This window comes from Calliphora vicina, chromosome 5 (genome assembly GCF_958450345.1).
Source record: "Calliphora vicina chromosome 5, idCalVici1.1, whole genome shotgun sequence".
NCBI lineage: Eukaryota > Metazoa > Arthropoda > Insecta > Diptera > Calliphoridae > Calliphora > Calliphora vicina.
The window spans coordinates 40,798,119-41,086,476 of NC_088784.1; the positions used below are offsets into that span (position 1 = coordinate 40,798,119).

The window sequence follows — 288,358 nt, forward strand, 5'->3', positions numbered from 1 at the left end:
ACGTTTGGACTGCTGCTACTCTTAAACCAAAGCTTTGAAAAAAAATGTTCTGAATAAACTATATGTAGAAAAGTGTCCACTTTCCAATGACATATCATTTGTTTTGTAAAACGCATTTTTCATTTTTCATTTATCGCCACAAGTCACCATATAGCTGCCCCTATGTGCACTGCAGTGACAAAAATATAAACATGAAATTAGAGTTATGGCCTAATAATTCCCAACATAAATTAACAAGAGGGCTATATTCGGCTGTACCAAATTATACTTTAAAATAAAATTTTTAAATATTTTTGGGTAAACAAAATTAAAATTTTTTTTAAATTTCGAAATTGTTTTTTAATTTATTTTAGAAAAGTTTTTTAAAATTTTTTTTTTTTAAATTTTAAAATTTTTTTTTTTAATTTTTAAATTATTTTGTCAAAATTTATAGAAAAACAAATTTATGACAAAATATGTAAAAAATTTTTTTTCCCGATTTTGAACCCATTGTAGAACCAGACATGGCATGGCTTGCCACTCATGGCGAAGGGTATAAAAAAACCAACTCAGCATTAATATATAAGTATTTGATTACATACACATGTCGTGTATGGAGTATATATTTTTGTTAAAAAACAAATAGCTAAAAATACAAAAAAATTATAGGAGAAGTTATAATAATATTAAATACTTTATGAATATTAAGTGAAAGGGTAATAAATTGTTATAAATGTGTAAAAACATATGCATGTTGTATGCGTGTTAAATATTTAAAACATTTTACATTGTATAATAAAATAAAAATTAAGAAAATCTTAATGTCATCATGTGCATTAGAAATTTGCACGACAAGCAGCAAATGGCATACAAAAATAAGGAAATCACATTTACTCTGGTGGTGATTTATGAATACCCCAGCCGTGGAAGCATTTTGTAAAACGTTTGGATTCTTTATTCTTAAGTGTTAAAAATAATTTGCGCGAACGTTCAGGTTGTTTGATGCGCATATGCTGAATGTATACCTGAATAAAAATTAATTTAGTAAGCAATTTACGTTTAATGTTGAAAAAGTTGAAATTAATTATTAAACTTACTTGTGCTGACTTGTAAGCCAATTTAATTTCCACCTCACTGCAACGCGATCCTAACCAAAGGAATACCTGTTCTCCATTGTCCAGTATCATTATGTCATCGTCTGCCAAATCATCTTGACAGAAATCTGTGCATTTTTCGGCAACAGTAAAATAGCCCTTTTCATTGGAGCATCTGAACAAGCGTGTAAAGTTCATGTACTCAGCATTGGTGTCATAAGGTTTACGTCCACCCAGAGCCACCCAGAAAAAGTTTTCCGGCTCTTCACCCTCATTTAGGATTTGTAAACTCACCCAGGGACTATTGAACATGTCTTCTGCAACTTCTTGTATTAATTTAGCCTCTTCTGGACAACTTTTCGAACCCAACCACACATAAACAATGCCCGATTGGGATTCATCTTCAGTTTCGAATGGCACATACAAAATATAACTGCAAAATAGAATGAATGTACATAAAATATAATTTATAATTTAGAATTAATTTTAAATTGTTTTTACCAAAATGCTGAATTAAGGAACGAAGCATCCGGTTGGATTTGTATAAGTCTTGTACACAAAGCACCACCATTTGAACGTAAATGGAAAAACTCTACAGCAGCTTTGCCATCAGGAGTCTTTGACTTGTCCTTGCGCTTGCCAGTGTGTATGATAAATTTGCGCTTAAAGTGGGCTAAAAATTTTAAATTCTCTTGTTGTTGATGGATGCGAACAACTTCCAGTTCTTCGCCAAACATAGTTTTGAATTTCTTTTGTAGAGTAAAAGTGAATGTTAACCAACCCATATTGCCAGCATTGCGACCTTGCCAAAAGTACACAATGCATTGTATTTCATCGTCAGGTGGTGGTTTACTGTCGTCTAATTCGGCACCATCTTCATCATCGTCGGCCGGTATGCAGTAACGACACAAGAACACATAACATTCTCCCGTATAAAAGTGGCCAACTTCCTCCTCCGGTAAACGCACAAACTTCTTACCCTCTAATACAAATGCTTCCATTGCCTCTAAATCGTAATTCCAGTCCTCCTCCAACTGTTCAGCTTCACTAAGTGGCATAGGATTTTGTCGTGGCATGAACAAAGCCGCCAAATCAGCACGAGTTTCCTGCTGTTTAGCCCATTTTGTTAAATCTGCTCCTGTCTTTGCTACAGAGTTGGCAGTACGTGTAAAATCGACTGCCATCACCTCGTCCCAACCAATAAATTTCGATTTGAAAATTTGCGTTTCGGTATCTTCTTGCAGACGTGTAACTAGTGCATACGAGGGTCGTGCTATCATATTAAATAGTTCCCGGGAAAGTTTGATGGCAGCCGCTCTCACTAAACGAGTCGATTTTTTACCAAACCACACAAACAAATCGGTAAAGCAGTCCAGTATATAAACATTTTTACTGACTAGCAAAGTATTGACCAGTTTTTGTTCGGGTACTTCAACCTGAGGCAACTCCAAATAACCCATCCCTAATTGCACTTGGTATAATCTGGGTACAGGTGGCACAAAATTCTCCTGCACATGCTGTATAATCTTTTGTTTGGGTGCTTCTTCCGGATCACAGCCCAAACGTTGCCAAAACTCTTCACTCTCATCACCTTAAGAAAAACGAAAATGATATTTAACAGATAGTTTTATTTAAAATCTGCAAGTCTAAAAATCTATAAACTTTTTTTTTGTAGTTTGGATCTAAGAATGTATTTCGCCAGCGAAAAAACCTATACGATTTATATATATGCACTTATTTGAATAAAGAACTGTTTATTTATAAAAAAAAAAAACATATACACATGACATGATAATGTAAAAATCAAGTATGATTCACCTAAAATCATCATCATCAGCTGGATGATATTAGAGTCCGACCGAAACCGGGATTTTCAGGCCAAATCCGAATCTAATGATCGTACAATAAATCAGTATTCGACCGAATCCGAAACAAACGGAAACTTTTCAAATGTGATGATTCACACTTGAGCAATTCTTGAGTTTGTAAGAGACAGAAAAGAGGAGTTTACAACGATATTCCTACTTTTCTTCCTGTTGATTTGTGTGAATCAGCACAAAATTTCCTTTAAAAAAATATTTATATTTGATTCATCTAATTTGTATGTGCACTGCAGCACCACTTGTGCATGCTTAAATACTTTGCAATAAAATATAATTTTTGGCATTCTTTTAATACTATTTAAAACTTGTTTCTTCATTCAAAGGTTTTTATTTAAATTATCATTTACAAAATTAATGTTTTACAAATCAGAGTGTCTCGTCTCTATGACTGAGTGTATCATTCTCTATGGCAGGAGTGTTGGACAAAGTTTTCAAACCTTATTTTAAAATACTTCTTATATTCTATATACACCAAAGCAAAAGTAGTAGTTTTTGAAATTTCTTCAGTTTTTCCATAGAAATCCAAAATTACTTTCAACTGGTTTTTGATGAAAACCAAATAAAAACTAATTAAAATAGTTAGGTTCCATGGGCAGCCGCTCCTCAAAGCAACTCACTTGGGTCCATTCAAATCTGATCCCATTGTGATAATTAAAATAGTAAATACAACACAGAATTTCCAAAAAGAAATAAAAATGTAAATCTTTCAAATTTATTTTAAAACCAATTTAACCACTTCGGTATTCAGCCAAATTTTGACCAAATACCGAGTACTGGTATTAAGCTAATTTTTGGCCTAATCCGTGACCTAATATTCAGTCGGACTCCACTATTTATTAATGGAATTACAATCCTAGAGAACGTTATTTCTGGTATAGGGAATATTACAATTAAACCGGAAGTTTAAACAGTAAATTCGAAGAATTCGGATGGAATTGCAGGAAAATAGAACGCAATATGTTCTACATATTTTTAAATCAACATCGATATCAATAAAATTATATAGTCACACCTGATATATTTTATAATTTTTAATATTAGAACATGCTCAAATTTGGATTACCCTAAAATCTTCGATCAAATTATATTATAAAGATGGTACATACCTTGACTTTCCACAATAATTTCGCATTTATTCTTTCGTTCGGTTTTATTAATCTTCTCCGTCATTAGACGTGTTTTCGAATTTAAAGTATTCTTCGAACATCTTCCCATCCAGATGAACATTTTGATCCCGCAGTCAAGCACAAATGAATAGCGTGGATCTAATGATTCAAAGCCAACGGATACAGGTTCCATGTGTACCGAAGCACCAGCCGCATGCACACGATATAACCGAATGGTGTACAACATATCTTCGACTGTATAGAAACCAGTTGCAGTACGGCCACCTTCAATGTATGTCACTTCAGTATCAAAAAGATTTAAAAATTCTTCAGATTCGTCATCTAAATAAAAAATAATACACATTAAATTTTTATTACATTTCTTATTCCCTTATTTGCAAGTCTCTTAAATCTTCCTTTTTATATTTTCCTACAAAAATATTTTTTTATCATGTTTTTTACTTTCGGATTTTTTGCAAATAAAACAAAATAATCGACGGCAAAATTCGTAGCTTAAACTTATCCAATCTTCAAGTCAAAAATCCGCCATTAGATCGTTTTTGAGAATCATAAATTTTCCATAATAATTTAACCCCACTGTTCAGGTTTAGTTGAAATTTGGCAGAAATATTTCTTATGAAGCCATTTATTAGTTCTATTTTTTAAATTTTGAAAAATCTAAAATTTCGATGAAATTTGCCTTCGGTTTTAATATATGTAATGATTATATTCTTAATAAAAAAATGTATTCCTCATAAAATTGCATTCCTTTGACGATAATTGGAACAATATTTGAAGACTAATAACATTGAAGGAAGTATTACTCGAAACAGTATTTTTTGAGTTGTGGTGATAAACGATATGTTCATATTTAATAGATATTATGTATATAGAATAATAAATACTTACTCTGTTCCTCACGAATTGTTCGACAACGAGCACCCAAAAAGTTTCGTAAATTTACTGCATGAATTGCAGCACAAGCTCTTTTGTCCAATGTTGACTGACTACCAATCCAAAAATATATTTCCCAATTGAGTTGATCCATATCGTCAAAACTCGTCTTGAGCACAATATAACAGTCGCCTTCGTAGAATTTTCCATGTGCAACTTCTTCTATTTTGTTCGGAAGAAAATTCTCAATTTCCCATATTGTAATACCAGGCAAATGGCCGTCTTCTTTCTCAAAGAATTTCGAATAGTCCAATTGAGGTTTCTCCAAAGACTCATCCCAACGCTTAGGCTTAAGGGACTCAGGTCGTACTTCATCAGAATCGTTGCACCAAGAACGATTGGCCTCAGCATCGTCTTTATCCTTGGCTACATCTTTCATACCCTTAAGTATTTTTGCCGAGTCTTGAGCAGAGTCATTCCGAGGACCACGTCGTAGACGAATTTTGCGGGCAGTAGAATCTTTGGGCGTGGATGTGACAGGTACAGACGGTGGTACCGCTGCACCAGCCAGGCGAAGTTGTGTTTGTAAGGAGAAATCTATATTATAGAATTCAATACCTGAACCCTTGGTGGCCTCAGTTGGTTTCGGAGGCATAATCAAATCGGGATTGTTGCGCAAATCCAACTGGTCTAAACCATCCAAGAGATGTATAGCATCTGGCAATGTAATCAAGCGGTTCGAAGATAGATTAAGTCTTTTCAATGCACCACAACGGCAGAGACCCTCAGGGATCATTTCCAGCAAATTATTGGATGCTGAAAATACCTCCAAACAACACAACTTGCCAATCCCTGATGGAATGCCCTCAAAATCCAATCGATTGTCATTCAAGTAAAGTCTTCTTAATTGCGCTAGTTTGCACAAAGCAGCTGGCAACACGGTCAATTCGTTGCGTGATAGATTGAGAACCTCTAAACGTTGCCAAAACTCTACACTGGAACTTAGTTCAGTTATGGCATTGTCGCTGAGATTCAATCTTTTTAAATTTGGCAAATTGTATACACAATCAGGAACTTTGGGAAGATTATTTTGCGATAAATCCAGTTCGGCCAAATTGGACAAACTGTCAAGAGTAGTAGGGAAATTCAAAAGTGTGCGCTGAGTATTGCGCATATTCAAAACTTCAAGATTTTGTAACGAAGGCAATTGGCGCAACTGAAATAACTCCAACGGGTTGTCAGCCAATATCAACGTCTGTAAATTAGCCAATCGTCTAGTCTGTGGTGGCAATGTTTCCAATTTATTGTGGGATAAATCCAAAAACAATAAATCCGTTAGATGTATAAACAAGGCCGTTGGAATCGCCTCAATATTGTTGTGACTTAAATTCAATACCAACAAACTTTTCGCTTTCTCCAAACCTTCGGGAACCTCTTTCAACTTGTTGTGTGATAAATCCAAGGTAGTCAATTCATCCAAACGAAATAATTCGGGTGGTACGCCACTACTTTTAATTTGATTTTTTCTCAAATTCAATGAACGTAAACATGTCAGCTCGGTTAATTCACCAAATAGTTTTTCCAATTGGTTGTGTTTCAAACTCAAATGCTCGAGTTTGAGTAGATTTCCCATTTCTTCGGGTATTTCCTTCAAATTTGTTTTATCCAAATTCAGCCATTGGACGCGGGTCATTAATTTTACCGCTGAGGGAAAATTTGTATTCTAAAATAAAACAAATAATAGAATTATAAAAACAAAATTAAAAAACTGTATAAAAACATGAAAAACAATAACAAGTTTTGTTTGTAAACAAAACAAGGAATATCGCAGTTGCAGAGCAGCCTTCGATTTACTTTGACAGCTGGGACAAATTCTAATTTGACACAATTTTTTTTCCATTCACTAACACCAACACAATTTTATCTGTTTTTTCAACTATGATTTGTGCAGCCATTTTCACACTTTTAAGTTGAATTTTATCTTTCCAGCATTCTTTGAACTTTAATTATTAACGTTTTATGTTTTTATTAATTAAATTACTTACACTAAAGTCATTTTTTGTAAAATCTATACCCCGTACAAATGGTAATACACCCGTATTGGCCATTTTTTTCACTGTGACTAATACTTAGTTGTAAATTTAAGTACTTATATTGATACTCAGAGTTGCAAAAAAATGTATTAAAGGTTTACTTTTTCTGAAACAAATACAGGGACAGAAAAGAATATTATATTTACAGATTTTTGTAATTATTCGAACTTTTTATTTTATATAATTTGAAAGTAATTTTTTTTTAATTAGGCTTAAGTTCATTTTATTATAATTTATTTGTATTAAGAAGACTTTGCAGTATTTTTTTTAAGAAACTATTAGTTTTTGTATTCACCACGACACATCGAATATTGATTGTAGACCCCACAAATATGAATCAGCTGGTTTCAATAGAAAAATAACAAAAGAAAACGCCAAATTGGTTGTGGTTTGAAAAGAGGGAAAAATATATTTCACACTCGTTGCCTATTGAAAATTTTATTTTTTCTCTCGCTTTACAAATCCCAACCATTGAAAACTTTTTTGACAACTGTCATTTGTTTCATATCTGTAATAATCTGTGGTAGAACCCATAACTAATATATATGTTGGCTCCTTCTTAGGGTTGCCATTTGAAGTATTCGATTAACCGAAAAAAAATAATTTTTTGAATCAATATTTGTCGAAGTATCGAATACTGAAATAAATTTAATTTCAAGTTAAAATTGAAATAAAAAATGTTTATATAAGTATAATTTTGAAGAACAATATATCAAAGAGCAAGACCAACATTTGTTAATGTCATTTCAAGTTGGTTACAAATGAGATTTGATTAGAAACGAAATACGTCTTTGGATTTACAAAGATCACAACATAGTGAAATATAAATGAAATACGAAATATATAACAAAATATAGAATTAAGTTAAATTATCTTCAATCGATTTAGAATGATTTTCCAATTATTAATAAAAAATATAGACAGTTTTGAATCAAACGCCTTAAAAATTGATTGAAAACCTTATACAGGTTTGAAAATACTTTCGAATCGGAAATTATTTTATTAAATTATTAGAGTAATATTCGATCGAATAATCAAGAAAATTTTAAAAATGAATCGGTGAATCTAATAATAAAATAAATGTAGCTATGTCCGTCGGTTTGACTGTCTGTTGAATGTAAATAAATTGTTTGTCTTGCAAAATATTATTATTTATTTTTTGTAATCTTATAAAATATTATTTGTCATTTTATATAAAAAATAAAGATAATTTAATTGTAAAAAATAAAAAACATTGTTATGTTCTAATTTAAACTTGTACTGGTCATAGCCTTAACCCCCATTAACACGAAGTCTGGTTATGCCTTAACCATAGAGAATAGACATAGAGCGGAAACTCTCCTGTCAAAGACCTAACTCAGTTGTCAAAAACTTAAGTGGTGAGAATGTATTAGTAGAAAAAACTATGTGAAAACAAAAACAATACTCGTATGTGTGATTATTTTGAGTAATTTTTTTGTTTGAATTTTTTCCAAGTTTCCGCTCTATGTTCTCTATGGCCTTAACTAATAGTTATACTGCAGGTTAAAATTATTTTTGTATGAAAAATGTCAGTATAACTATTAGTTAACACCTAACCAGACTTCGTGTTAATGGGGGTAAGTCATATAATAATGACATCGAGTATCGAGTAAATCCAATATATATCTTGATAACAAACTTCATTACGTGTTGTGTATAGACAAAGAATTACACATAACAAAATTAATCTTCTATCCGTCCTCTTACTATGGCGTCTCCACGCGGAATAAACTTGGAAATAATTATCAACTGCCAAATTCAATTGCCAACACCTGTGGACGAAACCCTTATTTGCAAATGTTTTGCGAAATAATTGTTCAAACTCCTCTTTTTGAAGAAATAATGTTCCATATAAACAGTCAAATTTGGATTTTTTTAAATAGTATTTTTAATATACAAAACCAAAACAGAGCAAAGTAATAATGTTAAAAAAGACAAATTAAGCATAAAAATCATGACATAAAATAATAGTAATAAAAATATGTAAGAAGCAAATTTCATGAATACGTGCTCTCTACCTCTTGAACATAAAGTTGGAAATAAGTTCCGTTCTTCTGCCGATATTATTTCTTACGTTAAGAATTGGATATTAAGCGTGGTGGACGGGGGAATGATACATTACGTTACAGGCTGTCAACCGTTTGCCGTTGATCTTCTAGTAGTTGTTAGAATTAAAAAAAATTATATAGAATAATGCAATGATAGCGTTCGAAGTTTATCAACTATACATATTTTTTAGATGCTTAAAATTTAAAACGTATTTGAAACCCAAAGACCGTTAAATAGCGGAACTTTTGTATACATACAACACTGCAAGTTGTTTTTAAAAAACAGCTGACATTACAAAACAATTTTTAAACGCCATTTTTTAATTTGTCATCAATATAAAGAACAAAATTTATTAAAATTAGCTTAAAAAATCGAAGAAATTAATTTAAAAATCGCAGAATTATTACAAGACTTCAAAAAATCGAAATAAATTGAAAGGGTATGTTGTCGATTATGATATGCTCCTTCTTATATCGGATTTAGAATTGCAATGTTGGCAACACATGTGCTTTTTGTTAAATCTATGCGCCCAGTAGGGAAAAATTTTATTGTTCTTCGTCCTGTTTGCTGTTTGTTGTTAAAAAGTTAATAAATAATGTTAATTACGGCAATTACAGTTAAAAATTTGTGCAGCTGGCCTGACTGACATTCGATGGAATGGAATCTGTTCGCTGTTATTTGTGCGACCATGAGTTCGTAGAAGGTGAAGAGCCATGGCTGATGTTTGAACAAAGACTACGTGAGGACGGACAAGTGGAATGTTCATTGGCTGATTTGTTGGGTAGAATTTTGGAAAAGGATTTGGAAGAGGCTATAGCACATTCTACAGTAAGAAAATATATTCGCTGACAAATGTAATTAATTCATAATTCTTTATTTTAGTTGCTGTGTGATTCCTGCAATGCAGATGTTTTGGAGTACGAAAGTCTTGAAAAACGATTTTCCCAGTTACGGGAAAGAATTTTGAGTTCATACAAAGAAAATTCTACTATACAGAATTTGTATAATTTGATACATGGAACAGTCATAAGCAATGAATCTCAACAACAGCAAGATGATGAAGATAATAAATTGCTAATTAACAATCCTGAAGTAATGGAAAATATATCAAATCCAGAATATATTGGTATTACGGAAATGGACTTAGTCGAGGAAGTCCAGGACGAAGATCTGGAGTACGAAGAGGATTTACATGTAAATGTGCTACGAAAGGAGCCTGTGTCGGATCATGGTGATGTTGGATTCGACGAACATGTTAATTCCGAGATCGTATCTGATCATTTCGATTTTGCCGCGTTCAATGAACATGTAGCCCAGAATTCCCTACCTTCTGGTGTATTGAATTTATCAGATGGCCTTGTCAATCTAGAAGTTTCGGAAAAGTCTATAGATGTTCAAGATATACCATTGGATGGCCAAGGTATGTGTTTATGGTGATTTATCTTTGATCTGCGTTACAATTTAACATTTTTTGCTGTTTGTTTTTTAAGATATAATTATATATGATGTTAACGCAGACCATATACAACAGAGCGACTTAATTATTCAACAAGATAACGACAGTTGTGATTTGAAAAATTATGATAGTACAGAAGGTATGTAGTTAGTCTTCTATTAAAATAATTTCCACAAAAGTTCATAATTCATTATCATACAATTTTATAAAATTTCAATTAGAAAACAGTAAAAGTATTATTAGTTGTTAATCCCCATTGTCACAAAGTCTATTTATGTTATAACTAGATGACCGCACCGCCCGGCTTCGCCTGGTAGCTATTTACTAATGTTTGTACTTCAAGTTTCTCCAAAAATGTCTCTTATTAAGGAAAGTGAAAAGCAGGCAATATATTAAAAATGTTCTTTTTTTTCCATACAAACCATCTGCTGAAAATTTCGAATCGAATAAAAACAAGTAAGAGTACTATATTCGGCCGTGCCGAATCTTAAATACCCTCAACCCTAATATGATGGTATAACAACTGAAATAATATAACAATTGTTAGTAAGACTAATTTTTCCTTTTTAACCTCAAGTGAATAAACAGAGTATAAAAAAAGAAAATCTTGTGTAGAACAACATTTTCTGTAGAAAATCTTGTGTAGTACAACATTTTCTGTAGAAAATCTTGTGAAGAACAACATTTTCTGTAGAAAATCGTGTGTAGAACAACATTTTCTGTAGAAAATCTTGTATAGAACAACATTTTCTGTAGAAAATCTTGTATAGAACAACATTTTCTGTAGAAAATCTTGTATAGAACAACATTTTCTGTAGAAAATCTTGTATAGAACAACATTTTCTGTAGAAAATCTTGTGTAGAACAACATTTGCTGTAGAAAATCTTGTGTAGAACAACATTTGCTGTAGAAAATCTTGTGTAGAACAACATTTGCTGTAGAAAATCTTGTGTAGAACAACATTTGCTGTAGAAAATCTTGTGTGGAACAACATTTGCTGTAGAAAATCTTGTGTAGAACAACATTTGCTGTAGAAAATCTTGTGTAGAACAACATTTGCTGTAGAAAATCTTGTGTGGAACAACATTTTCTATAGAAAATCTTGTGTAGAACAACATTTTCTATAGAAAATCTTGTGTAGAACAACATTTTCTATAGAAAATCTTGTGTAGAACAACATTTTCTATAGAAAATCTTGTGTAGAACAACATTTTCTATAGAAAATCTTGTGTAGAACAACATTTTCTATAGAAAATCTTGTGTAGAACAACATTTTCTATAGAAAATCTTGTGTAGAACAACATTTTCTATAGAAAATCTTGTGTAGAACAACATTTTCTATAGAAAATCTTGTGTAGAACAACATTTTCTATAGAAAACTTGTGTAGAACAACATTTTCTATAGAAAATGTTGTTCTACACAACATTTTCTATAGAAAATCTTGTGTAGAACAACATTTTCTATAGAAAATCTTGTGTAGAACAACATTTTCTATAGAAAATCTTGTGTAGAACAACATTTTCTATAGAAAATCTTGTGTAGAACAACATTTTCTATAGAAAATCTTGTGTAGAACAACATTTTCTATAGAAAATCTTGTGTAGAACAACATTTTCTATAGAAAACCTTATGTAGAACAACATTTTCTATAGAAAATCTTGTGTAGAACAACATTTTCTATAGAAAATCTTGTGTAGAACAACATTTTCTATAGAAAACCTTGTGTAGAACAACATTTTCTATAGAAAATCTTGTGTAGAACAACATTTTCTATAGAAAATCTTGTGTAGAACAACATTTTCTATAGAAAATCTTGTGTAGAACAACATTTTCTATAGAAAATCTTGTGTAGAACAACATTTTCTATAGAAAATCTTGTGTAGAACAACATTTTCTATAGAAAATCTTGTGTAGAACAACATTTTCTATAGAAAATCTTGTGTAGAACAACATTTTCTATAGAAAATCTTGTGTAGAACAACATTTTCTATAGAAAATCTTGTGTAGAACAACATTTTCTATAGAAAATCTTGTGTAGAACAACATTTTCTATAGAAAATCTTGTGTAGAACAACATTTTCTATAGAAAATCTTGTGTAGAACAACATTTTCTATAGAAAATCTTGTGTAGAACAACATTTTCTATAGAAAATCTTGTGTAGAACAATATTTTCTATAGAAAATCTTGTGTAGAACAACATTTTCTATAGAAAATCTTGTGTAGAACAACATTTTCTATAGAAAATCTTGTGTAGAACAACATTTTCTATAGAAAATCTTGTGTAGAACAACATTTTCTATAGAAAATCTTGTGTAGAACAACATTTTCTATAGAAAACCTTGTGTAGAACAACATTTTCTATAGAAAATCTTGTGTAGAACAACATTTTCTATAGAAAATCTTGTGTAGAACAACATTTTCTATAGAAAATATTGTTATAGACAAGATTTTCTATAGAAAATATTGTTATAGACAAGATTTTCTATAGAAAATATTGTTATAGACAAGATTTTCTATAGAAAATATATAAATCTTGTCTATAACAATATTTTCTATAGAAAATCTTGTCTATAACAATATTTTCTATAGAAAATCTTGTCTATAACAATATTTTCTATAGAAAATATTGTTCTACACAAGATTTTCTATAGAAAATATTGTTCTACACAAGATTCTCTATAAAAAATATTGTTCTACACAAGATTTTCTATAGAAAATATTGTTCTACACAAGATTTTCTATAGAAAATATTGTTCTACACAAGATTTTCTATAGAAAACATTGTTCTACACAAGATTTTCTATAGAAAATATTGTTCTACACAAGATTTTCTATAGAAAATGTTGTCCTACACTAGATTTTCTATAGAAAAAATCGTCATACACAAGATACTCAAGATTTTCTATAGAAAATATTGTTATAGACAAGATTTTCTATAGAAAATATTGTTATAGACAAGATTTTCTATAGAAAATATTGTTATAGACAAGATTTTCTATAGAAAATATTGTTATAGACAAGATTTTCTATAGAAAATATTGTTATAGACAAGATTTTCTATAGAAAATATTGTTATAGACAAGATTTTCTATAGAAAATGTTGTTCTACACAAGATTTTCTATAGAAAATGTTGTTCTACACAAGATTTTCTATAGAAAATATCGTCATACACAAGATTTTCTATAGAAAATATTGTTATAGACAAGATTTTCTATAGAAAATATTGTTATAGACAAGATTTTCTATAGAAAATATTGCTATAGACAAGATTTTCTATAGAAAATGTTGTTCTACACAAGATTTTCTATAGAAAATGTTGTTCTACACAAGATTTTCTATAGAAAATGTTGTTCTACACAAGATTTTCTATAGAAAATATCGTCATACACAAGATTTTCTATAGAAAATATTGTTATAGACAAGATTTTCTATAGAAAATATTGTTATAGACAAGATTTTCTATAGAAAATATTGTTATAGACAAGATTTTCTATAGAAAATATTGTTATAGACAAGATTTTCTATAGAAAATATTGTTATAGACAAGATTTTCTATAGAAAATATTGTTATAGACAAGATTTTCTATAGAAAATATTGTTATAGACAAGATTTTCTATAGAAAATATTGTTATAGACAAGATTTTCTATAGAAAATATTGTTATAGACAAGATTTTCTATAGAAAATATTGTTATAGACAAGATTTTCTATAGAAAATATTGTTATAGACAAGATTTTCTATAGAAAATATTGTTATAGACAAGATTTTCTATAGAAAATATTGTTATAGACAAGATTTTCTATAGAAAATATCGTCATACACAAGATTTTCTATAGAAAATATTGTTATAGACAAGATTTTCTATAGAAAATATTGTTATAGACAAGATTTTCTATAGAAAATATTGTTATAGACAAGATTTTCTATAGAAAATATTGTTATAGACAAGATTTTCTATAGAAAATATTGTTATAGACAAGATTTTCTATAGAAAATATTGTTATAGACAAGATTTTCTATAGAAAATATTGTTATAGACAAGATTTTCTATAGAAAATATTGTTATAGACAAGATTTTCTATAGAAAATATTGTTATAGACAAGATTTTCTATAGAAAATATTGTTATAGACAAGATTTTCTATAGAAAATATTGTTATAGACAAGATTTTCTATAGAAAATATTGTTATAGACAAGATTTTCTATAGAAAATATTGTTATAGACAAGATTTTCTATAGAAAATATTGTTATAGAAAAGATTTTCTATAGAAAATATTGTTATAGACAAGATTTTCTATAGAAAATATTGTTATAGACAAGATTTTCTATAGAAAATGTTGTTCTACACAAGATTTTCTATAGAAAATGTTGTTCTACACAAGATTTTCTATAGAAAATGTTGTTCTACACAAGATTTTCTATAGAAAATGTTGTTCTACACAAGATTTTCTATAGAAAATGTTGTTCTACACAAGATTTTCTATAGAAAATGTTGTTCTACACAAGATTTTCTATAGAAAATCTTGTCTATAACAATATTTTCTATAGAAAATCTTGTCTATAACAATATTTTCTATAGAAAATCTTGTCTATAACAATATTTTCTATAGAAAATCTTGTCTATAACAATATTTTCTATAGAAAATCTTGTCTATAACAATATTTTCTATAGAAAATCTTGTCTATAACAATATTTTCTATAGAAAATCTTGTCTATAGAAAATCTTGTCTATAACAATATTTTCTATAGAAAATCTTGTCTATAACAATATTTTCTATAGAAAATCTTGTCTATAACAATATTTTCTATAGAAAATCTTGTCTATAACAATATTTTCTATAGAAAATCTTGTCTATAACAATATTTTCTATAGAAAATCTTGTCTATAACAATATTTTCTATAGAAAATCTTGTCTATAACAATATTTTCTATAGAAAATCTTGTCTATAACAATATTTTCTATAGAAAATCTTGTCTATAACAATATTTTCTATAGAAAATCTTGTCTATAACAATATTTTCTATAGAAAATCTTGTCTATAACAATATTTTCTATAGAAAATCTTGTCTATAACAATATTTTCTATAGAAAATCTTGTGTATGACGATATTTTCTATAGAAAATCTTGTGTAGAACAACATTTTCTATAGAAAATCTTGTGTATAACAATATTTTCTGTAGAAAATCTTGTCTATAACAATATTTTCTATCGAAAATCTTGTGTAGAGCAATATTTTCTATAGAAAATATTTTGTGTAGAAAATCTTGAGTATAACAATATTTGCTATAGAAAATCTTGAGTATGACGATATTTTCTATAGAAAATCTTGTATAGAACAATATTTTCTATAGAAAATCTTGAGTATCTTGTGTATGACGATTTTTTCTATAGAAAATCTAGTGTAGGACAACATTTTCTATAGAAAATCTTGTGTAGAACAATATTTTCTATAGAAAATCTTGTGTAGAACAATGTTTTCTATAGAAAATCTTGTGTAGAACAATATTTTCTATAGAAAATCTTGTGTAGAACAATATTTTCTATAGAAAATCTTGTGTAGAACAATATTTTTTATAGAGAATCTTGTGTAGAACAATATTTTCTATAGAAAATCTTGTGTAGAACAACATTTTCTATAGAAAATCTTGTGTAGAACAACATTTTCTATAGAAAATCTTGTCTATAACAATATTTTCTATAGAAAATCTTGTCTATAACAATATTTTCTATAGAAAATCTTGTCTATAACAATATTTTCTATAGAAAATCTTGTCTATAACAATATTTTCTATAGAAAATCTTGTCTATAACAATATTTTCTATAGAAAATCTTGTCTATAACAATATTTTCTATAGAAAATCTTGTCTATAACAATATTTTCTATAGAAAATCTTGTCTATAACAATATTTTCTATAGAAAATCTTGTCTATAACAATATTTTCTATAGAAAATCTTGTCTATAACAATATTTTCTATAGAAAATCTTGTCTATAACAATATTTTCTATAGAAAATCTTGTCTATAACAATATTTTCTATAGAAAATCTTGTCTATAACAATATTTTCTATAGAAAATCTTGTCTATAACAATATTTTCTATAGAAAATCTTGTCTATAACAATATTTTCTATAGAAAATCTTGTCTATAACAATATTTTCTATAGAAAATCTTGTCTATAACAATATTTTCTATAGAAAATCTTGTCTATAACAATATTTTCTATAGAAAATCTTGTCTATAACAATATTTTCTATAGAAAATCTTGTCTATAACAATATTTTCTATAGAAAATCTTGTCTATAACAATATTTTCTATAGAAAATCTTGTCTATAACAATATTTTCTATAGAAAATCTTGTCTATAACAATATTTTCTATAGAAAATCTTGTCTATAACAATATTTTCTATAGAAAATCTTGTCTATAACAATATTTTCTATAGAAAATCTTGTCTATAACAATATTTTCTATAGAAAATCTTGTCTATAACAATATTTTCTATAGAAAATCTTGTCTATAACAATATTTTCTATAGAAAATCTTGTCTATAACAATATTTTCTATAGAAAATCTTGTCTATAACAATATTTTCTATAGAAAATCTTGTCTATAACAATATTTTCTATAGAAAATCTTGTCTATAACAATATTTTCTATAGAAAATCTTGTCTATAACAATATTTTCTATAGAAAATCTTGTCTATAACAATATTTTCTATAGAAAATCTTGTGTATGACGATATTTTCTATAGAAAATCTTGTGTAGAACAACATTTTCTATAGAAAATCTTGTGTATAACAATATTTTCTGTAGAAAATCTTGTCTATAACAATATTTTCTATCGAAAATCTTGTGTAGAGCAATATTTTCTATAGAAAATATTTTGTGTAGAAAATCTTGAGTATAACAATATTTGCTATAGAAAATCTTGAGTATGACGATATTTTCTATAGAAAATCTTGTATAGAACAATATTTTCTATAGAAAATCTTGAGTATCTTGTGTATGACGATTTTTTCTATAGAAAATCTAGTGTAGGACAACATTTTCTATAGAAAATCTTGTGTAGAACAATATTTTCTATAGAAAATCTTGTGTAGAACAATGTTTTCTATAGAAAATCTTGTGTAGAACAATATTTTCTATAGAAAATCTTGTGTAGAACAATATTTTCTATAGAAAATCTTGTGTAGAACAATATTTTTTATAGAGAATCTTGTGTAGAACAATATTTTCTATAGAAAATCTTGTGTAGAACAATATTTTCTATAGAAAATCTTGTGTAGAACAATATTTTCTATAGAAAATCTTGTGTAGAACAATATTTTCTATAGAAAATCTTGTGTAGAACAATATTTTCTATAGAAAATCTTGTGTAGAACAATATTTTCTATAGAAAATCTTGTGTATAACAATATTTTCTATAGAAAATCTTGTGTAGAACAATATTTTCTATAGAAAATCTTGTGTAGAACAATATTTTCTATAGAAAATCTTGTGTAGAACAATATTTTCTATAGCAAATCTTGCGTAGAACAATATTTTCTATAGCAAGTCTTGCGTAGACCAATATTTTCTATAAACAATCTTGTGTATAACAATATTTGCTGTAGAAAATCTTAAGTATAACGATATTTTCTGTTGAAAATCTTGAGTGTAACATTTTTCTATAGAAAATAAAATAATTTTCTATAGAAAATCTTGTGTATAACTATATTTTTTGGACATGTTGTGTATAACAGTATTTTCTATAGAAAATCGTATGAAAAACAGCATTTTCTTTAAAAATCTTGTCTATTATAACAGCATTTTCTATAGAAAATCTCGTATTCAACAGCACTTTCTATAGACAATTTTGTGATAACAGACGACTGTTTACAACATAAAGCTACAGTAATATTAAAATTTTAAGTACTCTGGTGATGAAGAAAGTAATTTTTTAATACTATTTTAATACGGAACAAAAATATAATTTTCCATCCCTGTATATAAGATTAAAAGTAAATCTTAAAATAGGAGAACACATATGGAACCGTAACAGCAAATCAAATATAGAATCGTTTACATAATCTGTTGAAATTTCATAAAATTTTATAGAAATTGCAAACGGAATGACAAATTTACATATACATATGTATATAGCCAAGGCGTATTAACAAGGTGAGTGCGTCCCGGCAACAAATACAACAATGCAAAAACAACAGGCAATTTGTTTTTGTTAAAATGTACGGTAAATGTCAAAATCAAGGCGAATTAAAATATTACTATGTTATTTACAATAACAAATGTAAACATAAACAAAGTTTGACATATAGTGTACATAAAACCACAGCGAATTAAGAAACAGCTGATTTTATGCACTCACCTTGTTAATACGCCTTGTATATAGCCATGCCACTTATGATGAAGGGTATTAAAAGAATTAAACACAACAATCGAACAAAAAGCTTTTTCTGAAATGTTTGTTATTTACTTTCATGTTTAAAAACGGCTAAAAAAATAGAATAACAATATGGGAGTCAAGGCGAATTGTTTAGACAAGTGAACTGTCAATTCACTTGTGATTGTTGTGGCGAAAAATACAACAAACCCAAAAGCAAAAACAACAACAGGCAACTTTGACAGTTCGACTATCTTTTAACAAAAACAAAGTACCTGTTGTTTTTGTACATGTTGTAGTTCTGTCGTCACCTTCTATAGATTCGCCTTGCTGGGAGTGGTTGCGTTGCTCAATTATTTGTTGACAATAGCAACAAACAACAACAAAAATGAAATAAGCGCAAAAGCAACGTGCTCAAACAACGTGGTTGTTGTTTTTGTACAATATGTGTTCTGTGCAGTGTTACCATATGTTAAGTTTTCCCTTTTTAGCAAGGTTTTTGAGACGCAAAAAGTTTTATTTTTAAAAAAATATTTTTTTTGGAATATTGATATCAATAAGTTGAACCGATGATTTCAAAATGATAGTCCCCAAATTCATTCACGAAATGGGGAGATTGATTTGAATATATTGAAAGTGTCTCCAGCACCAAATTCACATAAATTATCTCATATATGTACGAATTGGGTTTTGTAATTTTAGTATGTACTTAGAAATAAAAAGTTTTCTTCAAAAAACATATAGCAACACTGGTTCTGTGTACGCGTGAGAGAGTTGCTCTTTTGAGAACACATTATAAAAAGCTCTCTCTCAATGCGAATTTATATACTAGCTGGTGTTGATAGCACAGCTGATTAATGCTGTTTGAGCTGTCAATTATCCTGTGATTGTTGCGGCGAATGCTACAACAAACGTAAAAGTAACACAAACAACAGGCAAACTTTGACAGCTTAAACCACATAAACAAAAACAAATTGCAAGTGGTTTTTGTAAATGTTATACTTGTTGTAGAATCGACACCACCTGGTATATAAATTCGCATTGCTGAAGATTGACAAAAAAACACATACATACATACATACAAATAAAGATTTGTTTGTTATTATACATATATTTGCATGACGTCATGGAAAACAATAACAAATTACATTGTGTTTTGGTTTTTTTGGTTATATCTCAGCCCAGGTCCAACTTACTATGGACTTATATACGTCGATGCAAAGGTCTCTGAAATATCTATCATTAGATATCCATATTGTCTATATTAATGACTTAGTAATCCAGATATAGGTCAAAAATAGGTAAAAAATCGAGGTTGTCCTGGTTTTTTCCTTATATCTCAGCCATTTGTGGACCGATTTTCTCGATTTTAAATAGCAACCGAGCCGGAAGAATTCCGGAGATATTGATATATGAATCATGTATGTTATTTGGGGGCTTCGGAAAGTTGATTTCAACACACAGACGGACAGACGGACATGGCTATATCGATTCCGCTATCTATAACGATCCAGAATATATATACTTTATGGGGTCGCAAATGAAAAATGTGGAAATTACAAACGGAATGACAAACTTATATATACCCTTGCCACTCATGGTGAAGGGTATAAAAATCAGCCAAATCGCTCCAGCCGTTTCATTTTTATATATATTATTATACTTACTGTTTTCATAAAAAAATTATTTTAACCGACAGAATAACTAAGTTATCATATAAGCAAACATTTTTATAATAGGGATAAAATTCGGACAAAGGTGGTGTTGTGTTACATTTTAACTTGAGTAGTTTTTAATAAACTATACTACGGAAACCAAAATTAGTTATTTTCTTAATTTAGAATTGTTGGCCAGAAAAAACCCGTTCATTAGTTCCACCAATAAAAAGAAAACTTTTGACTATGCCAAACTTTAAAACTTAATCAACTTATCAATTATTAGTAGACTTTGGTAATGCTTCATATGTAGCACAATGCAAGAATTTCAATCTTAACAGTGACCATTGTTTTCAAAGATTAAACATTAAATATAAAATTATTTGCAAATTAAATGAAATATCGATATCGTATGTAGAGTTTTGCGACTAAGTGTATATTGTTTGAACATTTTTTCAAATGTATGATATAATCGCCCCATAAAGTAATATCGTTTTATCTGATTTATATTCATAAAGACTACAAAAAACCAAAATATTCCAATTTATTAAAAAAAATTAGAATATAATAACACAGTACAACATTTTTCAGTTCATTGCTTTGGGACTCAATTCTGACAATTGCACGTGAAAGTAGCCCCAAAAATAAGAACTTCTGCATCATTAGTTTTGTCAAGTTGGCTGCCGTATTAATTTAATGGCCATACGAATTTTTTTTCCTCAAGGTGGATTTTTATCACTTTATCTATATTTTAGCACGGTTATATCTCGTATACCTTACGGAATATCTCTTTTGTGGCTGAAGCAAAGTTGTAGATATTGAATAGTAGAAAAAAAGTACGGAACATACCTACCCGAAAAAGGTGCATCCAGTGCCTTAAAAATCGCAAAAATGCCCATTTTTTTAAAATTTTTTACCAATTTTTCACCTTTTTTGCTCAATATAGACACGCTTCCGAAAATCACTTTAAAGTGCATAAATCTGTAAAAAAATATGGTATACATACAAAATTCATGATAAATAACTTTTATATAGACACAAAACACACGACCTAATTTCATGGTGATCAGTCCATAATTGGATTTGTAATCCAGTTATTGAGCAAAAAAGGTGAAAAATTGGTTAAAAAATGGGCATTTTGGCGATTTTTAAGGCACTGGATGCATCTTTTTCGGGTAGGTATGTTCCGTACTTTTTTCTACTATTCAATATCTACAACTTTGCTTCAGCCACAAAAGAGATATTCCGTACGGTATACGAGATATAACCGTGCTAAAATATAGAAAATGTGATAAAAATCCACCTTGAGGAAAAAAAATTCGTATGGCCATTAAATTAATACGGCAGGGGCTACTTTCACGTGCAATTGTCAGAATTGAGTCCCAAAATCATGTGTTGTACTGTGTAATACAATAATACAATTTTCTTTGTATGGAGATCCGATTTCGCCCATTTTTAACCAAAATTCCTATTGTGGTAAGGAATACATCTGTATTAAGCAGAGACTGAAAATAACGGGTTCACTTTCATTTCAATGGTAAATTCTCATTCGCAGCCATTTAAAAATATTTTTTTGTGATATATCACTGAGAGAGTGATTTATTTGAGAACATTTTAGGTTTGGGGTTGAGTAAAACAGAAAAGAAACACAAATAATCTGGATGAGTGATTTATAATTTATTTTTTTCGTAAAGGTCAGCTTGTGACTTTTATTTGAGAACATGAAAAATAAATCGCAAAAATGCATTTGATGCAAATCAACGCTTAAATATATAAAATTTATCAAAAGATTAATAACAATTTAAAAAAATTCTCATTTCTGTTACTCAGACTCCATTACTTCATACTTATCATTTTATTTCCATAATTTGTTAACAATTACTAATAATATGTTATTGTATGTAAATAAAAGAGAAAGTAACAGTTATTAAGAACAAGAACAAATGAATGGTTTGTCTCACACCAAACCATTAAAAAACAACAAAAACGAATAAATGTCATACCAAACCATTTAAATAGAAATCATTTTATAACTGTTATTTTCAATGATTTATTTTTATCACAAAAATATAAATCACAATTTGGGTTTTTTGGTATATGGACGAGTTATTTTCGATCTTTGGTTTAAAGACATTATTATTGAATAAATATTCAAAAATACACACATTTTCAGCCACCTACGTACCATGGTAACGAAATAAATCCTTCAATGTATTACGGATGTCTCTAATACAGTTCACCAGATATTTGATAATATCTATTTAATTTTCAGACAAATTTCATAAAATTACAAATAAAAACTTTCGGACAAAGTTTCAGCTAATTTCAGCCAAACTGCGCACAATGATACCGAAGAAAATCCCACGAAGTTTTGCGTCTTTCACAATTAAAGTTCACAGTATTGTTCGAAACTTAAGCAACTTTTCCTTATAAAATAATCAAAGTCTTATAAATTATTTTTAAATTGATTTTTTAATGAACTTGTGATTTTTTACAAAAAAAAAAAAAAAAATTATTGAAATAGTTCTTTAATTTTTGGTTGTTTCTGCACATTTGGTACCAATTATTTAGGGCGCGTACGCGTTTCGGAATGGCATTTAGGCTAACAATTATTGAACTTTTTAATAATGGCCAGTTTCAAATTTCTATAGCTAACAAATTGAGCATTAATAATTAATAATTTCGCGATTAATTAAAAAGTACAAGGCTACAGGAACAATAGTGGAACACAATACAGGCGGTCATCCTAAGAAAATATCACCTCGATCAGATCGAATCTTCCGTTTTAAAAAAAACCTTTATTTCTTCCAAAGATGTTATGAGTGGTCTTAATCTAAGAAACGCATACTGACAAAGAAATATTTAAAAAAAGTGATTTGCCTAAATTAGTTTGGATTTTTAGGATTGTGGAAAAATTTAAAACAGATTTATTTAGAGACGAATCTAAATTTAACTTGTTAAATTCAGATGGTGTAAGCCACGTTAGTATACCGAAGGGAAATCGATTACATCCACGTTATTGTAAAGTCACAATAATGCATGAAGAACTAAATGTAATGGTGTGCACATGCTTTTCAGCGTGTGGAGTTGGTCCTATTATTGAAATACAAACAAAAACATATCGTTTTTTCAGCCAATCACACGCTTCAATATGCCGAATATGAAATGCCACTTCGATCGGTTTTCAGCATAATAATGACCCCAAACACTCGTCGAAGTTGGTTAAAGATTGTTTATTAGCTATTTGACCAGCTCAATCTGCAGACTTGAATCACATAGAGAACTTTTTCGGCATTTTAAAGCACAGGATCGGAACTCGCCGTTTTAGAAATACGCAGCAGCTGATGAATTGCTTAAAATCAGAGTAGGAATCAATACCAACCACATTACTAACAAATCTTATAGAATCTTTGCCAAAACGATGTGCGGATGTCATAAGAAACGAATGGTATCATAGGAAGTACTGAAAGTTGCTTAAGTTTCGAACAGTAATATATTGAGTTAATTTTGTTTTGGTTTTATTATTGCTTTTCATGAAATGGAATTCAACTTTTGTTCTTATTATTAGAATGTAGGTACATTATACAATATAAATTAAATGTCTTATATTTAATAAAACAATTTAAAAATAATACATACGACTTTGATTGTTTTATATGGAAAAGTTGCTTAGGTTTCGAACAATACTGTAAATATAGATTCGGATAGCGGAGTCGATATAGCTATGACCGGCTGTCTGTTGAGATCAACTTTTCTAAGCCCCAAAATAACATAAATATATCGGGTGTAGTCCTGATTCGGCTGAGATATGAGCAAAACAAGCATTTTTTACCTGTTTATAGGCAGTACAGATATCAAATGAAACGTATTTCAAAGTCCTTTTTAAAGGCGTATAGAAAGTCGGACCGATAATGTCTAAAAACCGGAATAATTTTTTTTTCAACACACATTTTTTCACCAAAAGTTATTTTTAAACTTTATCTAAAAGTATACTTTGGTGCAAGGCGTATTAACAAGGTGAGTGCGTCCCGGCAACAAATACAACAATGCAAAAACAACAGGCAATTTGTTTTTGTTAAAATGTACGGTAAATGTCAAAATCAAGGCGAATTAAAATATTACTATGTTATTTACAATAACAAATGTAAACATAAACAAAGTTTGACATATAGTGTACATAAAACCACAGCGAATTAAGAAACAGCTGATTTTATGCACTCACCTTGTTAATACGCCTTGCTTTGGTGAAGTCTATATACGATTCATCACCTCACTCTTACTTGTTATATTTATTTAAATATACATAATCAGTTGCAGTTTTGTTCTTTATATAACTACATACTTATTTAAATTAAATTTTCATAAAGACTGAAAAAATGCAAAATATTTCAATTTAATAAAATAATTACTCCGAAATGTTATGTAATTTAATTTAATAATTTTGAATCAATTTTGAATTATTTGATATGTTTTTTGCATTCGTTTAATATTATTCCTAGTCATAGAGAACAGACATAGAGCGGAAACTCTACTGTCAAAGACCTAACTCAACTCAGTTGTCAGAAACCTAAGTGGTGAGAATGTATTTGTAGAAAAAACTACGTTAAAACAAAAACACCACTCGTATGTGTGATTATTTTGAGTAATTTTTTTGTTTGAGTTGTTTTCTAGTTTCCGCTCTATGTTCCTAGTTCTGAATTAAATTCTCACTCATTCATGTTGCTAGGTTTATTGTTATAGAACAGAATCGAAAGTTACCATTAGAAATAAGAAAAATTACCATTAAGTCCCCACTCATACATATGAATATTGTTTAACAGATAATACAACCTAATTATTTTTACAGACGATGATCTTAATTTCATAATAAGCACAGACATTTTCACAAGTGAAGGCAACTGTGAAGACACCCAGCAATCCAATAACTCCGAAATAATAATACCAAATGATATTGAACAACAGAACACTGTGACTTCTGAGACATCAACGCCACCAACAGCACCTAACCCGGTTTGCAAGCAAGATGGCGAATACTTCATCTGTCTTCTTTGTGAGATATCGCCACAATATGAACGTCACATTCTGATAGAACATTTTCAAACGTTTCACAATTCTAAATTTCATATGTGTGAACAGTGTCATCAGGGATTTGGAAAGCGACAGGACCTGAAAACACATACAGAGATCGGTCATATAATAAAGTGTGAGTATTGTGAACGTACATTCACCAATACTCGTTTGTATCGCATACACAAACGTATGCATTACAATAATACCAAACCATTCGAATGTCCTGTGTGCCAGAAAATGTATGTGTCCAAAGCGATTCTGGAAGAACACATGAACACGCATACTGGCGTAAGACCATTTAAATGCAGCGAATGTCCTAAAGATTTTGCCTCAAAATATACGCTGCATACACATATGAAAATACACAAGGAACGGCCGCGGCCCTACCAGTGCGATCTGTGTGACAAACGGTTTTTGAATCAACAAAATCTGAATCAACATAAAAAATTGCATGTCTCAGTCAAAGCCTTCCAATGTGATGTGTGCAACAAGACATTCACCACTCAGCATAGTTTGCAAGTTCATAAAATAGTACATTCAGGCCAGAGGCCCTTTATTTGTCGCATTTGTGGAAAGTCATTTGCGCGAAGGCCGGAAATCAAAGACCATGAACGCATTCATACCGGTGAGAAGCCATTTAAATGTGAATACTGTCCAATGGCCTTTGCCCAACGCACCAATTTGGCCAGTCACAAGAAGTCAACACATTTGAATGAGAAATTACACAAATGCGACCTATGTTTGCGGTCTTTTAAGCGCAAACGTTTATTAGATTATCATATACAGGCCATACATACGGGAGAACGGCCGCATAAATGTGAAATATGTGGAGCAGGGTTTGTCTATCCAGAACATTACAAAAAACACATGCTCATACACAGTGGCAAGAAGCCGTATGCATGCGAAGTGTGTGGCAAACAGTTCAACAGTCGTGACAATCGTAATGCCCATCGTTTTGTGCACAGTGATAAGAAGCCTTACGAATGTATGGAGTGTGGAGCGGGATTTATGCGCAAACCCCTCCTTCTAACACATATGAAGCAAACAAAACACATAAACGATACAATCATTATAAATCAGCCACAATTTACTCAACAACAACCGATGGAAATTGGAAGCATCTCAACTAACTCTTCATCCGTAGATTACAATAATTTGCACGAGGACGAATCGGAAATCGATGTCGACAATGATCTAAGGTCACAAGAGGTCTCCGATGAAACCCTCGAAAAAATCATATTCAAAGCAGAAGACTTATTGGCGGAGAATGTTTCAGTTTCATCGATTACAGACAAAGATGACGATGATGATGATGAAAATGTGATAACGGCCGTAGGTGATCATTTAATGAAAGGTGGTCTGGACGATGTCAAATATTTGGAATTTGAAGATTTAGAACGTGATGGCCATCAAACCTTGACGTGGGTGAACATAGGAGGAGATGATAAAGTTTAGGTTGTTATAAGAATTTAATTTAATCTAATATTATTAAGTGATAACATTTTCCGAGAAAATAAATGCTATTTTTATTATGTTATGAGATACAACATAAATTTCTAGTTTTTTTTTAACTCTGAAGTGGAATTCCACAAATTATGCAGATATGAATATGCTAGTTTCAGTAATATAGCAATAGAAAACAAACAAAAGACATTTCATGTTTTCTCTGGCTCTGTGAACCATTAAAAGTAGTTGTATAACGTCAAATTAACCTTGCGGTTCGATATTACTTTTTCGACAACTGCCATTTATTCCATATCTGTATTAATCTGTATGGAATTCGTTGTATAGAATACGTACAATACTGTGCAGAATATTAGCAACAACGTTAGGATATATAAAAGATTTTTTTTTTTAGAATTCTTAAAAAGACGAAGAAGCATATAATCGTATGTCAAATTTTAACCAACTCTGAAATCTGTATTCAGAGATAGTTAAAAACAAATGCTACGACAAAAATAATGATGACATTTTAAATGAAATTAAAGAAATATTTGTTGATGCTGTCGATTCTTTGTAGAGATTTCAAAATAAGTACGACAAGCTACGAGTTTTGGGTATGATGCTTCAACATGCCATATAATTCAACTTGTTTACACAATGTTCATTTTATGAATTGGAATGCCCAAGGTATAACAACTGAGTCAGCAACTACCCAGCTAGAATACACATTGCATAAAAGGAAAATCGATATTATCCTTTTAAATGAGACTTTTTTAAAGTCTCATTCATAACTAGTACTGCTGAGAGCATTTCAATACAAGTTATGATTAATAGCAACCCTGTTATATTTACTTCAGCGTATTCCAGTTCACACTACCAATTTCAAGGCTGATTTGGAAAAACTAACTTATTTTTCTAACGACTATTTTATATTTGGTGGCCTGAATTCTCAACTTACACTTTGGAATTATATGTATAATTCTGCTGGCAAGGAGTTGTTCAGCAACTGCCAACAATACAGCTAATACATATTGTTACGAAATTGTATTTGAATTCAAATACAACGGTTTCTAACGGATGTTCTCAACTTGCATCATGTTTCTCAACATTTCTATTTCTGGAGACTTCTAATTGTGGACAATGTTGTTTATCTGTGGATATTATTAACATAGTTGTGGAACATTCAACATTGTATAAAAGCTTTGAGTTGATCATTGTAGAAATAGAACATTCTTGATGCTACTGGAAGGAAGATGGCGCTATGTATAAATAGTGGCAGCGGTTGCCATCGAGGTTAGTAGATCATAGTTGCTGTTAGAATTAACATCAATTGCATTGCTAGTGTATTATTGTACATTATAAACTGTGCAATATAAGTGTGTGTATTAAAACACAGAGTGACTATTTAAACTGTTGTTGTGTACAATTGAATAAACAGTTCAATCATGAATAAAAAATTCGCGGGAGTTTTTATTCATGATTGGGCTGAAAGATTTGTTACAATTTTAAAATACTAAACAGCTTTTATTTGCAATCAAAAGTATCCGGTTTATTTAAAGGAAATAAACCACCGTTTTTAAAATATATTACCCAACTGAATATATTCGCTTTGGATAAACATTGAGAAACTTCAAAATATTTTACAGTCATACCATGTACCAGTTTCTTGTGTTATTTCTGGACATGTTAAAAATATGACATATTCAGTTCCTCTGTGTTATCGTGAAGACGGGTCAGTAATAGGGTGAACCTCAACCACTCACTTTTAGAAAAAATCAATTTTAATTTCAAATTGGGTCAAATTTGACCCGAAGACCGTGTGAAGGGTTAAAGAAGTAATCAAAATTGGAAGTAAAAAGTATTTAAGCGTTTTAAAAAGGATTATTTTTGTTATTAGAACTGGTTTGGTTTTAATAACTATTATTTTAATAAATAATACTTTTTTTTTATTCTTATTTCTAGGTGTTTTAATATATTGCCAAAAAACAGGTTAACCGGTTATTATTAAAAACCCGAAACCGGTTTATATTAAATTGCAATTTTTCGAATAAACCGAAACCCGGTTTCTAAAAAATGCCGAAGAATCGATCACCCTAGTCAGTAATCAGGTGCTGGGTGGATAATGAAATTAGGTGTCAGAACATTGACCAACCTGTTATTAATGCAGGTAATCTTGACTTTTATTTTAATAAATTAATATCTATAGATTAATCGAGCAAATCGGTTAATCGAGCAAATAATTAATCGGGGTTTAGATTTAATCGGTTAATAATCGGTTAATTTTAAATTATTCGATTAACCGAATAATTTATATTTAAGTTACAAACTGAAAATAAAACCACGAATTTTGTGTATTTATTTAAGTATTTTATTAATAAAAAGAACAAAAACATAAAAATAAACAAAACATAACAATTCAGCCAAAAACTAAATAATTTTACTGAGTTTTAATAAAACTCGACTTGGAAAAAACTCTCTCGCTGATTGTAGATGTTGGAAAAATAGAAAATAATAGGGTTTTTACACTTACGTACATTTTGGCGAAACGTATGGAAGATGTTGAAAACTTGAAAGATTTGTTCACACTTGCAACATCCACCATCAGTAAAATTGCAAAAATATTAAAAATCATATTGTTTTCATGAAATCAAAATGAATTGAGACTGGTTTTATTTGAAAATCGGCAATTTTGAATTATTCGAACAGTTAATCGATTGAATATCCTACTAGATACCATATTAATACTTATAACAAATCCAGATATTCCTTTATATATTTGGATTCTTTTGTGTTTCTGACATGTTTGTACATCATAAAACCTCTAAACTTCCATAGATTTTTTGGAAATGACCTAGAGCTAGTTTTTTACTTGTTAGTTAAACATAGTTTAACATGCGGTTAAGTTAAATATGAAACACTTATAGCCGGCCTTTAGCTAAATATTGTGTTTGTCACTAATAGATTACAAGCATTAATTAAAATCATCATAAGAATTCGTTGTTTTCTTAATATTTTGTTGCATATCAATTATTTCTAATAACAGCATCAAATCTTTTCGGGATTGAATTTAACAAACTTTCGCATGTAGATCGGGAAATTGCATACCATACTTCCTGAATTTTCTGCCAAAGTTCTTCCTTGTTTTTCAATTTTTCAGGTCCAAGTTTGTCTTTTACTATTTTCCATAGGATTTAAGTCTGGTTATTCACCCCTATCGCGAATCAACATTTCACATGAAATATTTTCCCTTTTCCTTTTTTCGTTCATCATGAAAAAAATTCCCCTTGTTGTGAAATTTTTAGATGGAATTTTGTAAACAATAAACAGCTGTTACGAACAAAATCAACTATTGTGAATGTAAAGTTCATCATGATATTCCCGATAGCAATTTACCCTTCGAGGGAAATGAATATTTCATGGGAACAAAATTTCACATGTTATTGCCGATTAGGGTGATTGAGACGGCCATTCCATAACATGAATTTTGTTATATAAAAACCATTTTTTGGCAAGACCTGATGTGTGCTTTGGGTCATTATCTTGCTGGAAGATTCATTTTAAGGGCATATTCCATTCTGCATGTGGCTTTATAACATTCTCCAAAATATTTACATACAAGTGCTTATCCATATTTTCTTTAATCCAATAAATTGGACCAACGCAATACCATGAAAAGCATCCCCATATAATAATATTTCCCCAACCATGTTTAAACGTTTTTGGTTTTTGCCATTTTTTGGACGTATAACCCATGTCTTATCATCACTACCAATTAAATTAATGGTCGTTTCGTCCGTCCACAACACATTTTGCCACTTCTTTATATTTTCTGGCCCACACCAATCCTTTTCCATATTATATAAAAAAAACCTTTTTAATAAATTTTTTAAACTTTTTCTTACAGTTGGGCTTTTTTTTTAAAGAAAACTGGGTTTTTTTATTTTTGAGCAAATGTCAAATTTCACCAGCGTTGCCAGAAAAATGTTGAAAAACAGAGTTGCATTCGCCAAAACTGGTTGTTTGTAACTAGTTTATGTCAAAAGCTAGTTACAAAACCTGTTTTTGATTTGTATGGATAAACAAGTTTCTCAAACTAGTTTATCACCATAAACAACTTATAACATGTTTATGGCGTAGGTGTAAATGCACTATTAATAATGCAAATCAGAATGAAGCTGGTGTGCAGAATTGTTTATTTTATTTTTTTAGCTATTTGTGTTAGAACAAATAATGTAGATTTTCTAATCCCAAAAACTAGCTGCTAGCCATTTAGCTGAAAACCATTTCGATACCAATATAACACTTTGATTTTGCTTAAAAATCAGTTTGGAACTTAAAGGTTTTGCACATGTCATCAAATATGATATATGATATATTTATGTGAAAACAGCAAATAAAGAGTGAGTCAGAAAAAACTTATACACACTATTCTAGCCAAAACTTATCCTTGGTCCAAAAAATTATTATTATTTTAATCACGTTAGCTTTTAAAAATATGTCAGATATTCAGCCTTATCATGTAAGGCGTAGGCGTTTTACGACAACGAAAGTTTCGTACTGAATTAATGATACAGGTTGAATAATTTCTTTAATCTAGTACGAAACTATAGTTGTCGTAAAACGACTACGCCTTACATGATTCATTTTATTTCGGTCAAAATACTCACCGAAAAAATGTATGTGAAAAAATAATTAAAACTTTTCATAAAAATCCAATATGGACTTTCAAAAAAATAGCAAAAGATTTGAAGGATCATCGTCACACTGTTTCAAAAGCCATTAAACAGTATAAGGAAGACTTGAACATTGAAAGAAAACCTGTTTCTATCAGATATTGGTAAGGCAAAAGAAGACGAAAAACTCTTTCGAAGACCACCGAACACCTATATCAGAAAAGCATACGATGCATATTTGTAGGATCCATTTGATTCCGCGGTAGCAGGATACCGTATGAATGTCGTACTTGGAGGTCGCCCACCACCGATAGCAGATGCCAAGAAGATTCTGTAGCGTAAAACAAGAGTCGTTCTGGCACAACTAACAACAGGCTTAATGCTTTTTGACCCGCATAGACCGTGCCGTCCTTAACTTATGTGGTCACCCTGATACCATCCTCATTTTCAATTGTCCAGCCAGCCCTACTTCACTACGTCCGGTGGATTTATGGACCCACATAGCAGAAGTAGCACAATTTCTTGGATTTGATCTTGCAGAACTCCCAGATTAAATATTGTAAAACTGTTCTCGTTGCTACAACAGAAAAGCAGCTCGTAAAGTTAAATGCTCTGATTATTTTGTAAGTTCAGAAAGTTCCATATCGCAATGCGGTAAAGAACATAGAAGCAAAAGAACGAGTGAACAAATTTATGTACAATTTTATACAAAAATACACCTGTTGTGTGATGCATGATGAAACTGGCAGACTTTTCAAGATTTTGTGCTGATGGACGAGGTAATGTGCAAGAATAATACTGGACAAAAAAAAAGAAGAAAATTCCCCAAGCTGTTTCTTGTTGCAGAAGAACCCAATCATTTGTAACATCAGGCACGATTAACGCAGAAATATATATTACGGCATGTCTACAAAAAACGGCCCCGATTTGGCATCATGCCACTATGGAAAAAAGGCCCTTGAGTGGTATACAAACAAAAATGTTCGACAGATCTCAGACCTTAAAGTCGATAAAAACAAAGTATTTATTTATATATACATATTTTTTCATAAAATCATTAAAATTTATTTAATAAATCGTACAAGTTCATTTAAATACGAATACAAATAAATAGTATTTATTATATATAGTTATTTTTGATTTCTATTTTCAGTTTGTTGTCTAGATAATTTAGTTTTTGTTTAAAGGCTGTTACAATTTTACGCTATTAACAAAATGTTTACAGTAACGGTAATAAAATATAATTAATTAATTAATTCATTAAGTAAGTGTGTACTTTAATTTGTGTGTTTCTTTGTTTTCGTTTCAAATTGACTAGTTGTTAGAATAAATTCCTCGGTTGATTTAACAATTGATTGTTTTAAAATGTTATTAATATTATTAAATAAATAAATATATATAGTAAATATACAGATGTACTATATGTAAGTATATTAGGTAGGTAGTATATAAAAACAGTAGTGAAAAAAAATTTGTCTAAAAAAATCATTTGTATAGTTAAATGGTCCGTCGACATTCTATTTAATGGCTGTAGAGGCAGAATATTAAAAAAATAACTTAACCGCCGCCACCACCTCCAGATAATTCGTCTTCGTATTGTTTGCGGAAGCAATCACCGACTGGGAAGAAGTCCCAGCTACGCTGTTGGTACATATTCCAAACGTATGTCTCTTGACCTGTGTATTCCGTATCCGGTTTGTTGATCAAATGCATAAGGAAGAACATGTAGTTGGCCAAATTGTGTTCTTTCTGGACATGAGTATCGAAACCGTGCGGTACTATGTCAAAGAAGTCCTTACCCATGCCACATATGAAGCAATTCGATTCCATATTCTCTTTAACCGACTCTAATTGATCACGAAGCTCACCAAAGGCATCAATGATCAAACCTTGAATGATGGCCAAGAGAATAACAATGACGAAGAAGAAGAAAGTTATGTCGAAGATAATACGATAGACTTCGTAATCGTCGCCATCTGGATCGCCGATTTCGTCACCAATACCACCACCTGCTCTAACGCCCTTGTACAGATGGAATACGAAACATGTTAACATGTCGTGGCATTTTTTGTCCACTTCTTCGTCTTCCTCCTGGATGTAGAATTTGCGGAAGAAGTTGAAAGCGATGACTGTGTAAATGTATACGATAATGGTCAAAAGCATTACTGTGAGTACGAGTTGTTTGCCGTTATGTGTTACAGATTGCAAAATGGTGCGTAGAGTCTTGAAGCCGACAGCGACATCAAGCAAATGGGCAGCAAAGAAGAAGTTGTTAAAGTTACCCATCACTGAGAAAGAAAAGTACCAAAGTGAGTATAGGAAAGCGTTATCGGTAAATGTTACTCCCGCCTTCCAAACTTGATAGCGCCAATCGATATTCATAATGTATTTAACCAAGCCACCTTCCTCACTCTCTTGAGCCATAAATGAGCTCTTCTCCATACCCAAAAGATTTGAAATCGAATCGAAATCATAAGTTTCACTATACTTTTGACGTACTTTTTTCTTTACGAATTTATCCCAGTAATTAACCGGAAATGATTTAGCCGATATTACCAGTTTATCCCAATGTGACTTGAAGTCATCGTCTTCGGGCTGTTCTGCAATGAAGAGGCCGTCAAATTCCAGACGTCTTGCAATTTCCTTTTCACGTTTGAAAATAGCCAACGGAACTTTGAGATGATAGTAGGCAATCAACATAGCTAACGAAACCAAACTGTGCAATAAAGCTGCTATACGTATAACGTGTTCCATATAGAAGAAATCTTCATCGACGTGCACTATTTCCGGTATTTCATCTTCGTCCCCTCCGTCATCACCAGAACCTTCTCCTGAGCCAAGACCAGAACCAGTCATACCTGCACCTGAACCAGATCCCAATATCAATACATCGTCACCGGAAGCTTCTTCGTCTTCTGCGAATGATGTTACTTTGTAGAAGAGTAACATAAAGTTGATGCTAAAAGCTAAAACTAAAGCCACGTATTTCAGGTTGTAGAAGTTACGAGCCAAAAAGCTAACGGCACGATGAGCATAAGCTGAAAAGTCAATTTGGTTGACGGCTGGAGTTTCTTGAGGAGCTGCTGATGACTTCTTAGCTTCTGCTTCGATCGAAGCCATTGCGGCTTCTTGGGCCTTTTGAGCCTCTTGGCGTTCTTGTGCGGCCTTCTTGGCTGCCTCTCCGCCTAACAAGTCAACAATTGATATGGGCTCAGTATAATGGCTTTCTGCCTCCGCAGATGCTTCCCCGGTTGGTCCGCCATCTTCGGGGCTCGACTCACCAGTTTCTTCCACGGATGTCGAAGGACTGCCACCAGATGACTCATGTACCGTAACCTTATATTGTCCGTTTTCTTCCTTGTTTATGTCCAAACCAAATGCTTGTACTGTACTTGGTGGTTCCTCTATAGGCAGAGGTGGTAAGGCCCTGCCAAATGCTTCTTCCTCCACTGGTGGTTCTTCTACTTCCTCGGGAGCGGGTCCACGCATCAAATTCATTAAAATTCCAAATATATATCGTACAACTGCAAAGTGAGCATAACCAGTGTAGTAGAACATGTAGAAAATAATTTTGAAGAAACCAACAATCAATTCCGGTACCGATTTCGTTTGCATCACACCAATTTGATGCTTAATATTTGCTGGACTTAACATAACAGCAGCAAATTTAAGACCATCTTTTACAGCATTTATGGTTCGAGTTACAGGGTGTCTTGCGGCTCGTTCTTCATCTTCCTCACTCATATAAGAACTGTAAGATGTATCACGTTTCACATTACTGCCACCCTCATCTGTAGCCATCAAACCGGAAGCATGAGTCATTTCAAAAATGGCATCTTCACAGAAGTTTACAAAAGCCTCCAGTTTTTCCTTATCGCCGCCCTCAGTTACAATTGAGTAGAAGAAAGCTCGTTTTGATTCCTTAATTTGCGGTTTCTCCCATTGCTCGATATTTGAGTCCTTAATTTCGAAGTAAACACGTTCGATTCTCTTCGAACTACCCAAGATTTCAATACGTCCTAAGAATGGTTCAAAGTAGTTCAATACAGATCCAGCAGTTTCAAGGAATCGAGCCAAACGTGGTTCATTGGGCATGTGTTCGCTTAAGTTGGTCAACAGAACAGCCAAATTAAAACCGATTTCTGTCGAGGGTTCATGGAAACGATCAACAAAAGCCGCATAATCAATTTTACCCTCATGATTACGTTCACAACAAGCCAGCAAAAAGTCCATTTCCTCACTATAATGCAAATGAACGGTATTATTATATTAAATGTATAGTATGTACATATATAGAAAATTAATTCTTACGGTGTATAGTTCTTCGATTGTTCCATTTTATCTCTGAAATCTTTTGGTGTAACCCATCCTTCGTTTTTAATATCGATTTCTTGGAAACTAGGAGATTCAATTAGATCCTTCAGTTTCAGGAACATGTCAAAGTATTTCAAAATCAATTCCACATTGCCGGCTGATTCTACCAGTGTGTCAACCATCTGTTTACCAATTGTACCTAGAGAATAATGTGTTTTTCTATATATAAGTATCTGAATGCAAATAAATAAAATTCCAATTACCGTTTACGACATTGCCTTCCAACATAGATAACATCATGGTGATCATGTCCTTTTGCAAATTCAATAGTTCTTTCAACAGATCGACCTGACTGGAGTGCTTGGACAGTTTTTCCTGCATGTGAGAGAAAAGGAAGAGGAAACCTCCGACTGCATCCCACAATCTGGAATGGGCCAATGCTTGCTGATTAAGAGTACATGGACCCTGAATGACTTCAGTAAGGGTGTTGAATACTTGACTGGCCACACCGATAGCCTTAAAGAAATTGGCCTTTCCGGCGGGGTCTATGATTTCCTTGCTAGAATAATGCCAATAGAAGTCCATAATTGATTCCTGCAGACGCAACAAATAATCGACTGTGCAAATGACAACGTTCACTGTTGTTGTGTTGCCAGCCTGAGTTCTCAAATAATTCTGCCATTCTGTAAAGAATTACAAATCTTATAGTTTTTGAAAGAGTTCTCTGCAATTTGTTATGTTACTCACCCAAGTTGTGGCCTTCACAGGTCAGTTGAATGAAACGGAACAGCGCACAAGTAAATTCGGCATCATGCATATTCTTCTCGCCAGCAGCTCCCTCCGAACCGACGCCAAGACCTGCACCCGCACTTGGAATGTATTCTTTGTTTGCAAAGTTTACAATATTGTGTGGGGGATAACCAGGGTAATTCATGCGGATTGGTTTTGTGATGGTGGTAGTGGTGATGGACGTAATGGAGTTGGGGTTCAGTGCAAATTTACAACAAAAAAATCGAAAAGTAGGAATTTTGAAAAACAAAAGCGTGCAAGGATAATGATGAAATTTTAAAAATTAAAATACAATAGAAATCCAAATAAAACTCAAGGAAGAAAATGAATAACAAACGAAAAGAACAAATTAAAATTTTCAAAAAACATACAGGATATATGAAAGTGGATGGTTGTTGGTAAGGATGGAGTGGAACGGGATGGGACATGTGTGTATTTTCTTAATTACTAAGTTACATTACCTTCAGCTTTCGTGTTTCTTTCAAAAGCATCCAAATCCAAGACACTGCAAGAATTCATCAGGCCAGCAATAGAGGTAAAGAATCCAACATCCTTTTTCTCCTTGAGATGATTTAGCATTCCCAACTGAATATCAATGTTGCCGCCACGCAAAATCGCAATGCCCAAATTTAAAGTTGTCATCACCATTTCGGAGGGTATGCCCTTGGAGGCAGATATGTGCAGCAACACCATTTCGGCAACACCGCGATTAGATAAACGCGCTTGATGGAAAAGTAATTTTTGTTTTTCCATTTCTTGTTCCTGAATTGCCAAATTAAGTTAGAATTCAATAATAAATATTTGTTTCACACCAAATGTAATAACATTAGTATACATGGTTGTATGTATGTTGTATATTAAGCACCATTTTCCCATTGTTCGGTTTGTCTTTTATGGTAACCGACCATTGAGAAAATATGCATAGCTAAATTTGATTTTTGATTTATGAAATTACCATTAAGTGGGCCATTGTATTCTATAGGTTAGGTTAGCGTTAAAGTGTTAAAAATTAGTTTTGATAAATGACTCCTAAAGCTTTTTAATGTTAATCATTGTTAACTTACATGGATGCTAGTTCCTTCTCCTTCGGCTGCTTCTTCTCCGCCCTCTCCTCCTTCTTCTTCGCCTCCTCCTTCTTCCTCTTCTTCTCCACAGGATTTGGCAGCTATTTGTGCATATGACATATAAAGTACATCTTCTTGGAGGGCTCCACTTCTTTCGGTCATTGCACCACGACAGAAGGTAGTAACCAGCTGTGTCAATGGATCAGGTTTGCTTTCAGATTCGTCTTCTTCCTTTTTGGATTTTTCGAATTCTTCAAATGTTTGAGTTAGATCTTCGATCATAACCTCTTGGCCCACATTTTCTTCTTGCAGCCATTGTTCGTGATATGTGCGGGCAAAAATGTTGCAAGCTCTATGTCTATTTTCAGAAATGAACACAAAACAATGTTAATATTTGATAGCACCAATTGTGGCCAGATTCAATAACACATACGAGCAATTCAACTTGAAACTGTAAATAAAAATCATTCGAATTTAAATTGCTTTAAATACATTTTCCTTGTGTGAATTTTCGTTTATGTTGTTGTATCAGGTCCATTAACTAAAATCAAAATATTCTGATTTGTTAGCATTATTTGATTTCTTTTTTGGTTTTTAAATGTAAATAAACATGCGCAAATTTCTTCAGGATTAATTTTGTAACAGAAAACATACACATACAACAGAATAAGAATGCGCATTAGGGTCCCTTTACTGATAATTTTCTCATTCTAATCAAGAAACATATGGGCAATTCCACGATAATCGCTACCACGACTGAAAACACAAAAACCGTTTAAAATTTTTTTTCAATATGATTTGAATAGGAGAAAACACTAAAATATTACTATGTGGTATTATTTAGAGCTTATTACAACATTTTATTGGCTAAAATAATAGTTTAAACTGACTATATTTAATTGGCATGATTTATGCAAAAATTGCAGTTAAGACTAAGTTCCGAATTAGCATATAGTATGAAATGAATTTGACTCTGATTGTTTATTTACTATTATAAAATTGTTTATTGAAACCGAATGTATACATATTTTCTATTAATTTTTTCAGTTTTTGTATACATACATATATTTACAGAATATATATTGTTTTATTAGCTCTGTTCAATAACTAACAATTGTTACTGGAAAAGCGTTCATTGACTCAAAAAACTTGCACGTAGAGAAAAAATCAAGAGCGTATAAATTTTAGAGAGTGTTCTCTCGTTGCAAACTATTACAAGTTCTATTTTGACCTCGTAATAGTTAGCAGCTTACATTTCATATATTTTGTGTTATTGTTTATTTATTTACAATTTTATTTTTGTGGTGAAAAAATTCAAAAAAAAAGAATTTTCAATAAAATTGAAGAAAATTTGAGTATTTATACATTTAAAAATGAATAAAATAAGAAACTTGTGTGTATAAACAATTGTTTCTTGAAAAGCGTTCATTTACTTTTTACTATTTTGGAGAATGTAAGAGAATAATTTTGTAAATTTTGATTTTATTCTCTCGTTGCAAGTATTTACTGGGAAAGTAAAGGAAAGTAACGTAAGGTATGTCACGTACGATATAAATTTTATTTATTATAAAATAATCCAAAGTTGTTTTTAATTAAATATGACGGATTGTAAAGGAAAAATATTTCGTTTAGTGTAAGAAATTAAAAGAAAACATAACGCCTCTCACGATTCGAATATTTTTACATATTTCTACATGTACCTCAAAATGGACCCTTTCAGGTCCAAGAATAAAAATTGATCATCATCCCATTGCACTATATGTATGTAATTGCACCCATTTTTGTGACCAAAACTATAAGGAATCTCCGAACAAGGATGAAAATCGGTATACGTGGGTTTTTAAGGTTGCTGATTTCGAATCTGAGGCAAAAATTTTCAGATTCAAAATGGCGTATCCAATATGGCGGCGTAAATTTTAAAATGTCTTCTGATATACATGAAAATCGATATAGGAGGGTATTCAAGATGGCTAATTTCGAATCTGAGGTAAAATTTTTCCGATTCAAAATGACGGATCCAATATGTGGGAACTCTCTCATGTAACTGAGATATTCTTACAAAAAATTCGGATTTTTTCCTTAACATAATCCGATTCCTAATTTAAAACATTGCCGCATTCTTCTTTACCAACATTAAAATTGTAAACAGCAGCATTCTTCCACAAGTTCGATATTTTGCAAGCGGAGGCTGCCACGAAAAATTTTATTTCTCAAAAACTGCAAAAAGTTCAACATGAATTGACAAAAAAACTCAAAATTCTTTATTTAACACGTTTCTCATTGTTTAAACCCGTCCAAAATTCAAGCTTATCCAGAATTAATTTTTCAGAAAAAATTATAAAATTAAAGGTTATGTCAGAAGTATGAGTTTTTATTCGCCAAAAACTATTTTCTTTACAAAATAAAACTATTAGGCACTTACTATTACTTTTGTTTTCCATATTTAATTTAAATTTATATTTGTTTTTAACTATTTAAATAAAGTTAAAAATTCGACCAAATTGCACTGTATATACTGCTTTAAACACGCTCACAAACAAATTTTTGACTCAAAAATGGGTGAATTGGTTAAATGACTATGTAAATAAGCTGAATTACTTCATTTGTAGCGATGATAATCATATTGTCATTTAGTAGGCTTTATAAGCCGTTAAAATCATTATCACAATGTTACAATCAACGGTTTGCAATACCGAGATATGATATCTACGTCCACATGCCTGAATTAATATTAAGATGTTAATATAATAAAATTATCTTTTAAAATTTAAATAATGCCAATTCCATAAATATTAATAACATTTGTATGTGTTTTGTTTTAATTTAAAGTTTTTTGCCTCTGTAAAAAACACCAGTTACAACTGATTAAGACCTCTAAATCTGATGAGACTGAAACATAATTGTGTACATATTATATTTCGATGTACCGTGTGAATACTCCCTAACACTTTCTGTGTTGAAAGATCTTCAAACTGATTTAATAAACATTGAATGTATTAAAACCCTAATGCGCATATAAAACAATGATTTTGATTTTAAACCATTTCTTGGAGCGCGATCATAGAAGCTAACAAACCAAACATGCCCCACCTGCTAACGCGATAGAGATGAATGGAACGTAAGCTGGACATGACCGCATGCCGGCGGGCCAATGTTATTTTAGATGACCGACTTTTTGATTTTGGCTTAGAGCGCGATGCCTAAAGGAACAGGAAGGACACAAAAAACATACAAATCAGCACATCCATAAGCTTTATAATTAGTAACAAGCTGTTATATTAGTTTATTTATTTAGTAAGAATGGTTGGATTTTGATTAAGGAGGAAGAAGGTGTAGGAAAAGTAGGAATTAAAAAATAAAATGAAGTAGCAAAGGACCAAAGGACGGTGTGTTCATAAAACAGAGTTATGGTGATGAATGATAGTATTTACAAGAGCCGAAAACGATTGCATTTGCGCGCATTACTGAAATTAATTTAGAACAAGAACTTGAAAAACAAACACAGGTGGACATTCCAATTGAACAAAATAAAATATATCATAAAAACGAATAAAACAATAATTATAAAATTATAATAATAATAAAACACTTAAACACAAAAATGCATTCCTTTACAGCTCTGTTATTCAGAGTGTGACTGCGAGAGTAAGACAGACAGATATAGTAGTGGTGTTATGTGTTAGTCAATTAAATATTTTAGTTTCTTTTTTTTTTGCAGAAGATCTGAGAATTGTTTTTAAAAACCTTGGTAAAGAATGTAAAGATGTCTGACGGAAGCACGCAATAACAGCACGCTTCCTTTGTATGGAAACAACACTCCTGTAGACATTTTTGCTTTGCTGTTGGGGATGATCGATCTGTCATTGTTGGTGTGACGCAGTGTAAAAAATGTTAAAAATCAGGTAAAATTAAAGAAAAAATAATTAATTGAATGTGATAACTTAAGTTCAAAATTAAGAATAGTGTAATAGAAATTAAAGTTTAAGTTTTAAAAGGAATTAGGTCAAGGAAGTTCTTGGGACATGAATTTTGAGATATGCAGCCGTAAAGGATTTCTTTTTACCTTAGATGGTAAATATCCAAACTGGCTAAAGTGGCAAGCGAAGGAAACGTAATACGAAATTTTATTAATCATGGAATCCACATAAAGTTATTTGAATTTTATACCATCGATTAATAAAAACTGTTATATTACTTTGCCTCAATGCCATTGCTTCAGTTTCGTATTATGGATCTGATAACTTACCATGTGCAAGCCAAATAATACTTTGGCCATCGCTACAATGCGATCTACAGTTTCTTGTGTCTTATCTTTGCCTTTTTCGTTTTGATTGGATGCTTTCTCCATCGCCTGGTCTTCGGAAATTTCTTCCTTTTTACCCAATTTGGAATACAAGTAATGCTGCCATGACATTTCGTCCGAAGGATCCAACTTGTCGGGCAATGTCAACTGATTGTGAGCAAATTCTATAACATCGTACTCAGGCATCTTCTTCAGGTAGCGATCTTTGCAGTGTTGAACCAATTCCTGTTCACGACCAGCAAATAGATTGAGACCGACGGGAAGTAGACGTTTGAGACAGGCAACCATTAAACTAGCTTGGATCTCTTTGTCTTTGTCACGCTTCTTATCACGATTCTTCTTCTTTTTCTTAGCCTTGCCTCCTGTAACGGGAGCACCTTCTGTAATGGCAGACCTTCTTGTTGCCGTCGGCATTATCAAAGCCATATTATCGATTTCATTTGCTGATATAAAGTTTTGTTCTTCCTTGAGGAAGTACTGGCTCTTTGACCAAATATTGAATATTTCTGCCACATGGTTGTACAGCTCCTCGGCTTCGGGAATATTGTCCTTAAGCCAATGATTACGTTGAAGATCAACATACTTGATTAACAGGGGATAGAAGGAGTATATATCCCGTACCAGCAAGTTCCAGTCCTCTTGTAGTTGTGTTTCCACTTGTGATGTGTCATCCGTTGCAGATTTAATAAAGCCACGCATGCTCTCTTCCTTGTGGAACATGTTCTCCGTTCGCTTTTTAACTCTTTCGGCTAGGGGCAAGAACGGATCCTTCAACAGCTCTTCAGATGTATTAATAATAATCTGTTGAGTATAGGCCGCAATTCTTGTCATCCAAGGAGCATTATCATTACCGATGTTTTTCTTTATCATTTTGAGAACATTGCGCAACAAGGCATTCATGTGATCGGCAGTAACCATGGTTACGTGATTGCCGCTTGTAGGGCTAACATTGTCGGGACCTTGTGACCACCAGAATGGCAGGTAGGAACATAATAATGGCAAAATTACATCAATGATGTGAGGTGCATCATTGTATGTATTATCCGATTCAACAAATTGGTCCACTTCTCCTAGAATAGTTTCCAAATTTGGCATACAACTCTCCATTTTCACCATAATATCTTGGGCCTCCAGAGAGTGGTCGGCTATACGATTAAGCAAAGAAAACTGGTTATGTTTGTTGAGATGGGGTTCTAGATAAGCTACAGGGAAACAAGAACTAAATGCTCCCAAGCACGAACCCAGAGCTGGGCGATGTCTTTCGATTTCCGTTTTCATGTATTTGCGATCGTGTGTTAATGTACCATCTGTTCCCAAATGATACAATGCCGCTAATATTTTATAAGATGCCACTTGAATTTCGTCCAATAACAAGTCACTACCATAGTCACATGCTGCCAAATGATCAAACATGGCTGTTAAGACGGGCATAACTACTTGATTAATATAACCTAGAGAAGTTGATGTTTTCAGATGAGTTCCTCTCAGATGGCTATATTTGCCATCTTGTAAATTCAAAATTGTGTTTCCTAAATCGTCAGCGGTTTGATTGAAGAACGTCAACATGGACGTTCTTATGAATTCGGGACAATTTTTAACCAATGTCCGGGCATCAATGCCCTTCACTAGAACTTGAAGACAGCGAACAGTAATGCGCACGTCTGGACCAAATGCACTCAACCGATTGCGTAGAAGAGACGCCAATTTGCAGAAGATCGAGGCTACCATTTCCTTTTCCTTCAATGATGCAGCTCCCACATTGTTAGTAGCCGTGGCAACAGCAATGAAATAGTTGCGATGAGTGGAGAAATATTTTTCCATTAAAGGCAAGACGACTTTCGAAAAGAACTTAATATCGCGAGACGCAGTCTTAAACGAGGTGCGTCTACTAAACGTAGTCGAAGGTTTCAATAACTTCATGTTAATGGTAGCTCGGTCCAAATATTGAATCAACTTCTCCAATAATGAATAAGAGAATCTTAATTCTACAGCTGTAATAGCAGCGCCCCCTTCACCTTCACCAACTCCACCCTTAGATGGTCTGCAAAAATGATCGATTTATTTATTTTTTTGTTACCAATTTAATTATTTAATGACTTACTTGTGCAGTTTGTAGCCTTGATATTGCATGTACTTTAAGAATTCTTGCGATCTCTCGCGATCTTTGCGTTTTTCTTTGTCCGTTAACAAATCATAAGGCACAAGTTGGGCATGAATAATGCCACCGCAGGAATCTAGTTCCTCCTTCTTCTTTAAGGCCCAAATATCGTGTGAGTTTTCTGCTAAACGCTCCGCCATATTTTGCATTTCTCTGCTTAGTGTAAGATTTGTCATATCGACAGGATGTGGATTATAATTGAATGCACTTCCTTCATTCTGTAAATCGTGCTATTGTTAGGAAATATTTACACAAATAATGGCGTGGACAAAGGGGATTAAAGACGATATACATTTGGGATCAGACATGCAATTGTAAGAAAAAATTTAAAAATTTTGTGTTATTTTAATAAAGCCAATTTAAAGGGGTTTTCTCTAAAGCTCTACACATACAATTTGAGGTTTTGATTGGCGCCTAGTCGAACCACGATGATTTTGAGGTACTTCAATTTCCGAGTGTTCAATGGTCCAACCAAGAGCTAGGAGAGCCTTCAAACACTCTCTTACAGGATCTCTATATCGTTCACGTTCCTTTCATTAAAATAATAAATATAATGGGTTAATTTTAATATGTACCTGAAAACTTAAATACAATTTTCAAAACATACTCAAACTAGTGAAAATAACTTCCAGTTTTTAAATCCCAAGCAAATACATTGAGTGAAAATTTAACATGTGTTTTGTATTTGCACAAAAACAAAATACATTTAACAGTTTTCCTAAGTATTTGCTTGTGATATAGAACCTGTTAGTAAGCTTTTTACTGAGTTTGAGTTTGAAATTTGACATACATATTCGGTCAACATATTATAGGGTTTAAGTCTGGGATGTTTGCGATCACTATCAGAGCGTATTTCACCATAAGTCCATCCACTTTCCAAACGACGACTGGCCCAAGCATCATGATAATGTTCGCTAAACTTCTCCACCAAGGAATTATAATCGTTGGTTAAGTTAACGGTGAGTGTATCGATTGGATTGGGGTCGTATTGTGGCTGATCGGGGGCGCCAGATTGACGGCCATAGTAATCTTCGTCGGTGTTTTTGGATAAACTGTAGTCCGGTGGCAAAGCACATCCAATTGCAATCAAACATGGCAGCGCTTTACCAAACAATTCGGGATCGTAATCCATGTTGCTGAGTGAGTCAAATATGTTAGAGAACAGGAGCATAGTAAGACGTTTCTCTTCATCAGATGATGCTCCATATGAGCCTTGACCTTGACTGGAGCCATAGTATTTGGCGCAACGATCGAAGTGTAACGTAAGGAGCTAAATTAATGAAAATAAAAATATCGAATATTAGTTATTAACTATGAATATATTTACGTAAGTGTCTACACAGAATGTTTAAACAAATTGTTTAATTTTGTTTGTGTATGTATGTTAGTTTAAAAAATACATACCCTCAAAGCCACAGTCGTGTATTCGGATAATTTTGAGACATCAACTGTCAACTTGCGTAAAAGTTTCAATAACATTGCAGGTTGCATTTGTGATGTCAAAGCCACCAAAAAGTCAGAGACAGCTTCTCTTTGGCCCTTAGTAAGCATACGGTTCTTAGACAATCTATAGACCGTGTGCAGTGTTGCATCCAATAAGCTGGCATAATTTTCAGCCTCATTGTAGAATTTTGAGTGTTTGATTAGCAGAGGCAATATCGAGTTGCCAATGTAGCGATTCATAGAAAGAGCCATATCACTTTCTGAGCCATCACTTTTATCTAAAATAGTGGCAGTTCTCAAATCAGGCAGGAACGCATCCTCGAGTAGTCGATAGAAGAGCTCCTGAGTTTCAATGCCATAGACGCGTTCCAAGAAAAGAACAACGCTTTGCTTGTTATTGGGCAATAGACCCGAGGGCATGTCAGACTTTGGCCTCTCCTCTCCGGGTGCAGTTTGAGTTAGTGTGAATTTCAAGCTGAGGACACCCTGAAGATCCTCCAGTGGCACAAGAGATCTCAAAATAGCTCTAGCTCTTAATGATTCGTTTTTACCTTGTTCTATAACCGAGACGTCGGGTGCACATCTACCGAGAAGATCCACTAAGGTGCAATAGAAGTTCAAGATAGCAGCACCAGTATCAATGTAGTCTTCGTCCTCATCACCCTCAGGTAGAGGATGAGAGAAGTTAAGGCCAGCAATAGTGCCTTCAGCTTCGTCTTGCATTTTGCAGCGATCAGTGATGCGTTCAGACATACGATTGGCCTCAACTATAGCACGGAATAGACCTTCCCCTTCTCCTCTTAGAGCCGGCCCTAAACATTCTGGACGTCGGATAAGAAGACGAATGACAAGGTTGGCATTTTCTTCAACACTTTCACCATTTACCCAAACACAGTAGCGTAAAAAGTCCAAATAACGTTCGCCTTCTACCGGATCCCAACCCAAGTCAGGGTAACCCTTTTCAACGAGTTCAGAGTTACTTTGTAAACCGCAGCGCGATAGATAAACGGCAATTTTCTCTAAATAGTGTTCGCGCAAGGCCAGAGCTAATTCTGTGTTCTCCATTAAACTTGAGTATGCCACATCTAGAGGAGTAGAACCGCGTAAGCTGGGTCTAGCGAGTAAAATGTTCGCGTTGTCTAGCAAAAAGTCAAAGTGGTCGAACATTGCTTTTTGATTTTGTCTTCCAGTCCTACAGAAATAACAGAGGAAACGACAGCAAGCTACCACCATTTCATGAGAGGTGTCCTTCTCTTTAGCTGGTGCTCCTTCCGCTCCCTCTGATTGAGCTGGGGCATCACTTTGGGCTTGAGCTCGTCTGCCTAGAGTATTCATCATGACAGCCATTACGTTCTCATGAACCCTGAGAATGCGTATCAAATCTGGATGTTGGAAGAATGTAGCATTGTTAACTAATTTCCACAATCGCTTCCTCATTAATTCCTCTTCTTCTTGACTCATTTGTACAGGAAGCAAAGCGCGGATCTGGCTTAAACCAACCCACATTTCGGCCACATCTTCTCGGGCTTTGTTGTTGATGACATACGTTTTCTCAAGAGCTCTCACCAATTCACCCACCGTGTCGTACTGCCTTACAAGAAGGCTGAACATTTCACGCACCAACTTGGGGGTTTCAATCTGTGATTCCTCAGCCCAACTAACAATCGTCTTGATTAAGACTTTACGGAACACTTCTTCGGGAGTTTTCTTCTCAGGTTCCTCAACTTCCTTGGGACCTTCTTCAAGTTCCTTCACAGCATTAATAAAATTGTAAATCTTCGTAATTGGACCCGTTTTGACTTCTTCGATCGCATTGCTTTCTGGTTCTTCCGGCTCCTGCAAAGCATTTAGTGACACCTTTTTCATTAGACAATCATGGAAATCGTATAAACGTCCACGCAAATCCAAGCCACAGGTACAATTTTCATGATCATCCGGTTCCAGATTCTTAAAGCACAGAATCTGGTTCATCTGTTCTCTTGGTGGACAGCGGAATTCTTTTGTTTTTTTGGCCGCGACAGCACTTGGAAGATCGGATTGTTTGATTTCAATATAGCGACGCAATTGATCTGCCTGGAGATCACCAACAAAGTCATGTGAGAATGCAATAATGCTTTCCACTCGATGTCTTAGCTGTATGTCATATAGATGATGTAGCAAATAGCACATTTGGAGTTTGGCACCTTCCGCCATCTTCATGGTTAAAAGACCTTTACGATGTTCATCCTTTCCATCTTAAATTAAATGAAATAAAACCGTTACTTTCACATCATTAATCGTAGATGAATGCTTCTAATACTGACCTTTTTCAAAGGTAGGATCCCAAGTTTCTGGATCGATCATAACTAACATCTTTTGAACATCATCATCGGTCATGACACCCACTAACAACAAACGATCGGTAAGCTTCAAAATGGGCCTAAAAGAACATGCAAATACTTATATCGTCTTACCTTTTATTGCATATAGAACAATGTTTGGTGATAAACTTACAAGAAAAGATTTTCGTTTGTCCAACCAATTGGATCTCTATTGTGCACCTGATTGATCTCAACGGCCTCCTGTAATGCTTCCATAACAAATTCACGCACTACTTCTAAGGGGAACTTGGGCGAATACAGATGATCGATGTCTGGTATTGGTTCACTGGAAACATTTTGTATGCTAGTGGTATGGGTACTCATAGGTATGCTACGACAATAATGTGCACGAAAAATGTAATGTTGTAATGGGCGATTTGTATGTGCATTTGTGCGTATTGTCCGGCCATTTAATTTAGAGTGAATAGTAGTGCAATGAGTGGCGTGTTTGCGTGAGAGATAGCATGCAGAAATGAGAAAGAATATAAAGAAGAAAATTTGGACATTGTTGATAAAAGTGAAAGTGATAGATGTCGTCCTATTCTAGTATTCATATGTGCATGTCTGGAGAACTACAATTGTCTATTGTGTTGTGGACATATATGTAGATCAAGCCGGGACGTGACATGAACACATAACACTAACCATATAGTGGAGCACACAATCTACTTTCAATTTTGTTCTCTGTTACAATACAAGCAAACACAAAGTCAAGCATATCTAAAACAGTATTACACGTTCCAATTAAGTGTTCAGTTGTTTTTTTTTGCGTTATTTTGATGTTAAACACCTTATAATTTTGACGATTTCCGGGAAAGTCATTATAGTGCTCCACTGCGTTCAATAAAAAATATGAAAAGAAAATCAAAAAGCCTGCAATACTTACGTAATTTCTGTCATGCGCAAATGAGGCTGAACTGATTCGGTAATCAATGACCTCAAAGAATGACACATTTCCTCATCTTCGTAGAGGAACTTAAGTTCTGCGCCTAAAGGAATGATATATTCCATCTTACAAACCTCCATAGTGGTGGCATGCGATTCCAAATGCAATGCAATTAAAAGGTCATAAAAGCCTTGGCGTAGCGGTCCACTCATATATTCGGAACGTATAGCATACAACAGTTGCTTCTGATCAACATGTTGGCATAGAGCATGAGCTGCTCTATAATTGGACTGATAGCAAAGAGCAGCATATAAGGTAAGTGTATGGGCATGGAAGGATAGTAGTTTATCCATTTCTATCAGTTCTAAAATGTCGATGCAACGATCTTCTTCGGGGATGTGAAGGGCCAACATAGAGACTGGATCTTCACAAAGCATTGACCAGCCTCGTATGTCGGATAATTTGAGGGCATGCACTTGCAGTGATGTATTAGGAACACGTGCCCATTGATGAGGACGAAGACATTGGACCTTTAAACGAGGTGGGGACTGTGGATTGATATGTTTGTCACTCGTTGGCAAAACAGCAGCTGAAAGAGGCAGTGTTGTTGCTGTACGTCCCAATTCAATTTGCAAAATTTCTTTGCTAGTGGCTTCAACGAAAATGGCTGGGAAAAGTTTTGTTCCTGCTTCCATCTTCCAACGATGAGAGGTCTGCTTTCCTTCACACGTGAAACTTATCATGCCCGTAGCGGTGTCGACGAAGCATCCAACGAACATGCCCTGTGACGCTCCCTTACCCGAAGCATCCTGAGTTACTTCATTAAAGAGTTCATCGGCACGTACGACATAACAACTTTGGCGATTAATGCGCTCGATGGGCATTTCATAGTCGTCTTCAATAACAACGGATCCTCTTCGAACCTTATCCTTATTAAATTCCTTACTGTGCAAATGATATTGTGTGGTAACCCAGCCTACGTAAACATGGGTGGGATCTTGACCGGGGAATATACGAACGCCATAAAAATATTCGTTGATAAGTTTTAAACATTCGCCATCAAACATTTCATTGCCTGAAGATTCGACCGTAGGCTGTCCTAGAGCACCACCACTAAGAGCTTTTGGTCCTTGCGGTACAGGAGTCTGAGGTATCTCAGCCTGAAATGGTTGGGGAATGAGAGTGTGATTTATAAATGGGCTTTGCAGCACTTCCTAATGATAAACACTTACATTGTTTAAGCGCAAACTTGGAGCCTTTGTTGTCATTTGAGCGTTAACCACATTACGACCATGGGCAACGGTGTTACGTCTTTCCAGGCTTACTTCAGGAGCTCGGCCAGACATTTTCTCTTTACTTTGATCACGTGATTTCTTTGAGAAGAACTTGAACGGACTACGACCGCGCTTCTTCTTATCGTCCATCATGCTCTCATCCAGTCCATTCATGTCAAGCGCAGACGTGGAGCGTTGTAGTTCCTCTGGTGATCCCAAATCCGATTCAAAGGTAATATTACGCGTAACTGAGCTTCTACGTGGTGGCCGCGAAGGACCATGCATCTCATCGGCCTCGGCCGTATCGTCAAAGTTACGATTGAGGCCCTTAATGTCATTCATTGTAAAGCCACTTTTCAACATATGATCCATATGAGCTGAAGTCTGTTGCTGCTGTTGTTCTTGAGCATCGCGCATCAGCCGATATTGCCGAATTTTGATTTCCTCCCAACGTCTGGCCTTCTCCGTTTCAGTAATAAATTCACTCATACAAGTGACTGGCAGGGAAAGACGTAAGAACTCCCAGTTGGCTTTTTCCATGGTCTCAAAAGTATTGTGGGAAATCTTCAAATGCGGTGGTGTATCAGCTCCACCCGGAATACGTGTTACATCAATACGACAATCTGGCATTTCTTCTGTATTTTCGAATATTGGTTGATCCTTGGTATACCAATGTGTAACGGGGCGTCGCATGTTACTGTAAATACATAAATTGATGGCATCATCAAGACCATTAATAACAGCATGACCACAAGAAACTTACACACAAAATGGCTCATAACCTTCCTGAAGGCCACAAGTAGTGAAAAACTTGAGAGAGTCCACATCTTGGCCATAAATTAAACGAGCCTTCTGACCCACACCCAATGTGCAGGCTGGTACAAAACCAACTCCTTCGGCGGTAACTTCGGCAAAAGTTGTCTCACCGCCCAACGCATCCATTAAGAGTTCACCGTTTAGCGAAAAACCTGCACAGAAAAGTAATTAGTCCGTTCTTCGTTTGAAATGATCTAAATACACGAATGTGAGTACAATAAACGAAGCAGTGGATGCCATTTTAGTTTTTATTTTGGAAACATGCTCATGTTAGATGGCCGTTTTCAATTGTTTAAAGTATTTAATACATACTATGTATTTATTTATGTATGTACGAGTATGAATGGCATATATGTAAGTACATTTTTTCTAATTGCAATTTGTGTTTTAGTAAGTCTATAAAGCAATCAATTAATTTAACTCATGCGCTAAAAACTGAAAAAAAGATCAAACAAGACTGGCTTTATAATGCGATAAACATGTTGTTAGAGTGTTAGTAAGTATTTTCTTTTAACATTTTATTGAAGGAATTTGTAATAGTTTTCATTCCAAGCATTTACATTTTTCAGTTTAGTATTTGTGTAAAATACATTATTTTTCAATGCATTTCTTCGGGAATAGCTTGAGTTTTTCTAAAATAGCTTTTAAACATGATGAAACGTAAAGGAAATCTCATGAGATTTTTTTACTAAGCGCCCTCCTTTGGTGGTATAACATTGAAACGCCACCGAAGTAAAATAAATATATAATGGTTATTGACTAATGCGCCTTCTCACCACCTGAGGCGCTTGAAACTGTACTAAAAACAAACCTAACGCGCAATTACAGAGTTGTCAAATACAAGCTTTTCACCTCCTTTCACCACCTTTCCTTCTACAATCTCTCTTCTTTCCAAAGAAAGTAACACAATTAATATATAGACATTAATTGCGTGAGTGTTACTTCTCTTTTTAAAGAAACTTATTTGTAAAACTTTTACCTAGATATAAAAATAATAGAAATATCCAAGTTAAAACTTATATAACAGATAATAAATAAGTCATTATACGACTACATCTAAGTAATGCAGGCGGTATGTAGTAGCATTTGAAAAGTAAGTTATTGAGTAATTGTATGTCATTACCAATTTTTGAAGATTACCAAAAATGGGCCAAAAATAGTGAACAAACTATAAAACATAAAATTGTTCCGATATTTCAGGAATTTTTAAGGCTTTTTTCTCTTAGTCTATAGCTACAATTGTGCCGAAAACAGGAGAACAAAATTCCAATTGGTTTCCGAAATATAAACGTGAGAAAATTTCATGTTCTTCGGAAAAATCAAGTTTTAGGCAAAATATATTTGAGGCCATAAAATCCGAACAGCAGCTAAACTAGTTTCGATAAATTCTTCGTTTAATATCAGCAGGACTTGTTTATAAAAATTTAGTACTAAAATGTCGAAGGCCTTAAGGTCCATTGATCTTTGGTTAAAAATGAGGGCTAGTTCTGGCACAAACTCGGTTTCGGTGATGCTCTGGCACCAAGTAATGAAATTAATTGTAAATTATCGATAACTGGAAAATCACAGTTCTTATTATCATCGATTTTATTGCTCGAATGTGTTGTGTATGTATAATGATAAAAGGTTAGTAATCCATAAAGCCTTAAACATTGGGATCCAAAAAACCCTTAATTCAATTAACCAGCTGAGGATTGAAGTGTGGTAAAAATTGTGAAGGGATAAATTAAGAATAATTTTTAACGATGTTGTAAAAACGGGTAGATAAAACTAAGCAGATCATTGTAGTTCATTTAAAAAATGTTCTGGGGAAATTTGAATTAAGTATTAAAAAATATCAAAAGCAGGAGGGAGAGTGAGATATAAAAAAAGAGTATATATGCACGATTATATTTATATTACGTATGTATATAGAGTAGAATATTATTAAGGTATTGTTTACGAATATCTACACTTTGAAGGCATACAATAGAAAAGTTTCTTACTGATTGTATGATCGGCGAGATCTAAGAAAACTCCAACTATATCGCCTGGACCACATTGTTTACCGAAAGATTCACTTACGCCACCAAATACTTTTTCTTCCTACATTGTTTTAATAGATTGTTTGTTGTTGTTGTCATTTTATATACATGATGATTATTAACAGATTATAAATTATTTAAAAAAATATATATTAAAAAAAATTAAATAATTATAAATGAATAAATAAATAAAGTCATTAAATATATATGTAAATGCTTAAAATAAAGAAGCTCTCTAAGAATAATGGCTTAAAATGCTTAAAAACTGTGTTGCGCGCAAAAAGAGCACAGTTCAAAATTCGTTTCAAAATACAAAAAAAAAATAATTAGTCAAACGCAGTTTGTATCGTAACTAGAAAAATTATATATATATATTTTTTAATAAAAATTAAGAAATGCTCGCAGCTTTAACAGTAGTTTTATTGTTTGATTCTTGTGATTCTTACTGATGGTTTGTTCCTTGACATCGATAAAACAACCGATAACATCGCCAGCTTCATAGCGAACACCAAAATGTTCAACACTTCCAGCATGTAATTTGGTAACCTATATTCATTTTATGAGCATAAATTGTGATTTTGATCCTCATTAAGTTTTACAAACAAAAATAATACTACATAATATCGTTTTTTCAGCAAATGAAGGGATAATTTTATTAAAAAAAAAAAAACAATTTTCTAAAGAAATATTCCGTATACGTATTTACGGTATTCGAGTTGGGCAAAGTTTCGCAGTGGGACCAATTTAATGGAGTTTGTTGCTTATAACTTCGTATAAAATCTTAGCAACTGTATACAAGTTCATTCAAAAAATTACTATTTATATTAAATTAATGTTTGTCTGCGGAGCAGTATAGCTGGTCAATTTGAAGAAGATGTCAATGGCCATAACACGGTCAGTAATAAATCGGTAATAAATGCTATAGGTGAGTCTTTACTAGATTTAATTTTTGTAACCCTTAGGAACCAGATATCAAGGTTAATCATACGAAATAGCGGAGACTTGAAAAGTGCCGCTAAATTTTCAACGCAAGTAAGAAAAAAACTTAACACCCCAAATGTCCTCGTGTTCTTGAACCTGTTCCAGTTTAAGAACACGATAAGTATAGCGCGCTTATCTTGGTGACATAGAGTGATCTTCTGGGACAAGCCGTCTGAACAAAGTCCTTACAATTATTATACAAGACCCTAGAGGTGTTAATAGGCTCCCATTTTACGGACTGATCTGCACTCACAACTACTTTATGGAATGTCTGATGTCATTGCTTCCATTTGTGGGGAGAGGCTGTCTGGAATGGTCTTATATTATTTAATCATGAACAAGGTGCAATGTGGTCTTCATTACCAAAGGTGGAAAGACATCTCTTATGAAAACAATGTATTCTCCTTCGATTTGAAAATTCTGTTAAGTTGATTTTCATCTGTGATGTCTGCGTAGAGTACTTGGACTGGGATTAGTAGAAGTCGGTTAGTGGTACTAACCTTATCCGATAAGCAAATTATCTGAATGTTATTCTGGATCCGAACCAATTATGGAATCATAACATTCACGCGAGAGTGATTAAAGCCGCTGCACAGTGGTCGAAATCACCAATCTAGCAGCATTTAATGTATAAATCTGTAGTAACAAAGCCCAATGCTTATTTTGGACTATGAAATGCGTAAAAAATTAAAAAAAATATTTATTTCAGTTCTTTAAATACACTCAGAAAAAAGTTGGATAGTTATATTAAATGGCTTAATGCAAATATATATGTTTCTAATCAGAATCATATGTATGTATTTGAACCAACAGCGTCTTGTTGTATAATTGGCTCTTAAAGTAAATTTAGGTCGTATTTTATATAATTTCGGGAGTAGCTAGAAGGTCATTTGGAGAGTGAGGATATGAGAGGATCAGAAGAGAAAAGAAGTGAATTGGGAATAGATATTATATATTATGTCAACATCGTGAATTAATATTTTGTGCACGGAAGATGACTCCGATCTGATATCACTTCTTTTTTCCTAATAACAGTGCATCATATTTTGGATATATGATTTTTTTTATATTTTTGCAACAGATTGCATTAATTTGTACGAGTGCTTTGTAAAATCTCCGTCCAAAGCATTAGTTTTTTAATCTTTATTGCTACCTCTGGATCAGAATGTATCATGGATTCAACTTCTGAAGCGTTTCTTTTTTCTGTATTGTGCAAACTAAAGCACGCCGCAGCTATATGTTCATTGCAAGAAGTTTTATTTACAAGCTGCGTAACTTTGTTGATCTGGGTTTTAGAGGAGCTTTTTTGAGATTATTACTAATTGTCGTTTCATCAAGTAAAATCAATTCACTGTCCAACCAATCCTTATTAGGGTTCTTCAAAATGAAAAAAACTTATTGTTGCAGTTTCGACCACTGTGCGCTGCCGCCATATATTCATGTTCTTTTTCATGCAAAAATGACTTCCAGTTAACCATATAACTAAAAGTCTGTGCAACAGTGACTATTGCACATCTAAGGGTACAATTTCTCCAAGGAAATCCACATGGGTTCCTCCGATGGTTCGAAGGTGGGTGTGGGAAGAGACTTCTATATTTCACGAACTGTTTTTATACTCATACCAATGCAGTGTTCTTCTCTGCCGTGTAATGTGTTTACAATGATAGTCAGACCGCCCTGAAATGTTTTATGGATGCCTAAACCACATCTTATCCCTGTAACTCTGAGGCTTCTACAGTTAGACATATTTTACAATTCGCCAATAATTCTACAAACCATTATTGATAATGATCATGAGAATATATAAAAAAACATAATTATCTTTTGATTACATTAATATATTTTTAATTTTCTGAATGAATTTATCTACAGTTGCAAATAAGTCATGTGAAAAATTAGTTTTATGCGTGATGGTATCTATATTTTATACAAATTTAAGCCCATTGGTTCTTGAAGCTTACATTTTTGAGGAAACATTTTTGGTAAGTACTTTATTTTCAATAGTAAAATGTTTTTTTTGTGATAAAACTACTTATTTATCAAAAAATTTACTTTTTTTATTCCATAAATATTTATTTTCAGTCGTGCCCACTGTGAATACTTTAAATTAAATCTCAATAATGGTAATAATGATTGAAAACATGACAATAATCAAAATACGTTCTTCAATCAAAAAACAATATTTGTTATGGAGATTCAAAAAGGGGGATAGGATAAAGAAGTAGTACATAATGAAGACAGATTAATAGAAGACTATGATGAAATAAGTTAATGATAAAACGTCCAAGTAACCGCTTCTTTGTAGTATTTCACCTTCCAAAACCAAATGATTTTTAAACTTTTTTTTAATATTTCATCTTTAGATTATCCCTTCATAACGTTTAATAAAACAAATTAAAGTTTGTTTCAGTAGAAACAAATATTGCATAAATTAAATCAAAAATTATATTTTCCAATTAAATCATAAACCGTTATAAAACACAGAAGGTTCTACTTACATTGTGTCCATCAAAAGCCCAACTGGTGTCTTCACTACCCAACATTGTGCCTGGATTGCAATCGGCTCTCGCCCAACCTACGCGCATTGGTCCCGAGGTAAGAACCTCAAATTCGAAATACCATTTACCCGAGGTAACTGCATAATTGCGTTCCACACGATAGGTGCGGAAGGCGGCAAATTTAAGCCGCAATGCCTCTGCCAATAAGGCTTCGTTACCCTCGCCTGTTGGCGGATCCAAAACGTAACCGTAAACAAGTAATGTGCGCACCGTTTCGGAAGCAGTATCGCGATTTGCTTTCTTAATGGCTTCATCGACCTTGGAGTATGGTACCAAATGAGGACTACGTAGATTTTCGGAATCTTCATTGAGCCCATATGTCCAACCCTGCTGAATGCGTTCTCTGGCCCAAAGATTATGTGTATTTTCGGCCAATTGGTCAACTAGTTCCTCTAGTTTTGGAGTTAGAGTAACCGCACTTAAATCCAAAGGTGCTGGCTTGTAACCATTAGCTTGCATGAAAATCTCGTTGGGCAGACGTATGGGACGTATACGTGCTGGAGGTTTATCCATGGTTATGTAATAACCCAATGCAATAATGGTTCTGCAAAATATTTGATAATATATTCAATGTAATCGAGCTAAGAAATCATTAGTTTCACTTACTTTAAAGTTTGTACAGCCAATTGGTTGTCGTAGCGTTTTTCAGCGGCAGGTAATTTTTCAAATTGCGTTAAACATGGATGTATACGATGGTAATCATCGCGATGTTCACCCCAAGACCAACCGGCCTCGATTTTATTTAAGGCCCACATCTCATGAATATTCTCTGCTAATTTCTCCTTAATTTGATCAACCGAAGAGGGCAATGAAACTCCCGATGTATCAACAGGTTTTGGCACAAATGCATTGTCGTCCTCTATCATCCAGGGACCGGCTAAAACGTTTTTACTTAAGTTACCAAAATAAAAGCAAGGGTCCAAACTCAATATTTGGTGAGGCATTAAACACTGCACCAAGGGTGAAAATCCAGGTGGAGGATTGAATTTTAAACGGCCATGATCACCACCAAACAAAAATCGACAACTAAAATAAACCAAATAAATATCCCAACACAATTCCGGAAATTTTCAAAGTCTACCTTAATTTGGAGGAACAACTCATAACTGGGAAGAACATGCCATCTAAATTAAAGTCACGGAAGCAGCCCTTAATTTTAAGTCCATTAAATGTGAATGTAATGACTGGCACAGACAAGTCGATGGTAACACCAATGACATCACCCTTGCGAATAAAAGGTTCTTCGGGGACATTGTCCAGAACCATGGTTTTATGGCCGCCTGTCCACAAATAAGCACCATCGAAACCAAAGGAATACAAATCATCACCAACACCATTACCACCCCATTTCTTGCCACCACCCGGATAAGGTACATAGCTAAATATACAAACAGATAATATAAGCAGATATTAAAGGTTTACAATAAGTTTATTATAATAAATTACCCGGAAGTATTGGCCCAACCAATGCGCAAGTGAGGCATCATATGAGTGGTTTGTTCAATATGGTCCATAGTTACTTCAAAATACCATCTTTGGTACATGGAGGAGCCCTCTACGCGACCCACAAAAATATTGGGTCTTATACTGGCTACATGATCAACCAGTTGTGTCTGCAGTAGCAGATTCTTGCCGGGCAAAAGGAAGTCACAAATGTTGTTTTGGGAAGAACGCACAGCGACACCGTTACCCACACACAGTGAGCATAAAACATCCAAGACCTTGGGATCTCTGCCGTGTTTTTCCAGCAGCGAAATAATCACTTTAATGTGTTCATCACGCATCATATTCAACGCTTCAGGAGAATCAATCAACACACAATGAAGTACATCCAACATGCCAGATCCCTCACTGGAAGCCTGAGAACCCAGGCGAGAAAACAACCAATTCAAGCGATTACTATTGGCAAATTGGGCACAATTAGTGTGGTTGCCTTGGATAATAGCGGCCAATAGTTGATATAGATAGGTGGAAATCAAGTCCCAACTTTGACCAGTTTCATCGCCAGCCAAAAAGCTGGCTAAAAAGCCTTGTGATGTTATAATATTAATTTTGTCAATGGCCTCCAAGATTAAATTCAAAACACCCTCTTCCTGAAACAGATCCTGACGATTGCGCAAGGCACGAAAACGATTTTGTTTTTCTTCGTGTTCTGTTAACAAATAGTGTAAATAAAATGAAGATAAGGATTAGGAAAAGATTTCAAATATAATACAAACCCATGTCATCTGGTGGCTGTGAGAAATAATTTATCAAATCTTCCAGGCACATTACCATTTCATTGAGATTGACTTTTTGGAAGAATACCGAATGACGACGATTCGATTGTAGAGTTTCCAATGCACTAAAATTTAAAACAATTGAATGAGCTACATACTAAAGGATTAAATAAAACTCCACACTATTATTGCAATAATATGTAAGTTAGAATCATTTATATGTGTACATATCTATGTATATTCACAATTTAAGGCAAAATTTACATAAGTACAATAAGTATGTTACTGAATTTAAGACTCTATTACGCCAAATCATTGATAGAAAGTAGCTTAAAAGTTTTAACTGCAGGGAAGGAGCAAATATAAATATTTTAGTTTTTAAATTCATCATTTACGTCGGTTTAATTGCTTACGGTGACCACTATATTTCATATTTGAGTTTAAACTTTTTCTCATCTGATTTGGCGCAATATTGCCTTCATCTACATTTAAATCGACATACTTAATAAATTGTGTGAAAAGACTGCTACATTTACGAATAACGCGAGCAGTTTTCGATTCTTCCTCCTGTGACCGGGAGAAATCAAGACAATCGTCCATTTTGCCTTCTTCGTGCAGAATGGCTTGTTTCTCTTCAACTTTGCCGACACCCTTCTTTTTCGTTTCGTAACTCTTGTAACTGAGCCAAAGGCCGCTTTCACAATGCTGGACAATGACGGTGGTGTCACCATACTTGATGATGGGTGAACCAATAATTTCCAAATCTTTATCTTCGAGTACTTTTTTCTCGTCGTCCTTTTCCACCCGAAGGCAGAAAGTCGTTGTAGCAATTGTTGCTTCTTCCTTTTTAACCTGTAAATTAAAGAATATTTAAAAATTAATGTTTGGGAAATATGTGTTATATGCGAGAAAAGCTTACCAAATACAATTCGTTATTATCGTTGACGCCCAAATAGCGCCCAGTTGTGATATGACGGATTCGCATAGGATGGAACCAATTTATAAAACCGCCAGTCCATTTGGTACGCGCCAATTCAAGACGCCACAAGGAACGAGCCTGCGACATCACGGAACCACCTTCATACACAACAATACTGGAAGTAAAGAAATTAAATAAAAAAACAATTGTTAAAGTCAAGAAGTTTATTAAAGGAAACAGTAATCACCATAATCCCATTATTTTCTAAAAAAATATGGCGGGCCTGGTCTTTTAACTCATTGTATCATTGTCGCAATGGTTTGCTCTTTTATCTGTTCTGGGTATATTACAATGAACTTCCCAGCCGCTGCATATCAACAATATCAGTTTATAATAATTATTAGTTTACTAATAACTAATATTTATCACAGCGCCCTACTTCGGTGGTATAAAACTAAAACGGCACCGAAGTAAATTAATTAAATAAAGGTTATTGGCTTGACTAATGCGTTATCTCACCACCAGAGACGCTGCAATCTGCACTAATAACAAATATAACGCGAAATTGCAGAGTTGTCAATAAAAGCTTTTCTCCTCCTTTCACCACATTTCCTTCTACAATCTATACCCTTTACAAAGAAAGTAACACAACTAATATATAGGCATATTAATTGTCTGAGTGTTACTTCTCTTTTTAAAGAAAAAATAACTTGGTCTAGATACCTGCATGTTTTGAAAGTACTATTCATTTAAGAATGGATAAAAGGCAGCATCATATTTGGATTTATCGTTTCCGATTTTAATAAAATTTAGAGATATACCCCTATATTCATACAGAATTATACAGTCATGTCACGTTCGGAATGGTTTCAATTCCGTAGTTACCATTTCCATCGATTTTGTTTTAGAAACACTATCCCCTTTCCAATAAGGTCAAATCTCAGCCATTTGTGGACCGATTTAGCTGATTTTAAATTTGAAACTTCTCGAAAGCATGTCTGACAGAATTATTGAAGATTTGGATCCCGAAGATATCTGGGGTCTTCAGAAAATTGATTTCAATCTATTAAGATCCAGAATATATGAGGAGCCGCAGAACAAAAGGTACTTTTTCGATTTTTTTTACAAATTGAATTTTTGGTATTTTTATAATATTTAATATTTTTTTTTTTAAATATTCTAGAAAAAATCAATTTGCCAAAATTTTTAAATTTTCAAAAAAGTACATTTTGTTCTGCGGCTCCTCATATATACTTTATAGGGTCTGAAAATTGTATTGTGGATATTACAAACGGAATGACATACTTATATATACCCTTCTCACGAAGGTGAAGTGTATGAAAATATCGCACTTGATCAACAAGAGGGTATTAACTCAAAATTTTTAAAATTTCACTTTTTGCAAGAAATCAACTAACAACATCAATATCTATCTACTGTAAAAATTTCGACGTATTCCGATTACTCTTTCATCTCGAAAACCACATATGAGACCATTTTCGTGATAATGTAGTGACTACTTTCATATCAACAAAAAGGTATTATTTTGAGTTAATAAAAAAGTTGAAATAGAAATGCATTGTATATTTTCATAAAAAAGATATTATTTTGATTTGAGACTTTATTCAAGTTAAAAATAATCAAATTGTTTTATTTAAATTTGGTTGTATTTTGAGTTGATACTGTTTTGTTGATAAAATTTGTTTTTCTTTATGATTTTAATTCGAAATGTGACTTTTTTTAGAAAAAAAATGTTAAAATTTTTTCAGAAAAATAGTATTAACTCAAAAAATTGATTTTTTTGCAATAACTGAAAAAAATTTAAGAGAAAAACAATGTTAATATATTTTCAAATAAAATTTGCTTACTATGATGTATTCGGATTTTTAAATTCTCTTCAAATATAACCACAAACAGTTTTTAACCTCTACTGAAAATTTTAAAATTTTGAGTTAATACCCTCTTGTTGATCAAGTGCGATATTTAAATTAAGGAGGTTATTTGAAAATCACTTCTCCTCATTTTTCTTATAAATTATTTTTGTTTTACAAAAATTTATATCGAATGTTTTTTAATTGAGGTGAAATATTTTACAAAATGAGGGTTTAAGTGTTAGCTTACTTTCACCATAAATTTTGTACTTACTTCTGTCCGGTTTCACGACCCCAGGTGCTCGGTATAGTTAGACATTCATCACCACCATGGAAAAAGCGTAAAACATCGCCACCAAATACATAACCCACATACTTCATACGAGAAATACCGGTACCATATGGTTGCACCGACCAGTGGGTGACATGGAAACTGGCATTGACAATTGACTGTTCGTTTTCTTTGGTTGTGTGCTGCACCCCAAATAAGAAATTACAATGTTAGAAATGGAATTATGTTAATTAATTTAAATGTTACAATTTATAACTCACCAAATAACGTTCTGTTGCAACTGAAACTAAAATTAAATCATCACCTACACGGACTTTTTCACCCTCCGAACGTTGTTTACTGGCTGGATGTACAGTCCACCAGCAAGCCTCGCCCTGGCTGTGTTCTTGCAGACCCACGTCAAATGACAATTTATCGTTGGAAGACGAAGTGGAAAGGCAAGCCAAATACTATTTTAACATTGGTTTTTGTAGCAACAATTGAAATGAGAGACATTAAGTGAAGCAAGAAGGAAAAAATAAACGACCAAAAAAAGAAGAGATAAGGATATCAATTCAATTGTCAAGGATTAGTTACTAAATACATAAATAAGTTACGTTTCATAGATATGTATGTAAACTAAATATAAATACATTTTTATAATGCTGTGTGTATGATCTTACCATGTCACTGTTGTTATGGCGCAATAATATGGCATTACCATAGAGTAAAGTTCTGTGACCGGATCCAGTACCTTTGCCCTGTGCAAATAAATTTCAAATGTAAAGATGATAAAAAAAAGAAAGAAAAGAACGTAAAAGTTTCAATATTATAACATTTGTCTCAATATTAGCAATATCAGAGCATTAAATGAATTCAATTCTTAGTTGGAATCAATTTTGGTAATTCAATTTTTAGATATACTTATTATACCAGTGCCAACAAATTTAAGGAGTTCTCAAATAGATGGAAAAACGGTAAGTTTTGGATTGTTCGCTGATTAAATATTGGTTTATTTCAAATAACGTATGGGCAACAAATGTGGAAAAACATTTTTGATCTATTTTTATTATTATTACACTCTAAAAAATGCATGTAAATCTACTACTATAAAGTAAGTAAGTTTTCATGTAAACTTACACAATATGCGTAAATTTAAGCACAATATGTTTATCAAAATCAATTACATACTTTTTTCAGCAAAAATACAAACAAAATGTTTTATTTTAAATTTTAATAATATAATAAGCATTTTATATTTAAAATTACATATATTGTGCATAAATTGAAGTTTTACACATAAAGTGTGTAAAGTAATTCAAACGTTTAATATACAAATTGTCAAAATTTTATTTCTAAAAAAAAACAAAAATCATTTATTATAAAAAAAAATATTTGAATTTACACACAACATGAATTTTTACCCTAATTATAGAAGGAGAAAAGTTTCCTACTATTAATGTAGGAAATTTACATGAAAATTTATTAGAGTGTACAATATATACTAAATTAACAAAAAGTATTTACTCCATATAAATCAGCTTTTTGATATTATTCCGTAATTCAGCGAATAATTTCCGAATTCCCTTCGACGGTTTTTATTATTTTTAATTGATAAATCTAAAATTTTCCAACGGTATCTAAGTATAAACCCTACAAAATATATTTGACTAAAAAGTTTTTCTGGATCTAAGTTCAGGAACCTTGAATGCAATTCAAAATATTTAATTGTTACTTTGATGTAGTAGGTCGTCGTTAAAACTGGCCAAAAGATTATTTTAAAATGTATATGATATTTTTTGATGAACTTTTTGTTCATCAATAATCCACCATTAGAAAAAATACAGTTCACTGATCTCGAAATCACTGATCGTCAACCACAATGAAACCTATCGAGAAAACATAGTTATACTTATATTCTAGCATGTATTTGGTGTTTCATATTTAGACGACACTAAGTACAGTGAAATTTCGATATATCAAATCTGATGGGTATCGAAATATACTTCGTTACAGTGGAAACTTGGTATAACCAAATTTAATGAAATTCAAACAAAAAATCGTTTTAACTATAGTTTTTCTCATATTCACTTAAGAGTTTTGGTATTGCAAATAATCTTCAGATATTTTTTAAATTGTAGAAAGAGTACTAGTCGGTATATTAAAGTGTTTATAAATTTTTCCCTTTAATGTACTTATTTTGACAAGAATCTTCATAAAATTTGCAAATCAGTTTGATGATCTAAATTGTTAGATACGATTTTTAATACTATTTGATTAAAGAGACATGATAATACTTTTTAATAAACAATCTGATAATATCATTAAATTTTCTTTAAAAAAGTTTTGTTGTAATTAGGAATGTTCGATTAATCGATTAATCTAACATTATGATTATGAATGAATTAATCTAACATTCTGATTAATCAATTATTCGATTAATCAAACATTTTGATTATTCATATTCAAAATTAATTGAATAATTTTGATTATTCAAAGCACAGATTATTACAGATATGAAACAAATGATAGTTCTCAAAAAAGTAATATCGAACCGTATGGTTATTTTGACCTTCATCACCACTTTTCAATGGTTATGGTTTGCAGAGCGAGAGAAAAAATACAATTATCAATGAGCAACGAGTGTGATATATATTTGTCCCTCTTTCCAAACCACAACCATTTTGACATTTTCTTTTGTTTGTTTTCTATTGTCATATTACAAGAACCAGCTGATTCATATCTGTGTAATCTGTAATTCTAAGCAAAGAATAATTGATTAGTTGAAATTTGAATAACTTCAAAAATATTATTTGAATTTTTTTCCTTTTTTTATTTGTTTATTTTGTGTGTTTTTTCTTTTTAATTTTTCTAAACAAAAATATTCAAATTTCAAAAATCGAAATCCAATTTAGATTGATTAATCAGTTAATTGATTAATCAGAATGTTTGATCCATAGGGTAACATAGAGACGAGACATAATTGTCAAAAACCTAAGTCTGTTGTCAAAAACCTAACTCTTGCAACAGCAAAATACATTCTATTCAATGTATTTTGTTGTTGTATCAGACATATGATTTGTTGTATTTTCTCTGTCTCTGTGTATATTTCTCTATGGTTTGATCATTCTTTTAATCGCATATATAATTGTTGTAATTATTTTTTTTAATATTGCGTTTACAGTTTTCCACATTTGTTTGCCCAAACGTTATGTAGTAGTGTAGATTTACATAAATTGGCAGGACAAGTTTAAATATTTAAGAATATAATAACACTTATTTAAATTTTTAACAAAAAGTTTAAATAAAATATAAAATTTAAGAAAAATATTTTTACTGCAACCCAAAGAAAATGTTAATATCCCCCATATATGTGGATTTCAGGTCAAGTGAACTTTTGTAATCGATGTCTTCCATCTTCCTATTGGATACTAATTCAAATTTTCAACAAGATCGATCAAGAACTCTCTGAGTTAGAGGGGGAAATAGCTATCTAAAGTATTCGGGACACTTTTTGCTAACAACTTCATGGATGAGAAAAAACTTCTGTTTGGTTCAAATGTCAAATTTTTACCCTATCTTACTCAGAAAGTTCTTGACCGATGTTGTTGAAAAATTGTGATTTAAATCGGATACTCCCTTTTTTAGTGTCAAATCCTGGGAAATTATCTTCTGAGACATCTTTAGAATTTTGCATTTTATGACTTAACATTAAATTTTTAAATAAAAATTGACATTGGCCAATAGATTTGAGAAAAATTGTATTGAAAGAAATTCGAATTTCACAGTTTTTGTGCATTTGTTTATAGTGAATAATTTAAGTCACTTTATAATTGAAAGTGTATTTTTATATTTTCCATGAAGAATTAATTCAGTTAAGCTCTGATAATCGAAGTATTAGCATTTTTTTTGTTGCTTGCTAGTGTTTGTATATGTGTGTAACTTATCTAAAAACAAAAAAATAAATATAAAAAAACAATTCTACAAGACAACTGACTGAGTATGTGTGTATTGAATATGTATTGTATGTATGTGTGCGTGAGTGAGTGAGAATGTCAGTGTGTGTGTTAATGGAGTTGGGTGCTGTAAACAGTTTTCTTAGTTTATTTACACTGATGTTAGATGGTTAGTTTTTATGTAATTGGGGTTAGGAGACTGGTTCACATTGTTTTTATTTTTCTGATTTCATCTTAAACAAAATGTTTAAAGTTCAAGCCAATTTTAAATGTTAAACATTTGGGTTAATCAAACACATAGAATAAACATAGACGTTAACAATTTAAATGTACATACACACATACATACTATGTATGTAACTAGAACGATTTGTTCAAAAAAACAAATAAGAGAGCTATATTCGGCTGTGCCGAATCTTATATACCGTCACCAAATTATACTTAAAAATATTTTTTTTTTTAATATTTTTATTTAATCAAATTTATTTTTTTTTAAATTGTTTTTAAATTGTTTTTAAAATTTTTTTTTAATTTTTTTTTTTAAATTTTTAAAATTTACAACTTACTATAGCGTTATATACATCGTTGCAATGAACTTTGAAATATCTATCATTAGATATCTATATTGTCTATATTAATCACTTAGTAATCTAGATATACAGTGAGCCTCAGAAGTGAGTATACACCAAAAATTATTTGATTTTTTTTAAGATAATGAAAATCCTAAAATTTATTCATCGATTAAAATTTTAATGTTTAGGTTTGTTGGAGATTAAGTTGAATAATAGATTCGGTTGTGAAAAAAAAGATTTAAGTCGGACTATAATGATTTTCAAGATCCTAAAAAAATCAAAAAATTCGCGGGTGTTTACACACTTTTGATGCTCACTGTAGATCAGAAATAGGGCAAAAATCGAGGTTGTCCCGGTTTTTTCCTTATATCTCAGCCATTTGTGGGTCGATTTTGTCGATTTTAAATAGCAACTGAGCCGGAAGAATTTTTGATGTATGAATCATGTATGCTAGTTATTTGGGGGCTACGGAAAGTTGATTTCAACATACAGCCACTCATGGCGAACTACCATTTATTTATTGATCAGAATAACTTTCTGAGTTGATGTAATGATGCACCTCTGTCCAGTTTAACCTTATGCTTAAATTTAATATCGTAATTCTAAGAAAATTTTAACATTTTTTGATTTTATGATTTTTAATAAAATACATTTTACTCTTAGCTGCACCCTATAATGTTGAGCATCGCGGAAAATTTTGTTAAACATTTTCATTATTTCGGATCGGATTACTTTGAAACTTAAGCATATGTTTGTGACAACCATTTTTATGACAAAGGACTTACCATATTATGTTGCTTTCGGCATGTGAATCGTAAATTAACCATATTATGGTTACCACAATCATGTAAATAGTTACCGTGACTATAATATTGTTAAAAAACTTGTTACAATATTGAAATAGTTACAGAAAACATGCACAACTATATTTTTTCTCTGGGTGTACCCATTATCGCAGCCCGAATCACCGATAGATCAGGTAAAGGACAGAGAAGGTGTTTAACAGATTCCTCATTGTCTTCATCATGAAAACTTCTACAAAATCATTAGATGGAATATTTAAGTTCCTTGCATGCGCACCTATTAAAAAGTGTCCTTTAAACGCGGTTATCAGAATCCGTGATAATCCCATCAATGACGTCGACTTATGACGGCCCAAGTAAGCTTCCATATTCACCAAGTGGTCTGTGATTACCCATAAAGTTCGCTTTGTATAAGTGTCAGAAAATGGTATAACAACCAAATGATTGATCTAGTCGTCTAGCAAGTGAGAGTCTGCTTTGGCCATACCATCATCGATAATATTGCCAGGTACATCAGAATGACAAGGCATGACAATAACTACTGGTAATAATGTCCCGATATTGCATTACCATTGTGAGTCTCATTAAATGGAGGTGATCCGTCCACGATCGATACAGAAAAGCATCTGTCAAATAAGGATATGGGTGTGCAGTAGCCAATATTTACAGGGACAGAATCCAGATATTGATGCCCCACAGTACTGAGCTTGACAACTAAATTTAGGGCCAACAGGAAATCTTTGGTCATGAAAACAAAGTTTTTCATATATTTTGATCCAAAACTTTTTTCCGGTACTAACAAATTTGTTAATTTTTGGACATTTAAGTTTGCTACTAGGAATTACTAGTAGTCACAAATTCAGGTTTTCTAGGTTTAGGCCTTATCGTGTTTTAATTGTTTTTAGATGTCGGGCGGACATTTTGTTTGGGATGAACCGATTTTGCCCATTTTTAATACCAAACAGAGAGTATTCGGAGATAATTTCATCCCCCTTTCCTCCCTAACGTGCCTTCAATACACAGACAGATAAACGTCTTATAATTTATTAAGGACCCAGAATATATATTATTTGGGGGTCTATGACCAATATTTCGATGTGTGACAAACGGAATGAAAAAATCAATATGGTGGTGTGTATAAAAATATCAGCAATTTTTTTCAAAAATTTTTTGAAAAAACAAATTATTTAGCATTATGTAAAGGCTTATATTTGAATATATTAACGAGAATTTAGTTATCTTTATTGTTTAATACGATCTTGAAACTAGGATAATAATGATACCAAAGCCAGTTAATTACTTGATCGTACTATTCCCCTATATACATTTTAGCTGACATCCTTGTCTTTCGATGATATTTTGTTGCTATCATTTTTAAATGAGAAAAATACCCTCTCCATCAATTTGGTTTTCATAAACCGAAACTATTAACCAAGGTAATCGTCTAACTTGAGAGATTAGAAAATCATTGGAATTAAAGAAATATTATTCGCGTATCATTTTAATCTCTTGACGAAGTAAAAATATCAAATGTATACTGTTGCCATGTACTCAAAAATTATAAATTGTTTCTATAGCGCCGTTTATTCAGAGTTAAATTCAACGGTTATAGACAGGGACCGTAACGGTTATAAGTGATATCAAAAAAGTTATTTTATAGCAGTTATTTTGTGACTTTAAAAATAAAAATCCATCTAAAACAGTTATTATTCAACGTAAAAATAAAATTTCGCATGAAACTATTAAAAAAAGAGTTTTAAATAGCCGTCATAAAAAAACTTATTTAAGGAGTTTTATTTTTCCCGTCATAAAATAAAAGTCATATGATGAGTTATTTTACCCATGAGAAAAAATAAAACTCCTCAAATGAGTTTTTTTTTTACGTTGAAAAATAACTGTCAACTGTGGAGTTGAGGTCATTTTGTTAATATCACCACAGATTCTGAAAGAGTCTCCGCTGACTCTAACATAGTGATTTTTTGATTGAAAATTTTCTCGATAACAATTATTTATGGTCCCTGGATATAGAATTACTTGTATGAAGCTGTTGTAAAACTAATTTTGACATATGAATTTTAATTGTGGGGAACGGAAGGAGAATTCTTAGGACGATATTTGAAAGTACATACCATTGGTAAAATACAAAGTAATACGAACCCGCTTGTAATGCTTTTTGTACAGACCTGATCTATCACACGTTAGGATGAGTCCCATTTGTCCTTAGAGTTCTCGTTAGAGTACACAATTCCTAACATATTTCTTATTAGCGTTGACAAATAAAAATAAATTTTTCATATTGAATAAAAACTTAATATTAACCGGGTTTTTTAAAAGACAAAAATCAAAACCGGTTTTTTTAAAAGCACACTTTTTCGGTTAAACCAGAAACCGGTTTTTTAAATTTGCCGGTTTTTTGGACACTCTACTTCTGAAGCTATCGCCTATTCATTTGAGTACGGTACTACACCCGACATAAGTTTTTTTTTAAAAAATACGGAATCAGTTATTTTTGGAATTTACTTTTCTAAAGTACGATGACGTTTAGAAACCAAATTCACCTGAGCAAATAATAAATATACGGCGAATAAAATACACGAAACAGTATTTATTCCCCATCTTAAAAACATTGTAAGAAAAATAGTTTGTGATTCAAATAATTTTTATATAAACAGTGTGATTGGGGTATTAAAAAGATTATAAAGCAAGATTTGATATACATAAAGGTTAATACATAATATTGATTAGAAATAGTTACATATAAATAATATACAGAAAGTTATAGAGAAAACGACACAGTTACAATTACAGTTTTTTTTATTTTAGATATTTGTTTAATTTCGATTTTGGTTTTATTTTAAAAATTTGTTTAAAATGTATGAAATTATTATTATAGTCATGAGACAGACAATATTAAAGCAAAATTAGAAGAAATTGTAGTATTTGTTTTAAAAGTTAAAAATAATAACAGATGATATAAAGATATAAAGAGAGAGAGAGAATAAAACTATTTATAAATATATAGACTAGACAGTTAAATATGTAGTTAACAAAGTTGTTAGCCAAAAAAAAAAAGAAAAACACAATTGAAGCGGTAATTGCAGTGCGATCGATTCTTCAGAACCTTTCTGTATACTTACAAATTGGGAGTCCTGTTTATGATGAGACAACACATTCGATGCGCATATGTGTGTTTGTTTTATATTTTTGGTTGGTGGATTTGGTAAAAATGGCATTTGATATTTCAGGTTATAAAGTTTTTAGATACATTATTGTATTTTTTGTTTTGATTTGGATTGTTTAAAATAGTTTTTGTTTTATATAGTTTTTCAATATTTGGTAATATTTCAAACAAAGAAGAGAAATGAAAAAATACGCCAGAGTTGAGAAAACAAAAGTATATAATTTCATTTTTAAAAGCAGAAGGAAAAAATTTATATAAATATTTTAAAGATAAAAAGGCAGGCGGCGGCAGCATAAGGATCGCATGTAATGATGAAAGGATTATTTAAATAAATTTTAATTCAGTTTATACAATATACATTTTTGTTGATTGTTTTATTTTTACATTGTTTCATTTTATACCATGTCGTTGTTGTTTTTTTTTTGCATTTTAAATTTTATTTGTTAAGTTTTATGTGTGTTTTTTTTTATATAAATTTCCACCAATTTAAATCCAAAATATGTAATTGTAGATGAATATTTTATAGTAGATATACGAGTACATATGCAGGGATGTGATATCATTTGTTTTTAAGGGGAGTCGAGTCGAGTTTTATTTTTGTTTATTTTGGGTTTTTTTTATTATTTAAAGCGCCATAGGATATGCAAGGATATACAACATGTATGGAAGAGAAAGAAGAGAAAGAGAAAAAAATATAACATGTTAAACTGAGTATAAGTATAGGAAAAATTACAACAACTACGAAAAAAATAAAATAAATTAAAACACCAAGAAGAAAAAACTGTTAAAATGGATTAAATTTAATTGTGTGGCATAAAAGGATTGTTTTTCGTATTTTCGTTATTTTATTTTTTTTTTATTTCTTTCGCATATTTTTTGTTTTGTTAATTTTCCATTATAGCTCTGCTGAAGAAATTCCAAGTCCATGTGGTAGGATAGTGTCGACTAGCATGGTAAAATAAAGTATGTATTCTGCTGGTTGTTGGCTTAATATTTTAATATGATTTAAAATGAAAACAGGGAAATTACACACATTGTTCATACTTTCGAAAAGTGTTGCCTGCTAGAAGATTTAATTCTAAAAATGCTTAACTTACCAAATAAAGTGTCTAAATATTGTAGTTTAATAGCTGTTTCTATTTATATAAAGTTTTTTTAATTTAAAACTTTTCCAAAATTGAGTCTTTGAACCATCGAAATGGCAACACTATGTATCACTCACTTACTAGAACGTCACAACTTCAAAAAATACAGTTTCGAAACAAATGATTTTGTATTTGTAATGTATATTTGGTATGTCTTGGTCAAATGTTTATTATGTATTTGTTTTCAAAGTTTCTTATCTTCTTTCCATTTTGTCATTCTCTTAATACTTTTGAATCATATTCAAACTCTCTCACTCCAAAAATAATTGATTGAGTTGAATTTTAATTTTGGAGTTGTGGCGATCTGGCTCTAAATGAGTTTATGCGTAAATGGGAAAAGGAACATGCCAAATACTAGAATTTACGAACAGAATATAAACTGTCAATAGGTTGTCCCTTAAATAGTCATTACGTTATTAAGATTTATAAGATTTTCAATCATAAATCAATATCAATAAATAAACGTATAAATAAAATGTTTGCAATCTGTGTGAATTTTAATGAGTATTCGGTAACAGTGTTATTAAAATTAATTACAGATACTAAAAACTATGAATAATTGTATAAGCTAAGAACGTATAACTTCCTAATAGCGGTTAACTAAGTAAATAGCAACCGATCAAAATTGGAGACATCCTGTATAAAAACGGTTTAAAACCAATTTTGAAAATTGACATGCAATTGTGGAAAACGGTTTTTTATATTATTCAGAACTTACGTTTTCTCCTCAGCTTCCGAAGCAGACGCATTGATCTCTTCGGATTACAGTTTTCATGCCAACTAGAAATTTAATTTTCCATCCATGGATGCAATCCGATATCATGAATTCTTCGGCTCTTAATCTTATCGGATTGCATCCATGGATGGAAAATTAAATTTCTAGTTGGCATCATAATATTTAAATAGTACTTTTTTAATTAAATATTATATTACTAGCTGACCCGGTGCGCTTCGCCACCCCAATTAGAAGAAAGAAATAGTACTATCAAGTCTCACTTTGTGAAACTAATTGTAAATGTCTAATTTCATATTTCTGGGTCAATTATTATAGAAAATGCAAAATGTGTTCCTAATTTTAAATTTTTATGTTTATTATTATAAAATATTCAAAAAGTACCATTGCAATAAGGAAATAGTACCATTGATTATCACTTTTAAATTCGCATTCACTAAACCATAACCCGTCAAGCTTGAATTTTAGATTTGTATATCATTTCCTATATTATCAACTAATTTTGTTAATATAATACTTAAGATTTAATAAATTATCACAAAACCGAAACCGATCGGTTTTTAATTTTTTAAAACCGAAACCGAGGTTTTGAAATTCTTCGATTTTTTGGAAAGTCTAGGTCCATTATTATAGGAAATTCAAAAAAGTACCATTAGAATATATAAAAAGTACCAAAAATCCCCCACTTGTGGTTTCCCACTCACTCGGGTCCATATAAGCTTAATTTCATGGCTTTAGGTTCATTGGTGTAGAAATTACAAAAAGTACCATTCCAATAAAGAAAAAGTACCAAAAAGTCTCCCCTAGAATTCTAACTCACTTAGGACCATGTATGCTTAATTTCATGTTTTTAAGTCCATTGCTATAGAAAATTAAAAAAAAGTACTATTAGAATAAACAAAAGGTACCATGAGGTATCCGCTTGAATTTTCAATCACTTAGGACCATATACGCTTAATTTCATATTTCTAGGTCCATTATGTATAGAAAATTCAAAAAGTACCAGTAGAATATAGAAAAAGTACCAAAAAGCACCCACTTGAGTACTAAAAAGTATACACTTGTGGTTTTCCAGTCACTCGGGTTCATATAAGCTTTATTTCATGATTCTAGGTTCATTGGTGAAGAAATTACAAAAAGTACCATTCGAATAAAGAAAAAGTACCAAAAAGTCTCCCCTTAGAATTCTCACTCACTTAGGACCATATATGTTTAATTTCATGTTTATAAGTCCATTGTTATAGAAAATTAAAAAAAGTACCATTAGAATATAGAAAAAGTACCAAAAAGCAGCCACTTGCGGATTCCCACTCACTCTGGTCCATATAACCTTTATTTTATATTTCAAGGTTCATTGGTGAAGAAATTACAAAAAGTACCATTCGAATAAAGAAAAAGTACCAAAAAGTCTCCCCTAGAATTCTAACTCACTTAGGACCATGTATGCTTAATTTCATGTTTTTAAGTCCATTGTTATAGAAAATTAAAAAAAGTACCATTAGAATAAACAAAAGGTACCATGAGGTATCCGCTTGAATTTTCAATCACTTAGGACCATATACGCTTAGTTTCATATTTAGGTCCATTATATTATAGAAAATTCAAAAAGTACCATTAGAATATAGAAAAAGTACCAAAAAGCACCCACTTGTAGTTTCCCACTCACTCAGTTCCATATAAGCTTTATTTCATGCTTCTAGGTTCATTGGTGAAGAAATTACAAAAAGTACCAATCGAATAAAGAAAAAGTACCACAAAGTCTCCCCATAGAATTCTCACTTACTTAGGACCATATATGCTTAATTTCATGTTTCTAAGTTCATTGTTATAGAAAATTCAAAAAAGTACTATTAGAATAAACAAAAAGTACCAAAAAGTCTCCCCCTAGAATTCTCACTCACTTAGGACCATATATGCTTAACTTCATATTTCTATGTCCATTATTACAGAAAATTCAAAAAGTACCATTCGAATATAGAAAAAGTACCAAAAAGCAGTCACTTGTAGATTCCCACTCACTCCGGTCTTAATTTCATGTTTTTATGTTCATTGGTGAAGAAATTACAAAAAGTACCATTCGAATAAAGAAAAAGTACCAAAAAGTCTCCCCCTAGAATTCTCACTCACTTAGGACCATATATGCTTAATTTCATGTCTCTAAGTCCATTGTTATAGAAAATTCAAAAAAGTACCATTAGAATATAGAATAAAAAGGACCAAAAAGCCCACACTTGTGGTTTCCCACTCACTCGGTTCCATATAAGCTTTATTTAATGTTTCTAGGTTCATTGGTGAAGAAATTACAAAAAGTACCAATCGAATAAAGAAAAAGTACCAAAAAGTCTCTCCCTAGAATTCTCACTCACTTAGGACCATATATGCTTAATTTCATGTTTCTAAGTCCATAGTTATAGAAAATTCAAAAAAGTACCATTAGAATATAGAAAAAGTACCAAAAAACCCACACTTGTGGTTTTCCACTCACTCGGTTTATATATAAGCTTTATTTCATGTTTCTAGGTTCATTGGTGAAGAAATTACAAAAAGTACCATTCCAATAAAGAAAAAGTACCAAAAAGTCCCCCGCTAGAATTCTCACTCACTTAGGACCATATATGTTTAATTTCATGTTTCTAAGTCCATTATTATAGAAATTTCAAAAAAGTACCATTAGATGAACAAAAAAGTACCTATAGTTCAGTTCACACATTTTGGTACCTAAATATTATCCCTTTTCTTACTTGAACACCCCTCAAGTTTGAAATTTAAAAATATTCCATTTTGCCAAAATTGTTTATGCTATAGGCATGTATCAAAATATTAAAATCTGTTTTAATGTGCCCAAGAATAAATATGTTTTAAAAAAAGTACCAAACTGTTTACCCGGATTTGGCCCAATATACACCTTGGTACTCGAGTTGCAAATAACTCGAGGAGCTCATAATAAAATATTCGTATGTCTATGTCAAATTATAGAAAAACATATTTTATGAAAAAGTACCAAAAATTAACACAATTTTTATCCCTTAAAGGTTCGAATTTCCAAAAAGTACCAAACTTATATTTTTTATTTTTTGATAATTAAAGAATACGATTTAAAATTTGTTTCTATGTTTATTGGTTTAAAAGATACATAGGGTGCAAAAAAAGTACCAAAATACAGTTTTTACCCGTTTTCTCCCCTAAAAGTTTCGAATTTCCAAAAAGTACGAAACACCTGTCAGCTTATTTTTTAAATGGAGTAACATGCTATTTTAAGTTTTTTTGTATCTTTATTAGTTTTGAAGATATAAGGTTACCGAATTTACCCGTTTTTACCCTTTTTTACCCCCTAAACGTTCGAATTTCCAAAAATCCCTTCTTATCGGATCGTTTTGGAGAGGGAGGAACCCACAGTTAAAATTTCGTGATTCTAGCTTCAGCCGTTTGGGCTGTGCGATGATGAATCAGTCAGTCAGTCAGTCAGTCAGTCAGTAACGTTACTCTTTTATATATATAGATTAGAGTATAGATTTCTATTAACAAATTATAAATGCTTGAAAGTATCAAATGAGTTGCAGGAATATTACGGTTGGTTGGTTGGCTGGCTGGTTAACGTGGTAGTTCATTGCGCGAACAACCAAGTAGAGTCGAAAGGAACCGTTTTGTCATGACCATACCACTAGTCATGTGTAGTTTCATTTACATCGTAATATAGTATATTAGAGTGTCGAAGTTGTTTGACCCAACCAGTAGCCGTGAGATATATCAGAAGGTCATTAAGTTTAGACCCGGACAATATTTAGTTGCCCAGGAATTTATGCATTTTGACATACTGGGCTGGGCAATGGCAGAGAATGTGGAAAATCCTTTCCTCTCTTTCCCTTTCCCTACAGCTACGACAATGGTGATATATCCCTTCTATTTCGGGTTGCTCTATCGAATTGCTCCCCAGCGGAATTGCTACTGAAACCGCATTGAAGATATCTAAAGTAGATCCAATTCTGGCTAATTCGTCTGACTGTTCATTGCCTTAGTAGTCTCCGTGCACAGGTACCCATACTGAAGTAATATCAGATTGGCCACCTAGCCTTTAGAGGACATTCTTACATTGTCTGACTAATTAAGATGAAGTTGTATAGGCCTTCAGTGAGAGAAGTGTCTCCTGACTGTCGACAAAAATACTTATATTTCAGCGAGTATTATGATTATGTAGTGTATTATAGGCTATCATAATCGCAAAATTTTCAGCCTAAAAAAAAACTACATTCATTCGGAATGACTAACCCAAGTTCGTCACAGAAAACACCAGAACCAACACCTCAGTGAATATATCCTGGTGTCATATTCGTACACGAGATTATCCCTAAACCACCCACTCCCGGAGGGAAATAACACCTTGACCACCATATCAAAATCTGTATATGGAATAATATAGTCCGAAGGTTGGTATACGATCGAAGGCAGTAAGCCCCAAATCCCCGCCTGGCCGTATGTTCTCAATCCTCAACATCCAGATGCGTGAAGCCTCGCTGCACTGTAGGCAGAGGAACTTTGAAGGACTTTTGGAACAAGATGCAGTATAGTGAAACTTGTCTTGGTATTTGTCGTGAAAAGTACGAGTTCTGTTTTGCTTGGATTTACCCCAATACCATGGCCCAGAGAAACCCTAAAGCAGTGGACATAATATCACTAATCACATCCGGAAACAATTCTTTTTTGTCTAGATCAATGAGAATCGAATTAATAACGATAAGTCATAGTAGTGGAGAGATCACACTGCCCTGAGGTGTGCCACGTCCTATTACCAATAATGCTGTAACTATTCTTGATTTCAAGCTGGAAAGATGAAAGAATAAATGGACGAAAGTCCTTCACATTCTCATTGGCAACAAGTGCTCTCAAGGGTTAATTTCCATTTTTGTACAGTTATTATAAATACTAGACTTCATTTTAAATTTTTCTTAAGTTTCATCAAAATCGGTCCAAAAATATATAACATTTCGCTATCTTTCCATCAGAAATTCCAAATATTGAAAAATTTTACCTTTGACCTTCCCGATTTAAGGGTTAACGTTTTCCGATTTTAGGAAAACTTTCACACTATATTTACTTGGACTTTAATATTCTGAACAGATTTTACTTAAAATTATTAACAGTAAGGAAATTGGGCTCATTTGCCAAAATATGGCCAAAAAATTTGTTTTTCTCGAAATTCGCAATATTTATATCGAAGGTACGGAAAAACTATAGGAGGTATTGACGTACTTTTTTCACATTTTTGTTTCCTATTGTGTTGTCAATAAATCTCAATTTCCTGGAGTTTGAAACTGCTGTTAAAAAAATTAAATTTGTTTGGTTATACCTGCGAATAGGTTAACGGTATCCTACGAAGACAAAAACTCATATACAAGTAAATGTGGATATATTTTAAGTAAAAATTAGCTTTTATTTTAATATTTCTCAAAATATGTTAATTTTGTTCCTACATTTCTTGTTCTAGTGGCCTGAGACACATTAATGGTCTGGCGAATTTTTAATAACTTTAACATTTTTTAACCAATTTTTGTCTTTTATATCTTATTAGAAAGACAATTACGCACACGATTTTTTTAAAATTAAATTACAAAAAGTAATTATTTAATTGCAAAAATTTAAAAAAACTGAAAAAATGCATTTTTTCCCTTGTAAATGCACCTAAAAACTAAATCGAAAGTCGGCACGGCACGGGTTGCCCTTCTTAGAACAAGCTAAAAATTTTGTTGGTGGTCAATAAGAAAGTTTTCAGCGGGTACCGTTTCAACATTTCAAAAAATTTAATTCTAAGAAACCACAGACTTATCAGAAAACGTGCTGATGTCAATTATGATCCGTTCCGCCATTTTGAATGTGTTAAAACGTCCATAGATATCTGGCATTGATTAGTTGATACGATCGTAGTTTTTGTTATACTGTTTCATGTTGAAAAGTACCGTGATCTTCCCGTGACCAATTTGATATTTTCCAGCAATTTTCAGTATTTTACGTACATAAATATAACTGGTATAAATATAACTGTTTTTATACCCTACACCACCATAGTGGTGCGCAGAGTACAGGTCGCAATTTTGAAGATATATCATATTACATATTATTTTTTCGGCTCAAGAACCAAGCCTATTGAAACTGGCTGAAATCGGTCCACTATTTCACCTAGCCCCCATACAAATGTCCTCCCGAAATTGGACTTTATCGGTCATAAATGTTTAATTTATATATGTATCTCCACAAATTCCGCTCCAAATAAGTTTTATATACACAAAATTCATGTCACCAAATTTTGTTACGATCGGTCCATAATTAGTCATAGCTCCCATATAGACCCGCTTCCGAAAATCACTTTAACGTGCATAAATCGCTTAAAAATTTTGGTAAACACACAAAATTCAACATAGTTAACTTTAATATAGACATAAATCACACGACCTAATTTTATGGTGATCGGTCCATAATTGGTCATAGCCCCCATTTAACCCCACTTCCGAAAATCACTCAAAAATATAAATTATTGAAAGTTTAAAAGAAAATTTTTTTTGCTCTTTTACTTAGTGTAGGTTATTATATGGTCGGGCTTGACCATACTTTCTTACTTGTTTTTTATATAAAATTTGTTATACAGTGGTGGCCAGGAATTTAAGACAAAAATTGTTTGCTAAATTCCACATGATTGTCAATTATTTTTTCAAATATTTCCACAAATATGTATGCATGAGGACTGTTTTAACACACAAGTGTGTTTTATTCGACTGTGTCAATTCATACATATTTACCACGAACACATAAAATTTTTCTACAACTTGACCAAAAATTTTTTTTTTTAAATAAACATATTTTCTCACATTTATATCATTATATTTTTATTATTATAAAATATTCGGACCAAATTTCGTATTTTTAGTTCCATTAGTTTCGGTCATATCATGTTATTAACAGCGGATGTTCGCTGAGGTGTGTCAACGTATTTCCACATATCTTTGTCCATATATGTTTTACCGATTTTTCCAAATATTTTTCAGAAACTAGAAACATTAATAATAAATTTCATACCCTTAGAGGTCCTTTTATTTTGACTCTATCGCACTTAAAATTCAGTTGATGAAAATAATTCAAGTATTTGTCTTAAATAGGTGGCCACCACTGTATATCAGTTTTATCTATAGAAAATATTGTATATAACAAATTTTGTATATACCAGTTTTATCTATAGTAAATGTACTACCATTTATTCTATAGGAAATTTTGTGCATATCTCTGTGAATAATATTTTGATATCGCACAAAATGTAGTATTCCAATTTTCCATCCTTAATTATGGACCGATCCCGATTTGACTTTGCACTTAAATTACTAATATAATATTGCCTTTATGAAATTTTACTATTAATTACCAGGAATAATATGAGAAAACTTTAAGGACACCCTAAATGAAATTGCATGGTTTACATCGTGTAAATTTATGTGGAGTTTTTGTGTAACTGTGTGGCAGATATGTTTATGCATGAACCGCCACATCACGCCACTTGCTCAAGCCATTAAACAACACCCAAGAAAGTTGGATTATTGTGGCGTGCGGCTACATTTTACATAATTCGGGAAAGAGGAGCCGCGTGAAAAAGTAAGAGGATAGAGAGAAGTATGTGCATGTGTATTTATTTTTTCCGTATAGAAATAATTGCAGGAATTCACTTAATTTTAAATAGCTTAATTAACATCTTACATTACAATGTAAGTATGTATGGATGTAGGTATGTATGCATTTATTTATTTTTGTAAATGATAAGAGGAAGATCTTAAAATGTAGTTGTGTAAAAATCACAGTAGGAGTGCATATATATTTATTTATTTATATAATACCAGTATTACAGTGGAATTTGGATAAAATGAATTATGTTTGTTTTAAATTTGGGAAATTAAAAAAATATGTAAATTTTGTGTACAAGGTTCTCCATATACGTGTAGAATTGTTTGAACATTAGTTCAAGGGACCTGAAAGGAAAATAGGTCGTAACAACTGTAATTATATGTATGAAAGTTTACAGAAAATTCATTGGGCCGGAGAACCATTCGTTACATGCGGTGTATGTTTTAAGCGAACTCCACTGTATTATGATTTATATGCAACAGTAATTCTTAATAGTTAATTTGAAGTCTCAATTAAGTTTTCATTTTCAATGGTTGATATACATATTCACACTATAAGTACATTGATTTAAATATTTTGCGAAACTCATATCAGAATTAATTAGACCCAATTTTTTTTGTAGAATAATTTTACTAATTTCTTTTCATTAGGTTTTTATGATTGCACAGGTCAACAGCAAAAAAATCTTAAATAACCACTATATAGATTTGATGCATCACTTAAGTACAAATATGGTCCAAATTTTAAATTCTGTGGAGAGGTTTTTTGTAAAATTTTCAAGTAAAATTTTTTCACATAATTAATAACTCAAAAACGGTTAGAAAACGGCAAAAGCACATACAATTTTGTGAAAATGAGCGAATTTTATGATCTATATCTTATTTTGTTCCTATTACATGTGGCTTTGCGATAAAGCAATAAATCTGAACAATTTCTGCCGTTTTCGATTTTTTATGAGTTTTATAAAACAAAACAAGTAAGAGAGTATGGTCGGTCAAGCCCGACCATATAATACCCTACACCAAGTAAATGAGTAAAAATATTTTTCTTTTAAAATATCAATAATTTATATTCATGATTTTCGGAAGTGGGCCTTATATGGGAGCTATGACCAATTATGGACCGATCACCTTGAAATTAGGTCGTGTGACTTATGTCTATATTAAATTTAACTATGTTGAATTTTGTGTGTATACCAACATTTTTAAGCGATTTATGCACGTTAAAGTGATTTTCGGAAGCGGGTCTATATGGGAGCTATGACTAATTATGGACCGATTGTAACAAAATTTGGTGACATGAATTTTGTATATATAAAACTTATTTGGAGCGAAATTTGTGTAGATACATAGAAAAATTAAACATTTATGACCGATAAAGTCCAATTTCGAGGGGACTTTGTATGGGGGCTAGGTGAAATAATGGACCGATATCAGCCAGTTTCAATAGGCTTGGTCCTTGGGCCGAAAAAGTAATATGTACCAAATTTGATCGAAATATTTTCAAAATTGCGACCTGTACTCTGCGCACAAGGTTTACATGGACAGCCAGCCAGCCAGCCAACCAGACGGACGGACGGACGGACGGACGGACATCGTTTAATCGACTCAGAAAGTGATTCTAAGTCGATCGGTATACTTTAAGGTGGGTGTTATACTAACATCCACCATAAATCTGCACAAACGCATAATACCCTCCCCACTATGGTGGTGTAGGGTATAAAAATTAGATATTTTCACTTAAAAAATATATTTTTTGCTTCAAATTAATGAGCCGATTGAAACGCAATATATACATGAAAATTTTTATTTAGCATGGAAAAAATGTTTTCAAATTTTAAACAATCGAAAGAAGAACACAAACAACTCAATTTTATGTATGTATATCAAACAAAAATTAAAATTTTGTGAAAATGAGCTTAATTGTGAATAAATTCGAAAAGAATCCATTATTTCTTATGACCGATATCTCATTTTGTTCCTATTACATGTGGCTTTGCGATAAAGCAATAAATCTGAACAATTTCTGCCGTTTTCGATTTTTCATGATTTTTTTTAAAACAAAAAAAAAATTAAATTTTCACGTAAAAAATATATTTTTTGTTTCAATTTGTTATTATAACTCCGAAACTACAAAGTCGATTAAAACGCAATATAAAAGCGGATTAAATGTTCCAGTTTTGTAAGTTTATTTTATTAATATCAGACTAACCGTTTTTGAGTTATCATTAATTAAGTGGACAAAAGTCTAAAAAAATCACAATTTTACTTAAATTTTTTTTAAAAAACCTCTCCATAGAATTTAAAATTTGGACTATATTTGCACTACTGGAACCACAATACATCAAAATTGTGTAGTAGTTTAAAAACTCTCAACAATTTGTTTCGATTTTGTTGCCCTGTGTTACCTAAGATTTTTTTTAATGAATTTTTCAAAGTTTTGGATAAAAAAAATTCTATGTTTTTCAACACTATGCGTTGGTGTTAATAATAAGCTAAATCTGAAGTTTAAATTTAAAAATATACGTCAAGACCAATAGAAAATAATACTAGAATCTCGAGATAATTCACTGATCTAATTGGTCGGCCAAGCCCTACCATAGAATCTTATATGATTTTCATAAGCATAAATCTTCTAAAAATGTTAAAGTTGACTATTTATGACTGTATATAAATCAAGCATTTATGACCGATAAGTCCTAATTTGGGAGGACATTTGTGAGGTGAAATAATTAAACTATTTTTCAGTCATCCTTGGGCCGCAAATAAAGAATGTGTCAAATTTTATCGATATATCTTCTAAATTGCGACATGTAATTTCGCACAATTGATTCTGAGTCATTCGCTATACATACTTAAAGGTGGGTGTTAGACTAATATTTTTGGGTGTTACAAAACATCAACACTGCGCTGGTGAAGGATATAAAAATTTATTATGAATATTGGGGTTTGTTTTTAATACATAATTATATATACTGTTTCTTATAAGTGTTTAAACATAACAAAGGAATGCACTTTTTATCGAATACTCATTAAAATGAAGAAAATAGACCTAGAATCTTATATTCTTTTCTTTAATTTAAGATCAACTTCCAAAATACACAATCCTATTTTGTCACCAAACTCTTATATGGTGGCCAAGAATTTATAGCGGGATAATTAAGGATAAAAATGAGCATGAAATTTGGGTTCTCTTTCACTATTATTATGCGTGTAGATAAATGCTGAAGCCTCAATTGACTCGAATGAGTTGAGAAATGTACAATACTTACAGTCTCTGAACCAGCAGCAGTGACCAATTCCTGCAATGCACGAACTGATAATGCCTGCTCGATGACAAATACACATTGCGATAGATCGGGCGGTACGTTCTTGTCGGCAATATTTTCTAGGAAGCAGTGACGATTGCCAAAACCTTCAGCGGCAAGACAGACACGCTCTCCCGTTGCTGTGCACGAGAGGCAGACCATGTCTTCCTGTAAAAAGAAAAGAAAGAAACAAATTTTTATTAAAATTATATTTAAAGCTATTTTACATCATTTAAATATTACAATAGGTAATTGAATCAACACTAATTACTCATACTTGTTTTTTTGATGCTGTTTCATCATTTCCTGTTGCTGCAACTTATTGATTGATATTGCTACATTGGCTTATGTACTCGTATGTATTTATCCTTGTACTCTACATATTGATATATAAATATGTATTTAGGATGCAGCGCAATTGTATGCTCGAACAATGGCAACTAACATTTGTGGTATTGGTTTGATTGATCGATTGATTCAACGGTTTCGCTATTTTGGCAATCCACCTTTCTGTGCGTCTAATGTTGTACTTTTTTGTTGTTGTTTGTTTTACACGCTTTACCAATACATGCTAAAAGGTATTGGGTGTGATGATGTGGTTTCTGGTCATTTGTATTTCCTAACTACACATGAATGTACAGCCATACATACATATGTATGTATGTCAAATTGTTATTGTAAATCAGTGGCATTGCGTATGAGAAATGTTTTTGAAAGCACCATCATTGGAATTCAATATTGAAGGCTAAATGTACCTCTGTTTTATGCACTTAAAAACTAAGTAAAATTATACAAATATTTAAGATTTTAGATGTAGGTGAAAAAGTTTTTTTTATTTATGGATCGATTTAGTCGATTCGGTCTCTCCAGAATTTATTTTTTTTAACCTGATTTTTCGGATTTTCAGTAGTAAACTAAATGGGACCATACTCGATTTATTGATGTTTCATTTACGATCGTATGTTAAGTGGGGGTTTCGGAAAGATTCTGCGCTTTCAACAGACAGACGGACACCGCTATATCGACTCCGCTATCTATAGGGGACCCGAATATGTATACATTATAGGGTTTAAAAAGAGAAATTAATAAAAACGGAATGACAAAATTATCTATACCCTTACCAATCTTTGTGAAGGGTATATAGGGTATATTATTTGATTATACTTATATGTGACTTTTGATCTTTTTTAGAAGTTTTGAATAATGCAAACTTCAAAGCTTATAACTTTATTAACATCCGCAAAAAGTGTATGCACCCGCGAAAAAATTAATATGCCAGTGTACGATTTCACACCATTCAGTGTCAATAGTGTATCTAATCCGTATGTGGAAATCATAAGAAATCCAAGTTTTCACTTTAAATTTACCTTAATTTTGAAAATAACCACTTTTTTATCATTGTTTCCAATTATAATAAAGTATAACAAGTAAAGCACGATGGCCACGTATCAAACTGATTTGACAAACTCAGTTTTTTTTTGATTGTGTTAGTGAAAAAAATGATGTGAGTTTGACGAAAATCAAAACAATTTAGATTTTCACTGCTGCCGCTAATATGATTTGAAGCGAATTTGATGTGTTGCTGCGAAAAACGTCAAATGGAATTTTTATTCAGTTTTCGCAGCGACAACATCATAGGGTGAATTAATAAAAAAAATTCTTAACTTTAAAAAACAGCTTTGAAATGAAATTTGATGGTTTGAGTTTGATACGTTGCTGTGTTAAGCAAAACTAAATATTACCAATACATACATATTATTTGTCAAATCAGTTTGATACGTGGCCATCGTGCTTAAGAGAGCTATATTCGACTGTGCAGAATCTTATATCTATACCCTTCACCAAATTATACTTCAAAATATAACTTTTAAATATTTTTAGGTACACAAAATTTATTTTTTTTTCCAAAGTTGTTATTTTCAGTTTTTGTAAAAAAAAATTTCGAACTGTTAATTTTTAACGTTTTTTTTTCGAAAAATAAGAGAGAAAGAGCGAAATAGAACAAAAAACAATCAAATTTTGAACCTAAAACAAGAAAAAAGTCCTTGTTTTAGAATAAAAGGAAAAAATACTTTTTGAAAAAACTGGGTAACTCCATTTTATCGTAAAAAAAAACGGATAAATTAAAGTACTGAGTCAAATAGTCAATGTTTCACCACAAATGATTACTATAGTTGCTTTAATTTCGTAAAATAAAAAATTAATTAAAAAAATAGTTTTTTTTTGAACCCGGTCCGCATTGCTGGCCTTTAGAAAACATCTGTTTTATATTGTATCTCGATCTCGATTTTAATATACAGTGTCGGAAAAAGTCGGTAATCCAACCTTCAATGTTAATACATTTCGACTGGTTCCAATGAATACAAAAATTCTGTGGGACAATTGACAACTTGTTCTTCGTTCATTACTGTGTCAATCGATTTTTATTGTTTCGCCAGACACTTTCAATTGTGTTTGGTCATCGAGCTTGTTAACATCATAATTTTTTGATTAAAAGTAGATTTCATATGGAAATTTCTTATTCATGCACATAATATGCAAGAGTAAAAAAAATTGTTTATCACAGACCGAAAATCAAAAATCTGACTATACACTCTTACCCAAAAGGCTTTTCTGAAGATTTCGTGAAATTATAATGTAAAATTTTGATTTTGACACACCCCTCCGCCCACAGACCGAAAATAAAAAATCTGACTTTAGAGTGTTACCTGCTAGGCTATTCTGATGATGCCCTGAAAATTTCATTAAAATCGGTCCAGCCGTTTTTGAGTTCATTCGGAACATACATCCCTTTTTATATACATATATAGATGAAAAATATTTGTATGAGAAAATTCGAAAATCTTCTTTACGAAATCACCGAATGGACCTAATGTAGTATTTTAGGTGTCTAAAACCATATTCAGAAAATTTCCTTACCAATGATACCAGTTTGGAGCTAATCGGTTGGATGGCCTCAGAGTCTATAACGGACATAGGTAGAAACATTTTTTGTATTTTATATATATAGATATATAGATAGATTATGTTTTGTTTAATGCGCATGCATAATAACTAGGGGGCGGATTTATATGCAAATGCATGTTTTTTCTTGAACGACCAAATACAATGTAGACTAATTATCTATCCGAATCGCACATTTTGCTGCAAAATGGCATCGATTTGTTAGTTCATATTTTTGCATATTTTATTCATAATGCATATTTTGTTATATTTTACTTCAAAATGCATATTTATATGCATATCATGCCAATTTTTAATAAAAATATTATTTTTTGTCGTTAATAAGCAATACATTGTTTCGAGAAAATTTTTTTTGTCGAATTTGTTATAGAAATAGCAGTCAATTTTATCGACTAACTTCTTTCGACATCGAGAAACTGGCATTAAGTTCTTCATTTCTCTATCAGTAATTGAAAATTATTATTTCAAAACATTTTTCTTCAGAAAAGTTTAGTTTTTTTAAGTATCAAAAAATCATTAAATGTGTCGAAAACATTCATATTTGTTTTCATTGTACATTCGATTTATAAGAGATTTCGTTATCGAAAGATTTTGTAACTTCACCTACACAATAAACGCTCCTGACAGTCATTTCCAAGCAGTTCTACGAGACTGTCGTAAACTAGTGATTTTGGATAACTTAGAGACAAATGCAATACACAATTAACGTTTAATGTCCCTACACTATAGATTACATAGAGACACTTAAGTGACAATTGGCTTTATGTTAGATTACATGGGATGTATAACCAATTGACTTCTCTCTGCATTACAAATAGCACGTCAAATTACCCAAAATATATAAATTGGAGTCAGCCAATTGATCAGACATTATTGATGATTTTAAAAGGAAAGTCACAATATAGAAGCTCTATGGCTTTAAACAAGTATTCATACCAAGATATTACAATTAATATAAATATCCATCGTTTTTTTCGGAAGAAAAGTTATTTTAAAAATAGTTTTATAACTTTAATTGTTTAATTCCTGATATAATTTAAAAAGTTCTAACTGCTGGCAAAAGTGTTGTGTATTTTTTTGACATTTCGAAATCCATACTTAATTATTTTATGTTTCTGCACAAAAATATAAGTGCATATTTTTTAAATTTTTAGGTCATATTTTGATTTTTTTGAAGCATATTTTAGGCGCATATTTTCCAATAATAAATGCATGAAAATCCGCCCCCTAAAAACACATTTAAAGTTTAAAACTTTAAATGTGTTTTTCTCGCGTTTTCCAAAAATGGAGTTACCTAGTTTATCCAAATCACCAGAGACTTTATAGGGTCGGAAAATTATATTGTGGAAATTACAAACGGAATGACAAACTTATATACCCTTCTCACGATGGTGAAGGGTATAAAAGTGTGGTAGTGAACAGAACATATGGAAGGTGTCATGTCTACATTTTTTCAAATAGCATATCGATGGAATACAAAGTTAATCACACAAAGTTTTAAGATCCTCTCTACTATATTTTATATGATAATATATATTAACTTTGAAGTTACATACCAAACCATTCAAACGGTGAAAACCTAATGGATATGCTATGAGCCTGAAAAGCTAGTAAACACCAGTAAATTATTTGATTTTTTTAAAATAATGAAAATCTATCCATGGATAGATTTTTTAAAGTTTCGGTTTGTTAAAAAAAGTTTTTTTCGGCCTTTAATGTTTTTCATTATCTTAAAAAATAATAGAGTTCACTCACTTTTGACGCCCATAGTATATACATTAGGTTGGTCCGGTTTATATGAATCTGAAAAACATAGTCGTTGTTCTCAACTAAAAAACTAAAGTTTATATTATTTTGAAATCATCTTAAAATGTTTATGCTGTTCCTTTATTCCTGTGAAAAATTCCCCATGTTTTGAAATTTTTAGATTGATTTTTGTAAACAAATGAACAGCTGTTAGGAAAAAAATCAACTATTGTGAATGAAAAGTTCATGGGAATATCACGATAGCAATTTTCCCTTCGAGCGAAATGGATATTTCTTTCAAAGGAATAATTTTTGAAACTTTTGTATATGTAGGCGTATAGTTATTAAATAAAATTTACAAAACATAATCCATATATTATTGTATTGGCTCAATTTTTCGAAATTCATCTTATTTCGAAACCCAATTAAATTTTAGATTTTGAAAACAATTAGAAACAATTGTGTATTTTTGTCAATCAATCGTTCATATGATATGAAAGGACTCATAGACTCACAAACAATTTTGAAATTTCCGTTTTAGTTGGGAACATTGATTACATTGATTTTTTGGGGCCACCTTAATAAACATACATGTATGCAAGTGCAATTTAACTTACTGTCAATATAACTATGGATGACTAAATGCATTCGCAAATTGCAGTTCGACTACAAGAGCTGCAATGTTCGTACCAACTGCAGTTGCAACAAACAGCAATTGCTGAGAGTACACAACAGTAGTATTCATGTTGTCATACCACCATGTTGTGGTATTTTCGGCTGTGATTGTAAATGAAAACATTGGCGGTGGTGGTGGTGGCATTGACGCAGCAATTGCAGTTGTGGTCACTAACACACAAGCGATTCGGTCAGTCGTTTGCTACTTATTTTTTTAATATTTCATTTTTCCATACTGTTCCAATTGGTATTTTATTTGTAAATGTTTTTAAACTGCGTATATAATTTTCTGATTTATACCTATTACAATGGAAAAGTTGCAATAGTTTCACTTAAATGAATTTCATTACATTTTGGGCAATTCGTGAGACAACCGCAATTATTTGGTGAGAATACCCAGCAGTTTTACAAGTAGGAAATGTATCCATTTTCACTAATATCTGATCACATGTCAGTCACAAAATTAAATATATTTTTGGTCATTTGAAGCGTATGTGGTTTTTGTTACATTATATATCAAAGGTATCTAGGGGGAAGTTAATTGTCACTTAATGTATCTAAGTAAACTAGAGTGTAGTCACTTTAAACGATTATTTTGTATTCCAGTTTAGAAAGTTGTTATTTTACCCACCGCCTATTTGCTGCAACAACGTCATAACTCAAAATCCGTGTTTTTTGAACTGAGTAATACAAAATATGCGCCGTTGTATAATCTTTCATATAGTTTTATCAGTTTTCAAAAAAGTCAATTATTTTTTGTGTGAGAGTGTTTTTTGTTGTAAACATCAAAATTTAAATTCATGTTTTCTCGTATATTTGATAAGTAAAAATATGGGTTAAATACAGATTAGACAGATTTGTTGAAAATTTATTTAAGAAATAGCTAAATGTCATAAAACATTCCAAGACGTTTTTCTCGAAACATAGCTGCATATGAGCGATGTGTGAGTTTTTTAGGGTTTTAGTGAGATCTTCTGAAATAATCTTTTATAGGAATACTATAATTTAAACGATTTTTTTCTTTAGATTTAATAAAACTTTTCTTGGAAAAAAGTTTCTCGCTGATTGTATATGTTGGAGAAATCAAAAGCATGATAAAGAATTGTTTCTTTTAGATTTTGATTAATTTAATAGTTTCGTTTAGTCATGATAAAAGACTCATTTCAAAAATAAGTTTCGTCTATACAAACAAACAAAGTTGCAAAGACATATAAATTAAATATGTCAGTTGTTATTAGGGTGATCGATTCTTCGACATTTTTTAGAAACCGGTTTTCGGTTTCTTCGAAAAATTACAATTTAATATAAACCGGTTTTGGTTTTTTCATAATAACCGGTTAACCGGCTTTTTGGAAAAATATCAAAACGATTAGAAATAAGAAGAAAAAAAGTTTTATTTATTAAAATAATAGTGATTAAAACAATTTTGATTACTTCTTTTATCCATCACAAGGTCTTCGCTTCAAATTTGACCCATTTTGAAATTAATATTTAATTTTTTCTAAAAGTGAATGGTTGATATTTTTGATATTTTATGAATATTATTTCATTTCAAATGTCAACAACTATGTTTTTTTTTAGAAAAACAAATTGGCAAAAAAAAATATATATAAACTTGTTTGGACTTAAGCTCTTTTGTTATGTACAATTAAGTTACATTTTTTCAGTGCTTTGGTAGCACTACAATATATCTAATATATATATATCTTTCTCTTTTCATCATACTTGCTGAACTACTGTTTTTATACCCTTCAGCTTCGTGAGAAGGGTATATATAAGTTTGTCATTCCGTTTGTAATTTCTACATTTTTCATTTCCGACCCTATAAAGTATATATATTCTGGATCCTTATAGATAGCGGAGTCGATTAAGCCATGTCCGTCTGTCTGTCTGTCTGTCTGTCTGTCTGTCTGTCTGTCTGTCTGTCTGTCTGTCTGTCTGTCTGTCTGTCTGTCTGTCTGTCTGTCTGTCTGTCTGTCTGTCTGTCTGTCTGTCTGTCTGTCTGTCTGTCTGTCTGTCTGTCTGTCTGTCTGTCTGTCTGTCTGTCTGTCTGTCTGTCTGTCTGTCTGTCTGTCTGTCTGTCTGTCTGTCTGTCTGTCTGTCTGTCTGTCTGTCTGTCTGTCTGTCTGTCTGTCTGTCTGTCTGTCTGTCTGTCTGTCTGTCTGTCTGTCTGTCTGTCTGTCTGTCTGTCTGTCTGTCTGTCTGTCTGTCTGTCTGTCTGTCTGTCTGTCTGTCTGTCTGTCTGTCTGTCTGTCTGTCTGTCTGTCTGTCTGTCTGTCTGTCTGTCTGTATGTCTGTCTGTCTGTCTGTCTGTCTGTCTGTCTGTCTGTCTGTCTGTCTGTCTGTCTGTCTGTCTGTCTGTCTGTCTGTCTGTCTGTCTGTCTGTCTGTCTGTCTGTCTGTCTGTCTGTCTGTCTGTCTGTCTGTCTGTCTGTCTGTCTGTCTGTCTGTCTGTCTGTCTGTCTGTCTGTCTGTTGAAATCAGTTTTCTGAAGACCCCAGATATCTTCGGGATCCAAATCTTCAATAATTCTGTCAGACATGCTTTCGAGAATTTTGCTATTTAAAATCAGCAAAATCGGTCCACAAATGGCTGAGATATGAGTAAAAAACCAAGACAACCTCGATTTTTTACCTATTTTTTTACCTATATCTGGATTACTAATACATTAATATAGACAATATGGATATCTAATAATAGATATTTCAAAGACATTTGCAACGACGTATATAAGACCATAGTAAGTTGGACCCACAATGGGTCAAAATCGGGAAAAAATTTTTAACCCGAATTTTTTTTAAAAAAAAAAAAAATTTTAAAATTTAAAAAAAAAAAAAATTTTAAATTTAAAAAAAAAAAAATTTTAAAATTTAAAAAAAAAAATTTTAAATTTAAAAAAAAAAAATTAAAATAACAATCGAAATTTTTTTTTCCAAAAAATTAAAAAACTAAAAAAAAAACTAAATTTTGTTTACCTAAAAATATTTAAAATTTTGAAGTATAATTTGGTGAAGGGTATATAAGATTCGGCACAGCCGAATATAGCACTCTTACTTGTTCTATTAAAAATAGAGAAAGTCGGTCCACAAATGGCTGATATACCTATATCTGGATTACTAAGTCATTAATATAGACAATATGGATATCTAATGTTAGATATTTCAATGACCTTTGCAACGACGTACATATATAAGACCATAATAAGTTGGACCTACAATGGGTCAAAATCGGGAAAAAAGTTTTTTAACCCGAATTTTTTTTCGGTAAATATTAAAAAAAAATTTAAAAAACAAAACAAAAATTTCAAATTTAAAAAAAAAACAATTGGAAAAATTTTTTTTCCAAAAAAACAATATTTGAAAAAAAAAAAAAATGTTTAACCTAAAAATATTTAAAATTTTTATTTTGAAGTGTAATTTGGTGAAGGGTATAAAGATTCGGCACATATATATAGCTCTCTTACTTCTTAACTCTCTATTTGCTGTCAATTAACTTCCGCTTAGCACCCTTAGTTATGCAGCTAGTCTAGTAACTAGTTACGTAGCTAGTAAGGAAACTGATTCTATTTAACCGGTTTGTGAATCCCATTCTTTGACTACTTTGTACCAGCTATCAAAAAGTCTCTCTATAAACTATGTTAAAATAACGAGTCACGTATCAATGAGCAGTCACCCAGAACTGCAGGATATTTACTATATATGTCAATGGCTGTGTAGTGGAGCGTAGTAGTTTTTATAAAAATGTACTTAAATCTGAATACAATTTGTATACAGAAATCTGTATTGTTGAATTAATATTCCCTTAATAAAATTTTGTTTATTTGGTAGATATGAATTAGGTGTGTACATTATAACTGCCCCTTAAATATAGGTTTGCTTTGTATGGATATTATGTTGATCTTTAGCAGCTGAAACTAACTGATGCAAAATTTGAGGGCAATCGGATAAAGAGAACACGCATCCAATGTCTATTAAATGTTATAAAATTGGGTAAATAATTGTAACTTTTTGTTTTCTTCAAAAAAGATTACTGTTTCAAAATAATTGGTTTATATGTTGAAATAAAACTTATCTTTTACAGCCTGATTTGTCAACAGACGAATTTGTTTTTTTTTATAAATCATAAATTTTTTTAGGGATATTGAGCAACTTATAGTAAAATTTTCTATTTTCATTTCTCTACGCAGATAATAAAGATGGTTGTTTGAGTATCTCGTTGACCACAAACATTTTAACCCTCTAACTGGCAAGACATGTCTTTAGGCGGGGTATGTTAAATGTATGTAATGCTTCTTTATTTGCTTATATTTTCCGTTATAACAGTAAATATGTGTAAAGAGACAAACAATTTACTTATTGTGATAAACACGAACGTGCACTTGTCTTTTGTTTTTCTTATAATCCAACGAATTTTTTATTTTTTCAAAAAATAACCTGGTATATTTTATTCGCTCAAAATAAAATTGGCCGGTTAGAGGGTTAATTTAACATTCTACTTCATTGTCGTTACTAAAAAGTGCAAAAATTTTTAATAAATTTCCAATTTTTTAGTTGTCTAAACTCCTGTTCTAACAGTCGACTACATAATAAATATGTATGTATAATATACAAGTATAGTTTTATTAAATAGTCCTGTGCTTTTACTGTAACTTTAAGTTCATATCCATGTACATTGTACAATGTATACAGTGTTTGTAACAAGAGTATGATAAATTGCCATACTTTGTTCCAATCATTACACTTTTATGTTGTCAAAACATGTTTAGGCCGAGGGTTACAAGTAATTTGACAAATTTTTTCTTTTTCCCCCTTATACTGACAGTATGATTAAAATCGAAATAGTGTAAAAAATTCATATACAATAATTATGAGCTGACCATGAATACTGCTGCTGCTGCTGGCTTCTAAAACTGCCTTTATTCACACTTTCGATTTGGCAATTTTGATGGGTAATAAATTTAAACCACGGAATTGGATTTATGGACCATAATTCATAATACATACGAACATTTGCCCTTTTTGTCCATTAAATGCTACAATAAATTGATGATAGAGAAGGTGTGAGATTACTGCCTGCAACATTGTTTAGATGTTGTCAGGTAATATATATACATGCATATACTCGTATGTATATAGAAGAATATGAGAGTTGTCTAGAAATTGGGGATAAGAATATAATTGGAGAAGGAATACAATAAGAAGAAAATACAGCCGGATATTTCACGTACATGTCTGGTATTTTATAGCTATTTTACAAAAATACTGATGACATTCTCAGATTTTTTTTGTATTATAATTTATTTCACATTATTTAGGTTATACTAATTTTTGCATTATTACTTTGCTATACTGTATATCGTAGTTGCGCTAACAAAAATTCCCATTAGCCCACTTGCTTAACTAATCATAAATATGGCCATTGGTTCAAAAGTAATCAAAGAGATTTATATGACTTTCATGTATCCTTATAAAAAGGAAAGTTGAAATCAAATTTTCAAAGGCCCCAGATACATATCGTATGAAACTATATCTGGCATATTATATTGCTATTCAAAATCAGCAAAATCGGTACACAAGATATATATTTTTTTAACAATACTGAAGGTTATATAGAATCCGTACTGTTTTTAAAGTAAATAACTTCAAAATTTCTGAGTCATCCCTCGTAAATAGTGTGAACATATGATGTATTTGTATGAGGTAAGACTTTGACTTTTACAGTTTGTTCCTTCGTCTATATCTATATATATATACATATATACATTAGGAAGACCCCGTTTGTGTGGAGCAAAAATATTTCCAACTAAAATGAAAGTTTAGTTTGTTTGAGGAAACCATTTCTCAAGATAACAGAAGTACGCTGAGAAAATAAATCGGAGACAAATTCAAACTAGATTGAATTTCGAAAAAACGGAAAAATCCGTTTTGGTGAAATTAAATAAGGTTTAAATGTTTTAACTTTAATTAATTACTTTTAATAATATTTTCTAAAAATGTTAGCAACTTAAAATTTTTGCAAACAAATAAGAAAAGGAAATTTTGGATATGTCATTAAAACCGCCTTTCAAATATGAAAAAAATCATAAAATCCTTAAATAAGTACTTTTTTATCATTTGATCCAGCTCACTAAACTAGAATGAATTAAACATCTACAAGAATTTTTGAGGCCAACCTAATAAATGTATAAATAAAGAGTTGCTACTCTACCAGGAAGCTATTGCACAGTGTATCGTTGTTCACTTTTATAATGACAATTTTTTAAATGAAATTTAAAAAAATAAGCAAGAGAGCTATATTCGGATGGCCCGAATCTTATATACCCTTCACCAAATTATCCCTGATGTTAGGTTAGAAAAAACTTACGAATGTTAGGTTAATGGACCATTTGGTCCATATAAACTGCTAATGTAAAAAACAAGTGTAGGATTACAATTTTTAATTCTTTTTAATCAACATAGATTAAATACACATGTAAAAGATAATTGTGGCATTCCCCTTTTTTGATTTTTGTTGAAGCACAAATATTTGCAAATGCTTGATTTTGTGTGCAGTTTTTTTTTAATAAAACAGACGCGTTTTACTTACGACATGGCAAACTTGAAAAAAGATGAAGTACAAGAACTGCTCAATGCTGAAGGTGACTCCGATAGTTCAGATTCGGAAGTTAATTATATTTCAGAAAACATATAAAACAAACTAAAAAATACTTATTTTTTTAAAATAAATGTAAAAAAATCAAAGAAAACCGAGGAAAATATACCATGGACCAAATCAGGAGCGGATCCAAAACCGAAAAGTTAACATATAAAAAAAGGAATAAAAAGAAAAATGTAGAACATATTTTAATAAACCCCCCCCCCAAATGGTCCCTTAACCTAAGATTCGTAATTTTTTATTTTTCTCATTCCTGTTTTAAGTCAGATCCTTGATTTTTTGTATATAGCATTGATTTAGTATAGGTATATCACCGTTCAAAATTTACAAAGGAAACAATTCAAAAATTGGACCAAATTGGCTTAACCTAACAGGCAATTCAAATAATTTTAAATTTTATTCCTTTTTCCAAAGTTGTTTTTTAATTTTTTGAAAAAAACATTTTCGAATTGTTTTTTGAAATAATTTTTTTAATTTTTTAATTTTATAATTTGTTTTTTCAAATTTGTTTTTAATATTTAGTGAAAAAAATCGGGTTAAAAAATATTTTTTCCGATTTTGACCCATTGTAGGTCCGACTTACTATGGTCTAGTATACGTCATTGCAAAGGTCATTGAAATATTTATCAACATATATCCATATTGTCTATAATAATGACTTAGTAATCCAGATATAGGTCAAAAATCGAGGTTGTCTTGGGTTTTTCCTTATATGTATCTCAGCCATTTGTGAACCACTATCTATAAGGATCCATAATATATATTCTTTATAGGGTCGGAAGTGAAAAATGTAGAAATTACAAACGGAATGACAAACTTATATACTCTTCTCACGAAGGTTAAGAGTATAATTAAAGACCTAGTTTTCGAATCTAATAAATGTTAAATGAGGATTAAAAATTAAAATTTTAACTGTTGTAACTGTTATGAGTTAGCTTGGGAACCGCCTAAAGTACATGCATGTATATTTCTACAACATATCAAATAATCACAATCATTTGTGTTTTCATAGTTTTGTCACGGTAAAAGTGTAAAAAGGCACACTGTGCGATGTTTGGGTGTGTGTATGTATGTAGATCCGTATAAGTGTTGTGCCTTCACAGCTAAAGTTATGGAAGTGGATGTTGATGACATTAATAATAAATACTGGTTTGCCTTTCGATAACCGAACTTCTCTACTTACAATGTAAACTTAATAGGAATGTAATTGTAATTGTTAGTGTGTGTGTGTGTGTTTGAGTGTATTTGTATTCACGTTGAGTTTGTATTTGAAGAAGAACGTCCCCTAAGGAAGTTTTTGTTCTTTCGTTTTATTGTTTTTGATGTTGTAGATGTAGTTGTTGCTGCTGTTGTTTTATTTGTCTTTGACAACTTTCATGCTGTTCCATACCATACCGTACGTACGGTCGGTCATCTTACTCATATTAGTTGTTGTTGTAGCTGTCGTCCTTGTTATTGTTTTATTATTGTTCTACAACAAACCCTGACTGATGTCGATAATGTCGCTGTGGTCCTTTTTTTGTGGGTGAGGGTGTGTGTGCTGATTGTTGCTGCTGTTGTTACAATTACTCCTGCTTGTGTTGTTGCTGCCATTGGACAGCAAGCAGTATGTAAGTAACAGCCATGCCTAAATAAGAGCGTTGAATGTTGTTTATTTGTCAAAAATCGTCATGGCCATATAATTTGTATGAAGCATACCCAAATAACTTTATTGAATGGTCCAGTTTAGACAGCAGGTTATAAGTCATTGTTGATAAAACGTTCATAGTCTTGTTTAGGTATGCAACTTTAGAGTTAACACTTAGAGTTAGATAACACAACGCTCGACGCTTTTATTTAGGTAAGGACGTAAGTCTGTAAGACGACTTACTTACAAGTGATTCTTCCACTGTTGCTGCTGCTGTTACACAAATTGTTTTTGTCGACAAGAGTTTCAATAAAGTTGTTATAAAATAATTGGCACGTTAAGCAGTTAATGGTCGGTGGTTGTACATATCTTTTTCTGTTAGTTTCTGTGTGTCTGTGAACAAAATGTTCTTGATGTCCTTTGTCTATTTATATATGTATAAAAAAAGGTATTTTTATTTGTCTTTACCTTGAAAACCTGAACGAAACTTAATAATTCCAATAGCAGCAAGCGAACAACAACAAAAATAATTATTCTTAACAGGACAAAAATAAATTTTACAATAAAAGTAAAAAAATAAGAAATAGGTAGATTTTAAATGAATTATGTGCAGCTGATATTTGATAGCTGATATTTAAGGCGAAGACTACGATGATGTTGACCGTAGTGTGGCTTTAATAAAATCTCACTCACAGTATAATAATAAAATATTGTTAATATTAAACAAATAACATTAGATGTTCTTGGAAATCATGTCAATAGATAAGTGTACAATTTTAATAAATTGCCCAATTTAAATCAATATAAACGAAAATAAATCAATACATTTAAATTGCAGCACATGATTTATTAGTACAATATTTATGTATGTTAAAAAAAAGTTTTAGTAGAGTGTAGGATGTAATTCTGACTGAGTACTTAATAATAAGCGAATAATTCATAGCAAAAACAGTAATGAGTTTAATTTCTAATGTTCTACGAAAAATTTGCAAAATAGGCACTAATTTTTGAGTCAGAAAAAATATGTCTTACATTTTATAAAAATAAGTCTAATTTTGTTAGAAATGTAAACATATTATACACTTTTTTTAAAATGTCTCTTATAACTGAAATAGAATGTTGTTTATTAAAATTTTTAATTTTAAATGCAAATTTAATTTGACCCAGTAACGATTTTTAAATAATTACACTATACAACAAAATCTAATTTTTTCCGAAATTACAAGATCAGACCAAAAAATTTTGATATAGGAGACTAAAAAAAAGACACGTGTAAGACACGTTTAAGAGCATATTTTAAAGTTTTTACTGCATATTTAAAGCGCCTAAAACGCTTTTTTTAGAACATATTTCCGGTTTCCCTGGTGATAACTTAAACTGTTTAAAATTTCCACCACCTGTTGCATGACTTTCGGCCTTGTGAGCCAGTTTTTTTTTTAATTTAAATTTGAAGTCCGGAATGGTGGTCCAATACAATTTAAGTCATCTGCGATTTCATTCCACTCTTTTTTATGTTTATTTTATTTAAACCTCTATTAAAGTCTCTAGCCAAATGCGTTTTATTTTCCATTATTTTAACCAACTTAAAATATTGAGCTTGCGTCGTAATTTTTAATCTAAAATGTTTGAACATCATAAAAAAAAAATTGTATGTAAAATTTATTACTTGTTTTCACTTTTTCTACTCATGTTGTGAGCAAATTTTCTAACGACATTTTTTTTTCTGTTTTGACAGGCAAATACGCCAAATACGATACCGTTTTAACGGGTAGTTTGTAATATACTTGTATACAGAGTCGTATTTATTGGCGTTTTCGCCAACCACCATTTTATAAAAACGATCAATAAACGACACAAAAACGCCAACTACGATAAGGCTGATTAACCATCTAAATCCTCAAGGCATGGGTCTTTTTTGTCCTTCTTTTAAAAAAGAGCAAAAAACACCATTAAAACAGGGATTTAAGGTGCAAAAATTTTATCCGTGAAATTTTACTATGAGTCCCTGAATACACCAAAACGGAAAATTCAACCAGAAAGTCAGAAATAAGACATAACAAAAGAGTCCTTAGGGTTAATTTCGCATTTATTAAGAATTTTATTTTAAAGTACCCCAAAAATTTTAGCATAAAAAAACAGTTTAAATTTAACTAAAAATCACTAATATCTCTATTATTTTACCTTCGATATCAAATTTGGAAAGGAATTAAATTTTTTTAGCTCTAGGCAATTCCACTACATTATCATACAATGTCCAGTTAGTAATATCTATAAAAATTGTTAATCTAACATTTTCCCCAGAAATGTTTGTATTTGAATATCATGGTAACACTTTATTGTTATTAATAAAAATAAAAATAATAAAATTTGGTTTCAAGACGCAAATGATTTATTTATCAAATTAGCTGTAATTTTCTTATATTTGTGGCTAACATTTACAAAATGAACTTTTACTTGCATGTGTAAACGCTCAAGCAACTTGTAGACATTTTGATGTATTTTCGATATTTTCGTTAATAATACGTATTATCAACTTTAATCAATCTACTTGCATGAACGCAGCGTTAACTAGAAATAAAACTTAAGTAACTGAACCCTTTTAGTGGAATTTATTAGAGGAAGGCTTGCAAAATTATAAATCTGATATTGGACATATGTATACAGGAACTTTTTCTCTTTTTCGATTTCTAAATACGAATAAATAATGGGCTGCCGCGATAATTTGCAGTGGTATTTTGGCTACAGTTGCTACTCATTCTTATACTACTTAATTGTGTAATTCGATTCATAAAGAAAATCATTCGAATTTGTATACATAGAAATTTTTAAAATGTTTTCTTTCGAATAGAATTACACAATTACCCAGCCAGATTTCGAAGAATGCACCAATTATTTTGGACTTTTATGAACATCGCAAATATAAAATTACGGTGTTACAAAAACCGTATGAAGTTTTGAGGTTTATAAACTCATAACAAGTTGTTTGCTGTAGCATCATACTGTCAAAACAAGGAGCCAATCAAATGTTTTACAAATGAGCGATTATTTTTGTGGTAAACAAATTAAAAATACATATTTATTTTATAATTATAGAAAAAAGATAATAGGAATATTTTGTTTTTGACATGCACAGTGATGTAGAATTATTTACCAATGCCGAATTAAAGAATTTTATAAACAATAATAAATGTCATGACATCCAAAATAACCATATGTTTCGAGATTACTGGTTTGACATATGTCATTAGTTGCATATCTATACTAATCTGTGCATAATTATTTGTGAGCAATTTCGTACATCACTGTATGTAAATGCTTGAAATATTGTTTTACTTGTTTTGATGTGTTTCTCATACAAACGTCAATCTAAATGGAATAGCAAAGTGTTCGTGTCACATGTACGTCAATGTGGCAGGTACAATTTCTTGAACTTTGCTATTGTAACAATTTTCCCACAATTTTTCGGCGGTCGTCATGGTGCTGGACATTGACGTTGTAACAATCTGCAGTATGTATGTACTTTATAATAGAACAAATATAAAGTGATAATAAACTTTTGGACAAGGCGAAGGACATTTTATAATTGAATTTATTTATGAAAGGAATCATATGCCAAGAAGGTCATGCTCACGATGTAAACAATTAAAAGCCAGACTAATCCCTTGCTATTTCCAATGCATATATTGTTTGTATTATTATTATTTACATTGCGGCTTGTCATCTTCATCAATTATGATAAATATGTACAATATTTCGTCTGGCATTTGTTTTTGTAATTATTAAAAGTTTTATATTATTAAAGATGAAAATGATAACTAGAAGATATTATGAGCAACCAAATTAGAATTTTAGTTGTTTTAAAATTTCGAGAATCGGACGAAAGCAGTTAAATGCAATTGATTTGAAAACTTTATTAAAATTTAAATTTGTTTGTGTCTACAGCTGGTGTTTATAAAAAACCGACTTTTTTAAAAACGAAAAAGTAGACTTCGCAGCTGTGCATATCATTCGTTTTTAGTCAGGTATGATTAAACATGTTTAATAAATTCAAATACTATTCCTTTTTGCAAATGATTAATAATCTATGTAAAATTTAAATAATAAAACACACAAATCAAGACAATATTATAGAAATTCAAATTTTCTAAAAAATCATCAGTTCATTTTAAATGTAACAGTTCAGTTCAAAATTTAGCCTAAAATTCTTGAATTATACTGAGTTTCAATTCATCAGAGCCCGAATCGTTTCTAATAGTTTAATTACGTGTAATTGATTCTGGAAAGTTTATAAGCAAATTCATCGTCATCTATTATTTAGAATTATTGTGATGGTTGGAAATTTATATCGAAACAGCGCACAGTGGTATAGAAAAAACAGAGATAATATCTGTATTCCGATTTGAATGAACGAGATTATATAGGATCGTTTTAAATTTTAATATACCCGAGGTGTCCTAGTTTGGGGACCCCAAGCCGCGCCCCCATTGTGGTCCACTCTTTAGAACTTGAAGATTTATTTCCCTCTTTTTTTTCTATTTTACTAAGTAGCGTTTTATATCTGCAGTTTATATGTTAAGTCAGACCAAATGTTTGATATAGTGTGTATGTATAACAATAAAAATACGAAGTAAATCGGAGTTTTCGCTTAACTGGGTTTTAATAACTATCACCTAATTGGGCTGCTATACTTCTTCCTTGTCACCTATTGTTGGTGATTTCGATTAAACCCATAGTCAAATATATTTGCGTCTGTGATAGGATATCTGTAAGAGGGTTGAAACATGAACTATATTTATGGGAATGTAAGTGATGAATCCAAATCATACATGAATCTAGCCCCCTGAATAAATGAATGTATTTGATCAAATGTGAAGCTTCATAGAGGGCAAGGGGATTTAGGCAGGTAAATACTACTTTTTTAGGCTCCACAATTATAAAAACCAAGAGCATCTGGGATGATATATTGTATATATACTGAACAATGAAGGAAAAATGAAATGTTCGTTAAAAGATTAGCTCTCTCATTCATACGTTTTGAAAATAAATTCATAATAAACATAAAGAAGACTTAATTTCTTCTATGGTCTTTAACACGTTCTCAAATGTTCAAATAATGTTCCCATTTAATTAGATTTGTATAGAGCTCCTAATGAGTGGGCAGATTGTGTGTGGCGTGCATAGTAAATTATTGACCACTGAACTAAGTCACATGACGGTTTTGTTACTGTCAAAAAGCATTAAGGACATTTCAAATTTGTAGTAAAGTGTCCACCAGCGTTACGATTTCCATACATGCACTTGCAAACACACAAGCTCAAGCACATGCAAACAGCTCCACGTTTAGGCAACATTTGTGCACCTACAAGCATTTGTGTATCCTTGTACGAATAGACTATTAATGTTTGCAATTGTGTAATTTCTTTGTTTCGTCTACAACAGCCACACATACGCATTGAATTTGATTTACTAAACAGTATAAACTGGACCCTCAAGTTTTTAAAAGTGTCAGTAAATCCCACTCACTTCCATTTATATATTTTTAGTTAAATGCTTTAATGATTATAGTAGGTTTATTCAGTTGAATTGTTTGACTATAAATGGCCTTTCAGGCTCGGTAATAATGCTGTATAAAATAAATAAAATAATTATTGTAATGCCAAGAAAAGTCAAAAGATTAGATTACTCATTCCAAATAATCTACAGGCAATTGTCATTTAAGTATGCCTAGATAATGTATAACGTAGTCTGTTTAGTTCTTTTTGTACTTTTACCTTATTTTTTTAATCACCAGAAGTAATCTATTGGAGAGTCAATTGCCACAAAATGTTCATTTTTGATGCATATATTCAAATAACCCTCAATGTACAGAGGAGAAATATTGAAAATATGCTTTCTGTTCTAAAGTGAACGTCCAGAAAGAGCGTTCTGCATCGATCGAAGCAAATAGTAGTCGGACGGAACAAGGTCTGATCTATAAGGCGGATGAGGCAAAACTTTCTTAACACTTCTTTCTAAATTCTATTTAACAGATATTGCAAAATATGGCCGAAAATTCGACTGTTCAAAGTTCTCTGCACTGGCAGATAAAATCTCTATTTCGAGGACAGCCACCAGAACTACTGGGTATGTACGAGTATGCATACATAATTGTATGAATGTATTTGGGAGAGAGAGTGTCCTTTTGGTATGTGACATCTGGCGTAATTGTGTATGTGAGTGTGTGAATTGTTAATGCAATTGGAGGTATGAAGGTAAAAGCTGTGTATTTCCGAAGGGCGTTTACATCAAATTCTATACAATATTGTTGTTGTGAACTAAACTATTTGAAAAGGCTTTTTGTGTGTTACAAAATTGAATTTAGCTGGCATTGTCTTTTATCTAGAGCCTTTCGGAATTTTGATAAGCTTTAAATCTAAACATATTTACATTTGTTTTGTGAACATGCATTCGTAAAAGCCACATACTACGTTTACGTGGGCAACTTAAGGAGTTCTTTCGAAGTATATGGATGATATACAGTGTCATATTTCTGCAATTTAGAACGACAAATTGGTATATCTAGTTTTAAAACATATTAAAAAAAGCTTCATAGAAAAGGAGGCGGTTAAGTCTTGGTTCACTCTCACTTCAAGTGATAATGCTAATTTTTATAAAAATTAGCACAATTGTGTGACACTATTTCATCACACAGAAGCATTGACAATAGAACAGCTTTCTTATTTATTTGGAATCTTAAACAAAATTTTACGAAGTTTGTGAAACCCAAAATACAAATAGTATTGATTGTACTATTGGCTAAAATACTTGTTGCTCAGACGTCGTTGTTCAGATAAGAAATCTTTGGTTTCATTTGATTACTGCTAGTTCTGTTTATAAACCAAAATATGCATTTTAAAGTGCGTCAAAATGAAAAGGTCAGTAGTAGGGTATTCAAACTATTCGATAAAACTAATAATTCGAATAAGAGATTTTAACTTGTTCGAATAATTCGATCACACGTTTAAAATTAATCAAATTATTCGAATAATTTAATTTTTTTAAAAAAAGTAAATAATAAAGTTTTGATGTAGAATTTTTAATATTTTATTGTTAAAGAAAAACAAAAAATAACGTTAAAGTTAACAATTCAAGTATTGATAATGTTAAAAAACATTCGAAAACAAAGTCCATCATTAAATTTTCATTAGAAATATTCTGATCAGATTCCCTCCCGAACAATCTTAAAAACAATTGAATAGCAAACGCTTTAGTTTCCGTTTTAGAGCTATACTTTAAAAAATTTAAGCTAAGTAGTTGGACTTGATCCTGAATTCAAGTACAATATAAACGTATTAAGAACTTTTTTATGTTGTTCATTTATTAGGGTTTTAAAAAGAGTAACTAATTCTTTAGTAAATGAATTATTCACTTTTTATAAATTATTTATAACAAATTGTAATATACCCTCAAGCTCTATCAACGTTTTCGAATCTTTGCTTAATCAAGTTATCTTAGGGAATTACACAAATCTGTCCAAAGTGTGATATCATTGTCAGTGAACGTGGCTAATTTGAAGTCAGACGGTGCATGATTGACGCATTTATATATTTATATAAATACGCAAAAAGTTTATTACCATGTTAGGCAAAGATGTACTACGATGTTTAACATCATGTATAAGACGAACTCCATGTTTTTCTTGCAACAAAATCTAAGTTTGCAATATTTGGTGTTTATCATTAGATTTATTAAATATTTTGCAACACTTACATCACTTATATATATTAAGATCATAACCTTTATATATTCTATTTCAACGTAATCATTATAAATGCCAACCTCAATATCACTTTCGATGACCGTTTCAAAATCACATTCGTCATCACTTTCAACATCACTTTAATCTAAGTTAATATTTTGATTATTAATTGATATTGTGCTAGTATTTCTCCAGCATATGTTCACACCATGGGGCGTCATGTTTATACCCCAAATTTTCTGTTTCATAATCAATTCTATAATTATTGATCCTTTTTTTACTAAATAACAAATATTTATTCCGTACCTTTTATTTTTATTGGCTCAAGTCCTAAATTAAACATTACTCGAATGAAAAGCCTAGTCAGTAGGCCAATAGTACCAGTCTATACTATTTTTTTATAAACAGAGTAAAAATTAAGTGACTTTATAATTTTGACACACACACCTTAGTAGTCTCACAATAATGTATTTTTCTATTGCTTTTAAAGAATTTTACAGCATGTCCTCGTACAATATCAGAGTATGTTTTGATATTCCTACGTATCCATAAACTCACATGGCTTCATTTATTAGAGTTTTTAGTATACTTTTCGTTTATTGTTTCCGTGCTTAAAATTTTAAAATAGTTCCATGATGTTTGTTGTGGTTGTCATCGTCCTTTAGTGGTCATTTTAAAAATAAATTGTTTTGTTTTTGGTGTATGTTTGTGTGTATGTTAATAAATACTCACATACTTATATATGTACGTTCATTAGAGTGGTACAACTAAAATTTATATTTAATTAATTCTAACCACTTTTCAAGCAACTTTCGCATGATACAAAAATAGTACAATATATATTTCCTTTAAGAGAAATGTAAAAATATTATAAAACCATCAAATACTGATGCCAGGATGAACATTTTGAGAAATGGTCTCCTCCAATAAACTAAACTGTAATTTTAGTTGGAAACATTGATATCATATTATTCCTCCATACAAACGGGGACACACTAATGTCCATAATAGTAAGCGTGAGTAGGTGGTACCGGATATTACGTGTGCATAAAGAGATAATTAAAAGCTTTTGAATCTAATCTTTGAGAATACAAAATAAAAATATGTATTTCCAGCCAGCAACCAACCAACCATTGGCCAGTAGTGATCTCCTATTTTTATATGGTGTCTGCTACGTAAAACACATTTTTATGGAAAACTTAATTTTTGGAATTGTTTGTTTATGAATTTTTAAGATTTTCTGATAAAACAGTAATTACTGATGTGGTGGCCAGAAAATGAGTGTGCTCAATAGGGTGGCCCTAATTTTGCACTTTTTGGTCTAAAATTGTTCTTAGTCATCTTAAAACTAAATGCTGAACTTAAATGTTAAAATATAAAAATTTTCTGAGATCGATAACCCATTATAACTTGTTACCAAAAAAAATCATAAAATTTCATGTAAATCTCAAATCCTATTTACATTTCCAAAATTTTGTTTAATGATATTTCAAAAACTTAAGGAAATTGTTGATGATTGTAATAAATAAGGATTAAAAATGCAAATTTTAACGTTTGTATCAGTGTTGCCAGGAGCTGGCGAAAAAAGAAGCTATATTGGCTTCAAAAAAAGGCCAGAAAAAGCTAAACCTCTTTAGAAAAAAAGCCAAAAAAAGCTAAAATATTATAAATTAAGAATTTTGGTTTATATTTATTTTTAAATAAAAAATTAGAAAATATGTTCATAAAATTCATCTGCTTTACTTAAAGGAAGTACTAAATACTAGATTAACCATGTCAGAAAATGGACATTGTTGGTTCTATATTTGTCCATTTGTAGTTTAATATATTCTGCCCCTGAGCCTTAGGCTTCGTAATTTTATTAGCACTTTAATTTTTCACTATCTGTATGACATAATATATTTTTTTTGGTTTTACTACTTTATTATCAACGGGAAAAAAATTGATTTTGCGTAGAGTTTTCATATGGTAATCTTTGTCGCAATTGCTCAATTAGTTTAATTTGTCGTATTATTTTTGTCATAATCTTCACTAATTAAAACGTTCTTTATTTTATCTCTCATTCATCAAACTAGTATGAAAAATGTGTCAAAAACATTAAACAATTTTCAATTGGCGACGATAATGGATCAAATTCCTTGAATTTTAAATCAGAAAACAGCAAATGATTTATTTACTTTTTGTACTTTGTGCAATACTGGTTTTAAAAAAAGATGGTACGTCAAATTATAATCAGTGTATTAATTACTTAAAAGTTTGGCTTTTTAGAATTGCTGGTTTGACGAAATTAAAACAAAATGGGTTTTAACTCGAAGCATAGATCCACAAGACGTTTAACGGCTATTGATCGCGATCGAGTATCACAAGCCTTCAAGAGTTTGTGGGGCTCTTGTCCATTATATAATGATGAATATAATGTGTAATAACAATTTTGTCTTGAAAGAGAATTTGCTAGACATTTAAGCTTTCAGATATAAAATACTCTATTTCATTTTGAACCACTTGATATTGGCAATTGTTATTTGTTCTTTTAATACTGCACAATTCTTGAGTATGTTGAAAAGCTAAATGAAAATCAGTAATGAATTAAAATGAAAATGGTTCACAAATATAAATTTAGCCTTTTTATTTACTCTTTAGTCTCGAAATTTTTAGCCTTTTTTAATTTCAAAAAAGGCTATTTTGAAATTAAGAAAAGGCTAGAAAAAAGCCACGAAGCTAAAACCAAAATTTCGAGGCTAAAGAGTAAATAAAAAGGCTAAATTTAGCCTCAAAAAGGATAAACTGGCAACACTGGTTTGTATATATTATGGGTCATCGTGAGTGAAATTCCTACTTGAAATTGGTTAATTCTGAAATTTAGGATTTGGTCAGAAATTTGTTAAATTATTTCTAAAAAACATTACGTGAACTATTTTCTAATATTTTAAAATTTGGGGGATTCAAACTGTCTCATATTATGTCATATTGTCCTAATTAAAGTTCACGGGACAGCAAATACCGGGAATTCCGCAAAATGTTCAATCTCGAAAAATTGTGTGAGAATTCCCGGGAATTATTTTCCTTAGTTTTGTGTGATGTGTTTTGAACTTGGCTTTCTCTAAAAGATGCTTAAAGCTCCAAAACAAATGCAGACATTTCATACAACAAAAAATATTTAACCCATATAGACCAATAACAAATTCATTATTCAAATTATTCCAAAAACTCCTGAATGTTCAGGGCTGTCACAAAATTCTATTCCTATCGTAAGTGGAATTATTTTAGTATTAAGATTTTTGGAATAAAACCACCTTCCTTTTAATTGAATTTTATTTAATATTATTGGGGTTTCTTCAAGTTTTAATTAACATCTATACTTAAGTTTTGATTTAATAAGCAAAACAATGCTTTTTGCGAATTAACAGAATTAATTGGAATCTAACGAATGTAAATAGAACAAAATCGAATGGAAACTGAAGCCATTCCGATACAAATTACAAATAGTAGAAGGTTTTTATATAACCAAAATTAAAAATCGAGTCAGTTTATGTCTTTATATTACATTTTTATTGGATTTTTATTTGTTGTTTTTGTTTTTACATAGTTTTTTCTACTAATACATTCTCACCACTTAGGTTTCTGACAACTAAGTTAGGTCTTTGACAGCAGAGTTTCCGCTCTATGTCTTTTCTCTATGGTTGAAACATATTGTTGTTGTGCTTCAAATGTGTCAAATTGTATGACAAAACAATAAACATTATTCAAAAAGTCGTATTAGTTTGAAACACAACAAAATTTTTTTTTAAACTATCATAATATAATAGGATATTATGACAATTAAGGTGGACCTTATTTTTTTATTTTCGATTTTTCAAAAACGAAGGACAGTTTTGCGTGAGGTTAGGATAAAAACAAATTGACAAAAAATTGAGCTCGATCGGTTAAAAACAGGCTCGTAACTACTCAGGAGTCACTCGTAGGGAGGTAAAATTAATGAGTAGCCCTCATTATTTTTGTACCCCCAATATTTCTCTAAAATAAACTTACCCTCTATCTTTAACCCTACAGGGGGTCCCCATACAAAAAAAATAATTTTCACGAAAATTTTTATCTGTGCCGAATCTTGTATATTAACCATCAAAAGTTGGTCGAAAGATTTAGGTTCATATTAAACTTGATTATTGTAAATCAAATAATTTTCATGTCATTTTCTGAGAGGGAGACACATGCTGCCAGATTTTCGCCAAACTTTACAGTATAATTTCAGAGTACTTGGAACTAACTTGTGCAAAATTTTATCAGGATATTTGTAAGGGGTCTAGGTGAAAACATGGGCCGATATTGTTAATTTCCAATGCCAAACAATCAGACAGACGGACATATATAGCTAGACCATCTTAGAATCTTATGAAGACACAGAATACATATACTAATGTGGGTCTGCGACAAATATGAATGACAAAATAATCTTTTTTTGATGGTGGTTATAAAAATTGAGTTTTCGCTTCTTTTCGGCAAAAAAACATTCGGCGCAAAATGCAATTTCTAAAACCTTGCAGATATTTAAACAATTTTTTTTATTTTTATTATTTAAAGTATTTCAGTTTTTATGTGGTATGATTAGTGATTTATTTGATTATTGTATGATATAAAATTCAGATTTTTGCAGATATGATAAATGTCCTGAACTACTATTATGTCACGTTCTGCGAAAATGCTATAGCACAATGAATTAGAAAACACTCGTTAGCTTTTTTAAATTGCGACAAAGATTAATTTAATAATTCAAAATTGTTATCGCGGAAACAATGGTGCGAATACTATACTTCGTACCTTCTTCCATTTCTATATTTTCCAATAAATCTGCCAATTATAATTTTTTGCTTAAAGATTTAGTAAAATTTACATAACGAATCTTCTATATTTGATATGACTATTTTCTAAATTAGTAAAATTTTTGCACCAGAGTTTTCAATTTTTATGCTCAGCTTTATTACTTTTTTTGTCTGACATTATAATGAATTTGTGTGATACAAATAAATATTGAAAAAAACAATAAACCTTTATTGAAAGAGTTATTGTAACCAGCAAAAAATTTATTTGCTTCTAAGTTAAGAGTATTGTTTAAAAATTCAGAGAAATATCTAACTTAACCTAACATTTTTTTAAGGTTTTTCAGATAATTATGATCAGAACAAAGTACATTTTTGGTTACATGGTTATATCGGATATGAAAATCTACAAAATCTGTCCATACATGTTTTATATAAATTTATTTTCATCTGTCTCATAAGGTTCTTGATTCAAACTGCTTAATTTATATCTGCATATTGTCTAATGAATGTAGTTATTGAAATTGAAAGTGTGCGGAAATGAGTCAACGTTGAATTGATCAGAATAATGAAGTGGTCATTCCGGAGCATGAAAATGGACTTGGAGTAATTTAAATATTTTCCCATCGATATTTGTTTTTTATATCTTGTTAGAATGATGTTGTCCATGTTTCTCTATTAAATTCGTCACAGCCAAATTAATATATCACTTTTACTTCATTTTTATCACACTTTAAAATAAATATTCTCCGAATTTACATGTAATAAAAATTCAATTCATCAATAAATTCGTATATACATAAACATAAATATTTACATCCTATAGATTTTATTAGCAAAAACAAAAAAGGAAATGTCGTATTTCAATATAATCAAAATTCCATTAAATATAAAATGATGAAATTAGGATTCAATGCAGGACTTATCGTGTGCTCTTTTCTATACATTTATGTTGTTTATTAAAATCTAACCTAAGGCCATTTCATATAAAAATGACCCAGCAACATGTCTGAATGAAAAAAAAATAACAAGAATTCTCTCAATCAATTTATATTTCACACATACTAATATAATTCCATGTATTAATACAAGGATGATATATAAGATACGTATTTGGAAAAGTGATGGCATAGGAGAGACAAATAGACACGCACATCAATAACACATATTTACATATGGAATCACTCAAGGCGTACTGGCAAATCATCAACAACTTTGGGATATGTTTATTTATGAATTAGAGTGCCCCAAAATTGTGGGGACAAATAAAACCAATTCCCTCCAAAATTCTGTGGAATCGGGTCACTTTGAAAAAAGTTTCTATGTTTTGGTAATTGTTCTAATGTAGGACTAGTTTTACATTTAACGCCCTCATAATTGGGCAGAAGGTCCAAATCTGTGGACTTCGCGGAACATGGAATTCTTGACAATAATTTCTATAATAAACCAATATTGTTTACTCTTGTTCCACTTAAATGAAACAATTACAATATCACCAAATGAAACAATTACAAAAATCGTACAAATCCATAAGTCATATTCTTGAACTTGTATGATCTTTTCTGAGAAGGCTACAAATATTGTGTATGTATTTCTTGGTTGATTTGGTTACTATCCCTTTTATACCATAGCAATGGTTACGTTATAACTCATGCCAAGTTTAAAGGCCTAAACTGTTATAGTTCTCCATATGTTTAATAATATCTATTTACTTTATATGGTAGAGATAATACCTACTAATTATATACCTCCCGTATCTGCCAAACTACGTATAATTCCTATTATTCATTCAGTGATTCAGACAAAATTTCGAAATTGTACACAGAGAAAACCGATTCGTGATAGCAACCGAATTTGTTGTCAATCGAATGATTCTATCTTTGTGACCGAATTTTACAGTTGTCACTACAATATTTTGTAAGGGGTAACTAAAGTTTGGTTGCCTCAACTGAAATTCTTCTTTATCAACTGACTTTCTGTTGTTAGAACTGAAAAATTCTATATGTGCAACCGAGTCATTCGATTGGCAACAAATTCGGTTGCTATCACCAATCTGTTTTCTCTGTGTAGTTCTCTAGATATTCGAAAATTAGTATTTACTTTGCATTTTGGAGAGGCTGACAACGTTGTTCCGATCCCGCCGATTTTTAACCAACTTCGTGCAGTGATGGGAAATTGATTTTAAGTTTTAAGACTTTCGCAGTTATAGTTCTCCCGATATTCGAAAATAACTATTTACTCTGCATGAAAGGTGTCACACCCACTCATCCAATAGCGCTATTTTTAACGTACAATGGTAACTAAATAAATTGTGCAATATTAAACTGTCACTATTACAGTTAGAGTTTTTCTTTTCCAGCACTTTTTCATTTCCCGGGAAATCGGGATTAATTTTGAAATTTCTCGGGATTCCGGGAATTGCCGCCTAGAACAAATTATTAAATTTGAAGAATGTAGACTTCGTTAAAAATCTTAAAAGTCTTTGGTTTTAAAATGTAATAGGATACAAAAAAAATCCAATAAAAATTTAATATAAGAGATAAACTGACTCGATTTCTAATTTTGGTTATATACAAACCAGTCACCATTAGATTTTGTTCTACATGCGTTATATTCTAATTAATTCAGTTAACTCGCAAAAAATAAAATTAAGTAATGTGTTAATTAAAACTTGAAGAAAACCCAATTACTCTTTGTGAAAAAGTAAAATACTAAAATAATTCCACTTTCGATCGGAATAGAGCTCTGTGACAACCCTGAACATTCACGAGTTTTTGGATTAATTTGTATAATGAACTTGTTATTGGTATATTTTGTTAAATCTTTTTTGTTGTATGAATCTTTTACATTTGTTTTGGAGCTTTAAGCATCTTTTGAGAAAGTCAAGTTAAAAAACATCACATAAAACTTAAGAAAATAATTCCCGGGAATTCTGGCACTACAGTTCGCTAAGTATTCCATAATAACTATATATTGTTTATGGGAGGTGCAACGGCCAATTTGCGCTTCCCATATTTCAAGAAAATCTGTTCCATTCGGGCCAGTCTAGAAGGTACAGATCGACTGTATTAGATCGACTATGTAACAGAGAGCAACAATTCCAACTTACATAAGTTTGTATATTGTTACGTTTTTACCTTTTAAAAACGTTGGTTTATTTCCTTTAAATAAACCGGATACTTATGATTAACAACTCTTTATTTATTCAAATGTACAACAACAACAATTTAAATATGTAGTCATACACGTTTTTGTTTAAATCACAGAGGTACACACTAGGGTTCCTACGCAGGAAAAATTTCCCGGGAATTCCCGGGAATATTTATTTGTTTGAATTTTCGGGAATTTCTTCATAAATTTTCTTCTAAAAGTTACAATTTTCAGATTAGTTTCGATGGCCAAATTTGTTGCTAATTGAATCATTCTATTATATCCATAGATTTTTCGGTTCTAGCAACAGATCGTCAGTTGGCAAAGAAGAATTACGGTTGAAATAACCGAATTTTTTTCACTAAACTCAAGCCACAGCATAAAAATTTGGTTATTAAGAATGAATCTAATTTAATGTATATGCTGTTAAAGAAATTATTAGGATGCCTAACGGTACATTTTCTAGGAATATTCAATGAATATTATTCATATTTAGATAAAATATCAATATAGTGGTTCAAATTTGTTTTTCTACAAACGAATGTTTTATACCGTTAAAATGCCACTATTAAATTAGAAACCCTTATAAAGACTGGACCAACATTGTACAACCAAATATAGTTATTTTATACTTCTTTTAAAACCCTGGCACAATTATAAGTCAATTTATTCGAAAAAATTTTCTGGTTTTTGGTTTAATTTAGTATTAAAAAATTCCCGCGAATGAAACCATTTATTAATTTCCTCCCGGGAAAGAAAGAAGTCCGGAAAATTAGGAACCCTAGTACACACACTTAAATTACACACTTTATAATGTACAGAATATATAGCACACTTAAAGGTAGTTAATTTGTGTTTACTTCACGATGCTTAAAATTAGACTGATAGTTTGATGTTCTCACGGCTAATTTATATACACTGCATTGCCATCTAGATGGTTCTTGAAAGCTCTATTTCTACAATGATCAAACTCTAAAGCTTTCTATGGTAATGTTAGCAGCTTAATCATTTAGTGCTGCCATACTCAACTCAATGCTTTTACTCAATGTTCCACAGCTAAGATAAAAAACATTATGCAACTTTAAACCAGCCGTTATATTTGAAATACTTATATAAAAATGTAGTTTGTTATTTGAAAAATTTTAAAATAAATAAATCCATAAAATTAAAAGTTTCATATTAATTGGCATTATAATAGTTTTGAATAAAAAATTATTGTTTTCAATAAAATTTCAAACAAATAATCCTAACTACTTAACCACGTATGTATAATAGAAATACACAAACTAAAACTGACTCGTATACACACTATAGACCCAAGGACATAAATATATGTATGTGACTTCGATGACTTCGAGATTAAACCAACAGCAACAGGATGGTCGCAATATGATACTTATTTATGTTTTTTTTTTACTTTTTTCTTTTTTCCAATACATATTTATGTCTGTAAGTATTGTAGTTACCATCTCCATTACAAGTATGAAGTTCGCTTTTGGTTTTTCTATATTTTTGTTGTTTTGAACTTCTATTGCAAGGATTCTTTGAATAAAAAAAAGACACACACATATGTTAGTAAATATACATATGTGTGTACATATGTGTGTGCCAGCAAAGAAAGAGACAACAAAATCAAGGCCATAATAGCCTCTGGACAATAAATAAATGAATAAATGTTAACTGAATATGTATGTATAACTTCTGTACACAAATACACAACACTACCCATATGCATATACACTAGGATGATATCGTTTGCTGGGAGCCAAGACTCGTCATATTCCCAACTATGCAAAAAAACCGGTCCATAAATGGCAATATGTTTGGTATAGGAAAGATATATTTTAAAGAAAGCAGTGGATGGGACAATGGGTCAATTTCGAGAAAAATATTTTGAATCCAGATGCCATAAGGCGATGGACAATATTTATTTTATAAGAAAATTTTCTATAAAGCCAGTCTAATATGGCTTTATTGAATCATATATTGCCAATAAAGAAAAATTCACTGCATTATGAGAATTTTGAGGAAGAAACTAATTAAATACATTTTTGGGCCATCCTAATGCACATATGCTGCATCGACGATTTCGTCTTTGGACTGAAAACATATTTTCGCTTGTGGTAAGAGTGGAGCATGAGCGAGTGTGGAAGGATGTCAAGATTCGATACAATATCGGTTGCAAAATCTGTTCGACATAAATTCAATTCATGAAGAACAACAAATAAACAATATGTTGTTTTGGAATTTATGTACATACGTGTGTATGCGTAAGATGTTTTACAAAAAACAAAAAGAATCTTAAAATACATGTATAAAATAGTATATCATGGGTAATTAAACGATATGTTTTTTTAATTGGCCATGTTCCAAAATTGATTATTATTGAAAGTTATTTTTTTGAAATAAATCAAAATAAAATTTTATAAAAACAAAACCGGAATATTGTAGATGGGTGTATGAAGACTTACATATCGCTGGCTTAATATAAAAAGGCCCTAACTCGTGTTTTTTTTGTAAGTCCAGATTTTCGTTTGTTTCGATAAATGGTACGATCATATATCATAATTAGTCAAAAACAAGTAAGAGAGCTATATTCGGCTGTGCCGAATCTTATATTACCCTTCACCAAATTATACTTAAAAATATTTTTTTTTAAATATTTTTATTTAAACAAAATTTGTTTTTAATGTTTTAAAATTTTTTTTCCAAATTGTTTTTTAATTTTTTTTAAAAAAAGTTTTTTCAAAAATTTTTTTTTTAAATTTCTTTAATTATTTTTTTTGGAAAAAGAATTTATGACAAAAAAAATTTTTTGATGAACAAAAATTCGGGTTAAAAAATATTTTTTTCCGATTTTGACCCATTGTATGTCCAACTTACTATGGTCTTATATACGTCGTTGCAAAGGTCTTTGAAATATCTATCATTAGATATCCATATTGTCTATATTAATGACTTAGTAATCCAGATATAGGGCAAAAATCGAGGTTGTCCTAGTTTTTTCCTTATATCTCAGCCATTTGTGGACCGATTTTCTCGATTTTATTTATAGCGACCGAGCTCGAAGAATATCGGAGATATTGATGTATGAATCGTGTATGTAAGTTATTTGGGGGCTTCGGAAAGTTGATCTCAACACACACACAGACGGACAGACGGACATGGCTATATCGATTCCACTATCTACAACGATCCAGAATACATATGGGGGATTTCATGTCAAGTGAACCAACTTTTGAAATCGATGTCTTCCGATCGGGATGAAATTTGCACCAAGGTTAGCTCTATTGGATAGTAACTCAGACACAATTTTTCAACAACATCGGTCGAGAACTCTCTGAGTTATAGGGGGTAAAATTTTGACAATTTGGTCAAACAGGGGTTTTTTCTTATCCATGTAACTTATTACCTATTGTTCTTAGCAAAATGTGTTCCAAATAGTATAGATAGCTATTTCTTCGATCTTTCGAAAAAAAATATTTAAAAAAAAAAATAAAAAATTTTTAATATTTTTTTTCCGAAATCAAAAACTTTTTTGACTTTTTTTTAAAATACGCTATTTTTTTTTATTTTTTTTTTTTTCTTAAAATAAAGTTTAGATATTTTCCTTGAACACCTACTTGGTCGCTTAGTGGGATGCGAGTGGGATATCTATCAAAATAAATATTTTGTAACTCAAAACATAAAATTTTTGACTTTTTTTGCAAAATCAAAAACTTTGTTGACTTTTTTTTTTCAAAATGGACCCTTTTTTAATCTTTTTTTTTAGGTCAAACAAAAGCTTAGATATTATCCTTGAAGACCCTTTTGGTCGCTTAGTGGGATGCGAGTGGGATATCTATCAAAATAAATATTTTTTAACTCAAGACTTACAATTTTTGACTTTTTTTTTGCAAATACGATTTTTTTTCCAAATGGGCCCTTTTTTAAAATTTTTTTTGTAGTCAAAAGAAAGCTTAGGTCCATTCCTTTAAGATATTTTTAGTCCCTTAGTGGGATGCGAGTAGGATATCTATCAAAATAAATATTTTGTAACGCAAGACATACAATTTTTTAATTTTTTTTTGCAAAATCAAAATTTTTTTCCAATATGGGCCCATTTTTAATTTTTTTTTTTTGATCAAAAGAAAGCCTAGGTCCATTCCTTTAAGATATTTTTAGTCCCTTAGTGGGATGCGAGTGGGATATCTATCAAAATAAATATTTTGTAACGCAAGACATACAATTTTTTAATTTTTTTTTGCGAGTGGGATATATATCAAAATAAATGTTTTGTAACTCAAGACATACAATTTTTGTGTTAAAACATTTATTTTGATAGATATCCCACTCGCATCCCACTAAGGGACTAAAAATATCTTAAAGGAATGGACCTAGGCTTTCTTTTGAGCAAAAAAAAAAAATTAAAAAAGGGCCCATATTGGAAAAAAATTTTGATTTTGCAAAAAAAAATTAAAAAATTGTATGTCTTGCGTTACAAAATATTTATTTTGATAGATATCCTACTCGCATCCCACTAAGCGACCAAAAGGGTCTTCAAGGATAATATCTAAGCTTTTGTTTGACCTAAAAAAAAAGATTAAAAAAGGGTCCATTTTGAAAAAAAAAAGTCAACAAAGTTTTTGATTTTGCAAAAAAAGTCAAAAATTTTATGTTTTGAGTTACAAAATATTTATTTTGATAGATATCCCACTCGCATCCCACTAAGCGACCAAGTAGGTGTTCAAGGAAAATATCTAAACTTTATTTTAAGAAAAAAAAAAAATAAAAAAATAGCGTATTTTAAAAAAAAGTCAAAAAAGTTTTTGATTTCGGAAAAAAAATATTAAAAATTTTTTATTTTTTTTTTTAAATATTTTTTTTCGAAAGATCGAAGAAATAGCTATCTATACTATTTGGAACACATTTTGCTAAGAACAATAGGTAATAAGTTACATGGATAAGAAAAAACCCCTGTTTGACCAAATTGTCAAAATTTTACCCCCTATAACTCAGAGAGTTCTCGACCGATGTTGTTGAAAAATTGTGTCTGAGTTACTATCCAATAGAGCTAACCTTGGTGCAAATTTCATCCCGATCGGAAGACATCGATTTCAAAAGTTGGTTCACTTGACATGAAATCCCCCATATATATACTTTATGGGGTCGCAAATGAAAAATGTGGAAATTACAAACGGAATGACAAACTTATATATACCCTTGCCACTCATGGTGAAGGGTATAAAAATTACGACATAAAAAAACACGAGTTAGGGCCTTTTTATATTAAGCCATCGATATATAAAAAAAATAGTTTAATTAATAAAACTGAAGTGTTTGTTCATAATCGAACTATGTTGGTACGTAATCGAATTTTGAGGGATATGGAGATTACAATAGGCCATATTTTTCTTAAAAATGCCATGGCTTATTAGGACCTTTAGGAGTAACTCCGATATAATGGAGGGAGGTTACAGTGGTAACCTCCCAAAGCAAGAAAGATGAGTTTGTCATAGTTTTTACTGAAAAAACGGGAAAGACTGTTTGATGACCAAGTCAGCAATATGCTTTCCCCTAAGAATTTATGCAGGCCACAACACGCATATCTGAAATAAGGTTGGTGGAGATGGCCTTACTTAATGTTGGCGATACCATCGAGGGGACAGTTCACAAAATGGAGTATGTTATGACATCATTTTTTAATATGAGGATGCTTTTTTGGAAATAAATCTGTAACTTCTAAACGAATTGACCGATTTTAATAAAAATTCCAATGGTTATAGAGGAGATAAGTTGATAAGTTTAAGTTTTGAATTTGGGCTTATAACAACAAGGCGGCTCCGAGCTACAATGTCCCAAAATGGGGCTCCTCGGTATATAAAAAATTAAAAATGATGCCAACTTTTTGTTTGCAATCCGATTTAAAAGATTTATTATATCTTATAGTTTGCGAGTTATTCGCATTTGAAAAGCAAACTTTTATGTTTTTTACCTACCTTGGTCTGCTTTTTTGCTAATAACGGATCCAATTTTTTTCCGATTTCCTTGAATTATCTTTTTTTTAATAATCGTTAGAAAAAACAGTTTAAAAAACTTTACTGAGTCAAAAGTTATGTGTATTCGGTCTATTTGTTTAGAAGTTGCTGATTTTGTTATATAGTGTTATTTATGACCATAACTGCCGACCAGGTAACAATTATTTTATTTATTTTTTAGTTATTTCCACTACATGTGTAGTTTTGCTCTTTCAATTGCTGGTAACTAAATTACTTAGATGTTTCCCCGATATTTGTGTTAAAGGACCATGTGATTAGAATTCATTTAATTTGTTTGTACGTATATTATTAACTTGTTTATGCATAAAACTCTTAATGTAACTTATTTAGGATTATAATACATACGAGTTTTATACAGTTAATAAAATTTCAAAGTGGCAGGGACAATAAACAGGTGACATTTCAATAATGGTTTTATGTTAAGAGTACCTTACAACAAATTCAGAAATCAATTTAATCAAAATACTTTATATGTATGAGTGAATTAGTGTTTGGGGTAAAACTACACATGTTTACAGATACATACATTCAAAAAATCTTAAAAATACATATTTAAGTATCTACACACAAAGTGTATATATAAATAAATACATATTTAACTACATACAATTACACTTACAACCTGATCAAATAAAAGAAATGTAAATTTCAATTGTTCTCAAGTGACGTATGAATGAGCAGACAGTAAAATAAAAATCCTGAAAATCACAACACCAAAAATACTTTTGGGGAATATTTTGGACATTTTATTTCCTATAAAAGAAAATAAAGACATTTCCTGGATAAAACTTAAGAGTTGAACAAATCATTCATTCATTCAACCATCCATTCATCCATCCATCCGCCCATACGATTTGGTTGTTGTCATGATGTTTCTTTTATGAAATTGTTATTGTTGCTGTCTTGTGGTTGTGTCTGCTGTTGCTGTTGCTATTGTTGTGAATTTAATAACTTCAACTTATAGGTGACAGGCAGTTAGTCACTTACTCTAGCAGTCGCATATCCAGTTACTTGAGGTGGGAGTCGACACATTTGATTTCAAATTCAAAGTTTTGTCAATTGATTGAAATCTGTTGGAAATCTACAATTCGTATAGATACGAGTGCAAGGATGTGAAATAAATAATAAAAAAAAATACACCGGAAAATAAAGTAAAATCAAATCAAAAGTTGTGTGTGTTCTGTTTTGCCACAATTTCGATACAAATAAATCAATTTTTTATTCATTCCATTCAATTGAATTCTCCAGTACACTCAAGCCACAGTTAACGTGGAAATTTTGATATTTCTAAATATCGTAACACGTTAAGTATTTTCATTATAGCGTCGTCCTTCTGTCTGAAAGTTGGTGGAAATCAACTTTCTGAAATCTTCAAATATCTTACTGAGTCCGAATCCGAATTAATATTTGCTCGAATTGTATGTTTTTATTATGTTTTAATATTAAACAGAGCCGTACAAACAAATTAAAGATATTCAAAATGCTGTGCACAAACATAAATTTAATTTGCTTAAAATGGCATCGCAAAGTTGTGCCAAATTTAAAACTTGCTGTACAAAATTATTTAATGACTTTTATGTATATGGATCAAAAACGGTAGGGTCTACATAGTTAATAAAAATTTCAAAATAATAAAATATCTTTTTATTGGCAAAATTTGGAATTAAAGATTCCAAAAATTAACAGCCTAACTGTAAAAGAAATTTTAAAGTTAATTTTTGTTAAAGTCGACTTTATTTCGTACCATAAGAAACATTTTAACCCTCTAACCTGCAAGAGTACCTCAAGGCATGCATTACAAAACACCAATTATCAAAAAGTAATTATATATTTTTTTTTAATTTAACTGTGACTTTAGTTACACATTGGTAGCATTTCCCTCAAAGGTTGAAATGCATTCTGACTTTTAGATTTTGTTCTGTCAGCTGTTTTGTGAGTGATGTCATAATTTTAGCAGGTGAAATTTTGTGTAGAATTTTTTTTTTTTTAAATCAAAGTTTTACTAACTTATAGTCGCCCGATCTATTCGAAATATTTTTTATTAGTTCTTTTTAATTAGTTTTTCAATAAAATCATATCATAATTATTGTTTTTTACACCTAAACCGGCAACAATGCCCTGAGGAACTCTTGCACCTGGTTCCTAAACTTATTTTGCAAAAAACAACATTATTCGACAACGTTTTTTTAAGCTTTTTAAATTTTGCGGGTTAAAAAAGATTGGAAAACTTTTTCCACCTCATACATTCAAATAAATGGAAATATTTTCCAATGAATGTAAATAAAAAAAGAAATTTCAAAAAATTAAATAACATAAAAGTTCAAAAAGTTATTTTATAATAATAAAACAACATTTTAAAGTATATTTCAAATTTGTTTTATGGTACGGATTTTAAAATAATGGTCAACTCTATGGACTTAAAATCGACTTTAAGGCTTTTGTGGTTAGGCTGTAAATGTTTATCAAAAACTAGTTTATTATATTATATACTTAATCTTTTGATGGAATCGCATTAGGATTATTCTGTGGGATTTCCTACTAATAAATCAAATTAATTCTGTTCCAAAAATAAAATAAATAATTAAAGGGCCTTTTCATCATTTCATCCAAATAATGTCTTAGAACGATACAAACTTTGATTCCGTTCGACCACAATGGGGGTCCACCCTAATATACATAAAATCAAAATGTATATATGTTCAAATATGTGTATTCAATATGTTTTTTTACCATTTAATTTTGCTCAAGTCCATTGTAAGTTATTGCTATTATATAGAATGTATGGATGTATGGATATGTAGGTTTGAATGCAAACTAAATGTCAGTGAATAGAATATTTTTTGTTGCTCTTTTTCTTTTCGACCAACAAATCAAATCAAATTCATACGTTTTAATATGAAATGTGACCATGATTGTTGGAGGCAATCGGACGTAAATCAATATTTCCACATAAATAAACAATTCTCAGTTAAATACATACAAATACGTTCACACCCTCACACATAAATATCGGCTGGATGTGCATTAGGTTGGCACTTATTTTATACTTTTTGGATATTTGGATGGTTTGAAACTATTCTCAGTCATCTAAATAGCTACTGCTGAAAAAAAATTTTATGTATTCTACATTATAATTCATTTTGACTGTAGAAAAGAAGAATTTTGCTGTCTTGGAGAATTTTAACCAAAATATTGCTTCTTTGAAAACTCGAAATTTCAAATAAAATGCACAACCTCTAAACTCTGGGAGAATCGAAAATCAAAAGACTGCTAAATAAGGTCCAATCTAATGTACATGAGTTTAATTATAATATATATATATATTTTATGTATCGTACTTTGTATTACAAATTTAAATAAACTGAAATTAGTTTTTACTTAAAAAGGGAAGCAATTTAATATTGAATTGACTTATAACTTAAAATTAATATGATGTTTTTATAAAATTACAGCCTGTTTTTAAAAGTGGATAAATTTCTAAACGAACAATTCGAAAACAAACGAATTCATTACAAATTTGCTGTTTTAATCTCAAGTATTTATACCTTACACCACCATAGTGGGAAGGGTATTATGCGTTTGTGCAAATGTTTGTAACGCGCAAAAATATGAGTCTAACCCACCTTACGAACGATGTCCGTCCATCCGTCTTGTTGGCTGGCGGGCTGTAGGGTGATCGGCCCGGTTTTTAATAACCGGTTATAATCGGTTTTTTTTGGTAAGGTCGGTCGGTTTTTTTGAAAAGCTCACATTTCGAATATCGAAGAAACCGCGTTTTTCTCCTCGAATAGCCGGTTTTTTCTAAAAGTGTGTTTTTATGAGTTTTAGTGTATTAATAAAAACTTTAAAAAGTATTCAAAATCCAAAAAAAATTAAAACAAATACTTCAACTATTTTAGAAGACTTTTTATATTTAGAAAATGTTTTCTAAAATATAAGCCTGAAAACTTACTCAATACTTTGTCCTACAAATACGTCGAGTAAAAGATGATTTTAAATGTCTAGTTTTATAAAAAAAAATCGATATACTCCAAAGCATTTAAACTGTGTTTTACTTATTTCTAAGAGATTATTTTACCTTCATAAGGTCTTCAAATTTACTGACGTTAACGATCTTCGGGTCAAATTTGACCCAAATAGAAAATAGATTTTTTTTAAAAAAAACTAACGTAGTTATTGGCATTTGAAATTAAATTAAAGTCATAAAATATCAAAAATATCAACCACTCATTTTTACAAAAAATGCAATTTTAATATTAAAATGGGTAAAATTTTACCGATGACCTTATGAAGGATAAGAAAAACAGTAGTTCGAGTATAATGTTCAGCAAGTATGATAAAAAGAGACAGATATATATTAGTGCTACCAAAGCTCTAAAAAAATGTAACTTAATTGTGCGTAACAAAAGACCTTAAGTCCAAACAAGTTTATAGATATTATTTGCCAATTTGTTTTTCTAAAAACCTAACGTAGTTGTTGACATTTGAAATTAAATAAAATTCATAAAATATCAACCACTCACTTTTAGAAAATATTAAATATTAATATTATTAATTATTATTTAGGCTCAAGTTTATTAAATTGATTTCCTTAGAAATACAATTTATTCTATTAAATTTTCATAATTCTAAAGAATACTGAAAAAGTTATATTTAGACACACGGCAGAATGGAATGCATTTTCGGGGTTAGCCACCACCCCCTCATCAGCACTCTTTTGTGTCGATGTAAGTGTCGCTTGTAAATATCATCTATTTAACTCACCAGTTTTTACAGAATTAGAATAAAGGACTTATATCAAAGTTTTCTTTAATCTTATTTCTGTTTCTACTTTGTTTGAGTTATGCATTAAACACATTCAAGACAACAGGCTACACGACTACACGAACACAAATTCTGCTGGTTACAGTTGTAGTCGTGTGGCAGCTACTGAATTATTTTAAAGACGACAGCTACAAAGTAAACAGCTGATTAATAATTCAGTGGTGCCACTTTAATAAAAAATAACCGTACACAATTCCAAAGTAATTAAGACTGAAACAATTATTTTGAGTAGAAATATATATATGGTTATAATTAATTATGTACCTGTTATTAATTTATTTCAATATATTTTTTTAAGCACTAATTTGATTTACATTTTTTTTATTATATTAGCAACACTATTTCTGTTTTGTAGTTGACAAAAATAGAAATTAGCCTAATTCGGCTACATCGGCATGAGTAGTCGTGTGGCCGTGTAGCTGTGCTGTCGTTAAAATAATCGTCTCCATATAAACGTGTGCATTTTATTTTTGACGGATTGAAGTTGGTAGCCTGCTGTCTTGAATGTGTTTAATGCATTAGACGAAATTTGCGAGCTTTTTCAGTGTTGTATTATTTAGTATTATTACTTGTTTAATGATCTTCTGTCGAGTTGTGACTGATAAACAGAACCAACATAGAAGAAACAACAAAAACAAACATAAAAACAACAATTGCTTCATTGTTAGCTGACAGCTGACTAAAGCAAAACAAAACAAGTAATAATACTAAATAATACAACACTGAAAAATCTCGTAAATTTCGTCTAACTCAAACAAAGTAGAAACAGAAATAAGATTAAAGAAAGCTTTGATATAAGTCCTTTATTCTATTTCTGTAAAGACTGGTGAGTTAAATAGATGATATTTACAAGCGACGCTTACATCGACACAAAAGAGTGCTGATGAGGGGGTGGTGGCTATTTGTATACTATACAAAATTCATGTCACCAAATTTTGTTACGATCGGTCCATAATTAGTCATAGCTCCCATATAGACCCGCTTCCGAAAATCACTTTAACGTACAAAATTCAACATAGTAAACTTTCATATAGACATAAATCACACGACCTAATTTCATGGTGATCGGTCCATAATTGGTCATAGCCCCCATATAAGGCCCACTTCCGAAAATAACTCAAAAATATAAATTATTGAAATTTTATAAAAAAAAAATTGTTTTTGTTCTTTTACTTAGTGTAGGGTATTATATGGTCGAGCTTGACCGACCATACTTTCTTACTTGTTTTTTTTTTGTATTACATATATAGTTTTCATTCCAAAACAAAACTCGTACAGGGGTTTAGAAACTTTTTTTTTGGAAATAATTCGGTATCTCGGGAACTATTGGAGATATTGTTACGAAACTTCTACGAAATTTGTTGAAAATTTTTTTTTAAAAAATCGCCAAAAAACAAATTACCACAGAAATTCTACATTAGAGGCGAAGAATACGTGGGAACGTTTCATAGAATCGACGTCACAAACAGTTTCATGAAATGACAATATGAATGTAAATATAACATCAACAGTGGCCGAGTGTCAAAGGCCTGAGAATGCACCAAGCATTGAGCGATATAATAAAACAACAAGTAAGAGAGCTATATTCGGCTGTGCCGAATATTATTCACCTAATTATACTTCAATATACAAATTTTTAATATTTTAAGGTAAACAAAATTTATTTCATAGCTGTAACTTGTGAATAAAATTCAAAATATAAATATTTTTTATATTATTTTAGTTTTTGTTTCCAATTATAAATATTTATTTTCCAAATTATTTATTAGTTAAATAAAGTATCTGTCCAATTTAGAAAATTTTAAAATTTTATATATTCAAATAAAATAAAGTTGAATACAATTTAAATTTATTTCATTTAGATACAAACAAAATCAACTAATTTATTTAGAATATTTATTCAAACAAATTACAAAAAACTAAAATTATTCAAACAAAAAATTATTGAATAGAAATAATTCTAATAAAACTTTAGGAATATTGTTATTTCTCACAAATTTGAAACAAATAAATTTATTTTTCCAAAAATTACTGAATAGAAATAATTCTAATAAATATTACGGAATATTTTTATTTCATAATAATACTGATGTAAATTGTCTTCTGATTGCATTCTGAGTTGAAAAAGTTATTTTCGAAACGAATTAGAAATTTTTTCAGATTTAACTTGTTTTTTTCTTAGTTTGGGAATGGAAAAATTCCGGGAAATTCGAAACCCAAATTCTCTGACATCTATTATTCTATTTTTAGAAACTACTACTTAATCATTGATTATATTATCACTAGAATATGAAAACAGATTTATGGTTTCAATTGGATGTTTATTATTAATTTAAATTATGAAGAACAAAATACATGAACTAGTTGTTGTTAAAAATGATCCTCTGACATGTCATTCCTCCTAGGGCTATTTAATAACCCCGCAAATGAAAATAGACGTTCAAAATATGGTTGAATTATTTTTGAGCATTGTTTTTGTTTTTCCATAGCAAACTAAGGATCTTTTTCATAATCATCGGAAGAAAAATCTTCGTCCGATCTCATTTTCACACACAAAAATATTTTTCTATACAATTGTTGAAAAATTTGTTGTTAAATATTTGACTTTATTTTCACAAATAAAATTATTCAAAGAAAATTTCTATGAATAAAAGTATTCAAACATTTTTTGTTGAATATTTAAATATTTTTCTTTTTTTTGGAGAAATAAAATTATTCAAAGAATATTGCTTTGAATAAAATCTATCAACAAATTTTCGAATAAGTGAAATAATATTTTATTCATAACTAGTTGAATAAACTAAATTAATATTTAATTTTTACTATAAAAATAAAATTTGAAAATAATTACATTTTTTCATATTGATTAGAATATTTTAAAATCTATTCATTACATAATAAATAAAATAGAACTTATTGTTACTAAAATACAAATACTATTAGTATAATTTTATAAATGTTTAATCAAAACTTTTAAGTATAATTTATGTAATATCGTATTCTATTGAAATCGAATAATATTTAATGCTTTATATTCTAAATAGATATATGTTAATTAGTATCCTATTTTGAAAAATATAGAATGATAAATTTATTTTTTCAAATATAACTAAAATTCAAAAATAATTAAGTTTTTGGAAATATTTCGAATAAAAATATTCACAATTTACAGCTATGATTTATTTTTCTTCTTTTTTAATTTTTTGGAAAAAAAACTTTTTCGAATTATTTTAAATCTAAAATTTTTTTTTCTAAATTTAAAAAAAAAATTTTGTTTTTTATTTTTTGGTGAAAAAAAAAATCGGGTTAAAAAATATTTTTTCCAATTTTGACCCATTTTGATCCAACATACATCAACTTATATACGTCGTTGCAAGGGTCTTTGAAATATCTATCATTAGATATCCATATTGTCTATATTAATGACTTAGTAATGCAGATATATGTAGGTCAAAAATCAATTTGGATCCCGGAGATATATGAGGTCTTCAGAAAATTGATTTCAAGAGACAGACAGACAAACAGACAAAATAGTAAAAAATATGATATAAAGAGCAAAATATGTCAAGTGATTATGCTAGCATAAATTGTGTAGGGCATTTTTGATTGAGGCCAATCAATTTTAAAATGTCTATAACGTGTTTAGTTGTGTAATCGAGTTTAATATTGAATTTTACATACAAACGAGCACGACAAAATGTTCAAGTATATTTTTATTGAATTTTGTGTAAATTTACACTCACATACGAATACAAATACATACATATGAATATGGATTGGCACAGCATGAACTTTATATTCAGGTCCAGGTGGACTTGTGCAGTACTATAGTATATTTAAATTCACTTACATAAATATTTATGTTCATACGACTGTTTGTAAATAAATACAATACAATACTATACAATACGTATGTGTGTTTCTACATAGGTTATGTGTATTTTTAAAATCAACACTTGCGTACGTAGTTTTATATGCAATCATATGTTTTATTTGACTTTTTTTTGCATAAAAAATATGCAGATTTGTAGAAACATCCATTCATTCATACATATATGTTTATATTTATGATAGAGTGTACATTTTTAAGTCTTTGATTTTATAATGCTAATATGAACGCATTAAATGGGATTATGCAATTTACTTTAGATTTATTTTCATTTATAAATTTCACACAATTCATAAAGGATTTGTTATTGTATGTGTTTTAATTCTTTTATGTGTGTTTACGTCCGTTGTCTACACATACATATTAAGGTGTGTGCATGGGAATACAAATACAAACACAAATACATGTGCTTATTTGATATGTACATTAGGTGTGAGCAAATTTCTGAGGAGCAGAAATTAAACGTAGAACAAATGTCGAAAAAAACCTAAAAAATCTTATATTTTATGTAAACAAACGTAAAATAATCGCATATTGTTGGGTCAAAATAGCAATATTTTCCAAAAAAAAATTTAAAATGAAATGGCGAAAAAATATTCTTATTAAAAATAGTTTTTGTATTTAATTCACCCAAAGATGTTTAAATATAAACTACAAAAATTTTCTGACATCCTGTCGGCCCTTTTTTTCGATTAAATGCGGACACATTTAAAATATCATTTCTAGTTTTTTTTGTTTTTGAGATATAGAGCTACATGTTTTACCCGTTTTTGCCCAATTTATTCACCTTAATGACGAACTTTCCAAAAATCCCTTCTTAAAAGGAACACATTAACCGAATTTCCAATTTCTGGCTTTAGCAGTTTGGGCTGTGCGATGATGAATGAATCAGTCAGTCAGTATATGCATATAAATAGATTTGCTATCAAGTTATAATAGGTAACGATGCACAGAGGCGCCATTTGAGTTTTTTCGTTGCAAACTTCATAAATTTTGAACCAAATCAGAATTTCAAAAAATTTAAAAGGATATGATGATAACACAGATCAACAGCAAAAAAGGCTAAACTAACCACTATATACATTTGATGCATCATGGATATCTAAGTACAAAAATGGTAACATTTTTGAATTCTATGGATAGATTTTTTAAAAAAATTTTTTTTTCTAAAATTGTGAATTTTTTTAGATATTTCTCCACATAATTTATGATAACTCAAAAAGCGTAAGTCCGATCTTATTGACTTGGAAAAGCTCAAATTTGCATAACCTTTAATCTGTTTATATATTGCGTTTTAATAGGCTCAGTAGTTTTGGAGTTTTAATAACAAAGCGAAGCAAAAACAAGTAAGAAGGTATGGTCGGTCAAGCCCGACCATATAATACCCTACACTAAGTAAATGAGCAAAAACATTTTTCTATTAAAATTTCAATAATTTATATTTTTGAGTGATTTTCGGAAGTGGGCCTTATATGGGGGCTATGACCAATTATGGACTGATCACCATGAAATTAGGTCGTGTGATTTGTGTCTACATGAAAGTTTACTATGTTGAATTTTGTGTGTATACCAACATTTTAAGCGATTTATGCACGTTAAAGTGATTTTCGGAAGCGGGTCTATATGGGAGCTATGACTAATTATGGACCGATCGTAACAAAATTTGGTGACATGAATTTTGTATATATAAAACTTATTTGGAGCGCAATTTGTGGATATACATTTATAAATTAAACATTTATGACCGATAAAGTCCAATTTCGGAAGGACATTTGTATGGGGGCTAGGTGAAATAATGGACCGAATTCAGCCAGTTTCAATAGGCTTGGTCCTTGGGCCGAAAAAATAATATGTACCGAATTTGATCGAAATATCTTCAAAATTGCGACCTGTACTCTGCGCAAAAGGTTTACATGGACAGCCAGCCGACCAGACGGACGGACGGACATCGTTTAATCGACTCAGAAAGTGATTCTAAGTCGATCGGTATACTTTAAGGTGGGTGGTAGACTAATATTTTTGGGCTTTACAAATATCTACACAAACGCATTATACCCTCCCCACTATGGTGGTGTAGGGTATAAATATATATTTTACGTGAAAATAGAAAATTTTTGTGTTTAAAAAACTCATGAAAAATCGAAAACGGCAGAAATTATTCAGGTTTATTACTTTGTCGCAAAGCCGTATATAATAGCAAGAAAAATAGATATCGAACATAAAAATCATTTGATTGTCTTTCGAAGTTATTCACAATTCAGTGAATTAACTAATTTTCACAAAATTTTTCTTTTTTGTTTGATATACATATGTACATAAAATTGAGTAGTTAATGTTCTTCTTTTGATTGATTGAATTTTGAAAACATATTATTTTAATAATATCGGAGTAACCCTTTTTGAGTTATACTAAATTATGTGGAGACACGTCTAAAGAAATTCACAATTCTACAAACAAATGTTTTTAAAAAAAACTTCTCCATAGAATTTAAAATTTGGACCATATTTGTACTACTGGAAAGCCTATAAAATTTTATCGATTTTTTTGCCCTATGTAATTGATCATCCTATGAAATGAGTGTTTAAAAAGGGTTCTATGCCTTTCAGGTGTCTACTAGGGTTCCTAATTTCCCGGACTTTTTTTTCACGGGAGGAAATTAAAAAATCGTTTCATTCCCGGGAATTTTTTTAACACTAAATTAAACCAAAAACAGAAAATTGTTCGGATAAATTGACTTATAATTTTACCAGTGTTTTAAAGAAGTATAAAATAACTATATTTTGTTGTTGGTCCAGCCTTTATAAGGGTTTCTAATAGTGGCATTTGATTGGTATTGTCACAGTCGTAGTTTTAATCAATATAAAGTCAATAAATTCTTTGATTAGTTAAAAAAAGTTAAGAATTTCGACCGTGTTAAATCTATAAAATATGCGTAGTAAGAGAAATTTTTCAAATCTGATTGTAGATAAACAAATTTGAACCACTATTATTGTTATTATATTCTCTAAAATAATCATTGAATATCCCTAAAGTTTGTGGCTTGAGTTAAGTGAAAAAATTCGGTTATTTCAACAGTAATATTTCTTTGCCAACTGACTATCTTTTGCTAGAACCGAAAAAATCTACGGATTTAATAGGATAATTCAATTAGCAACAAATTTGGCCATCGAAACGTATCTGAATATTGTAACTTTTAGATGAAAACTTATGAAGAAATTCCCGACAAACATTTCCCGAAAATTAACAAAAATATATTCCCGGGAATTCCCGAGAAATTTTTCCGCGTAGAAACCCTAGTGCCTACTTATGGATTAGCAAAGTTCAGATTTATGAAAAAATCAATTTTATTGGAAGTAAAATAAAATATTTGTTTAAATTAAAAATTTTTTTTAAAGGTTTTTTGATTTAAAATTATTCCAGAAAATATTTAATTTTTTTCACAAGCCGTAAAATAATTTATATCTAATGGGTTTTCACGGTTATATGTCATAAATTGTACAAAAATTTACTTATTTGGAAAATATGGCAAATATAGAAATTTATAGTTTTTTTTTTATTTTCCATAAAATTTGAGAAATATTGAAAAAAGATAAATGGTAAATATCGATTTACCTGGACAATCACTATTGTTTTTTTTAATAAATAGATCTATCAATAGAATCCAAAAGAATGACGATCCGTTATCTAGTTTTCGAGATACAGTATCTGAAAACGGACAAATTACCTAAAAATTGTAGTTTGATCAAATTACCTAAACACTGAAAATCAGTCAACTTTGAAGGGCTATATCTTCTGAACCAAAAATGTGATTGTAATAATAATAGCATATTTGAAATCGTTGCAAACAGAGACCTAAAATAACGGGTTCACTTTCATTTCAATGGAAAATTCTCATTCGCAGCCATTTAAAAGTATTTTTTTGTGATATATCACTGAGAGAGTGATTTATTCGAGAACATTATAGGTTTGAGGTTGAGAGAAACAGAAAAGAAACAAACACAAATAATCTGGATGAGTGATTTATAATTTATTTTTTTCGTAAATGTCAGCTTGTGACTTTTCTTTGCGAACATGAAAAAAAATGGCAACAATGCAAAATGCAAATCAACGCTTAAATATATAAAATTTATCTAAAGCTTAATAACAAATTAAAAAAAATTCTCATTTCTGTTATTACTTCATATTTATCATATTATTTCCATAATTTTTTAAAAATTACTAACAATATGTTATTGTATGTAAATAAAAGAGAAAGTAACAGTTATTAAGAACAAGAATTTATCTCACATCAAACCATTAAAAAGCAACAAAAACAAATAAAAGACATACCAAACCATTTAAATAAAAATCATTTTATAACTGTTATTTTCAGTGATTTATTTTTATCACAAAAATATAAATCACAATTTGGGTTTTTTTTGGTATATGGACGAGTTATTTTCGATCTCTGGTTGAAAATAAATTTATTCAATAATTTTTAGTTGCTCATGAAGTTTTTATCCTATTTTTAATTGGATATTTTTTGAACATTTAATTTTTTTTTGAGAATATTGCTACTTCGAAACTTCAAATAAAATTTTTCTCAAATTTTTAGCATTTGGGTTTTAGATGACGTAGATCACCTCTAAATCCAACATGGGCCACCCTTGTACAACACATTCATTTTATGCGTCCATACATAAATATGTGTGCTTATGTTTCTTTGTAGATGTATGTATGTGGCATGTTTTTTATTGTTGCTGTGCTGTGTTATGAAAACATAATATGTCAATATTTATTAATAAAATATTATTCAATAAAAACTGTAATTAAATAATGAATATTGGATTTGAAAATATATTTTTCTATTTTTTGTGTGTGTGTGTGTGTGCATTTCTCTTAAAATGAAAGTTTAGTAATTATATTTAGTCTGGCTACTAAATTGCAACTGAAGCATTAAATACACATATGAGTATTATAGAAACCAGCCACAAAAAATTAATAATTAAATCGAACATATTTGTAATTTTGTTTTCCTTTTGTGTTAGTGTATTTGTGCGTAATGTATGTACAATACAATTTGATTTGTATATTTGGATATTTATATCAATTTGTTTGATACCTGACATCATAGAATAAATACATAGAAGGGAAGGAGTGAGGAATATCAACGAAAAAATAAAACAAAATTACTCTCTTTTCACACATACGGGTAATACATTAACAAAATACATGGCAATACATTCTCATGAATTAGGTTTTTGACAATAGAATTAGGTTTTTCGTTCTCAGTTGCCTATCTAGTTCTCATCTATGACTGGCATATACATTTTTAGTTTATTTTTACATAAACATTTAGTTTTAAATACAGATTGATTTAATTTCAAACACAGAATTTAGAAAATGAAATATGTACTTGGTTTTTTTTGGAATTACATGTATGTATTTGTATAAAGTAGTAGTTACAATGAAATTTAACTTTATATATGTAAGTATTTTGGTTAAATACCTGTATAGTTGACGTAGTATTAAAACAAAAACTTAAAAACTTAAATAAAATAACAATTGCTACTCAATAAGTATTCCATAAACAAAAGCTTGGTAATGACATGCATACTATTAGCATTTCTTAAAGATAGTCAAAGAATGACTTATTTATTATCACTTAACTAACTGCTTATTTTTTAGTCAATGTTAAACAAAATTTACCTACTTATTGGCATCAATAAGTTCTGAACCAAATAAACTATTACATATGCATGTTAGATGTGATTAGATTATAATTAATGTATTAAATATAAAATAAAATAGCCATGACCTTTTTTCCAATAACTATATATTCAAATCAATAAAATTTAACTATGTATAAACGAAATTAAAGGCAACAATAGAAACATAAAGAAAAACAACATCAACATAAAATTATAATATTTAGAAGAAAATAATACTTAGAATTTTTAATATTTGAGATATAAGGAAAAAAAATGGTTTGAAACCGATGGCTTCACACATAAAATTATGCAAGAACAAAAAGGACCCAATAATGACAATTCTACACATGTGTGAGCTAGTGTGCCTGTGTGTTTGTTACGGAGAGTTTGAGTGTTAATAATATTGAATAATAAAAAATTGAAAGGAAGGAATGATGGCATCATAAAAATTTAAGGATTCGTTTTTATTATTTGTTTGCAAAAATTGCCTAAGGATGCTTATGCCGTTTGAATAATGTATTGTTAAAAAAGAAATACAAACTGAAAAGATGAAGGCCAGAAAAAAAAGTACGGTAGAATGGGAATTGTATTTCGCAACAAAAATTCCAATTTTAATTACAATAAATAAATTAACCATTTTATGATATTTTCGGGTCGTTTGGGTCTCAAGGACATAAACTGATTTATTTCCAACTTTTCGCTAGAGAAATATTTTTCACCAACACAAATTCAGAATTATTGTATATTCACCAAATTGTTGCCCAATTTTTTTTTCCAAACCCTTAAAGTTCAAGTTGTACCTACATAATTATAAAGGTATTTATAGACGACAATACTGAGTATTAACACTTTTCAAATTTAATATATTATTGAAATCGTTCGGTATTTCAAAAAATAGTTTCAAAAAAACATTTATTGTTTACACGATAGCATTACAAATTGTTTATTTCTTTGTTGATTGATATTTTTCTGCAAACTTTATTTTTATTTTATATTTTCTTGAAGTTTTTGTTTGCCTTATTTGTATTTAAAAATACATACCCGATACATATGAAAATAAAACGTTTTTGAATTGCTTTAAACAAATTTTAAATACCGACCGTAAATCAAAAAAATCATTTGTATTTTTTGAAAATCTAATACAAATTTTGTTTAGACGATGAAATTGTATTATGATACTTGATTTTTTGACAAATATTAATACTTAGTATTGTCGTCTGTAAATACATTAAGAGGTATTCACCTAACTCTGAAAAGCAATTCTTAAACTTTTATATTTTTTTTTAAAAACTTTACATGTTTTTACATTTTAGTTTCTAAAGTTTATTTAATTTATCGTTTTTGTTTCCGTAGATAGAACTGAGTTAATGGTTTAGTCATAGGTACGTCAAACCAAAATATATCAAATTATATGTCTGATACAACAACAAAATACATTGACTAAATTTATTTTGTTGTTGTAAGAGTTAGGTTTTTAATTTTGCCTCCTCTCTATGTTACCCTATGGTTCTAGTCATAGATAAATTACATAGAGGCGAGACACTCCGTTTGTCAAACAAAAATAAAACAAATCATCATTATTATTAATTCCGTAATTTGCTTCTTCACAAAAAGTAAAACGAAAAATGAAGCCACTTTCAGTTTTGAAAGTGGAATTGATATTTGTTTGTATTTATTTGATTTTCTTAAAATTTTAATCAATTTCTGTACCAAAAACTTCACTTTTGTTTTAATATAAAAACACTTTCAAATTAAAATCAGAAATACAGAATAAATATTTTTGGAATTAATAAATTACACGGAATCTGAAGAAGCTAAAACGAAATCTATCGGAATATAAACTACGGAATTGAAACCATTCCGAACGAAATGTGTGACAGGTAGGGTTTTTAATTTCCCGACCGTTTTTGATTCCCGGGAATCGGAAAATTTTTTCTACATTCCCAGGTACCCGGATATTCCCGAAATATATAATGATACTGATATAGCCAAATTTCATATAAAAACTTAGTGTTATAATTATTAAAGCTTCGAATTAATTAATAAAATTTGAGATTAATACACTAAAATCTTAATCCATAATTAAAGAATGTCAGTCTTTCATTCCATAAATCCATTCCTAATATTTAATTTTTTAGATTCATTCCAAAGCTTTTTTTGAACTGAATTAATTTTAAAGTTAATTAATAACAGAATTTATTCAAACATTGAATGATTAAATTTTTGTTTAATCAAATCGTTTACAAAATTAATTGAAAAAATTTTCTTAAGCCTTTTTGTACTAGATTTGAATTGAAGAACAATTTAATCATTTAATAAATTTCTGAAGCTATTTTGTTAGGGATTTGAAGAAGAAATTTAAAGAAATTAGAATGATTCAATAAGAAATAAATTCTATAAATAATGAATAAATAAATTTTCATACGAAAAACCTCAAATAAATAATGATAAGCGGTCTATTATTGCCGAGATATAAGCAAAAAAGTGTAAAAAAACTATTCACTGTTTTTTGGTGAAAAAATAGAGTTCTAACTTATTTTCTATGTATTTTCGTCAGTTTTTAATTCCCGACTAAAATTCCCAGGAATCGGGTAGTGAAAAATTGTCAAAATTAACGGGAAATTTGTACCGGGAATTCCCGGGATAAAAACCCTAGTGACAGGCCTGCATATGTCTGAAACAAAATACATTGTCTTACACGTATTTTGTTGTTGCAAGAGTTAGGTTTCTGACAACAGATTTAGGGTTTTGACAACTACGTCTCGTCTCTATGTTACCCTATGGTTCTAGTTAGGAAAATTTTATTTCAGAGCTTTTTGTAATATTGGGAAAGTGAAAATTGCATTTCGTTATAAATTTTCCAAAAAATAGTTAGTTTTTTTCTAGAATTTTGCTTTAAATGTGTATAATGATTGGGGGAATTTTGAATAAGTTTTCGGAAAGATTATTCTGTATAGATTCATGATCTGTGACAGCCCAGATCATAAAAAATATCTCTACCAAGATGTAGTAGTCTACGCTCTTGTAAAGCTGGGCAGTCACATAGAAGGTCTTGTACTGATTCCTCATCCTCTTCATCTAAACAACTTCTTTCTATAACATGTGTTTGATCATACAGTGCCCAGTGATTATACCAGTAAGAAGCCTAATCGAATTCCTTCTAAGAGACAAAAGAGTCTTGGTCATATTCTTTGTCAGAGTGGGTCAGGGCATTTTGGATATTCTACAAGTGATGATATGTGGCCACCTTAGTTCCGTCTCACTCAAAAAATCCTTTTTAAATTGGAATATATCGTAAACTGTAAGATAGTGAATAGTTTCCCCCATATTCATAAACTGATTTATAATTTATCAAAGGTTTATAAAACTAATTTTGTATGGAAGCTTTTATAAATTTCAAAATTGTTTATGAATAAGGGCTTATATTTATATGTATGTGACGAGAAATATTTTAAAGACCTTAACTATTAGATATAATACAATCATTCAAATCAAAACTGAAAATTGGCCTAGTTTTAAATTTTGTAAATGACCTAGGAGTTTCAGTTTGGCGACCAATTAAAATTTAGCTCATTCTCTATTTAATTTATTGTCTTTAAAAGTTGCATACCAAGAGAATATATACAAAATCGCTCTGATTAATCCACAATGTAAAAATTATCTAAGTCATCTAAAATTCAATTATTGAATTTTGTTTTATGAATACATATTTATAAGCTAAATACAAATTTCCAAATGACGATACTTATATTTTAAAATATGCAATAAATTTAAATAATTAAACAAATGTTAGTTTTTTAGTTTAGATTTGCCTAACTAACTGAATTCCTATTACAATACATTAAACTAATTGCAGTTCAAAAAAAAAATTCCTAAAAAAAATTTAAACAAATACGAATAATGACAATGCATTCATTCAAGTTCAATTATGTTTGTTCTATTTATGAATAAAACAATTATTAATATTATTAATTTTATTTTTTTTAGTTTTACTAAATTCAAACACATTTTCTATATTAATATGTACATATCTTTTTTTATACAAATTAAAATGCAATACAATTAAAGAATTTACAGTTCACTAACAATCTCTCCAAAATATTAAATATACGAGTATAAATACTATTAACAGTTGCATACTTTTAGGTTTAAATACATAACTATTTTTTAAATACACGCACACATTTTATATACAAATGCCTATACTATGGCAATCCAGCAAACATATCAGTTTGTTTTCGATTGATAGTAAATGATTTGAAGAGTTACGGGTAAAAAATAGGTTTTCGTACCATTATGCAGTTCTAAGCCAGTAACCATAGATGACAACTAGATAAATAACAGAAAGCCAAAAACCTAAGTCTGTTGTCGAAAACCTAATTCATGAGAATTTATTTTGTTATTGTATCATACATATGTGTGAAAAGAAAGCAATTTTCATAGAGATTTATACATAGAGACGAGACACTTCGATTTGTCAAACAAAAGTACAATAAATTATATGTTTGATACAACAACAAAATACATTGACTACCATGTATTTTGTTGTTGCAAGAGTTAGGTTTTTGACAATTATGTCTCGTCTCTATGTTACCCTATGGCAATTTTGTTTAATTCTTTTCATTGACATTTCTCTCTCATTCTGTTCCATGTATTTATTTCTATGTATTAAGTTACTGACAACTTATAAGTTTATGTTGGCTTCACTCAATTTAAGATAGCAAAAAACTTCGCCGTTTCCATTAATTTTTGTTTTTAGATTGCAGAATAACATCCTCAGTTTAAAATTTTTCATCTGCCTCATCTACTTTGCGTTGATAGCGATTTGGTACACAACTATCCCATTCAAGAAGAATAGATATTTTGTGTAAATCAGCGATGGCTTTCTTTTCATGCGTGGCATAACTGACGAATCGGAGTACTTTTTCATCATTTCGTAAGTTTATTTTTGATATTACAATATTGTCAAAAAAAAAATTCAGAAAATGTCTAACAACCCTGTGAACTTACAATTTTTTTCTTGAAACGTTGTCAGAAAAAGCATTGTCAGTACATTGTAAGACAATAATATCGTATGAACAATCGTCAGACACTTTTTATTGTCAGATGTGCGAAGTTTATCCATATGACAATGGCACCATTGTCAGACCATTTAAAATAAACATACATATTTATAATATTAAAAAACAAAAGTGACACCTCAGCCAATTGACATGAATTTTCTTATCTTGTCGCCAAAAATTAAGGCTGAAACAAAAATCCTACCGCTAAAAGTGGAATCCAGGTTTGGCTGATTCCACCGCAAAACAAAAGGTACTTTTTCGAATTTTTTTACAAATTGATTTTTTGATATTTTTATAACATTTGGGTTGAAATCTTCTAGAAAAAATTAATTTCTCCAAATTTTTAAATTTTCAAAAAAGTACCTTTTGTTCTGCGGCTTCTCATTTTATGGCAAGAGATGCCATGCAGATAAGTTTGAACGATTGCAAAGGAAATGGGCAAATCGCCGTACCTTTCAATTGAAATTTGAGAAAATTCAGAAGAAGCAATTAAGAATATATATTGAGTAAATTGCTAAAATATTTTTCTTTTAAAAATTTCAATCATTTATTTTTGTGAATGATTTTTGGAGTTATGACCAATTATAACCCAATCGCCATGAGATTAGGCCTTGTGATTTATGTCTATATGAAACTCTATTTGGATATCAACATTTTTAAGAGATTTATGCTCGTTAAATTGATTTTCGGAAGTGGGAGCTATGACTAAATATGGATCGATCATCATAAAATTAGGTGACTGACTTCCGTCCGTATATATAAAACTTATTTAGAGCTAAATTTGGCTAGATACCTGTGTAAATTAAACATTTATGACCTATAAAGTCCTATTTTGGTAGGAAATTTGGGTGGGGGCTATGTGAAATAATGGACCGATTTCAGCAAGTTTAAATAGGTTTCGTCCCTGTACGTGCCAAATTTGATCTTCAAAAGAGAGATTCTGTGTCGATTATCTTGATAATTCGAGATTTTGGAGGTGTTTGGCAAATTTGTTATAATTGACACCTATCAGAAAAATAGTATCACTTCCAATGCATTTCTACTTTATTCTTTTTTGAACAATAAGTTCAGTTTTTTCTCTAAATTATTTCAAGATTTACTGTAAGATTATAGTTTTACAAGTCATAGCTTGTTGGGATATATTAAATTTGCACATATTTTAAACTAAATGGAAACAAATTAAAGTGCTGAAAGTATGTTAATGGATTTTTATTATTTTAGTTATAAATATTTTTATGAAACATTTTTATGGCAGCATAAACAATGAACTGTAAATTTCTAAAAGTAAATTATTTACGCCTTTTTATCTACATACATATATACATTAAATCATACATACTAAAAAGTACTTGTGCAAAAAATGTTTTCAAATTGTAAATGGTTTATAGTTAGAAGCGTTTTTTAAGCATTTTTTTTTTGTTAAAATTTGTGTAATTTTTTACAAGTTAAATAGTTTTTAAATTTATTACATGAACAAGTTGTTCTTATAAAAAAAAGAGAAAGTAGTTCTATGTATTTTATAAGTTGCATAACTTTTCAGCTCTGAGCAACAGTTACTGCTATCACAACAGAATCATTCCATAACATTTCTTCCAGTTTTGGATTTTAACCTTGTGAAAAATGTGGAAAAATTAAAAATTATCAAAGATTTGTATATATGTATATGGAATTGATAAACAAGATCCATATCGTATATGGTTCATATTTTATACCACCTAAATTTGTACATAACGGGTATTTGTGCGAAAAATATCTATGTTCAGGATCGTATAACATTAAAAAGCTCTCTAAATTATTTTTTATGACTGTTCAATTATAAGAGTTTTGCACAGGTAAATAAATGCGTATTATCTACATAATATAGAAAATATGTACATACGTCTTATAACTTCTAACAAATGTTTTCGGCAAGTAAATAATATTCAAGAAAACTTTTATAAATATTTCGAAATTATATAACTTTTTGGCAGCATCTTCTATTCATATCTTGCAAGTATTTTTAAGGTACAATAATTATGTCTTACAAATAAATATATTTTGGAAATAAAAACTAATTTTCTAATACTTTCACAGACATTTATTGCATTTCATATACATTTATATACAAACATTTTGTTGATACACTAGGGTGCTTCTTAAATTGAACGTTTAACATTTTTGGTCTACGTTTGTGTCTAAATCAGTGGTTGGCAAAAAGAGAACATGGAATATGGATTATAATATCATGTTAAGCACTTTCATTATCTGTTCTCATCTGATTGTGATTTTGATATCTATTTTGATAATTTTTATTCTTGATATTCGGCTCCTGGTGACTATAAGAGTCTGTCACTGTCTATTTGGATTCAGGTTTATTACTCTGTCCAGTTGTAGCTCCCAAAAGCTGCTATGACTGCTGGGCAAAATACAATAGCGTAGTGGATAAAAAGGACTTTAATAAACCCGATGGCTGTTGTGATCCCTCATCAAATACAACAAACACATCATTGTAATAAATTGTTTACAGAGATTTTTATAGAAAATTAAAAATATGCACTTTAAAGACAACCCTAATATAGACTTAAAAAATATTTAAGACCTAGTGCATAGTGAACTAGGAGTCAGTACTGAATTATGGAGTCAGAACTGAATTCACTGAGTGAGTGTAATGTTTCGCGTGGACTCAGTATGAACAATCTAAAAACGGAACTAGTACTTTTCACAAAACTGAGAGAAGCTAAAACTTTTACGGGACACTTTATTATTGGAACGCATGCTATGAGATTAGGTCTACTGTTCGATGATTACTGTATTAGCTCTCATAATGAGGAAGAGAAACGTCTCACTTATTCTAACAATGGCGTCCTCTTTATCTCGTGCTTGATGGAGCTATCGGTGATAAATCTTCTTTCATTAGAGAATCAGGTATATTCGAAATGAAAACAGCTCCAGTCGATTGAAAGACTTGTAATAATAGCATCTTTAAAAAGAACAATAAATATATTTTCAAACAATTAATGTATAAAACTAATTTTTGGTTTTAAAATTTCCACACAAAAATCTAAATACAGGTAAAGATCGGTTAACGAATGATATAATGTCAGGCCTTTTCGTTAAAATGAAAAATTCGTTATATCGAACAACATTTATTTATGTATTTTTATAAAATTTCAGAACGATTTCTGATTTTTTGTCCAAAGTTCCTCAAAATCACTTCTATTTCATACTTATACTTTATCGGTTAATCTTAAAAGAAACGGCAGGGAAGACGATGTATTTAAATGTTATATAAGGTGGCTAATACAATGGTGGGGATATTTAAATTGCGAAATATTAAATAAAGTAGGTATCGAACCTTAATATAGAAAGGCTCTAAGTCGTATTTTTATTGTAAGCTGAGATTTTTGTTTAGTTGGATAAATGGTCCGCTCATATATATTTAGCCAAAAAATCATGAGTTATGGCCTTTCTATATATTATGTTATAAATTATGTTATATTATACAAATATTTATATTAAATACGTCCCTTATAGAAATATGATTATTTTAATAAAATCAGTATAATTTTCAGCTATTTAAAAACCTTTTTCAGCGTGTATGTATTAGGGTTGTCCTTTGTTAAGGCAATTTTAAATATCTGAACATCTTATCAAAATTATCAAAATTGAATAACGTTTAGAGGTTGCACATTTTATTTGAAGTTTCGACTTTGGGACAAAGTACCAATATTTCAAATAATAATTAAAATGGAAATTTAAAAAACCCAATTTTTGTTTAAATTTACCTATAGATATTTAAATATATAATATACAAATTTTTTGATATCGATATCCCATTAAAATTGAATTTAATTCTACATTCACAAAATTTTCGTAAACGATATATCAAAATATTATTTTCGATACACAGAGAAAACTGATTCGTAGTTGAAACAGTAGAAAGTAGAAATATCTTTTCTCTGTTAAATAAGGATTAAACAGTTTTGATTTCAACGGTTCTACCTAATATGAGTTATCGTGTTGAACGATTTGAAAATGTTGGATTTTGAGGACAAATTTGTTAAAATTAATTCTTAAATAAAGTGTTTCGTAGCCTATTTGCCAATGTTGAATTTCAGATGTGTTTCTTGGTTGGATTATTTACCAAATAAATTTTTAAGAATTAATATTATCAAATTTGTGACCAAAAACTGAATATCTTCGAAATTCGCCAATTTTAAATCTGCTAACCCATAATATACATGGGGAATTTCATGGCAAGTGAACAAACTTTTGAAATCGATGTCTTCCGATCGGGATGAAATTTGCACCAAGGTTAGTTCTATTGGATAGTAGATTCAGACACAATTTTTCAACAAGATCGGTCAGGAACTCTCTGACATTTTGCCCAAACAGGTGTTTTTTTCTCATCCATGTAATTTATTACCTATTGTTCTTAGCAAAATGTGTCCCAAATAGTTTTGATAGCTCTTTCTTCAATCATTCGAAGAAAATAAAAAAATTTTAACATTTGTTTTCCGAAATCAAAAACTTTTATTTAAACATACTTGGGTAAATAAAATAAAATACAGAAATTATTTTTAATTGGATTTTTTTTTAAATTTAATATTTTTGCTACTTTGGACTAAAACTAGACACTTCAAATAAAATGTATCCTACACGTTATCCGATTTTGCTAAAATGTTTAGCATTTTGTTTTTAGATGACAGATAACAAGACATTGTAGACGTTGGGAGTATCGAACAAGTGTAAAACAAGTACCAACCTAATGTACGTATAAATAAGTACATGTGCGTATGCATATGAAGTATATTGTTTACATAAGGAAATTAAAGAGGAGAAAAGTTGGTAACAAACTTAATAAAAGTAAGAAGGAAAAAAGGATCAACATGATGTTGGCATTGACGACGATGTTGGTGATAACAATTGACAATCATAAATGTTGAGCACGCATACAATTAGCGACAGACAACAAACAAATGAATGAATGAATGGTTGGATGAATGACATTATGTATGCATAAATGATAACACAAATACACTCATACACACTCACTAATACAATCTCAGACTCACTTAAGCTGAAGAGAATTTCACACATACAATAAAACACAATAAAAGTTTATGTATACGTGGTGGTAGTGTTGAAGATTGTTTTGAGGAAGTCAAATTACCAATACATTTATACAATATAAAAAAAAGTTATTTCAAAGTATACAAAGACTTACACAAATATCTATGGATTTGAATATATTTCATGAGGATGTGTGTTGGGATAAAGTTATCGTAAGGTCGGTAAAATATCAAAGGAAGCTTAAGATATCGTCAATAAAAATAAAAATTAATGATCCAACAAATATCAGCATTAGTATTTCGAATTACAATCACAAACATGTGAAACTAGAAAACTGTTAAAACACAAGGACCTGAAGGACCTCAGCTAGAATTGCGCTCGTAGTTACAAGAGTCAAGAGATAAGGCGGTGTAGTAGATGGTGAAGAAAAACAATAATAACACGTTTAACATCAAATAACATTAGTATTCAATAAAAATACAAACAAATCCAACAGACTGTTGTTTTCTACGAATGTGAACATGCACATATGTATGTAAATATATCACCCCCCATTGCTCGCTCACTCACTCACTCATTGACTCACCCACACATTGGCTCAAACAGAATCACATACAAATTTGTCTATCCTTTGGCAATTATCCATTTTTCAAGGCAACATCTACATCTACAACAACAACAATAACATCAACACAAAACAATCATGCTTTAAAAATTCAAAACATGCCAAAATGCTTAAGCTTTTTCCAATTAATTGGCCAATAACAAACAGCCATATTGAGAAGGACAACAACAATAGCAACAACAACGACAACTATCCCTGCCAGTATGTAGTAATATCCAACAATCGCCAACAACGATAACAACAAAATTGGGCATCAAAGATGAAAATAGAACAAATATTTGTCCCTTTAAATGCTATTGTTTTATTTTGTGAGTGTGTGTGAAGTACGTAGGGTTGGACAATGTGCATTGAATGAGCAACCAACCTCTGGCCGAAATAACTGTATTAATTAAAATATTCAACATTTAGGGAATTTTCTTAGAATTTTATATGTTTGTCGTTAGCTTAGTGAGAAAACGTGCTAAGTTCACTACTTATGGAAATTGAGATTTTAATACAAGACGTTAGAATAAGTCAAAATACAATACATATTTGCTTAAAAATATTTAAATTTTTATTCCAAGTCCATTTTTTGGTATGAAAACGTGCAAAATTATTATCTCGGTCAATTGGAATTGAGCATAACTACGTTATTATGTATATAATGGCACAAAACTTGATTTAAGTAATAAAACTTCTTCTGTAAAATATATGGCGTTTGCACACTATTTATAATTTTTAATATTTATCTCTTAGAGGTTTAGGGGTCTCTTTACTAACCACCTTTTCTATAGTCTTTAAAACATAGTTTATTGGCAACTATTGGGGTTTTGCTAAACAAGTAAATTTTTGGAAGATATATTTTCAAAAAAATTAAAAATGTTTAATAATGAAAAGAAATCGAATTAAAAAAATATATTTATGTATACCAGAGAACTGCAAAATTCACTTTTTTCTTGATTTAATCATATAATAAATTTTTTAATCACATTTAGGGCCATTATTACAACTTGCCGTTATAGTTAAAGTTACCTTTAAGGGTACCTTTTACCATTGCTTAAAGTTACCTTTAACTATAAGGGCAAGTTGTAATAATGGCCCTTAATCATTGAACAAAACTCAATATTGAATAAAATCAAAATTGTTCTGGCAAACATTTCATTTCAATGATTGTGAATACTATGATCAAACATGTTTTATTCATATTTTTGAATAAAACTATTTTTTGTTTCGGAATAAAATCAAAGCATAATTTTATACTCAAACACATTGTCAGTAATTCAATAATATGAATAAAAAAACTGATATTGAATAAAATCAAAATATTCAGGAAACAATAGAATAGAAATAAAAAACTTTCACTTTTAAGAAATGCCAGAAGACCAAGCTTTTGTGCTAGATGAAATATCTAAAAATGTTTACACCTTGTCACCGCGTCGCAAAGGAAAAAGTTCAGTGTGGAACATATTATCCGAAATAATAAAAGAAGATGAATCTATATTAGAAGGATATTTATACTGCAGCACATGTTCCAAGATCTCAAGTATATACCAAGCCAAATGTCTAATTTAAGTCGCCACAAGTGCTCCAAATTCATTAAAGAGTCAACATCTTTAACAAGTGTTTCAGCAGAAGACATTCATACATGTGTTACATGGACGAAGATTGTCAACCCTTTTCAGCAATTAATGGTTCTGGGTTCATCAAGCTAGCCAGATGTGCTGATGTTTGTAATATGCAAAAATATTGCCCTAACACGGACCTTAAAGTATACCAATCTACTCAGGATCATTCTGAGTCGATTAAGCGATGTTCGTCCGTCTGTCCATGTAAACCTTGTAATCAAACTACAGGTCGACATTTTTTATAGCCTCCATACAACTGCTCTTATCTGAAAATGGTTAAGCTCTCATAAATACCTTAATTATAAACGTATCCAAACCAAATTTAGCACAAATAAGTTTTATACAAGCTGAACTCGTACTACCAAATTTAGTACCGATCGGCCCACAATATGCCATAGCTCCCATATAAGCACCATTCTCGAAAATTTCATTAATGTGCATAAATCTCTGAAATGTGTTAGTATCCAAATAAAATTCAACACAAATATATTTCACATATACGCAAATCATCATCCCAAATTATGTGACGATTGGTCCATAATTTTCATATAAGGCCCACTTCCGAAAATCTCTTTATCGAGCATAAATATCTTAAAAATGTTTGTATTCAAATAAGATTCAATACAAATAAGTTTCATATCAAAAGAAAACTGTTTATAATCATATACTCGGCGTAGGGTATCATATGGTAGGGCTTGCCCGACTATACTTTTTTAATAGTTTTTCTCTGGGTATATTTATTGGATGATTTTAATTGAGTTTTGTTAGATAACTTACGAAAAAAATAATGAAAAACTGATTTTCCAGTATCCCACTCAATGAAAACCAAAAATAGCATTTCTCTTTATTGACTTTATTGCTGAACATCACTTTGCGATATTCGGACATTTAGATGGCCAAAATATATGAAAAAGGCTCACTAACTTCAAATCGATATATTTCGATTCTTAGAACTGACCCAGTGAAACGCCGGGACTATATTGCTTTTTTTACCGATATAACATTTACCGGTGAGCAGAATCGCCGCCAATCACTGACCCCTACCATTTGTGGCATGATATTATCGATTGTAATAAACGATAATGAGGATAACAAATGTAATGAACGGATTTCTAGAAAATTAAGGTTTTGGTCACAAAATTTTAATTTCAGATTTTTTTCTTTGGTTTACTAATAACGTTCATGTAACTTGAAACTTCTATGTCATTGTTAACGATATTTAATCTGGGGTAAAAACTGAACAAGACAGCATAAAACATATTAAAAATATAGAATAGAATAAAAAGAATTGCCTTTTAAAATCGGCAATATTTTGATCGTGCTGAGTAAATGTACTGAGTAAATGTATACCTTATAGACAGTAAACGTATTTGATATTTGTAATGCAGAAAGAAGTCAATTGGTTACTTTAAAGACAATTGTAACTTAAGTGTATCTAAGTTATCTATAGTGTAGTCTCTTTAAATTGTGTGGTGCATTTGTCTCTAATTATTCCAAAAGGGTCAACTGACCCTCTGCTTAGGACTTGCACGTGTTAAAATAACTACTCATGTAGCTTTTTATGTAACTAGTTGTCATCCTAAATGATAGCTAAAATCAGGACAGTCTCCTAGACAATCTCCAGGAGCGGTAACTGTGTATCTGAAATTTCAAAATCTTTCGATAACGAAATCTCTTATAAATCGAAATTGAAATGAAAACAAATATGAATGTATTCGATACATTTAATGAATTTATGATACATAAAAAACTCTAAACTTTTTTGAAGCTAAATGTTTTGAAATGATAATTTTCAATTGCTGATGGAGAAATGAAGAAGACTTAATGTCAGTTTCTTGATGTCGAAAGATGTTAGTCGATAACATTTAATGCTATTTCTATAACCAATTCGACAAAAAAAAATTTTCCAGACAATATGTTGCCCATTGAGACAAAAAAAAAAATATTACAAATTTGGATAATATATATATCGATGCCATTTTACTGCAAAATGTGTGATTCGGATAGATAACACTAGTTTACAAGGTTTTTGCTCATGAATTGAAACATATGGGGATTTGTGTATTTAGGTCTTTTAACTTCGAAAAAAAATATTAAAAAAAATCCTGGACGTCAAACTTTTGAGATATTTATTAAAAACGAAACATATAAAAATGTACATTAAATTATAACAAACAAATTAAAAGTGAAGTATTTAGTCCTCTTTTTATAATTATTTTCATTTGTCTCCCTCACGACACTTCAACATTAGTCTGCTAGCATATTCTGATCCCAAAAATCTTGATAATTCCTCTCGCAAAACTTCAAATCTTGATGAAAACGCTCTCCATATTCGTCACTCATGTGTCCGAGGTTTTCCGAGAAAATATCCACATGAGAATGTAAATAGTGAATTTTAAGGGATATATTTACACCCATCAGTTCAAAATTATATAATAAATACGCAACAATATCTCTGTAATTTTGACTTTTCTTATTCCCCAAAAAATTCTTGAACAACAAGTTTATAATAATTCCATGCTGCATTTTCAACATCGGTTAATAGACACTCAAATTTGGTATCAACCAAAATTTTTCTTATTTGAGGACCCTCAAATATCCCTTCTTTTAGTTTAGCCTCAGAAAGACTCGAGAACACGCTGCATAAATATTGAAATGCTGGTTTTGTCTTATCTAAATCTTTTACGAAATTTTTTAATGTAAATAAGCATTTTGCAGTGTTTGTGTTATAGGAAAACCTCGATTTGACTGAATAATTTTCCGCAAATAAAACAAAAATGGTCTGGGTTTATTTTACGCTTTCTAGAAGACATTTTAAAATAGTTTTTACTTTAGAGTTTTATATATAATAGCGATTTATTAACGTTTATCTACAGGAAAAATGTACTTTTAAACAGTATTTATTTTGTCCAGTTAATTTTTTTTTTGGAATTTGTCAAAGAATACAACTCTGAAAGTATCTAGTAGCTTCGCCAGAGTGTTGAGTACCCAAAAACGATGTAAATACTTAATTCCTACAATTCGGTACACTACAGTATGCATTAATAATACTCAGGGCAGGTGAAAAATAAAAACCCATATATCTCAAAATTTTGACGTATAGGTGGGAAACAAAAAATGGTCAATTAACTAGCGTCCCTAGCTCTTCTCAAAAATATAAGTTTCATTCCATGAGCAAACAAAAATGTTTGATTTGTAAACTAGTGTAATTAGTCAACATTGTATTTGGACGTTCGAGAAAAAACGTGCACTTGCATATAAATCCGCCCCCTACTTATATGACATGTGCAAGTTATTTTTCGGGTTTCTTATATGGGAAATAGGTCTAATTGCGAAGGGTTATTTATGAGCGTTAAAGCTGGATCCAATTATTATGCATTGCGTAGTATTATTTTTGCGTCTTTAGAAAAGTTTTGTGTTGGATTTTACCACGACACATGTTTAGCTTATTTGTGAGCGCAATTGCGGAATGACATTTGTATGGGGGTAGGTGACATTAGTATTATAGCCTTCTTCTATGGATCGATGAAGGAATATGTAGCAAATAACAAAATTGCGATCTGTAATTTGATTACGAGACGTTCATTACAGAAGGAAGACATAATATCCTCCCGCTATTGGTGGTATATGCTAAAAAAATAATAATATTTACTTTATAACAATAGTTTAATAACAAATTAATTGACCTTTATGTTGGGTAACGCATTGGATGAACTAAAATTTTAAGTCGTAGTATTGTCTTTTGTTGTTATTCGTAAATAACTATTAATTCGTAGTTCGTCATTTCTGATAATATTGAACGGCTTATGTTGTTTCTGAAAGTGTTCTAATTAAGCAGACTTCGATTGAAACAAAAAGAAAACCGATATATAATTAGCCTATTATGAGTATTCCATAATAATGTAATAATTTGAACGTTTTATGATTCCAATTTAATGTGATGTTATGCATCCACATAATCTCCTTCCAGTATTCATTTATAGTGGCATCCATCTAACTCAATTATACGTACTATGTATATGAAAATTTAATGGCGATTCAATGGTTCACGTACGTAAATAGTTTACGCAGCAATATTGACCACCTGTATCATGTCATTCAAAGCATTTCCTATATGAAAAGTCTTTGCAAAAGCACTAAGTATGTAGGTATATGTTAATTCATTCTAAATATTTTATACACACACATACTTAAATATACATATGTATACATAGAAATATTTTAGGGTGGCTCTTATTTTGTATTGTTTGAATTTACGATGCTCCCAAGGTCCGTCATCTAATAAACATATGCTGAAAATTTGAGTAAAATCGGATAACGTTTAGAGGCAGTTGATAAAGAAGAATTTCGGTTGAAGCAATCAAACTTCGGTTGTACACATATAATTTTTGGGTTCCAACAACAGAAAGGCAGTTGATAAAGAAGAATTTCGGTTGAAGCAATCAAACTTTTGTTACCCCTTCTAAAATACTGTAGCCGCAACCGTAAAATTCGGTCACTAAGGTAGAATCATTCGATAGATGTAAATATACAATATAATGCCATCGCTAATCCACTATGACTTGATACTAAACAAATTTCATGCAAATCTCAAATCCAAAATTTTACAAATTTCATGAAATTAAAAGTTCCTATAAACGCTAAATGAGGATTAAAAATGCAAATTTTAACTGTTGTAGTGTGGGGATTTTGTTTTTGGTCATCAATTTATTGAAATTGTTCTTAAAAAACATTTCGTTGTATGTTTTCTAATATTGAATTTCTGATTGGTGTTTTTGTTTGCGATTACTTAATTTTGAATTTCTAGGAAATTATAAACTAAATTCTCTTTTCGGATCTTTCGGACCAAAATAAAAACTTTAGGGAAATTTTTGTGAAAAATTCGAGCAAAATAAAAAAAAATCTCTTGAACTCAATGAGATTTTTAGACCTTCTCAAGGAATATTTGATAATCCATTGTTCATAAAAATTGTGAACATGTAAAATCAAAAAACTTCATATTCAAGCTCAAATCGCCAAAAAAAAACTTTTAAAAATTCGATTTTTTTAAATTTTTTCCCTTGTTCATGTCCATAGATAGCAACCCGTTCAAAATTCAATGAAACAATCAACTACAAAAATGTACCTAAGATCTCAGTATACAACTTTCTAGAACATATGAACCTGTTTGGACCTTAAACTATTAAATTATTATAAACTAAAACATACTTTTTGGCATCATTAAAAAACATTAATTTCTAACAGGCCTACCTAAACAAAAGCGTTAGGCGGAACTTTTTTTTCCGCTTCACTTTAACGCTGAAATGTTCTACCTAAATAAAAGCGTCAAAGCCACGTCAAACAAAGTTATCAAAAAAATAAATATAACAACCCGGATTATTTAAACAATAATGTACATTACAACATAGGTGTTTCTGATTTTTGTTTTGCGATTTGTAAGCAAAAATTTTATAAAAAACTAAATATTGAAGTTTAAAAAATGAGTTTCTTGCTTATATGTTTTTCCTTTTGTATGTATGTGTTTACATTTATTATGTTTTGCAACTAACTTCACTATTAAACGCGCTGCCAAAAATTGGATTTTCCAATTGCAAAGCGTTGCCGCCACGTTATTTCAGTATGCTCCATACAAATTGTATGGGTATGAGAAATTTTTACAACTAGAAAACGCTTGCCGCTTTTGTTTAGGTATGCTTGTAAATTAAATTTATTTATGACAAGGGCTACAACTTTGCCTCAGAGCGTAAATCAAAATTCCGAACTGTTTGCAAGATATGAGCCTAAGAAAATATCTCTTTTTACAAAAATAACACCGAGGCCCCAAATCTTTGGGGACCCATAAAAAAGTGCATGACTTTGAGCAAAACTGGGAGTCACGGATCTTTTGTTTTAGGGTCCATCGTTTTTTGGTGTTCGTATATGGTTATTTTTTTTCGTGTTGCACTGTGTAATTAACACTTTGATGGAATAAAAATTTGAAATCAAATAAATACAAAAGAGAAATAAATATTATTTGCTGCGGAGTGGAGTACTCCATCATTGTGAACGTGGCTTTACTTTTTTGGTAGATATTTCTAATTTGAACCAAATAAAATAAACAAACTCTAAAGGTTATTTGATTTTGATAAAGCTTGAGAAATTCCAAAAAGTGCTAAATAAGGGCCACCTTAATGTACATATCGATTGTGTGCTCGTTTGGATGGGTGGGTGCGTGCTTTTAAGTTTTTCTTTTATACTCCATTATAATGAGAGTGAAGCATGTAGTAACTAGTTACTAGCATGTGTGTTTATGTACACAATATGTGTGTAGTAGAACTTGTAAATATTTGTGTGTTGCAAACCAATCGACCATTTTATTATGTTTTTGTTGAATTTTGTAGAAAAGTTTGATGCTTTTCGTGTGATTGTTGCTGTTGTTGTTATCGCACATGTGTGAGAGTTTGTAAGTTTTGTTTTTCTGTTTTTATTATCCCTATTAGGGACCTATTGGCCGAAAACTACATACGAAACCAAGTCATATATTCGTATTGATTAGTTTTTGCCAACCATTGACATGCTATTTGAATTCAGTCAATAACAACAAGGACTACAACAACAGCGTCATTCACATCATAAGTTTGAATTGTACCCAAATGTTGTGAGCTAAATTTAAGGATTTTTATTGAAATTTTTACGCATTGACAATAAAAAGATCATGGCGTATTTTAAGTATGCCAGGCTAATATCTATTTGCTATTAATGGTAGTGGTTAATGACAAATAAACATATACATATATACAAAATATATATCGTTAGCTTAGTGTGCAAACGTGCCAAGTCCCTTTTCACAAATTTTACATATGACACACAAAATGTTGGTAATGCACTTAACTATTGATATGTATTGATAAGTACCTTGACGAATTATAAATCTCTTTTGGGACTTATCTATCATTAGAGTTAACCTCAAGAGGCAATGGATATCAATAAATTTAAAAATTTTTAATGGACGTTTTGCATAAAAATGAACAAAAACGAAATCATCCTACACGTATTTTAAGAAAACTGTGTATTTTTATTTATTCTTATGTTTTTTCATTAAATCTTAGTTTTTATATAAAGTGGACTTGGCACGTTTACACACTAAGCTAACGATATGTATATTGTGAGTCCTATATTCAGTGCGATGCTAATTATGTGGATGATGATGACGTTTCTAATGTCGTTAATGATGACAATATATTATGGTGTGTAAGCTTTGGATTGTGGAATAGCGAAGATACCGCAACACATGGTTATGTTGTCTTAATCGATTATGTCAAACCGTCAATTTGTCCTGGTATGAAGACAATGTAATTTCCAAGGAAGTTGTATTTTAGTATTGGAATTTATTGAGAAAGTAACATTTTACTGTAGATTTTAATTATAAAATTCTATCAAGTTTGGTAACATTTGTGACAAAATACTTACAATCAAGTGGTATAAGTTTAAATTCCACCTATTACTTATAATGAGTGTCACAAAATTTACGATAGATTTAAATTTGTCGACAATAGTGAAGTTAAGCGTTGCTAACCAAAATGTTACAGCTTGATATCTGACAGTTTTGCGTTGTTAAAAGTTAAGCATTACACGAGGTGACAGCGATTTTATTGTTCATTTTGGACTTGAGACACTTCACAGTCCGGCCAAAAGTCGAAAAAACAAGTGTTTATTTGGGGGTTTTTTGTCATTGGGTTGGTTAAAGAAATGCTCTAGGAGATGAAAAATTGTCATAGTAAGGTCTTTTGCCTCAAATGCCCTTCATAATTTCAGTTTGAATGAGGCCTTAACATGAACGGCACACTACCGTAGGAAAATCGACTAGTAGGAGTTTCTGTTAAACACATGTCAAAGTTTTTGTAATCAAGCAAATCAAACGAAACAAAATAAGTACAATACGTAAAATCAAAATCTGAATGTAAATTTTTTAAATAGTAAATTGTTAGAAAGTGCCTTACATATACACTGAATCAATTAAGTCTCCGTACAGACATACTCATAATATAAACTAGCAATTTATGGTCACTTTTCAATACATATTTAAACCTTTTTTTAATTCATTTTATAAAAAATCGTATAAACCAGAAATCAACATAAAAGAAATACAAAAATTTTCCTTAAAATCATAAAAATTTACATAAATGCAATAATTGTACGAAAAGTATCACCAAAAAAGTCTCCGTACAGTTAACTATTTTAAGGCAAGGAATGCCAGTATTAAACTTAATTGCATTTAATATGTGGTAGGTCCTCCTTTCTGAGCAATTGCTTCATTTTAATGGCTGTGCATGGAATGGACCAGCTTTGTTGTTGTCAGGGAATCCAAAAATAAACAAATTTTAATGGTTCAAAAAAACCGGAACAATGGCAAATAAACAAAGAACTTACCATGCAAGAAAAATAGACCAGCACTTAGAGAGAAGAATTGTACGATTTGTAGAAGGTAATCCAAAAATTGACGCATGTGTAATTGCGGGAAACTTGAAAACTAGTGATGAATTAACGGTAAACCCCTAAACTGTAAGAAACGCTCTTAAACTAAATTGATACAATGGTCGAGTAAGCCGTAAGAAGCCCCTTGTTTGAAAAGTGAACATGAAAAAGAGATTGGATTACGCTATCGAGCATATTGATAAAAAACTTTTATTTTGGGATCGAGTTATTTTTAGCGATGAAAGTAAATTGAATGTCATTGGTTCTGATGGAAGAGAAATGTTATAGAGAAAGCGAAATATTGAAATGAATCCGAAGCATTTGTCGCTAACCGTAAAGCATGGAGGAGGTAACTTTATTGTTCGGGGTTGCATGGCTTCATCTGGGGTGGGAAATCTTATTTTTGTTGAAAACGCGATGGATAAATATGCATACCTTAATATATTAAAAGAAAAATTAGGCTTGGGACGTTTGTATTGCTTCCAACAATACAACTATCTCAAACACACCTCTAGATTAGTAAAGGAATGTCTTATTTATAATATTCCTAAGCACTTAAATCGCTCAGCTCAGTCACCTGATCTCAACCCGATTGAGCATCTATGGGATCACTTGGAAAGAAAGATTCGGCAGCACAATGTAACGAGTAAAGATCAGCTAAAAGCCGTTATAATGGAAGAGTGGTATAAAATAGATTCCCTGACAACAACAAAGCTGGTCCATTCCGTGCAAAGCCATTAAAATGCTGCAATTGCTCAGAAAGGAGGACCTACCACATATTAAATTCAATTAAGATTAATATTGGGATTCCTTGCCTTAAAACGGTTAACTGTATGGAGACTTTTTTGGCGATACTTTTCGTACAATTATTGAATTTATGTAAATTTTTATATTTTTAATGAAAATTTTGTAGTTTTTTATATTGATTTCTAGTTTATAAGATTTTTTATAAAATGAATTAAAAAATGGTTTAAATATGTATTGAAAAGTGACCATAAATTGCAAGTTTATATTATGAGTATGTCTGTACGGAGACTTAATTGATTCAGTGTATATCACTTTATTATTTAAACAAAAGTGATGTGATTGAGTGCAATTTTTTTTCTTGCTTATTCCTGCTCTCTAAGCTATTGGAGGTAATAAGTCAAAGTATTATTTAACAAATAAAATAAAATTCAACTGCAAGTATTTGCAAGTTGCCCTACGTTCGGCAAAAAAAATTTAATTTTTTTTGGTAACTGTCTTGCAAAAATACTTACTAGAGGGTTTATGGCGGATGTTTTTTTGTTTGTAAGGTGGTACGCTTTAATGTACATGAAATAACATAAAATACAACACCACATTTATATATAGAAATATATAGTAAACTCTCGAAAACGTGAACTAAGGTAGAGCTTCACAAATACGTATGCATTTTAGTATGTAACATTGCCATATTGCATTTCACCATTGTAAATTTGTAAATTTTGAATTATATACCCCAATAATATCAAAACAAAAACTTTTAATCAATTAGCAAATTCATTTAATTTTTTACACGTTTTTTTGTATGAAATGACGCCATATTAGGTCGGCCATTTTAAATTTGCTAATCCTGATAACGGATTCGTAATCAGCGACCCCAAAAACCCCCATATATTAATTTGTGGATCATTTTGTACATTTTTCGACTTTTTGCCGGACAAAGGTGCCTTTGGCCGCACTGTGCACTTATATGAAAGTAAGACTTTTTAAGCAATTACTTTTTCCCTTCCATTTCTGTGATCAAAATTGGTCTCTAGATCGTGTGATTTAACACCTTTGGATTTCATTTTATGGTTATATTTTAAGTCAAAAGTCTGAGGAAACAAGACCACAGCCACTCGTACATTGAAGGTGAAAGTTCAAAGATGCATAGTGGGACATAATCAAAATATTTTGGAAATAAATCTGTTATTTTTAACTGGATGATCCGATTAGTATACATTTTGAGTGATAAGAAGCAATGCCTTATCACTCAGGAGCGGAGCTGTGACATCTCCAAGTATTTCAACTTAGACATGCAAATTTTTTAAACGCTTGCAAATTTAGTATGATTTGTCTAAAACTTAAAAAGCCCTAGATAAAGCTTATAAAACATACTGTTCATTTTCTTTAGGGGGCAGATTTTCATGCATTTATTATTGGAAAATATGCGCCTAAAATATGATTAAAAAAATCAAAATATGACCTAAAAATTCACTTTATTTTTAAAATCATCAATATTTTGATCGTGCTGTAAAGTAGCATCCAACCTTTATTTTCATCTCATAACCTTTATTGGCTAACTCCAATTTATATATTTTGGGTCATTTGACACGTATGTGCTATTTTAATGCAGATAGAAGTCAATTGGTTACTTTATACATCCCATGTAAGTGTCTCTAAGTAAACTATAGTATAGCCACTTTAAACATTAATCGTATAGAGCATTTGTCTCTAAGTTATCCAAAATGATCAATTAACCCTCTGCTGGACATGAACGTGTTAAAATAACTAGTCACGTAGCTAGTTATGTAACTAGTTGTCACCATAAATGATAGGTAAAATCACTAGTTCTGGACAGAACTGCTGAGAAATGACTGCTTTAAAATAGAAAACACTTAAAATTTCCATATTAAAAATATGGATAATAAGTTGCAATTAGAATTTGTTGATAAATGTAATAAAATTTTAGTTATTCTTATTAAATGTTATTATCGTAGTCGTTTTCCAAGCAATATTTTTCTGTGTGTATTTAAGATATAATTTAATTTTTAATCCAAATAAAACCATTTTTCGACTCCTTTTCATTTAAATACAAATTTAATAAAAAATCTGTATCTAAATTATTTAGATTATTGTTTCAATTTAATTTAGTTTATAAAAAATAAAGGATAATATAAAATAAAATCCATACTAAATAAAGTAACGATTAGGTAAATAGTTGTATGTAAGCTTTCAAAGCGTAACAATATGCCTCTTATAACTTTCGATGATAAAATCAATTAAGTTTAACGCAAATAAAGATTTAATTATGCGTAGCAGGATTTAAACCAAATGTGTACAATGTTTCAAGGCCTATACAGAGCCCTTTTGTAACTCAGAATACAAACAGAAACAATGAATACGTGGTGTATGAATACAGTCATATAAAACACTTCATTAAACATACAATTATTAACGAGTTACATATAGGAAAGTATCGACAATAATCACAATAGCAACAACAACAATAATCACAAATACAACTGCAAAACAAAACAAAAGGCGCAATCTCTACAACTTTAGATATTCGAACGAATTATATTGGCTTTTGCTGTAATAGCCCCGCAGTTTTATAAGTAGTCAAAGATATCTGATCACTTGGCTGACTTCAATTTATATATTTTTGGTCATTTGACATGTTGTGAAAATTCAATTGGTATAAAATAACTAGACACGCAGCTAACTAGTTGTCACTCCAAATAACAGGTAAATAATCACCTAGAACTGCTGGGAGAGTTTGGTAGCAAAAGTTCGAGGGTGACTACATTGAGTATGTATATGTGCATGAATGTGAAGTAGTTTTAATAGTTGATTTCTATTATTGTTATTATTGGCCAAAATATAATAAAATTGGTCTATTTGAGTTCAATTTACCATGTAAATTAAATATGCTACATATAAGTACATATGGCTGTATGTAAATGTGTATTTTCAGTAGACCTGTACTTACAAAATTTATTTATATTGGTTGCCGTTTTGAGCATCTGCAATTTCTGAAGTGATATAAAGAACAAAAATATACTTATCCAAAACAAATATATTTTTGTGTAGCAGCCTAATACAAATACATATTACATAAATACGAGTCATGTAGTAATTCAAATTCAGGGCCTCTGCCTCCCCGAGATGAAACAAGTTCTTTTATACAGAATTTTAGAACAAACTTAAGTCCGCATGTACGATTCGTTCATACATTTTTTGTACAATCGGACCAATAATTTGGAATATGCAGATATACCCTACTGTGCGTCGATAAAATTAACCAATCATTTAGTGGTAATGATGGCATTTTGGATTCCAAATCTTCAGCCAGTATACATTTCTATGTATTTTAGGACATTTTTCTCTTATTGGAATAAAACGAATTATTCGAATAAAAGTTTTTAACTTTTTCGAATAATTCTATCACACGTTTAAAATTAATCAAATTATTCGAATAGTTTTTTAAAAAATTAAACAATGAAGTTTTGGTGTAGGTTTTTTAATATTCTATTGTTAAAGAAAAACAAAAAATAACGTTAAAGTTAACAATTCAACTGCTGATAATGTTAAAAAAAACATTCGAAAACAAAGTCCATCATTAAATTTTCATCAGAAATATTCTGATCAGATTCCCTCCCGAACAATAATTGACTAGCAAACCCTTTAGTTTCCGTTTTGGAGCTATGCTTTAAAAAATTTGAGCTAGTTGGACATTAAGGTATTAAGAACGTATTTTATATCGTTCAATAATTTGGGTTTTAAAATGAGTAACTAATTCTTTAGTAAATGAATTAGTCACTTTTTCTAAATTATATATAATACATTGTAGTATACCCTCAAGCTCTAATAACGTTGTCGAATCTTTGTGGGAATTACACAAATCTGTCCAAAGTTTGATATCATTTTCAGTAAACGTGGCTAATTTGAAGTTAGACAGCGCATGATTAACGCATTTATAAATACGCGAAAAGTTTATTATCATGTTAGACAAAGATGTCCAACGATGTTTAACATCATGTATAAGACGAACTCCATGTTATTCGTGCAACAAAACCTAAGTTTGCAATATTTTGTATTTATCATTAGATTTATTACGTACTTAAGCTTTTAATAACACCACTTATATATATATTTTAAGATCATGGCCTTCGTCTATTTAAACGTACGTAAGCTTTTAATAACACCACTTATATATATATTTTAAGATCATGGCCTTCGTCGATATGACGTCATATACATGTCATATCACTTTCGTCATATCACTTTCAACACAACTTTAATCTAAGTTAATATTTTGATTATTAATTGCGATTCTGCTAATATTGCTCCAGCATATATTCATATTTAGGCGCTAAAATTTCTGTTTCGAAATCAATTCTAAAATCTTTTGTTTTACTAAATAACAAATATTTTATTCCGTACCTTTTATTTTCATTGGATCAAGTCCTAAATTAAACATTTTGAAAGACTTGTTTTCAAATTGTAACTTCTTGCAGTAATATTTATATATCTATAGGAGGAGCTATCGGCCCACTCTTCTAGAGTGATCGAAAGACTCCCTTTATCTTTAGTTAATTGTCGAATTTCAGAAACAATACAATTTTTGTAATTCATTATTACTTATTTGGAATTATGAAAAAATTTTAAGCAATTTAATACATTTATCGACAATTCTACATAAAATTGTTCGAATTATTCATTATTCGAAAATGCTAATTTTTAAATTATTCGAATAATTATTCGTAAGAAATTATTCGTTTAGTCGAACTATCATTACTGGTATTAATACCCTAATAGACATTATCATTCCATGTAACTATGCATAATTATCAGACAGGACAAGAATGCTTTTTTTTGGAAAATATTAACAACATTCTTATTTTTTCTGTTTATTTAAGCAATATTTCTATTTTTTTACATCTACGTGCTAAAAAGTAAATATTTTTTTACATAAGAATTTTAAAGTAAAAAAATAAAAATTAAAAAATAATTAAAAATAATTTTTGTGCTTTTTTTTTGTTGCTACTTTTCATGAACATGGATTTTTGTGAATTTCTTTGTCTTTTCTTATCATTATACAATAAATAAAGCCAACAATTTGCATTGAATGTTGATTTATAGATATTTCTGCAAATTAGGATTGTGTGATTAGTCATTGGCCGCAACAAGTGGAGTGGTCGCTATTTTCTAATAGTATAACAGTTGATAACAATAATTGTCGGAATGAAATATATACATTCAAATTTTAATTTATTGCTAACACGTAAGCCATGGTAGTTATAATTATTTAGTTTATTTTATTATAACATCAATTTTGTAGCTGTATTACAAGAATAATAACTGACTTTTTTTTCAAATCAATTAATCAATCAAACCATATTTACCATACAGCCTACCTAACGTATGAGTAATATTTTTAAACCTCTTTAAATAAATAATTATTAAGTATACGCAAACGATACTGGTAATATATAATTATTAAGTATACGGAAAAATATATAAATAGACAACAAAAGACATATAAACACTTACCGTCCTCAAGAATGAAACATCATCCTGCTCAGAACCTCCTTCGGCTTCAGCCATTTTTGCTTATTATTCGTAAAAATGACCTCAGCTTTAAAGTTTATTGTTGAAAATCCAAAACTGTGAAGTTTGTCCGCACCTGTTGTTTCGCTTTTTTATTACGTTTGACAATTAATCGCTTTGCAATTTATTTTAATTATAAACAAAAATTAGGCAATTAAAATTTAAGAAATAAGAAAATAATGTTTATGAATTAAACATGCAACAAACTCTGCGTGTAAACGCACGCAGTCAGTTTGTTGACCTCGTTAGTTGGTCTTTTATTGGCAGCAAATTTCCGTTGTTGTCTACAAAATGGCTGTCACTGAAAAAAACTACAATAAGATAATAAAAATACACATTAGCACGACATTATTTAAAAAAAAAAAAAATAGAAAAGTGAAATTATAATTTAGATTTATTTTAATAACATAATTTCAAACGTGAAAAATCCACACGTGATGTTAGAAACAAGTAAACCGGATGTACGAGATGCTTCTTCATTTTCGATTGCATGTGGTCGATTGCGCATTTTAACATTATTTAATACAGAAAATACGCTCTAAATGTTTGTGTGTGAATAATAAAAAAAAAATATACAAATATTGGCAACAAATTGGCTGTGATGTGATTCATATGTGATTTTCATTTCTCAATTTTAAATGTATATTTGCATGTAAATGTTAGCGTCATATAAACAGCTTGCGGTACAATTTAAAAATCACTTTTAGCGTCCATAGTATCGATAGAGGCAGGGCAACGACCATAAATACAAATTTGCTAAAACATATGTGTGTTGGCTTTGTTAATGTTATTTTTATTGTTGTTATTGACGAAATGGCCCAGTATCAATTCTCCTGGCAAATGTAAACAACGCAATCAAGTGAATTTACAAAAAGCTTATTTCACAGACGGCTGTTAAAATTGCGCATGACATTTGGCAGCACATCTTGTTACTACTTCTTTGTGGTTGTTCCTCTTCAATTTTGTTTTGATTTTCACTTTCTTTTCCATACTCTTTGCATTTGTATTGGTATCATATGTTTTTCGTTTTTGTTGTGATTCTTTCTCTACCATGTGTGAGAATTGAAATAAAAGTTCTCTTGCAGAGAATTCTCTTTATTAGCTTACGCTCTTTATTTATTTGACTTTTATTATACATATATGAAAAATATATTGAATGAAAAGTTTCATAGACGGCCAGGAATTAAATTTAAATTTGACCAAATAAATTTTTTGGGCAAAATGCCAATTAAACGAATATTGTTACGACACTTAAATCAAACTGATTCATATTATTTAATATTTTGCTATTTTGTGTGCTAATGTAGGTACTATTCATGTGTATATGAATATATTTATGAGAGAATTTATACGTAGTTTGTACAGTATTTTGTTTAAAATGTTGACATGCATTTTAAATTGTCGGTTTCACTTCACTTCAATGAAAAGGTCAGTGTTCCAATTCTTAATTACTTTTGTTTGTGTTGTTTGTTTCTTTCTTTCATAGCCTCATAAGTTTGTAAACACTTGACATTTCTTTAAATTGTTATAAAGTTTGTCAACTGTTAGCGAAAAAGGTTAACAATGTATTTATAATTTATCGTAAATTAAGAGTTTTTATGATATCTAAAGATTAAGATGTCTGTAGACTGATTAAAATGTGACAAACTCCATGAAATAATTAAAATCTCAATGACAGATGCTTAAAACTTTTTGGACAAATAATATTCAACTTTTAATAATGAATAAGTAAAATTTTATGTCTGGTAAATAATTATGTACATATTACTTTTATAACAAATCAGGTCAGTTCTAATTACGAAACCTGAGATTGAAGGACACTTAACTGAAGATTGCCATAGAAATAAAAGGTCAAAAGTTACACCAAATCAACAGTCTGGTTTTAGAAATATTCTATGTCAAAAGTTACATAAACTAACTTGTCTGCTACTAGAGTCTTAACACAAATTGTGCATTACAAAATACATTTTACACTAAAATATATCAGAGACTAAATCTATGTCGAGTAAGGCACTATACAATTATTTTCATAATCGAGTATTTTATAGGTCATTCCCAGAATGGGTCAAAACACTCCGCACTTCGTTTCACGGACAGCTAAAAACATTCAAATTTTATCCACGAAAAGGCTCGTTCGTTTAAAGATTTTCTTCAGAATTTCAATTGGAAATTTAGTTTCCTGCACAGAAGCGTCAATGCCATGGCAAAAATTGTGCTGGTAGTGAAACCTTTCATTGCATTAAAGAAATCTTCGATTTGACCCAGACAAAAATTTTGGTTTAATCAGTCAAAATTGTGCCAAAGAACTAAGGCGTATACGAGCAATGACTTCGTGCAAAAGTAATATTTGTGAGTCGTTAAAAGTGTAAAAATAATGTTAGTTCATCAATTCCGACTCTTTTAAAGAATAATCAAACACTAATAGAGCCGGTTGATAAAACTAAACTTTTGGATGAGTTATTCGCAAATAAGTCTCATTTGCCGGAAAGTAGTCTACTACTAGCCGAGCTCGAAACAGTAATAGTTACTTGTGAAATATGTTCTTTCGAGCTCGTGCTGTTAAAAACATTTTATTATATCACCTTAATAATAAATAAGTCTCCTGGACCAGGTTCTATACCAGCAGTGGCTAAACTTTTCTACGGGAGACATGTTAGACTTTCTATCGGAAAAATTTACGGTTCTACCGAAAGTAAAGTGGTGGCTCTAAATATTTCCAATGCTACTGATGATTTAAATGATTGAGGTAACCACAATATGTTACAGTTACCATTCACACCTTCTTCAATCATTATATCTCTGTAGTATTTAAGTATATGTTTTACGCAAGCATATTCATGATGAATAACACAGTGCTACACGAAAAAAAATAACCATATACGGACATCACTACACGCAGAGAAAAAATATAATTGGGCATGGTTACTGTAACCATTTATATAGTGTTACAAGTTTTTTAACTATATTATAGTCACAGTAACCATTTACATGATTGTGGTAACCATAATATGGTTAACTTACGATTCACATGATTGTCTCAACCATATATATGGTTACAGTAAACATATATGTATATGTTTGTGGCAACCATATTTATGATGAATAATTTTATCATAATATGTTGTTCTCAGATTATGATAAGCCTTAAGCCGAGAGCACCATAATATGATAAGTCCTTCATCATATAAATGGTTGTCACAAACATATATATGTTTACTGTAACCATATATATGGTTGAGACAATCATGTGAATCGTAAGTTAACCATATTATGGTTACCACAATCATGTAAATGGTTACTGTGACTATAATATAGTTAAAAAACTTGTAACAATATTGAAATGGTTACAGTAACCATGCCCAACTATATTTTTTCTCTGCGTGTACGTGATAAAAGACAAAAAAAAAAGACCTGTATCTCCCAGTTTTGCCCAAAGCCATGCACTTTTTTACGGGACGCGAAAGATTCGGGGCCTTAGTGTCAAAAAAAGTGATAATTTTCTCAGGCTCATATTTGGCAAACAGTTCGGAATTTTGATTTACTGATTTTGAACATATAATATTAAAAAAACTTCATCTTCAAGATCAAAATTGCAAAAACCTTTAAACTTTAACTCTTTTTTTTGGTATTTTATAACGTAGTGGTGTCCGTATATGGTTATATTTCCATGATTATATTTCCATGACTCAAAAAATTACACACAGTGTAGTTGCATCATAATACTACAGTTTCACCAAAGAACACAAAAAACTGCAAGTTTTTACCCTGGGTCTTCCGATTTTGAAGGTATTCGGAAAACACATACTCTTTGGAGTCCTTTGAAAATATTAATTTTCATTACTTTTGATTTCTAAAAGCTCGTGATTTTATTCACGATTTAATTTTTTTTAATCAAAAAAATTTACATTGGTTATACCTAGGGTTTTATGAATTATATAATTATATCCAACTTAAAAAAATTAAAAAAAAAATGTTTTCAAAAAATGCATTCATGGTGCATTTTTCAGATTCACTTTTTGAAATGTTTCCACTTCACATTTACTAAATTTATCTTAAAAAGTGTTAAATTGACTAAGCCAATTTTTTGTGACGGAAAATTCTACTATTTTCAATAATTTTTTATATCTAACACCATCACTTTTCTTCATACAAAAATATTTTGGAATCAGACGCTCTTGATGTTCTGGGCATGAGAATACAGTGTGATCCACTGGATTAAACACATTTTCAAGTGTCTGAAACGTTGTAGGAATTACTTCACTTCATCTACTTTCTTCACCTAAGTATATCCGAGCGAAAATGTATTACAACTCTCATGAATGGGCCGTTATTTCAATTAAGGGGTTTCTTGAACGTTTACATGTGGGGGAGTGCTTATCGGTAATTGTGGGGTATACAACTCTATTGATTCTGCAGGGTATCCAACTCTATTGTTTGGCTGGAGAAGTCTTTCCTGTCACTTTCAATTTACAAAATTTCAAATCGAAGGTCCATAAAATCGACTCCCTCCTTACTCCCTTCGATAAGCCTGTATAAATATATTTATGAATTATAGATTCTATACCAGGTTTTTTTTGGAGTTAAATGAAAGTCTGAACTCTTAAGTAATATTTAAAAAAGTAATATTTAAACTCCCATCACTTTAACTATTTTCTACAATACTTTCGAGAGAAAAAATTTAAAAATGTATATTTTTTCAACAGCAATTTCAACTTGCATGTTCAATATGAGAAAGATAATGATAAACTTGCCATCACCACTCCCATGTTGATGAGCATGTATGCATTAATCCTGCTTAATTAAAATTGGCCGTATTCACAAAGAATGAAAGAAAAAAACCGCTGGATTCAAATGCAACATTTGCTCTCCAAACCAAAACTAGTTTCAAACTTAAAAAAATAAAACAAATCGTTAAAACAAGGATGTCAGTACAATGGTCGTCATTGAGACACAAAAAAAAACGTGGAAAAGCAAAATACTGACTGACTACTAATTGACTGACATACTTTACAGAGATACAACTGACAAACACACCTACTGACAGCAGAAAATACACAACAACAAGAGATAAAACAACATTCCACCAACCAAAAGGAGATAAAACGCAATGCGGTTTTAACAAACTACTCCGGGCTGGCACACAGGCACACACATTTGACGATGAGAGAGTGGTGCAAGTTTTATGTATTTGCAACTTGGTTGTAATGGCTGGTTGGTGTTTAGCAGAGCAGTGGTTAGTTGGCGGGCTGGTTGGTTGGCTAGATACGTTCGCCATTGTGCGAATGTGTCATTAAATAAACGCGTATAAATTCTTTTCGAATAAGAATTTTTTTTAACGATGTTTATACATATCCATGTTCGTATATATGTATGTATGTAGTTGAACTAATTTATGATGAATCTTCATGTCCTTCCCCCCCAAAGTTCACTAACACTCTAACCACAGTTACTTTGGCAAATGTGGAGCTTTTCGTAGTTATACTTTTGTTTTAATAGTTTTTGCCAACAATTTCCCAGCCGACATGTTTGAGGTTTGCGAACATAATAATTTTATGAAAATTGTAACAAACTAAATAAGTATCTATGCATATGTACTGTAACGGTCAAAACATATTGGACAACATTTGCGTTATAATTTTTTTTTCAATTCCAAAGAAAATAAAGACTTTTATGGATCTATTTTGAACTCTTTCACAATCCGTGCATCTTTTATGAGCCCAACTCAAAATCAAGTTCACTTATTGACAGCTCATTTACAACTGACATCTTAAGTAATGCAGACATGAGCTACATATTGGTTTTTTATAACATCTGAGTTCTTCTCGAAAGTAATGATCTACCTTTTTGCTCACTCAAAGCTGATGCCGTTATAAACAAACATTATAGAGAGTAAAAAGCATAGAACAACTTGTGGTTAGCTGAAACTTATGCAGAGTAAGTGAGTACTGAATCATTCTGAGGACAATACATTGAAAGACTAAATAGCATTTCATAAGGTTCATTTCAAAGTTGTATCCAAATCCGACATGGATGTGTTGTGACCGCCACTGTATGTTTATGTAGGTGTGAATATGTATGGATGTGTGGAAGTGCATACATACTTGGTTAGTATTTTCTGAAATTTTATAAATTAAATGTAAAATCCATAGAAATATTTACCACAAACTAAATACATTTACATACATATGTATGTATGTTCATTAGAGTGGCCCTTATTTTGCACTTATTGGACTTTCGTTGCACCCTAGTTCAAACATTGAATTTAAAACCCTCTATCTTTTCAAATAATTAATTTTCAAAATTTGTTTGGAATAATTTCTTCTTGCAAGCATGTTTTCTTACTATACTTTTGCATGCTGGACAGGAATTTGACATTTTTTAATCATTTATCAAAATAGGGAAAGCCGATTCTGAATTGAATTACCATGAGTTACCGCAACCATTATTCTAATGCTCTATCCAATTTTGCTGCGGAAAATAATAAAGTTGTTAAACAGAAGAATGGTCATATGCAAATGGAGTGCGATAGTGCCCATGCTAAGATAGAGATTAAATTGAAAAATCAATCTATACACTTGCCAATTGATTACGTTAGAACTACTAGAGAAGCCAGAAATACTGGATTCGTTTGATGCAGAATATATAAATTATGATTTCTTTAATAATTATAATGATGACAAACTTATCCTACTGTATATAATTTAAGATCTCTTTTATATATTCCAGATGGTAGCATAAAATATAAATTAAATTTGGATGCAGATCACATTGATCTGCCTGTTCGTATTCAACCTTATACAGGACATATTGAACCAATATTCTGGTCCACTATCAATTCAGCCTAATAAGTGGAAGAATTTGCAAGACTTAAAGAGAGTAATACCACCGGAATCAAACTCAAAAAAAAAAACATTTTTTCTATAACTTGTTGTTTAACATTGTTTATTGTTAATTTTTGTACCTTATATTGTATTATTACCCGTTATCTTAAATAAATCAGGTTAAAAACTGACAGATAGTATAAATGAAATTAAAATAATTTATTTTTATTAAAATGCAAAACCCTCTATCTGATCATTTTCATATATACACATTGAATATTTTTGAGAAGCAAAACCCTCTATCATATCATAAAGTCCCCAATAATGCAAAATTTTAAAAACCAATTATATGTGAGATTCAGTAGTTGCTTTAAAAAATATTGAAGAATACGAAATCAGTGACATAACTCAAGTAATACGCGAAAAAACAGTTTTTGGATTTTTATGATAGAGGTTTTTGAATATAGGCCCTTGATATTTTTTTGCATTTTATTTACCCATACATATTTTTTAACAGTTTTAAAAAATTAAAAAAATTTTTTCGATTCTCATAAATGCTAAATGATGAATAAATCCAGTTATACCTATTCTGGTTTCGAGGAAATTTATATTATTTCATAAAAAATATTTTCTAATATTTAACTTCAGATTGATGATTTAGTATAGTAATTTACGTGTTCGTAATTTAAAGATTTCAGGACATCTTAATCTTAAAGTTAACCCCTTTAGATCTCGACTTAAAATTGTCCAATACATCTAAGTTGGTTCTCATCCTAAAAATTATTAAAAATATAAAAAACATAAAATTTGTTTGTAAAGAACAATTTCAGTATTCTATTGAACCATAACTATTAAAAAATAATATATTTTTTTGGCATGGACTTCAATAACCCTAAAATAACCTAAGATAAAAGATACATTTTTTAAACAATTTCACAAATCAATTAGACCATTGATAATCCAAAATAAATCTAACAATTTTTATTATACTAAGAAGTATTTGCATATTTTTTTTTTTAATTTAACCCTTTAGAGAACGAACAAAATATTCCATTTTTTTACGTATAATTAAAAATTAATTTTAGAATTTGGTCAGAATTATATAATTTGACAATATTTATAGTCTAATTTATATGTATTCGAAATTCAATAGAGGACAAAAACACATTAACAGACAAATTTGATATATTTTAAATTTTTGTAATGTAATGTAATTTTTAACTGGGCTGTATTAGATTTTGTAATTGCAAAATTGTGAATTAGCTTTCTCGAAATCCGCCAAATTCTAATCCATTCCCTAGGCTAACCCATAGTAGGTACAACTAGTGAAATTTGAGTTTTTAATTCTCATTTAACGATTATTGGAATCGAAGTAATTTCTTTTTAATTTTATGGAATTCTAAAATTTAAAATTTGTAATCATGACCTTTAATGATTTTTTATTTTTGGTATCAAATTATAATGGTTTGTTGATGTCTATATGGGTAAATGAAATACAAAAACTATTTTTAATTAAAGTTTTTTTTAACATTTAATACTTTGGCTCAAATTTTCAGCATTTGGTTATTGGATGACGTTGGGAGCACAATCTTGGGAATATCAAAATTCTAAAAAGCGCAAATTAAGAGCCAGCCTAATGCACATATCCACCATCTGTGCTGGGTGTGTGAATATTTGTATTTATAGCATACACACAGGCGCTTGTACGTAAGTGTGTGTGCTGCGTATAAGTGTTTATTTTTATATAATTATTAAGCATTCTCTACTAAAATAACTACTCTGGAAGTAAATATTTACCACACATGTGTACGATGTTAAATGCAAACTGGTGTATGTGTGTACTATTTTTGCAACTCATCGTTACTTGCAACAACTGACCAGTTATGATAGGTGTACGAGTACTTTCAGGTTTGCTACATTTTTTTATATGTTGGACAGGGTGATCCGAAAAATCAAAACGTTTTATGAATCGAAAATACTTTCACGTCAGAATGTTACAGGGATAGTAATTTTAAATTGAAAAATAGTTAATTGATAACCTTTAGTGTTTTTGTTCCAAAGTTATTTTTCCTTAAACTACATATTCACATAAACCTAAATGCTTTATTTTCTACTTGTAAAGTCATTAATACTCCACTTAGAGACTGAAAATTACTCTCAGTTACAGTTTTTCAATATTTAATTTCAATAATAATTGGAACACCCTACATACTACAATTTAACTAAAATTTTTAGAATTTTGCATGTTTTTGAAGGTTTAGTTTTAGTGAGAATATTATTTCTGACATGTTTCCTTTGACCACTGTCAAAAACCACTACTTATATTTAGTTAGACATTTGTTGTACTATTTTAAATGTAATATTTTCTGTTTGTGAAAATGTTACTGAATTTTGTGGCTTTTTTAACAACATTTGAGTGTAAATTGTAGCTTAACTATTTGTGAGTGAGACTATTTCGGTCAGAATGAATTTTTATTGTGTATGAAGTATTTTGAAATTTCATTTAATTATACACAGGTACATCATAGATAACTACATATTTTGAAAAGGTAAGAAGGTTTATTTTATTATCTCTAGCTATTGGTAGCATGAAATATTTGTAGGAATACTTGTTTGCCAAAATAGCTGAACCAGATATTTTTTTATTACAGTAATTAGTTTCACTACTACACCATTTCCAATTATATTTCAGGAATTTCGAATTGATTTTCAGAAATTTCCAATTATGTTTCAAATTTTTCTTATTTTATTTCAGAATATTCCAATTATATTTCAGATGTTTCCTTTTGTATTTCAGAATTTTCTATTTTTATTTCAGAATTTTAAAAAGAAGGGAAGCTTTCATATTTTCTACAACAACAACTTCTCTCTCTACTCACATACAAGTAGTATGCGAATTCTACACACTTGAGAGAGACAGATTTAACTTCAAAACTTTTTCTTGAAAATTGCACAGAATTGCAATTCTAACACACACTTTCACCATCACATAATATTTTTATTATTTTTTTTCCACACATTTAAACCATTAAAATAACCGAAAAGTGTATATTTTGCACAAACGAAACAAATATTTTTTTAATTTTTTTGACATTAATTTTATGGGGGTTGATAGATATAAAAACTAAAATAAACACATTTGTAAAATTTCGTATTAGAAATTAATAAAAAAATTCAAATAAACTTAATTTTTGCAGAAATTATGGAATAAAACGTGGTAAAATCTATTTATGAAACCTTTCCAGATCAAATATAATTCAAATAATTTGAGAATTGTTTGAATTTTTAAATTTAACCCTCCGTTAGTCGCAATCATTTTCAATTGAGATTAGTCGCAATGTATCAAATTGATATCAATAAAGAAGAAGCCGCGTTTGAAAATAATCTTTTCACTTTTTATTTCGTAAACATAAAAACGATATTAAATTCAATGTATTTAATAGAATAATCTAAATAAAATTTCAGTAAAAAATATTTTTTTATCAAAAAATAGCGTCAAAATTAGGGCATTTAATAAAATTTACAATAAAAAAATTGTTGGTGTATCAACTAGATCAGTTGCGACTAATGGAGGGTTAATTGTAATAAAATTTTGTTATAATATTTAAGACCTATGCTTTTTTGACAATCGACTTAGTTTTTTTTTTAAAGCGTTTCACTTCTTGTTATTATTCTTTGTTTCTAACATTTATTTAGAACGATTGATAGGATTATAACTGGGTGTTAAATTTGATTAATATTTAAAAAAACAGTTTTGGTCCTACAAAAACACAGCTAAATAAATAAAAGTCAAAATATTTTGGAAATAAATCTGTCATTTCTAGCTGGATGGTCCGATTGCCATATAATTTAAGAGAGATCTCTCAGCGCTGTGGGATCTCAAATTAGGGCATCTCAGTATTGTATATATCTATTCAAATTTCAAAATTTCACCATACATTGAAAAATGTTTTAATTTTAAAATTAAGAAAATGTTGAATTTTCGAATTTTTCTTTGCCGAAATTATTATTAATCTTTGTTTCCTAGAAACAAAGTTTCTCGGGGAACTTATAAAGTTTTATATTTTTTGAAATATATCTCAATAAGGATAACTTTCAAATAGAAAACACCTAAAATTTTGTAATGGAGATCTCCCTAGGCTCTTCTGTATTTAACCTATTTTTCTAAAATATCAAAGCTGGGCTTCCAGAATGGGTAACTGTTTTAGTTACTATGATGTATTCTAATAATCATTCATGTTTTACCAGCCTCGGAACAAATTTGATTATATATTTGCTTGGTCCATAAGTAGTCATAGCTCCCATATAATGCACTCTTCCGAAAATCATTCACGAAAATAAATTATTTAAATTTTAAAAGAAAAATGATTTTGCTCATTTACTTTCTTACTTGTTTTTATTAGTATTTCATATTATCACACATTTTAAAGTCATATCGCTTTTTTTTATAAAGTCATTTCACCTTATGTATATGTACATAATTTGAAGTTTTTTCAGTAGATTGTCAGTAGCAGGACTGAGAATAATTATCTACAGAAACTAGAAAAAACAAACATATTTTAAAATGTCTGTTTTTTATTATTATAAGCGTCCTCATGTAAACGCTTAAATATCTCGCAAACTGTGCAATCTGTACATTTTTGCACTCTCGCAAATGAACTGTCAAAAAATGTATGGAAATTCATTTGCACAATTCCGATAAGTTTGCGCGACAATTTAGACTCGCAAACTTGAATTTATCGTGCATTTGATGAATCAGCTGCATTTGTTTACTTTTATTTATAACCCCCTGTCTATACTTGACAAATATTCATCATAACAATAAATGACATTTGTAGTCAAGACAAAGTTGTCTAAGCAAAAGCACTAACAATTTTATCATAACGAAGCAATAATACTAATAAATGGAGACTATACCTGATAATTTTTTATCTAGACAACCATTTTAAAATTTATCAGGTGTAACCAGGGGTTAAGAAATAAAAATAAAATAAGATATAAAAAATTTGTGCATGTGAAAATTGTGTAACTTTGGAACGGAATGATTGGATTAAATGGCATTGTGTATGAAAACATTAACCAACAGCTAGAACATAAACAAAATCTTCCAAACTATGTATACCACCGTTTGTTCCAAAGATTTAACTTTCATTCAACATTTTTAAAATTAAAATTTAACTTTCATTCAACATTTTTAAAATTAAAATTTGTACAATTTGAAAAAACAATATATTGACCACATCTTAGCAATCATTAATCCTAATGACATGGACATGATTATGTCAACATTAAGCAATTACCATCCGAAAATAAAATTTACAGAGAAACTGAAGTTGATAACAAAATATCTTTTCTGGATACTAGACTACACCGGGAGAACGAGCAAAAACTGTAAGTTTTCTAAATGTTTGTTTTGAAAATATTGTTTTAATTTTATGTTTTATTATTTAAATAGACGATATCTTGAAAAAGTAGACATAACATCTACGAAACGTCGGGAAAATTGTAATAAAAATATGATTTTTTATTTACATTAAGGCCCTATTAGATTAAGAAACTCAAAATAATTAAATTTGGCCAAATATAAACACTAAAAGAATTGTAAAGCTTTTGTTGAATTTATTTTTATTTGACATTTTTATCAAATATAAAATTTTTTGTATAAACTTCATGAAACACGTCGCGAATATTTGCACATTTGCACAAATGGGAAAGTACACTTTATATTTATAAATTTTATTAAACAAAATATTATAATTTGATACAAGTGTATGAAAGTAAAAAATTAATAATAATAATATACAATATAATTTGTTTTCAACTTGTTGTTATTAAAACTAAAAAATTGTAAAATATGCAATAAAATTTTTAAAATAAGAAAATTTTATTCGCATAAAAGCTAAATATGCAATTTCAAATGCCTTAATTGGCCACAAACATGTGTAATGTGCTCATAATAGTTTTTTTTCAGCTTAAATTATTTAAAGTTTTCGATGTAATTAAACAATTAAATACCTAGGTATTATTAACTGTTACAATTATTTTTTAAATGTAACTTAGCATTATAGTGCATATTAGATTGCTTACCTTAAGTGATTTTGTGCTGCTTAAACCGTTTTAATAAAATTTAATCTTTAAAGATAAACAGTATTAAAGTGTTGCTGCAATAGAACTTTCTAAAATGTAAATGCATATGAGTATTAGGAAGGTCCCAATAATGCTACAATTGTTTAGTTTTTAGATAGAATTACTAATTTTTTTTTGGTTTTCAAACATGAAAAAAAAGCTATTTTCAGTTTGTGTATATTTTTTAACCCTTTCCCTGTCCTGTGCATCACATATGATGCACAGCAAGTTTCTTTCACACGTCCGTACATCACATATGATTCACAAATTATATTATTTTTCAATTAACAAAAAAAACTTTGGACGTACGGCAAATTTTTTTTTTGTATGGGACAGGCAAAGTATCTGTTTAGTATCTGTTAAAAAGTGCTTGAAAAGCGCATAGAAGTAAACAAAAATAACTTGTAATCACGAAATAACAAACAATTCCAAGAATCAAACTGAATGTTAATCTTAGGTAGGACCATCGAATACTTGTTTTCGGTTGCATCCTAATGTGTAAATGATTACACATCCATCCGTACTTTGTATGTATGTACTACTTATGGATGGAAAAACATTTAAAGTGTGTGTAGTACATGCAAGTAGAGAGGTACTAAGTACGAGTATAGTGAGTGAACTTATTTTTCGTTTGCATTTTTTTGTTCCTGTTATTTTTGTAGAAATCATTTTTCCAACTGTCTGGTTTTATTGTTTTTGTTGTTCTTGTCGGTGTAACATACTGGATTCATGTTATTCTCTTTAATGTTGTTATTGTTGGTTGTTTTTTTCAGAACGGGTACAATTCTGTTTTCAGTACTATTTTTTGTTGTTGTTGTATTTTTTGTAGTTCATTCGTATGTGGTCAGTGGTTGTTTACATTGTATGTTGTGTTCACTGCCGTACAGTACTGTTGTGTTGTGTTGCATGTATGTATGTATTTGGATTTGTATCTGTGTTTGTGTTTTGGTATTTTTATGTTTGTCCATATTACAAAAGGATTTGCATGGCTCGTTTCATCTTTTAACAGAACTGACATTTTCCTGACTCGTACTAACTTGGTTGTATGCATCTACTAGTATTCAGCTTTCACTGATTGTTTATTCATCCTCTGTTTCAGGTTTTTGTTCATGTATGGCATTTTCTTCTATATTGTAACTGTTATAGTGGTATTTACAGTAAAATACTCCAACATATTGTTACTTACAGTGGATGTGAAAAGAAATTACACATTAATTTTATTGTGTTTATTTTTGCAGATTTCTTATTATGAAAAGCTAGCTGCTATTCAACACAAACAAAAAATGCTCAACAACTTTTATACACTTTTATTAGTTGTGGTTTTTAGTAGGATCGGAATACAAACGTAGAAATAAGATCGTTTTAAAAATTGAACATACCCGAGGTGTCCTACTTTGGGGACTCCTGGCCGCACTCCAGGTGAGTCCATGCTTTCAAAGTTCAAGACTTAAACTGGACAATACTTCGTCTTTGCGCATGTCAAATTTCATTCAAATACGACTAAGGGAAGTTACAGATTCATTTCCCTCTTTTTTTACTATACTGTGCACAAGCAATTAAGTACACAGAGAAAACAGATTCGTGATAGCAACCGAATTTGTTGCCTATCGAATGATTCTACCGTAGTGACCGAATTTTACAGCTGTGGATACAAAATTTTAAAAGGGGCAACAAAAGTTTGGTTGCTTTAACCGAAATTCTTCTTTGTCAACTGACTTTCTGTTGATAGAACTGAAAAAATCTATGTGTGCAACCGAATCATTCGATTGGCAACAAATTCGGTTGCTATCACGAATCAGTTTTCTCTGTGTATAAAATCCAGAGATGAAAATCAAAGCAGCACCGGTTTGAAGAAATGTAGCCCAATTTTGTTTGCCATATTTTTTAGCGTTTGTTAATTTTTTGCTTTTTCATTTGGCATATTTTTCCTGCAGATATCATTACCTCTTAAATCAATGAAAATGCGGACTGATGACCAAAAGTCAGTTCATTCCAAAAAATATCAAACTTTATTGCAAAAGTAAAAACTTTATTGTGTTTTGATTACGTATGTATGTAGTTTTTATATAAAGTTGAATGTCATTTCATGAAATGGATGTCTTTCGATCGTCAGTGGGAACTCAAGTTGCACTAACTGTACACAAGAGTATTAAATATTTGTCTACTTATGTTTCTGTTATTGTAGACTGTTGTCTTCTTCTCTTTTTAAAGTATGAAAGATATTCAGATGACGGTTTCCATACAATAATAATTCGTGCATATTGTGTCATTTTCGCTCTCTTTTTTTTATTGTACACATATTATATACATAATACTATGCTAACATTTCTTTATGCTTAAAGGTAAATATTAACTGAAGATGCCCAACAGAAGGCCTTATTTTCCAGACATCATTTAGAGTTTTTTTCCAGAGATCACGCGTGACTGTCATCATATTTTTATTCAGTATTGTTTGTTTCATAGAAATCTGACTATTAATTTAGATGTTTCCTATTTATTACTAATTGTATTGCAATTCGACCCCCATTATGGTGATGTCTTATTAATGAATATTTTATAATATTTTAGTCATGAACGATTTTAGAAGATCACCCTAAGGAAACAATGAATTTTCTAGAAAAGAAAGACAAGCTTTAAAGATTTTAACAATGAAGGCCTTTCCTTGATTTCCTCTGGTTGAAAATGTAAATGTTAAAAATGTTGATGATGTTTTCTATTCGTAGTGATTCTATTGTTGAATTTCACTGGTTGTATACAGATATCTGACTGTCTTGATGTCTGTCCGTTCGTTTGTTCCTCTTTTGTACACATTCACTCATAACAACAACAGCGAAATACATGTTTGTATTTAATACAACAACACTAGAAACAGCAACAAATGCCATAATGATTTAACATCCCAGCAGTTCTGATGAATGTCCCGAACTAGTCCCCCCTTGGTGCACAGATATGCATCATAGTGAGCTGCACACCTTGATGTTGTGCTTCGAGGGGAAATATGGAGCGAAACCGGGGCTCCGAGATGCACGGTCCTCATTCCTGGTAAGAATTTAATTTATTAAATTCGCAGCTGACTAGAGTCTTATGGGGATCCTATGGCCCCAGGAATGATATTAGGGCTATTGATAATTTTCGGGCCACCACTTGTATCTTACTAGGTGCTGTTGCGGATACAACAGAGCCATTGAAAGTATCAGATAATAACTAACGTTATGTTCAGGAAAGTACCATTCGTGATGTACTGGTCGTTGGGCTTGGTTCTCTGTCGAGGTCAAAAGTATGTGTTATAGTACACTCACTTTGACTTTTATCGGATGAGAACTTTTTAAGTCAGAGACCAAACATCGGACTGGATTACCATGTCGAAAGTTGCAGCTTTGATAATTGTCCTGGGCTTGTTAGTTGATTAGCTAGCTATGGATGGCAGACATTAGGTAGCACGTGCTCTCGAGCAAGCAGTTTGTGCTTAGATCTGTGCAGTCAATGTACAATTTTAAGTAGTTATGTGACTAGTTATTTTAACAGGTGCATGTCCTAATCACGGGGTCAATTGTCTGATAGCTGGATTAACTTGCCGGTTACATACATACAGTTACCTTTCTAGCTACCTAACTGGTTACTTTATCTCGTAAGGTAACTACCTCTATGTAACCGGTATGTGAATCCAGCTCTCAAAAAGTGTTAATTGACCCCGTGCTTAGGACATGCACGTGTTAAAATAACTAGTCACGTAGCTGTCCCCTAAATGATAGGTAAAATAACTAGTTCGGTACAGTCTCCTAGAACTACCGGGTTCATATACATAAATATTGCAAAAAAAAAATCAAAATAACAAAAACAACTGTGAAATACAGTAAAGTAAAGAACAAGTTCTCAACACTTGAGTTAACAAAACAAATATTGTTTCAACAAATAGTGTTGCAAGTATCTATCTGTTTGTGTGTGTGTGTTTGTGTTTATGTATGTATTCTCAGAAAGTACAAAAAATAAAAAAAAGGATCCATGGTTAAATGCGCTTTTCATTCTTCCTTCATGGTTAATGCAAACTTCTGTATCATCTTCCTACGTATGTTTGTACGAGCATGTGTGTGTGTGTGTGAGTCTGTGAATGTCCTGTGTGTTTAACTGTATTCATGTTTTCGTAATGACTCTGGTTGCTGTTGTTGTTTGTTTTGTAGCTTTTGTTGTGGCCCCTTTTTCTTTTATGTTAAATCCCCTTTTCCTTGTCATGTCACTCATTTGTTGTGCTAAATTTTCATATCAGTTTTTATCTATTCAAAACGAAATCACTGCCACAAATATTTTACTAACATTTACTTGTTTACATTTGTGTATTTTTGTTGTTGTTTTTCTTTGGTGTTTTAGCTGTTTGTTTGTTCTTTTAATCTCAAATCAACATATAAAGTGTTTCTGATTCCATCAGTTGAGGATTTCATGAGCTATAAATACAAATCTGGGTTAGTAAGTCAGTTTTATTATTGTATCTTTCTATCCATCTGCTTGGTTGGGCAGATTATGGGCATTAAAATATTATAGCAACTGATTTGGTGGAAGGGTTGATACAGGAAATCTTTCATCCATATATATAAGAGATACCGTAATATGTTAATTTATAAATATATTGAATATATTTAATTATACATAAGTTTATTTGCTTAAAATTTTACATTTTAGCAAAACAGGTGTTAACTCAAAACTAACTATTTCTGCAATATTTCTAAAACAAAAATTAAAAAAAATTTCTTAGGAACAAACATTTTTTTGAAAAAACTGCACATTTTGAAAATAAAGTCAGAAAAGTTTTTGCAAAAAAAAAATCAAGAATTGTATATTACAAGCAATTATTTTGATATACAAATATCCCATTCGATTCCCATTCAGAGACAAGAACACTCTTAAAGGAAAACCTAAGCTTTCTTTTGAGCAAAAAAAAAAATCAAAAAGGGTCCATTTTAAAAAAGTCAACAAAGTTTTTGATTTTGTGTTTTGAGTTACAAAACATTTACATATATTGATACATATCCAACTCGCATCAGGAAAATACCTAAGCTTTCTTTTGAGAAAAAAGGTCATTTTGAAAAAACAAAAATCAAAAGAGTTTTAGATTTTGAAAAAAAAATGTCAACAATTTTTTATTTTTTAATTTTTTTTTTGAGAAAGATTGAAAAATTCCAAATATTGAAAAATTTTACCTTTGACCTTCACGATTTAAGGGTTAACGTTTTCCGATTTTAGTAAAAGTTTCAGAGTATATTTAGAATTATCTGGACTATAATATTCTGAATAAGTTTTGCTTAAAATTCATAAGAGTAAGGAAATAGAGCTCATTCGCCTAAAAATTGCCAAATAATTGGTTTTTTTCGAAAATTTCAAAATTTAAATCGCAGGTACGGAAAAACTATAAGAGATATTTTCATAATTTTTTCACATTTTTATTCCCTATTATATTCTTAATAAATCCCAATGAGATGATCAAAAAATTCTGAAATTTGTTTAACAAAATTTTTAAAAATTTTAAAATGGAGTTTTGAAATTGCCTTTAAAAAATTTTATTTTTTTGTTCATACCTAAGAATAGGTTAACGGTATCCTATGAAGACAAAAACTCATATACAAGTAAATATAGACATATTTTAAGTAGAAATGAGCTTTTATTTTAATATTTATCAAAATATGTTAATTTTGTTTCTACCTTTCATGTTCTAGTTGCCTGAGACACGTTTATGGCCTGGCGAATTTTTAATAACATTTTTTGACCGATTTAAGTTTTTTTATGTCTCATTAGAACGACAATTGCTTACACATTTCTATTCTTTTAAATTAAATTGGAAAAGTAATTTTTTAATGGCAAAATTTTTACAAAAGCATCTCAAAACTTAAGAGGGAATAAAAATATGAAAAAATTATGTCAATACCTCTAACAGTTTTTCCGTACCTGCGATTTAAATTTTGCGTTTTTCAAGAAAAACTAATTTTTTGTCCATATTTAGGCGAATGAGCCCAATTTCCTTACTGTTATAAATTTTAAGTAAAACTTATTCATAGTATTATAACTCTGGTAATTTTAAATATGGTCTGAAAGTTTTACTAAAATCGGAAAACGTTAACCTTTAAATCGTGAAGGTCAAAGGTAAAATTTTTCAATATTTTGAATTTCTAATGAAAAGATAGAGAAATGTTATATATTTTTGGGTCGATTTTAATGCAACTTAAGGAAAATATAACATAAAGTCCAGAATTTAAAATAACAGCACAAAACTGGAAATTAACCCTTAGCAGCACTTGGGGTCCAAATTACCCTCAACTTTTAAAATCACGAAAAACACAACCATTTTGACCCCAAGTCCTCTTAAAGGTTAAAATCCATTTTTTCACTGTTGTTGTAAATGCTAGACGCCAATATATATTTTCCTCAAGATTCATGAAAATCGGCACAAAAATATATAACATTTCGCTATCTTTTCATTAGAAATTCAAAATATTGAAAAATTTGACCTTTGACCTTCACGATTCAAAGGTTATCGTTTTCCGCTTTTAGTAAAACTTTCAGAACATATTTAGAATTACAAGGACTATAATATTATGAATAGGTTTTACTTAAAATTTATAACAGTAAGGAAATTGGACTCATTCGCCTAAATATGGACAAAAAATTAGTTTTTCTTGAAAAACGCAAAATTTAAATCGCAGGTACGGAAAAACTGTTAGAGGTATTGACATAATTTTTTCATATTTTTATTCCCTATTTTGATCTCAATAAACTCCAATGTGATGATCGAAAAAATCTGAAATTTGTTTAACAAAATTTTTAAAAATTTGAAAATGGAGTTTTGAAACAGCCGTTAAAAAAATTATTTTTTTTGGCCATACCTGCGAATAGGTTAACGGTATCCTACGAAGACAAAAACTCATATACAAGTAAATATGGACATATTTTAAGTAAAAATTAGCTTTTATTTTAATTTTTCTCGAAATATGTTAATTTTTTTCCTAAATTTTATGTTCAAGTGGCCTGAAACACGTTAATGGTCTGGCGAATTTGTAATAACTTTAACATTTTTTAACCAAATTTTGTCATTTATATCTCATTATAACGATAATTACGTACATATTTCGATTCTTTTGCATTCAATTGCAAAAGTATTTATTTAGTAGCAAATTTTTTTTAAAAACTGAAAAATTTGCATTTTTCTTTAATTTTGGCGATAATACAGTTTTTGGGTCATTTTGACCCAAAGGAGATACATTTTTAATTTCCAATTTTTTTTTTAATGTAATATTCATTAATATAAATAAATCTACATATTTATAGAAAACAATGCAGAAAGTTAAGGAGTTTCACCTATTTATTCCATATAAATAGTATAATTTTGCATATATCTGAACTTTGACCTTGATGCGCGTCCAGAAATCTTTGCCCGATTTGGCTCAAATTTTCAGCATTTAACATATAGGCCTAGTGTCACAATATTTCACCCGGCACTCTTTGAAATCTAAAAAAAAAAATCGGCTGTCACTCTAATGTACACATCGTGAGAGGTGTCGGTGTTTTAGGTGTCTAAAACCATCTGTTTTTGGATGGTTTCAGAGCCTATAACGGACATAGGTAGTAACATTTTTGTTTTATATATTATTCCTATAATAACCAATTTTAGTTTATCAGCTCTATATTTACATTTTATTTTTTTAATATTTTAAGAGCATATTTTTCGCATAACACATTTTTTAAAGCATATTTTTGGTTGGCCTGGTCTAAGATTCGAGGAGAAAGATCTTGTGCTTTAGAATAGCCTGGCTTCGCTTATGTCCTTAACGTCTTGTGAGACAAGGTCGAGAGTTGTTGTAGTCTGCATTACATCTCTGAATGAACTAGTATTTGTATTGCTCTGTAACAGTTTATTGTTAGACACTGTGTTCGTCTCATGTGTTTTCATAGATACAATCAATTGAAATATTATCTCCAAATGACTACCGACTACATTTTGCAGAAGGATGGTGTCAAAATACAATATAAATGTCATGACAAAGAAAATACTCACGCTTAAATATGTAGCTAAGTAAAACATATGAATGTATTTAAGCTTAAAATTAATTCCCTATATATAAATATGTAGTACATAATGTTGTATTTGGTTACATGTGTGTATAAAATCTAATATACTATGTAATTAAAGCGATATAAACTTATGTAAACATTGAATAAATAAATAAACTCTCATACACACACAAATGTGTAAAAAATCAAAGCCCACAAAGGGAAAATTCATGTGAATCCTAATGAACTTTTGTACAATAAAATTTTTATTAAATCGTATTATTTTATTATTATTGAATTTTGCTAAATATTTACATTTATACTACAAATTGACACATTTGAAACATTTAATCGTCAAATAGATCTCTGATGGAAATCAACACAACACATTAGATCACACAATGATAAAATATAATCACAAATACACACACACATACATACGTACATGCATATGTTAGTGCGTATGTATGTGTGTATTTTAAATGTAATTTATTTCATTGTTTGCATTTGTATTTACAATCATAAGTATGCTAAGCACGAGTAAATATGAGGAAAGTCTGAGAAGTCTATACAAAATGGTTTGAATACCGATTAAAAACGGTAAAAGAGTAACGCTAATTTGGATAACGGTAAACGGTAACGTTATTTCCTGTTATTTCGGTTATGCTGTTTTAATCATAACAGCAATTCATCCTGAATACAATTACATTAATAAAAATTAAAAATAAGTTGACAATGTTGGTATTCTATTATATTTTATATCTGCAACGATAGTTGAGCTGAAATGGTATTTTATGGTTAATGGTAGCTTAGCAGTCCTTGATTTTAATAAAACAAATTTCAGAAAATGCAGAAATGAAGAAGTGCTACACATTTGTAACTAGCAATAAAAAATGTTCCTACTCAACATCAAGACCATCTTCAGAAAAATATGTATAGAAAATGTTCATCGAAATATATTGATTTCATATATCGTTAGCTTAGTGAGCAAAAGTTTTAAGTCCACTTTTAATGAAAATTGAGATCTTAACACAAAAATTTAGAATATGTAAAAATACACAATGTGCTTGAGAACGTTAGGTTAGCTTAGGTATTCAGGCAGTCGACCAAAACCTTAGTCTCGTACAGCTGACTTGGGTTCATTGATCGCTCTATTTGTGGTACCTGAGGAATTAGAAGATAAAGGAAAGAAGAAAGATAAGTAAAAAGGTTGTGTGAGAGTAAAGTTAGCAAGAGAAAATATCGGAAGAAATTGGAGGAGCTAAAGGAGAGAAGAAATAGCACAGACCATCATGAGACAGTTGGTATGAGGTGCAATTTGCATGTTCGGTGTTTTCAACCACCTGCTTTCCCCAATAAATCCATCTACGCAACTTAATTTCTTCCGAGATAACCCGGAGATTGCTAAAGTATCGCTCGCCTAAAAACCTGACAAGCAGATCACTCAGTGCCGGACAATTGCAAAAAAAAGTGTAAGATGGTCTCTTCCTTCTCCTTATTCTGACGACTTCTATTCGTTGTAAGCAAAGTAGATACGACGTACATGCATCAGTCCGACGCAGGCCATATCAGCCTTATAATGGTACAGGTGGATTCATTTGGACAAGTTCATAATATGCATTATTTATCAGCTGCTTACAAGTCGACAGCAGAATGCCACATAGGAAGTCTATTTCATTTACCCAAGTGAGTACAACTGTTGAATGTCTAGCCATCTCATTTAAGGATGACCGGCATTCTTGGACTGTATTTGATGTTGTGTAAACATATATTAGAAATTTGATTGCGACTTTACCACGGCCTGAAGAATACTACATCCATTTGGGAGTTTAAAGGACATTCTGATCCCATATTCAGAAATGTATACACCACCGCCCACTCCATCTCCTTTTTTGGATGAATAACCACATTGATCCAAGGGAGGGACCATCAACAGTTTCATTACTGGATGGGATTGAGAAACCGAAGTTCCTCAGGAAGAAGGGTTTGGGGGCGCAGTAATCCATTAGAGGTGCCCTTAAAAAATAGATTTGCTTTGGATGGGCCTTATTTTTTTTCATTAATAGGTAAAACTAACTACTGCAACATTTAAGTGCAATATGATAACTAGAACATGTGCCGGAAATCGATTGAAAGTTGCAAAATTGGGTAAATAATGGTACTTTTTCGATATCTTAAAAAATTCCCTATTTAAATACTGTTTTTTTAAATTTTTTAATAAACCTAAGCTTCTAGAGAAATTTATCTTTCTAACAAGGTATAAAACATGAACATCGAAAAAGTTAAAGACCAATTTTCGGAGTATATATCTCAATGTAAAAAATATCAAAGATCGCGGTGTTATAAATATAAAAACAACTTGATATGAGTCACCTATCACTCGTGCAAACAAATTTCGATGGATATTCGATAAGTTCAGGAGTTATAAAGAAAAACGTTATTAAAAGTACGTTTTTTCATATAAAAATTAAAGCAGCTGTGTTTTACCATATAAATTGAAATTGATTCAACTGTGTTCTGTTTTCTATTTGCTTAAATTTGTTTTCTTATAACTCCGGAACTAATCAAATATAGGTGTCCTCACACCATGTTCTTTTCGAATTTTTAACACCGCGATCTTTGATATTTTTTACATTGAGATATATACTCCGAAAATTGGCCTTTAACCTTTTCGATGTTCATGTTTTATACCTTGTTAGAAAGATAAATTTCTCTGAGAAATTGAGAAATGTATTGGATATATTATTTGTGTGCTAAATTTCATTAAAATCGGATATGGTAAATGCGACTGCGGTCCACTTTCACATGGATCTTCCTTTTTGGTTTTAATATGCTAAATTCCAAATTTAAATATTACTGAAATTTATTGATTTTAGCTTTAAGAATGCTAAAGATATTACGGAAACTCAAACTTTACTTGTAAAAATTTCATAGCTTGGACAAAAACCAACAATCCATACTCAAATTTATAATTCCTTTGAACATCAAAATGTTTACAGTTACAAAAATATTGTTGAAATTAAAAAAAAAACAATTATTTGTGAACAACAACAATATATTGTTACAAAGAACACAGTGTAGTTGCCGTAACCATGCCGAACATTGTTTTTTCGCTGCATGTATTTGAAGAAAATATGATATAATAATTTGTCGACTGATCTAATGCTAACAACTTAATGGTAATGAATTTGGTTCAATGCCTTGAAACGACTTTATAGCCAGCCCTCATGATTACTTTCATGTAAATATGCATGCGATTAGGTATCTGTTGGTATCTGTGTATGCGAACTTAAGAGTGTATGAGTGTGTGCTTATGTATGTATGTGGATATTTTAGAAAACAAATCATTAATATAATGTTATTATTAACTACGTGTGACAAAGTAAATTTATACATTCGTTCGTTCATTCATACATAAATAAGTAACTATGTTCGAATGTTTGTATTTGTATTGTACTTACACTAAAGAACACACTTATTACAACTACAATTGTAAATAAGACTTAATGTTAATACGTACACATACATATGTATGTAAAGGTGTTAAGTGTGTGCGTGTGTGTGTATGGTGGTGATTTTCAATTTGCATTAATTAACGCCCTCCATGTACCATAATTACACACGTGTTTTTGTTTTTAACTAAAATTCTACATCGTGTAATTAATGCTACAATTGTCTTCGATTTCTTAGTAACCAAGTTCTTATTCTTCTCTCCATTTTGTTCGTAGAATTGGGAATTATTATACATCCAAACTTATTGTGTGTGTGTGTGAGACCGTATGTACTACTTAAGTGTATTTTATAAGTGTTGCTACGTCCTTAATTTAGTACCTAATTAAATCATAATATTTTGAATATAAATTTAAACATCCAATTACTTATTTATTTATTTATTATCAATGTCATAAGATGAAATCGACTTAATTGCTGATGTTTAATCAACAATTACCTATAAATAATCACTTTAGAATATTTGTATAAGTAATTGTTGTTGTTAATTTTACAACAAAAAGTCTATTCTAAGAAAATATTTTAATAAGATTTTTGCTAAAAAAAACACGTTTTTCATCATCAGTTGTCCAGTAATTAGTTCTTATAAAATTATTTCAATATTAAATGAATTTATTTTAATGGAGAGATTTATAATAGGAAATTGTTGTCTTGTTTATTATGTAATATTTGTATTTCAGAAATTTCCATTTGTAATTTATTTTGAAATACATACAAGGAATATATAATGGAAAATTCAGAATTATAAATGGTAACTTTTGAAATACAATTGAAATATTCTGAAAAATAATTAGAAAATTCTGAAAGATAATCCGGACATTTTGTAAATTTTATCCAAGTCAGTTTTATATTAAATAATTTCTTTATCAGGGATTTTAAAAAAATTTCTGTTGATTTAACTAAAAATATAATTGGGGGATTCAAACGGTCTGCTATTAAGTCATAATACCCTAATATGTTGTGCTTCAAAAAAAAAATCTAAACTAATAAGACTTTTTGAACTATGTTTATTGTTTTGTCATAAAATAACACTTTTTTTAATTGAAGCACAACAATAATTTGTTTAAATTATCATAATATATTAGGACATTATGACAATTTGACTTAATAGCAGAGCGTTTGAATCCCCCAAGTATTATTTTAATAAAAACAAACCATAAGGAACAAATAATCAAGTTTTATTGTACAACATCAACGGCGTTTATAATTGCTATCAGTCTATTGGCGTTGTCTTTTCTGACATAAGCCCCTGTTTTATATCATACACCACCATAGTGGGGAGGTTATTATGCGTTTGTGCAGATGTTTGTAACGCCCAAAAATACCCACCTTAAAGTATACCGATCGACTTAGAATCACTTTCTGAGTCGATTAAACGATGTCCGCCCGTCCGTTTTGTTGGCTGGCTGTCCATGTAAACCTTGAGCGCAGAGTACAGGTCGCAAATTTTGAAGATATTTCGATCAAATTTGGTACATATTATTTTTTTCGGCCCAAGGACCAAGCCTATTGAAAATGGCTAAAATCGGTCCATTATTTCACCTAGCCCCCATACAAATGTCCTTCCGAAATTGGACTTTATCGGTCATAAATGTTTTATTTATAAATGTATCTCCACAAATTTCGCTCCAAATAAGTCTTATATATAAAATTCATGTCACCAAATTTTGTTACGATCGGTCCATAATTGGTCATAGCTCCCATATAGACCCGCTTCCAAAAATCACTTTAACGTGCATAAATCATTTAAAAATGTTGGTATACTCACAAAATTCAACATAGTAAACTTTCATAGAGACATAAATCACACGACCTAATTCCATGGTGATCAGTCCAGAATTGGTCATAGCCCCCATATAAGGCCCACTTCCGAAACTCACTCAAAAATATAAATTATTGAAATTTTATAAGAAAAATGTTTTTGCTCTTTTACTTAGTGTAGGGTATTATATCGTCGGGCTTGACCGACCATACTTTCTTACTGTTTTTTTTTTTTGCGAAAACTATAAATTTGATGTTGACATTAAGAAATTTTTTCATTCACATTACATTGATAGTTAGGAAACCAATACAACTTTTTAAAAGAATATAAAATAAATTAGTGTATTTAATTTTTGTATGAACATTTGCAACAACACTATTGGATTTTATTACAATAACATAAATTTTTATTTAGTTTTTGGTCTGAATACTGTCATTGCATGATTCACTACAGCAAGTGTTTTGTTACAAATTGCATGTAATTGCTTGCATATTCTGTAAACACTTACCATTCACAAAAGCAGCGAATCAATATGAGTGTTTTGAATATACCCAGAGTTTTTTGGGTAAATATATATATAAGAAGGATTTTTCATGCGTATTTATATTTTTTATAATACGGAAAACGTCATTTTCAATACTTTTTATTATTTCGGAGTTCATTGTACCAAAATAAGACGAAATTAATTTTTTCAACCACGTGGGACAGCTTATTTAAAACAAATTAATGCACTGATTTTGTACTATGCCTTCAACTTATCATCGAGCTTTTATGAATCATTTGAATACTTTGCATATGATTCAAAACACAGTAATAATTTTTGAGTAGTTATTGCTAAGAGCATTTCAAAAATAATTGAGTAAATGACAATTAATTGTGAGAGCGCAAGCACTGCAATCAATATTATTAACACATGTTGATGATTGAAAACACTACAAAAGCAGTGATTACATTCATATATGTACATGTACATCTCTGGTGCTTATATATAATTTATTACACGTTCCACTCCCTTCTCCACAGCAAGGTATTTCACAAATTAAGTCTGATTTTTTTTGTCCTTGGTACTATTAAATATTTCACCCAGATTATGTCGCATCTTATGTTTCGTTTCTAAATTTCTGGAGTTGAATAATTTCAGTTCCTCAAATCTCATGACATTAATTTCCCATCAATAAAAATTATGGGCATAATATTGATTATGGTAGGCTGTATTAGTGAAACAAAATGTCATCAAAAACTATTGTCATTTCTATTAGCTAATCTAATATATAGTCTCATGTCCGTGTAGTAAATATATTTTTTAATTTTAATTTCTTTTGAAATATAGGTATTTTACACCATAGATATCTTGTTGTTGAATTTACGGGCATCAAACATGAATAAGTAATATAAATTCAGGCAATTAAACGCATAAAAGGAACTAATTACTTTTTCTCCACAATAATCTATGAGAAACATAGCTACATGTTTTTAATAAAACTACAAATCATAAAGTTAAATTATATAAAGATATATAAGTAGATATTTAAAAAAATGTTCATGTATGTATCCAGGTAGTTTTAAAAGTAGCAAATTTGGAATGTGCGCAAAAACGTAACTAGTTACACCAGAGTAACAATTACCTTTTTGTGCACTGGTAGTGACTAAGTAATTATATTAACGAATGCACTCCATTCGTTACTTTTTCTTGGTGGTTAGCGATTGTTCAAACATAATCGTGTGGGAAATCATGACAGACTACTAATTTCAATAGATTTCGTCTTTGAGACAAAAGAAAACTATGAATTTCATCAACATATTTTTAAAACTCGTCATAACCAAATACAGCAGAAATTGATTTTGAGTCGATGGCTATTAGTCCAAACGAATAATACGCCGTCTAATATCTGGTGGAGTAAAATATACAATTTCTAGCGAGATATTCATTAAGTACTAGTGAAATGACCAGGGCATAGTAGTGCATAAGTAGGCAATTGCTACAGCAAGTAGTTTTGTATGTCAAACTCACCAATCAAATGCTTTAGACTAGGTGTATTTATCTTTTACTGACTAAATAATTAATTAACACGGAACTAGTTCTATATACTGCAGGGTAGTTACACATTCTATATTTGTATATTTTGTATGTAAACAACTGTTGCTGCCTGTTTATAAATTAGCTACATATTCATACTTGATAGTTCACGAATAAAATCTCAACATATAATTTAATCATAATAACATTTACACACATTCAAATAGGGTTCTTAATCGGGAATATGATTTTAAAAATATTTGTCTGGAAATTTCAGGATTTTAAAGTCACACTATGATTTCTCCACAGATAAAGCATTTCGTTATGATTTGTAACCAATCGAACGATTCGACTATATCTCTAGATTTATTCGACAGTAGCAACAAAAACTCATCTGATTTCATAAGTTTTCTAAGGATATTTATATTTAGAGAATATAATCATAATAATAATGGTTTAAATTTGATTATATAAATGCTGACTTTAATACTAAACGAATTACGGATTTATTTCAGATTTATCTTAGTTAGACCTCTTTAATCTTTCCATAAAAGTGACGAATGTACATTATTGAATTTTGACGGATTTTTGACTTAAAATTCCAGGAATAAAAAAATATTTTTATATTAGGAACCCTATATTCGTATCAATTATAATTGTATTCAAAATTATAAACATTTTATTAGTACGCGTATTTATCTGTTTATAGTAATGATCATTCTTTGTATGAATCTATATACATATAAAAGTGGATGTGTGTCTGTTTGTTTGTTTGTATCTTATAGGAGGCTAAACCTCTTATAGTTTTTACTGTATGTTCCTCTATAATGGAATAAACAATAGACTGCTTTATAGTTTTAAATTTCAAGTGAGCGTGGTCTCATACAATTTCATTATTTTTGACAAAATCTATTATTTTTATTAAAATTTATTTTTTTTATTCATTTTGATTTTCTTTAAATTTGAAATAAAAATATAATTAAAATAATTTCGTTCCTACAGCACCGAAAACAACCTACTTGAAGTTGTTTTCATTCTGACCCCAAATGACAGGTTTTTCGTTACTGATCGGTGCCGTTTCGTTCCCAATTTTTGTTGCCGATTTCTAAAACGAACGTTTTTTCGGTGCAAATGTATGGAATTTCGTTTTCGGTGCCGATTACGGTGTATTCGGAAACGTAGCTTTAATGTGCGACATCCACAATTAAAAAATAATTTCGTTTCTGTTTTATGCCGCAACGCAAATAACTGAAACGAAAACAATTCAGAAACGAGACGGTGACGAACACCAACGTTTTTCAGTTTCAGTTTTCGTTATCGGCGCCGATTACGGTGTATGCGGAAACCCAGCTTCAGTGTTAATAACCCCTCTCATATAAAGAAAATACACTAATACCCAGGTTTGCATCTATAATTTGGAGCGGAACCGGACACAAACCGAAGCACGATTTTCCATACATTTATATTGATTTTTATTTAATTGGTTTCGAGATTCAAGTTTTAGCTGAAAAAAAAAAATTTTTCGATACAAACATTTTCATATTAACAACGCAAATCGAAGTACTAACGTAACAACTGCGAAGCCATGCGACGCAAACTTAAACAAAAACGACGCAAATCGAAGCATTGACGATGCAACTTCGAAGCCATGTGACGCAAACTGAAACAAATCGACCGAACTTCGAAATCACACAAATTTTAAAAAGACGCAACTTCGAATCGACGAGTTCAATATCTGAAGAATTTCAATAGTTAAAGCAAAGCTTGAAATGAGTTATTTTGTTACCATTGTACATAAAAGAAATTGATGAGATCAGAACAATGAAGTGGTATCTCTCATACCAAGTAAATTGTTATTTTCGAATATGAAGTGAACTGTAATTGTGATAGTCTTGAAACGGTGTGCAAATTACGTTGATGTTAGTGTCCTGTTATGCCAAAAATTAATTGGATCGGATAAAGTACAAGTAAATATTTATTATCAAATATCTGGAGAACTACAATAGTGAGATTCTCAAAACTTTGCGTGAGTTATTTTGTAGCAATTGTATGTAATTGAGAACAACTGAAATCAAATGCCAGTGGGTGGTATCTACAAACTAAATAGTTATTTTCGAATATCTAAAGAACTTTTACAGTTGGATATATAGGCTGGATCGAAACTTGTCCAATGTAAAAAAAACATTCGAAATTATAGCGGATTGAATGTCTTAAGAAAAGTATCAATATTTTTTTTAAAATCTCGGGATATTTTTTATACTTAAAATGGCAAAAGTATGGTATACAATTATAAACTTACAATTAATTTCGGTATTAATTCATTTATTTTTTTATAAAATTCGTTGATATTTTTTTTTATTTTACTACGATAGGGGTAGAGAAGCGCACCGGGTTAAGCTAGTATATGTAGTATATTTAATACATGTACGAGCATGCAGTGATAAAGATTGTTCACATGAAATTATTTACTGGTACTTCAGTTCAAATCCTTAGAAACTCAAGCACCTCTTGGCTAAGAATCATAAGAGGAGATTATACCCAATTGATAGGTTAGAAATTTTGTGACAGCTTTAGGGTTATGAAACTTGATTTTTGAAATATATATTATGCTCTACATATATATGTACTAAGAAATTATCTTAAGGAAATTGCGAGCCAATAATTTTGGCGAAAACTTTTTTACTAAAACTGATTTTACACTACAAAAACTACTTTTAATCTAAAAGCCAATTTATCGCCAAAAATTATAAATTTAACAAAACAAATTATTAACCCGCCGTTAGTCGCAATCATTTTCAATCGAGACTAGTCGCAATGTATCAAATTGATATCAATAAAAAAGGCGAGTTTGATGTTTAATTTATGACGACTTATTCAAGTGCCAAATTTAATGTCTTATTTATTTAATGAATCCAATAATTATGCTGTGAAATTTCGAAAATAAAAACAATAAAAAAGTATGCAATTTCAATGGTACATCTATCTATACTCATTTAAACGACAAAATGTATGTAAAAGTCAGTTTGCATTTTTGTAGTTGCATATAAATTTGTGTGAAAACATTTATGTGGACATCCTGTCAATTCGTGAATTCTAGTGTAAATAACACACATCGCTAAAGAAATACAATTAATTCAGAATGACACATAATTAGTGTTATTATTTTCATTTAATTTAATTTTACATCTGCTAATTATATTACATACTTGCGTATTAAATGCAACTATCAATGATTTAATAAATATAATGAATTTTACAAAAACAAATAGAAATAGAATTGCACAGATTAATTTATAAAATCTAAGTTTTTTTTTAATTAATAAACAATATATTTATAGATGGATTTTTTAAATTAAATTTAAATTTTGGTATATAATTATTGGGTGTATGACTTAAAAATACGGGATTTACTATAGATGGAGTATATTTTGCTTTTTTATAATTTATATGTAATTTTTAAAGCTACATATCTATTATTTATTCTCACTTAGATATCGAACCTAAGTTTTTTTTTGCTTCGAAAATGTCGAAAGCGTCATATGCGGGAAGTTATGTTTTACTTCTTTAATTTAAAAAAAGTGACGCTGAAACATACCGATTGCTCACCGAAGCTTATGATGAATGTGTTTCATTCTGCGAGCAGCAGGATTCATCAAAATTCAGGGAAATTTGGTACCATACGAATTGAAGCAGAGAGACATTGAAAGACGATTTTCCATGTCTCAAATGCTGCTTGAACGCTATAAAAGAAAATCATTTTTACACCGAATCATTACTTGCGATGAATAATGGATCAATTACGATAACCTATGCGTAACAGATCCATGTCGCTAAGGTAATTCTTTGGTGGGTGCAAAAGGGTCCTATCTATTATGATCTGCTGTAATCTGGTCAGACCACCAACTAATGCATTTGAAGTGAGCATTGGCCGAAAAAATCCCAGAATATGCGGCCAGACATGAAATCGAAATATTTCATCATGACAAGGCTAGATCACATGTTGCAATACCTGTTAAAAAGTATTTAAAAAGAAGTGGTTCGGAAGTTTTGCCTCACCCGCCTTATATTCCAGACTTGTCCCATCGGACTACTATTTGTTTCGATTGGTGCTCTCATTGAGCTACGCTTCACTTCAGAACAGAGTAACCTAAATTGGATTGATTCGTTCTTGGCCTGAAAAGATGCGCAGTTCTTTTGGCGCGGAATCCATATGTTGCCATAAAGATGTCATGCTTTCTATGAGCTACACTTCACTTCCGAACAGAGTATCCGAAATTGGCTTGATTCGTTCTTGGTCTGAAAAGATGAGCAGTTCTTTTGGCGCGGAATACATATGTTGACAGAAAGATTGGAAAATGTCATAGATAACAATGGAAAATACTTTGAATAAATTTATATTTGGGGGATTCAAACGGTCTCCTATTAGGTCGTATTGTCATAATGTCATAAAATATATTTTTAGTTAAAACAAATTTTTGTTGGGTTTCAAACAAAAAAGTTATAAACTAATAAGACTTTTTGAACTATGTTTATTAGTTTGTCATATAATAACACTGTTTTTGTTTGCAGCACAACAAGAATATAGCACAACATAATAGCAGACCGTTTGAATCCCTCAATTATATTTCAAAATTTAAAAAAATCCAACATTTTTAATAATCCAACATTTCAAAAATATAAAGAATAACTGCAGTGATTATCTTCAAATATTTGAAAAAATATAGAGGGAAATTATTTGCGATTTTATACTAAAACAAGTAAGAAAGTATGGTCGGTCAAGCCCGACCATATAATACCCTACACTAAGTAAAAGAGCAAACAAAAATTTTCTTTTAAAATTTCAATAATTTATATTTTTGAGTGATGTTCGGAAGTGGGGTTATATGGGGGCTATGACCAATTATGGACCGATCACCATGAAATTAGGTCGTGTGATTTATGTCTATATTAAAGTTAACTATGTTGAATTTTGTGTGTTTACCAACATTTTTAAGCGATTTATGCACGTTAAAGTTATTTTCGGAAGCGGGTCTATATGGGAGCTATGACTAATTATGGACCGATCGTAACAAAATTTGGTGACATAAATTTTGTGTATATAAAACTTATTTGGAGCGGAATTTGTGGAGATACATATATAAATTAAAAATTTATGACCTATAAAGTCCAATTTCGGGAGGACATTTGTATGGGGGCTAGGTGAAATAGTGGACCGATTTCAGCCAGTTTCAATATAGCCAAAAAAATAATATGTACCAAATTTGATCGAAATATCTTCAAAATTGCGACCTGTATTCTGCGCACAAGGTTTACATGGACAGCCAGCCAGCCGACCAGACGGACGGACGGACATAGCTTAATCGACTCAGAAAGTGATTCTAAGTCGATCGGTATACTTTAAGGTGGGTGTTAGACTAATATTTTTGGGCGTTACAAACATCTGCACAAACGCATTATACCCTCCCTACTATGGTGGTGTAGGGTATAATAACTGGGGCTTAATCTACAAGTAAAAAACAAAAACTGTGTAAACTTTTCAGACCCACATCCAAATTGGTGAAGGGGTTTTTAGAACAGGGAAGCTTTAATGTCATACAGTGGCCTGCACAGTCATCTGTCCTTAACCCCATAGAAAATGTATGGGAAATTGTAAATACAAAGTTAAATCAGAAATTTGCACATCAAGTTCTATGACTAAGAAATGTTTTGAAGAATTGCTGTTATGCAACAAAATACTATTAGTATATTTTATATAATTAAATATGTTTTGCCTTATGATTTTTTACTTTTTGTTAAATTTATTTATATCTTATGAAATACTAAAAAAAGACTGAGGATGCAGTCTTACTTTAGGGCGCATTTGGAAAAAATTTATAACGCAATTTTTCCCAATATATTTTGACCGATACTGTATATCCAAACACACATACATATTCAGTCTTTAATTAACTTCTTTATATGGTTAACAAATCGATTGGAAATCATTTGATTCTTGTTTAAACTGCAGGCAATGCTATAGGCTACTGTGATTTCGGTTGTGATATTGGTCACATTAACACAATTGTGTATTGTGCTCTTACATGTGTATTGATGCACGTCAGACAAACCCATTCCCCACTCCTCTTTCCAACTCATGTATGTTTATTTGTGACGGCGTATGTTTAATGTATGCATTGATTCATACATAAACAAGCAAACACGCCCTCCCCCACCCACATTGAGTTTAAATGGTCCATGCAAAGACATCAGTGAAAAGCTCTCTATTCCCATATATTTCCCATTCATTAAGTCGAGTATTTATAGAATTGTACTAATTTCCAACTTGGAGGATGGTCTCCAAAGAGAGCTAATTATGTTCAACGGTAAAGAGTTGTAGTATCGGTAAATTCACACATACTTAGACTGAATCTGTGTATCTCACACAAATATTTATATTCCACTACGAATATATGTATGTATATGCACTCATACAAATGTAAGTTCACAATGAATTTAGATGAGATAATAAAAATGAAGACCCTCGTGTTGTTGTGTATTATAGAGAGATTATGGATACTCATCATGTCAATGTTTTCCATTTAAGAGGTCAATGAATCTGCTGATGTAAACATTGCTTGTTTCTGATTGTTTGGGGAAATCTCTTAAAAAAACATAATTAAATGGTTTGGAAATTGTTAGTTCAAATCATGTTTTTCCGTTGCTTTTGTCGAACTCTTGGAATGTGTTTACAGGCCTCTTTTAGGAACTATTGATATAAATAGAAATGTTCAACACTAATATGACCATATCCCGCATTTGTCCATCGATTAAAATTTAATAGTTTCGGTTTATTGGAGATTAAGCAGAAAAATAGATTCGGTTCTGAAAAAAAAGAGTTAAGTCGGACTTAGAGTGTCCAAAAAACCGGTTTCCGGTTTAACCGAAAAAGTATGGTTTTGAAAAACCGGTTTTAATTATTGTCTTTTAAAAAACCGGTTAAACGGTTACTCAAAATAATCACACATACCACTTAGGTTTCTGACAACTGTGTTATTTCTCTATGGTATGTATATTAAACAACAAATATGAAAATAAAAACTTTCAAAATTTGATTATTGTCATCTTCTAAAATCGCACCTTCACTCATGTTCCAAATAGGACCCTGTTAGTTAATTTTTGTGAGATTGCAGGAACCATTACAATGCATTGTTGATCGAAATTGTCTCAAGAATTTTGAATAAAGCCAAAGTGTTTGATAACAGACTAATATTATTCAATTATTTTGGATGTTAACAAATTACCAAAAAAGATCGAATTTCAAAAAATACGTATGAGCCTCAGTAACTAGCGTTTAGTAAAATCCGTTGGCGTGAATTAATTTGGTAAATATTTTGATATTTTTTAAATTTAATATTTTAGGATAATTTAATGAAATTTATTGATAGTTTCAATATGAAAAGATATTTTTCAACTTTATTACAATATAAAAATAACTTTAACGTTAGTTTTATGAATTAAAATCAAAAAATTTAGTCTTAAATATTAAATGTATTCCAAACATTTTGATCAGGATATACAAGAATTTTAGAAGATGTGAACAGTTTTTTAAGTATTTTTGAATTATGCTAAATAAATATAAGTTAAAACATATTGGTTCAATAATCGTGTTTTAAAATAAATTATACAGAGATGCTTTTTATACTACGAAATTTTTGTTCGTCTGCAAATTTAAATTTTTTTAATTTTAAAATAAACTTTGTCAGGGACACTTTATTGTTGACAGTTTCACGAATGATCCTGGTTGTGCCCCAGCCCCAAAATATATTGGGATAATAATATCTCGTTTTCGATATTTATTTAAATAATTTTTAATTTTATTAGATATTTTTTGCTAATAAAAATTACATAGTGGAACAAAAGTCAAACATTTTTTGAAATTTTCAAGTGGTCGTTAAACATTTTGCATTTTAATAGTTTCATTCAAACTAAAAATATTAAGGTCGGTTTAACTGATTTTTAATGAAAGGTCTTTTTGCCCATTTCTGCTATTTTCTAAGGTGTAGTAATGTGAATAATGATCTTTAGTTTGATTTATATTAAGTATAGAGTTTCGATCATAGAATAACTTTAATTAACTGTCTAAACATTGTATTTTGAACTGCATATTAGTTATTAATTCTATTTGATAAACAATTTTGATAATATTTATTTTGGAATATTAATGTGCATGATCGTAAGATTGATATTTCATCTGAATAAATAAAGCCAAACAATTTTCAGTCAATGCAATATATGTATGTATATTCCGATATGAACCACCTAAAATATATTATTTTTATTATCAGATTTCTAATCTTGTAAATTTAATTAAGTTTCTTGTTTGTTCAACATATTTATGTAGGTTGAGAAATATGTATTTACTGTTGGTACCTTAAATTTAATTATATTGAAAAGGAATTTATTTATTACTTTTTCTAAACAAAATTTATCTGGTGACAGAATTTTTAGTACAATCAACTGTGTATAGAATTGTGTATAAGTGTATTGGAATAGGTAACATTAAGAAGTGTATATTAGGGTGGCCCCATTTACCTGCATCACAAAAACGTTTCTAATAAAACTGAAAGTTTATTTTAAAATATAATTTCTTAAAATATTTGTTCTATCACTAGTCATTAGTGAGCTATATCACACTATGTTTTTTTTTTCAAGATTATTTGATTTTTCATTCTTTCAAAGGAATGATAAACAATTTTGTTAGCTTATAAAAGACCGAAAAAGTAAAATTGAATTTGAATTTTTATTGGCTTGTTTAGAATTATTAGTTAAAATTCAAATTTGATACTACAGAAGGTTTAATGCTAATTTAGTAAATAATAAATTGTAGGAACAACATTTATACCAACAAAATATGGTATATTATATGTTATTACAATTGCACTTATTTCTTGTAAATTTAACTAACAAATCTTATGAAAAAATTTTAATAGAAATTTATTTAAATCAATTCAAATAACTTTTATTTGAAACAAATATTACGTATTCAGTACTTTAGAACAAATACGACAAAACATAAAAAAAACTTTGATCCCGGTAGGACAAAAATTTGGTGAAATTGTATTAAAAATTTAATACAATTTCTATATAATTTTAGTTTCTTGGTGCCACCCTTATGTATATACAAATAAATTGACAAAATGCTGCCTGTGAATAAAAATAAATATAAGCACTTGAAATTTGTTTAAAACGTTCACATTTTGAGGAATACAGTTTTATTTCTATTTTATTTTCAATGGCGTACACCAAACAAATTTTGAGAAGGAATTTATTTTAAGTAATTTTAAATGGATTCTAAAACATAATTTGAATTTAGACGATTTCAATCTCAATTAATATTTAAAAATTTAGAAACATGTTTAAATTTTTAGTTTAAAATACATATATTTTAACTATACTTTAAAAATAATTTTTGTTTCGGTAGTTTCTCTCTTAAGGGAGCTAGGTAGGTTTGCCAGACGGGCTTGCTTGTCAAGCTTTTTCAGTGCGTGTCAAGAATGAAGAAAAATTTTTATTTGTCAAGCTAAAACGGAATTTTTGAAATTTTTCCATCAAATTAATTTGCCACGTCAAAAACATGGAGGGATTTTGTTTATTTTTCAAAAATATAATTTAATTTTTGACAATTAAAAATATTTGTCTATTGAAAATGAAAATATCGCAATTCCCAAACAAATTTTGAAAAATACCAAAAATGGGATCTTTTTGACTTAATATCCATACCACGGTCGGGGTTATCGGAACCGACTATGAGATTTGAGAATTTTTGCCCTAAAGTTGAATTTTATACACAAATTTTTCAAATATTTTTTCATTTAAAATATTTTACGTAGTGTAGTTAGATTTTCAAAAAGCATAAACTCCTCATACAAAATTTTGAACCAGATGATACGAGTTTGATTAAATCTGTTACTAAGAATACCAAATACATGTGTCAAAAAAAAATCAAGATTTTTCTTCTGAATGTCAAGCATTTTGCCGACTTCGATCTGGCAAGCCTAAGCTAGGACCAATTGTGGACAATTGTGCTAAAATGAGAGTGCACTTTGATTTGTTATTTGTGCGAAATTTGATCTATACACCAATATTTGTAAGATACATATGTACATATATTTGAGTTTGATTTGAGCAGTGACCGATCATCATACAATTTTTTCGGAAATTGACCTTATTTGGGAGCCATTTGTAACTCAATACCAATAATCGTATGGGATTCGTTCTCGTGAAAGAATCTTCTAAAATTAACCTTATATGCGTGCTGTGGTCAATTATGAACCGATTTGATATAAAAATATTAAAAATTTTTAATTTCAATCCTAAATGTTTGTTTGCTAGATTTAGTGCCTGTGTAGATGATTGTAATGTTCAAGAAAAAAAAAAAATAGGGTCACCTTTACGAATTCTTGTTGAAAAGTTTATATTTTAATTAATTTTAACAAATATCCTTAGAATTACCCAAAATTAGTTTTGAGCAATTATTTTTCGGAATCAGATGAATCGATTTCGTGCAAAAAAAGAGATGAATCTCTTTAGATGAACCAGTGCGATATACATATATTTATGAAATATCCCAAATATTTTACACTACTTTGGCTCACAGTAGCATTATTTAAATAATGCATCCTTGTGGACAGTATTTTAAGCTTCTCTATGAATTTGCAAAATTTGATCTGTGTCTGGTCTTTCGTTTAAAGTTCTGTATTTATTGCACAGATACATCGAAAAAATCATAAGTGATTATGTGTATAGGTTTTACACTTTATGTTACGAGATAGTAATATCAGTTTGTAGCCATTTACCTATTTTCATCACAATTTTCATATTAAAATTCATATATGCTATAAAAACTTTAACATTTTTGCGCTTCTGAAAACCTGGTAGCTTATTTTGTCGGTGCAATGTTGTTTACAAACAATTTGAGCTTTGCGTTCTCAAAGCTAATTATTTTTTTAATTTTATAAAACACCACAAATAACTAGAAAAATAAACAACACAGTTGACAAGCACTCCTTTTTAAACTTTCATAACAATTCTGCACCCATAAACTCACAATAATAAATTGAATATACTATGATGTATGCATAGTATAAAAGTACAAAAGCGAAAGCTTTTAGTCCTTTATTCATATGAAGCTCAATTTGTTATTCACTCTCTTTTTGCTATTATTCTAATATGTATGTATATGTGAGTATCTCAAGTTGCCAACAGTGATGCCGTTTGGTTACATTTGTTATATTTTCATAACTATTCGACACTCTACGTAACATATACAATTTTCATAACTAAATAAAGTACTATCTAAAAAAGTAGTACTAATTTTTAGTACTTTAAATGCAATAATGCCACGGATATTTCTATTAAACAACAGTGTGGCTTATGTGTTATTTATTACAATCTAGAAAATCGTAGATCCTTTTGAGCCGGCTAATATCCAATTTTGTGGATTTGGAAGATTTTGTTGGGGTTTCGCCCCTTTGTTTTTAGTCACGTAAAGATGTTTATTGCAAATATCGTATATGTAAATAATGTAGCTGTGATTTCATATATCTAGAAGCCTTAAAATCTAGCTAGAAGTTAGAAAAGTTCAATTCTCTACTAATGTTTAAAAATCGACATAATAAAAATATATTTGGGATTCTTTATATACACTCTAGATATTTTAAAAGGTTTCATTAAAAATTTTCAAACAGAAAACCAGCTACAGCCAAAGGTTAACAAATTTATAAAAAATAATCACTAGAAGCTATTTCAAATGTTCCTAAGGCTTTTGAAATTCAATTTTCAAATCAAAATTACTTTTTACCGTTGGACAAAATTTATTTAGGAGATTTATAGCTCTAACAACTATATAAAAGAATAATCCGAAAGATTTTAATGAACAATTTCTAAATTAAGTGCTAATTAAGTGCTGACGATTACAGGGAAGAAGTTTTCAATCTAAAGAATTCTGTCTAGACTCTAGAGAATACTTATCCAACTAAAAGATATAACAGTTTTACTCGGTATCGAATGCGATTATTCGGCTTCTGATCGTAGTACCCGGTTTTTATTTTTTATAAAACCACATAAATAAATACTATATTTAGAAAGAGAAAATGTTAAAGTAACTTTTTATCAAAGAAATTTAGCTTTTTATTAGAACAATTTTAACATTTTTCATGCTACCCCTGGCAACACTGGTTGTTGCCACATGCCACCACTATATGTATTTATTCAGTTCAACTGGATATTCACATTCTCTGTTTATTTATTATTCTTGTTTTTGTTTTTCTGTTTTGGTTTTTCACTTATCCTTTCGTTTGCTACTTCATAACATAATCAATGAGAAAAGAGGATGGGAAAGAAATACAAGAATCACAACAAAACTATACATAAATCTTATATTTAATCACATTATCCTTGATTTCGATGATTTCATTTGATTTCATTTCGAGGCTCACATTTATGTTAACATTGAAATATCCTTCAAGGCGACTTATTTAGAACTTTCTGCCTAAAACTTTAACCACAAAGAATCAGTAATCCAGGGTCCAATTCTTTGTGGCAAGTTTTCAAATGTTATTTAGCACCATAGCAACCAACATATTTTTTGTTATTAAATCTAAAAGGGGGCACTTTTTATTGCTAGCCATGCCACTGGCTCTGCACACCCGCTTCTTTTTTTGTTGTTGTTAGATATACAACAAATATTCACACACAAACATATTAATTTTCTTAAGATTCTTTTATATTTTTCATTTTCTAATTGAAACATTTTTTTTTAAAAAACCGAAATTTTCTTATTGAATTGAAAAGAAAAAACAAAATATTCACAAAATTATCACCGCGCTGAGCTGTTCGTGTGTTTATATTTAGACACATCGTCGAACGAACGCTGCCGATCAGCTCGCACCATGCCAAAAATAACACTCGCACTGGCCTGGGATCATGAATTTTTTCAAATTTCACATAATTTTTCATAGAAAATTGAAAATTGTTGAAATTTTTCACAGGAAAAAAGGATTTTTCATGAATTTTATGAGGATTTTCGTGAGAATTTTATGCACACGTGTTTCGCAATCATACGCACTCCGGTTTGTGTTCTTTTCAATATGGATTTTCCACGTTTTCCATGATTTTCTATAATACATATAGATTTTCACTACAAAATTATTCACTGGCACCCGTTTTCATCGTGGCCCACAAGGAGGCAACTTACTTTTCGTGTCGATATTTCTCTTTAGACTGAATGTGGAAGACATTCGTTGCTGTCTGCATGAAAAAATTATTCGGCAAATAGTAGAAACTACAACCACAGCAACACAAACGTATATGTACATGAACGGGGGCACATACACACCCAAAAGACTTGCATGCATGTATGTATGTTTGGATGTCGTGTGTCTTTATACCGTTAGTCTGGAGCATTTCGTTCTCATTTAGCTGTTTGACTCTTTTATTTCATTTTGTTCTAATGAATGTGTGAGAGGTGTGGGCCATTGGACTAGGAAAGTGTGAATGGGTGGGTGATAAATGGAATAAAGCAATGCAAAGCAAAGTAATGGTTGCGTGTTGTTGTATTATTTGTTTTTCTATTTTCTCTCATCAGCTGTTTATGTATTTATGTGCAAGTGTGCGTGATAAACGAATACAATTTGTTGTGTTTTTAATTTTCATTTTATTTTACATTTGTTTTGGTGTTTATTTTGAGTATGAAAAACATTTGTCGGCGGAATTTGAATACCGAGTATTTAGATATTTTTCTTTATACGATAAGATCACTAAACAATGTTGTCAATGTATAATTTGGGACTGTATTGAATTCAACCCTTCTGCATTCATCAATGTGGTGTTCATCTTATGATTTTTTATGTCATGTATTTATGTTAAAATGTCAGAGAATTTATCAATAACACAGGCCAACAAAAGTCAACAAGCAAAGAAAGGCTTCACTAACCACTATATAGATTTGATGCATCATGGTTACCTAAGTACAAAAATGGTAAAATTTTTTAATTCTATTGATAGACTTTTTTTTAATTTTTTTTTTCTAAAATTAAGAATTTTTTAGATGTTTCTCCATATAATTTCTGATAACTCAAAAAATGTTAGTCCGATATTATTAAAGTAAACTCAGAAAAGTTCAGACTTACATAACCTTCAATCTGTTTATATATTGCGTTTTAATCGGTTCAGTAGTTTCCGAATTATAGTAACAAATTGAAGCAAAAAATATATTTTTTACGTGAAAATAGCAAATTTTTGTTTTTTTAGAAACTCATGAAAAATCGAAAACGGCAGAACTTCTTCAGTTTTATTACTTTGCCGCAAAGCCGCATATAAGAGCAACAAAATGAGATATCAAAGTTAAAAATCTATTGATTCTTGTCGAATTTATTTACAATTAAGTGAATTTGCTCTTTTTCACAAAATGTAACTTTTTTGTTTGATATACATAAAATTGCGTAGTTAATGTTGAAAATGTTTTCCCCACGCTATGTATAAATTTTCCCATATATACCGCTTTTTAATCGGCTCAGTAGTTTCGGAGTAATAATAAGAAATTGAAGCAACAAATATATTTTTTATGTGAAAATATCCAATTTTTTGTTTTAAAAAAATCATTAAAAATCTAAAACGGCAGAAATTGTTTAGATTTGTTACTTTATCGCTAAGTCTCATGTAATAGGAACAAAATGAGATATCGGTCATAAAAATCGATGTATTATTTTCGAATATATTCACAATTAAGTGAATTCGCTTATTTTTAGAAAATTTAATGTGCGTGTAAGTGTGTACTTTGAGTTTAAATTTTACATGTGTGAACAAAAATAAAAACATGTAAATGTATACTTAAAGTACACGCTTGTACGCACATACTTAATTGTGAATAAATTCGAAAATAATCCATGAATTTTTATGATCGATAGCATGGGGAAAAAGTTTTCAACATTCAATCAATCGAAAGAAGAAAATGAACTACTTAATTTTATGTATATCAATCATTCATTGACCCCTACCATTTGTCACACTGTTTAATTAATATGAAAATTTTCGATAAAATATCCTTCAAACCACCAAAAAAGAACCCGCAAGATGCTCAAGCCTGAAGTTTTCTCCTGTATACCCTTAGTTCTTGAACATACACATATGTTGGTACTTTTTTGAAATTTATTTCAGCTATTCTATTTTTATAACTTGTATTTTTGTTTTTTTCAAAATATTGTTTTGCCTCCACTAAGATTCGAACCCAGGTAGTTCGGCTACAGTTCAGTAGTTTAGATCCTTAGACTGCTGCTAAACACATTTATATTACATTCATATTTAACATCATATTTAATATTATCATCGGAAAGAATTATTAAAAAAAACTATAACCTTTACGGGCGAACAAATATAGTAAGGGAAAAATTAATAAATATATGTATATAATGATTTCATCACTTTTTCGGAAATCTAATAGTTTTATGCATCTTATAGTATTTCAGATTTCCATAAACTTACAAGTTAGAACGTGAGATTCTCTGAGGCTTCAAAATCCGGGACTTAGTAGTATGTAGTATCTCTCTTCTGTCTGTAATTTTCATTTTGCCTTTAACAATGGAGATAAATACATACAGTTGTAAATATATCTGCGTAAAGTGAGAATATACAAAGAAGATTTATTGGTAATTCGTGGATACCACCAAAAAAATTAATGAAAGATATTAGATTTCCATTCAGAATACCAACCTAAATCCCAAAAAGTTAAAATATTCATGAAATAGTTGAAATAAATTTTCCTAAGCCTTGAAGCATATACTCTCGATATTTAAAATCAGCGAAAACCATTTAGAAATGATGAGGTGTAAGCAATTTACCAGGTTATACCAACAATGTTTTGTCATCGAAACTGGTTTTTCTAAGTTCTTGAACCATTTCAATCAATTCTGTTTCTTACATAAAGTGGTGGGCAGCTAATTAGGGACAAAACTGTTTGCTATATTCTCAATTAATTTTTCAAATATTTCCACAAATATATATGGGGGATTTCATGTCAAGTGAACCAACTTTTGAAATCGATGTCTTCCGATCGAGATGAAATTTGCACCAAGGTTAGTTCTATTGGATAGTAACTCAGACACAAGATCGGTCGAGAACTCTCTGAGTTGATATTTTTGCCAAACAGGAAGACATGGATTTCAAAAGTACACTTGACATGAAATCCCAAATATGCAAAGGGACTGTTTTAATAATACACACGAGTGTTTTATTAAGCTGTGTCAATTCATACATATTCACCACGAAAACATACGGTTTTTCTACAACTTGGCTAATTTTTATTATACTCTACACCACCATAGTGGGGAGGGTACAATGCGTTTGAGCAGATGTTTGTAACACCCAAAAATATTAGAATCACTTTCTGAGTCGATTAAACGATGTCCGTCCGTCCGGCTGGCTGGCTGTCCATGTATACCTTGTGCGCAGAGTACAGGTCGCAATTTTGAAGATATTTCGATCAAATTTGGTACATATTATTTGTTCGGCCCACGGACCAAGCCTATTGAAACTGGCTGAAATCGGTCCATTATTTCAACTAGCCCTATCGGTCATAAATGTTTAATTTATATATGTATCTCCACAAATTCCACTCGAAATAAGTTTTATATATATATATACATATATATGTATATATACAAAATGTATGTCACCAAATTTTGTTACGATCGGTCCATAATTAGTCATAGCTCCCATATAGACCCGCTTCAGAAAATCACTTTAACGTGCATAAATCGCTTAAAAATGTTTGTATACACACAAAATTCAACATAGCTAATTTTGATATAGACATAAATCACACGATCGGTTCATAATTGGTCATAGCTCCCATATAAGGCCCACTTCCGAAAATCACTCAAAAATATAAATAATTGAAATTTTAAAAGAAAAATGTTTTTGATCTTTTACCTAGTGTAGGGTATTATATTACTTTCTTACTTGTTTTTAATAAATATATTTCCTAACTTTTATATAATTATATTTATAGTATTTCCACATATCTTTGTCCATATATGTTGTACAATACAAGGCAATGCTAAAACCAGTTTGGACTTACGATATACAATTTTGGGGAACAGCCAGTAATTCCAACATTGTAATACTACAAAGGTTTCAATCTAAAACACTGAGGTCTATTGTCAATGCCTTATGGTTCATAACAAACAAATAAAATCATGTTAATTTATCAATCGAGATAGTTAAGGACGAAATTAGGAAATATAGCGAAAATTATTTAGTAGATAGATTGAGTAATCACTGCAATCCATTGCACAGTGGGGCAGAATCAAACATTTTTTTGGAAATAAATCTGGCTTTTCTAAACGGCTGGTCCGTGGTCGTAGCCAAAGTGTATTCGAGTTCAATTTATTAAAATGGGCCCTTCAACTGCTCCAAGCACTCGGCTAGGTCTTAAAAAAACATGCTTGCGTGTGCTATTTATCTCTTATAATTTCCGAGTTATAGGCATTTCAGGTCCACTTTTTTAAAAATATTGGCCGTATATTTGGACTGGTGGAATGATGTCCCATTTTTTTGTGTTAGAAAACTAAATTACCAATAATACAAAAAAATTTCAGAGCAATATCAATTATTGATCCACAAATAAACGATTTTCAATTTAAAAATTAAAAAAAAAGTAAATTTTTGATGTTTTTCGGGCGAAAAAGTGACTAACTCTTCTTTTATTAAAAAAAAACTTTCTTTAAGAGCATATACCAATTTTATTTTTTTCTGTAAGGAATCTTTACGGAGAACATTTAGGTATACATTTTTTTTGCGATTTTCGCACCAATTTTTAGGAATTGCACTATGCTCTTTGACCTTTTGATTGTTATGAATTTTATGTATAACCATGGTGCAAATTTCATCCCGATCGGAAGACATCGATTTTAAAAATTGGTTCACTTGACATGAAATCCCTCATATATATTAATTCCTGTTGTTCCTATAAGGAGCATAGGGCCGTAGAACAGATACAAAGATCAACATTTTAAACGAATATTTTTTAATATTTTTTTTTTTGTATTTTATAACATCAAAAGGCAAGTGCCACGTCAATATACGAATAGTTTATTTAAATTATACATGATATTTATTATAATTTATGAATAAAACACACAAATATAAAAATAAAATCACAAAAAAAAATACAATACATTCATAATAATACATACATACGTCAAGATTTGCTTTATAATGATTTAACGAAATGCCAAGATCAATGCTGAATATTTGGCCACATTTATATTTAGATATACATACATATGTTTATTAGGGTGGCCCGGTTATATGGAGGAAAATAAGATGGCGATGTTCCTAAAAAAAATTAAAGTTTAGTTGGTTTGAGAAGACCATTTCTCAAAATTATTGTCCTCGGGCAGTAAAAAAAGTATAAAAATTTCCAATTTTTTTTTATTTATTTTATTTATTTATTATTTTTTCAACAACCTAGATTATTGGCCATAATCGGTTATAAATTTCTACTTAATAAAATTTAGGGTTTTTACAATTGTTTTCATATTTCTCATATTTATTTTTAATTAAAAGTAAAATTTTTCAAACAAATGCCTTTGAATGAAGCTATAGATTTGTTTTCCTGGATATGCTATTATGGAATGAATTGCAGACATTTTTTAATTCTGAATTAAGATTTTAGTGAATTCAGCTTTATTACTTGAAAAATAATATAAAACTAATTTTGAAATAATTTTAGCTTCCTAATGTTCATGAAAGTCTTGTTATGCATTCCCAATTGCGATCAAAATTTTGATTTTTATTACAAATAAATGTAAACAAAATTTTAAAAAGTCAAAAAATTGGTACCTCTGATACCTTAACTGAGTCTAGCATCTGACCACGGAAGATAAATATAAATATATTTCTCTTTATCTGAAATTATTTTAATAAGATATGTCTATCGTTAATCTAATTTACGATGGAAAATGTGGGAAATGCTTAGTAATATTCATAAAGACTTAAAATATTTCGTAAAAATCCAATGTTTAAACCAAAGTATACCGTTTAAACAATTATAATGCATTATTATTGTTGTAACATGTTTCTTATGTGCTGCAATTTTTATTCTAAAATTAAATGTAGGTAATGCCAAGTATCGTAATTTTAGAGGAATTGGGATGTTATAAAAATGTCAAAAAAACACGGAAAAATTAAGACCTTTTTGTTCAATACAAATCTCAATCCAAGTACTTCTCTTAGGTCAGGTTTATGAATTGAAGATCAAATGCTAATTAATAATCAGATTCATTAATCTAAAAATTAATATAATCTAATGTTTATCCACTTGTATATTTTTGTGTTCTAGTTTAAACATCGTAGTATTGCCATACAAAAAGTCAAAACAGTGAGTAATTTACAAAAAGTTATCAAAAATAATATAAATACAAAAAAATCTCCAGGATATGACAAAATTACGCCATCCATGATTAAAAACCTACCGAATATAGCTATAATCGTGCTATCTGTACGGTTTTCTGCTATCATTAGACTAGGCGTTTTCCCAACAAATTGGTAAATTGCTCTGATCATAATTATACCTTAACCAGGATAAGATTTAACAATGCCGACTTCATACAGACCTATAAGTCTACTGCCATGCATATCAAAGTTATTTGAGAAAATATTGCAATGTAAAATTATGCAATACTTAAATAACCAAAATATTATCCCAGTTCATCAATTTGGTTTTCGTGAACAACATGGAACCATTGAACAAGTTAATCGATTGACTGTAGAGATCAGAAAATCTTTTGAAAATAAAAAATACTGCTGTGCTATATTTTTGGACATCGCCCACAAAATTAAATGTCTGCTGCCACCAAGTACGCATCGATTGCTGGAGTCATACATATCAGACCGAGTTTTTAAGTTTAGTGAAATATTGCGATTATGTAACATGAAATTATGAAATTAAAGCTGGTGTTCCACAGGGAAGTGTTCGCGGACCAACACTTTATTTGGTATATACTTCTGACTTGCCTGTGTGTGATAGACTTACCATATCAACATTCGCTGATGATACGGCAATACTTAGCCAATTATCTGAGACTCGTGGAGATATGGTTGAATAACTGTAGAATACGAGTAAATGAACTCAAAAGTAATCACATTACATTTACTATCACACTAAATAACATAAACATTCCACAGACAGATACTGTTACATACCTTGGTATTCACTTGGATAGACGACTTACTTGGCGTCGTCATATATAAGCCAAGAGACTTCACATGAAGTTAAGAGCCTCTCTCTATCAATGCTTCGTATAGCTGATCTACCGCCCCGCTAAGATGTGGTACATCAACGCTCCCGTCAGAAGGCATTTAGTTTTAATTTTAGTTATAAGATTCTATTACTTATTGTCAGGCCTTAGTAAGGCAGATTCGATAAATAAACGTTAAAAAAAATTTATGAACAAGAAGAAGAAAATTGTGTTAAGAACTTAAGTTGAAAAAATTTCGAAAAATCAAATTAAAACAAAAAATCTATTCAAATAATGTACTTTTAAGTGAATAAAATCTTCCTTATCTTCCTAGAATGCTAAAATTGTTATGTTTTCCTACACAAATATTTTGTCATCAGCTGTTAGTACTTTCGGATTTAGAGATTAGCCCGCCAATATTGGTTGCATAGACAAGTAAATAAAACAAATAATGGACAACCCAAAAACAACGTTAATTTAAGCGACAACTTTGAAGATAAAACCAGGTCTTAATAGCTCAATGTATTATATGTATATTAGGGTAATACTATTTTTGGGCCGCAATAATAACAACCTATTTTTTAAGTCAATTTGGTGACAAAACTTCACGCGATTTCTAAAATCCTTTTTTAATTCTAGTTTTAATAGATGGAAAGCAATATGTTTTTTCTTTAAATTTTATTGTGTTTAGAACCAACAATAAGACCAAAGGTTTTCACCAATTTCAAATACTTATATAAAAAGCCTTTATTTACTTCTCAGAAGTTCCAAAAAACCTGACCCTTTTGAATAGTTTTTTGGGTTTTTTCATATCACTACAGGAGAGCAAAAAAACTGTTTTTTTTTTCGTTAACTATAAGAGTAATTTCCTGATATTCGCTCTTATATGTTAGATAGCACTTTTTACAAGTTGAAGTTTTTACGATTCTAACAGTGAAATAATCAGATAGCACTATTTGAACAAAAATAAAAATGAGCTTTAATGTAAACTTTGAGGTTTTTATGTAAGTAATAGGGCTCATACACAACACCATCAATGGTGTGCCATCAAGTGATTGTGCAATTAAGCTAGACACACACACTACAACCAGCATGCTGGTACAAAAATTGTGTGGAAAATGTTGTAATGAATAACGATAAAATTTGTATTGCATTTATTATTGCTATTATCCTAGAACGCATTTGGATGAAGAAATTGCTAGAAAACAAAGGAAAGCTAAGTTTTATTTAACTTTTATGAGCTAATTTTACAACACTCGGTTCAATCATACTGGTACAATCAAAAAAATATTAAACTATTTTTGATAAAGCACCAGCAGCTGGTACAATCACAGTACAAGCTCATACACGGCCAATCAGCTGGCACAATCACTTGATTGCACATTCATGATGGTGTAGCGTATGGGCCCTATAACACGAGTTTTTAATATTTGCTTAGTTGAATAGGACATAGTTTTACATACGTGAAGAACTTCGTAGTTGTAAGAAAGTTTATTCATAAAGCTAATCAGCTTCCTAGAATTTTCCACAGAATTTCTTTTTGTAGAAAGCTGTGATACGTGGGTCTTTAAAAAAATTTGCTTACTTACTCAGCACATACTCCAAAACGTTTCAAATGTAGGCTGTTGGGAATTACCATTTTACTTGTTTATTAACGGTTTTTGTTATATTTTTTCGAATGAAATATTAAAACAAAATATAAAAAATCAAATAATGCAAATTTAAAATATTATTTAACACTTAAGTAGTGAAGATAGAAGAATGAAATTGTGGCATGTGGTATTCAATATTTGGATCTTTAACTCACTATTTGTTTTAAAAAAATTATTGGAAATCTAAAACAATATTCAAGGATTAACATTTGAAAGGATCCTGACAGGATAAAATCAAAATAATACAAAATATTTTACAACCCTTCTTGATCATGTGACATCAAATTTGACATAATGGGATGATCAAAAGTATTTTAAAACATGTTTTCAAAAATTTACTCCTCTGAAAATTTTAAGTCCTTTTATAAGGAAACAGGATCACGAAATGCAAAACTGAAAACGCAGTTAATTTCTAATTTTAGACGTATATCATCCGTTTCGTGTCTAATATTGAGTGTCGTACGGTGTAATATATATTATCTATATATATAAAAATTAAATGGTCCATGTATGTAATGGCATCACGTGAGAACGGCTGGAGCGATTTTTTTATTCGATTCGAAATTTTCAGGAGATGGTTTGTAAAGATTTTTTTTTGCGTCCAGTCAACTTTAATAAAAAAGCTCCCTAAGTATGCAGTACAAATTTAGATATTTTATTTGCAAATAAATAATAACAGGCAGATGTATGTGGGTTGGAGAAACTTGAAGAACTAACATTAGTAAATGCTACCGGCCGAAGCCGGGCGTGTCAACTAGTATTTTATAAAAAACACTTTTAATATTTTATTATATACACGAATATTCTATATGCATATAGCACTTTTTACTAACAAAATAAATTGTTTGTTGATAGCAAAATACAAATTTTATGAAAAAAACCATTGGAAATGTTTTTTTTTTTAAATTTAAATGACAGATGACAAGTTAGTCAGGGAATACGTTGCTACAAAAACCTAATTTTCGAGAAAATGTCGTATAGCACTATTTATAAACCCTCGATATATTGCAGAAAAGAAAAGTTCCTACTGTGACGTTATTTTAAATTGGCCAAGTTTTTTTTTTTTGGGAAAAAATACAAATACTTTCAAAAAACTAAAAACACGAACTGTTATCACAAAACCAAAAATATTTTGGGAAATACCATAAAACAAACCGAATTGTATTTTTAGGAGGGTAACAAAATTATTTGATTTATTTCTGTGAGTATTTTTATAAGGCCTTTTAGAAGGCGTCTTTAATCCTTGTTTCTATCCATGGAATTTTAAGTAGCGTCAATACCTGGTAAACATTGACATTGCACAGATATGTAGTCGCTCATAAATGAGTTCTAGTAGGCTATTAATAGACAGACAACCATTTGTGCGAACGTGTGTTTATTTCTAAGAATCTTTCATAATATTTTTATAAAACCATCCCATCATACATTCACTGCACAAGAAAATTATACAACCTATTAGAAATATTTGTTTGTTTCTCTATTAACCACATCAATTAGTATTCTCACGTACAGTACTGTGCAGAACATTAGCAACAAAATTAGAATAAACTTAAAAAATGGTTTATTTTTCTGAATATTAAATTTTGAACGAAAATTATTCTACGAAAATATGTTCATATTTAAATATTAATAAAGATATGAAGAATTCTAAAGGAAATTAAAGTTTTTCTATATACAAAACTAAGAACGATATACAAGTGTGCAGAACAAAAGCAACAAAATTACCAAAAATAGAAGTGAAAACGAATTCCGAAGATCACAATTAATATGTTTAGCGCATCCATACCAGTGTGATTTTTTGTTTTTATAATAAAATAAATAATTATTATTTTAATGTTTATATTTTTGTTAATTCATCAATACATGTTCACTTTCATAAAATTTGTTTTTTTTTGTAGTTGTAATATTCTAAAGAAAAACAAATAACAGTTTTTATGTTTGCCCTCCTCTTGTTGCTATTGTTCTGCACAGTACTGTATGTATGTATACGAGTTGAATATTTTAATATTTTAGGTATATTGTACATATAGTATTTAAAATAATTAAAGAGTACCCAGATCTTAGTCATTAACAGATAGAGAAGCGGAAACTAATTGAAAAATATATGGGGATATTCAAAAATTGTAGATATTTTGACTAAATATATGAAAACCAATTTGATATTGAATACTTCGCACAGAGAGAGGACCATTTTTGTATTTCCAGTATGTATGTCAAATGTTATTATGTCCCCTTTAATTTAAATAACTACAAAATTAATACTTTTATACAAAACGCAAATGTAATTCTCTGATGCATTTTTGCAATTAAAATACCGGGCAACAAAATCGACAAAAATTTTAGAGGCTTTTTAATGTTGTATTGTGGTTCCAGTACTACAAATATGGTCCAAATTTTAAATTCTATGGAGAAGTTTTTTTTTAAAAAATTTTAAATAAAATTGCGAATTTTTTTAGACGTTTGTCCACATAATTAATGATTACTCAAAAAAGTTTAGTCCGATATTATTAAAGTAAACTTAAAAAAATGGGAATTTCTATAATCTTCAATCAATTTATATATTGCGTTTTAATCGGCTTAGTACTATCGGAGTTATAATCATAGAGAACATAGAGCGGAAACTCGAAAAATACTCAAACAAAAAAATTACTGAAAAAAGTTACACATACGAGTTTTTGTTTTCACATAGTTTTTTTTACTAATACATTCTCACCACTTAGGTTTTTGACAACTGAGGTAGGTCTTTGACAGGAGAGTTTCCGCTCTATGTGTTTTCTCTATGGTTATAATAACAAATTGAAGCAAAAAAATATATTTTTTTACGTGAAAATAGCAAATTTTTGTTTTAAAAACTCATTAAAAATTTAAGATTGCAGAAATTGTGTAGGTTTATTGCCTTGTCATAAAGCCACATGTAATAGAAACAAAAATCTATTGATTCTTTTGGAATTTATTCACAGTTAAGTGAATTCGCTCATTATCACAAAATTGTATGTGCTTACATTTTACATATGTTTTGTTATGGTAACAAAAACAAAACACATGTAAAATTTCCACTCAAAGTACACGCTTGTAAGCACTTAAAATTTTGTGATAATGAGAGAATTCACTTAATTGAGAATAAATTCCAAAAAACTCCATCTATTTTTATGATTGATATCTGATTTTGTTCCTATTACATGTGGCTTTGCGACAAAGCAATAAACCTAATCAATTTCTGCAGTCTTAATTTTTCATAATTTTTTTAAAACAAAAAATTTGGTATTTTCACCTAAAAAATTTATATGTTTTGCTTCAATTTTTTATTATAACTCCGCAAGTATTAAGCCGATTAAAACGCAATATATAAACTGATTAAAGGTTATAGAAATTCCAATTTTTTTAAGTTTACTTTAATAATATCGGACTAACCGTTTTTGATGGTTAAATTTGATACCGATCTCTTGATAATTTACCAAAGCTTCCATATAATGCTCTTTCTTACATTAACCGGCATAGATCTCTTAAATGTATTGATGTAGAGAAGAAATATTTTTATTTACCACTCTATGTTAAATATAAATATTCGTACCGTTTTGATAAACTTAAAATTGTTTTTCATCGTGCATGTTTAAAAGATCTAAAATTCTTTTTTTATGAGATTTGGGCCTCCTGTTGTGGGTTTTTGAACTATTTTTAAGGATTCAAAAAACATCAATTGTATTAATTTTGGATGCAGATTCAGCTGGTGAAATCAGATTTGCAATATATTCAACCGTTTTTACTCTACAGAAAAACACAAGGAGTGCAAATTTTCCAAAAAAAAAGGACGCCATAACTTTTATTTATGCAAAAACCTTCAGAAAAAAGATTACACCCGAAAAACAAATGAAGTGACCTATTCCACAAAACAACTTATCAACTATTCATTTTGTACTTATCAAATGTTTGGTTATTTTGCAAAACTTTATGTTCCTCAGAACTATAAAATTTGGTAAATGATAAGTTGAAATTGATAAGTGTAATTTGCAAAATTTTTGCAATTTTTATATTCTCTTTGCAATTTCTGTTCCACGTACGTTTTCTTGTGCAAAGTGCAAACATAATATTGAAAAGTGTAATTTGCAACGATCTTCCAAATAATTATGCTGTTTCTCGTTCCACAAAAACTGTAAATTCTATTTTTGCGAAGCAAATTCTGATAATTTTGTAAAAATTTGCATGGTAAACGATCGCTTTACAAATTCATATTGTTATAACTAGTGAAGCTTTAAAAACGTTAAGATGTGAATTTTTCGACGATAGTAAGATGCGGTTACAACAAGAAATTATAGAGACCGAATTAATTTTTCATGACTGCAAAACTTTAATTTAAAAAAAAAAAAATTGGAAAAATATTAAAAAATACATTTTGAAAAAAATGTTTGGCATAAAATTGTCACTAAAAAAATTAATTTGGAAAAAAAATGTTGGCATAAAATTTTTGACACTAAAAAAATTCCAAAAAAAATTTAAAAACTTTTTGAATTGAAAATTAAAAAAATCTTTGTTTACCAAAAAATATTTAAAATTTTTATTTCAAATTATAATTTGGTGAAGGTTATAAAAGATTCGGCACATCCGAATATAGCTCTCTCTCTTTATTCACATGTAACTGTGCAAGTTTTTTTTCCATTTTTGTTTTGCGGTTCATTTTAACACGTTCTAATCTAATAATAATAATTAATAAGACAGAAATGCAAAGATGATTAAATGCATTGTGGACAGTGTTGCCACCAAGAAAATTATAAACTACACATGCCTCATACCTAAATTACACATATGTGCAAAAATTACACATGTAAATACATTTTCGTGACCGCAAATAGGAGAAATTGACTAAAGGCCCTATTGCGAATACAAGATTTTTAAAACGTACATGAATATAAAAGTTTAGTCACAGTGAACTCTGGGATGTTTTGACCAAATACTATCAATTTATCGTCAATTTTGTAGTTATAAATTAGAAATAAAGCTTCCAAATAGTAAATAAATTTTATTTTTTTATTTAAAACACAGACCAGAAACCACAACTGGCAACTACAATAAGAAATGTAGGAACAAAATTAACATATTTTGAGAAATATTAAAATAAGAACTTATTTTTACTTAAAATATGTAAATTTTGCGATTTTCGAGAAATACTATTTTTTTTTGCCGTATTTTGGAGAATGAGCCTAATTTCGTTACTGTTATGATTTTTAAGTAAAATCTATTCATAATATTATAGCCCTGTTAATTTTAAATGTAGTCTGAAAGTTTTACTAAAATCGGAAAACGTTAACACTTAAATCGTGAAGGTCAAAAGTAAATTTTTGCAATATTTGGAATTTCTCTTGGAAAGATAGCGAAATGTTATATATTTTTGGGACGATTTTGATGAAACTTAAGAAAAATATAACATGAAGTCTAGTATTTATAATACCAGCACAAAAATTAAAATTAACCCTTAATAGCACTTGGGGTTAAAATTACCCTCAACTTTTAAAATCACGAAAAATAAAGTAATATGAATGGTTCTAATTTTAATATTTAATTTTAATTGACAATATCGCCCCCTTAATAAAACAGTAGTGTATAATTTTTATGCCATTTCGAAATAATTGAGTTTAAAATTTTTGTGTTAGCAGACATCTAGAACAAAAGTAATATTTCAATTGATATTTTGACCCAGTTTGCTTATTGCAAAGTTTAATTTGCAAAGAATATTGTGGAACAGAAACACTTATCACTTTGCCAAAAAATGAAATTTGATAAGAGCAAAGTGAAAAGTTGATAAGATGTTTGTGGAATAGGGACCTGGTCACAAACGAAGTCTAATGTACATATATGTTATTAAAAATAATTTTATTAAATTTTGCTAGAATCAAAATTTTTTGGAAATAAATCTAGAATTTTTTAACGGCTAGTCCGATAGGAATAGATTTTGACATAATAGACAGTGAGTATTTGAGTTTAAGTTATTAAAACAAACCCTACAAATGATCCAGGGGCGGCGCTATGGGTGCTCAAAGTAGGGCACGTATTTACATGTCGAATAATTTTTAAACACGTGCCATTTTTTTGTTTCCCATTCGATTTTAAAGATATTTGCAAAGCGCTCAGCTTGTCCGTGCTAATTATCTCTTATAATTTCCGAGTTATAGACATTTCAAAATTGTCTATAAAATTATAGGTCGTACCAATTAGATTACCAATAATATACAAAAGATTTCAGAGCAATATCAATTATGGATCCAAAAATAAACGATTTTCAATTCAAAAATTAAAAAAAATAGTAGATTTTTGGTGTTTTTAGGCCGAAAATATAGATGACTTAACTCTTTCCAAAAATCTTTGAAATCGGATAGGAAATAAAAAAATGGCACATGTTTACAAATTTTACATGTAGAAAGTACCCGACCCGGAGCATTTATAAAGCCCTTGGCTACGTCAAATTTTATCGGACCAGACGTTTAGAAATGCCAGATTTATTTTCCAAAAATGTTGATTCTGCCCCACTGTGTGTTGTTAGGGTGGTCCTTAATAAACGAAAGTAGGATTTTGGCCATTCTCACCCCCCAGTTTGATGAAAATTAGTAACAAAAATCATCCTGAAAAAATTTTAGGTAAATCGGTTGGGGTTAAGACGTGCCGCAAGTCCTCTGAAGTTTTGAGATGCATTTACAAGCGGAAAAAATGCAATTTTTTCAGTTTTTGTAAAAATTTTGCCATTAAAAAATTACTTTTTTAATTTAATTTAAAAGAATCGAAATGTGTACGTAATTGTCGTTCTAATGAGATATAAAGAACAGAAATCGTTCAAAAATGTTAAAGTTATTCAAAATTCGCCAGGCCTTTAACGTGTCTCAGGCAACTAGAACAAGAAATGTAGGAACAAAATTAACATATTTTGATAAATATGTAAATAAATCTCATTTTTACTTAAAATATGTCCATATATACAGTTTTACAAAAACTGAAAAAAATGCATTTTTTCCCCTTGTAAATGCATCTCAAAACTTCAGAGGGCTTGCGGCACGTCTTATCCCCAACCGATTTACCTAAAATTTTTTCAGGATGATTTTTTTACTAATGTTCACAAAACCGGAGGGTGAGAATGGCCAAAATCCAACTTTCGTTTATTAAGGGCCACCCTAGTGTATTGTATATCAGGAAAGATACATACTTAGTTGTTCAAGGCTCCAATATAAAATTGATACCCTCACAGTGGTTTAGAATCATTTTTTGGAAGTACGTAGTTCAGTATCTCGGCATGGTGCCAAAATCTTTTATTATATTAAGATATTACATTATAGTCTTAAGTTTTTCATCCAATATTGGAATAATTATAAGTTCGTTTTGTTTATAAAGAAATGAAAAAAGGCTCAATAAAAATTAAACTTGATTTACAGCTGTTCAGCTTCCTAGCGCTAATAGGGGTAACATCTCAATTTGGTCACCTCGGGTGTCAATTCTTTTTAAAAAATCGCAAAGATTCCATTTATGATCCGAATGAGCTGAAATTTAAATATAAATAGTCCTTGGGAAGATCTACAAAAAATACGCTTATCCTATCCTCTATTAGCGCTAGGAAGCAGAACAAACATAAATCAACTCGAAATTTCGTGACAATATCTCTAATAGTTCCTTTCTAAAACACTGTGCAGCGTTCTTAAATAATCACAGGATCGCTCATTTCTACTGTACAATATTGCTAACAAGAAATTGTTGATTTTTACTGTATGTTCTAATAGGATATGTACTGTACGATATGTACAGTATTTTAGAAGATGCAGATTTATTACACATTTTTCCGATCGACCCCACTGTGTACCAGTGGATATGAGTGATAAGCACTTGCTTTGAATTGGTACAAACATTAGCTCATAATAGCAACTTTATTTAGTTTTTCTTTTTAATTATCATTTCAAATTTAATTTAAGCATAAACTTTTAAACAACATCAAATCTTTCTTGCCAAAACAATGAGCATAGAATTTATGCAAACCGCATTTGATGCTTATTCATTCTTAATCCTGGGTGAGAAATATTTCTTGTGAAAACAATGTAACAAACTTTAGGTTCTTGTTATGCAAATGTAAGGATATGTGATGTAGTAAAAATGCTTGTACAGTGGCCAAAAACGCAGTGCGTAGTTAACTTAAAATTCTAAATAAACATATACGGATATTAATATGTATATTAGACATGAACTTAAAAAATAGATTTGCTTTAGACGGGTCTCATTTTCTTCATAAGTAGCTAAAACTAACTACATATTGCTAAATTTAAGTGCAATCGGAAAACGAGAACCCGTGTATTGTTAGAAAGACAATTTTCTCTTGAAGATTTATTTCAAATGCTTTAAATTTACTATTAAAATAGGAAATTTTTTTAATAAATAATAATGAACAAACTGTAAGATCCATCCAAAGAAAATCTGTATTTTAGGAGCGTGTCTATTGTAAGTACAACTAAATCCTTGTGAATATATAATCAGCAAAACATACAAACATGCACACTTCACATGTTAAATGTGCCGGAATCGCAGCCAAAGTTAACAAAACAAAAGCAAAGCTAATGACTTTGAAAAATGAAAAAAAGAAAATACAAAAAAATAAAAATTCTGCCACAAACATGTAGAAAGACGCTGTTACACGGGCACACTTTGACACACATGCCACGAGTTTATGTAAGTGCACTACTAAGGCGTAACTAGAACAATTATAAAATTTATTTTATTTACACAAAAACGCTGCAAGCAAACAAACTAGTTATGCACTCACTCACTCAGTCACTCTTCATTCATTCAGTCATTCATTCATTCTTTCTCTAACCCAGCACTCATTCATTCATTGCATCCATTTACTTATTTTCAACATGAACCAAGAACAACAACAGCAACAGCAAGACTGCATCTTTTAACCCCACTTTGAATTTTCAACATGTGAAGAAGAAAGAACAACAAGAACATTAAGTTTCGTACCCTAAAGGCATTTATTTGTTGTTGGAGCTATTTTCTTGTAATTGTAAAATACGCATACATACACACCGATACATCATACACAACTGAATTTATTAGGGTGGCCCTTAGATTTGACTTTTTTCGATTTGTTATGCTCTCCGTTATCTTCAAAGCAAATGCTGAAAATTAGCTAAATCGGATAATATTTAGAGGTAGCACATTTTATTTGCAATATCGACTTTTGGATTAATGTAGGAATTACCAATATTTATAAAAATATAACAAAATTAAAATTAAAAGATTTTCGAGATCGAAAAAACCTTAACACAAGTTTTTCCTTAAAACTTTTAACCCAAGTATTATTTGATTTTTTTTATCAGTTACCTTTGAAGAGCTCAAATGAGTGATGAGAAAAAAGTGCGTACTAAAATTATTAAATATTTTCAACAAAACCCAACAGATCCTACAAAAAGTTGGCGAAACAATCAAACTGATTCCAATGTTATTAAACAGTATCGGAAGAATTTGTTCGTTATTAGAAAACCTGGTTCATGTAGAAGGAATGGTCCATATAATGTTTCTAAAGCCAATAAATTTAAAGCATTTTCAGAAGAGCTCCTAACTAGGGTTATTTTCGGGAAATGTTTGTAGGGAATTTTCGGAAATTTCTTCATAAGTTTTCTTCTAAAAGTTACAATATTCAGATACGTTTCGATGACTAAATTTGTTGCTAATTGAATTATTCTATTATATACATAGATTTTTTCGGATAGTCTGTTGGCAACGAAATATTACTGTTGAAATAATAGATTTTTTTCCCTCAACTCAAGCCACAGCAGAAAAATTTGGTTATTATGAATGAATCAAATTTAAAGCTTACGATTTTAAACGAATTATTAAGATGCCTAACATTACAACTTTTAGGGATATTCAATACATATTATTTATATTTAGAGAATATAATAACAATAATATTGGTTCAAATTTATTTATCTTTAATCAGATTTGAACATTTTCTCTAACTACGCATATTTTATATATTTAACATGGTTTTTTAATTAAACAAAGAATTTATTGATTTTATACTGATTAAAACTACGACCAAGGCGTATTAACCAGGTGAGAGCGTCTCGGCAACAAATACAACAAAGACAATATTTCTTAGTTGTCAAGAGAGTGAGAATGTCAAAACAGATGTGACATATGAAAAATATAAAAAACAAACAAATATAAACTAAATGAATTACTGGAAGTTTTTATATGATAAAAAACAAACAAATACAAAATCAATTATTGGTAGTTTGCTCTAGAAATGTTTTTTTGCAGGATTCAATATTAAAAACGTCGAACCGGAGCAAAAAGCTTGATGATTCCAGTGGAACTATCAACCTAACCATTTAGCTATGTCCGTCTGTCTGTTTGAAACACTCGCACTTCCAAATACACAACGCAATTTTGCTAAGGAGTTTGCAAAAGCTATCCAGTAGGCAAACAAATCTCATGGACTAAAATGGGAATCAATCTCTAAAAAATTTGATGAATTTTCTCCAAACAATTTCCAATATTTGCTTATTTTGATATTTGCTGCACAAATTTTTTAAAAAATTTTAAATTTTTTATCATTTTCAATTTAAATATTTTGAATGTCAACAACAAACAGTAAACATCTTTTTGACACTTTCAAACACAACATAAATAAACAAACAATAATCAGCTGTGCTCGTAACTTCACCTCATTGAATACACCTTGACTACGACTGTGACAATACTGATCAAATGCCACTATTAAATTTGAAACCCTTATAAAAGCTGGACCAACAACCAAATATAGTTATTTTATACTTCTTTTAAAACCCTGGTAAAATTATAAGTCAATTTATCCGAAAAATTTTGTCTGATTTTTGGTTTAATTTAGTGTTAAAAAATTCCCGGGAATTCCCGGGAATGAAACGACTTTTTAATTTCCTCCCGGAAAAGAAAAAAAGTCCGGGAAATTAGGAACCCTGCTCCCAACTCATCCGGTAGGAAAGCAGTCCGGTTAGCTCAGTACTCGGACTATTTGGTACGAAATGTTAAAGCCAATGGAGGATTAAAAACATATAAAACTCGAAGAGTTCCTGACAGGAACTCTGCTAAACTTTATAGGCCAGCTTCCGGGACATTATTTTTATGTTGCTGATACTCGAGGGAATGTTGTAGAAAAGTTTAGGGCGCAAAAGCAGAAAATTGCCCCAAAAAGTTTTTATGCAGTTGCGCCAAAAGAAGCCAAACGTTTGTTACAAATACTGAAATTTACATCAAGGAATGTTTACAAAAGAGGATGATTCCATTGATAAGACTTCTTAATGCGTCCACTTATATTTGGCCTGATTTGGCATCCTGTCACTATAGTCTTGAGGTCTTGAATGGTACAGAAACAATAATGTGGCCAAGAGAGGCAAATCCTTTAACCCTTTCACGCACAAAACTTGTACGCAAAAGTTTTTTAGAATCTGAGTGCATTTTGTGAAGTATTAAGAGATATATTAAATATATGTGGCATTTCACGTCAAGTGAACCAACTTTTGAAATCGATGTCTTCCGATCGCGATGAAATTTGCACCAATGTTAGTTCTATTGGATAGTAATTCGGACACCATTTTTCAACAAGATCGGTCAAGAAGTCTCTGAGTTATAGGAGGTCAAAATTTGACATTTTGGCAAAACAGGTGTTTTTTTTTATCCATATAACTTATTACCTATTGTTCTTAGCAAAATGTGTCCCAAATAGTTTAGATAGCTATTTATGCAATCTTTCGAAAAAAAAATTAAAAAAATTTAATAAAATATTTTTGATTTTTTTTTTTTAAATCAAAAATATTTTTGACTTTTTTTTCAAAATGGGCCCTTTTTATTTTTTTTTATTTTTTTTTAAGAAAGCTTAGGTCTTTTCCTAAGCGACCTATATGGTCGCTTAGTGGGATGCGAGTGGGATATCTATCAAAAAAAATATTTTGTAACTCAAGATTTAAAATTTTTGAATTTTTTTGCAAAATCAAAAACTTTGTTGACTTTTTTTAAAAAAATGGACCCAACAATTATTTTGATAGATATCCCACTCGCATCCCACTAAGCGACCAAAAAGGTTTTAAAGGAAAAGACCTAAGCTTTCTTTTGAGAAAAAAAAATTAATAAAAAAAGAGTCCATTTTGGAAAAAAAAGTCAAAAAGGTTTTTGATTTTTCAAAAAAAAGTAAAAAATTGTATGTCTTGAGTTACAAAACATTTTTTTTATAGATATCCCACGCGCATCCCACTAAGCGACAAAAAGGGTGTTAAAGGAAAACACATAAGCTTTCATCTGAGCAAAAAAAAAAATTAAAAAATGGGTCCATTTTTTTAAAAAAAGTCAACAAAGTTTTTGATTTTGCAAAAAAATTCAAAAATTTTAAATCTTGAGTTACAAAATATTTTTTTTGATAGATATCCCACTCGCATCCCACTAAGCGACCATATAGGTCGCTTAGGGAAAGACCTAAGCTTTCTTAAAAAAAATAAAAAAAAAAATAAAAAGGGCCCATTTTGAAAAAAAAAGTCAAAAATATTTTTGATTTAAAAAAAAAAATCAAAAATATTTTATTAAATTTTTTTAATTTTTTTTTTCGAAAGATTGCATAAATAGCTGTCTAAACTATTTGGGACACATTTTGCTAAGAACAATAGGTAATAAGTTATATGGATAAAAAAAACACCTGTTTGGCCAAAATGTCAAATTTTATAACTCAGAGAGTTCTTGACCGATCTTGTTGAAAAATGGTGTCCGAATTACTATCCAATAGAACTAACATTGGTGCAAATTTCATCGCGATCGGAAGACATCGATTTCAAAAGTTGGTTCACTTGACGTGAAATGCCCCATATGTATATAAAAAGAAAACATAAAAAATGTAAGTAGATTACTGCAAATCTCAATATGCATTAAGGGCCGACTATCTCTGAACTCAGAAATTAGTATCAGGAGGTAATATAAACATTTTCAAACTGAAATAAAACATCGATTTTAATTAGATAAACAGATTTTATTGCTTATTTTATGATTAAACAATTTCTGTTTGATATGAAGCATAAATGAACATTGCATATTGTACTCTTAGCACATTGCCACATAATTTTCGTGAATTTTTTTCCATTACCCTTTTATTGTCATGGATGTTGATGGTAAGGCGTGCTAAAACTTGTCTAAATTCATTGTTACAGAAATATACATTTTTTCTAAGTTCCTCCAACCATGAAAGAGGCATAGCAGAATTTATTCATGGCACCCCCATATCTGGTTCAGTGAACCAGTAGCTAAATATAAAAAAATGTATATAAAAATCATAAAACATTGTAGGTAGGGTTCCTAATTTCCAGGACTTTTTTCTTTCCCGGGAGAAAATTAAAAAATCGTTTCATTCCCGGGAATTTTTGAACACTAAATTAAACCAAAAACCAGAAAATTTGATTCGAATAAATTGACTTATAATTGTACCAGGTTTTTAAAAGAAGTATAAAATAACTATATTCGGTTGTACAATGTTGATCCAGTCTTTATAAGGGTTTCTAATATAATAGTGGCATTTTATCGGTATTGCCACAGTCGTAGTTTTCATCAGTATAAAATCAATAAATTCTTTGTTTATTTAAAAAAACGTAAGAATTTCGACTATGTTAAATCTATAAAATGTGCTTAGTCAGAGACACTTTTCATATCTGATTGTAGATAAACATATTTGAACCACTATTATTTTTATTATTTTCTCTAAATATGAATAATATTCAGTGAATATCCCTAACAGTTGTAATGTTAGGCATCTTAATTCCATTAAGAGCATAAAGTTTAAATTAGATTCATTCTTAATAAACAAATTTTTCTGCTGTGGCTTGAGTTGAGTAAAAAAATTTCGTTATTTCAACCGTAATACTTCTTTGCCAACTGACTATCTGTTGGTAGAACCGAAAAAATCTATGGATATAATAGAATGATTCCATTAGCAACAAATTTGGCAATCGAAACGAATCAGAAAATTATAACTTTTAGAAGAAAACTTATGAAGAAATTCCCGACAAACACTTCCCGAAAATTACCGAAAAAATATTCCCGGGAATTATCGGGAAATTTTTCCCGCGTAGGAACCCTAATTGTAGGGAAAAATTCCACACTCTCGACCTTTCATGCATATTGGTACACCGGTGTCGTCCCTTCGAGAAATCTCTTATTGGGGATACTTTAAAATCTTCTTTTACATCAAAAATCAATTTAATCACAATCTTTACTAACAAAATCAATCGATAAACTGCTTTTAAAACTGCTGTAATGTTTTACAAATCACATTTTAATATTAAAAAAAATGTTCGAAATTACCAAAAATAAAGTTGAATTATTTGTTTTACTTTTCCTGATCAATGGTACCAAACTTCAAAGAAAATAAAGTTTTGTTTATAAATAGTCGGTTTATATTGCAATTGATTAAAAAAGTAGTTTTATTTGAAAATATCCAATGAAAATTTGGGACATCGGTGTCCAATATGCGTCAAACGGTTAAACTGTCTAGATTTAAGGTCAGTGTAGAGTTTTAAACGGAGATGGACTACCTGTTCGAACTGTAGGTTTAGTGGTTTATTTTTTATTAAAATTTATGTACGTATGTTAAAATTTTTTCGATCTCTCTCCTTAAAATTACAAAATTGTAAATTAGCAACTCATGGAAATTATATGAAATTAAATAATAAAATAATGGCTCCAAAACCACCAATTTCAAATTGGTACCTCAGCTAGCCCATAATAAATACAACAAATTTTTTAATCTCCATTTAGCGTTTATTAAAACTGAAAACTATTTGTTTAATTTTATGAAATTTTGTTTAAAATGTAAAATTTTAGATATGCATTACATTTTATGAGTTTTTTTGGTATCAAGTTATAATGGGTTAGCGATTTCAGAAAATTTTATATTTAAACATCTGTGGGTAAATGAAATATAAAAAGAATTTTTATTTGGGGTTTTTTTAAATTTTAGATTTTTGAAAATATTGGTAATTTTACCCAAAACACGAAATGTCAAATATGTATGTGTAACCTCTATAAATTATCCGATATTGCTGAAATTAAATGACAGAGAACAATTTGTTTACCTCGGGTGCACCAAATATCGAAAAAGTCCAATACAAGGGTCACCCTAGTATTTGTATATGGTAAGATACCAGAATTTGTTTAATTTTTTGGGTATGCAAATATTTATGATTGTTTTTTAATCACGCATTGTTGCCCGTTCCTAATATAAAATTTTCAACAAATCTCAAAATTTAATTTCTTAATATTCTTTAAAAATGGTTTCAAAAATTAGTAATACTCTACCAGGGCTATAAAACTGTGTGGACATTTGTTTGAGCTTTGTAATATGTATGAAAAGAGAATGCTCTTTGTACAATCAATTTGAACAATGTTAATAAAACGAAAAAGGGGAATTCCCTCTATTGCATACGATGATTCGGAAGCATATACAAAAGTAGATTTTGCTGTTTATGAATGGTTCCGGAAGGAACGATTTAAAGGAACTCTAATTTCTGGATTAACAGCGAAGAAAAGGCTAAAATATTTCACTCAAAATTAAATAAAAAAGCGACATTGTATTCACAAACTTAATGCAGCAGGAGAAAAATATGCAGCTGAATATAGAGCTGCTACAATTTTCGTGGAAAAATTAAATGAATTCATATCAATGAAAAAACTCACCAATGAGATAACAGAGATTAAACAGACATTTTTTGAAATTGTTTACCTGAGAGCAGTTTGCCTTAATGCTGAAAACGTTATTGTGAAAGTTTGCCCACCAAATTGGACGATATTGATCCAACTAATGGATCAGGGTGCAATATAGAGCCGTAAATGTCATTATCGAAAAACTATATGTATTAAAAAACTACTTAAAATTGATACTCAATTAACCGGGAAAATTGATTATCCAGAATGCCAGGTCTCACTGTATTAAAATTCGCTAAATTTTAAATTATTCGCAATAATAAGTCCGTTTCATTGATGTGAAAATATTTACGGATTTAACCATATGAGCGTGAATATAATATGTAGGAATGTGTGTTTGTAAGTAAGTATATGAGGACATACAAACATTGAGCCATGAATACCATGCAATAACGGTAAATAAAGGATAAAAGAAATGTTCTAATGCTGCAAAATTTACACAATCATACATACGCATATACATACATACATGCACGTATCTACAGTTGTGTTTAATAATATAGCATTCATTGCCCAGCAGTTCTTGATGACTGTCCCAAACATGTGATTTTACCTATAATTTAGGGTGACAACTAGGTACACTAGTAGTTATGTGACTAGTTTGACACTTTTTGATTATACATAATGAGAATATCTGATAGATGGCCGAATGTAGTCAATGCATTGGATTCATATACCGGTAACATAGAGTCAGTTACCTTAATATCTTTAATTAATTAATCAGCTCCATAACTACTTGTAAACAAACCTTCCGATTAATTTTAGGATCATTTCAATTCAATTGACTGTTAAATCCACATTGAAAAATTTCTAAATTCTTTATAATATATTGTTACGAAATTGTACTTGAATTCAAATATAACGATTTTAACGGCTGATTTAAAAGTAGCATAAAATAACAGTTCTGTAATAACAAAAACCACAGATGGCGTATGTATTAGAAACCTCTAGACAGTTAAATAGAAATCTAGAGTGCAGATGGCAGTGTTATAAATAGTAGCAGAGGTTGCAGTCGTTAGCAGTTTATCAGAGACGCTATTTGAATAAACATCAACTGAGTGCCTTAAAGTGTGCTGTATTTTTCAAGTGAATTCGGATACATTATAAAGTGTCTGTATTTCTAAGAATTTATAAACGTGTATAAAAAAAACATTGAGTGATTATTTAATTCTGTTGTTGTACATTTTAAATAAATAAAGAGTTGTTACAATTTTCAAACTACTAAACGGCTTTTATTTGCAATCAAAAGTATCCGGTTTATTTAAAGGAAATAAACCAGCGTTTTGAAAAGGTTAAAACGTAAAAAGGTTAAAACGTAAAACGTTGAATTTTATGTTTCTAACTTCTTTATTGTAGAAAATTTAAAAAGTTATATTCGAAGAACGAAACAGTTCCTATTTGGTACCTTAATGACATTAAGTCTCATATCCTTGATTAATTCGTTACTCAAAAGCAAGCCAGCCAACTATTATGTATAAGTTAAATAATTTAATAAAAAAGTACAATTAGCAGAAAAAGTACCAATTTTCCTTTTCCCTCAAGAAAAAATATGTTTTAAGAGTAAAGTACCAAACTGTTTACCCGGATTTTTACCTATCTACACCATCGCACTCGAGTTCCAAATAAAATCATGTTAGTTAATTTGTGTACAACTATAGGAACAAATGATTAAAATTTTATCAAAATTGAGTTAATAATTTTTAATAAAAAGTATTTTCTCGTTTTTATAATTTTGTATATAAATATATTGAAGATAATATTTACCATGAAATTTTGCCCACGCAACTCCGCTGAAAATGGTAAGAATCGGTTTATGTTTTCTCCTAGCCTCCTAACTAGGGACCGTAATGTATATAAGTGATATCAAACAAGTTATTTTGTGACCTTAAAAATACAAATTTATTTAAATATTATATTTTTCAATGTAAAGATTAAAGTTCGCATGCAACTCTTAAAATGAGAGTTTTATTTTGACGTCATAAAATAAAACTCATTTGAGGAGTTTTATTTTTCCCGTCAGCAATTAAAACTCATCTTAGGTCAATTGACACCTAAAGCTTGCCTCTGGTCATATCATTACAATTTGTAAAGCACCTTGCAATTGCAATTGAATAAATCGTGATTAACGTAAAAACAATTGGGATTTTAATTTGTTATTGTTTGATTCCCATTATTAAATTGTTGTTGTTTTTTTCTTAAACTAATAAATTACTACAAACAAAAAAAACGAAAACAAACGATATCAGTTTTATTTTCTAACTGGAAAAATAAAACTTCTCAAATGAGTTTTATTTTATGACGGCTAAATTAAACTCTCTTTTAATAGTTTCAACCGAACAAAATTAGGGCCTTAATTAAATATTTCAGGTAATTTGTAAATATCATCTATTTAACTTACTATTATTAGGAATTAGAATATGGGAAACCTAATTCATATTTATACTATTTGTAAATTAGACGAAATTCCAAATATTTGTATTATATATGTGTATTCTTATTATTACAAATTTATCATTTTATTAGTGTTGCTGTAGTCAACCTTTGGTTAACAATTTTAGTTATGAATGTTCTTTTGTGTTTTTCTTTCTTTCTCCTTGGTGTTGATTCATTGAATCAAACTGGAGATTGAAAACTGATTTTAGTCTTTTTTATTGTGCCATGTGTATATTTTATTTTATAGATTTTTGGTAATTATTCCAACCTTTTTTTTTTATATATATAATTTGAATCAACACCAAGGAGAAAGAAAGAAAAACACAAAAAAACATTCATAACTAAAATTGTTAACCAAAGGTTGACTACAGCAACACTAATAAAATGATAAATTTGTAATAATAAGAATACACATATATAGTAAAAATATTTGGAATTTCGTCTAATTTACAAATAATATAAATATGAATTAGGCTTCCCATATTTCAGGTAATATTTAGAACATTTTGTTTTAATTTTAGTTATAAGATTTTAATACTAATTGTTAGGCAAATTCAATAAATAAATAATCGTTAAAAAAAATTTGTTTAAAATTTTAGAACATAATATTCCATTGTCATCAGTAGTGCGATTCACTAACTTTTAACGAACCGACAATCGTAATGTTTATCGACATAAATAATCGCTTGCAGTAACGATAGTGTGATTCAGTAATTTATTTTTAACGATTGTTGAAGATATAACATCTCTGTCTACAAAATATCAAAATAAGCGAAAAGTAGAAAACCATTATTTGACACATAATGAAATAATTAACCAGTGGTGTAGTGAGTACAACGTTGACTAGCAATCGGAAGGTTGTTGGTTGCGACTTGCATTTTTTTTTATTTTTTTTTTTTAGTAAATACATAATTTTATAAATAATTCTACTAACAAAACAACTTATTTCCTGCCAAAATGTAAAGGATTACTTTTGGGACATAGCGAACAAAAATAAGTACTTGAATAATTAGTAGTACTATAATCGTCAAATTCCCATATTTTCTTATATTTTATTGTAAATATTAATAAGTTAAGTAAACAAAAATGTGTTTCCATTATTTTTACGATAGTTCCAGCTACAAAAGATGAAGATGACGAAGAAAAAATTGCAAATACACTTTATCGATTAAATAAACACAACTTAAATTATTGTCGCTAACATAACGAAAGAAAAACTGCATAAAGTAACAGCTGACTTCAACCGACAGCGAATGTCGTTAAAAATGTTACTGAATAGCAAATTCGATAAATTTTCGTTATATTTATTTTAACGATACGATTATCGTTATAAAAGTTAGTGAATCGCAGTACAGGTTCACGCTTGATATAGAAATTATTTTAATAGCTTAAAAAATGTTTCGAATATAATTTCGAATTTGATTTCGAATTTTCGAACATAATATTGCATTGCAGGTCTAATCATGAATGACAAATTTCAGCATTCAGGCTACGAGAACTGGTTAAAAATTCAGTTACAAATTTTGACTTAAAAAAAAAACATACAAACAAATGACCAAAGTTAAATAAAAGCTTGTAAAAAAAAGACTTGTCCCAGTTCATATAAACATCGCTAAGGTTTAATAACAAACACTGAGTATGGATATTGTAGAGTTTAAACTAATGTAGTTTCTGTTTTAATTCTCATCATGTTTAAGTAGAGGGTATTTAAGATTCAGCACAGCCGAATATAGTACTCGAAAATATTTAATTCTAAGATGGTGCTATTTATTTTCACATTTCAGTACTATGAATATTCAAGATGTATATGTATGAATGTAAGAGACGAGGTACAAAGTTGCATGCATAAATTTTATTACATCAAAAAAAGAAAAGAAAAATAATAATAATAAAAAACTAAAGCACAAAAAAAATAATAACTTGAAACAATGAAGTATTGCATTAGTTATGCTGTTGTTAGTTTAAGCTGTTATGTTGCTGATATTATATACATGTACATTAGGATGGCTTAAATATTTTCTATTACTGTTAAAGTTAAGTTTCTAAAAAGTCATTATAACTCATTTACATATACCCGAAATCTAGTTTAAATGATAATTCGATCACAACCTAGTTTAATTTTCTTGATTTTAATAAGATTTTCTATACAGTACAATATACAGCTCAAAAGAACGGTTTGCAAAAATCTAATTCACTTTTATTAGGTTTGTTTTAAATACAATACTGTATTGTTGAAATTATTATTTATACTTTTTGAGGAAATTATTGGTTGGTCATTATTTAAATTTTGATATATTTTTATTGAACCAGGATGAATTCTGGAAAACGTATGTACAAGCTTTCAATCGCTATGTAATTTGGCAAATTGCGTAATTTTTTAATTAAAAATTTATTTTTGGATGTACTTGCTCAAATTTGATCACCTTGGCTCTCAAATTTATTTTCAATATATCAGCTATATTGGTGATGAAATTCTAAATATAATAAATACAACTTGCTAACGGTTATCTGGTCTGTATAAAAAGTTACACGCATCCAAAGTTGGAACATGTAAAAGGGACCGTATTTTTTACGTTTTTCCCAAAAACGACCATCAGCCCAATTATGAATAAAAAATTCCGCGGGAGTTTGTTCCCCGCGGAGGGATTTTGATTCATAATTGGCCTGCATATATTTTTTCTTTTGTAAAAAAAAAATTTCTTCGGGACTAAATAAAATTTTATATGATCCGGAAAGAAACTTAATGCAAAAGCGTTTAAAATAAAATTTGGCTCCCTTAATGGGACCTGGTCCCCAACAGGCCCATCCAAAATGTTTGAAAAAGCTCCATACTTGTATAACCCCATATGTTTCTTAAATACTTACAGTGAAGTTGGCACTGAAAGAAAATAATCTGAGCACCATGCTCCACATCTTTTCATCCAACGAGCGTTCCCTCCTGTTGTATGGCTGTGAATTTTGTAACACCACAGCTAGCGACTTGTAATCCATGCAGGTATTCATCAATCGCTCGTTACTATTCTAATATTTTCGCAATTTTATTCTATCAAATTATATATTTCCAGTAGGATTTTTGTCGTATGTGCAAAGAAAATAAATTGTTGTGAAAAAATGTAATAAAAATGTAATATCACAAAGTATACAGACGCGACAGGGCAAACAAATATATTTGTCTCTTTCGCTCGAAACAATTTCAACTGGTTTGGTTTTGTGCTTATTTATATAGTTGTTTGTTTTAACGCACTGTCTGTATTAAACCGCAAATTTGTTTTCTCTTTCTATCGAAACAATTTCAAAAAAAGCTGATTTTAGTGTTTTTGAACTGTCAAATTTGACACCTCTGTATACTTTGTGGTAATACGCCAAATGTATTCTGAAGCAAAGATGCTAATAACGCCTTGGTAATTATAATTACAATAAATTGGACTTTGGCTTATGAAAACAAAATATTCAATTTATATTCAATTCAAAACTGGAGAGAATCCGTACTGCCATTTTGAAGAAATTTAATGTTAAATATTCAACAATGTCTGTTGAAAGTTTACTTTTGCTACATACGACATCCGTATTTTAAGGTAGCGATATATTTATGATTTAAAAATATCAATAATTTACTATTTTCAAAAATTGAAAAACAACTTATTTCAATTTAATTTTTCGTAAGACAATAGCTCTGTTCAATAACTAAAAGTTGTTACTAGTTAGTAAAAATTGTTACTGGAAAAGCGTTCATTAACTCAAAAAACTTGCAAGTAGAGAAAAAGAGTGTATAAATTTTAGAGAGTGTTCTCTCGTTGCAAACTATTACAAGTTCTATTTGGAACTCGTAATAGTTAGCAGCTTATATTTCAAATGTTTTATATTTTTGTTTATTAATTTACAATTTTATTTTTGTGGTGAAAAAATGTCACAAAAAGAATTATCAATAAAATTGAAGAAAATGTGAGTATTTATACATTTTAAAAGGAATAAAATAAGAAAATTGTGTGTATAAAACAATTGTTACTGGAAAAGCGTTCATTTACTTTTTACTATTATTGAGAATTTAAAAGAGTAATTTTGTAAATTTTGATTTTATTATCTCGTTGCAAGTATTTACTGGGAGAGTAAATGAACAGACCTAATGATAGGATTAAATAATTCTGACTCGTAGCCCAATTTTTATTTTATTGTGATTTTGCTTCAAAACTGATAGCAGGGCTAACCTGCAGATAGCACTTTTTGAATATAAGCCCTCGATCGAATGGTCATAGATTTTTGTGGATTTTGTATAAAATCCTTAACAGGTTCATGCTGTTAAATGTTATTGAGGGAAAAATATCTATAGCGGTAAGACCGAACTAAGTTTTTCATATATATACGTATTTTAATCCAAATTTTTTTTTCGTCTCAACATAATTTATCTCTTAGCAGTAACTATTTATGTCAAATTTCGCCTTAGGTCACAAAAAATAAAGTTTTAAATATTCTTAAACGTCGGAGGGACGGATGGAAATTTTGTTCTAATTTTTTTTGGTTAGCCATGTTTTATCCATTATCTATACCATAAATTTTAGATCAACAGAGAATATTTGCGAAAAATTTACTTCCCTTAGATCCTTCCGTCTAGGCCATCTCGTGTCTTTAACAGACATATGGATGGACATAGCTAGATAGTCTTAGAATTTTTAAGGACCAAGACCTTTCTATATTAAGGTAACAATATATACTTTTCTGGGTGTACGACCAATATTTTGATGTGTTAAAAACGGAATGACAAAATCATTATACCCCCATTTGATTAGTGGTGGATGTGGTGGATGATGATTAAGAATATTGGCAACTTTTTTATTCCATATAAACATAGCCATCCTAATAATAGCCATCTGACCAAACATTCAAGAATTCATAAATGAATTATTCTCGCAAAATTTTAGCTTATGAAGAAATTTCCTCGCAATATATGTTTTATCAAAACATATTGAGCGAGTGACCTTTATAGGCAAATTTGTGATTAAGTAATAACTATCGCCCTCAAATGTTTTATGAAGTTATGTTCTTGGATGTTTTGATGCAGTTATCATTTTTGACAATCGTGATCAGGTGGTAGTCACATGCATACACTAACCAACACAAACAAGCATTCACACATACAATCACAAGTGATGTTTAATACAAACTATTTATTCGTAACAAACAAAGCTACTAAGGAAGAGAACAAAACTAAAACTTACTTAACTGAGTTGCTTTTATTCGTACATATTTGTGCTTAAACTCTGCCAGACGGAGTTGCATTGCATTTTGTTTTTGTCGTCGTTGCTGTTGCTGTTGTTGTTGTGGTTGTTGCTGTTGTTGTTCTCGTTTATGTTTAAGGGCATGAGCATGTAGCAGTAAACGAAGTGTAAGTACTTGTGTTTGCTGTGTATGTAGTTGTAGTTGTTGTTGTTGTTGCTATTATTATTATTGTGCAGTCAAACACATTTTGCGCATTCATTGTTTATTGTTATTCATAAATTTATTTAAAATGTTTTTCATTTAATTTTGTTGTTTTATCGTTTATTGCCATAACCTTCTATAAACCATAAAATAAACACTCAACACACACAAACGTACGCAAAATAAACACCACGTTTATTCCTATTTTACACTCAACATGGAAATTTCCGTAAAAGTGTGTGGTAGGCAATTCTTAGTTTAAAGCTTTTTTATTCGGTTTTTAATTCCAAAACAATTGTTTTAGGCGTATGAGCAATATAAATTACTCATACGCAATTTTACTATTTTTTGAATTGGAAAGTTTGTTGTTAAGACTAAATTATTTTTGTTAAATAATATAAATGACAAAAATCAGCTGGAAGATATTGAAATTATTAAAAAATTTCGCATATGGGCAATTCCACGAGAATGACTACCACGACTAAACACTAAAATATTAATATGTGTAAGTATTTAGAGCTTATTACAGCATTTTATTGGAAAAAATATTAGTTTAAACTGACTATATTTAATTTTTACGATATTAAATTTTATTTATTATAAAATCAGCCAAAGATTTTTTTTATTTAAATATGACGGATTGTAAACGAAAAATATTTCGTTTAGTGTAAGAAATTAAAAGAAAACATAACGCCTCTCACGATTCGAAAATGTTCGCATATTTCTACATGCACCTCCAAATGACTTCCGTTTTATGTCACGTACGGTGACATTATTTATTTCCATATCATCTAAATGGAACATAAAGACCAAATTATTTTTCAGATACTCTTGTTTTTGAAAAATCTATTCCACTCTATAGGCGTACAAATGTCACGTACGATGATATGGAATTGCCCATATGTCAAATACTATTTCGAAAATATATTTCTTATTTGAAATTTTTTAACACAAGATTATTTATTTTAAAGATTCATTTAACAAATTTGAATTTTTGATTTACTGATAATTACCACTTTCATTTGAAACCAAAAGCTTTATTTAAATCTTGTATTATTCTTAAAATTCCAATGTAAAATGTTAGTACAACAAATTCGGTATGTTATGAAGGATGTGGTTGAAATGGTAGTGATGTTTAAATTATTTTTTTACATACGGCTTGTATGCTGGAAATACAAAAATTGTTTAGTTTGTGGTATGCAACAAGAGCTGCCCTAAAAAAAACTAAAGATAGTTTTGAAAATTAAATGTCCCATACATATATGTTTTATCAGTTATATTTTTCGATGCACCAAACCAAAATGTCAATTTTGTTCCTCCGTGTTATACGTAAAAACGCGAAACCAATTTTGTAACACTTTTTCGAAAAATGTTTTTAGTTTTTTTTAAAGCAACACGATTTTGCGGTTTTTGACTAATTAATTTATGAGAGGTATAGGGTAACGTAAGATTCTAAGGCATCCCGTGAATAGTTATAATATTTTTGAGATATTTGAAATTAGTCTAAATTAAAAATTTTTTAAACTTCAGTAACAACGATTACAGCTAAACTACTTTACGAATAACATTAAAAATCTCATATTTTAATGTATCTCGTGAACATTATATTATTAATACACATAATAGTACGAGTAAAATAATAAATTGGAATATTGATTGCTGTTTTAATATAAGATGCCTCGCTCAAATAAAGTAGAAAGACGTAAAAGTTAAAAAAAATAAAAATAAAAGTGAATACCCCTAAGAAGAATTATATAACAAACAAATATTTAAAAACAAAATATTTTTAAAATATTCGATAACTTTATTTGGTACAACTTATAATAGAGCATTTGGACCACTGTGGGGCGGTCGCAAAAATGTGCAAGATGTTTTTGATATACCTTAAAAAGAACACTTGACAGATTATCCCAAGTATAGTTTTATAGCGAAACTATGCGGAATAAACAGCTTTAACTCTACTTGAAAAATAAAATATTTTATTTTTTCCAATTTCTGATCTTCTCACAAAAAATTGTATTTTTATTAGTTTCAATGGAAATAATTAAATAAAAATTGTAGTATATTTCTTAGAAATATAGCTTAATAGTAATAAAAAAATATGACAATAAAATCATATTTGCCTTTTTAATTATAAACTAAAGTCACACGAAAAATACACTTGATTTTGAAATCTGAATGTACCTGTTGACAACAACTGTCTTTAAAGCTTAGTTGTTCCTAATAAGAGCTAAAAACAAAACATGAATTACAGTTACCTATTGTATTGAGAAGCTATTTAAATGATCAGAAGGAATGTTGCCAGACATTTTTTTTTAATTTTGTCCATCTAGATTTTTGATTTACCACAGTGTGCATAGCTCAAATTTTTTTTCAGAAAAGGCGATACAATAAAAACAATGAATGAAAGCGCCATCTGACGGCACTCAAAAATAAATGTCAAGTAATTCAATAATACCTGCAGAACAGTCGACATTTACAAAAATACAACCAACTTGAATCACGTACAACTATGATTTAAATTTCCAACATTATATTTTCCTTAATTTTTATACCCTTCACCTTCGTGAGAAGGGTATATATAAATTTGTCATTCCGTTAGTAATTTCCACAATATAATCTTCCGACCCTATAAAGAATATATATTCTGGATTCTTATAGATAGCGGAGTTGAATAAGCCATGTCCGTCTGTCTGTCTGTTGAAATAAACTTTCTGAAGCCACCAAATAACTTGCATACATGAGTCATACATCAATATCTCCGGCTCGGTTGCTATTTTAAATCGAGAAAATCGGTCCAAAAACGGCTGAGATATAACAAAAAAACTAGGACAACCTCGATTTTTGACCTATATCTGGATTACTAAGTCATTTATATAGACAATATGGATATCTAATGATAGATATTTCAATAACCTTTGCAAAGACGTATATAAGACAATGGGTCAAAATCGGAAAAAAATGTTTTTAACCCGATTTTTTTTTTCACTAAATAGTAGGGTATTCAATCGATTAACCGTTAATCGGTTAACCGATTAATTTTGGACGGTTAACTGTTCGAATAATTTGAAATTGCCGATTTTCAAATAACAAATAAACCGATTAATTTGTGTCGATTAACCGAAATTCCCTTTTTTGCACTTTAAATTTTTTTTTTTTGTATTTATTTTTCCATTTCAATTCAAATACAAATTTCAAATTAAAATTAGATATTTTTTGAACATCCAATAAACATGTTTAGTGAGTATGTATAAAACTGACATATTTAATTTACAACTTTGCAACTTTGTATTTACATGTATAGACGAAACTTTTTTTTTGAAATGAGTCTTTTATCATAACTGAACGAAACTATTAAATTAATCAATATCTAAAACAATCCAAAAAGGAATATTCTTGATTTCTCCAAAATATACAATCAGCGAGAAAGTTTTTTCCAAGAAAAGTTTTATTAAATCTAAAGAAAAAAATCGTTTAAATTATATTCTTTTTATAAAAGATTATTTCAGAAGATCTCACTAAAACTATAAAAAACTCACACTTCGCTCATTTGCTGCAACAACGTCATAATTCAAAAAAGTCGTTTCGAGAAAAACATCTTTGAATATTTTATGACATTTTACTATTTCTTAAATAAATGTTCAACAAGCCATGCGATTTCAGAAATTTAAATAGGAGATTTTAATATCTTTCTAACCTGTATTTAACCCAAATTTTTACTTATCAAATATACGAGAAAACATGAATTTTTACAATGTTTACTACAAAAAACACCCTCACACAAAAAATAATTTATTTTTTTGAAAACTGATAAAACTATATGAAAGATTATAGAACAGCGCATATTTTGTATTACTCAGTTCAATAAACACGGATTTTGAGTAATGATGTTGTTGCAGCAAATAGGCGATATGTTTACAAAAATGATCTCAAATACCTTATTTGCCATTTTTTATGTTTTTGTACTTTCAATTTGAAATGAAAATATAAATTATTCGGTTAATCGAATAATTTTAAATTAACCGATTATTAACCGATTAAATCTAAACCTCGATTAATTATTTGCTCGATTAACCGATTAAACCAGAAACCCGATTAATTGAATACCCTACTAAATAGTAAAAAAAATTGAAAAAACAAAAAAAACTAATTTTTAAATTTAAAAAAACAAAAAACTGGTTTGGAAAAAAAAATAAATTTTGTTTACCTAAAAATATTTAAAATTTTTATTTTGAAATATGATTTGATGAAGGGAATATAAGATTCGACACAGCCGAATATAGCTATATGGGGTGACGCCGCACTTTTTTTTGGCTTGTTTGGTGGTACGCTCTAATGTACAATAAAAATAATTAAATCCCTAAATAATTTCATCGAAATTGACTTTTAATAACGCCGAGCCTAACCATTAGCTGGCGAGAAGAAGAACAACAATTGAAATATAGCAAATTCATTAAATTTTGAACATGAACAACTCATTTGTGATTCAGTAGTAAATAATTTTACACGAACATTTTTCTTTAAATAAGATTTTTCTACATAACAAATCTTTTGAGTGTATTTGCTAACAAAAATTAAAACATTTAAAAAAACATCGGTCACTTTTGTTTGCATTAGCTGCCATGAATAAAGCCATTGTATGAATGAAGAATATTTTCTTGAGATTATGGCGAAGATGGGACAATTTGTTTTATACTGGTTCTTGTTTGTTATAATTCTTTTAGTTTCTGTTTAGTTGGGAATACAAATACATTATAGATAGATATTTGTATATATATTTAGCTGCTTCTCAAGCAACAAACTGTGAAACGATTGAAAATTATAATATTTCTATTTTACTTACATATGTATATCAAAAGTAATTCTTAATCATTTCCTTATCCATGAAAGAAGTTTGTATTACACATTTCAATTCAATGAATGATAAATATTGAGATCATAGAGAAATACACATAGAGCGGAAACTAGAAAAAAACTCAAACAAAACAATTTTATTTTCTCAAATAATGGAACTGATTTTTTGTATGAGAAAAATATTTCTCAAACTATGAATATTTCAACTCTCAACTCATTCTTGAAAATTTGTCTGTAGGGAAAGACTTTAATTTCAAATCATTCTCAATTTGATATCAAACATGAATGTTTGATGGGCTTCATACTGACACACACACATACATTAATATTTATTAGCAAAAAGACTTATTTAAGTTTGTCGAATATTCTGTAAAGCTTATCCTGTTTAAATAAGATTTATCACATTAATGCATAATTTTATTGTCGCAACACGCTTTTGTGAGTGCAACATTAGACTTTACGTTGGCCATCATCATGCACACTCGCATTCAAAGAACTTCATTTCCTTGGACTAGAGAGACAACTTTTAAGATGGTTACATCTATCTGTATGTAGTTAATGCAACATACAAACGAAAATGATTTATGTGCCACATTTTAGGTGCACACAGTGTACCTACAATTTAAATAATGAAATAAATTGTTTCAGATTTATGTGTTCACAAGTATTTGGTAAAAGTTTTAAATTGTACATATATTTAAAGCCCAATTATAACTGACTCAAGCTACTTAAAGTAAAGAGCCAATGCACTCTAACGAAAATCCGATATAACGTACAGCTACATTTTTAAAATTGACTTACCTATATAGCATCGTTTAAAAAAGTTTATGGTCGATATTTCTAATAAATGTTGAGAAAAATAAAAAAAAACAAGTAAGAGTGCTATATTCGGCTGTGCCGAATCTCATATACCCTTCACCAAATTATACTTCAAAATTTTAAATATTTTTAAGTAAACAAAATTTTTTCCAGTTGTTTTTTTCATTTTTTGGCAAAAAATTTTTTCGATTATTATTATTATTTTTTAAAATTTTAAATTTTTTTTTTTGTTTTTTAAATTTTTTTTTTTGAAAAAAAAAATTCGGGATAAAATTTTTTTTTCCGATTTTGACCCAATGTAGGTACAACTTACTATGGTCTTATATACGTCGTTGCAAATGTCTTTGAAATATCTATCATTAGATATCCATATTGTCTATATTAATGTCTTAGTAATTCAGATATAGATCAAAAATCGAGGTTGTCTTGGTTTTTTCCTCATATCTCAGCCATTTGTGGACCGATTTTGCTTTTAAATAGCAAAATTCTCGAAAGCATGTCTGACAGAATTATTGAAGATTTGGATCCCGAAGATATCAGGGGTCTTCAGAAAATTGATTTCAACAGACAGACAGACGGACATGGCTTAATCGACTCCGCTATCTATAAGGATCCATAGGGTCGGAAATGAAAAATGTAGAAATTACAAACGGAATGACAAACTTATATATACCCTTCTCACGAAGGTGAAGGGTATAAAAAACGAAAATATCTCGTATAGTTTTTCCGTACCTGCAATTTAAATTTTGAAAGTTTTGAGAAAAACCATTTATTTGGCCATATTTTGGCAAATGAGCTCAATTTCCTTACTGTTATGAATTTTAAATAGAACATATTCAGACTCCAGATAAATTCTAAATATACTCTTAAAGTTTTACTAAAATTGGAGAACGTTAAACCTTAAATCGTGAGGGTGCAGTGCCATAAAGGGTTAATTTCCATTTGTGTGCTGTTATTATAAGAAGACTTCATGTAATATTTTTCTTAAGTTTCATCAAAACCCAAAAATATTTAAAATTTTTGGGTTTTCCTTTAGGAATTGACGTTCACGATTTAACCCCTTGTGGAACAAGACTTTAAATCGTTGAAAAAGTTTAATTTTTTATGAAATATCGATAATAAGGACTTCAGAAATTTTCGGAAGAGGACCTTATATGGGAGCTATGACTAATTATGGACCGATCGCCATGAAATTAGGTCATGTGATTTACGTCTATATGAAAGTTATTTATGTTGAATTTTTTGTGTATATCAACAATTTTAAGCTACCAACAGTTTTAAGAGATTTATGCTCGTAAAGCGGGTCTTATATGGGAGCTATGACTAATTTTATGGACTGATCGCCATGAACTTTGGTGACATGACTTTCGTATACATAAAACATATTTAGAAAGTAAGTTTTTGTAGATACCTATGTTAATTAAACATTTATGACGGAAAAAGTCATATTTCTGGAGGACATTTGTATGTAGGCTAGGTGAAATAATGGATCGATTTCAGCCAGTTTCAATAGTCTTCGGCCTTGGGCTGATACAATGGTATGTAGCTAATTTTATCAAAATAGTATCTTCAAAATTGCGACCTGTACTTTGCATTTATACTATACAAATTTTATGGTGGTAGAGAGTACAAACATCATACTAAAGTCAGAAAAATTTATCAAGCTCAAAACGAGCATAAATTCGCAACGTACTTTAAAATGATACTAGACTTTTTACCAAATATTAGGAAAACTTAAAATTTAACACATTTTTAATAATAATATGGAAGCGATTTCAAACGTTTTGGAAACATACATCTGCATTAAAGCTATGAAACAATTTGAACGAAAGCCGTTTACTTCATAAAAATCTCTTTTGTAAATAAAAAGTTATAAGCGATTAAATTTATAAAATTTATTACAAAACCCTACTTTTCAGTCAGATAGTAAAAAGGTGCATATTAAATGACCCTATTTATAGGGAAAAGTTTTACATAGAGACCTGAATTTTTAGCTTCTTCAGGTGTTAACTAAAAAATTGGAGGCAGAAAAAAATGACTTTTGGCCGCTGTGTAGGTTTATGAAAAAACGTACAAATTTGTCAAAGGGGGCAAGGTTTGTGAAACTTCTGAGGAGTACGTAAATGCTTTTTATATAAGTATTTGATATTGTTGAAAACGTTATGACTTAGTAAAATTAAATAATTTTATAAAATTTTGGGACTTTACCTTAAAAACTAAAAAATTATAATATGGTGATTTTAAACAGATAAAAATATAAAATTTGACTTAATTTTAACAGTAAAAGATATCATAACAAAATATAGGCTTAAATGTCCTTAAATCAATGGCATTCGAATTTTTTAATTTTAAATACCGAAATTCTTAAAACGGGGAAAATGTGTTCCAAAAACTGAGTTTTGTTTAGAAAAGTGCCTACTGTGACGTTAATTACCGTGTGATAGTAAAAACACTTAGTAAGTATTTAAGACACATATGGGGTTATACATATATGTATGGAACATTTTCGTGGATCGGTGCTTTGCCTTTTTAGAATTTTTCTTTACGCGCTTTTGCATTAAGTTATCTTTCCGGATCATATAAAATTCTATATAGTCCCGAAGAAAATTTTTTTCTACAAAAGAAAAAATATTTGGGCCAAATTTGGATGCGTATAACTTATTATAGGGAACAGACAACTGTTAGCAAGGTGATTTTATTTTATTTAGAATTTTATCGCCAATATAGCTGATATTTTAAAAATAAATTTCGACCCTCCGTAGGTCCGCCATATCTAAAAAACCACAAAAAGGTCGAGCAAAATTAAAAAAATAAATCAATAAACCTGAATATCTCTTCAACTAATAGAGATAACCTACACTTGTAAGCATATTTTTGTATAGACCTTCTCAAGGACTATTTATCATAAATGGATTTTTGGCGATCCGAGGTGACCAAATTTTAGGGGCTACGCTTAGCCCCCATTATCGCTAGGAATCTGAACAATCGTAAATCAACTCAAAATTACCTCATTACAGGAGAGACAAAAAACGAAATAAAATTAAAAGTGTTGTGGTTAAAAATATGATTTTCTTTCTTCAATAAAGTCGTTATTTTTAAAAATAGAAAGCTAAAAATTTGTGATGACGTGTGCCTTGGCCTTGATGCGCTGTACCAATATTCATTAAAAACTCTATTTTAAATTGTTTGATTGTTACGCCCTTTTGTATTTCAAGTTTCAAGTCTGGCATATTTTTATTGTTATTAATAGATTTTCGTTTCAGTAGAGAACTAATTTCCTTTGATTTAAAGTTTGTCTCCCCTACCATTAAATAACAAATGTATTAAGTTAATGAGACTGTTGAATTTTATTTTATTATTTAATTTTTTATATAATTAAAAGTAAATTTATTTTGACTCAGTTTTATCATTACTCTGTACTAATTCAAAGAATATAATTGTAATTGACCCTGTCATCATCTATTTAACTCACCATTATTGAGAAATAGAATACGAGAAACAAATTAGCATTTATTATTTTATTAGTATTTTTTATTTTAAAAATAAAATATACAGTCCATGGTAAAACAAAACATAAAGATCAGTGCCAATTCTTAGTGAACGAAAAGGACTAAATACTTAGAAAAAAGGCTAAAAAGGGCTATAAATGGCTACAATTTTTAATTAAAAAATTACATACATTTGCTGTGCCGAATAGACAAACAAAAATGTATGAATATAACACACGTTCAAATGGAAGAAAATAAGAATATTTATTCCTGTGGCCACACGTATATCATATGCCGATGTTTTCAAAACCTCGTATTTATCAGCTGACCTGCAAAATGCACCTAGGCAAATTTTTTATATGAAAGACAAATTATGTATAAAGTAATCCTTTGTGATAACTTCGAAATCGGTGGAGAATATTTAGATAAGTAAATATATGGCAAATATGCCTCTCAAGTAATGCAGAAAAAAATATTCTAAAAATTATACACGTCATCGGACAGAATTGATTTTCATTGACAAAAACATAAATTTAGTAAACATATCAAAACAAAGGTAGCCAAAATATTTGGTCAACATATTAGAAATTACGGCATGCTGTAAACATAAATATTTCATTTAATTAAAAAGTTAATTTTTTATATTTGACCAGATGTAAATGATCATAGCTAAACTAATATCGATAATGAACTGAATTTTTCTTTTCAAATCGGTTGGATTGTTGGCATGTATAAAATGTTATAAAATATTTTTATTTTTATTTAAATCTTTGTAGTCGTTTTCATTTTACCTGCTTATATTTATGAGTCTAATATATGATTTTATGACCATTTAACTATGGGTGTTCAAGAATTCTTGAACTTAAGTTATCTGTACATTAAAAAAATACAAAAATATTTCAATCGTTTCAAAAGTTACAGAGTCATTTCCGTTGAAACACAACCATGCAAGAATACAACGTGTATTTTGAATGTGTCCTTGATGCAAATAATAAAATGCTTGAGCAACAATTTAACCCTCCGTTACTCGCAACTGATCTGGTTGATACATACAAACATTTTTTTTAAGTAAATTGTTTTAAACACCCTAAATTTTAAGCTATATTTACTGCAATTTTTGTTGTATTACTCTTTTAAATACATTGCATTTAATATTGTTTTTATGTTTTCGAAATAAAAAGTGAAGAGATTATTTTCAAACTCGCCTTTTTTTATTGATATCAATTTGATACATTGCGACTAGTGTCGATTGAAAATGATTTCGACTAACGGAGGGTTAAAGATATAATTTTGTAGAATGTATGGAAGGTTAATTAAATTGTTTACTGGTTCAACATTTTTAGTTATAATATTCCTGGAAATTTTTTTAAATTGATTTTACTAATTTTATCAGTAGAGTAAATATATAAGTTTTGATTTAGCCATAAAAATGGCAAAATGAAAATAAAAAAGGCTAAATTAATTTTTTTGTGGCTAAACAAGATTGAAACGGGCTAAATTTAGCCAGAATAGGGCTGTTTGAAACAATTTATGGGAGTTATGGATCTACTAATATTTAAATCAGCATAAACATAAAAGTAGTTCATTTAATAATTTTAAAATCCATAGTTTTTTTGAGTCTACCAAATTTGTCTTCACTCTCAGCCACTTTCACTTCTGCTTAATTTAAAACAAATTTAGAAAATTCTCTAAAAATTTATTGCATGTTGTGGCTGCTTGCTGCTGTTGTTTGTAGTTGGTTTTTTTTTAAATTTTTTTTATTCTTAAACAATGTACAAAGCGAACACAATCCCAAGAGGATATGACAAACATGTTTTCTCTAAGGCTGTTGACATTTTAAGTCTTTTGTGGCTGGTTGCGTTGTAATAATTACTTTGTGGTTCACTAATGTTTAACAGCAGGACCGATAAAAATGGGCTCATATTTTCCCGTTCATTACAGGCTTTTGAAATTTTACATTAAATTGTTCAACTACAAATTTAATAGATTTTATGATTATTATGTACATTTTGTTGAGGGCGTAAGACGCGAAGCGACTCAACGTACATATACCTGTTTGAATTTGCGGTCTTGTGTTTGGTTTAAATAGAAACATACGTACAAGTAAGTATCTAAGTGTGTGTGTATGTAAGTGAGACTGTCATTAAAATTAGAACCACAAGTCCTTAAAATGCTACACGGGTTTAATTTTCTCGAAAAAAGGCAAATAAAATATTTTTTTAAGGTTCATTTTAAAACAGCAATTAAAGATTAATTTTTTTTTTTCGTTTCATGTTATTTTCTCGTATAATGAATGAATAGATGTTTTAGCGTACATCAACCTAAAAACCAAAATTTATATGAAGATCCCTTTTTGTTTCTTTTTAACATTAGTTTTCTAAGAGGCTGTCAGTCGGACGGACAGATAGACACACATTAAAACAAAATGCGAGTAAAAGCGGAAAACCCCCCGTAGCATCATCCATTTCGTTTGAGAAGTGAATACAAAAACATGAAGTTTGCATGGAGTATGTGTGCTGTTCTTTCTTGGCTTAACTACTATTCGGTTTTTAAATACTTGTAAGAGGGAAGAAGTTGTGCTGAGGCGGGTGAAGGGAGGAGACCTCCTGCAGCCAAAACAGCAGTTAAACAACAGGGTAAAAGGAATAAGAATGTTGTTGTGGCCTACTCCTTGTGAATCGTATGGGTATTTACTGTATCTTTTGGTTGGTTGTTTTTTTTTTGTTCCTGCCAGTAAATTATTATCTTTGCCTGTGTTATTTTATGATTTTTTCCTCCTCAAAGTCGCAGTAGTCCTTGCTTGTTGTTTTAATAACAATTTCGCGATGTTTTCAAAATATTGTTTTTGGGTTTTACTACTGCACACTTACACACTTACTAAAAGGCACAATTACACACAAATACTTTTATTTTTTACATTCAACTAAATGTTGATAATTTTTGTTGGTTTGTTTGTTTGTTACTTTATCTTGCCAGCCCTCCCTTTGCGGTGACTTCATTATCATCGCAGTTGTTCATGGCATTATGGAACTGTTGATTTTCATTGAAAACCTTTTGGTTTTTCGCATGTAAGACACACAATTTCTATTCTATTCCCTTCTACGAACAGTTCCACTTATTACCGCTGTATTTATGTTTGTAGCAGCGTCAGTAGAGCGCCAGCCAGTATCAGCATTAAAACAACGTTAACAGCAAAATAAAACAAAAAAACCCTCATTCGCACAAACACAGAAAAAGAAAACAACATTAGTTGTCCTTATTATTACCGCTGGAGCATTGTTGTGGCATGCCATCCCCTTAAGATGGGGTGTGTATGAGTGTGATGTTTTTTTTTTCTTGCGTAGTTTTGCTCCAGTTTCTTAATTTAGTTTCTGACAATTAGATATCTAGGTGAACGAATTGTTTTCTACGTACATTAAGGACGTAACTTTTTAACAGTTTTGTTAAATGGATATGGATATTTATCCATACCGTATAAGTATAGCAAAACTATAAATATATAAATGTTATTTTCCCAGTGTTCCAGTTATATCATTTTCATATTTTATAAACTATATACATATGTAGGCCATCGGGAAGATAAGAAATAATAATGCAGCAGGCGAAAATTGAAATCACAACTGAACTTCTACGACCGCACATCACATCAGTCTGGGAGGAGGGTAGACTGGTACCGTGAAATAACTCCCAAATGAAATAACTCCCAATGAAATAACTTCCATCAAAAATTAAATAATTCCCAAACTTGGCAAATGAAATAACTACCAAAGGGTAAAATGAAATTACTCCCAATAATCGGCGGTTTCATAATTTTAAAAATATTAGTCCCAAAAAAAGAGAAATAATTCCCAATCCGAAGCAATTTATTTATGTAATCTAACTCCCAATTACCAACCATTTTTTGCATTGCGGTCTTCTGGGGTGTATCAAAAACTGCCTTCGCTCAGAAAAGTTATTTTGCATCGCTGGCTATCAGTCGGGCTGTAAGTTTTTCTCCTCCGGGGTGTATAAAATACTGGCTTCACTCAGAAAAGTTCTCCTCTGGGGTGTATCAAAATCTGGCTTCGCTCAAAATTTATTTCATTGTAGAATGGTTTTATAATATTTTAGAAAGCCGATTTTCATTCCGCACCAGAGTAAGAAATGAAATAACTCCCAATACAGTGAAACAACTCCTAATTTTTTTTTTTTTTTTTTTATTTTTTTTTCTATCATCAGTACACTTAAAAATATTGTTACAATTTTTATATTTACAAAGCTTGAGGTTTAACTTAAAATAAGTATTGCAGCAAATACAGGCCTGTTTATAATTAGATACTTGCAAATTTAAATAAATTGATACAGCTCCTAATTCCCAAATTGAAATAAAATAAAACCCAACAAAAATTTCATTGGGAGTTGTGTCATTGAGAGTTACTTCATTATGAAGATATATGAAAAATTTCTTGGGTGTTATTTAATTTTTTTCGTGGGGAGTTAGTTATTTCATTTGGGAGTTATTTCACGGTACCGGAAAGATCACCTATAACTTTGAAGAATGGCATCATCGTTACCGAAAATTGGCGATTTGAAAGATTGGAACAACTGGAGAAGAATTACTCTGCTTAACACCATATATAATATAGTAGCAGTCATAATACAGGGAAGGTGTCAAATTAAAATGGAGAACATTCTACAGGTGTCCGGCCAACACGAACTGCGTAGACCAGGCCAACATTCTACGCATTATAATAGCACAATCTCTATAATGGCATTCGCCCCTTTACTTACTGTTCGTAGATTTCAAGAAAGCCTACGATAACATCAGACGGACTGCCAGAAAATGATTACCCCAGTAAATAACTCGAATCATCAGAGTTATGCACGACGATGCAAAACTATCAGTTCTTCACAACGGGAATATAAGTCAACCATTTCACACAAACGTTGGAGTAAAACAAGAATGTCCGCTATCACCCCTGTTATTCACTATAGTGCTGGATGATATTTGTCTACTCTCGCACAAGATCTCCAACATAAGATTGGGATAGATGAACACGCAATGTTGGACTTGATCAAGAAACCCAAAGCTATGAGAATCGACAACGTTAGCACCGATAACATTATGCTACAAGGTCAACCAGTTGAATACGTAGAAAGCTTCTGATATCTAGGCAATATAGTATCAACGAATGACGGCCCTGGAACAGCTCAATAAAGCGAGAGCGGTATTCGGAAGACTACAATCAGTATGAAGAAACTCACAAATATCCAGACGAACCAAGCTTAGAATATTCAACGCATGTGTAAAATCTACTCTGTTGTACTGAAGTGAAATTTGGTTAGTATCGAACACCATCACGCAAAAACTACAGGTATTTATCAACAAGTGCCTTAGTATCATATGCAGAATATTCTGGCTTAACAAACATCAGCAACTCGCATCTCTGGAACCTTACCAACGAGGAACCCATACAAACACAAATAAAACGTAGGAAATATTGGTTGATCGGTCATACTATCAGAAAGAATCCTGAAGGCTTCTTGGGCCTTTAGGGTTCCAAGAGACGCACGATTCCAAGAACTACTGCAACAAATCGTGTAAGAAGGAGATGCTGCCAAGAGGGGTAATGGAGAAAAAAAATACATACGTAGGCTAGGTTCCATGGGCAGCAAAAATTAATTTTCTAAAGAACCAGCTCACTTGCTTTCGTTAATTTTCGATACCATTGTGTTAACATGGTGAGTGTTAAAGCCAGGTGATATCACGCCAGCTGGGTTGCAACATCTGCACACATCTCCCATAGTTATAGTTAGGATTTATTATGTAAATTTATTATCCTATTTTTTTCACGAAAAATCGTATAGCAGATACGCATTCTACCGAAAATTCAAGAAACCATATGTCTAAAATCAAATCCTATCCTGCGCATTTCGTCTTTTATCCAATGATATTTCAGTATATATTTTTTTTTTAATATTTTTTTTATTGGATAAAAGACGAAATGCGCTAAGATAGGATTTGATTTTAGACCTATGGTTTCTTGAGGAAACTTTCTTAGAATTTTCCTTAGATTGTGTTTCTTCTATACGATTTTTTATTTTTTGATCGTCCATAAAAATCGACCCAGCCTAGTGTATACATATTTGTACGAAAAAATACAATAGACAAATATTTTAAATTAAATTGTTTTTTGTATAAAGAAAAGTGTTTGCGGTAAACATAATAAATACTGAAAATACTGAAAGTACTTACGAAAATTTAATTAGTGAATTTTTTCGAAATTTAAAAGAAAAAAGTGTGTCTGTTTACTAGGGTGATCGATTCTTCGACATTTTTTAGAAACCGGTTTTCAGTTTCTTCGAAAAATTGCAATTTAATATAAACCTGTTTCGGTTTTTTAACAATGCCTAGAAATAAGAAAAATAAAAGTTTTATTTATTAAAATAATAGTTACTAAAACACAGTTCATGGAAAATGTGTATTCTTTATCATAATTATATTATCTGTTTTTTGTTTTGTTATGTTTTTAATACACTAATACTCATAAAAACACACTTTTAGAAAAAATCGGTTATTCGAGGATAAAAACCCGGTTTCTTCGATATTATAAATGTGAGCTTTTCAAAAAAACCGAAACCGTCATAAACAAAAAACTCGGTTATTAAAAACCGGACCGATCACCCTACTGTTTACTGAATATTTCTCTTTAGTGGAATTCATGTTATGGTTTTAATCATGTAATGTATAATATTTAAGGAAAATCTTTAGCAAATGAAAGATATGTGTTTAAGATATCCGTTTTTCAAGGATGATTATCAATGATATACCCTGGTTTGAAGAAAAACGGGTTACTAGAAAAAACCTTAAAATCAGCGATTCTTTAGCTTTAATATGAGATCAAAAATTATTAAATCAGAAAATTAAAGGTTAGAAAATTAAGTTTTCTTTTCATCCTCATAAACTGCAAAAAATATTGCAATCAATATGACTGCACATTAGGGTTTCCCCATTTATAGGGAGGAAAAAAAGGTATTTATGATCCCATTTAGATTAAAAATTTAATTTGTTTGAGTAAGTATTTGGTGAGTTTTTATGTTATTTTTATAATTCTCGCAGAAGAAACATACAAGATTTTGATATCACGTGAAAGCTTTTCAATCAGTTCCACTATGCTATGGTTGATAGACAGACTTGTCAGACATAAAATTTTCTTAACAATAGCCAATGTTCATTGAATTTTACGATAAATTATTATCTCGAATATATACATCCTTAATATTTTAATACATTTGCAGTCCTCCGAGAATTTTGGACTTCATAAGTATAGGTACATTGTAGATATTATGAATTTTCAAGTTTTCCAAGTTCGTTTGTTGTTTAATTACTTTGCTGCACTGTTGTAACAGTTGTTGTAGTTGTTGTTGTTACTTTTCGAGTTGTTATTTTTGTATGTACTGGCTGGCATTCATTTGCTCTAATACGTAATTTGATTTTTTATTTTTGCTTTTATTACTGCCTTTATTTCTCCTCATAATATTTTTCAACACAAACGTTTTGTTTTTGTTAGTTTACTTCACGACACCCTACAGCCTCACCAAATTGTGTAAGTGTTAAGTTTTTAGTAAAATTCAAAATTTTTCATAAATACAAAATAAATTTAAAATTTTATACAACTATACTGAATACTGGAAACATTTTCAGGAAATAAAACAATATAAAGTTAATATTAGGTTGTCTCTTATATTGGACTATTCAATATTCAGTACTCCCAAGGTTTAAAGTTTTTCTCGGTCATCTAAAAATCAAATCAAAAATTTGATTAAAATCGGATAACGTTTAGAGCTATCCGATGTTTCGAGTTTTGGGCCAAAGTAGTGATAGTTTCAAAAACAAATAAATAAAGACCGCTTCCGACAATCACATTAACCTACATAAATGTCTTATAAATATCAATAAATAAACCAAAAATTGTACATAGTAAAAAAACCTTTTTGTATAAGTAGTTGGTAATGGTGAAAACCTTAGGACTTGAAGATTAACAGTTTAATCTTCAAAGCGCTTTAAGAAAAGCTGACAGAACCTGGACACTAAATGCTATAGAAAAAGCCTCAGTATTTGCTGAACATTTAAATGAAGTATTTAAAGTATTTAAAGTAATTAAAAATAAATTAAACTTGAAAAAATTTATTTAATAACGCCATCAATGATTTCTTTTGAATTAAAGAAATATATTTCTGCCATCTTTTTAGACGTTGCTCAGGCTTTTGACAAGGTATGGCATAAAGGTCTAGTACATAAAATCAAATGTATACTATAACTATGTACTCATAAATTGCTGTAGTCTTATTTATCGAATAGACTTTTCAGTGTTAAGTACAATGATTATGTGACGAGAGAATACAAGATTAGATCTGGCGTTCCACAGGGAAGTGTACTAGGACCTACGCTATATTTGATTTACGCCTCCGACCTGCCTACGTGCGATAAACTAACAATTTCAACATTTGCTGATGATACCGCCATTATTAGCTCACACGGGAACCCACTCATGGCATCTAGTCAACTACAGAATTATCACGTACGTGTGGAGTCATGGTTGAAAAACTGGCGAATAAAGGTAAATGAGCTGAAAAGTAAATATATTACGTTCGCTCTAAGGAGAGGAAATTGCCCACCTGTCACACTCAACAACGTTAATATATAGAAACCAAGAGACTTTAATTGGTTAATCAGTGACCAATCAAAATTAAGCCTTGAATATAAAGTCATCCTGTATAAGACCGTTTTAAAACTAATTTGGACATATGGAATTCAATTATGGGGAATGGCTAGCAACACCAGTGACGGGAGCACCATGGTATATAAGAAAGGTAAACATCCACAGAGACTTAGAAGTGACATTGGTAAAGGAAGTGTTCAAGAAAGTCCGTGAGAAATATATTGTAAAGCTGCAAAACCATCCCAATACGCTTGCAAGAAAACTTGTTCAGATCCAAACCCGATCCAGGCTCCGTAGAGCAGATCTACCACCCCGCTAAGATGAGTGACAGTTTACCATTATGGCTCTCTTGCTGAAGAGCAAATAGTTTTAATTTTAGTTATAAGATTTAAATATTTATTGTAATGTCGATAACAGACAGATTCAATAAATCAATAAAGCGTTAAAAAAAATTTACCTTAGAGACTAAAAAATTATAATATAGGGTTTTATATGAACAAAAATATAAAATTTTAATTATTGTAGAATTTTAATGGTTAAAGATATTATAAAAAAAAAATAATATAGATACAAATGTCATTAAAAAAAATTTAAAAACGGGCCCATATTTGAAAAAAAATTTAGATTTTGCAAAATAAAAAGTAAAAAAATTTTATGTCTTGCGTTACAAAATATTTATTTTGATAAATATCCCACTAAGCGACCAAAAATATCTTAATGGAATGGAACTAAGCTTTCTTTTGACCAAAAAAATTTTTTAAAAAAGGGCGCTTATTGGAAAAAAATTTCGATTTTGCAAAAAAATTTTAAAAATTGTATTTATTGAATTACAAAATATTTATTTTGATAGATATCCCACTCGCATCCCACAAAGGCACCAAAAATATCTTAAAGGAATGGACCTAAGCTTTCTTTTGAGCAAAAAAAGTTAGATTTTGCAAAAAAAATTCATAAATGGTATGTCTTGAGTTACAAAATATTTATTTTGATAGATAGCCCACTTGCATTCGACTAAGCGACCAAAAGGGTCTTCAAGAAAAATATCTCAGCTTTTGTTTGAGCTAAAAAAATTTAAAAAAGGGTCCATTTTGAAAGAAAAAAAAGTCAACAAAATTTTTGATTTTGCAAAAAAAGGTCAAAAATTTTATGTTTTGAGTTACAAAATATTTATTTTGATAGATATCCCACTCGCATCCCACTAAGCGACCAAAGGTCTTCAAGGAAAATACCTAAGTTTTATTTTAAGAAGAAGTTTTTGATTTCGGAAAAAAAAATATTAACAATTTTTTATTTATTTTTTTTCGAAAGATTGAAGAAAGAGCTATGTAAACAATTTGAGACACATTTTGCTAAGAAGTTACATGGATAAGAAAAAACACCTGCTTGGCAAAAATGTAAAATTTTGACCCCCTCTAACTCAGAGAGTTCTCGACCGATCTTGTTGAAAAATTGTGTCTGAATTAATAACCTTGGTGCAAATTTCATCCCGATCGGAATACATCGATTCAAAAGTTGGTTCACTTGACATGAAATGCCCCATATACAAATATATATATATATATATTCCCGAAGAAAAAAATATAGGAACTTTTTTGGGAGAAAACGTAAAAATACTGCCATTTCTAAATGTTTCAACTTTGGATGCGTGTAGCTTTTTATATTCAGGACATTCAGAATTTTATAGCAAACTAGCAGAACCCGGTCCGCGTTGCTGGCCTTAAGGAAACATCTGTTTTATATTGCATCTCGATCTCGATTTTAATATAGAGTGTCGGAGAAAGTCGGTAATCAAACCTTCAATGTTAATACATGTGGTGGCATTTCGGCTGGTTCCAATGAATTCAAAAAATAAGTAGGACAATTGACGACTTGTTCTTCGTTTATTACCATGTCAATCGATTTGTATTTTATTGTTTCATCAGACGCTTTCAATTGTATTTGGTCATCGAGCTTGTTAACATCATAATTTTTTGATTAAAAGTAGATTTCATATGGAAATTTCTCATTCATGCACCTAATATGCAAGAGTAAACTAAATTGTTTATCACAGACCGAAAATCAAAACTCAGATCTACACTGTTACCCAAAAGGCTTTTCTGAAGATTCCGTGAAAATTTTATCAAAATCGGTCCAACCATTTTTTAGTCCATACGGAACATATGGAACATCCATTATTATGAAATATATGGCATTAGCGGTATAATGTAAAAATTAGATTTTTACACGGCCCTCCGCCCACAGACCGAATATTAAAAATCTGACTATACAGTGTTACCCGCTGGGCTATTCTGAAGATTTCCTCAAAATTTCATCAAAATCGGTCCAGCGGTTTTTTATATATATAGGCATTAGCGATACAGACCGAACACAGACCGAAAATCATAAATCAGATTTATTACCGCTAGGCTATTCTGAAGATTCCCTGAAAATTTCATTAAAATCGGTCCAGCCGTTTTTGACACTCCATATGGCCGCCATATCAAAAAAACCTATAAAAAGTCGAGAAGAATTAAAAAAAATAAACCTAAATATCTCTTTAACTAAAAGAGATAACTTACATATGTATACACGTTTTTTTGTAGCTTCTTAAGGACTATTTATATTTTAAATTTAGCTTATTCGGATCATAATTGGTTTTTTAGAAATTTGTTTTTTAAATGTGAGACCCTAGGTGGCGTGTAATTTTGTTAATTAAAGAGCTTTATTTACAACTTTGGTACCATTGGTAACCTCCACTGAAATTTTCCGGCAAAATTGTTCATAGAATATTTTAATCCTTAATTGTCCCTTTTGAAAGGATTTTTTTTTTGATTTTCTCGAAAAAAGGTTTAAGATCTTCCACAAGAATGATCCCAATAAAATTCCACAATATAACTCTGACAATAAGAATTCACTCAGACATTAACATATAAGATTTTTTTTGCAGTTAGTATAATGCTCCCTTCTATCAAAAAATGAAAACTTCGACCCACTGTAAAAAAAAATTCAGACCAGCTGGACTATAAGTTTATTCTAAGTACAAAAATGATCTACTCAACATGTCCTTTCAGAATTCGCACTTAATACTTAACTCCATACAACTCGCATTCCTTCATAATATTAAGTATGTAGGGTATTTTAAGACTGATCTAAACGTTGAGGTACAAATAATTATATCAGCTATGTATTTTGTTGTATTATTTTATTACCATACACACACAATTCATTTCGTTTCATTTGCCCTTGCACAACTTTAGTCGCCCTCTTCAGAAGAAAAACTCAGTCCTTTTAATTATAACAACAGCATAAACATCAACGGTAAAAGTAGCTGTAGACTCAGCCACATCAGCAAACGCAGCAGAGGTAGCAAGGACCAAAAGGACGACTATGGTAACATTTTCAACGATAATACATTGCCAAGTTTCTTGGTGGGATTTGTTTTATGTCGTTTTGGATGGAGGGTCTTCAATGCGTATAAATTATATTCTTAAACAGGTTGCATAAAATGTTTTCTTTTGTTTTTACTTTTCTCACTTTTTTTACATTTTATTTTATTATTATTATTTTTCTTTTTGAATTTAATGAAAATAGTAGAAATCAAGAAAATAAAATAATTGTGGTTGGTGGTTTGTGTGCCGCGGCAGCAGCGACACAATCCACGGAGTGGGAGTTGTTCATAATTGTTTTTGTTGTTCTTGACAAATAAAAAACAAACAAACAAAAAAAAAACAATGAAAAGTTGGCAAAGACCATCTTTAAGGTGATACAGTCCATTACTTTTTTAAAGGGAAAATTAATCTTAAGTGATCATTAAAATCGCAATCATAAAATTAATTTCATTTATTATTAACTTGAATCATAAAGATGAAATATTTAAAATATTTGTAAATTATGACCAGGCATGGGAGGGACATTCAATTTGTAAAATTCTGTTGAGAGTTAATCGTAAGACAATATTTAATTGCCAAAAGTTTTCACATCATTCAGATTCAGGTCATAAATTTACACACACATTAATTAGTAATTGTAACCTTTTCAGTAATTTCACAAAAAGTTCGCATTTATAAGGAATCAGTGTGGCATTTGATTATAATTAGGAAATTTGTTTTTCAAATTAATTTATTTTCTTAAATTGTAAAAATGTTTATTGTTTAAAACATTAAGGGTGCTGAGAATTTAAATTATTTTATATGGTTTTAAGGAATGTACATATTCGAATTGTATAATATGCAGCACTAGGGTATTCTGTTATTCGAGTTTTTATGAAAAAAAGTAAAAGCTCTATATTCGGCTATACCGAGTCTCAATGTATACTTTACATATTCACCAATGTATACTTTAAGAAATATGTATATTAAAAACAATGGTTGGTTCAAAAAAAATTTGATAAAAAAAGTGGGATAAATAAAAATGTGAGTGAAAACAAGTAAGAGTACTATATTCGGCCGTGCCGAATCTTAAATTCCCTCCACCTGATGGTATAACATCTGAAATAATATAACAATTGTTAGTAAGATAAGTTTACGCAGATCTAATTCAGCAATTTATAATTGAAATTTCTATTAGAACGTATGAAATTTAACAATTTATATGCTTAATAATAAGTTAATACGTTTGGATCAACATTTTTCCTTTTTAACCTCAAGTGAAGTTTCTTCACTGAAGAAACAGTCGATTATGAGTCGATTGTCATAAAATATTTTAACGTGATTTTTATGTATTTATATGGGAACTGTTGCCATATATGGACCGATATTCACAAAATTCAGTAGTATGATTTTAAAAATTACTATTACTATATCTGTTAACTATTTTGGTTCAATATATGGAACCTATGACCTATTATGGGCCTAAGTATTTGAGTGTATTTTTGTACAATTTCATATAAACAACGCCATTAACAAGAGTGGACCTTATATGGTAGCTATGACGAATTATGGACCAATATTTAAAAAATCTTGTAGTACGATTCTTGGATACAAATTACTGATCGGTATAAAATTTTGGTTCAGTACAGATTATTTTGGATATTTGTGAAAGTTAATGTGTTTTCCGGAAGTGGTTCTTATATGGAGGCTATGACCAATTATGGGCCTATCATCGTAACATTTGGTACATCGATTTTTATATATATTGAATAAATTTGTTTCGAATTTCAAGCTGATAAATATATTTGTAAGAAATTTATGAGGAGTGAGTAGTGATTTTCGGGAGTGGACCTTATATGGGAGCTATGATTAAATATGGACCGATATTCACAGTAGTATGATTGCTGGATACAAATTACTGATCTGTGCGTAATTTAATTTTGATATCGATTTGTTTTAAATATTTATTAAGGTTAATATCTTTTTCGGAAATGGGCCTTATAGGGGAGCTATGACCAATTATCGGCCAAACTGCGTAAAATTTGGTACAGTAATTTCAATGTATATGAGTATTATTTTTGTCGAATTTTAGCATGATAAAGCTATATATAAGAGATTTATGAGTACTTAACTGATTTTCAGAAGTGGACCTTATATGGGAGCTATGGTCAAATATGGACCGATATTCACAAAATCCCGTAGTATGATTTCTAAATATAAATTAGAGATTTGTATAAAATTTTGATTTGATATTGATATTTTTCAGATATTTATGTAGGTTAATGTGTTTTTCGGAAGTGGTCCTTATATGGGAGCTATAACCAATTATTGGCCGATCTTCAAAGCGATTTTGGTATATATTGGGACTATTTATGACGAATTTAAACTTAATAGCGATATTAATAGGACATTTATGCTTGTTTAAGTGATTTTCGGAATTGAACTTTATATGGGGCTATGGTCAAATATGGGCCGAGCCACAAAAAATTTGGTGTTGTGATTTTTTTAAGCACAAAACTTATTTTTCCTGAATTTTGTGTGGATACTACAATTTGGTAGGCATTTACACACCATAGAACTATATTTCGGGAAGAAATTGGTATGGGGGCTAGGAGAAATCATGGACCGATTCCTATAATTTTTAGCAGATTTAATCCTTTTAATATAAAAATAACGTGTGTAAAATTTGATGGTATTATCTGCAATATATTTGCACATATAACAAAAACAATTTTAAAATTATCATTATTTTTAGGTTGTCTCAAATTTTGGTTCACAACTCTGGTTCCACTGCACCGATTTTGCTGATTTTCAATACCAAACTGCTTAGGAGAACAATAAACATTTTTCTTGCAAGTTTACTAATTTTGTTTGTCTATTTTGGACGTGAGCGTGTTTTACAGAGACGGACATAGCTCAATCGACTTAGAATTTCATAAGGATCAATAATATATTTACTTTGTTAGGTCTCAGATGAATATTTCTCAATGTTACACACGGAATGACAAACTTATATATACCCTCATTCACCACTTATGGTGGTGGAGGGTATAAAATCTAATTTAGAATATTGATGATATATTAATCTTATTGTTATAAGTTATTGTTTGGCTTCGGAATGTTTATTTCAAGATACAGACGGACATATCTATATAGATTGCCTATCTGTAACGATCCAGAATATATATTATTTATGGGTCGTAAATGAAAGATGTTGAAATTATAAATGGAATGATAAACTTAAGTATATATAGAGTTTGTTTATTACTATAAATTTATTTAAACAATTTGAAAATGGTATGTTTTAAAGAAGTGGCCACTTAAAATCCGTACGGATTAAAGCGAACATAACTTTTAAACGAAACAACATATGTTAACATTTTATACATGAAATTAAAGGTAATTTATTAAGCTTTACATGTGTCTGTATTGCGAAAAAATTGTCTGGCTTTTCTTCTTATGCCTCCCATTAATAGTTGCACAACTTTTCTTCCCACTTCTACCGTTATTCCGGCATATTTATTCCACTTTGTTCTCATCAAAATCTGGTTATTTAACAATTGCCCAATATATCTCGATTGGAAGAAGATTTGGGCAATTTGTTTAATTGATGTGTTTTGGTATAACATCAATATTATTCTCATTATACCACTTCATAGTTGTATTTGAGTAATGACAACTTTTCATTGAGTAATGACAACTTGGTTAAAACTTTGTATCAGATGTGTGATGTCTTATAAATGACAGCAATTGCTTTTCCAAACTCTCTTTTTATATATAATTCTGAAAATTCTTTAAAAACATGTCTGAAAAGCTTGACTCTTCAAACCGCAGCTGCGGATTGCTGCCAAATTAATATTTTTGTTCAATTTTACGTATTCATATATAAAAGCCACACAACATCGAGCTGACGAGACGTAAAATTTTTGATCTGATATCTGTCGAAAATCAGATTTTGGTTATCTTATAACCCGACAAAGTCGGATTTTCTAGATATTTGTGCACAATCTTTTCTCTAGCTTCTTTTCCATTGTATGTACACTTTTTAAAACTAAACATAATGACTTGCAATTCATTGTAGAATAATGGAAGATTTGTTGTTAAAAACATATGTAAATCTTTTTCCATTTTGATAAAAGGGGGCGCTGTTATGATTACTACAGTGCGTACGGATTTGGTAGAAATTCTGTATAATTTATCTATATACATTAGGCATGACCGATTTGTATGGAGGAAAATTCTAAGAAAGTTTCCTCAAGAAACCATAGGTCTAAAATCAAATCCTATCTTGCGTATTTCGTCTTTTATCCAATAAAAAAAACTACTAAAAAAAAATTATATTAAAATATCATTGGATAAAAGACGAAATGCGCAAGATAGGATTTGATTTTAGACCTATGATTTCTTGAGGAAACTTTCTTAGAATTTTCCGTAGATTGCGTTTCTGCTATATGATTTTTCGTGAAAAAAATCGACCCACCCTAATATACATATATATACCACGATACAATAATATAAAGTAGAATTTCAGCCATAAATCGAAAAGTAAATCAATATGTATTTTAAAATTAGAAATAAAAATATTTTTTGAGCAAAATCAATGAAATTAATTATAAAATATAGGTTTAATTTCATGTACATATATATATGGGGGATTTCACGTCAAGTGAATAAACTTTTAAAATCGATGTCTTCAGATCGGGATGAAATTTCAGACACAATTATTCAACAAGATCGGTCCAGAACTCTCTGAGTTAGAGGGGATCAAAATTTGACATTTTGGCCAAACATGTGATTTTTCTCATCCATGTAGCTTATTACCTATTCTTCTTAGCAAAATGTGTTCCAAATAGTTTAGATAGCTATTTCGAAGAGAGTGGCAATTGCACAGATCCCCCCAAATAAAATCGAAGCTTAATATAAAAAGCTTGTATAAAAAGACTTAAAAAGCTCTTGGAATTTCGAAAAATGGAATCATTGAATAAATATTTATAAAGCCTGGTCGCAACCCCGCAATCGGATTACTCATTATGGCGAGCAACAAAAAATCTTAAAAGACCCGTTATATATAAGTCCCCCTTGCGAAATTCAAGTGGTGGTTGGGCAAGAAATGATACTGAAAAAAGGAATCTGTTTGTTAATCATTTAAAAAAGTATTTACACCGAACACATCAAACGAAGCAATTGAGTTGCCACCTGTTGCACCCTATTTTGCAGCAGCCGTACCCCTACGTTTTGAGATTCGAGAGATCGAAAATGCTATTGCTGATTTAAATCCCAAGAAAGCGCCTGGTATGGATAAGATCAGCAACAAGATGCTTATGGAGCTACCCCGGATAGCAATAAAAATAATTCTTTTTATTTTTAATGCTATATTACGACTTGAATATTATCCTCCAGAATGGAAGGTTTCACTGGTTACCATGATACCCAAGCCGGGAAAAGATCACACAAAAGTAGAATCATACAGACCCATCAGCCTATTGTCTAATATATCAAAGCTATTTGAGAAGATACTTATGAACAAGTTGTACCCGATGTTAAATGAAAACAATTGTATTCCGAATCATCAATTTGGTTTTAGAAGAAAACACAATACTATCAAACAAACCCATAGACTTGTAAATATGTTGAGAAAAGCGTCTGAAGAAAAGAAATACTGTTCTGCACTCTTCATCGACATCTCTCAAGCGTTTGATAAGGTATGGCATGCTGGATTAATATACAAATTGAGTCAAAATTTACCGGCAAACACACATAAGCTGTTGGAAAGCTATTTAACTGGTCGAACATTTAAGGTTAAAGAGGGAAACTTTTTAAGTACTGCACAACCCATTGAAGCTGGAGTCCCCCAAGGCAGTATCCTGGGACCTTTTTTATATTTGATGTATTCGTCTGATATGCCAACTAACAATCGCACTCATACATCAACATTTGCTGATGATACTGCTATTCTAAGCATTCATGAAAACCCTCAAGAAGCGTCTCGTTACTTACAAAACCACATATTTGAATTAGAAAAATGGTTAAAACAATGGAAAATTAAAGTCAACTAGCAAAAATGTACACACATTACATTTACATTGCGTAGAGAATCATGCCCCCCTATTGATATCAGTAACCAAACAATAATTCAACAATCGGAAGTGAAATACCTCGGAATACATCTCGATCGACGCCTTACATAGAAAAGTCATATAGATGCAAAGTTGACTCAAATGAAATTGAAATCAATTCAAATTAATTGGCTTATTCGCAGAAACTCCACGCTTAGTTTAGATTGTAAACTTCTACTTTATAACATGATCATAAAACCGATATGGTGTTATGGCATACAGTTATGGGGCACGGCCTCAGCGTCAAATGTACAAAAGATCCAAAGACGCCAAAACAAGTTTCTAAGAATGATCACAGTTGCCCCCTGGTATATCAAAAACGCGAATATACACAAAGATCTAAACGTGCCCATTGTAAAAACTGAAATCTCGAAAAACGTACAAAAATATTTAAAAAAACTTGAAGTTCACCCAAACCCGCTGGCCCGCAACATATTAGATAACCGTGGCCACACTCGATTAAGAAGGAGGGACACAGCAGACCTAATCTAGAAGGTCGCTTAGTGGGATGCGAGTTTGGTATCTATCAAAAAAAATGTTTTGTAACTCAAAACATGCAATTTTTTACTTTTTTTGCAAAATCAAAAACGTTGTTGACTTTTTTTTTTCAAATTGGACCCTTTTTTATTTTTTTTTTTGCTCAAAAGAAAGCTTGGATATTTTCCTTTCAGACCTATTTGGTGGCTTAGTGGGATGCGAGGGGATATCTTTCAAAATAAATGTTTTGTAACTCAAGATATACAATTTTTGATTTTTTTTCGGCAAAATCTAACTTTTTTTCAAAAGGGGCCCTTTGTTCTGCGGCTCCTCATATGGTCCTAAGTGAGTGAGAATTCTAGGGCAGAGTTTTTGGTACTTTTTCTTTATTCCAGTGGTACTTTTTTGAATTTTCTATAACAATAGACTTAGAATTTTTTGTCCTAAGAATATATTGTCCTAAGATAGTGAGAATTCTAGGACAGACTTTATGGTACTTTTTCTTTATTCGAATGGGTACTTTTTTGAATTTTCTATAATAATGGACCTAGAGTTTCCAAAAAACCGAAGAATTACAAAACCGCGGTTTCGGTTTTAAAAAATTGAAAACCGGTCAGTTTCGGTTTTGTGATAATTTATTAAACAAAATTAGTTGATAATATAGGAAATGCTATACAAATTTAAAATTCAAACTTGGTTTAGTGAATGCGAATCCAAAAGTGATAATCAATGATACTATTTCTTTATTGCAATGGTACATTTTGAATATTTTATAATAAAATACCAAAAAATTTAAAATTAGGCACACATGATTCTGAATGAATTTGAATTAACAAAAGGTTACTTTAGTGGTAACTTTCTTTGTAATTTTCTATAATAATGGACCCAGAAATAAGAAATTAGACATTTACAATTAGATTCACAAAGTGAGACTTAATATGTAGTACTATTTCTTTCTTCTAATTGAGGTGGCGAAACGCACCGGGTCAGCTAGTTTTATTATAATTTATTTGTAATAATTCGAAGAATATCAACAATCTTTATTGTCAAGGGTATTATATGGTCAGGTTGACCGACCATAATCGACCGACTTAAACTCGACGAAATCCATCATTTGCACTAAACATAGAGCTACCAAAATGCTATCAATTCGCAAAAAAATGCTAGGAAATGTTTTGTTTTCTATAACAAAACGTAACACCAGGAAATGCCCATATGTGTATTCTTATAATTACAATTATAAGATTTAAAAAAATAACTAAATAAACCTAAAGAACTCTTGACATACAATTGATAACCTACATATTAGAGTGTCCCTTAGAATTAAATTTTTTGAAGTGTTGAAACGGTACCCGCTGAAAACTTTCGTAATGACCTAAAATACCAACAACAACTTTTTTAGCTTTTTCTAAGAAGGGCAACCCGTGCCGACTTTCGATTTAGTTTTGAAGTGCATTTACAAGGAGAAAAAATGAATTTTTTTAATTTTTGCCATTAAATAATTACTTTTGCTATTTAATTTAAAAGAATAGAAATGTGTACGTAATTGTCGTTCTAATAAGATATAAAAGATGTAAATACTAGACTTCATTTTATATTTTTATTAAGTTTATCCCCATGTGATGATCTAAAAATTCTGAAATTTGTTTAACAAAATTTTTAAAAATTTGAAATTGGAGTATTGAAGCTTCCTTAAAAAAATATTTTATAGGTTAACTGTATACTATGAAGATAAAAACTCACATACAAGTAATATGGATACATTTTAAGTAAGAATAAACTTTTGTTTTAATATTTCTCAAAATATGTTAATTTTGTTCCTACATTTCTTGTTCAAGTAGCCTGAGACACGTTAACGTCCTGTCGACTTTTTAATAACTTTAACATTTTTTAACCAATTTTTGTTCTTTATATATTATTAGAACGACAATTACGTACACATTAAGATTCTTGTTTTAATTAAATAGCAAAAGTAATTATGTAATGGCAAACATTTAAAAAAACTGAAAAAATTCATTTTTACCCCTGAAAATGCACCTCAAAACTAAATCGAAAGTCGGCACGGGTTGCCCTTCTTAGAACAAGCTAAAAGTTAGTTTGGTGCTATTTTAGGTCATTACGAAAGTTTACAGCAGGTACAATAAGAATTCTCTTAGACATTAATTTACAACATTTTTTTCATTTAGTAAGGGAGCATTACCTTCAACCAAAAAATTAAAACTTTGACCCACTGTATAAAAAATTTCAGACCAGCTGGACTGTAAGTTTATCTACAAAAAATATTTACTACACATGCCCTTTCAGAATTATAGAGTAGCTATTCTGTTCCAAAAATGCCGATGGACTGAATGGTCCACTCAAAATTTGTAGCTGTGATGTATTTTTATACAAAACATATTTATGCCGAAATTTTTGTGGATGCATGTATAAATCAGACTTTTGTGACCGATAAAGTTCAATTTCGGGGGACAGTATAGTAAAGAGTATAAATATATATTGTATAAAAATGCTTTAAAATAAACAAATGAACTACTCGGATGTCCTTAAATTTCTTTAACTATTTGTAGATGCAGATGATAATTTTGTTATAAGATTTTGATAATTAGTTTTTATTGTGCACGTCTAGTGGCGCTAAAGTTTTGAGTATAACTGAGATAAAATGCAAATATTTCTTAAACCACCTATAAACACAAGAAATTGTGAGCAAAATAAAAACTTCCTTTACTATTTTAAGTTTTTGTTTCAGAGATTTTCAACATTCGCCTATATGTGGAATGTATGTATGTGTATTTTTCTGGTGTATGTGTGAAAGAAAAATAAAATACGAACTAAAAGACAACTAAAAGACGGTATGAATTTAAACAGAAAATGTGAAAAACAAAAAATGTTTGTTAAATTTCCACAAACTACTTTTAAAATTCCGGTGCGTGCTTAAAACTCCAAGTTTTTGATTAACTCCAGCAGCAGCAACTAAAGGGCAGAACAAATGCAAGGGTAGAATATCAGGAACAAAAGTAGCCGACGTAATGGATGAGGTCGTTCTCAATTTACAGTTTTTGCGTTCTACGGAAGTGGCAAGTTTCTTATGCATGCACATTAATCTTTTGTAACAGAAACGCCAGTAACACCGACACCAACAGCACCACTAACATCAACACACACGCAACAACCAAGCTCTGGAATGGTACCACACCATAGAGTAACTAACGTAGCGTTGGTAGACACAAGCAACACTGGAGCAGTTGCAAAAAAAAACCCCGACCTTAACTTTATTTTATATTACTGGAGTTTATAACCATCTACATACGTACATGTAGGGATGTCCTGTTTAACGGAAATTCAACATGCCAAAGCTGAGAATGAGAAGAGCAAAGAAAACAAAAAGAAGATGGAGAAGCAAAACACAAATAAACAAATGAAAACTTATTGACTTGACTTTAAATTTAAGACTTACAGAAAAGAAAATTAATGAATTTTCTTTTTTTTCTTCTCTCTTATTTGTATCGTTTGCATGTAAAAAAATACTCGATGTAAATTAGTATATGTAAATGTATCTGTATACATAAATATATTTTTTGATTATAAATGTTAGTTCCAAAACGTATAATAAATAATTTCTAAATGTTTTTCGCCAGTAATTTATAAAATGCTAGCGAATAACTGGCTCCTTCGTTAAAGTAGTAATTGATATTAAAAACAAAATTCAAAAGCACAAATTTTAAACAATTTTACAGATATCGCACAGTGGTTTAGAAACATATTTTTTTAGAAATAATTCGGTGTCTAGGGATGTTTTGGAGATATCGCAAAGAAATTTCACAAGATTGGAGCGGAGGTTTTTTAAAAAAATCGTCAAAAATCCATGAGCTGATATTCGAAATATAAATAGTGCTTCCATGTGTAGGTTATCTCTTTTAGTTCAATAGATATTTAGGTTTTGAAGATTAAATATAATCTTTTGATATAAATATTTGGCATTGATGAACACCTTAGATCTTGAAGATTGATATTTTAGTGAAATGAAATAGGCTTCCACATTCTTCGATATAACCTATACATGTAAGCGTACTTTATAGTAGATCAAAAATAATGTTTCTAAACCACTGTGTATGGTTTGCTTAGTGTGCAAATGTGCTAAGTGCAAAATTACACAAGATTACAAAAGAATATTGTTTTTTGTTCATTGAATGAAAAGTACATTTTTGAGAAATATTTGTTTCTTTTATAATTGAACACATTTTTTTGAAATATTTAATTTTTTAAAAACCGGGTTGTCGATTAACCGAACATTGGTATTTTTTAGATAAACGGTTTTTCGGTTAACCGACACAAGGAATTATTTTAAAATCTTAAAGAAAACATATGTAGACAACATAAAATATCCAATAAAGTAAAGCTTTAAAATTAGTTTATTATTTAAAATTTAATAACTAAGTATAAATATGCTAAAGTGCTAAGTCCATTTTATTTTGTAAATAGTTGAAAATTATTATATCAGTCAATTGGTATTGAGTATAACTATTTTAATAAATACATATATAATACTTGTTTTAATTACACTGTCCAACAGCATTTTTGGAACAGAATAGCGACCCTATAATGCTGAAAGGGCATGTTGAGTATATAATTTTTGTGGAATAAACTTATAGTGATCTGAATTTTTTGATCGAAGAGAGCATTATACTAACTGAAAAAATGTTGTAATTTAATATCTGAGAGAATTTTTATTGTCAGAGTTATATTGTGGAATTTTATGAGGATAATTTTTGTGGAAGATCTTAACCATGTATCTCCTTTCTTTAGGGGTCAATTTGACCCCTAAAGAAAGGATTTAGATGAAAGTACAAATTTATTTGCTTATTTATACCAAGTGAAGACTAGTATGCTCTACTGGCATACTGGTCTAATATAATAAAGCTGGAGAAATTCGGGAAATATTTGGACCCTCCGATATTAAACAAAAAGAGATATTTGATAGATACGATAAGGTTTTATAGTGCTTGACGAGGAGATTTCTAATTTATATTTTTTTTGAAATCGGAATCCCAAAGTAGGTCACTTTGGGATCCCCTGACGGCGCCCCTGGTGGGTCCATGAGGTCCAAACTCAAAACGTGAACTCGACAAGACTTCCTCTCTGCACATGTCAAATTTTATTCAAATTGGACTAAGCGTTTAGAAGTTAGAGATTTATTTTTCTCTATATTTTTTCTATACTACTGTGCGACCGACTTGCAAACTGCTAAAATTTCAACATTGTTGTGAAATACATTTTCATACCATTAATACGCTGACATGTACCGTTATGTTTTAATTCAAATATTAAAATGATCTCTTAAACATGGTTTAGGTGATATTTAGATAAGAAATTGCATTTGAAAATTGCTGGGGCGTATTATCCCAGTAGTCCCGGAAGGGACTACTGTCACTTTTCGTTTTTGGAATTTTGGTATTTGAAAATAAAAAATGACAAAAATTATAACGCCATTGATTTAAGGACATTTGGGTATACATTACTTCCTTGTTCCCTTTTGGACAATTTAAGTGTTGTTTAAATATTCCATGCAAAATATGTTTTGGAAAAAACGTAAAAAATACAGTAATTTTTACATGACCCAAATTTGTATGCGTGTAACTTTTTATAGGGACGAGATATCTGTTAGCAATTCGCTTTTATTGTATTCGAAATTTTATCGCAAACATATATGATATTAAATAAAAATCGAACCTCCATTGGCCCGACATATCTAAAAAAACAAAGATGTTCGAGCAGAATTAAAAAAATAAATAAATATACCTAAATATCTCTTGAACCAAAAGAGATTACTTGCATTTTTGTAGATCTCCTTAAGGACTACTTATTTTTTAAATTTCAGCCCATTCGGATCATACTTCGATTTTTGGCGATTTTTTTAAAAATGTGAGATCCGAGGTGGCATATAATTTTTATTTACAACTTTTGTATATTTTGTAGGGTATTCGAATTATTCGATTTTTCTCTTGTTAGAATAAAATGAATAATTCGAATAAGAGATTTTAACTTGTTCGAATAATTCGATCACACGTTTGAAATTAATCGAATTATTCGAATAATTTAATTCGAGATTGTATTATACCCTCAAGCTCTATCAACGTTGCCGAATCATTGATTAATCAAGGGAATTACATAAAACTGTCCAAAGTTTGATATCATTGTCAGTGAACGTGGCTAATTCGAAGTCAGACAGTGCATGATTGACGCATTTATAAATACGCAAAATGTTTATTACCAAATTAGACCAAGATGTTTAACATCATGTATAAGACGAACTCCATTCAAACGTAAGTTTGTAATATTTTGTGTTTATCATTAGATTTATTAAATATTTTGCAACACTTACGTACACGATTAATAACATCACTTAAATATATTTTATGATCATGGCCTTTGTCTATTTCAACGTTATCATTATAAATGTCATCCTCAATATCACTTTCGACGACCGTTTCAAAATCCCATACTCCATCACTTTCAACACCACATTAATCTAAGTTAATATTTTGATTATTAATTGCGATTCTTCTAATATTTCGCCAGCTAAATAACAAATATTTTTTTTCCGTACCTTTTATTTTCATTGGTTCAAGTCCTAAGTTTTTAGAATTGTAACTTCTTGCAATAATATTTATATATTTATAGAAGGAGCTATCGGAACACTCATCTACAGTGATCGAAAGTCATTTTGTCATTAGTTATTTGTCGAATTTCAGAAACAATACAATTTTTGTGAGTCATTTACTTATTTAAATTTGGAATTATGAAAAATTGTAAACAATTTAATAAATTTAAATACATATGAACATTTATTCCTTTTATTCGATTATTCTACATAAAATTGTTCGAATTATTCGTTATTCGAAAATGGCCATTTTTAAATTGTTCGAATAATTATTCGTAAGAAATTATTAGATTAATCGAACGATCATTAGTCGAATGAATACCCTAATATTTAGTGACCCCCACTAAAATTTTCCGGCAAAAATTGTTCGTACAATATTATAATCCTTAAATATCCTTTTTGAAACGACTTTTTTGAATTTCTCGAAAAAAGCGCCAAATTGACGAAAGGAGATCCCCATAAAATTCCACAATATAACTCTGACAATAAGAATTCTTTTAGACATTAATTTACAACATTTTTTTCAGTTTGACCCACTATAAAAAAAATCAGATCAGCTGAACTATAAGTTTATTCTACAAAAATGATCTACTCAACATGCCATTTCAGAATTATAGGGTCGCTATTCTGTTCCAATCAAAAAGTCTCAATTTGTTGGACAGTGTTATTGGTTTATTCATTAAATTTCAACCAAAAGTTGTAAATCATAAATTTTTGAAATAAAAATGTATAATTTTGAAATTTAATATCACCTCTGATAATGAAACAGAAAATGTTCGAAGTTCCAAAAAAGAACATTCTTCTTAACTGTACTTATTTGTCATTATAAATTATACCAAATAAGTAATAAAACTGCATTAAAAGATTTCAAAAATATTTAAAATCATGGATTTTAGATCGTTTTTTGTTTCTCCTGTAATATTTCTGTAAAGGAACTTAGCACGTTTTTACACTAAGCTAACGAAATGATAAATATAATAAAATTTTAAGCAGAAAGACACACTAATGAAGTCAAATTTATGTTGTAAAATCATCGCTAAGTTTTTAATGAACATTAGCAAGATTTAGCCTAAGCTTCTAGAATTATGCGGAATTTAATTTAAATTTTTAATGTTTTCATTATGCGCAATTGATTCTGAAAAAGTTTTTAATTAAAAATTCGTATTTAGAATCATTGTCATTCTTAAAAATTTTTAGCGAAAGAGGTTTATATTGTATATCAGCAGTTTAGGTTTCAAATCAGACCAAATGTTTGAATGAATTAGAGTATCCAAAACCGAAAACCGGTCAACCGGATTTTTCATCTGTGTAAACTCCACCGGTTTCGGTTTTTTGTCAAACCGGTTTTTGTAATACGGTTAACCGGTTTTAATGAAATATATTTTCTAAAGCTCATGCAAACATATTTATGAAAAACTTTAAAAATATTGATTTATTTTATAGAAAATTATAGCATTTGACAATATTTCGTAAATGATATAAAGTAATTGCATAAATATTTACCGATGATTTAGTACACTTCATAATTTCCTATTTCCGTCCATAAATAAAAATAAATTTAAGAAGACCTTTTTCATATTAAATAAAATTTAATATAAACCGGTTAACCAGTTTTTTTTTGGAGACAAAACCCGAACCCGTTTAACCGGTTTGTTTTAAAAGACAATAATCAAAACCGGTTTTTTCAAAAACACACGTTTTCGGTTAAACCGGAAACCGGTTTCTTAAATTTGCCGGTTTTTTGGAAAAATCAAAATAGAATGAATACAAAAAATTCATCAAAACATAAGATTTATTGATTTTAATCCCAAATTTTAAAAACCAGTTAACCGAGTGAGAAACCGAATATCAAAATTTAAAATTAAACCCAAAAACACCGGGTTTTCGGTTATTAGTTTCCAATGAATAATAGAACAAAATAATGTTAGTAAAATTTTTAATTCGTCCGTTTTTGAACGGACTGGAAGACAGTTCTTTTATTATTATAATTTTAAATCTTTTTTTTAAATCTTTAATTTAAATCTTTCAGACTAGTTTAAAAAAATTAACCTTAACTTTTGTGAAAAGTATGAATATGAAGTAGGGTGATCGATTCTTCGACATTTTTTATAAACCGGTTTTCGGTTTCTTCGAAAAATTGCAATTCAATATAATCCGGTTTCGGTTTTTTTATAATAACCGGTTAACCGGTTTTTTGGAAAAATATTAAAACGCCTAGAAATAAGAAAAAAAAGTTTTATTTATTCAAATAATAGTGATTAAAACCATTTTGATTACTTCTTTTTTCCTTCACAAGGTCTTCGGCTCAATTGAAATTAATATTTAATATTTTCTAAAAGTTGATATTTTTGATATTTTATGAATTTTATTTCATTTCAAATGTCAACAACTATGTTAGGTTTTTAGAAAAACAAATTGGCAAAAAACATATCTATAAACTTGTTTGGACTTAAGGTATTTTGTTTAGACTTGCCAACCGTCCAGTTTTCGTCGGGACTGACCAGTTTTAGAGTCAAATGTTCCGTGTCCCGACTATACTATGAACGGGACGCAATTTGTCCCGTTTTGAAAAAAAAAACATAACAATTCATTAATTTCCACAAAAAAATAAGAAAAATCAAAAATTGGAAATACCAATAGCATCCTTGTGCTTTATTTTATGAAGTATATTATTTTAAAAACTGAAAGATATTCGAAATTAACTATTTACTTTGTATGAGAGGTGCCATGCAGATTAACACAATAAAATGTTCACCCAAACTATGTAGAATAATAAGGGTGATATTAGGGCAAAATTTTAAGACTGCCACAATTATAGTTCTCCAGATATTCGAAAATAACTATTTACTCTCTATGGAAGGTGCCACAACCCCTATTCCGATCAGTCCCATTTTTGGTTAGACTTCATACACAGATAAGAAATTGGCTCGTATAAAGTTCGAAGACTTTCACAGTGCTAGTTCTCCAGATTTTACACAATTAAAGTTAATGTGTTATTGTTGATTTTAATAAATAAAATAGGATAATAATTATAAACGAATTTGTTTGAATTTTTCTCTGATCATTTAGTGGTGTCCCGTTTTGAAAATTTCAAAAGGTGGCAAGTCTACTTTAGTTACGTACAATTAAATAAGTTACATATTTTCAGAGCTTTGGTAGCACTACAATATATCTTTAGTACCTTTGGTAGTTAACGTCAGTAAATTTGAAGACCTTATGAAGGTAAAATAATCCCTTAGGAATAAGTAAAACATAGTTTAAATGCTTTGGTGTATATCGATTTTTGTTTTGTTTTTATAAAACTAGACATTTGAAAATTATCTTTTACTTGGTGTATTTGTAGGACATATAGAAAATAATGCATTGAGTAAGTTTTCTGGCTTTCCAGATCACTTGTGAGATTTTCTGAATATAAAAATCTTCTAAAATAGTTGAAGTATTTGTTTTAATTTTTTTCTTTTGGATTTTGGAAATTTTTTTAAGTTTTTAATACACTAAAACTCATAAAAGCACACTTTTAGAAAAAACCGGCTATTATAGGAGAAAAACCCGGTTTCTTCCATATTCGAAATGTGAGCTTTTCAAAAAAAAAAAGACCTTATCAAAAAATCGGTTATAACCGATTATAATGAACTCATTTCAAAATTTTGAATTTGATTAGATATATTTCACGACTAGGTGGTTTGATATTTTGGAAAAAAGTGTCTAAGTATTAGTTTGGAGTTTATTTGATATAAAATAATATTTTTAGAAAACATATTTGACAACTATTACGCAAGATATTTGCATAAAACGGAATAAAGTCAAGGAACATTAAAATCGAAAATTTCAAAATTGAAACTAAAATATATTTTTAAGTATGAGATATAACTTAGAGGAAAAAAATTATTTTCTTGATTATGCTATTTGCTTTATAACAAAAATTCAATTAATATCTGCCCGTATTTGTACATGTTACAACCTCTACAAAGCATTGCAAAATAAAGTTGTTTTCTAAAAGCCTATGTCCTCCTGTACGATTTGTTTGTACATAATTGTGCAATCGGACCAGTAGTTTAGAAGATACATAGTTATTACCACTTTCCTTCCGACCCCACTGTGCCGCATTTAAACAAAATTATCAAAGTTTTTGGAAAATATTTATAAAAACAGAATTAAAACTAATCATTTTTAAATTTTTCTTCCAATTTTAATGTTATCTCGAAATTAGAATTAGTGGTCTATTCAATAAATTTTTAAGGAAATATTTTCATTATAAAAACTTATTAACATTTCGACTACAGATATCCAAAACGTTGATCCATTGTATTTTGAGAGCTACTGTAGTGACAACAGAGACTTTTAATCAAATAACACAGTTAATACATATAAATACGGACGGATATCGTTCAATAGAGAAAGTGATTATGAGTCGAACAGGGTAAGTTATATTGAAAATCTCTATATAATTTAGGTTCAATATTGCTTCATATCTTTACTTAATTCTAAAATACTGAGCTCAAAACATTTAAAATAATAAATATGAGAATCATTATTATTTATTACAGAAACTAAAATAGTAAAAATAACAGCCATTGTTTCTATACCTCATATACATATAAATAAGTATTGTTTTGTTTTCCAAAATTTTTCTTAATATAGACGAAATTTCGGTTAATCAAATGTTCAATTATTCGAACTTTAACCTACTAAAATTAAAGGGTATGTTATAGGTAGATAAATCAAGTCAATGCCGGCAAAATATTTAAATAAAATAATTATTTAAATATTTCCTTTTATTATAAAACAACTTTAATGAGTTTAGATTGGATTTGTGTTACAAATTTATATACTTCCCGTAAGCCTGTGGACGAAACGTTTTTTTTTCGCTTTGAATTTTTTTACCAAAATCTTGTAATTACATTAAGTTAAATTGTCATAAATTGAATTTATTGTACTACTTATTTTAAACTTGTTAACTCCCCCTGTACTACTGGCAAATAACGAAAGCCAATTTCATTTTGTTCTTAAACTTGTTTTTCCCTCCATATTTCTTAGATATTGTTGTTTATGTATGTATGGCTTTTTATTATACGTAATTCACTTGATGCGGCTAATTTGAAAAGGTCCTAAGACATTTTTTTGGTTTTTATTATCAGCTCGTTTGAATACAGATTGAGTATGATAGTTTTCAGAAATGAAGAGGCTTTTTTTACAAGAAACTTACTTGATATAGAACTTATCTCACGAATAATATCAATAATTGATAATAGATTTGTTCACTTACCCATATATTCAGGATATAGTAGGGCTATGGGCAATTATGGACCGATATTTATATGTAACTTATTTATGAATCAAGTACTTAACTGTTCCAGATGAATTTTATAGAATTATCTTAAAAATTACAACTTGAAGTTTATTTAAATGTGGGATTATGTTTGACATTACAAAACTTAGTACAAATGCAAAATAATCTTCCAACTTATAGCGGTGTAATGTTGCATTTACTGAACAGCTTACTTTTCACAGACTACTACATACCACCTGCATTACATATAAGTAGTCTAGTAATGGCTGGAATATAATCTGATACATAAGTACTTGTTTATGAGCTAAAGTCTAAAAAAAAAACAAAATAAACAAACATAACAAATAATCAGTTACTTTTTCTCAATTTGCCCATTTATTTTATTGCATGTTTATTTTTAGAAAAACCGAAAATAATATAGTACTACTGAGTGAAAACCCATATTTGATGCACAATAAAATAACTAAGCATTTTAGAAAAATGAATCCTTAAAAAGTCTTTAAAAAATATATTTTTATTTATCATTTTTTTACATTACATTCAAATAAGTACATTTATTTTTGAACTTTACATCTGTATGCTCTAAAGCATATCGGCAAAAATTTTTTTTTTTCAAAATCTATGAAAATTTTTTTTTCATAGATGTTTTGGGAAAAAATGTTAACAAAATTATTTTGGTGGACTCTTAGCTATATTACTGCCATATAAAGTTAAGCGCTATCACTAAGTCTGAATTAGCTGTTGGTCAAAAACTGATGATTTTTTGAGAGCCCACTGATTTTCAGACAATTTGGGGGCCCATAAAAAAATTGGTCACTAAAATGGACAAACTGAGTATAGGGTTTTACTACCCTTTGGTAGTAGAGTTGAACGTCTATTGTCATGGTCGTGTGTTTTTTGCACTGTTGCACTGTGTAATAAAATCAATTTCGAATTTTTTGAATAATACGTTGTTTTGCATTTTAGGTGACGATATGTAATTGAAAACCGGAACACAAAAGAAGAAATAGGAACGTTTTAAAAATTTGACATACCAGAGTTGTCCTTTTTTTCTATTAAATGTTCTCGTATTTGAGTACTTCTACATTTACAGGGTTAGTCAAAAGAGTCACATAGGACCTTATTGGCAAAAATAAAACAAACTGTTACAACAAGTATAAACAATACAATATAATGGTATAATGTAATCCAATTAACAATCTCATCTAGTCTGTAAGTAAACGTGAAGTTGTTGGAGATTGAACAAACACATATTCAAATATGCACAAACGGACCCACTCTCACAACTAATAACTGTTATAGTGTTATGACAGCCAAACAATTTAGCCTGTTTGTTTAGATTGTTAGTGCATATTGTAAGATGGTTATTACGAAAACTCCATTTTTCCAGCATGTGATAATTTGTTAATATAAAGTTTTACTAACAAAAAGCAAAAAAAAAAATATAATAACAATTTCAAGAACAAAAAGAACAATTTTAAGCATAACAAAAATAATAGATTTTCATACATTCATACATAGGTATGTATGTATTTACGTCAACAAATTAGAATATGGGGAAAATCAAAAATTTTGGAGAATCTTTGAAAGTAAATTCGGATTGCTTGACATTATTATTATTAGTCCGGATTTCCTTAATTTTTAGTATAACATAGCACTGGCATCAACGTAATTTACACAAAGTTTAAATACTCTCATAATTACATTTGGTATGGAAGATACACTCCACTGTTCTTATCCCACCAAAATTAATGTCGACCGCTTAGCAAGTGGCCAAAATCATTGTTTGTGTGTAATTTGGTCGAATTTTTAAATTTATTTAAATAGTTTAAAAACAAAATTAAATTTAAATTAAATATGGAAAGCAAAAGTGATAGCAAGTGCTTAAAGTTTATGAAAAATATTTTGTAAAAAAAAAATAGTTTTTGGCGAAAAAACTCATACTTCTGCCATAACCTTTAATTTTATACTTTTTTCTGAAAAATGAATTTTAGATAAGTTTTTAAAGAGTTGGTCGAATTTGGCCGGATTTAAACAATCATAAATGTGTTAAATGAAAAATTTTGAGTTTAATTTGTCAATTTCATGTTACTCTTTTTGAGAAATATCACTTTTCGTAGGCAGCATCCGCTTGCAAATAGCGAACTTGCGGAAGTTTGGTTGGATAAGCAATTGAAAAAGGAGAAAAATGCTGGTGTTTACAATTTTATTGTTCGTAAAATTGACTGCGGCAATGTTTTGAATGAGGAATCGGCTTTTTGTAAGAATATATCAGTTAGATAGAAGAGTTCCCGACATATTGGATCCGCCATTTTGAATCTGATAAAGTTTACCTTAGATTCGAAATCAGCAATCTTGAATACCCCCGTATAGCGATTTTCATGTAAATCAGAAGACATTTTAAAATTTACGGCGCCATATTGGACCCGCCATTTTGAATCTGAAAAATTTTACCCCAGATTCGAAATCAGCTACCTTGAACACCTCCGTATACCGATTTTCATCCTTGTTCAGTTATTCCTTATAGTTTTGGCCCCAAAAATTGGTGAAATTACCTATAGTGCAGTGGTACTAATCTTAAAGACTTTCCCAATTATTGTTCTCCAAATATTCGTAAATAACTAATACAATAACTAATGCAATTCTCAGCCAACTACTTACCATGGTAACGAAATAAATCAAAGTTTTACGGCTTTTTCTAATACTAATAATATTGGATAATATCTAATTTTTTTGTATGTTAAGTTCCATGTCCACTATTCATAACCCACCCGTTTTCAAACAAATTACGTACAATTATAAAAAAATGTTTCGGACAAAGTTTGAAGAATCATATCCCGACCATTTTAGTTGAACTCCGTACAGTGATAATAAATTAATTCATGGAAAGTTTAAATACTTTTTCGGTTACAGCTCTCCAGATATACGAAACTAATTATTTACTTTCATTGCTTTTTGAATAGCGGGCGTGGCATCTCACGCCCACTAATCTAATCCAGACTATTTTCAGACAATTTATGTAAAATGATTATGGTTCTCGAGTTGTTTAGAAATAACTTATTACTTTTTTTTGGTAGATGGCTCACCCTCTGTTCCGACCTCTCCCATTTTTGGTTAAACCGTATGCAGTGATAAAAAATTGATTCGTATAAAATTTGAAGCCTGTCACAATTATAGTTCTACAGATATTCAAAAATACTTAGCGTAGGAGGCGTCACGCCCACTAATCCACTCCCACAAATTTTCAGCCAGACTATGTAAAATGTTAAGAGAGGTATTCGGACAAAGTTAAAAGAATCTCGTAATTACATAGTTCTGAAAATACTTAGAAATATCTATTTACTTTGTATGGGACGTCACTCACCCGCTGTTCTGATCCTAACCATTTTTGGTTGAACCTCATGCAGTGATAAGAAATTGATTCAAATGAAGTTTGAATTATAGTTATCCAGATATTTCAAAATAACTATTTACTTTGTATGGGAGGTGTCCGTCCCCAGTTTCGATCCGTCTCATTTTCGGTTAAACTTCATGCAGTGAAAAGAAATTGATTCGTGTAAAGTTTGTCACAATTATAGTTCTGCAGATATTCGACAACTTACTTTGTATGGGTGGTGCCACGCCCATTTATCAAATCACGCCCATTTGTTGAACTACAATCTCGTACTTGTTTAGTTCATATTTAAAATGTTGATGTATATTTGGGAAACGAAATATACTTAATCAACTACATACCTACCCTTTCCCAAAAATATATGTTTCATTCAAAAATCAAAACAAAAATATGTAACTAAGAAATATCTTCATATACAACTAGAAACTAGTGTTCGTGTTATAAGGAACAATTTTTTTAAAAATATATCTAGTCAAATTCCCCAAAGTTTTTGATTTTCCTAATACTATACTATGCACGAACTTCAACTTATCATGAATGTATCTATATTGAAATATGAGTGACTATTTCAACAGTATTGTTGTTTTCATTTTATAAGCAAGTAAACAAATCGGTCTCGTGTTCTTAGACATTATAATACAAATATAGCATTGAAGGTATTTTTAAATATTTCCAGTCATTTTTTTTTGATATCGTACAGTGTAACACATCTAATGGTATTTCAGCAATAATATTTTTGCACTTTTTGAAGAAAGTTCTTTGAGCACGCACACAATCAAGTTCTTTTACTCCATATGTTTAACCATCCCAGGGGGACTAGTAATGTAACCGTTACTTTGGGTGTATGGACCGATACTAACATTTTTTATATAATAACATACATCCTGTAATATGTTGCAGAAATACCAATAACTGATAACAGTAAATATTTAAAATTCCAATTTATTTGTAACTGTTCCTATTTAACTCATTCATCCCACTGTATTGTATTTAACATCAACTAAATGGACTAAGTTGCATGACTAACTATGTACTGTGGGGTTATCAAAACTTTTCTAAACTTCCGTAATTTTCGAGTACATACAAAACTCAGTACGCGTTTCATTGTGATATCAGTCAGTACTGTTGTTGGTGCGGCTGCTGCAATATAGTGCTGTTGTATGTTGTGCTAATGTCTCATTTTGTATGCGGTATGCTGCTAATATTATGAAGTCCTTTTGTTTTATATTGTTTTTTTTATTTTCTTTATTTTGGCCTTAAGAGTACACACAACATCTCTCCCACTATCATGATGTGCAATTTCCAGAACTTTGAATGTTGCTTTCTTATTAAATAGAACTACTCTGTGGTAAAAACTAATATGCTAAATCGACCAGTTGGTGTTAATTCCACACCTTAATGAGTCACTTTTTCGACACCGCAGCATGCATCCAATTATTGCTATAGATGGTGTGGTGCGTATTGCACCATCCACTCAAATCCGAACCATCAAAAATGGAAGCCGCACAGTGGGTGCAAATGTGTCCAAAATGGCGATTAATTCAGGGAAACCTTTATTTTAATATACTTTTATTTTATTTAAGAATCTTATTATAATCAGACTTAGCGGTAACTAATGGAATGGGACAACGTATTTGCTTTGATTTATTTTATTCGATATTAATATTATTGATTTAAAATATTTAAAAATGTTATCTAATTTAATTCATTATTAATAACTGATTTGATAAAACAGTTATAAATAATAACACTGTGTGTAATTTTTTGAGTCATGGAAATATAACCATATACGAACACCACTACTTGATAAAAGATCAAAAAACCCGTGTCTTCCAAGTTTTTCCCAAAGTCATGCACTTTTTTTATTGGCAAAGTTGTAGCCCTTGTCATAAAGAACAAAAATTGTGAACATATAAAATCAAAGAAACTTCATCTTCAAGATAAAAAAACTTTAAATAAATTTAGAAATACATTTTTTAAAGCTGCCTAAAAGTATGCTTTAGTTTATAATAATTTAATAGTTTATGGCCCAAAATACTTATTTCTTTTAGTTTTTTCTAACTTATATTGACCTACCTAAAGAATCAATACTATGTTCTAGAAAGTTGTTTATTGAGATCTTAGGTACATTTTTGTAGTTGATTGTTTCCTTGAATTTTTAACGGTTTGCTATCTATGGACCTGAACAAGGGAAAAAAGGTAAAAAAAATCGGCGAGTAAATCAAAATTCCGAACTGGGGGCAAATCACGGCATTCGATATCGAGTGTACGTTCGTACAGAAACAATTTTACCTACTACTATTTTTTACATTGCTGAAGCATATGACAATAAGAAAAACAAAACAAAATAAATAAATTTGTGATAAATTGTGATATTGTGAAACAAATGCAGAATACTTTTAATAAAAATGTATCCAAATGTGTTTTGTATTCCTCATCCTCGGCCAGTGGCAAATTTCAGAATGTTTTTACTTTGATTAGCACAAAGTACCATGTGCAAAGATGTGAAAAACATAAACAAAATAAAAAACAAATTGTGGCCCAAAATTTTACAATTTTAAATAAAATATGTATATTTTTATACCCTTCACCATGAGTGGCAAGGGTATATATAAGTTTGCCATTCCGTTTGTAATTTCTACATTTTTCATTTCCGACCCCATAAAGTATATATATTCTGGATCGTTATAGATAGCGGAATCATATAGTCATGTCCGTCTGTGTGTTGAAATCAACTTTCCGAATCCCCCAAATAACTTACATACACGATTCATACATCAGTATCTCCGAAATTCTTCCGGCTCGGTCGCTATTTAAAAGGAAAAAACTAGGACAACCTCGATTTTTGACCTATTTTTGACCTATATCTGGATTACTAAGTCATTAATATAGACAATATGGATATCTAATGATAGATATTTCAAAGATATAAGACCATAGTAAGTTGGACATACAATGGGTCAAAATCGGAAAAAAATATTTTTTAACCCGAATTTTTTTTTCATCAAACATTTTTTTTTGTCATAAATTCTTTTTCCAAAAAAAGAAATTTAAAAAAAAAAATTTGAACAAACTTTTTTTAAAAAAAATTAAAAAACAATTTGGAAAAAAAAATTTTAAAACATTAAAAAAAAATTTGGATTTTGTTTAAATAAAAATATTTAAAAAAAAATATATTTTTAAGTATAATTTGGTGAATGGTATATAAGTTTCGGCACAGCCGAATATAGCTCTCTTACTTGTTTACACTAATTTTGAGAAAATATCAGAAAAATACGTATATTTTTATTTATTTATTTATTAATTTACTTCATTGTTTTAGTTTTACCACAAAACGGCAGTGTTTGTTTCTTTTCGATAAGAGATTACCAATCGAGTACAACTTCGAGTAAATACGTTTCGATAACGACTGCCGTGATCCACGTTAACTACATTTCGATGACAAAGTAATGAAATTTTCAGATGTTGTCTCGGATTTTTGCTCATATCTCCGTTATTTATGGACGGATTTAGCTGATTTTAAATAGGAAACTTCTCGAAGGCATGTCTGACAGAATTATTGAAGATTTGGTTCCCGAAGATATCTGGGGTCTTCAAGTTATAACCATAATTGAAACTAAATTATCATCAAGTACATGATCTTCTTAAACAAAATAACGTATACGCTTTGAGTAATTAATTTATAAATCGTTTTTACCTTATTTTAGGTAGTATCCTAATTTTTTTTTTAATAAATTTGATGCAATTGAATTTTAATGAGTCTTAACGAAAATTTAATGAAGAACCTTTTTTAGTTTAAAAATGTAGTTGTTAGTAATTAAAATAAAAAAAACATAACAAAATTAAAAATGTATATATAAACTGCTTTTCTTTAAATTAAAAAAAAATATTTTTGTTTAAGTTTTTATTTTTTCATAAAAATTTATATTGATGATACGTTTTTTTGTTTCAGAAAATAACAATTCAAAAAAACGTAAGCCACATATCTTAAGACTTAAAGTGTGCTTTGAAAAATTAGTTTTTTTTTCATAAAATATATTTCTAGACTCTAGAATCTAGAGTCATTGTAATTAAAGATTTGAAAATTTTGTTTCAATATCTCAAGTAGTTTTCATTTTATATCGTTTTTTGCTTCTCCTATAAACTTATGAAAAGTGATGTTACGTTATTTTGCATTTTAGGTGACGATATGCAATAGGCACTTATCTCCCATAGAGCCATATTTCGGGAAGAAATTTGTATAAAGGCTAAGAGATATCATGAACCGATTCTTAACATTTTCTACTGAGATTGTCCTTATATCTTAGGAATATTTTGTGCACATTTTAATGGTATTATCTGCTATATATTGTCTAATATTTTGCTTCATAAGTCTGGATCTACTAGACCGATTTTATTGATATTCAATGCCAATATGTTTAGGAGAATAGTATTTAAACTATTTTGTGTAAAGTTTACTCAGTTTGGCAATATTTCAAAACTTATTTTTCCACTTAAACTTTTCTTCCATACGGACACAACCTATAACCGAAAAATAATGGTCGATTTTTGGTTTTGAGTCATGATAACTCGAGGTATTACTTAAAACCGAACACTAATCTACTTTGTGTGTTTCTTCCAATTTGAAATATTTTATTATATGAGGACCCGCAGAACAAATAGTACTTTTTTGCATTTTTTGACAAATTGGTTTTTTGATACTTTTATATATTTGGTTTGAAATCATCTAGAAACAATCAAGTTAGTAAAATTTTTTTAATTTTTTTTACAAAGTAAATGGGTTCTAAAAAAATTTGTGCTTAACAAATCATACAACACTAGTAATAAACGAGCAAAATAATTGTCCAATTCACAATTTGTGTCGTAGCATTGTATCATTGTATATCGTAATTTTTTTTATTAATGTTTTGTTTTTGTTTCGAAAAATTTGTTTGAAAAATATTTACGACATACAATGCTACAACGCTACGACACCAATTGTGAATTAGGCAAATATGTTTAATTTCAAAGTGTAATTTGTTTATATATTAGTTCAGGATTAAAAACTTTCATTCAAAATATTATCGTTTAAAAAAAAGCTTAAAAAATGTACTTTTTAATTTTGTTTTTAACAAAACGTACTTTTTGTACTTTATTTTTTAACGAAATGGTTTTATATTATGGTAGTTAGATGTATCTATTGATAAATAGGAAACTTGTTACCATTTTCAGGTTCATTCAGTTTTTTAAGGAGGCGAAATAACTAAAACTCAATTTCCAAAAAATTTTAAATGAACAAAAAAGTACATTTTTTTCTGCGGCTCCTCATATATCCTTAGTACTCCTGACCTTGTTTAAGATAAACACATTGGGTTTATCTCTTAAACGAAAACAAAAAATGTCGATCAACAAAATTGATTTTTGAACCTTTAATCTTCTGATTTCGATAATGGCCATATAAAATTATGTGCTCCAGAATTCGAAGTTCGTTTTTGTTTGGTTTTTATATAGGTTCAAAATTCATATTTTTAAATAGATGAGTGCAAAATACATAATTTAAGACCCATAATAACTTGAGAACTGTTAGTAAGTAAGATTTTGTTGAGTAAGATTTTGTATTGTAATTTTTGATCACATACTTACTAAAGCTAATAAATCGTAGAAAAACTGTATTCCATTTTCAAAATATTTGCATTAAATATGAGCAATTAACAAGTAAGTAAAACTCACATTCACCAATATAATTTTGAATTATTATTTTGTCATTTTAAAATGAATGATCTCATTTATGTTTGTTATAAATAATGCGAATTTCAAATAGAAAAATCGAAATTTCTATTGTTTTATTGAAATGTTATTTGCAAATGTTCTTTTCTGAATTTCAAATCGAATCAATTGTTGTTTTCCGAAATTGTTTTCGAAAATCCTAGCTTTAAATAATATTTTCTTAATTCTATATGAAAAATCTAATTTCTAATTACATGTCTTCTAAACATGAAATAGAAAGTTCTTCATTTAAATTGCAGTAAGCATTACTGATTCAAAATTTCAGATGTCGCGTAAGATTACATAGATTTTCAGGAAGCAATTAATTCCTAAACAACTCTGACTTTTTAAAGAGTCATCAACAACAACAAAATAATAATAAAGAACCTATTTGTTTGAATTTCTCTAATGAAAAACCAAAAAAGTTTAAGTCAAATCTTACTCTTTTGGTATAATTTATTTTTGGATTACATTCGATCACGGTTATAACGGACTATATCTATAGTAAAGACTTTTACCAATGAATTCAAGTTAAAAAAAAATAACATAAACAAATGCTTTTAAATATGTTTTTATCATTTGAACTATTTTTTATATGGATTACGAATTACGTTTATAGCGATTGAAATTGTTGATCCCTTTGGGGTGGTTATAACCGTGTTCGAGTGTCTATCATTTCTTGGTTTAAATACAAACATACTTAGACATTTCCATTTTTTTTCTATGATTAGTAACTTTTTCCAATGTTATTTTGTTATTCTTTTATGAGTTTTATATTCAAGGCATATTCGACAAATTCACCTGCTTGGATTGTTTAAATAAACCAAAAAACGATAGAAACAAATTCACTAAACAGACAGCAGAAAATAAAGAAGAAAAAAAAAAAAACAACTAAAACGAAATCGAATATCTTGGTTAAACTTTCTTAAGCCCAAATTCAGTTAAAATTTCTACATTGGTTTTGAACGGCTTAACAGTTTTAAGTTTGATGCTGTTGTTGTAAGTATTTTGTATCTTGCGTCTCGGTATTTTGTTGCCGATGTTGTCGTTATCATTGTTGTTGTTGTTGTAGCTGTGTTCTTCACTGGTTATTTGGTTAATGTACCATCGAACTAATTGAAAGCCCTTTTTTCATTTGTAACTTTCTTGACTTAAGGACAAGACAATCCTTAAGTTTGCCATCTTTTTCAGTTCTTGCTGCTGCTGCTCTTGTTGTTCTTGCCTTTTTTGTATTTATTTTTTGTTTTATTCAAAGATTATTTTAAGAAAAATATTTAGCTAAATGAAAAGTAAGAAAGAAAAAAAAAAAACACAGAATCCATGAAATGAAAGAGAAATATACAGTTAAAAAAGTTATTTCTAAATTGTAAACTTTTAATGTAAGAGTTTTCAACAAATTCGCTACCGTTTTTTGTTTTGTTTTTGGTTTTGTAGCTAGTAGAGAAGTAGTAGTAATAGTTGTTGTTTTTGCTGCCGTAATATGAACTTAAGTACCAACCAGGGAACCACCATCGCTACCATTGAAATGAAATGGATTTGTTACTTGGCAACTTAAGCCTTAATGCCCACAAAAACAAAAAAAAGCGAAAAGCACTACGAATACATTCATTCATTCCATCCTTCTATCCCACTGCCTCAACTATATTGACTACTTATTGTAAAGTTGTGGTAGGTTAACAAGAAAAAGAACCTCACTTCTCACACACTCGTACACTAATAATAAAGGAAAATACCAAGTATAAGATGAAAAAATGGAAAATAATTTACATAATATAATATTATTTTATTTTATGTTCTGCTCAGTTCTATTCTATTATACGAGTACTACTTACGAACCAACTGAATTACAAGACTTCAAATAAAAAGTACTTGTAGCATTTGTACCGCACTCACACACACACACACATACACAGACACACCTACACACATTGCCACCCACTCACTCTTTCATACATCAACAAACGCATTTATATGAGGTTCAGGCTGAAATGTTCTTTAAACAGGAAAACTCAATTTTATTGTCATTTGTTTACATTGCAAAAACATTTTCCATTGATTTTTGACCCATTTTTGACCTATATCTGGTAGAGTTGGGTTTATTAGCTCAGTGAAGTGACAGCTCTTTTCAGCTCAGCTCACTGAAATGAACTAGGTCGCTCTTTTAGCTCATTAGCTCAGTATGTTGTATAATGACCATTTCATTTTGAGAATTGCTTGTAGTGAATTAAATCAATTATTTCTGCTGTTAGTTGTAAAAACACACAGTCTTTTGACAATTAGAGATTTATGAGTGAAATAATTGATTAAAATTTTAAAAAATTAAATTGTATTTTATTTAAACTAATATATGCGGAAAAAAGAGTTAATTTTTTATTATTGCTAATTTCCGATACTAACTATAAGATATTCTTTTACCACAAAATAATAAAATTACCAAAAAACTCAAGATATTAACTGGAATTTGAAAAAGGAAAAATATTTTGATGATCCAATAATTGTGATCCAAAATAAAAATGTGACAATAACTAAACCAAAATGAATATTGTTGCAATTTTTTGTTGCAAATTTTGGGGGTTTCCCATTTACATAATGTTAGTTATCAATTGGCAAAATATATATTTTTTACCTGACTTTTACAAGAAAAATAGTTTTGTGATACAATTTGTATAAAAATGTTATCAACATTAACTTAATTATTTTATGATATAACAATATATAAATTTAATTAAGAATATCAGTACTTTGTATTTTTTTAATTATGTTTTTGGTAGATATAATCCCACTAATGTATTTTTGAAATAGTATTTTTTTTACTAATTACATACTTTCAATTACAATTATTATTTTAACAATAACAATTATGTATTTCCCTTTTTCATTATTATTTTATGAAATATACTTACAAACTGTAGCAATACTCTTTCTTTATTTCATTCTACATCACCATACCATAATAAATTCACACTCATTCAATAGCACACATATAAAAATTCCTTCATGAAAACAAAAACAATTTGAATAACTCTAATAATTCTTGAAACACTTCATACAAACGTTGTATCATATCACAGCAAAAATATATACGCGGCAGCATACGATCGTATACATACATAACAAACCTACATTCGAATGATCGTTTTATTTTTGTAGGACACAATACTCACTCACGTTTCAATGTCAGTGAGCGAAAGAATATTACAGAATTGACGAGTAAAGTTAAACATGTGAAACATTGAAGATGACAAATGAATGTGCTTGTGCAGCTCTTTCATGAGCACTGAAAGAAACATGAGCATAAAACAATGAGCGGTTTTGTTTTATGCTCATGTTTCTTTCTTTGAAAACGCTCAGTGCTGAGCTGAAAACGCTCAGTATGATGAATGATTCACTTCGCTCAGTTGAGTGAATAGTTCAATTGAACTAGGTCATTCATGAGCTACACAACTCTAATATCTGGATTACTAAGACATTAATATAGACAATATGGATATCTAATGATAGATATTTCAAAGACATTTGCAATGACGTATATAAGACCATTGTAAGTTGGACCTACAATGGGTCAAAATCGGAAAATCAAAAAAAAAAATTCAAAAAACCAAAAAAAAAAATTTTTAAATTTAAAAAAAAAAATTTTAAATTTAAAAAAAAAAAATTTAAAATTTAAAAAAAAAAAATTTTTAAATAACAATCGAAAAAATGTTTTCCAAAAAATGAAAAAAAACAACTGGGATTGCTGTAAACAAATTTCAAAATTTGTTTATATTTCACATAACTGTGAAATTTCATTAAAAACCATTTTTAAATAAAAATTTAATATCAATTTGAAAAATTTGTATCTATTCAAAAATTCAATAAAAACTATTTTTTGTCATATTTTTCAAAAAAGTATTCCATGAATTTTTAATTTTCAAAAGTTGTATAAATTTTTAAAAAGTATCCATTGATATATGATATGACTCCCAAATTAATTAGGGAAAACTTAACAACTCGCAGAGAATTTATCCATTTTTATTATATATTTGGACCCGATATTATAAAAAAAACTGGAGTAGGGTGGGTAAAAATTATATATCCCTATATGTTACTGCAAAGTTTTTTCTATCGTAAAATAAGGTAAATAACGTCACAGTGGGCACTTTTATAAAAAAAATCAGTTTTTGGAACACATGTACCCCGTTTTAGGAATTTCGGTATTTGAAAAAACAAAAAAAAAATTTTTTAAATTTAAAAACAAAAAATTTAAAATTTAAAAAAAAAAAAATTTAAATCACAATCGAGATTCGGCATAGCCGAATATAGCACTCTTACTTGTTTTTGCTTCAATTTGTTATTATAACATCGAAACAACTGAGCCGACTGAAACGCAATATATAGTTGAAAATTTGTACATAGCAAAAGGAAAATGCTTTCAAAATTCAATCAAACGAAAGAAGAATTTTATGTATATCAAACAAAAAATTAAAACTTTGTGAAAATTAATAAATTCGAAAGAATCAATTGATCTTTATGTTCGATTGCCATTATATACGACTTTGCGATAAAGTAATAAACCTGAACAATTTCTGCCGTTTTCGATTTTTCATGAGTTTTTTAAAACACAAAAATTTGCTATTTTCACGTAAAAAAATATATGTTTTGCTTCAAGTTGTTATTATAACTCAGAAATTACTGAGCCGATTAAAACGCAATACATATTAAAGGTTATGTAAATTTGAACTTTTCTATATTTATTTCAACAATATCGGACTAACCCTTTTTGAGTTAACATAAATTATGTGGAAGAACTTCTAAAAAAATTAACAATTTTAGAAAAAAATATTTAAAAAAAATCTATCCATAGAATTAAAAACTTTTACCATTTTGGTACTTAGGTAACCATGATGCATCAAATTATATAGTTGTTAGTGAAGCCCTTTTTTGCTGTTGACCTGTGTAATCTATATATGGGGCATTTCATTTCAAGTGAACTTTTGAAATCGATGTCTTCCGATCGGGATGAAATTTGCACCAAGTTCTATTGGATAGTAACTCAGACACAATTTTTCAACAAGATCGGTCGAGAACTATCTGATTTAGAGGGGGTCAAAATTTGACATTTTGGCCAAGCAGGTGTTTTTTCTTATCCATGTATCTTATTACCTATTGTTCTTAGCAAAATGTTTCCCAAATAGCTTAGATAGCTCTTTCTTCAATTTTCGAAAAAAAATATTAAAAAAAAAAATTCTAATATTTTTTTTTCCGAAATCAAAAACTTTTTTGACTTGTTTTTTTAAAAATGGACTTTTTTTCTTTAAAACAAAGCATAGATATTTCCTTG

General features: G+C 30.0%; 3 protein-coding genes across 11 annotated transcripts; 1 reads left to right on the forward strand and 2 right to left on the reverse strand.

Annotated features, from left to right (window-relative positions):
- Window positions 1–560: 560 nt before the first annotated feature.
- On the reverse strand, window positions 561–7,071 carry fliI (FLII actin remodeling protein). The gene is made up of 6 exons (XM_065511406.1): window positions 7,002–7,071; window positions 4,972–6,679; window positions 4,063–4,404; window positions 1,575–2,664; window positions 1,077–1,506; window positions 561–1,004 (listed from the first exon to the last, which is right to left on the reverse strand). The coding sequence occupies exons 1-6, from the start codon at window positions 7,062–7,064 to the stop codon at window positions 870–872; spliced, it is 3,768 nt and encodes a 1,255-aa protein (XP_065367478.1). The 5' UTR covers window positions 7,065–7,071; the 3' UTR covers window positions 561–869.
- A 2,365-nt stretch (window positions 7,072–9,436) lies between these two features.
- LOC135960832 (zinc finger protein 665-like) lies at window positions 9,437–27,247 on the forward strand. 2 transcript variants are annotated; one of them, XM_065512229.1, is made up of 5 exons: window positions 9,437–9,558; window positions 9,737–9,947; window positions 10,002–10,539; window positions 10,610–10,714; window positions 25,471–27,247. In XM_065512229.1, the coding sequence occupies exons 2-5, from the start codon at window positions 9,777–9,779 to the stop codon at window positions 27,147–27,149; spliced, it is 2,493 nt and encodes an 830-aa protein (XP_065368301.1). In that variant the 5' UTR covers window positions 9,437–9,558; window positions 9,737–9,776; the 3' UTR covers window positions 27,150–27,247. The 2 variants fall into 2 exon arrangements, with proteins under 2 accessions (XP_065368301.1, XP_065368302.1); XM_065512230.1 differs by lacking the exon at window positions 9,437–9,558 and having other exon boundaries at window positions 9,670–9,947.
- Window positions 27,248–32,833: 5,586 nt separating this feature from the next.
- RyR (Ryanodine receptor) lies at window positions 32,834–201,882 on the reverse strand. Of its 8 annotated transcripts, none has more exons than XM_065511339.1 (31): window positions 201,863–201,882; window positions 160,302–160,669; window positions 83,381–83,584; window positions 62,744–62,821; window positions 62,342–62,530; window positions 62,064–62,263; window positions 59,919–60,093; window positions 59,502–59,851; window positions 59,000–59,124; window positions 58,227–58,932; window positions 57,862–58,158; window positions 57,387–57,806; window positions 56,721–57,324; window positions 53,203–53,302; window positions 51,165–51,369; window positions 50,360–51,098; window positions 49,128–50,287; window positions 48,375–48,527; window positions 48,185–48,300; window positions 45,843–48,115; window positions 45,229–45,708; window positions 44,831–44,968; window positions 44,382–44,668; window positions 42,224–44,321; window positions 41,722–41,834; window positions 37,978–38,335; window positions 37,375–37,675; window positions 36,872–36,982; window positions 36,388–36,807; window positions 36,122–36,323; window positions 32,834–36,050 (listed from the first exon to the last, which is right to left on the reverse strand). In XM_065511339.1, exons 2-31 carry the CDS (start codon window positions 160,353–160,355, stop codon window positions 33,368–33,370), a joined length of 15,339 nt encoding a protein of 5,112 aa, XP_065367411.1. In that variant the 5' UTR covers window positions 160,356–160,669; window positions 201,863–201,882; the 3' UTR covers window positions 32,834–33,367. The 8 variants fall into 8 exon arrangements, with proteins under 8 accessions (XP_065367411.1, XP_065367408.1, XP_065367406.1 ...); XM_065511336.1 differs by having other exon boundaries at window positions 44,382–44,656; window positions 48,375–48,572; XM_065511334.1 differs by having other exon boundaries at window positions 48,375–48,572.
- Window positions 201,883–288,358: the final 86,476 nt, after the last annotated feature.

What these genes read in the sequence shown, in the direction of transcription:
- fliI (XM_065511406.1), bottom strand. Translation starts at nt 7,064, where the DNA reads ATGGCCAATACGGGTGTATTACCATTTGTACGGGGTATAGATTTTACA. An exon ending in TTCCTTAATTCAGCATTTTG is followed by an intron (nt 1,507 to 1,574) that starts GTAAAAACAATT and finishes TCTATTTTGCAG; the next exon opens with TTATATTTTGTATGTGCCAT. An exon ending in TGGCTTACAAGTCAGCACAA is followed by an intron (nt 1,005 to 1,076) that starts GTAAGTTTAATA and finishes ATTTTTATTCAG; the next exon opens with GTATACATTCAGCATATGCG.
- LOC135960832 (XM_065512229.1), top strand. Translation starts at nt 9,777, where the DNA reads ATGGAATCTGTTCGCTGTTATTTGTGCGACCATGAGTTCGTAGAAGGT. An exon ending in TATACCATTGGATGGCCAAG is followed by an intron (nt 10,540 to 10,609) that starts GTATGTGTTTAT and finishes TTGTTTTTTAAG; the next exon opens with ATATAATTATATATGATGTT. An exon ending in AAATTATGATAGTACAGAAG is followed by an intron (nt 10,715 to 25,470) that starts GTATGTAGTTAG and finishes TTATTTTTACAG; the next exon opens with ACGATGATCTTAATTTCATA.
- RyR (XM_065511333.1), bottom strand. Translation starts at nt 160,355, where the DNA reads ATGGCTGAAGCCGAAGGAGGTTCTGAGCAGGATGATGTTTCATTCTTG. An exon ending in GAGAAGGAACTAGCATCCAT is followed by an intron (nt 37,676 to 37,977) that starts GTAAGTTAACAA and finishes TTGGCAATTCAG; the next exon opens with GAACAAGAAATGGAAAAACA. An exon ending in CAATCGAAGAACTATACACC is followed by an intron (nt 36,051 to 36,121) that starts GTAAGAATTAAT and finishes TTTGCATTATAG; the next exon opens with TGAGGAAATGGACTTTTTGC.